Here is a 258,530-nt window from a genome sequence, read left to right on the forward strand (position 1 = left end):
AACTCGCCAGGCGAGTCGTCTCGTTTTCCTGTAAAAACTCCGTTGTGAAAACCGTGCAAGACCGTCGCCAATCAAGTTTCTCACCCGTCGTCACGGTTCCTTTGTCATCGTACTCTTCAAAGGCTAAAGTGTCGGGATCGAAGTCGATGGTTCCTTGTTTGCCGCCTGTAGGTAGGAATGTTCGACCCACACGACCTGAGCACAAAAAGCAGAGTCGTCGCCGTCCGACGTGTGCGTGGCCCCGCCCGCCGCCCATTCGCCACATACCTACTAAGTACCCCCGACGGCGGAGGTCTTTGAGCCTCTTGGCCTCGTCGGGCGACAGGTCGTCTTCCGTCTGCCGGCGACATTCCTCGAGACGCTTATGTCGTCGAAACATCCGGTACGGCGTGGGGTTGATGATGGGGAACTTGAGCAGGTTCAGAGTGGTCCCTGCGGACAAGATGGCGCACACTCGCAGTCAAGCGGGATGATGACCGGTCGCGCCATTTGCGACGAACTCACCGGGCCACGGGGAAATGGTCGCTTTGCCGATGACGTCGGAGGCTCTGGACTTGCAGTAGTCGGACTGGAGCAGCGTATTGAAGAGTGTGGACTTTCCCGCGTTGGCGCTTCCCACCAGGTACACGTCACCTTTGTACTTCCAAGCCCTTTGCAGGCTGGAGATCAGACCCTCAATGCCGTAGCCGGTCTTGGCGCTGATCAGGTGGATGTCGCTCACCTGATCCCCCAAGCCGGCATCCCGACAGAAGCTATCCAGCTGCCGTCGGATTCGTTGCAAGTAGTTGGGCGAGTCCGCGGGAAGGAGGTCAATCTTGTTGCCCAGAACCACCACGTGTTTGTTGCTACCCACCAAGTCCGGAAGATCCGGTACAATCGAGTCGGGGACATCCAGGAGGTCCACGATTAGGAGCACTAGCGCTTTTTGGGAGCGGATCTTCTGCACCACGTTGCGAAACTCGTCCTTGGACACTCGCAGGCGGAGAGCCTTCTGATGGTGGCGCAGCAAGTGACAACGCTGGCAGGTGGCGCTGTTGAGGCGGTCCTCCTGCAGCAGAACCTTGTACTTTTCGCTGGGCAGGTACCCTGGGTAAGCGATGTCAGCACAGTGCAAGATGGCGCCGCAGCCCGAGCAGTGAGTCTCACTAACGGGTTCCTTTGAATCTGGTGTCCCGTAGATCTTGTGCTCATTCTTCAGCGCCGGCGTCTTTTTCTTCTTGGAAGCCACCACGCTCGGGAGCAGCGGGAAGTCCGCGTCGTGGAACTGAATGAGGGATTCCAACTGAATGAGGGATTTTGCTTCGAGGCCCGGTCCGCTTGCATCCTTTACATGACGCTGAAGGGAGCTGCCGTGAGTCTGCTGAGAAGCACGAGGAGGAGGCGCAGGATGAGCCGAAGTGTGCTGTGGACCTACATCTGTGAAAGCTGGTTCCTCCTCCGGATCTGAAAAAGACACGAGACCGCTTCAGTAAGAAGCTGATGCAGGAAAACTGCCGGGAGGGTCCAAAGCCAGACATAATCATTTGGGAGCTTTATTTATATGTTTTATTTAGATTGCACTTTTATTTTTAGACCGATCGATAGAGGACATTTGAACACCGCGCATGTGCAGTGCTGACCTGTGAGCTCTTCGAACCAGAAGCGTTCTTCCTGGCCGGGGTCCACGGTGCAACTCCGTTCGAGTTCACGCGAGCGTCTGCCGTGAGTGTAGCCGCTCGAGACGCGTCTTGACGTGGCCTTCGAACATGGAAGTGACACGGTCCATTTAGTCGTGCGCCGAAGCGCTAGCCCCAACCTCGTGGCCACGCGCCCCACATTCAACATACTTCTTGAACGGCGTGACGTCACTTTGTTTTCCTCCACCGAAGTGCCGTTGCTCTTCTTCTTGCTGCGTGTAACAGCGGTTTGTAAACGCAAACAGTGCATTACTGCCACCTAGTGATAAGCCATGGTAACTGCAATATCTTTTTGGAAAAAAATATTTCTACACAGGTATAGAATAATTATTGCGTGTATTCCAGTTGTCCTTTGAAATTTTGTTAGAAATCTAAATGACTGACGTCACAGCTAGGATGCAGTCAAGATCAGGGAATGTTTGAGAATATTTGTCATTTTTCACACGTCCTGAGTGTTGTTAGTCACCTAAATGTTGAACAGAGGCTGTGATGTACCAAAGTCAAATTCCTTGTTTGGCACGCTCAAACATGGCGAATAAAAATTCTTGAATCTTGAAATGTCAAGCCCCCCCCCCCCCCAAAAAAAAAAACCAAGCGCAAAATAAAACACGTGACCTCCACGCTGCCTGATGACGTCAGAAAAACTCCATCGCAGGTTTTTTGGTTTACGCACTCGTCCACTTGACGTTTTGAAAAAATGATCCGCTTTTCACGCCTGCTGGCCCGTTTACGTCACTCGCCGGATCCTCAAGTGAGTTCACCAAACCCAACTGAACTTGACACTTTTTAAAGTAATCTTCATTGTGTACTTTTGTGTGCTCCTCGCATCACGTGACATTGTGTGTTCACACATGGCAACCTGTGTCACGTACGGTCCAGCTGACAATCGATTTGCAACGTTTGATTTGTCAATTAAAACATACTCTGGAGCAGTTCTCTGGAACAGTTCGGGGGAAGCGACAGATGCACATACACGCACACTCAGTTGATCTTTGGACAAGATGGAGTGGAATGTTTCAGGTTGAAAATTAACCAAGTCAACACTACAACGATACCACTCCATGACGGCTGGCGTCCCTGTGGCAACAAACAGTACAGATTAAAAATATTTTTTTCATCAAAAGCACATTAGGAACACGCAATAAAACACCTCAAGACGTTTTTTCAGGATTTAGAATGCAAATATGTATGTGTGTGTGGGTTTTTTTTTGTGTGTGTGATCAGCGCTTGGCAGGCCTCTCAACAGGAACTCAAGGAGGTGAAGCGTTGTACGAGTTCCGCACCTACCAAATTCGTCCGGACCAAAGCTCCGCCTTCCTGAAGTTAACCAATGAGAAGATCCACCTCAGGACCGCCCACTCAGAGCTCATTGGTTACTGGAATGTCGAGTACGGCGCCATTAATCAGGTCTTGCATATTTGGAAATACGGTGAGGAGTCTCGGTCCATTCGTCGCAGGTGTCCTGCACCTCTGGGACTGATGAATAAGCTCCGCCCATCCCTTCGCTACAGACTCCTTCGGCCATCGTGCGGCGGTGCGTGCGGCCCTAGCTCAGGATGAGCGCTGGATCGCTGAGTACATCAGCAAGGCCATTCCCATGCTAATGTGTCAAGACAACCACGTCGCCGTCCTGCTGCCCTGGAGTCGCATCAGCTCGCCACCGCACCACGGAGGTCAGTCATGCGGCATCACCTTGTTTTACGTCACTCCACGTCACATCAAGCATGCCACGCCACATCAGGCCTGTCTGATGCCGGGGACTTATGGAATCTGGAGTAATCAGAAATACCCAAAAGTCTGGCTTGGCACGTGTTGGTTTCAAATATATTTGGGAGGGGTGCCCTGCGGCCCCCCCTCTAGCTCCGCCAGTGCTCTTCAACAGTCTTCTCATGTGTGACCTAATTTTTTTGACATGTCAAACCAATAATTCATTACGTAAGGTCCGGGTGTCTTATATCTTTGTAAACCCGTGTTTTTCAGGGGTCTTTGAACTGGCCTCCTTCAGGACTCGTGTGGGCGCCGCCTCAGTTTTGGCTGCGTCTCTTCAGGACGCCGTTGCGTCCCGTGATTCATGCGGACACAGTCACTTAATCGGTGCTTTCCAAAGCGACATTGGCCAGATGGATACAGGTCAGTGCAATGTGCGTACGCCGGTTTGTTTGTCAATACGCGTGACGTAATTTTCCTTGCCAGTTTACGCCCTGCGTTGGTTCAAGAGCGCCGACGAGCGTCGGCATGTGGAAAGTGAAGCAAAAGGTGAGAGCTCGCCCGGCAGGCCATGACATCATCATGATTTTAAAACGGAGCTCAATTGGTGAGCGCCATCTAAACGTGTTCTTTAGCGGGCCGCGGATTGAGCCTGGTGGAGTCCCGGAAGACCAAAGTGATGTTCCCGTGTTCCTTCTCGCCGCTCAAGTGATTTCCTGATGGGTTGTCAGAAAGTTGAGCCGTCGATCCCCAGTCGTTAGTGCTGTCACCGCCAGGACACTTTTTTTTTTTTGCTTCCAAATAATAAACTTCTGGAACAAACTTTGTGCATATGTGCTGACATGAACCATTCTGTCATCAGGCAATATTACAAACAAAAGCAAAAGTTATTGACAAAAAATAGATGAATGAACTGTTGCCCTTTCCACACAGACGCACGCACACTCAAGTTGAAAGCCGGTCAACACGCAGCCGACGACGCGCGGCGGCGGTGCGGGGCGGCGTGTTTTGTCCCTGCGGCGGTTGTTGTTGTTGCCTTTTTACGCTGACACAGCGGAGTCTGCGAGCGGCGTTGATCCCGAGATTAAACGCGCACAAAGGCGCCGTCACAACATGAGTGCGCGTGGTGGACGTGTGCGTAGTGCGGGCGGCAGCCTATATGTATACATGAGTGTGTACGTGACCCACTTCCAGGATGGCTCTGGCGGACGGCATGTTCCGCGCGTGGCTGCTTTTCATCTGCGTGACGCTTGTCCTCTCTGCAAGTGAGTTGCCCTTCATGCACAAAGACACGGCCATCCCTGACCTTGCTCATCATTAAAGACGCTTCATCTTTTCAGATGCTGAGGACCAAGCCAGGATCTTCAGGAGGGTATGATAGCGAGAATGTGGCCTTGCGTTTGCTTCTCAGCACGTGGTGACGTTTGTTGGTCGGTTTGTGTTTTGTTGGCAGCCCCAGTGCAGCGGCACCACTCCGACCCGAGCGTGCCCGCTCAACTACTCGCCCGTGTGCGGCAGCGACGGCGTCACCTACCCCAACGAATGCGCTCTTTGCATCCACCGACTGTGAGTACGCGCAAGACAAAGTATGTTGCAAGTGGACGTGACAAGTGTGTTGGAAAATTTAGAAAAACTCTCCCGAAAAGAGTCTGCGATCTGCGAACTTAACTTAAACTTTAATGTTAACGCTAATTTGCATCTTTGTCGCCGTGCTTTAAGAATTTCTAAGGGTGCAGCAAACAGCACCGTTTTTACACTGGTGAGCAAGGTGATTAGAATTAACAAACACGAATTAATGAATAAACTGGATGAAATTTAATAAGACGCTTTTTAAAAAATAAAAAAAAAACGACTATGTAAAATTATAAATATATACTATATATATCAGTTGTTTGGCTATTGCACTTTACTTTCTTTTTGACACTATTTAGTGACCTTTTGTTGTGTTATCTAATTGCAGTCCACAAATACTTCCCAAAATATATACACAAATAAATAGCTAAACTAAAAAATGTTTTCCAAACATGTTCCAGAAAATAATTAAGAATTAAAAAAAATAATAAGAAGAAGAAGAAAAAAAACCACAATTTAAAAACAAAACAAAAATCTGAAGAAAAAAAAAAAAGTCAAACTATACTAAGCCTGCTGGAGAACATTCTGGTCTACACCTGAACGCACGCACAAACACACCCAACCATTCTCACGGTCATGTGACCTCATGTATTTATGTGTGTGTGTAGGGAGAAGAAGTTGGACATTGTGATCACTAAGGATGGCCCCTGCTGATGACATTACATTTTTGTGTGTTTTTTTCACGGACTACTCACACGCACCCACATGCACACGTTTGTCTTATTTTTTTATGGCGTTCCGCTAAATCAGAGCAGCGACTTTTCCGCCAGCTTTTTCTCATTACGTGTGCAAGAAGACGAACAAAAAGAGTGAATATTAACTTGACAAATTGTACTCCAATGAAATAAATATCATGTCAACAAGCCAACGTGTTGAGCCCACTTTCTGCTATGCTAACATGTTATCCGCGTGATTGATAAGGTCATGTGCACTCACTTTCTGCCTTGCTAATGTGTTAGCTCCATGATTGATGATGTCATGCTAGCATGCTAACCTGTTGCTTTCATTTCATTTGGGACACATAACGGTGAAGACATTTCGGCAATAAAAGTGTGAAAATTATTTCTTAAATGTGCTTCTGTTCTAAGAAACAACAACAGTATTTGGCATGATAATAACTGCCAACATTTGGATTGTTTGATTAATATCTTAAAGGAAATTCAGTGGCCTAGATCGCCACTGTTATTGATTTACCGTATAGTGCGAAGTGATGCTAATGTGATGCCAATGTCAAGGTGAGGTGATGTCACCTTCAGGTAAAGTTAACATGATGCTAACTTTAGATAATACGGTACTGACAAGTTGCCAACATGATACTAAAGCAATTCTCACATGAAACTACGGTCATGCTAACATGTTGCTGAGGTGGTGCTAACACCACGCTGAGGTGTCAGTGCGAAGGCATCCGGTCAAGTGGACTTCCTCACTTTGTTTTGATGTCCGCCTCCATATTGTCTCAGATGCTTCCTTTTTCCTGTCTGCTGGCTTCTGATTGTCTTTGGCGGCAAGGACAAGGAAAGGAAAGGAGAGCAGAGGAAACTCCACCAGCGCCCGGGCACCCGCCGAGGCGCTTGCTTCCTGTCCGCATAGCAGCAGCGGTAGCTCAGCAAAACTTGAAACCTTACTCCTTCCCTCATCACCTCGGACAAATTTAAACGCATCATGACATTTCTTTTCTTTTTCTGTCATTTACAGCATGCTAATGAACGCATGTAACCTGACACAGGTTCATTTATATTGTTGTAAAATGACAACAAGCTACTCATTGCATGATACGGTCTTGAACATTTTGAATCAAATTGCTATCCAACTGAGTTATTCAACTTTAAAATAAATCCTACTTAAATGGAGTGTTTTTATTGGAGAGACGCACCCCCCAATTATACATCACGATTAAAACCAAATCAGTATAATATAGTAAATAAAATAAAAGTATACAATATTATAATTATCTATTTAATGTTCATATTTAAACTCCAAACACATATTTAATACAATGAGTAGCATGTGATGATAATGATTAAATCATAATTCTTTTGAAGAAAAAAAAAGCGAATATTTAAATTGCGAATCTGCTTTGCGTATTTTAATATCTTGCGTGTGTATTAATAACATTAAATATTGATTTTAACATTGAATGTCGCGTTAGTGTACAACAGGAAATCGGGACTTTTGGAACTTTTGTTTTGAAATAGAGCTACCCGGAAGTTGTATACGTTGTTCTTGCTGTGCCTTGACATTGTGAACGTCGGGCGTGTTGAACGTCTGCAATCCAACAGAACTCGCGCAACTCTCGCAAGTCTCAGCACCTGAGTGGATGTGGGTTTGGTTACAGTCCCGGACTGCGTGCGGATCTTGTCAGCCGAACCGAACCGGGGAGGAAAAGGAACCGGAGCACGAGTCAAGTGAGTGACCGCAACGGGTCAAGTTGTTTCGGTCGCGGTTCGGTTCTGTCAGGATTGGACCCAACCGGAAACACACGCACGGACCGTTTGTTCTTGTCCTGCTTGACTGGTCTGGCAGGTCTGCGTACTGGTTTTGCTAGTCTATCTGGTTCTACTGGTTTTAGTAGTTCTACCGCTCTGACCGCTTCTGCTTGTTTTGCCGGTTCCTCTGGTCGGACTGGTTCTAGCTGTTTTGCTTTTTCACTGGTGAGTTTCACATGAGCATTTATTGGTTCTTCTGGTTTTTAGTTGTGGCTTTGCTCCAGTTTTCCAGTTGGTCAAATGTCATGCAATTTCGGCTCAATTGCAAATCCAAACTCTGACGAGCAACGTCTCCTCCTAAATTTAAGTTGCTGTGACGCAGAAAGCAGTTCTCGTGCACCTGACCTGGTTTTCACGTCTGTCATGATGGTTGTGGTCTGGTGTAACTGCGTCTAATTTCTACCGATGGACTTCTTGATGTTGTTTTGTTTTGGACATCATGGAGGTTGGACACCGTGGGATAGTAGGAAACGCAATTTCGATCTCTTTGTATGTCTTGACATGTGAAGAAATTGACAATAAAGCAGACTTTGACACACCTCTCAACAACGAAAAAGCTATAAAATGACTTTTCATGGTTAATAGTTGATATTAAAATACAAATTTCAGTCCTAAAAGGCACAAAATGTATTTTCAACTAGCTTCACTTATGTTGGATTGAAGTCATGTTGTTGTATCGAATTCAGTAATTCTTTTGCATACCACCAGAGGGAGCGCATGTGTAGCAGACTTATAGAATATTTTTTTTTGTCAAATGTCTTTGAAAGAAGGGCGATGCCTGGTATCACTATCTGCTCCTTTCTTGTTTGTAGAAATGTGTGTGCGTGTGTTAGTAAAGGAAAAGGAGGTGTTTGTTTCCTTTCTGACCTTGGGGGGGAGGGTGCGCCATCGTCCTGCCTAACAAATACGCACATACAAAGAGGATGTTGTAAGGCGGCATGTTCCTGTTGAGAACTTCCTGTTGTGATGTCACGGCCATTCGCTGGGCCCTTCCTTTCCTCTGGCCGCTTCCTTAGCGCTCGCTGCGTGTGCACGAGCGTCGCGGCCTGACATCTGTTGCGTAGCACCACAGCGTGACATCACAGCGTGATGACATGACGTGACATCATCTGCATGTAATTTTGTAGCATGAGTCAGCACATCATCATGGCTTGGAGTTGGTCAAGTTTGACTAAGAAAACCAGATTAAAACGCTGCACTGTACCGTCCATCATGGGACTTCGTCAGTAGCACTCATGTGACTACCCGTGCTGCTCTGGTGGCTTCTTCAGGCAAACGTGACATGCAATTACCATGGCAAGTTCAAACGCTCGCTATAAAGCTGAAGGGGCCGGCCACGCCCCTCTGAGTACCTTCAAATCCGGGGGTGGATGCAATTTGTCCAGCGTCTTCCTCAAGTTCTCACGGAGCAAACAACGGGATGTGCAGCTTCCAAGTCCACTTGACCACATAACACACACACGCACACACAGGACTGTTTAGGAAACAGACACCCACCCACACACACACAATTTATTCTTTTGCACAGCACACGTGCAAACACACACACACACTCGTGCATGTAGGAAGTTTGGGTGTGTTTGCGTCCTGCTAAGTCACATGACCTGTTCTGCACCAATTGGCGGTGTCGTTTGTCCGGCGTCGCTACGGTAACGTGTTGAGCCGGCGGCGAAACGTGAGCGTTCGGACCAAACGAGGCCGAGCCGTTCTCGTTGGCGCCGCTTGGTTGATGTGAGCGGGCGGGCAGAGCACAGCAGAACAGACCGGAATGGAACAGAAAGGAACACAACTCCTTTTGTTTAGGAACGCGCCCCCTCGTCGTTCTCGGGAGGGCCGAGGTCAGCCCGACACACATGCTGAACAACGCTTCGCTTGTGTGCGTGTAGGCGCGTGCGCGTGCGCGCGTGCGTGTAACAATAGTCGTCTTGTGCTCGCCTGCATGAAGTCATCATCGGTTGCAATCAATGCAGCCCAATCATCTGCTTCAACTGTGATGAATGAAACATCAATTAGGCCTTGAAAGAGCAAGTTGGCCTCTTATTTCCATGACTTGCTACTATGCTAACATGTTAGCAACATGTTGTGGTCACTTCCTGCAGAGTGAGGAACACGTTTATGATCCTGTTGGGCCACTCCCAGTTATTGATTTCTTCCTGAGATGCTTGCGTGTTAGCTACATGCTTTGGTGGTCGTTTGCTGCTATGCAAGTCGCTCAGGGCCTCCAGTCCCAATGGAGAACTCGTTCTGTCAAAGTAACTGTTGTTACTCATTTTGTCCGCTAGATGGCGCACTGACGTCCACTTTTATGACATAAAATGGCTGTCGCTGAGGACTTGGCCAACTTGTGAAGTTTCACGAGCAAAAGAAGCCTGCTGAAATGCTCTCGTGGCATCTTCACACCACGAAGATTACGCTTGCTTGAAAATGTCGAAATATTTGAAGAGAATGAGTTTACATGGCAGACCGAGACATCTGCGCTCTGCCCTCTTTTTGAAAAGTTCCCACTAGCATTGGTATGCTGCGATGAGTCACTCGAGGTTGTCAATCTTTCCAAACGGATGTGGAAGTTTGTTACTTGAAAAAAATTTGTCCAAAATAGGCTGTTCTATAAAAGCACAGAAAAAAAATCATTATACTGCTTCTTGCCATGCTGACACGTCGGAAACCTGTCATTTGAACATGCTAACATGTTTATTAAATATTTGGAACGCTTCACTTAACATATTGGCAATATAGTTTCGTCACTTCTTGCTATGCTAACATGCTAGCATTAGTTAACTTCCTGCTACACTAAAATAGTAGCAGCATATTTTTTGGGGGGGGCGGGGGCATTTCCTGACATTAATATATGTCATGAATGAATGAATTTATTTTGTTGAAGGTCAGTTACCGATGGGCCGCTGTGACCGGTGATGGCCCCGTGATGGCGTCAGGAGATGGCGCTGGCGATGGTGGTCATGGCGACGCTAGATGCTAACACGGCGGTGGAAACGCTTCTGGCCGCCATCCATTTGGAGAGGTCAGAAGTCACTCGATGCACAAGGCAACGCAGGGGCCGTTTTACAATGATTTGCCCACTTCTTGCGTCCATGTGGTTCCTCACAGGTACCACGCCTCCTTCCAGAGAGCCGGGCTCCTATTGGCCGCCGATGTGGCCCACTTGGATCACGACGCGCTGGTCAGCCTGGGAATCACGGCCACCGGACATCGCAAACGGATCCTGAGACTTCTATCGCAAGTCCAGAGGCGGTTAGCTCAGGGAGCCAATCAGAGAGCGGCGCCTGAGCGACACCATTCCACGACGGACCTGCCGTCGTCTTCTCCGCCCCCATCGTCTCACACGACCTACGGCTTGGAAGCGTTTAGGAACAATTCAGCTCCGGACCTGTCCGCCATGCTGAAGCCGGTGCCCAAACCCAGAACGGTTTTTAACCGGAGGCGCACTGCGCCGGTTCACTTTCACCCTCCTGCGCCTGACGTCGTGCTGTCGCCGCACAGGAGACTCTCCCAAGAGTCCGTCTGCTTTCCGCTTTTAGACGGCATCAACTCACCTTTGTCCGAGTCGACGCCCGTCGGCAGATCGGACGTTTCCCTGCCGCCCGTTCCCCCGAGGGTCGTCCGTCCGGTTCCGCTCACCACATCCCCGTTGCCCTCTACTCCCACCCAAGCGCACGACAACCAACCGCGTCCCGCTTCCTCTTCACCTACGTCTCTTGGTTGCCATGACGATGGCAGGACGTCCTTATCCTCGCGGTGGTCCGGCTCGAGCAGGTTGGAGATGATCTCCAATGACATCTACTGGGGCACCGTGGGGTCCGCCCCTCCGACGCCGCCTCGACATGCAGCTGACAAGAACCGTAGGGAGCAGAGAAACAGGTTTGGACAACGAATCAATTCGTCCATCAGTCAATCAATGATCAATTCTTTTGAATCCTGTTGGCAGTGGCGGCACTTCAAGCAACAACTCGTCAGAATCAGTCAGAGGTGAGTGTGCAAGGTGACATCATCGTGACATCATCACTTTATTCTATCACGTGTGATGTAATCACGCGATGCCAACATGTGCAATGATGTCATGTGTGATGTCATAAGCCATTAAGACATGATTGTGTTTCCACTGGTTGCGTTGACAGACGACCCCGTTGACCTCGACGACGTCATCAGTCCCTACTGTGAAACTCTTTTCCAAAGAGGCGGAGTCAACACGTTTGGCAGCGAAGTGAGTCCGTCGCGCCGCCGTTTTGATGTCGGCACCCACGCGCGATTTCCGTTTCGTTTGTTTTCCCACTCAGATCGACATCAGACGAGACGGAGAAAGCAGGAGGCGGGAGGGGGAATTCGCCGAGCATCATGGGTAAAGCGGGTGTCACCTGACATTCGGGATGTCAGCCGAGTGCCGCGAGACCATAATCGTCCCCTTTGCAGGTGCGCGCTGTCGCCAGACGGCGACGAGGACCAGACCATCTCGCCGTACGCCAGCTACACCTCCCTCAGCGACAGGCCCGCCACGCCCATCATCAGTGGATGGCTGGACAAACTGTCGCCGCAGGGGTGCGTTTGGTTTATGTCGCTGGGAACGGCAAGTAGAAGAAACTTTTTTGATTGAAGCGGCGGGCGGGTCCAGCTGGGGCGATGACGACGTAGTCGCTTTTGCACACGTTAAACGTGTGTGTGTGTCTGTGTGTGTGTGTGTGTCAGGCTTGAGAGTTCAGCACACACTCTCGTTGTGCGTGTCGTCATTTTGGTCCTGTCCTGTGTGTCGTCGTCGTCTTCGTCCTTCTCTTCTTCCTTCTTGACTGGGTGTGTGTGTCTTTCTCTTTTTTTCCACCTTCCGCAACTTTGTTGCGCTCGCCTGACGATGCAGAACTTGTGCTTCATTCCAGGAACTACGTTTTCCAGAAGCGCTTCGTCAAGTTTGACGGCAAAAATCTCATGTATTTTGGAAACGAGAAGGTGAGGTTGGAGTCCATCCTTGACTTTGACGCCGTTGTCATCATCGTCGTCGTCCTCTGTGGCAGGATGCGTACCCCAAAGGAGTTGTCCCGTTGGCTGCCATCCAGATGGCCCGCCCCTCCAAAGACAACAAATTTGAAATTGTGACAAGTCAGCGGATTTTTGTTTTTAAGGCCGATAGCGAAGGTACGCACGTGCATGGGGAAAGCGATTCATTGTTGACTTTGGACCAACTGTGCGTGTTGATGCGCCCGCGTCAGTGCTGAGGCGCCGTTGGGTGTCCACGCTGCAGGACCACGTCCGAGACCAGCTGGTATTCGGGCGGCGCTGGTTGGGTCCCGGTCCCCACTGCCAGAAACACGGCTTCCTGGAGCTGAAAGGAACCAAGTCGAAAGTTTACGTCGCCCTCAACACAGAGCAGATTTGGCTCCACAAAAGCCAGCAGGTGATGTTAGCACAACAGGCTAACACCTTAGCACCACAGACGCTACTCGTTAGCATCTGGGCCGTGCAGAACCTAGATGTTTTTCCGCACGCAATGCCGAGACGTTCTTCCAGCTGTGTGTGTGTGTGTGCGTGATATCTGTTTTTGGACGGTTTCAGTGTTTTCGCACCGGGATCGGCATCACGGTGATCGAGGCCCGCGGCGCCACCATCCGAGATGGGAAAAACAAGAGTTTCGACCTCATCACTCCCTACAGAACTTTCAGGTACCACCTTGGGTCTTTGTCACCTTCGCTGGTCCGTTGCCACAGCGACCTGTCATCAACTCTCTGCCTCTCCAGCTTCACGGCCGACTCGGACCGGGAGAAGCGGGACTGGATGGAGGCGCTGCAGGAGGCCATCGCCGAGACCCTGTCGGATTACGAGGTGGCGGAGAAGATCTGGTCCAACCGCTCCAACCGCACGTGTGCCGATTGCCAGGCCGTCAACCCCGACTGGGCTTCCATCAACTTGTGCGTGGTCATCTGCAAGAATTGTGCCGGTACGCCCGCGTTAGCTACATGCTAGCATGTTCGTATGGTGGACTTTCATAATGATGTCATTCAATTCTCAAGTGCAGGTCAGCACAGAGGTTTGGGCACCATGGTTTCCAAAGTCCAGAGTCTGAAACTGGACACCAGCGTGTGGAGCAACCAAATTGTGCAAGTAAGTCTTGAATCGGCTCAAGACCTGAAACGACTGGAATCGCTTCGACTCGTCTTTTATGTACTCGTTGTTCGCGTGGCAGCTCTTCATCATGCTGGGTAACGATCGCGCCAACGAGTTCTGGGCCGCCCACTTGTCCCAGTCCGACGAGCTGGACTGCGACGCGTCGCCGAGTCAGCGGCGAGATTTCATCGGTCAGAAGTACCGGGAAGGACGCTTCCGACTGGACCATCCCGCTTTCAGCAGCCAGGAACAGCTGCTCAAGGTGCGCATTTGGAAACCACAGGAATATTTGAGCCGGCGTTCTTTTGACAGTACACCTAAATCTCGATTTTAGGCGGACTTTGGGGTCCAGAATTTGGGAATCGCGTTACCCCCAAAAGTGCGTTGTTTGGAAAGTCTTTTTAGTAAGGCATATTTTTAAGGCAGCTGAAGGGTTCCTTTGGTGTTTTTTAATTTTGATCAGGCGTGTTGTTGGGCAGCCGAAGGCGGCCATCAGCCACCGTGAATGCTCGTCGTCCGTGAATACATGGAAGTCTGTTGACGTTTTAGTCAAAGAGAAACAATACGCACAAGATGATATCAGGCGGACGGAGTAAGTCATTTTGATGCCATTGGTGTGGAAGAGAGGAGAAAAAAAAAAAGGGTGGATGAGACGCGTCTGCGAACTTCCCCCTTCCCGAATCAAAAAAAAAAACGTAGCTACCTGTAATATAAAGTAGTCATAAAGATCTGTCAAACACCTTTAAATTGGTCAGGGAAATTCATCAAATTACTAGCGCTGGTTTGCAGTGAGATTCTTTCCTTGCTTAAGAAACACAGCGTACTTTCTCTTTTGCTTTGTTTTTGATATCTTGTGACACTTTTTGCTTTCATTTGTAGTTTTCTCTTATCCTGTAAAGTCATGTCATCTGGATGTCTTTTAAATACATACACACTGCGGTACGAATGCAGATCCACCTACCTACCTACCTACCTACCTACCTACCTACCTACCTACCTACCTACCTACCTACCTACCTACCTACCTACCTACCTACCTACCTACCTACCTACCTACCTACCTACCTACCTACCTACCTACCTACCTACCTACCTACCTACCTACCTACCTACCTACCTACCTACCTACCTACCTACCTACCTACCTACCTACCTACCTACCTACCTACATCCAGCCGTTCATCTTTGTATGGCCCTTATATCATCCATTTAACTTAAAACTATATTTATGACCCCCCCTAAAAAGGGGGTCCATGACTAAACGGCGAAAAGTCGCGTGAAATGGAATCATGTCAAATGGAGATGGCGTATGTGGGCGATGATAGCAAGTTCTTGGCAACGCTACGTGTTCCTTACCGCACTTTTTTGCGTCTCCCTTCAGGTTTTGTGTTCGGCGGTCTCTGAGCACACACTCCTCAAAACTGTCACTCATATCTTCTCTGAGGCCAGATCCATTTACCTGACAGCCACAGCACACGGACAGCAACCAACGAGAGACCTACTTGATCACTACCCCGCATCGGGTCAGAACCACTGCCCAGACTTGTCCTACTACTAATACTACTGCAGTGCAGTGTTGTATGGCCAATAGAACTTCCTGTGGTCTGGTCCCAGATCCAGGCGTCTACGACGAGATCATGAAGACCATCCTTCATTCGGGCTACCTTTTCAAATCCAACTGCGCCAGCAGAGGGACGCTGTCTCGCCGTTCTCGAGAAGGTTGGCCTTGTCGTCCTGACAGAACCATGTTCCTCCGCAGCTCTTTGTTCCCTTCACATCCCGTCCTCTGGACTGCCGCAGACTTTCAGAAGTTCTGGTGCTCGGTGGATCAGTCACTGTTCCTGTACCAGACGTCGCGATCGGCAGAGCCGTGCGTGGAGTTCAACCTGAAGGACGTCGTGTGTTTGGGAGTGGGCCGACCCGACTCGTCCAACAGCAACAACAACAACGGCTTTGTGGACAGGTTAGGTCGGCACTGCGTGGCACAGAACTTAACGCGCAATCAACGGACCGCTTTTCCCGCTCAGGTTCCGGTACACCTTTGAGTTGTATTTGACCTCGGACAAAGTCCATCAGTTTGGTGTGGAGACGGCCGAGGTTCTGCACACCTGGACCAGCGCCATCGGGAAGGTTTGATGTTGATGATTGTCCCCTCGGCCAAAGACGGAACGGGCCCGAAGATAGAACCGCCGTGTGGTGTTTGCTCTCCAGGCCGCGACGCCGCTCAGCTGTCACTGCCTGCTGACTCGGGAGTTTGAACGCATCGGACGCTTGCAGTACCGAGCCATGTTGGACCCTCAGCAATGGAAGGAGGCGTACTTTGTCCTGCAGAAGTCCAACCTCTTCATCTGTCCGCAAAACGACGGCGCCGCAGAAGACATCATCAACCTCAAGCGTCTCCAGGAGCTGAGTTCGGTGTCTATGAGAACAAAGTCTTCTAGAGACCACGTCCAGATTCCGATTCTTTCTTTTGAAGGTGTCGCTTCGGAAGGCCAGAGCCACGAGAAGAAAGAAATTCTGGTTTTGGTGGAGAAGGGCAGGTGAGCGGACCTTGGCATCGGCTGCTTCTCTTTCAGCTGCTCTCGGGAGGTCTGACGTTGCCGTTGTGTCAGGACGTTCCACTTGCGGGGCGTGGGCCGCACCGACTTCAGCTTGTGGTATTCGGACATCCAGCGGGCCGGCGGCGGGAAAGGAAACGCTCTGCGAGAGCAGCAGCTGAGCAGGAACGACATCCCCATAATTGTGGACAGCTGCATCGCCTTCATCACGCAGTACGGTCAGTATGCCGGCGCCTGGGGGGGGGGGGGGCGGGGCTTGGCGTCTCCAACCACGGTGTGGACGTCCGCAGGTCTGAGCCACGAAGGGATCTACCGCAAGAACGGAGCCAAGTCCAGGATCAAACTGCTCATGGAGCAGTTCCGGAAAGATGCTCGCAACGTGAAACTGCGCATCGGAGACCACTTTATCGAGGACGTGACCGACGTCCTCAAGCGCTTCTTCCGGGAGATCGACGACCCCGTCTTCATGGCCGACCTCCACCCGCTGTGGCAGGAAGCCGCCAGTGAGTCGACTTCCTGCCTAGCGTGGAGGAGCCGCCAGCATCTGCAAACTCTTGTCTCCTGTTTGCCCCTCAGAGACCCAGTTGAAGGTTTCCAGGTTAGACCGCTACAAGGAGATCATCCGGACCCTTCCGCGGGTCAACCGGATGACGCTGGCTGCCCTCGTGAGCCACCTCTATAGGTGAGTCCCGATTGGCCCAGCGTGGCGTGTCATCTGCGTCACGAAATCACGACCGGTTGCTCCCGCCAGGGTCCAGAAATGTGCCGACCTGAACCAGATGTGCACCAAGAACCTCTCGCTGCTCTTTGCTCCCAGCCTCTTCCAAACGGACGGCAAAGGAGAGCATGAAGTGAAGATCATGGAAGATCTCATTGACAACTACTTGTATGTTTTTGACGTGAGTAGGCCCTTCTCCAATGTCCGCTTTCAGAGTGCGCAGCCGATTGGACTTGTTGCTTCTCGTCAGATTGATGAAGAGCACCAGAATCAGATGGAGTTGGAGATCAGTCTCATCACTTCCTGGAAGGACACTCAAGTAACGATGGCGTCTCGGGGTGGGCGGAGTCAGTCTTAAAGCGGGATGAGTCAATGTGCTGCTTGCGTGTTCAGTTGTCGCAGGCGGGAGATCTGATCATCGAGGTCTACCTGGAGACGAAGATGCCCGACAGCTGCATCACCCTTAAAGTAAGGCGTACATGTACATCCTGTTGCCATGGTAACAGCCGTCCTTTAACGCCGCTGTCCCTTCAGGTGTCGCCCAGCATGTGTGCAGAGGAGCTGACCAATCAGGTTCTCTATATGAGGAACGTCCCACCTGGTGACAAAGATGTCTGGATGACATTTGAGGTTATCGAGGATGGAGAGCTGGGTGCGTCCTCATGCGCACACGAAAAAGAAAACAAAAAAAACACGTGCATGCTTATGTCTGAGGTGTGTTTTCTTTTTTTTTTTTTGCTTCCACAGAGCGTCCGTTGCATCCCAAAGAAAAAGTTCTGGAGCAGGCGCTGCAGTGGTGCAAGATGGACAACCCCAGCTCCGCCTATTTTGTGGTGAAGAGGGTCCCGAAACGGGATGGCATCGACATCCTCACCTGTAGGTGGCGCACACGTCAACACACGCATGCATGAAAGCAGCATAGCTCTGACCTACTTGCGTGACCTTTAGCCTACAAGAGCGACCTGATGAAGGTCGGCGTGCTGAGGTGTCGCGAGGAGACCCCCAAACTGCTTCAGGGAAACAAATTCCAGGAGAGAAGCTTCCAGATCAAGAACAACAAACTGCTGTTGCTCAAAGACAAGAAGGTACCGAATAACCGACTGAGGGACGTTTGAGTGAGGCCCAACGTGTTGTCGCCTCACTTTTGGACTTCAGAGCTTCAAAGCGGAGAAGGAGTGGCCGCTGAAGACCATGAAGGTCTACATGGGGGTCCGCAGGAAACTCAAAGCGCCAACAAGGTGACTGGCGACGCATGGATCAATTTGTTTTTTCTTTTTTCATGCTAAGTTAGGCTAACATTTGATTGCGCTCATAGATGGGGCTTCACCGTGATGTCACACAAAAATCAACTGTAAGTTGCACGTTTAGCGCCCGGCGCGGGCCTATTTGCGCCGGCGGATGAACATATGGACGCATATGTGCGCGCAGGTTCCTTTGTTGCCAGAGTGAGGCCGACTTGTGGGACTGGGTGGGCAGCTTCCTCAAAGCTCAGGTGAGTTTTTCCCGCTTCTATCGCCGCCGCCGCCGCCCCGTGGTCACCTCCCACCTCTGTGCCTTGGGCAGAACGACGAGCCGGGCCCTCCCGTCTTGCGCCGCCACTCTTCGTCCGACATCGCCAAGCAGAAGTTCGGCACGATGCCGCTGGTGCCCATTCGAGGGGATGACAGCAACCATGGCATGCTCTCGGCCAATCAGACACTAGTAAGCGGCTTCCAACTTTAAAATCCCTTCACTCGGCTTTGAGCTGAATGCAAATATTTTTTGCTGTCTGCAGAGGAAACTTCACGACCGCAGGACGCTCTCCATGTACTTTGTGAGTCTCTCCCCAACTTCTGACTCGACTGTCGAGAGCGGCCCGAGCGCTCTTGACTCTAGCACGCTTGCGTCCGCAGCCCATGAAGGTCCAGCAGGACAGCGCCGAGGAGCGTTCTGATTCGCCGGAGCCGCTCTACGAGGAGGTGGGCGACTTTGGGCTGCAGGTGCTCAAATCCCTGGAAAACAGCTTCCTGTCCAGCGGCGACGACCACAAGCAGGAGACCCGGGACACGCCGGAGGTCCGGCCGCTTCCAGCCCCTCATGGAGTCGCTGATGCGCAACCGGCGTCTTGCCCGCAGGCCGGCTGCACGCCGTCTCAAGAGCTCCTGCTGCAGGAAATGACGTCAGCGTTCGCGAGGAAGGCCGACCAAAATGAAGGGGAGGAGCAAGGAGAGGAGGAGCAGGAGGAGCTCAGAGTCATTTGACTGACACCAGAAAAATATCAACGGCTGCGATGGCAGAAGGTGGCCTGCAGAGGGCATTGCTGCACGCTTAATGTACATGACCTGTGGAATGTGAGGCACACACACACACACACACACACACACTCATCATGGGGACTGTTTTAGATGAAGGCAACATTGTCTGTCAGACGTTGACACGATTCATAAATTGCATAATAAATGTTGCGGCTGTCGAACTCATGCACAAGTTGTCCTTTGGCTTATTTCGATGAGATTCATCATGTCTACTTCATGAATGTAGACAGATTCTTTTGTTCAGACAGTAAAAGATTTTAGTTGTTACATTGCTAACAAAACAACTAAAAACTTTGTTTGAACCAAAGAATCTTTATATTGTCTTTGGCTGTTTTGCACGGTTGTCATGGCGACGATAATTTCTATGGTGATCGAAGGTTCGAATGCTCTAAATATTTGATGATTCCAATCTGCGTTTTTTTCCCCCTCTTTTGGGGGAGACAAGAAGCTTTTGCAGGCTGTAATTTTTAGAGCCAGCAGCAGGTGGCAGCACAAGCACACACCGACGTACAGGTATTGTTGCGACCAATGATTGACATGAGCTCTCCTGACTTTTCTCAGCAGGGAATTTGCTGAACTTCCTGTGTGTCTCTCCAACTTCCTGTGTTGACACTTGTCCAGGTGAATCGTGAGACTTCTCTGGCTTGGAGTTAAGGACGTGCGGGAATTGGGGTCACATCGGGTTTTACAGGTCGGACACCTGGCACTGAGTGGACGTTTGCATGTGACCTCTTTATGTGACTGCCCCCCCCCCACCCGCCCTCCCCTCTTCACAAAAAAAGCAGACCCTTTGCAGGAAAACTGAAACCACTCAAATCTGTCTCTAAGTGACTGAATGCCCTCAGGGTGATACACAACGTGCACACAAACACTTTGTTGGATTCGTATCGGTTGAGATTCCGTTTGTTAGTCATCTACTTTTGAAAAATATTGAATATCAACCAACATTTGGTTATAATCTATTACGACGATGGAGTCAGCTGATCTAAGGTCTTCGTAAGAAGCGACACACACATTCGTAGTGAATTAATACTCATATTGACCTTGCTTTCTCACACGAGGTCTTTTGGTGTGTGAGTGTATATGTATTGAGGGGGGGGGCGGGGTCGAGGGGTTCCTCACATGAAATCCTTCATTGTGCTCTTCTATACAATGACCTCTGACCTCGGCTGAAGCTGTGAATTGTCCTCTTTTTCTTTTTCGTCTTCAACTTTGACTTCACTTTGCCAAATGTGTCATCTCATTCGCACACATACGCACACACATGCACACACACGCACAGCTCTTTGTAATGTGGACCTGGCTGGATGTCTGCATGCTCAAGTCTGTCACACATACACACACACACACACACTTGTTACCATCGTGTGTGTGTGTGTGTGTGTTAACTGCCTGTGTCGTCCATCTCAGTGCAGATGTCTCTTTTTAATTTGCGTAGAAAGCAACAATCAGCCCCATCTGGCCCCGTTTTACTTCCCCGTGAAAAATCACCTCTGTGCCCCCCCCCCCCACTAAATCTCCTCACTAAGCCGCACACACACGCTCACACACACAGAGCTGCCATGCAGAACGGTGTGGGTGTCAGAGGATTGAAAGCCAATCAAAAAGCTATAGAAGAGTGCTTTGCTTTGCCTTGCCGTGCACAGACACAATTGAGTGCCGACGGGTGGGGGCCATGCATCCCCCCCCCCCCCGACCAGCTCAGTGTTTGGGGGCCGCGGGGTCCCGTTAGCAAAGAAGCCCAGAAAGCCGGGACAGGACAGATGGGTTGAGGGAAGCCGGGCTTGCACGCGCACTCTCATCGGTTAGCAGCGTTAGCACAACCGCAACAACTCATCACCGATTGATCACAACACTCGATTGCATTTATCGTTCATCTGCGAACGCTCCACGTCTCTCTAATCTGTTCTAGAAATCACTGCACAAGATTTTAGTCGAAATTCTAAAACGTTGTTCTTGAGAGGCATTTTGACCATTTAAAATGACAGCACCTCTCCGAACGATGAATCGATTTTCAAACGAGTTGTCGATGAATTAGACGGCGCCACTCTACAACTGCATGAGACGCAAGAGAATAGAACGGAACGTAATGGAAATGAAATTCGAGAGCAGCCAAGACATTTTCTTCGCCGGATGACCGTCAACGTCAGTAGACGTCGTCCTGACGGTCATGTGACATCATTGCGACATCATCACAGCCACATGACCGTTTGGTATTTGGCTTGCGATGAAAACCTTGCCAGAATTCCTTCAGTCGCAAGACAGCGGACTCGGTGATTGATGTTGGACTCTCAAGAGATGCTTTTTGTCTTTTGTCATTTGCTCTTTTTGTCTCGTGACAGCCCCGAGTGTCCCTCAGACGCCATTGTGATCAGGACAAAGACCTTCTCCTCTTTTCTTATCACAGCACCGGCGGATCCTCCTCTGCTGACGCGCCGCGACTCGCTCGCGTGCTCAAACCTGCCAACGCACGTGAGATGACATTTTGCATTTCTGTAAATAGAAAAACTAAATTCCATAATGGCCACCAAGTCATCAAATTGACACTCGAGCAGCGACCCCCCCACCGACGGGTCCGTGTTGGGCCGCACGTTGACGCTGAAGGCCCTGGGCAGATTACATTCACATGGCAACGCATACACGCTGACATCTGATTGGACAATGTAACGCTAGAGCTCAGCCCGGAGACATCTGCAGGCCACGCAGATAAACACTTGCTCGGCATTGTTGGGGCGTGGCCTCATCGGCGGCGAACGTGTGAGGAAAGCTCAACTCGCGTGCTCATGTGTGTCAGCGTGTGTGTAGAGTCACGATGTCAACTTGCAAAATCCTGGCTGATCCCCGAAAGGAGCGCCAGGGCCAGCGAGGCGGGCGGGCCTTGGCTACCATTGAGGGAGGATTACGCACGAGACCACTCAAGTGATTGACACGCCATTCAAATGTTGGGTGTGTGTCTTTTGATGATCAGTGTCGTCACCTCTCACACACTCAAGTGGAGTGAGGTGCATGTTTTGGGTCACCTGTAGATGAATATTTCTGTCCGTGTTGTCTGGTGATAGCAAGGTGGTGCTGACCCGATGACATCACACTTTCGGAACAAGGCTGGATGACCTTGTTAACTCCCCAGTGTGTGTGTGTGTGTGTGTGTGTGTGTGAGTGCGCGTGTGCGCGGCAGCTGAAGGTAAAACAAGGTGAGCCTGCGAGGAGGCCGGAAATATCCGCGGGTCCCCGCCCCGCCCTCCATTAGAAAGGATGAAAGTGGTGCCAGGCATCGTCTTGTTCAGGTAACCATGGCAACCGCAAAGCCAGCCCCATGTACCCCCGTGGCCTCGTTTCAACGTAATCTGCCCACAAAAAAAAAAGTAAAAATAAAACAAAAAGCAAAACAAAAGAAAGTCTGGGAAGGTCTCGGAAGGCGGCACCGCCGACGGCTCCGGTTACAGGTCTGGTCTTGGGCCACGCCCCTTTCTTGCAACCCTAATTACAGACAAAGACATCATTTACTACATTTATTTTCTGTGTGTGCCCATTTCCACTTCTTATTTTCATATAGTTGTGGAAAAGTATGCAAAGACTTTGAAATGAGCTGGAAATAAAGTTATCCAGTGGTGGCCAAGCACATCTTTTTGTTGGACACACCATAAAACAATAAAACCTTTCGAAGAGCTAAGAGAATCCAGTCAAGGTGAGACGTCAAGCAAAAGGAATGGATGTGGGGACGTAGCAAAGACCAAAAAACATTAAAAAGATCCACAAAAATTTCAGGGTTGACATTTAAATTAGGGCTGCTTTGCTACTTCGGGGCCTGGACGCATTGCTTCCTTCCGTGGGAAATGACAATTGAAAACGTTTCTCTGGACATTTTGTCTGCCGATTGATGGCTGCGGCAAGAGGACAGAAGAAAATCCAAGGTCAAGCCCACGGAGGTGCGATGCGGTCGACGGACAAAAACGTTTCGGCCATGTCACCCAACGTGTGCTTCTGTCATTTTTTCCTCTCTTTTGTCCCCAGCAGGTCACTTGGCGCATTTTGAAACGTCTCGGAGCAGAGAGCAAAATTGACGACAAGAGAAAGAAAAGAAACGAGAGCGCGCCAGAAGATGAAATGAGAGCTGATCTTCAGAAGAGGTCAGAGGTCAAAGCAGCACGACCGCCGCCAGTGGTTGGCTTGACCTTTGACCAGACAGGCTGCTCGACAGCCTTCAAAGACAAGATCCAAAATGTCATCCAGTTCTTGAAAATGGACGAGCGCAAATCTGCTGGAAGAAATGCCGAAAATGATTTTCTTTTTTTTTTTTTTTCAGCACCCCCAAAAGGAATTTTTTTCTGTGAAAATGACCAACTGTACTTTAACCTTAAGTCGTTTGGAACCCGGAACCTTCCGTCTGCAAGGCAGAGTCGCTCTCCACTTTTCCACCGTGCTGCTGAGAAGTAAGTAAAGCTCATCAGACTCAATTGCAAACTACATTAGGATGAGCACACTTTGGCATCCAGTTTCTTTTGTTCATCTCAACATATGTGCGAGCACACAAACACACACATATACACACGCGTGCACACACAGGTGCGGCAGGAACAGCAACATAAAGCTGCTCTCAGGTCAGTTTGTTTAATGATAAAAGTGTGCACCACCTGCTCTTATGGGTGTGTGTGTGTGTATCCTGTGTGTGTGTCCTGTGCACATTTACACAATCACTTAGTGTTTCCGCATTGGACTTGATTGAATTTGTGAAATGTATTATAAATCTGACTTTTTTTTCAGGGTTAAAGGTCACAAAAACTACACATCGTTGTCATCATCATCAACATTCATGCTGGTGAGGGAATTTCAATCAACATTTCAACACACACACAAGTGTTGTGTTGTTGTGGTGCGCAGCGGGTGCGCCGCTGACGCATCCTGTTGAAAGCAGCAGAAAAAGTGGCCTAAAAAGCGGAACGTCGTGAAAAAGCCGGCCAAAGAAAAAAGTAAAAAGCGGAACGTCGTGAAAAAGCCATTAAAAGAATATTTTGGCTGCCCCCCCCCCTCCCCGACACACAAACAAATGCAAATGGATGTGAGAAGTTTAGAGCGGGACCCCCGTATGAGAGGGGCTCTGAATGGGCTCTAAAGGAGCCTCTAATTAATCTAAGTACGGCACCAATAGGCCCACTTGGAATTTTGTTCTCCTCTTTATGTGAATGGAGGGTGGGGGCGGGGGAGGGAGGGGGGCAAAGAAAGAGAAAGAAAAGAGAGAAGGGATCAGGCCTCCACCTTTTCTATCGGCGGGCCCGCCTCATTCAGACCGGCCGTGTTTAACAGCCCCCCCCCCTCGCCCCCCACAGCCCGCCCGACACACACCCTCACGCCCGGGCATCCGGCAACGGACTTTTTTTTTTTTTTTTTTAAATGGCTCCATTCAAGCTGGGCTGCCGGTGTCGGTCAGTGTCCCGGTCCCGGTCCTGGTCCCGGTTGTGGTCCCAGCAAGGTCAGCTGGACAAAGGCGACAGAAGGGGGCGTTTGTGGTCAATCAGTAACGGAGCTAAAGGGCATGCGCCTGTGGGGAGTTGGCCGGCTTCTAAAAGGGCTTTGAGAGAACCCAACCCAACCCAATCCATCCACCCCCCCCCCCCCCCCCCACCACACACACACACATACAGCCCCCCTTTGAATGGGCCCCTTCACAATCACTTGAAAGGAGCTCAGGGTGTCCCCCAAACAAAGTCCAAAGCAGCAAAAGCCTGAAAGAGCCTCTAATAAGCTTTTAACTATTTTACATCGGGGCGCTCTCCTGCTCCCTTGCACCCCTGCTTGCTCCTTAGCCCCCCCAGCTGCCCCCCCCCCCCCCACCTCCAAACCTCACTGCCATTGTATTTCCCGCCTGATTTATCCTTTCCTTCAAGCCGCGTTGCAAGCTTTTCAACGTCCTCTCAAAGCCGTACAAGTTCTTCATTATTCCGTCTGGACCGGGACCGGGACCGACCCCTCCCGAGACCTACGCCGGACCGGAGAGCTCAGAACGGGAGCGCCGGACTTCAAGACGTTTGGGTGTCATGGACCTCGGTGGTCCGGTCGCCGTGGAAACACTTTATTGCTGTGGAAATTGCCCGAGTCTTTGAGGAGGTCAGAGTTCGGCGAGGATACGATGGGCCGTGGGGTGCGGGGGGTCCCGCTCGGGGGGCGACGTCACAGCCAGGAGCCCCTCGGCCTCTGGATGACTTTTGCGCCGCTCGTTATAAATTTCATGCTAATTGTTGAGCGACCGCCAAGCGACAGGGCAGACGGTCCGCCAAAGATGACGAGCTCATCGCAACTAGGAAGATGCCGGTTACCGTGACGACTGAAAATGTGCACTGCGATGACGTTGGATAGTCGGCCATCGTATAGACGAGGGTCAACCACTTTTTTGGGCTGGGCGCTAATTCTCAGCTAGCGATTCGTTAGCATAGACATCATTGAGCACATGTCGAGATGAATTTCTGGATGTCCCTCTGAATTTCCATTCATCTGCAAAACGAGACGCGCTTGTCGTTGTCATATGACCGCTTCACTTCCTGTCAGCCAGCAGCCGGCTCAGATAGTTCAGCAAATTAGTCAGGACTGCCCTGAGGTGTGCGTGTGTGTGTGTGTGTGTGTGTGTGTGTCTGGGTGGGGGGGTTACAGGTGCAATCAGTGGCACAAGGTGGAGTGTGGGGGTCCCAGGGGAGGAGTCAGAGGTTATCTGAAGGAGCAGAGGGCACAGAACTTCCATCTGCTTCACTTTTCATGATCCTATCAGACCTCCGACACCCCCTTGAGCCCCCCCCCCCATCCCCACCCCCATGCAAGGCCTCCACATGAACTTCTACAATGTTCACTTCCATCTCAATGCTGGGAAAAGCAATGTGCGTGTGTGTTTTCATATTGCATGGGTGCTCTCTTGATTGACACTTTCCTGTCACTTAGTGGGCGGGCCCCAAGCGCCCCTGAGGCAGTGTGTGTGTGTGTGCGCGTGTGTGTGAGGTAGAAGACCATCGAGAATGTTGTGCGTATTTTTGTGTGTTGTCTTTGTGAGCGTCAGTAGCCTTGTGACTTTTTTGTCTCCGGAACAGTTAATGACTGACTCGTTCAAATGGGACGTTTTCCATAATAGGACTTTTGTCTCGTCTCGATCACTCTTGATTGTTGGACTATGGCATCGAGACACACGCACGGCAGTAAAAACGTGCGTGTGCGTGCGTGCGTGCGTGCTTAAGAGGCCTCAAGCACACACTTCTACCTGTCGACCCCCTGACCTTTGAACTCTAGAGGTTACTTGTGTCAATGAAGACCTTCTGACTCAGGCTCCGCCCCCCTGGCATTTTGTGGACTTTCCTTGGCTGCTCTTCTGTCTCCACATCTCATCTTCCCACCTCAGCCCTGCAAATAGTTTTGTCCGATTTATTTGCGTCCAGGAGTTACCCTGCTGTGAGCGCGTAGCGTGAAGCGTAAGGTGTCAAGTGAGCAGCAGATGTCGGCTCCGCCCCCTCCAGACGACAGACTTGTTGCAAAAACAGAAGCTTAGCCGCCAGCTAATTGCTGCTTGAAGTTGGACGAGCTGTTGAGAAGGCATCATCGGGAGAATTCTGACAAGATTGCAAAAATCTGGCTTTTTTTTTTTTTTTTTTTTCCAAAGTCGCATTGTGCTCAGAACAAATACTTTATCTCAGAGCAGAAGATTTCAAAATATTATTTATTCATTCATTTTTTTATTTGCAAAAAAGCTGATTGATCGGAAATGATAATGTGGAAATGATAATGTGATCACTTTGAGTCATTGTTCCCGTCGCGTGTTAACTTTTGTTACCTTCACGAGCTTGATGTCGAAGATTTCAACATTACATATTTTAAATAAATCCACAATCATGCATAGAATCCTAACCCTGATTGAAGCATGAGGATACACACACACACACACACAACACAACATACATGGAACACGCAGTTCCAATGTGATCATTCGTCAAGCCCCCATTCCCCCATTCTGTGCTTGTATACGAGACACACAAAGAAGAGTGTTGTATTTTTTGTATAAAAGTAAAAACTTTATTGTGCTGAAAAGTGTCAGTGAGGAAATAGGATAAAATCTTTCTGTATGTACAAATAGTTCCAAAACATTCCAAAAATAAATAAAGCCAAGTCCTCATGAATAATGAATGAGTCTTGAGTGTGAAATTTCACACAACTAATTGGAGAGTTGACCTTTCGACTTGGCTTGGGCGCTCGTGCACGCGCATGCAGGGCTCCGTCGGAGTGTGAGAAGCACCTGTACTCGCGCTCGCGCCGGGAGGTCCGTGAAGGCGAGGGTGGGGATGGGGTTGGGGGTCACTCCAACGGTCAGAAGAGCCCCCGCGGGCGGCCAAAGAGCGCGTGCTCGTGCGCGTGTTCGAGCGGGCTGCCCGGGCTGTAGGCGGGCGAGGAGGAGGAGGAGGAAGATGATGAAGACGGCGAGGAGGATGGCGAGCTTGTGCAGCAGGAGAACCAGCCGGAACCGGGGCCGTCGCCGAGGGCACCGTCGCGAGGGGGTCCGCCGCGGTCGGCCATCCGCAGTGTCTCGGCCAAGGCCCAGATGTAGTTGTGCGCCATGCGCAGGGTCTCGATCTTGGTCAGCTTCGTCTCGTCTGGTAGCGCCGGAAGCACGCGGCGCAGTTCTTCTAGGGCGCCGTTGAGGTTATGCATCCGGTTCCGCTCGCGGTCGTTGGCCTTCAGCCGGCGGCTCTTCCGGACCACGCGTACGGTGGCCTCGCTGCGCGCGCGCCCCCGCCGCCGCTTCTTCTGCGTCGGTGGCGGAGGCGGTGGCGACGAGGAGCGCGTGCTGGCGCGGGAGTCATCATCGTCGTCGCTCAACTGGAAAAAGTCGTGCATGGCGTACGCGTCCATGTGTGCGGCGGCTGGGCTCAGGTGAGCGAGCGCGTGCGTGCGTGTGCGTGAGGGCTCAGGACGAGCGAGATCGTGCGAGTGTGGCACACGACCGACCTCAGCCCGCCTTTTATACTGCAAGCACACAATGGATGGACCCCCCCCTCGCCCCCCAGGTCCCTGCCGTGCCCCCCCGATCCTTTGCCCCCCTGGGGAGGATGAAGAAGATGAATGAAGGCTGCCCCGTGCCGCGGGAGCTGCTCATTTGCATAACCAGCCCGCGGGCACGAGGAGCGTGCCACCAATCACGGCCAACCAATCACAGGCTAGCCACGCGCGAGTCACCCCCCCACCCCCGTTTCTACCCCAGGTCACGTGACGCCAAAAAGTCCGTCACACGAGACACAATCCGCGTGTGCGTGCGCTCGTTGTGTCGTCATTAAGAAATCATGAGACTGTGCGCGTGCGCGCGCAATATATCAAAGGTGAATAGCACCATTGTGTGCGCGCGCCGTGCACTTCTTTTCACGCTTTGTGTCGCTTTTCTTTCTTTTGCTGCTGCTGCTGCGGCTTTTCTCATTGTAATGCACGCGCAGCGCACGTGCGCGACACCAAACGGCCTCCAATTGGGACCTGTGCGACTTCTTATATTACTAAAAATTCCCACTTTTCATTTTCTTCATTATTTTGCATCGTGTAGACAAGTAATGCCTAAAGCTTCCCGATCTCAAAATATTCGGAACTCATTGCCAAACATAAGTGAAATGCGCTTTGATAAATCAATTTATAAAAGTCGCCGGATTTTTGTTTCTCCATCATGTGGCCTTGTTTTGCTGTCTTGTTGAAATTTTTATTTAGATGCGCAATATTTTTCTCCCTTCTTAGAAGTGGTTGATGTTTGCTTGAATTATTCACTTGCACACTTCCGCAGTTTCATGCGGGGCTGTCATGCACCAAGCACCGTCCATAATTCTCAGTTCGGTCCACGCTTTTTGCTTATAGTGCAAAATAACAGACAGTGTTGTCGTTAGATCTTTTTTTAATATCTCATTTCATGAGATGCACCTGTATGGATTGATACAATTAGTTGTGTGTTGCGTGGGGAGGGGGGGGGGACAAGTAGGCTATTTTACAAGAGGGAGGAGTTTATGACGGGTTTTTTTTTTGTCTTTTACGGCATGTTGACTTCAAAGTGTGGCAGCAGATTGTCTTCGTGCACGTAAAAGTGAATTTTAAAAGTGGGTGGCACACGCGCACATCCGCGCACACGCGACGACGGTAATTAATAAGTGTGCCTGGTCTGGCCTGGCGACAACGGTCAGCGTCATGTGACGTCGGTGCCCTAGCGTGCTTTTGAAACTCAAGCAAAGCCTTCAAATTTGCTGGGTTGAAAATTGAAGCGATCCGTGGAAGTTGTGTCAACTCATTTCTGGGCATCGTTGGGTTGTTTTGGTGCCATCGGTGTAAACGTTGAGATGAATGAAAATGGGCTGCTGATATGTGTTCTTTCTCTTTTTTCCTTCTTCAGCCTTTGCTGCCTTGTGGACGTTTTCATTTGCTTTGTGTACACTTGATGATAACCCCCCCCCCCCTCCTCCCCATGAAAGCGCCCCCCATGAAGAGGAGCGAAAGAAAAGACGAAAAGAAGAAAACAAGTGAAAGAGAAAAGCGCTGGAGTGAGAGGTGTGTGGAGAGCAGCTTGGGCGGGATTAAGACACGAGACCCGCACCCCCCAACTTCTCGTCGTCAGTTTACGCACGAGTGAGGCGCTGCCACAAGTCATGTTTGCGCCCTCAACTGTTGTTGATGTTTTGTAAAATGAAGCCTTATGCTAATTTGTGACGCAATTGGAACGTGCAAATTTGCAGAGGAGGCAAAAGCGCAAGAAAACACAACCTTTTTTTTTTCTCATTCCAATCGTTGGAAAAAAAATTCCGTATTTCAAGTCAACTTTCTATCTGTTACGGAGATGCTTGTCTCTTTTTATAACTTTACCGCAATGTAAAGGGCCCCAAAGTGAAACATGATAGCTGCTCCGCGGATGCAAATGCGGTTTACATGAAGTTTAAAAAAATATATAAAAATACAAGCGAGACTGCATGAACGACAATTTTATCCTCTCTATTTAGGACCACTTGAAATCATTGGCTTGTTTCAATTAATTCGAAGTACTTGTTGAACCTAATAAATTTATTTACACGAGTCACAATAAATATTACAAAATCTATGCAATATTTATGCACACTATATATATACAGTATATAAAATATTACATTAGAATCGATCATTTAAATCATTTAAAACATATTCAGTTTTTATTTTATTTTATTTTCGTGCGCACAAAGCGACAAGAAAGCCATTCAGCTCATTGCATCTATTTCTTGGCAAGACTGTTTTTTTAAGTCACTGAAGAGGGAAGTCAGTAAAATTCAGCGAGCAGGTTGCCAGCAATGACAGCGCTTGTGTTGGCGCATGCAAGCAGTGCACACGAGCAAGCCACTTTTTGGAAGAAGCTCCCACACCTGGACCAGGATCCGGTTGCCGCCGTCACGCGAGGTACGGGCGGGCGCCGTCGGCGTTTCCACGGCGCCGCTCGTCTTGAGCTAAATTATCAGACGAGCAAACAGCGAGCGACAAGTGAAAAGGGAGCGGCTCCCAGAATGCAACAGCAGATTGATGAAGAGGCGGTGGCCGTGCGCGTCCGCGCATTCAGCGCCGTGATTGACGACGGCCACCATTACATTAAAACCTTCCTGGGCAACAAGGCAACAATGGCGAGGGGCCGCGAAAGATGCCGTGATGGACGCCGCCAGAGCGCCGCCAAGGTTTGTCCCAAATGAGGGACGAGCGTCACTTTAATTTTGGAAAGACTGCTTATGTTAAAGCGAAACAGCTTTTGTCGCGCTGTGTGTCCTCACAGGTCGAAATCTTGCATCATTAAACCAAACAAAAAGGCGAGAAGATCTTCCACTCACGCTTACGTGGGGCAGCCATGGTTCTGAAAAGGACATGAAGATTTTTGGTGGGAAATATGATTAGTTCAAATTGTCAGCCTGACCTTTTTTGGATCCGATCAAGGGGACAAGTGAGGCCTTAACACACCTCAGATTAAAAAATATTATCTGATGAGACGTAAGACAGTCCTTTGTTAAATGTCCTCGCTCAGAAAGACGCAACATTGAAATAAGAACAGCCCGACTGACTTTACTGACTAAATGTGCGTAAAGGTGTGTTGAGGAAGCAAAGATCATCTCACGAGCGAGTTTCAACGATTCAGAGCAGGATTCCGGTTTTGATAGCAAAAGAGCCACATACAAACTTTGCTAGTACGACTCTGACTCGAGCCGTCATTAGAAAGGCCACAAAAAAAAAACAGGTACGCTACGCTAACTTGACTGTTGGCCCAGCCTTCGGCGCTAAGCTTAGATTTTGTTGAACTGAGAAGACAAAACGGTTTGTAGCTCCAGCTGTCTGGCAAAAACGCAAGGCCATCATTGGTATCGATGTCCAGACTGGTTTTTAGTTCTCCACCAGTAAAGAATCAACCCCGGCTCGCATGATTTTTAGCTAACGCTAGCACATCCAAGTTAACGGTCCCCAATTTGTGTGGCTCAGTTTTCCCTTTTTCAATATCAGGAAGAAAAATAAACCCACAATGGACTGCACGTGTGTATGTGTGTTATGGCTGAGGGGGTGGGGGGGTGGGGGGTTCTCTGGGACTGTTTTTGAGAGCAATAACTTGAATTGGTGGCAACAAAAGAAGCGGTGAAAAGGAGCCGAGGAGCTGTGAGTCTTGACTTGACAAAGCTGCAAAAACTTTCTTTCAGCCTAATGAAGCTGTTGTCCGAGGGCGGCCGTGAGGGAGGAGGGGGTGGGGAATGGGGGGGGGGGACGCTGTCCTCGGACGTGATTTGTCATACAATCAGAATCTTTAGGACCCCGCCACACCTCCTCTCCATATGTCTGCTTACTTTGCATCTGAAAGGTGGGGGTGGCACTGTGTGTGTGTGTAGGGGGGGGGGGGGCTTTTTTTTTATGGCTGCACAGTCTCAGTTTGACAAAAGTGACGAAGACGACACACGCACACGATAAAATTGTTGACATTGATATGAGAGCAATAGAAGGGAAAAGTTTGGTGGGAGTTGGAAGTAGTTGTGCATGTGACCATGGCGACAACAAGCCATCAAGAAAGAAGATCATGAGGAAGATGATGATAGTCATGAAGCCGACGGTGGTGATGAAGATGAAAACAGCAAAGATGATGATGACAATGATTGTGACGAAGACTGCAATGATTTGAAATGATGACAAGTTGGGAGTGATGACAACGATGCCTCTAAAATTTGGACGATACTGAAGATGACCATGGTAGTGAGGAAGATGATGAAGACGACAAAGATGATAAAAAAGGGGTGATTGGGGAAAATTGAAGTGATGAAGATGATGGTGAGGCTATTTTTAGACATTCCCAACCAATCAGCTTTCTGAAGACCCCGAGGCCCCGCTCGTCTTTGTGTTTGTGTGTGCGTCGGTGTGTGTGTCCTTCTGCGCGTGGGTGTGCTGCCATCTACTGGCAGAAATACGAGCTTTTAAACAAAGCCCACATCTGGTGATTTGTTTTCAGTTTTACACGACAGGTATTTGTACTCAACTTTGAAGTGATAAAATTTAAGACTATTTTATTTTTTGAAATAACCCCATGACAATTATTTTGATAGTCGAACGAGGAAGTTGCTGGTTTCCTCGTTTGTTGGTTTATCGATGTAGGCGGGACAGAACAGACGCCAGGGAAAAAAACAAAAACAAATGCGAAGTAACAATCTGAAATGAGAACGTCTGAGATTCTCAAACACAATTAGACACAGAAGAAGAAGCAGATCTCAAGAGAAAGTAACCGAGCGCAGGTACGTCAGAAGAAGTAAACCCAAAGAAGTCACGCCACTTCCTGGTGCGTTTGCCACAGCTGTCAATCAAACGGGATCCAGGTGTGTTCAGGCCACGCCCCACGGTGAGTACACAGACGCTAAAGTCAAAACTTTATATTTCTTCCAACCAAGTTTACTACAGAAGTGACACTAGTGTGATCATTAGAAATATTCGAGTAATAGGGAGGAGTTTATTAGACTACTCACAAAGTGTACCAGTGCGCTTGACTGGAATCTAAGGGTAAGCGTAAAACTCTTGCCACATCAAAACTTTTTTGGAACGTGTGTGAGCTGAAATTTGGCCGTAACCTCCAAAGATGAACATTTCGTTTGGGAAAAGATGTCCCGCTAATTCACGGCGCCATTTTGACGACTGTTGTGATCTCCAAATGCTCCTGGCAGGTGAAAATAAAATCAGCCATTGTGCCTACATTGTTTGCGTTTTTCATTGTTTTAGTGAGTGATTTCCTGTCAAGAAGCTTCTCAGCATGATCTGATGTCAGCATCTGCACTCAAACCAATTGTTTGTGCTTTCTTCAGGATAGGCGCAAAGCACTGTACGGGAAATGACATCACCGCCTCATCCGCCGTGTCACTTCCTGCCAAGCTCAGATTGCATCAACATGCTGTGATGTCATCGTCAGACCACCACTACCGAATCTACCGATCTGCGTTCCGCCACAGTTTACCAGAGACCGTCCGGAGTCTTCTCGAGACGCATAAGACCAACAATACTACAGGATAGACTCATCGGAGTCCTCCAGAGTCCTGCAGGGATCCACACGCAACGTTCCCAGCGAAGTTGTCAAGAGACCCCTCAGAATCCTGGAAAACAAACCTGCCATCTTGATAAAACTTCATCCAGATTTTCAAGCAGAAAACCAGCAAAGCCAAGGGTTACCACCAGAACCAGACCTGGATTTGACGATGGAAGAGGATAATGATTCACATCAACCTTCACCCGTTCAGACTCCTCCTCCTTCCCTGAACACCCATCAGCCTTCTTCCCCTGCTCAGCTGGACCCTCAGAACACTCCTTCTGTTGCGCACCTGGACTGCTCGCTTCCTGTTCACCTGGACCCCCATCAGATCCCTCTTCTTGGTCACCTGGGCGACCTTCAGAATGCTGCTTCTGCTTACTTGGACCCCAGTCAGAGTTCTACTCATCAAGCTCCTTCACCTGCTCACCTGAACTCCCAACTTCCTGCTCACCAGGACCCCAATCAGGCGCCTCTTCTTGCTCACCCGGACCTTCAGCAGACTCCTACCACTGCTCACCGAGACCTCGAGCCTCCTGTTCACCCAGACCCCAATCAGACCTCTGCTCACCTTGAACCCCAGCTTCCTGCTCACTTGGACCTCCCTCAGACTCTTACTGACCCGAACCCCCATCAGACTCCTACCACTGCTCACCGAGACCTCGAGCCTCCTGTTCGCCCAGACCTCAATCAGACCTCTGCTCACCTTGAACCCCAGCTTCCTGCTCACTTGGACCTCCCTCAGACTCTTACTGACCCGAACCCCCATCAGACTTCTACCTCTGCTCTCCCATACCCCCACGAGACTCCTGCCCCTGCTCACAATGAACCCCCGCCGCCTGCTGAACTTGACCATCAGCAGGCGTTTCTTCCTGCTCACCTGGACCCTCATCCGGCTCCTCATCCTGCTCACTTGGACCTCCCTCAGACTCCTACTCTTACTGACCTGGACCCCCATCAGATTTCTACCTCTGCTCACCTGGAACCTCAGCAGACTCATACGCCTGTTCACCTAGACTTCCCTGCTTGCCTGGACCCCTGTAAGACTCCTACCATAGCTCACCTTGACCTTCAGCCTTCCATTCAACTAAACCACTGTCAGACTCCTCCACCTGCTCACTTGGACCCTCATCAGGCTCCTGTCACCGCTCAACTGGACCCCTACAACAATCCTACCCCTGCTCACCCAGACCCCAATCAGACGCTAGTGCTTGCTCACCCGGACCTCCTTCAAGCTTCTCCACTTGTTCACCTTGACCCCCAACTGGCTCCTCTTTCTTCTCACCTGGACCTCCATTCCACTCCTACCCCTGCACAGACTCCTCCACCTGCTCACCTTGATGACCCTCATCAAGCTCCTCCACCCGCTCACCTGGCCCCCCATCAGATTCCTCTTCCTGTTCACTGGGACTTTCCAGGTACTTCTGAAGAGCCCAAACTTTGCGGTTTCCTGCAAAAGCAGGGGGGCCCTCTGCGGGCCTGGAAGCGGCGCTGGTTCACCTATGAGGAGAAGCAGAACCAGATGTTCTACTACCGCACCCCTCAGGACGTGACTCCGCTGGGCCGGGTGGACCTCAGCTCCGCCACCTTCACCTACCCGCTCAAAGCCGAGATGGGCACCTTCCACATCGAGACGCCCGAGCGTACCTACACGTTAAAAGTACAACTCTGACAGCACAGCGCCGTCGCAAACATCCCGTCCCGCCACTCGACCCGCGTTCTGCTCTGCCCTCCTCAGGCGGTGACGCAAGATCTGATGCTGTACTGGCTGCAGCAGCTGCAGCTCAAACGCTGGCAACACCGACAAAACCAGACAAACGCCTGCCCCGATGCCACGAGCACAGGTGGGTCGTGCGACGGTGACCTCCGTACTTTCCGGTGTTTGTAGCGCCGTGAGCAGCAGTGTGGGGAAGGAATGTTGTGCAGATGGGCGGGGTGGCGGGAAGCAGGAAGTGACTTTTTCGGGAGCTTCCTGTTGTTGCTGAGGACCCCTCTTTGGTGACATCATCAGCGAAATAAACCACAATCAGGACCCCCATCCTCTTAGTAGTTTCAGTATGGCGTTATAAGTGTGTGTTTGTGTGCGCGTGTATGTTTGTGTGTTTTGCCCCGTCACCATTTGACCTGTTCATCAGGAATCCAGCTTCTGTCGTAACTTGTCCGAGCATGAAAAAGTTTCACCCTCTCGTCTCGCAAGTAGAGTCACAGCCCAGTCAAGTTCAGTTTTTTTTTTTTTTTTATGACATCACACTTGGGAGTATTTTTGTATACACCCAGGCAATGTATTCTTCCTGAAAAATACGAAACTAGTTCAATTGTGGCTTTTTGTCCTCTACTTCTATTGAGGCATGTAAAAATGAATGAGAGCGCCCCCTAGTGCCAAAGCGCTCGTGACTAATCGGCTGCTTGTGGTCGCAGATGACTTCCTGCCGATGCTGAAGAGTCCCGCAGGACTGGTGGGGGAGGAGGCCGCCAGCGAGTCGCCTCAAAGGACGCCGCTCGCCAACATGTCCATCAAACATCCTTTCATCCAGATCCAGTGAGTCTCCTTTTCCATTCAAAGGATGGAAGGAAGTGAGGAAGCGAGACCCTTTGCCAACAACTGTTTTGTGTCCTATGACAGGAACACGGTCCACAGTTTTCGGAAGAGATCATCTCAAGAGTGGCCCCAAAGTGTCTTCTACGTGCAAGCTCCAGCCGGAGGGGCCTCCGCCGCCAATGGCACCGGTATGTACCTGTTGCTATGAGACTGAAAGATCAGCTTCCCTGAAAAGCCCCGCCCCCAAATGACACTTAGTCATTTCTTAAGCCAAAATTATTCCCTGATGATATTTTGCGGCGTCTGTAGGCAATTTCTTTTATTTGCCACCGGGCTGGGTTCCTGTGAGAGCGATGTAGGATTATCTGAAAGTGCTGCAGATGTGGTCTTGGTCTCTTGGATTAATTGTCCCGAACTAGAACATCCTCAATCATTTCTTCCAGGTACCACATCGATGTCTCCTGCCGGGCTGGTCGGACGAGCGGCGGAGGATGGAGCCAGCGGAGCTCCGCTGGATTCTCCACGGAGGAAGAAGAATTTGAGCTCCTCGACGAGGACGGCGACTATGTCCTCAGAGACCGTGTCCCGTCTCCGGCGGGACAAGGAGATGCTGACGGAGGAAGTTAAAGCTCAGAAGGTCAGGAGGCTCAGCTTGCACGATAGCGTGCACAAAACACGCGCGGACGAGATTGGCACTTTGGAACTTCTTTTTTTTTTTTTTTCCGCAGGAGCTCGTGTGGCTCCTCCACAAAACCTTGGAGGCGGCCCAGCGAGAAAAACGAACGTGCGCGGACTTTATGGCGGCGGAGGGCGAGCAGGAACGGCTGGAACTCTTGCGGCATCGTGAGCGCCAGGCGGCCGACCTGCTCGGACGCGTCGAGCGAGCGCAGGCGGCGGCGGAGGCTACCAGACGCGATCTGGACCAGAGAGACCTGCAGGTGGCGCAATTGCAGGACGAGATCAGGAAGCTGACCGAGGAGAACCGAGCCAAGCGGGAGGTGAGCTGAGTTCCTGTGTCCAACTTCCCGTTGTTCTTTTGAACCGAAGGAGCAAACCCTTTCACGATTGATCATGAAATAGTGACCGGTTCCCGTCTGATACCTGCTTAGGTGATCATCAAGCTGTCGGAGCACGTGGCAGCATGCGTGTCCGCTCCACCGAGTTGGACCCCACCCACCTGCGCTCCGGACTCGCTCAGACAACTCAAGCAGCGCGTGGAGGACCTGAAGGTCAGGAAAATGTTCTCGAGAGGTCGCCGACATGTCGGGCTGACAAAGTCACCTTTGTTTGCGTCTGCTTCAGGATGACATTGAGGCCTACAAGACGCAGAACAAGTTTCTCAACTCTGAGATCTTCCAGCTAACCAAACTGTGGAGGAAGAGCTCGGAGCAGGAGCGAAGTCTGATGGTCAAGGTGGGTCGGCGGGATCGTCAGGCCAGCTTCTTCTGTGTCTCGGCCGACTGACGGTTTTTCCCGCCGCAGTGTGCCTACCTGGAGGCGTGGCAGTGCCAGGCCGAGAGTCGCTACCTGGGAGTTTTGCGGGAGCTCCAGGAGAACAGAAGTCTGGATCCGGACCAACAGCGGACGATTCAAAAGATGGTAGAGGACGCTCTGCAGGGGCAGGCCAAGAACATCAAAGCCTCCACAAACAGCCTCCACGACGAGTACGGATTCAAGATCATCCCCGACTACGAGGTTGAAGACGTGAAGCTTCTGGCCAAGATACAAGCGCTGGAGATCCGCTCGCATAACCTGCTGCGACAGGTCTGACCTGACACCAGCCTCTGGTCTACTGGACCAAACTTCATCCCCTCTTTGTTGCAGGAGGGTCGAGAGCGCCCCCTATTGAGCCGCTGGGCTCAGTATCTTGCCGGCAGGTCCGATGATGACTTTTGCCCTTCGCCAGAACTCAAAGGTCTTCTACGGGCCGGCGTCCCTCCAGAGTACCGGCAGCGCGTCTGGCGCTGCTTGGTCCGAATCAAGACCAGGGTTGCCAGAGAGCGCCACCCGCAGCGATACCAGGAGGTAGGTCCCGCCCATTCCCGAACTGTCACGTTCACGTTGGGTCTGACTGACGTCCTTCCCGTGTGTCTCCAGTTGTGCGACAAGAGTCACACGTGTCCTCATCCCGCCTCCAGGCAGATCCAGTTGGACCTTCACCGAACCCTAACCAGCAACCGCAATTTCTCCTCCCCGTCTAGCCCCGCCCACCAGCAGCTGCAGCGCATCCTATTGGCCTTCTCTTGGCAGAATCCCTCCATCGGCTACTGCCAGGGTCTCAACAGGTACGCCCGCTCCAGAAATACCGCGATACACCTTCAGTACGCCTTGTTTCATGGAGAATCAGCTTGACTCGCTGTGACGCATGTCCCAGGTTGGCTGCCATCGCTCTTCTGGTCCTCCAGAGTGAGGAGGACGCCTTTTGGTGCGTGGTGGCCGTGGTGGATGCCATCATGCCTCAGGACTACTACACCAAGAACCTTCTGGCTGCGCAGGTCCGCAATGATCTCACTTTGTAGAGCGTGGAGCGGCTTGACCGATCAAGTTCCCTACTTCCAGGCAGACCAGCATGTCCTGAAGGACTTCCTGGTGGAGAAGCTTCCTCGACTGGCGGCCCACTTTGACCTTCACGGCACTGACGTGTCTCTGGTCTCCTTCAACTGGTTCCTGGTGGTTTTTGTGGAGAGTCTTCCCAGTGATATCCTGCTGCCTCTCTGGGATGCCTTTTTGTACGAGGGCACCAAGGTACGTACGTACGCGCAATGCTCTCTCACGCACACTCATTGATAAGTCTTCTTGCGCTACAGGTGATGTTCAGGTACGCTTTGGCTCTCTTCAAATACAAAGAAGACGACATCCTGAAGATCCACAACAGCGTGGACATCTACCAGTACCTTCGCTTCTTTACCAAGACCATCACAGATGCCAGGTACTGGGACCACCTGCACCGGTCACACCTAACCTCGAGTACAGTTTTGTTCTCAAGCTATGTTCAACACTGTTTCTCTGAGCGCTGTGCGAGAAGGGCGCCCTCTTCTGGCGTGTCATCACCACCACTGATCATATTTTGACTGACTCGTGTTGGCATTGGTCCGATGGCTTGCGCGTGTGCATGCGTGCAGGAAGCTGATGGGAATGGCCTTCGCCGACATGAACCCGTTCCCCGGCCGCTTGCTGAAGAACCGACGGGCGCTTCATCTGGAACGCTTGCAAAGGGAACTGCGAGAGCTGGAGGAGCAGCAGAAGGCCTTTGCGGCGCTCAGCGGCGACTGCTCGCAGCAGCAGGACAACCAGATGGACAATGGGGCCAGCGATGATGACGAGGGGATGAGTTAAAGCCAATATTTTCTCTGTCATACAGCACTTTTTTTTTTTTTTTTTGCTGTGTGTATAAAATAAAATCTTCGAGGTGAGGCAGACAAAGAGGGCAGCCACACCAAAAGGGGGCGTACGAGAGCCCGCGGGTTCTTCTTCTCGGCATACACCTGGCTAGCTAGCCGTTAGCTTGGTAGTCAAGTTGTTCACTTTGAATTTGTAAATGGTTGGGAATGAATGAGCGCAAAAACTTCTGGGCAGCTAGACGTCTATTTGCCGACAAGGTTCTAATCTCGATGGTACCTGAGGTGACGCCAGTTTGCTCCACTTTTGAAGACTACAAAAGGTAAGATAGTCAACGTTTTTAAATTCCACTTAAAACAAACAAAAGGTTTGGCATGGTCTGTTCAAAAGATTTGTGGATGTTCATAAAAAGTTACATTTAAATGAGGCGAAAGTTTGGAAAAACGACTGAAGCTACAAATGCTAAATTAAATTAAAGATAGGCCTTATAGGCTTGAATTTGCACGTTATTTAATGAGAAGCCTCTTCAGAATAAATTTTGTATGTAAGTAAAATGAATGTTGATGAACATTTTTTTTTCTGCTAGATATATATATATGGATGTATATTTGGGGTGTCTAGAATGATTAAAAAAAAACAAAAAAAAATCTGTTGCACCCTGTGGAAAATTGAGCAATTTCTTTTCTGTAAATATATATTGCCCATCAATGTTTCTGTGAAAGAATTTGGGGTAATTAAATTGTTTTAATTTTTTCCCCAAACACATTTCACAAGCTCAATTATACGTGATTTTTTTAAAAATATTTTTTACATTATTCAATATATATAATATATATATTATCATATTTGTTGTTATTGTACCCCCATTTAAGTCCAACATATTTTTTATTTGTAAAATATTCATCATCTGAACCACTTATCATCACAAGGGTCAAATATTTTTCCAAATAATTTCCCAGCCCCCATATTTGTCAGTCTAACCCACCTTTTGCCCCGGGAAAGAAAAATGACTAAAACGGTCCCTGTCACAATGATTAAAGGTAGAAGATGACAATCCACAGGTGATGATTTTTATTCGACTATTTTTCTTAAAAAAAAAAAAAAACGAATATAAGAAAGCATAAATATCAAAAAAACCTCCAGGAACAGAAGAAAAAGTTGAGTGAGCCAAAACGCTCGCTCGAGTCACATGACTTCCACGACGGCCATGATGACGAAGATGACAGCATGCCTGTTTCCTGCCAACCTGTTGGGAGGCTTCAGCGCAGCGCCACCTAACAGGAAGTGTGCTGTGATGTCACAATTTTGCCAACCAGCTCATGGCGTTGTCAAATGTTTTCAACGATCCTGGCGTCGAATCGAAAGTGGACGCTGTCGAAGGGTGGAGCGATCCAAAGAAGTTGAACTTCCTGTCCCGTTTGTTGGTGGTTGTCTTACGATCACTAGCGAGCGTCATCAGCACAAACGACGGCACTTTCCGGTAACTTCCTGAGAAGTTAGCGTCTCCAATAGGAAGCCTTTTTTTTTTTTCTTTCATTGCCGTCGCCTCCGCCACTCATCACATTTGCGTCGCAACCGGAGTCCCCGATGACATCATCATCGTCAGTCAGATGGTTAAGCGTCTCGATGTCCAAATCAAGAAAATACAAACAAACCAACAAGTGTCCTTGAAGTGAAGATGAGTCAGTCTCACAAAAGAAGAATCAAACCAAGAACAAAGGAGCAGTGCTTCCTTATAAAGTGCTTGTTACGTCGACTTATTGTTATTAAAATATTGTTTTCCTGGAGTGAAAAGACAGTAAACAAGTTACACGTTGCTAAAAAATAAATCTTTTCTTTCAACAAGTCCCACTGGCTGCTTTTCGATTGGTCAAGCCGAACTCGTCCCGGGAGCCTGAAACGAGAAAGACATGGTGAAACGCGAACGTTGCGGCTAATCGTGGACTAGCTAGCGGCTACGTGACATACCGGCAGGTGTTGATGATGATGAAGAGGTAGTGATGGAAAACCACAAAAAGGATCAAATGAATTGATGATGATGAAAAAGGATGGGCGAGCAGCGATACCAGGTGTCGTTCTTGAGACAATACAGCCCATATTCCGATACCAGAAACCGATACTTAAGGCAAAAATAGACTAAGTCCTCCTCGGTACTCACGATTGATATATGGACAAAATGGTATCAAGGCTGACAAAAACTGGTATCGAACACCCCCAATGAAGATGATGACCATGGCAATGATGATGAAGATGATGCTGACAATAAGGCAGTTAGCACGTAGCCGTTAGCTCGTGCACATCAGTGCTTGCGGTCGGTTCTGTCAGTGCAGTGCGATTGGCTGGCGGAGCCAGTTGGTATGGGAGGGGCGGAGCTCGCGGGCTCGCCCAGCAGGCGTCCGAAGAGGAAGAGGGAGGAGGTGGGCAGATAGACGCACAGGAAAAGGAAGACGTCGTGGCTGAGGCACAACAGGAAGTTGGCGTGTGGCGTCAACGCGTAGTCCAGGAAGACGGCCACCAGGAGGTAGTAGACCTGGAACTCCTCCAGCTCCTCCCACTCCACATACACGCTGATGCTGGCCCCACCCCCTGGATCACCTCCCGCACTCACCATGGGTTTCATCTCCGCCCCCTCCGACGGCGCCTCCTTGACTCGGCTCCGCCCCCGGCCAACCACCCGCTCGGTGCGCCGGCTGCGCTCCACCAGTTCCTGCGCGCAAGCCACATTGGAAACGTAGCCACAAAGAAGCGGCAAATTCTTTTGGACGGCACTCACCATGAGAGCTTTGTCCATGAAGAACTCCTTTCCCGGCGTGCCGTCGTTGTACTTGGTGTCGATGGCGAAGCAAAGGAAGAGTACGTCGACCACCATCTCGAAGACAGACAGGAAGCAGTGCGCCACCAGGAAGGCGAACAGACAAACGATGACCAGGGGCAGCACCCACTCGGCATAATCCCGCCGCGCATTGAGCAGCACCACGCCGGCGAACGCCGTGGTGGTGACGATCAGGATCTGGTGGAGGGAGAGGAGCTTAGCCCGTATCTTGATGGCATCACGTCCGCTAGCGTGTCCGCCAGTGCTCACCTTCCCCAGGAAGAGCACAAAGTCCCCCATGGCGTTGACGGTGGCCACTCGCAGGGCGTTCTCCACCAGCAGGACAAAAGCGTCTCGCGCCGACGTGCAGAAGCCCGTACTGTTGATGGCCGTGGCTGCGTAAGCGTTCTGGCCAAGGGCAAAAACTTTGATTTATCTTTTGGATTTTTGACGACAACAACCAATGAGCCGTGGCCTTTTGTATTCCGACAAGATTATTTGAGATGTTTCTGTGACGTTATATTTTATTATCAAACAGCCTCAAATGAAAGGCCTTTCAAAAAAGGAAGACCATTGTGTCCCAAGATTTGCCTGTCTGAAAGAAGTCACCTGATTGAGATAATTGAGGCACTTCTCCAAACACCACAAGCAGCAGATGCACGACTTGAGCGCGCAGCGAGCGCACGCGTTCTCCTGAAACACAAGGCGTTAACTGAGCTCGCCAGCCCCCGAGATGATGCCACCGTCGGTGCCGTTACCTTCCCTTTGAGCTGCTTGTGCACGTAGATGAGGAGGAGTCTGGGGATCTTGACCAGCGTGATGATGAAGGAGCCTTTGGCCACCGTGCCCACGTGATACCTCAGCAGCCGCAAGGCCGCACGCACGATGGGCCACGCCGGAAGGCGCTTCTTGTCCCTGCAAAGGCGCCATCGCATAGTCACAATAGTCACGATCCTCGCAGGTGCCTTCACGTAGCAGCGAACCGTATTCTTTATCCTCTGCGTAGAACGACGGACTAATAATCGTGGCGTGTTGATGCTAGCGCTACGTGCGGTTGCTAAACTGACCTGGTGAAATAGTAGGTGACCACGGCGCCCGCCACCGTCATCTGCTGGCAGGCCAAGATGAACTCGGTGATCCACAGCAGGCCCACGGCATGGAACCACGTCAGGTACTCCAAGCGACCCGTCAGACGGAACTCGGTCAGGCCCGACTCCTCATTGTGCACCGCCTCCCCTGCGGCAGCAGACACGAGCTTACTCTGAGGCTAGCTAGCGTTAGCGAGTACGGCCTATTGACGACCACCCGCTCGAGACGTGACACACGTTTGCCCGAGCGCTGGCAAGATGTTTGTTGCGCGTACCGCTGGTTCCCAGGAAGAGCAGAACGAGGACCCAGTAGATCCAGAAGAGGAGCAGCACGAGGAAGGTCACGAAGGGCTGCAGCACCAGCAGCGGCAGGTGGATGAAAACTTTTCCGGCCACGTGGAACAAGGCGATGGCAAGTGCCACGCGCTTCCTCATGAAGAGCATCAACAGCAGTAGGATCACCTGAGCGCGACAAAATCACACCAAGATCTCGCCACAAAATCCCAACACCACCAAGTCTAACGGTCTCTGTACCGTGAAGACGGAGGCGGCGATGGCGTAGACCAGCAGCGTCTGGTCGTCGTCCTGTCCCGGTTCTTCCTCTTTGGCCGGTTCGGCGTTGGTGTCGTTTCTGTGGAGACGGTGGTCCACGTAGAACCACCACAGGATGCTGGTCCCCGCTGAGACAACACACTCGTCACGCCAATGCTCTGACTTTGAAAACGAGGCCGGCGGGAAATGAGCTCACCTAGAGAGCCGAGCACCGCCACCGAGGTGAGGATCCACACCAGTACCGCCGAGATGTAGCGAATGATCACCGTCAGCGTCATCGACAACACTAAGACACGCGGAGGTTAGTGAGTCGTAGACATCGGCGGACTTTGGTGAAGCGTTTGGGAACTGACCCAGCGCGAGGAGACAAAGTCCTACGATGACTTCTTTGCTGGCCGCCACGCCGGCGATGACCCGGTGCAGGAAGGAGTCGTCGCCGACGAAGGTCACCACGGCTTCGGCGAACTTGGAGTAACACGAGATGTCCACGGGCGTGCAGCGGTTGAAGAGCGGCAAAGGCTTGCTGGAGAGAACAGTCACAGGTCAGAGGTCAAGGTCTTGGACATGCTTGACCACTTCTCAAGATTGCGCTTGTGATTACCTGGGCGGGACAGGTAGTTTGGGACACTTGGTGAACCTCTCGGGTAGACTGGGGTACTTGTGACCCGCTAACTCGTAGGAACACAACTCAGAACCTGAAAGACACACGCACACTTTTGTCATCGCCATCGCTCTCCTTTGTTGTCTTTTCCAGCTGTTCTATATTTGAGCGCACATCCTTTGGCGTGTTTTGTCGAGTTGATTTGCTGCGGGGATTGTGCGAGTGTGACGTCAAACCGAGGTAGCCACTCGGCAAGAAGGCTGAAGCTCCAAATGGAGGAGAAACTGCCCGCGTTGACGTGTCTGTCTCACCACGACCGCAGCGAAGGGCGGATGTTAGCCTAGCTTCTCATGCTAGCTCCGCTTCTTCACTGTTGCTACTGTAGCGAACATCTGCTTAGTTTCCAACGTGTTTGTTGCTCATCACATGCACAAATGCCCAACAGTTTTTTCATCACGTGTGCTGTCACATGTTAACCATTGTAATTACCAACAGACCCCTGTAGATGGCGCAAAAGATAAAGGGCTCGAAGTGATCGAATAGTCGATAATGAACTGATTAATTGTAGCAACTCTACACAAAAAAAAAATCTTCAAGTCACTGTTCTACTTGACATGTTTGATTGCACAGATGCTCATTTTCTCTGCTTTTTGGTCACAACGTTGTGATTTTGGTGAAACCAACCAATGTTCTAGTTTGGATGAACAGCAAAAGCTTTTTCCTAGCATTTCTTTTGCTAGCATAATGTCGTGTCTCCGTCAAATTGGCACTGAAAACCACAGGCTGTCCAAGTGTGTGTGCATGCACGGGTGGGCGGGCTGCTGTCACCATTGAGCGTGGCAAAAGTCGTGAGGTCATTGTACGTGTGGAGGACGTGCGGGGGGCAGAGGGCCACGCAGAGCGCCACTGATTTCATCTTCCGCTGAACGATGTCGATGTTGCAAGGATCCAAGAAGAAGACGAACCTGAGAGGACGGACGCCACAACACGTTAGTCACGGCAAACGCGGGCGCCGGTGAACGAGTGAATGAGCACCGACTTCCTTTCCGTGTGGTCCAGGCCACTGAGCCGGACGCCCTCCAAGGGTGGGTTCCGTTGTCCGCACGTGTTGCCGTAGCTGTCGTAGCCCAGGACCAGCCGGGCCGCGCCTCCCGACACCACCGTGAAGGCGCACACGCTGCCCTGAGGGACGCCACCGCAACAATTGGCACAGCATAGAACCTCTGGGTCAGGGGTGTCATTGGTGATCAGGGGCCATGTCGTGGGGGGTCCTCTTTTTTTTTTTTTGTTCAGATCGAGAAATTCTTTATCATTGTGGAAATCAACCACATGCGGCTCATGGCGGCATACAAACTGAAACCCTACTGTCGTGGTTGTCGATGCGCCCTCCGGTGGAGAAAATTAGCCACACCTCTTTCTACGCTCGACAAATGAACTGTTGTTTTATCCCCCACGAGCCAGATCTGACTTCCCGCGGGCCACATGTTTGACACCCCTGTTCCAGGTTAGCGGGATCTAGGATGGTGAAGATGAGGACCGTTACCATGCCGACACAGAAGATGATGAAGAGCAGGAACCAGGGCAGGTCAGTGCAGCTTCGATCCTCCAGTGGTCTCCATTCTCTCTTTGTCCTCTGCAACACGCGCACACGTAGACAAGGCACGTCAATATGCGCGCGCGCGCGCACGCACGCAACCGCGCGCACCGTTAGCAGGCCGAGTGACCCAGCGGCTAATAGGATGAAGAGCGACCATGAGCAGTATTGTTGGATTATGGGATAGAATCACTCGACGCTGCAGACGCGCAGAGAGCAGAATCGAACCGGGCAGAGCTCACCTCCGCGCTCCCGCAGCATCCCATCTCATCCCTGGGTGGGGGGGAGGACGTGCGCGCGATGTGACGGAGCTCGAACCGAGCGGCACCGACGGCCGGGGGTGGGGGAGTGGGGGGCCAGGCGGCGGCGGGTTATTCGGCCCGCATTAAAAGGCCGAAGCCGGAAGCGGAAGCGGGTGCAATCCGGGCCGATAGCCGCCGTCTGTCCCTGCCTGCCTGGTCGTTCAATCGTCGGACGATTGGTCGCCGCCTCACTTCCTGGTGGACTGTCAGCGCAGCGGCCATTCATGTCACTGCGCATGCGCGCTCCCACAACAACAAAGCCCGCTCAGGCGCTTATCGACGCGACGCAATACTCGATGCCGCCACAAGAGGGACTCCTCGCACGCACCAAGGCGGCTGCTTCCACTTGCTTACAGGCTGTCGGCTGGACTCACTAAATCAACCATCAGAAGATTGAGCGGAGATAATGAAGCCATTTTGAAATTAGCCTTTTGCTTGAAGACGCTAACACGATTTTGAATGTAATAATAAAAAGAAAATATTCTCCCGGCGACGTCGCGCCTCGTATGCAAATGTCTCCACATACCAAAAATGTGATGAGGTCACCATGGTAAAGGGGACTGTGATCTCATCATGGAGACTGAGACCACACTCTAGAGTATGATGTCATTGTCATGGTGTAGCCCAGGGATTATCTACACACGGCTCGATCATGCAATTTTAAAGATCAGCAATCACAGCAATATAAAAAAAAAAGTACATAAGACATTTTATATGAGTGTATGTGAATAATGATGTCACCATATGAGTGTGTACAATATACAATATGACATCACGTGACGTGATCATGTCACAAAACAAGATGGTGGCCGCATGTCATTGAGTGATGTCTTCAATTAGGAAGGTTTCAAAAATCACAAGCGGGTAGCGAAGGCAGAGGTCAAGCCAAGTGGTCATTGTAGTGACACAAAGAATAAACATCATGCCATCTTTGCAATGTTATGTCCTCAATTCGGATTTTCTCTACCTTCAACCTGTAGTGAAGTTGGTCCTCCGGACGACTGGCCTCCATCGTGATGGCTGTGCCTTCAGACACACAGAAGGTCCCGAGGAGACTTTGAAGGTCTCTGTAAATTTCGGAAGGCCACAGATCCTCCCGGTGGGTGGAGAGTCGTAAGCCCCTGGAGTGACTCGAAAAGGCTGGTTGTAGCCAAACTTTGAAGGATTTGCAAGGTCCTGGAGCGGCTTGGAAGGTCTCAGACGATCTGGTCGGTCACGAGAGAAGGAGTTCTGCGCTGATGTGCACACAGATGTCTTTTGTCCTTTTGTTTACTGTTGTACCAGGCTGTGTGTGTGTTTGTGTGTGAGAGAATGTGTGCACACGAGACAAACAGTTCATTGATTTATTTGATGAGCACACTTTATCTTCAAAATGTAAATGGGAAGCAACTGAAGTAAATGTCTAATAAAATGAATCATGTTCGTCGTAACTCATACGTTGAAGTGATTGCGGTTTGTTTTCAGCTTCCAATTCATGAATGGTCGAAAACTTTGGCGAGCGCGACCTCTACTGGCTCTCTCGATGAACTTTGACACTGTCGTCACAGGGGTCAGCACACGCACACGGCTGGCCACTCCACTCGAGTACGTAGCGTGGGAGTGAGTCCTATTGAAGGAGTCACGCACTGTCCTCATGCTGTATGAGGACGTTTCGTTTTGGGTCCAGTCCGATTTCAGCTTGTATTTCGTTGCCATGCGAATGTGAATCCGCCTCGGGCCTTCGCTCTCAGTGGCCGATACAGAACTTCAACTACACAGTCGTCGATTGTCAATGCATCCAACCCTTGAAGCGCTCCTGTTTCAAATTAGAACTTGACTAGCAAAGCATGACTGAAGAAATCATACGAGGGATCTTCAGGAGCCCTTTTTTCCCAGAAGCAAACCAATGCAAGTATGCAATCTTGAGTTCTCACCAATTTTGATACATCGATTACGATGCAGAACTCCAAACTCCACTAAGTGTGGACTTGTCAGAGCCCGACGTGGTTTATATCGGTCAGTCGAGCAATTCCTCAATTAGCCCAGAGACCAAAAGTAAGTTGGAGACCAGTAGCGGAGCTTTCAAGTCTGTTCTCCAGCTGACTGGGAGAAGTGGCCTATACATATATTTAAAAAGAGGTCCCAAAAGCGGACCTTTGAGGGACTCCATCTGTCATAACCATTTAGTCAGATTCCAAATTTTAAAAAAGTCCTTTTTGTTCTAAGTATCCATTCAAGGACTCTTCCAAGTAAGATTAAATTCCCAAATTGGTGTGTTTTTTTTTAATTGCCCTTTTCTTGGCTGTATATTCTGTAGTGTCTCGCTATTGACATACTTTTTCTTGCACAGAATTGAGTTCAGTAAGTTCTTACGTGTACCAAATGACATGTATTTGTGAAGTAGTCACGTGCCGAGTATATCTGTGCCCGTTGTATCTAATGTCAAGCTGTCATATTAGTCCAGCTATCTTATCTTGTCATATCGATCTTATCTCCACACTTTGTCTAAAGTTACACGTAGTCTGTGTATTAGTACTTTGAGCAATTGAAGTAACATTAGTTAGTACCAAAAAGTGCAGAAGTTAATACTGGGAGTTGTTGTTAGTGTTGTTGTTGTGTTCCGTGTCGTCCGTGTCTAAGTCCAAGCAAAAAAAAAATAATTTGTTTTGTGCAAAAGCTCTAATTCTGAAGGACACCGGAAATCAATTGTGTATGACCGAAAGTAAAGTGAGCAAGATGCATTTTACAAAGTAATAGCTATAGTTCTTTGTCGGTACGTATTTTACTACTTTTCTTACTACTCATAGCAACATTAAATTCTGTGTTGTGCCTTAATTTGCTGTCAATTGGACTTTTTTTTATTTAATGCTATTTATGTTAAACAAAAGTTGGAGGAGGGCGATTTTGACTTTTATTTTGAAGATTTGAACGGAAGCACCTTGTTAAATTACTTCTGCAGCTGGATACCGGTACGCTCAGGAATTCCGAAACTTTTTCAGCGGAGCTTCGCCTCACTCACTGGCCGCAGGGACGAAAAGCGCTCCGACGCAGAAACGCTCGACGACCACAACGACAGCAACCACAACCGCAAAGACAACAACGACTTCAAGACGAAGAACAACTTGACGGTAAGTGAACTTTTCGTGACGTATTTTGGCCTGCCCTCAGGTGGGCTTCGGCAAGTCCGTAATTTGCTAAAGTTCCCCAAAGTTGACACATGACAACAAAAATGACAATGACTCGGTTGATGCAATTGATTGACACGGTCATGCAATCAGTCCATCCATCGATCAGCTCCTCATCATTTTGCGGTGTGTGTGTGTAGTACTAATCTCGTTATTGCCTTGAAGATTCATAAAAACACAAAATAAGTGCTCCGATCAATTCTGTCAATGATTGACAACCTGTTGATTGATTTGCTCCTGATCTAATTACGTTTTTAATGAAGATTATTGTTTTTGACCGATTTCATTTCATGCTTTGTGACTATCTATCTATCTATCTATCTATCTATCTATCTATCTATCTATCTATCTATCTATCTATCTATCTATCTATCTATCTATCTATTTCTAACATGAACTACGTCGATGGGTAATCAATTTTTATCTCAGCATTGCAAATGCACACACGAATCAATGTACTATAACATACATGTGAGCATGTATAATTTGTTTATAAAAGTCTGACATAAGCCCCAAGCTAATCAATCTACATATAAGCTATCACACACAGATCAATATGCAAATTAATGTTTGGTGTGTGTGAGTGAGTGTGTTTTTTGTGAGCTGACCCAAAGTTGGACCTTCCCAATGTGAAGAGTCAAGAACGTGGTTTATTGATGTTTATTCACATTCCTTATGATGTGGAAATCGCTTGGCCTGAAGGATAGAATATTAGGAAGCGTTTTCAGGTCAACACTGGTTATTGATTAGTGATCAGTGGGAGATTATCAGGTGTTTCTAATAAAGTGAGTGGCCGGGGTGATGATAGTGTGTGCGTGATCAGCACCTTCGCTATCTGACTAACTGACGCTGTGTTGACCTTTCCCCTTTGAGACGTGCGTTGGCGGTGGAGCATCCCGGAGAGTCGTCGAGGCTCGCCGCCCTTCCTGAGCGTCCTTCCCGTCAGGTGGTCGCCGCCGTCGCCATGTCCCAGTGGTCGCAGCTGGCCTTGCTGCTCTGGAAGAACTTGACGTACCGTCGTAGGCAGAAGGTGAGACGCGCCCTCGTTTTTGTCATCGTCATCCTCTCGCTTAAGAGCTGGCATTTGGTCGAGAAAGACTCGAGGACGTGAGAAAAAACATTATTCGACGGTGAGAAGCAGTCATCTCAGCTTGTTAACGGCAAAGCGCCCTCTTGTGGACCAATCATCATTCAGTGCGGAACAGCGTTGACAGTTTCAAGAGAAACGAAAACTACAGCAGCTTTGAGTTGGGATTATTTTGAAAAGGGCCAATGTTAGACTCCCAAGGCTTGTTTTGGGGGTCTTGGACATTTGGGTAGCATTTTAGCATGGACCCCAAATATAGGTCACCTTCATTTGACCTTTTCTAAATTTGCCACTGTGGCAAATTTTCCAACAAATAAAAAGTTTTGCCTAAAACGGCATTTACTCGGATTGGAGGCTCCACCTTGTATAGCTCCACTAAAATCCCTTTGAAAGGATTAGGAAGTTGGGAATGATGAAGTACTGCGGGTAAAGTGCAATCGTTCGTCACGACAAATGTCACGTTTGCTAGGAGTCGACCGGAAACATCCGAGGAAGGAAAAGACGTTCTTGTGGAACTTGCTGACGCCAGGTGAAATCAAGTTGTTGACGTCTTTTTTGTTTGCCTTTCAGCTTCAGCTGCTGGTTGAGATCGTTTGGCCGCTGCTCATCTTCTTCATCCTGATCGGAGTACGCCTCAGCTACCCGCCGTACGAGCAACACCAATGTGAGTCCCTCCTCGGGTTTATCTTTTTCTTCACGTTTTATCTGTCTTTATGGACGTCATAATCGGGTGATGTCACCTGCCGAAGGTCGGCTCGGTCTCGGCCGCCACGAGTCGGAGTCCTCGGATGCGATTGACGGTGGTCTGCTTTTATGGAGTTGAGTAGGCCACTTGACTGCAAATAAGAAGAGAAAAAGAGGAACTTCCTCGTTTCCTTGCACAACTTAATTTCTAATAATGAAATATGAATACTGAAGTAAGTCGCTCTACATGCACTTCGTCTACTTGACTACTTAATGTGAAAAGAAAAAAAAAATGGACGATTCAAGGCTGATAAAATCTGGCGATATTGCGCAATGTAAACTTTCCAGTAAGCACAAATACAATAAAAATGAAAAATATGAATGGCAATTGTGGAAAATATGAATAAAGTGGCAAAAGTCAAGATCAAAAGAAAAAAAAAATGTCAACAGTGAGGAGGGAATCGGGAAGTGCCACAATCGCTATCTAGTGATCTCCAGTTTGCCAGCTTGCAATCATCAGGGCCATCTAAATGCTCAATAATGTGTGTGTCTGTGTGTGTGTGTGTGTGTGTGTGGTGATTTGAGGAATGCGCAACGCAGTGATTCAGCGACTTGTAGCTTTGTAACCTGTCGCAACTTGTCGCTGACAAGCCAGCCGCACTCCAAAATTGTGAGCCCGCGGCAAAACGTGCTACGGCTACGTGCTCGCTCTTCATTTTGTCCTTGTGAGAAATTGCCGCCATCCCGTCCCATTTTCATCTTCGCTGAGGAGAATCAAAGTCTCTCTCGGATTTATCGTCAGCGTACAGTTAGAGAGAAAGTTTGAGAGAAAAGAAATTAGAGATGTCAAAACGAACGAGGTCACCTTGTTGTCGTTTGATTCTAATCAGCCGCCATAAACGGCTTTCTTGGCTTTGGGTCAAGGTCGCTCGGCACGCGCCTGCCGCGCCCGCCGCCACACCCTCCGTTTGACTTCTTATTTGCCGTCCGCAGGTCACTTCCCCAACAAGGCCATGCCGTCGGCGGGCACCTTGCCGTGGATTCAGGGCATCCTCTGCAACGCCAACAACCCGTGCTTCCGCGGACCCACGCCGGGCGAGTCGCCGGGCGTCGTCGGCAACTTCAACGACTCCATGTGAGGCGCCACGCTTCGTTTGGGCTCTCCATTTCGCCCGCCTGAGCATCCTGACCAGGTTTTTTCCGCGCAGAATCTCTCGTCTGTTCTCCGACGCCAAGAAGATCCTTCTGTACAGTCAGAATGACAAAAACTTGGAGGGCTTCAAGGAGCTCGCGCGAGCCCTCCAAAAGCTTCAGAGCAGCAGAACAGGTGCCCACAACACACCATCATCATCCAATCTACTTAAGTCCATTAAAAAAAATGTCAAATGGCTCATCGGAATGTAGCAATTGGCAATTTCTTTTTTTGTCCTTATACCGAGGAAAATGGGTGCAAGCTTTGCACTCTGGCTAACTGTCGAAGTTTGCCCATTTGGCACGCTAGCTGATGTGCTTGTGAATGGAGAACATTTGTCTTTGTCCTGCCCTTTTTTTTTTTTTGTTCTCTTGCTCGTTGAACAAATGGAATTCGCTGCTTTGTCTTTCAACGGGTTGAGTTTCCAACCTGCTCTGACCTGCTTTCATTGTGCCGGGAACGCGCCCGCTCAGGTGACCTCTCCGTATGAGAACTTCTGAATTGAAGAATGAATATTTGGAGTGGGCGAGCCAATCAGGCGTTAGCATTCTGAGGGCAAACTTTTTTGCTCATTTGTTCAAAGTTGGCAACAAACATTGTTGTTGCCAGGGCGGCAGGATATTAGCATAGTAGTGTTGACCCGCTACGGTGGCGAGGTGTTATGGCAGATGGTTACCATGGTAACCATTCCTTTGGCTTCAGGATGGGTGGCTGATATCATCGACTAGCTTCACGCATACCTTGAAATCATCCTACATGGTTGGTATCGCTACTCACCCAACCTTCGCCTAGTTTATCAAAAAACTAAACGGTCGGTGGTGGACCGCTTGTGCAAGAGCCCCGGACAAGTGACAACTTGAGGCTGTGACATCATCAAGCAGGCTACACATCACCTGATGTGACTTGGTTGTGCGTGGGTGTGTTTCTCAGGTTTCAAGTTAAAACACTTCCTGCGAGACGATGAGACTTTGTCCAGCTTCCTGTTGAGGAACGTGTCCTTCTCTCCGCCTATGGTGGCTAACATCCTGGAGGCTGATGTCGACCTGGAGAAGGTCAGCGTCACACCATCCATCCATCCATCCATCCATCCATCCATCCATCCATCCATCCATCCATCCATCCATCCATCCATCCATCCATCCATCCATCCATCCATCCATCCATCCATCCATCCATCCATCCATCCATCCATCCATCCATCCATCCATCCATCCATCCATCCATCCATCCATCCATCCATCCATCCGTCCATCCGTCCGTCCATCCAGTAACAAGCGCGTGTGCGTTTCTTCAGGTCCTCCTGAAAGGCTTCGGCGTCCACCTGCGTGACGCCTGTCCTTACAGACCAGGCGGTCGCAGCGTGCACGAGTTTATCAACATCACGGACCCCCAAGCCGCCATGATGGTGCAGGCAGTGGTGTGCGCTGCCCCGACCGTGTGGCTTGACCACGCCGAGCGCAACTTCTTGGACAACGTGGACTTCCTCAAACCTATCCTGGTAAGACCCGCACACGCCTCACTCAACTAGGGGGTGCGTGTTGCAGGCGTGTTGCGACACATTTTTTCTTTTGTCAACAGTCTCTTTTTGTGTAGCCCGAGGGTTCTTTCTTTTCCTTTCCTACAAAACGGGAAGTGAGTGTGAACCCGGGTCCACGTGTGTGAACCCAGGTCCACGTGCTCGCTCACTGCCTTCTCAAATGCTCATTTCCATAGCAACGTGCTACGGCTAGCCAAACAATGACGGGAACACAAAAAAAAAACGAGCTTCGGAGCTTTATGAGCAGTCAGCACTTTGTGTCCAAGGCACATGAGCGTGGGAGAGCTTGCCGTGTGACTTGTTGGGATAATAAATTATAAATCAATTTTATACGAATAGATGATTCCTTAATTGCTGCAAAGGTATTTTCGATGCGCACCACCTAGATCACTCTTGACACAGCCAACGTCTGTTTTTGACAAGCACGCGTGTCTGTGTCACAGAGGGATGTCAGATCAGACCCTGAAGCCATTCAGGATGTTTCCGTGGCAACCAATAAGCTGCTGGACAGTCTCAGCTCCCTGGCTGTGGAGGTAAGACACTTCCCTGGATGTCACCACATACTCAATCCGGTCAAGCCTGAGTGTCTTGTAGTCCGTAGTCCTGATTTTCGTTCCACACCGAAGGTTGTTGGATTGCGAGAGTGAGACAAATCATTTTATCCGCTTCACAGTCGGGACACCCGACGTCCCAGCTGAACAAAGAATCAAAACCAACAAACACGCGGTCGGTGTGCGCGCGCCACCAGCTGTCTCGTCCTCGTTGACTTGTACAGTCGGCGGAAACATCTGGAAGCGCCGCAGCGGACAATATGACGCATGCCTATATTTTCTATAACACAACCTGGCCGGAATAATAACACAAATGCAAAATGTCGAGGCTGAAAAACGAAGGGAAGGACACAAGTCTCAAGTTTTCTACGTGTGTCGCAGTTGGCCGGCATGAAGAGCTGGATGGATCTGAGGAAAGAGATCATCTTCCTGACGCGCAACGCCACGTCCTCGCCCAGTGCCATGTACCAAGCCGTGTCGCGCATCGTCTGCGGCCATCCCGAGGGCGGCGGCTTGCAGATCAAATCCCTCAACTGGTACGAGGACAGCAACTACAAGGCGCTCTTCGGGAACCACAACAGCAGCGAGGACGACGCCGCGCAGCACTACGACAACTCCTCCAGTCAGTGCGAGCTTCTGTCTTCATGCCACCGCCTCCTGTCCTGTCCTACCTTCTCGTTGCGCTTCCTGTTAAGTCCACGTCACGAAGCTTCTTGTCCTGTTCGTATCACGCTGCTTCCTCTCCAATCGGCATCACTCCGTTACTGTCCAAAATGGCCGCCAAAGTGCTTGACTAGTCAGAAATTGACTTCCAGTGGCAACGTCTTGGGAAAAACTTGCAGGCGCCATTTTGAAAATATACTGACGCATTTGCCATCTTTTGCTCGTGTGTGCGCACAGCTCCTTTCTGCAACAGTCTGGTGAGGGACATGGATTCCAATCCCATGTCCAGAATGATCTGGGAGGCCGTGAAGCCGCTGCTGATGGGGAAGATTCTCTACACTCCCGACACGCCCGCCACTCGCCGGGTCATCCACGAGGTGAGAACGCCAAGTCCGGTTTCCAGTCCTCCAACGCGTCCCAACGACGTGCGTTTGCTTGCGGTGCTCGCTCGTAGGTGAACCGGACATTTCAGGAGCTGGGCGTGTTCAGGGACTTGGAAGGAATGTGGAAAGAGATGAGACCCAAAGTTTGGAACTTCCTGGAGAACAGTGAACAGATTAACCTGATCCGGGTAAGCCGTCGCTCGGGCTCAACGAACGGCACGATTTATTTTCTGGAGATGGGAATCCAATAAACGTTTGGATTGCAGTCCCTGCTGAAAAACAACGTGACCGCCAGATACTTCCACGCTCACTTGGCCGACACCGACTGGACGGTGGCCGACGTCTCCAACTTCCTGTCCAGGCACGCCGACCAGCGGCGAGCCACGAGCGGCGCCATTACCTGGAGGGACGTCTTCAATGAGACGGACCAGGCCGTCACTGGGATCTCTCGCTTCATGGAGGTGAGCTTAAAACACGCAAAGGCTCAAACGCTAATGCGTAACTTCAGCGTCACATGACGATGACACGTTTCAGTGTGTGAATCTGGACAAACTGGAGCCCGTCCCCACTGAGGAGCACATGATCAACGAGTCCATGGTTCTGCTGGAGGACAGGAAGTTCTGGGCCGGGATCGTCTTCCCAGACGTTGGCGCCAATGCCACTGAGCTTCCCCCCAACATCAGCTACAAAATCCGCATGGACATCGACAATGTGGAGCGGACCAATAAGATCAAAGACGCGTAAGGTCACACCTGAGCTGCGACGCGTAGAACGTGTGATGAGACCTGCGCTCTGGTTGGTCTGGTTCTTCTCAGGTACTGGGACCCAGGTCCTCGTGCTGACCCCTTTGAGGACATGCGCTATATTTGGGGAGGGTTCTCCTACCTGCAAGATGTCATTGAGCAGGCCCTGGTCCGAACCATGACGGGCACCAAGGAGAAAATGGGCGTCTACATCCAGCAGATGCCCTACCCGTGCTACGTGGATGACATGTACAGTGTGCCGCCGTTCGAAACGGTCGACGCTCGCCGGGCAGGGCGCCGAAAAGTGTGCTCACCGGGTCTCGTTGTCCGAACCCTTCAGCTTCCTCCGTGTGATGAGCCGCTCCATGCCGCTCTTCATGACGCTGGCCTGGATGTTCTCCGTCTCCATCATCCTGAAGAGCGTGGTGTACGAGAAGGAGGCGCGTCTGAAGGAGACCATGAGGATCATGGGATTGGACAATGGCATCCTGTGGTTCAGTTGGTTCATCAGCAGCCTGATTCCGCTGCTCATCAGCGCCGGACTGCTGGTTCTGATGCTCAAGGTCCGGTGATTTGTTTTTGCAGCAGTCAGCGTGCCAATGTTTACGGTCATGGATTCCATTCCCAGAAAGGAAACTTGCTGCCATACAGCGACACCGGTGTGGTCTTCCTCTTCCTGGCCTCCTTTGCCGTGGTGACCATCATGCAGTGCTTTCTCATCAGTACGGCATTTGCTCGAGCCAATTTGGCCGCAGCCTGCGGAGGAATCATCTACTTCACGCTGTACTTGCCTTACGTACTTTGCGTGGCCTGGCAGGACCACATCGGCTTTGCCGCCAAAGTCTTTGCGGTAAGAATGCATTTGGAGTGACTTCTTCACAGATGGAATCACGAGTCTGCCTCGCTAACTCCTGCAGAGTCTCCTGTCCCCCGTGGCCTTCGGGTTTGGCTGCGAGTACTTTGCTCTGTTTGAAGAGCAGGGCGTCGGCATCCAATGGAAGAACCTGGTGGCGAGTCCCCTGGAGGAAGACGACTTCAGCCTGCGCACTGCCATCATCATCATGTACTTTGACTCCTTCCTGTACGGACTCCTGACCTGGTACATCGAAGCCGTCTTTCCAGGTGGGAAAGGAACGCAAACGGTTTTGTTGCTACGGCAACCGGCCCGTGACATCATTTCCATTCACCTCGTCGTGTCTTGATTTTGTGCGGCAGGCCAATACGGCATTCCTCGGCCGTGGTACTTCCCCTTCACCAAGTCCTACTGGCTTGGAGACCAGGACAAGTCCAACAAAATCCCTCTGAACCACAAAGGCAACCCTGGTGGTGAGAACGCAACGAAACATACTCAACAAATAAAATAAAGTGATCTTGAGAATGTGCACGTCTGTGGCGTTGCCATGCAGCTGTGTGCATGGAAGAGGAACCCGCTCATCTTGAGCCCGGCGTCTACATCGAGAATCTGGTCAAAGTCTACCGGCACGGGAAGAAGCTGGCGGTGGACGGACTGACTCTGGGTTTTTATGAGGGACAGATCACCTCCTTCTTGGGACACAATGGTGCCGGGAAGACTACCACCATGTGAGTCAGACAGCCGCAACCCAGATTTGCAGAGAATTTTTCAGGAAATGGAAGTTGGAGCGGCTCGGCTGTTTATCGTTACAGGTCCATCCTAACCGGTCTGTTCCCACCCACCTCCGGTACCGCCTACATTCTGGGCCGAGACATCCGCACAGACCTGAGCGCCATCCGGCAAAGTCTGGGCGTCTGCCCTCAACACAACGTGCTCTTCAGCATGTAAGCGCTCGGCCGCTTTCTACCTCTCCACGCTCGCCGCTGACAGCTCCGTGCGTTTTTGCGCCCCCTGTAGGTTGACGGTGGAAGAGCACATCTGGTTCTACGCTCGACTCAAAGGCCTGTCGGAGGAGCAGGTGAAAGGCGAGATCGAGCAGATCCTCCACGACACGGGCCTGCCGCACAAGCGCAAATCCAAGACCAGCACGCTCTCTGGCGGCATGCAGAGGAAGCTATCTGTCGCTTTGGCCTTTGTCGGGGGTTCAAAGGTCGTCATCTTGGATGAGCCCACGGCTGGAGTCGATCCTTACGCTCGAAGAGGCATCTGGGATCTGCTGCTGAAATACCGCCAGGGTGAGTTTCTTGTTGTTGGCGCTGTCCAAAATGACCAGGCGTCATTTGAGAGCCCCCACCCCCGTGTGTCCCTCAGGTCGCACCATCATCCTGTCCACGCACCACATGGACGAGGCCGACATCCTGGGCGACCGCATCGCCATCATCTCGCACGGGAAATTATGCTGCGTTGGCTCGTCGCTCTACCTCAAAAACCAGCTGGGGACGGGCTACTACCTGACCCTGGTCAAGAAAGACCCCGAACCCTCGCTCAACTCTTACAGGAACTCATCCAGCACCGTCTCCCTCACCAAGAAGGTCCCGTAGCACCACACGCTTTCTATCCATAAATTGTCACAGATATCAAATCTCCCAGGCCTCACTTTGTCTCTGCTACAGGACGAGAACGGTTCCGTCAGCAGCAGTGACGCCGGACTGGGCAGCGAGCAGGAGAGTGAGGCCACCACCATTGGTGAGGAGCACCTCGCTTCACCCCGCCTTCTTAGCTTTGCTCCAGAACCACGCTTCATCTTTTGTCTCCTGATTTAGAAAACGGTCAGGCAGCGTCGGTCTGCGATGCGCCGCTCCCCCCGGTTGACACCTCCCAGGTGACCGGACTGATCCTGCGCCACATCCCCGCCGCCCGCATGGTGGAGGACCTCGGGCACGAGCTGACCTTCGTCCTGCCTTACTCGGCCGCCAAGGACGGAGCCTTCGTGGAGCTTTTCCGAGAAATGGACGACAAGCTGAGCGACTTGAACATCTCTAGTTACGGCGTGTCCGACACCACCTTGGAGGAGGTGAGATGTTCTCCAACCCGCAACCGGTCCTTCAGAGGTTATGATTCTTCCGATGATGTATCGTTCGTTTATGTGTGCAGTGCAAAAGGTCTAAAGAACCATTTTGCACTCATCCCATCATTTTCAACATTTTTTTTTGTTTCTGGCAGATTTTCCTGAAAGTGGCCGAAGATAACGGCGTGGACACGGACGTGCCCTCAGGTAACGTCCCGTCGTCGACGCGCCTGACGCGTTTCGTATTCGAGCTGCTTCAACCGCCGACTCCTCGGCGTGCGTAGATGGAACGCTCCCCGTCCGGCGACGACGGCGGACTCACGCCTTCGGAGGAGGCGACCCTCAGAGCTGCCTGAGGCCTCTGACGGACGAGCGCGACAACGAAGACGGGTCCGACAGCGATTTCGGTACGCTGATGACCCCGGACGCACACGCAAGTTTACGCGCGTGCTCAAAGACGGACGGGTGTGTGGCTTTCCAGAGAGTCGGGAAACGGACAGGTTGAATTGTGTCGGTGGGAAAGGATCGGCCAAAGCGGGCGGCTGGAATCTGAGGAAACAACAGTTTGTGGCGCTCATGTGGAAGAGATTCCTTTACGCCCGGCGTTCCCGCAAAGGATTCTTCGCTCAGGTGGGCTCCCGTCAGCCGCTGGTTTTTCCTCAAGAACTCGGCGTCCGTGACGTGCCGGTGTCTCGCAGATCGTCCTCCCCGCCGTCTTTGTCTGCATCGCGCTCGTCTTCAGTCTCATCGTCCCTCCTTTTGGGAAATATCCCAGTTTGGAACTGCAGCCCTGGATGTACGAAGACCAGGTCACTTTCTTCAGGTACTTGCGGCAAAACGTTCGGAGCTTCTCCTGAAAACGAAAGACGCCAAAGACGTTTGTTACTCCCCTCGCAGTGACGACGCGCCGGGAGACGCCACCATGCAGAAGTTGCTGGCTTCCCTTTTGGATCCGCCGGGACTGGGGACGCGTTGCATGTTGGGACATCCTGTTCCGTAAGATCCTGCCCCGCCTCGTCTTCTTCTTCCCGTCTTCGCTCCTCTCATTCGTCTTGGCATTTTCCCGCCATCTCAGAGAGGCGCCGTGCACGATGGGGGACGACGACTGGAGTGTTCCAGAAGTCCCCGACAGCGTCACGCAGCTGTTCTCTTCCGGAAACTGGACCATGCAAGACCCGTCCCCGGCCTGTTCCTGCAGCTGCGACGGCAAGAAGAAAATGTTGCCCGATTGCCCCGCCGGCGCCGGAGGGATGCCCCCGCCCGAGGTTAGCCGTGACGTCGCCGCCGTGCTCTGGCGGGGGCGGAGTCAGTGACGTGCGCTTTGTGTTCAGATGAAGTTGAGTTCCACCGACACACTGCAGAACCTGACGGGGCGGAACATCTCCGACTATCTGGTCAAAACGTACGCGCAGATCATCGGCAAGAGGTAGCGGGCGCGCGATGCACACAGCAAGTACAAGCGCAGACGACAAGCCACACACAAAACTTTGCGTTTGTGTCATCCTCAGTTTGAAGAACAAAGTTTGGGTCAACGAGTTCAGGTGAGTTTGTGTGATCGCCGGCGATGTTTTCAATCCATACTGACCCAGCGATCCCTCGACCGATAGGTACGGAGGCTTCTCGTTGGGTGCCAGGAGCACTCAGGTCCTCCCGCCGGCCGGCGAGGTAGACGACGCCATCGAGCGCATCCGCAAAGTCTTTGAACTCACCGAGGTTCGTTTCCCTCCGAGTCGTTACGCTGGGAGACAATTTTAAAAAAAAAAAATTGGGTTTTGTTTTTTATGTCGATTAAAACTGATTTTGACACGATAGAGAAAAACTGAGGTCCCTTTTGGATTCCACGAAAAACAGCTGTCAGACATCACTCGACAAAAATCGTCTTCTTCCAGTCGTTTATTTATTTTTTATTTTTGTTTGTTGTTACGCTCTCATCCTTTTGTTGCAACCCAACGAGTGCTCATTTTTACGAGTCATCATGAAGGTGTCACGATGGAACGTTGACGAGCCGACCTTTGAATGTCGCTCAACAGGGAGGCGCAGCTGATCGCTTTCTTGACAATTTGTCGGGCTTCATCAACGGTTTGGACACCAAAAATAACGTCAAGGTGAGCAAAACACACACACTTGAATGATTAATGGACGGATTGCTTGATTGATTGGAGCGTGTGGGGGGGGATCAGATCTGGTTCAACAACAAAGGCTGGCACAGCATGGGCTCCTTCATCAACGTGATGAGCAACGCCATCCTGAGGGCCAACCTCCCTCCCGGCGAAGACGCCAGCAGCTTCGGAATCCGAGCCTTCAACCATCCGCTTAATTTGACCAAGGAGCAGCTGTCCCAGGTGGCGCTGTGAGTGAGCGAGCGGGCACGCATGCACGCACGCACGGCTTGTCCCACGCGTCAACGTATGATTGCTCTCCAGGGTCACGACCTCAGTGGACGTGCTGGTGTCCATCTGCGTGATCTTTGCCATGTCCTTCGTCCCGGCCAGCTTTGTGGTCTTCCTCATTCAGGAGCGCGTGAGTAAGGCGAAGCACATGCACTTCATCAGCGGCGTCCACCCACTCCTCTACTGGACCACCAACTTCATCTGGGACATGGTGCGTCTGCGTCTGGCCTTCCGTCCGTGCGCCGGCTAACTAGCGCCGGCTAACTAGCGCCGGCTAACTAGCGCCGGCTAACTAGCCACGTTGCGTCCCCGCAGTGCAACTACATCGTCCCGGCAACGCTGGTCGTTCTCATCTTCGTGTGTTTCCAACAAAAAGCTTACGTCTCCTCCACAAACCTGCCCGTGCTTGCTCTGCTTCTTCTGCTCTACGGGTACACGCACACACGACACACACACGACTTCATGCGGTTGTGCACGTGCGGTGACGCGGGTGTGGTGGTGTCGCGTGTGTTCAGGTGGTCCATCACGCCGCTGATGTACCCGGCGTCGTTCCTCTTCAGCATCCCCAGCACGGCCTACGTGGTCCTCACCAGCGTCAACATCCTCATCGGCATCAACGGCAGCATCTCCACCTTCGTCATGGAGCTCTTTGGGGATCATGTGAGCGAGCGTACATTCGCCAACCACCGCCATGTTGCTAGCGTGCTAACGCGCCGACGCGGCCACAGGAGATTGGAGGCATCAACGACATCCTGAAGAACGTCCTGCTCATCTTCCCTCACTTCTGTTTGGGGCGAGGCCTCATCGACATGGTGAAAAACCAGGCCATGGCCGACGCGCTGCAGAGATTCGGTAACCCGTGCACACGCCAGTGTGACATCAGTGCAGATTGTGACGCGTTGTGTGTGTGTGTGTGTGTGTCAGGAGAGAACAGGTTGCGTTCACCTCTGGAATGGGACATGGTGGGAAAGAATTTGTTCGCCATGGCGGTGGAGGGCGTCGTCTTCTTCATCATCACCGTCCTCATACAATACAGATTCTGTGTCAAACCCAGGTGAAATGCACACACACGCACACACGCACACACTAGCTCGCTCACACAATTTCATATCAGGCCAGTAAGTCACATGACCAAACTGGGAGTTCTGGGAGAGGAGGACGAAGACGTTGCTCGGGAGAGACAGCGCATCGTACATGGACTCGGACAAGGACACATCCTGGAGCTCCGACAACTCACCAAGGTTATCCTCCCTCCGTTTGTGTGTGTTTGTGCGCAGCAGTGATGTTTCAATAAAGTTGTGGTTGTCCTCACTTTCTCCTTTCCGCCCTGCAGGTGTTCAAAAGGAAACAGAAGCCGGCAGTCGATCGACTTTGTGTTGGAATTCCTCCCGGCGAGGTTTGTTTCGTACACACACACACACACACACGCACACACACACGCACAAGCGATGGTTAAGTGTGCATGTTTGGTCAGTGCTTCGGTCTGCTGGGCGTGAATGGAGCCGGAAAGACAACGACCTTCAAAATGCTGACGGGCGACACCATGGTAACCAGCGGGGAGGCCTTCCTGGCTGGAAAGAGGTGAGGTCAAAGTTTACGGTACTGGTTAAGGTCCCGTGCTGTCATACTAACAAGCTAACTGCCCGTTAGCATCCTGCGGGAGCTGGATCAGGTCCACCAGAACATGGGCTACTGCCCCCAGTTTGATGCCATCAACGAACTGCTGACAGGAAGAGAACATCTGGAGCTGTACGCCATCCTCAGAGGGGTTCCTGGCAAGGAAGTCTGCGACGTGAGTGACGGGCCTGCCAGGCGTCCTCCTGAGACATTTGAGAGGATGGTGACCATGAGGGTGTGATCCACAGGTGGCCGAGTGGGGCATCAGGAGGTTGGGCCTGCTCAAGTACGCCGACAAAGCCGCAGGAAGTTACAGCGGTGGCAATTTGCGCAAACTTTCTACCGCCATGGCGCTCATCGGCGCACCGCCCGTCGTCTTCCTGGTGAGTGTGGCGGTGCGGGGAGATGCATCAAGCTAACCTTAGCTACTACGTTAGCATCCCTTTAGCCACATTGCCGCAGCTTTGAAATGGATTGAAGGCAGGTGGGAGTGCATCAGGGATCCCCTTTGAGTCCCTTTGTCTTTCCAATGGCTGACAGATGAGCTTTGTAAACTGGATGAAATTTTGATCTGCTGGTAGAGGAACATTTAGAAGTTGAAGGCCTGCTGAAATGGAGAGCACTGAGATTTTTTTTGTTGTACCTTAGTGTGTTCAAAAAAAAATGTTCTTCCACAAAGTCCTGCTTCAAGCTTGCCTATATTTGGAGGTTATTGCTAATGCGAGGTCGTTTACGTGTGTGGCTCCATTGCTGTTGTTGATTAACTCGTGATCAATGAATCTACAAGAAGCTGCTAATCAGATTTTTTTTAGGTTACGCAAGAGACTTAGCAGCCCGCTGGGCCAATCAGTGTGAAGCTCTGGGTTAGGCAACACGGAGGAGCTTACAGACGCATTTGAATTGCCGCGGCGAGGATGCCACTTGTCCTGGTCCTCGCGGCCTTTTGTCTTTGCTTCCTGTTGCACCTGTGGGCGGAGCTAACCCTGGCTGTCGCTGTGGTAACAGGACGAGCCGACCACGGGGATGGACCCCAAAGCTCGACGAGCCCTCTGGAACTGCATCCTCGGCGTCATCAAGGAGGGACGCTCCGTGGTGCTCACCTCGCACAGGTGCCTGCCGCAATCCTTCGTATCATCGTCCACTCGTCCATCAAGTCGTTCCTCGTCCTCCTGTTTCTAGCCCTATTTGTAATCCCCTGCGTGTGTGTGCGTGTGTGTGTGTGTGTTAGCATGGAGGAGTGTGAAGCATTGTGCACCCGCATGGCCATCATGGTGAACGGCAGGTTCAAATGTCTCGGCAGCGTGCAACATTTGAAGAACAGGTACGACGGCACGCACGCACACACCAAAATGGCCGCATACACATCTTCACTTTTGCCCACGGCAACCTCTGAAGATATTCAAACAATCACCAGCTCATATTGGATTCGTTGGGCATTAAAAAATATTTAGACTGTCCCTGGAGGATTGGCTAAACATGAGTGTCGGTGCAGGTTCGGCGACGGCTACACCATCATCCTGCGCGTGGCGGGGCCCGACCCCGATCTCGTTCCCGTCATGAAGTTCATCGAGAGCGAGCTGAGCGGAAGCACGCTGAAGGAGAAACACCGAAACATGCTCCAATACCAGCTGCCGTCGTCACGATGCTCGCTCACGCACATCTTCTTCACCCTCGCCAACAACAAACACACGCTCAAGATTGAAGACTACTCCGTCACGCAGACTACACTCGACCAGGTACACACACACACACACACACACACACACACACACACACACACACACACACACACAGATGGGCATGACATGATGTGCTAACGTTTTTTGCGTGTTAGGTGTTTGTGAACTTCGCTAAGGACCAAAGCGACGACTATCACTTGAAAGACGCTCCCTCGTCCTCTTCCTCAACGAAGCGGCGCCGGGGAGGAAACGCAGTTCGCGTGGACCTTTCTCATGCGGACCCCAGCAAAGAGAGCATCATGTGACCGCATCAGGAGAGGGATCACGTGACTTGCTATTTGATACCCGTCCACGTGACGGGCTAAGCGGACGCTCGTCGCCACGCAATGCAAATTTATTTCCGCCGCCAGCGGTGGGTGGGCTTGGCCTCGCCGAACGGCGGAAGAAAAAAACTTGAAGCGGTGCCAGCGCGGGGCCGCCACGGAACGATGTCGAAGATTCCAAATCATTTCAAATCAGAGTCGTTTATTTTATTTATCTTTGTTAGACTGCCAATCAAAGTGTTGTTGATTTTTTTAAAAAAGAAAATGTTTGAAATTACGTCAGTGTTGTGTTTTTCTCTTATAAAAAAAAAGATCTTTTCAAACATCAAACTGTTACTGAAAATATTCAAATCAAACAAATTCACGGAACAGCGGTATTTGGAACAAACCACTCCAACCGCAGTAAACATCATGGGAAGACATCGGTCTGATCTTTGGAAGATCGCATTTGTGAAGGCGTCACGTCCAGTTGGACTCGTTAGCGACAACAAAAAGTCCTTCAGTATTCCCGAACCAGATGCTCTCAACTGAGATGCTCTCAGAGAGACACGGAGAAAAAAAACAAAAAACAAACCATCATTTTGAAAACAGTGGAGCTACATGGAAAACCTACATAAGCATTCACATGGTCTGACTGGACTCCCTCAAAAGAGCAACAAACTGCTGCTGCTCATTCCGAATAAATCAACAGTCTTAACTGGCTGTAGAATATTTCCCGAAATACATTGTGAAATTGTGCTACCGTTCTATAAAGATATTCTAGAATATTAAATATAATTCTGGGGGAGTTAACTGGGGCGACTCCTGCCTGCACCTGTAGAAGTAGTAGGAGAAAAAAAATGCAGGTGCAGTTCATATTCTGTCCATAGATGGCGGTGTCGCATAATTTCTCATTTTGAGCAGCAGCTCCCCTGGGGAAGAGGAAAACCGAGGAAGAAGAAGAAGCGCGCAGTCGCATTGTCGTCTACATCAAATCTCGATTTGGTCCTCTTTTTCCTGAGTTGAGACTTCCAATGTACGACCAGGACGAAGGTGAGCTCCTCAACTTGAACATTTGATCGGGTCGCACGCGTTTTAACTAGAAAGCTAACGTTAGCCTCTTGACAATCAACACAATAGCGTCGCCGCCGCTAACCGCTTTAGCTAAATTAGTATTAGCATCTTCCCAAACAGGCAGGTGAACCAACGCCGGGTTAACGCTTTGAATGACTTGAATGTGTAAACTTTACAAAATGAGTTTTAAAATCAATCAAAGACAATCAAGTGCAGTCAAAGAAGAAGTGAAATGTTCCTATTCACCGTGTCGGTTTCAAGTAGATCACAATACGACTATGAGTTGGAGACTGAAGATGGTGTTTGGTTAAACTTGGTCATCTGTCAAGCAAGTCCAGCTCCTCACTCTCCTATTCCACTTGGTGTGTGTGCACAGATAACCAGTATGATGAGGACGACGACGAAATCACGCCGGATCTGTGGCAGGAAGCCTGCTGGATCGTCATCAGGTGGTCAAGGTTTTGTTGGCTGTTGTGGGAACTCCCATAGCTTGCATTGTCCTCTAAACTGTGTGGATGTGTGTATGCGTGCGTATCATCTGATTTCAGCTCCTATTTCGACGAGAAGGGTTTGGTTCGGCAGCAGCTGGATTCTTTTGACGAGTTCATCCAGATGTCGGTCCAGAGGATCGTGGAAGACGCGCCACCCATCGACCTTCAGGCCGAAGCCCAGCACACCTCCGGAGAGGTGGAGGAGCCTGTAAGTTGTTCTGTCAGCTATGTGGAGCTCGATACTTTCTAAAAAAAAAAAAAAAAAAAAAAAAGATTGCCAGTTGGGGCATCTGGTTTTATGACACGACAAGCAGGCTTAACTGTGACTTGTGGTGCGTTGCAGCCGCGTTACCTGCTGAAGTTTGAGCAGATCTACTTGTCCAAGCCCACCCACTGGGAGCGAGACGGCGCCCCTTCCCCCATGATGCCAAACGAGGCCCGACTGCGAAACCTCACGTAGGTTCTCCGCCGCCGCTGTACTTTCTCCTCCACCGGCCGCTCACAAGCCCACCCCCTCCCTTCCCCAGATACTCGGCCCCTCTGTACGTGGACATCACCAAGACCATCATCAAGGAGGGCGAGGATCAGCTTCAGACGCAGCACCAGAAGACCTTCATCGGGAAGATTCCCATCATGCTGCGTTCCACCTACTGCTTGCTCAGCGGCCTGACTGATCGTGACCTGTGCGAGCTCAACGAATGCCCGCTGGACCCCGGCGGCTACTTCATCATCAACGGCTCCGAAAAGGTGCCTGGGCGAGTTGCGGCCCCTCTAAAATGTTCCCATGCGCTACTTGTTACTTATTTTGTGTCCTTCCAATGACAACTCCAAATGTTGAAGGCGCTCAACGAGTTGACGTGACGTGTGCTCGTGCTCAGGTGCTGATCGCCCAGGAGAAGATGGCCACCAACACGGTGTACGTGTTCGCCAAGAAGGACTCCAAGTACGCCTTCACGGGCGAGTGCCGCTCCTGCTTGGAGAACTCCTCGCGTCCCACCAGCACCATCTGGGTCAGCATGATGGCGCGAGGAGGACAGGTCGGTCAAAAGCAAACCCCCTTGTTTCCCACGCCCCCCTCGAGTGTGGAAAAGAGACTCACTGACATTTGATTTTTATGATTGGTTGCCATGAAACCTTTCAGGCCTACAAGCCACAGACGATGCGTTTTTGTGTCTCAGGGCGTAAAGAAGAGCGCCATCGGCCAGAGGATCGTGTCCACGCTACCGTACATTCGCCAGGAAGTCCCCATCATCATCGTGTTCCGAGCGCTGGGCTTCGTCTCGGACCGTGACATCCTGGAGCACATCATCTACGACTTTGACGACCCCGAGATGATGGAGATGGTGCGTACCGCCTTCCGGGCGTTCCGCACGGCGCCGTCTCGTGACTCACGTGGTTGCGCTCGCTCAGGTCAAGCCATCGCTGGACGAAGCCTTTGTCATCCAAGAGCAAAACGTGGCCTTGAACTTTATCGGGTCCAGGGGAGCCAAACCGGGGGTCACCAAAGAGCGCAGGATCAAGTATGCCAAGGAAGTCCTGCAGAAGGAAATGCTGCCGCACGTCGGCGTCAGCGACTTCTGCGAAACCAAGAAGGCTTACTTCCTCGGGTGAGAAAAGCAAACGCGCGAATAATCGCCTCCCTCAAGATGATGATGACCTTTTTCACGACTGGGTTTCTTTCGCTTTGTGCCTCGTGTTCAGGTACATGGTCCACAGGCTACTGCTCGCTGCTCTGGGCAGACGAGAGCTGGACGACAGAGATCACTACGGCAACAAGAGGCTGGACCTGGCCGGGCCCCTCCTGGCCTTCCTCTTCCGAGGGTCGGTCTCGCCGCCTGGTCCGCGTTGTCCGTTGTCGGCCCGCGCTTGAGCTTCCCGTCTCGCGTCAGGATGTTTAAGAACCTGCTGAAGGAGATCCGCATCTACGCACAGAAGTTCATCGACAGAGGCAAAGACTTCAACCTGGAACTGGCCATCAAGACCAGGATCATCTCGGACGGACTCAAGTACTCGCTGGCTACCGGCAACTGGGGCGACGTCAAGAAGGCCCACCAAGCCCGGGCCGGCGTGTCCCAGGTGGGTCCGTCACGCGCCTGCAATAGCATTCTTCTCCTTCAGGCCTGATCAAGCGGCCGCTTTTGTCACTCGACAGGTGCTGAACCGTCTCACCTTCGCCTCCACCCTGTCTCACCTGCGCCGCGTCAACTCCCCCATCGGGCGCGATGGCAAACTGGCCAAGCCCAGACAGCTGCACAACACGCTGTGGGGGATGGTGTGCCCCGCCGAGACCCCCGAGGTCGGCGCTCCTCGCCACCACGTCGAACCTTTGCCGCCAGACTGACTCAATTGACGGATTCTGTGTGCTCCTCAGGGTCACGCTGTGGGCCTGGTCAAGAACCTGGCCCTGATGGCTTACATCTCGGTGGGATCGCAACCTTCTCCCATCCTGGAGTTCTTAGAGGAGTGGAGCATGGAGAACCTGGAAGAGATCTCACCTGCCGCCATTGCTGAGTCAGTCTCACACACACACACACACACACACACACACACGCTATATCTGCTTGAGTCATTTTTGTCAACTTATCTTGACGCCACAGTTTGACATGTTAATGACACCATTGACACGGCAGTGCCACCAAGATCTTCGTGAACGGATGCTGGGTCGGAATCCACAAGGATCCGGAGCAGCTGATGAACACGCTGCGGAAGCTTCGGCGCCAGATGGACATCATTGTGTCCGAGGTGGGTCGCTGGCACGGCGGGAGGCCGCTTATCCTTTTCCGATTCGCTCCTCGCCATTCACGCTTTCGTCCGCCTTTCCTCTCGCAGGTGTCCATGATCCGAGACATCCGAGAGCGCGAGATCCGGATCTACACGGACGCCGGGCGCATCTGCAGACCGCTTCTGATTGTCGAGAAGCAGAAACTCTTGCTCAAGAGACGCCACATTGACCAGCTCAAGGAGAGAGAGTACAACAACTACAGGTGACGGGAAAGGGGGCGGGGCAATTTGACATCATTTTCATATCATTTAAACGATGTGAAACGACTTGAGGCTTCATCTTGCTCTGGCTGGCGTTCAGCTGGCAGGATTTGGTGGCAAGCGGCGTGGTGGAGTACATTGACACGCTAGAGGAGGAGACGGTGATGCTGGCCATGACCCCCGATGACCTTCAAGAGAAAGGCGTTGCCTACTGCTCCACCTACACCCACTGTGAGATCCACCCTTCCATGATCCTGGGGGTGTGCGCCTCCATCATCCCCTTCCCTGATCACAACCAGGTGGGTCTGGGTCGGCTCTCAGAGAGAATAGGAAATTTCCCAGCGTGTGGGATTTACTTTTTTTTTTTGTGTGTGTGTGTTCAGTCCCCCAGGAACACGTACCAGTCGGCTATGGGCAAGCAGGCCATGGGCGTCTACATCACCAACTTTCACGTTCGCATGGACACGCTGGCGCACGTCCTGTACTACCCTCAGAAGCCGCTGGTCACCACACGCTCCATGGAGTACCTGCGCTTCAGAGAGCTGCCGGCAGGTACGCACGCACGCTCGCCTTCGCCGTGACCGTACACGCTAACAGCCTCTCACCGTCGCTAGGCATCAACTCCATCGTGGCCATCGCCTCATACACGGGTTACAACCAGGAGGACTCGGTCATCATGAATCGCTCAGCTGTGGACCGAGGCTTCTTCAGGTCCGTCTTTTATCGCTCCTACAAGGAGCAGGAGTCCAAGAAGGGCTTCGACCAGGAGGAGGTCTTCGAGAAGCCCACCAGGGAGACCTGCCAGGGTGAGCGCTGACTCGCCGCCGCCGCCACTTTTCTCCGACACAGTTTTGTCATGTGGCCCGTGAATGTAATGCATCACGGTCCACAGGGATGCGCCACGCCATCTACGACAAACTGGACGACGACGGGCTGATCGCCCCGGGCGTGCGCGTGTCGGGCGAGGATGTGATCATCGGCAAGACGGTGACGCTGCCCGATAACGACGACGAGCTGGATAGCACCAACCGACGCTACACCAAGCGCGACTGCAGCACCTTCCTCCGCACCAGCGAGACCGGCATCGTGGACCAGGTCATGGTCACGCTCAACCAGGAAGGCTACAAGTTCTGCAAAATACGGGTAACAACCACCGTGCTGACGCCGCGCCATGGCCCTAAAGCGCCACCTGACGTCCGGCGCGTCTTTTGTGACGGCAGGTCCGTTCGGTGAGGATCCCTCAAATTGGAGACAAGTTTGCCAGCAGGCACGGACAGAAAGGAACCTGCGGAATCCAGTACCGGCAGGAGGTAAATGGGCGGCCGGCGGGTGGGAGACGCCGGGCGGTGAGCTGGCGTCCTCGTCACGCTGCTTTTCTTTGGCAGGACATGCCGTTCACATGTGAGGGCATCACCCCTGACATCATCATCAACCCACACGCCATCCCGTCCAGAATGACTGTCGGCCATCTTATCGAGTGCCTGCAGGGCAAGGTGAGTGTCGTACTTTGGCCCCGCGTTCCTCCGACATGTCCCGCTCCCTCCAGTGAGCATCATGGTGGCACCACTTGCCGCTTCCTCCCCCTCCCCCTGCAGGTTTCGGCCAACAAAGGCGAGATCGGCGACGCCACGCCCTTCAACGACGCCGTCAACGTGCAGAAGGTCTCCAACCTGCTCTCGGAGTACGGCTACCACCTGAGGGGAAATGAGGTGAGCGCCGCTTCCTGTTGCCCGGCGCCGCCGCCTCTCCTTTGACTTCATTGACGGGCCGCCATGTTCAGGTTCTGTACAACGGCTTCACGGGCCGCAAGCTGACGTCGCAGATCTTCATCGGGCCAACGTACTACCAGCGGCTCAAGCACATGGTGGACGACAAGATCCACTCCAGGGCTCGCGGACCCGTGCAGATCCTCAACAGGCAGCCCATGGAGGGCCGATCGCGGTGAGGCCTGTGGATAGTGCCACAAAACGGGCTGCCGCTGTTTCTTCGCTTTCTTCTCACGCCAGTCAAATTGTGGAATTGAAAACAATTTTTGCATCATTCCACCTGAAAGAAGAGAAAATATTTTGCCTTGTCGCCCGCCTCACCCGTGTGGGTGATTTTCAGTGACGGCGGCCTTCGTTTTGGCGAGATGGAGCGTGACTGCCAGATCGCTCACGGCGCCGCTCAGTTCCTTCGCGAGCGTCTCTTCGAGGCGTCCGATCCCTACCAGGTGCACGTGTGCAACCTGTGCGGACTCATGGCCATCGCCAACACACGCACTCACACGTACGAGTGTCGTGGCTGCCGCAACAAGACGCAGGTACGCTTTCACGATTTTGCTGTATCACCATATTGTTCGTAGTTTCCGAAGAAGCAGTAAGCGCTGCTCCGTGGTGCAATCATTCAGAATGTACTTGCGCTTTTCATCCACTAGAGGGAGGCACAGAGTTTAATAAATGCAGTCATCCTTACGCCAAACATGTCAAATGTTCTGCCTGCAATTCACATTTTGGTCGCTGTTGTTGTATTAAGACTTTTTGATGATGCGTGATGGGCTTCGTGTGTTCTTTTCAGATCTCGTTGGTGCGTATGCCGTACGCGTGCAAGCTTCTCTTCCAGGAGTTGATGTCAATGAGCATCGCTCCCCGGATGATGACGGCGTAGCCCGAGCGTATCAGCCCCACCCCCCGAGATGTTTTGATTGATCTTTTTTTTGTACACAATAAAAGTGACGTGATCACTCAATGACACGCTGCAGGTGAGCTTTATTCACATCTCGCGCTTAAGATACTTTTTGTTAGCACCAACTATTTTTTACCATTAAAGCCGAAGCGACAGAGAAAAGCATGCTTGGGATATGTCAAGGTGAAAGGTCAGCATGAGCGAAGGTCCAATACGGGTCTCCCGCGGTGGCCAATCGGCGCCTCACAGTTCTTCTTCCATCGTCGCTGACGGGAAATGACATCGTTAGCAATATCTAAGGTGGGACGCTGTTTCCACGACGACGGGAGGTTTTTATTCTGAAGCGCAGGAAGCCAATGGGCGCTTACCTTCTTTGATCATGACATCCCCAATGGCCTCCACCTTGACGTCACGGATATCATCCACCAGGTGAATTTCGCCAATGGCCGAGGCGTCGCCTTTGGCGTTGGCGGCGTGACACTCGTAGGTGCCCGCTTCATTTTTTGTCAGCGGAGAGATCTGAAAAGGGAGGAAGGTGATAACAAATATGAGGAGTTGTTTTTTTTTCTGCAGATGGTCCGTGTTCACTCGCTGCTACTGACCAGAACCCAGCCTGTCACTTGATGTTTCTCTGGGCCTCCTCTGGTCTGGACGGCCAGGTTGTCCCTATCCCCAGGAAGGAGGGAAAACCTCTTCCTGCCGCCAATCACCTGCGGGAGAACGGCATCGTCATCGTCTTCATGGTTAGTGCTGCTAGATTATTATTTTTTTTGTCCTACCTTCCTCCAAGTAAGCACGGGTGTGGGCACGCCAATGGCCTCGCAGCTGAGGAAAACCTGGGCGCCGCTCACGTTAAAGACGCGAGCGGGAGGGGTAACGATAACGGGAGCTGCCGAGACAAGAAAAGGAATTCTGTTTGGGTTGGCTGGCTGGCTGGCTGGCTGGCTGGCTGGCTCAGGAATTCCGTGTTTGGGCCAGAGGCGAGTGGATCAGGATGATAAAGCCGCTATGTCAACTGTGAGCATGTGCACGCTCAAACTAGTTGCTAGCTTTGCATGAGCAATCGTGTCAGATAAAAAAAACAAAATCTGTGTTTTGTCTTCTTCAACTGTGGGAGAGTGTAGTGTCACCTTAACGAGATTTTGTGGGGCTTAATCACTTCAGCCAAAATGTTTGCATACATACCAGAATGTGGCTTGTTGGGTTGTCACAAATTGATCTTTTTGGAATTGATTGCCTTGTTGATTAATTTGATGTGGCCACACATAATTACCGTTTTGAGGTAGACATCTTTGTTCCGACAGATTTTTTTTTTTTTTTTTCCTGGTCGACTTGGGTTAGCCATCCCAACCCCGCCCTTGTAGCATAACCATGATTTTTATTTTTATTTTCAAAACTATTCACTTAGCATTAACAAATGTTTCTTTGTTTTTGATGCTATTGAAGCAAACGTTTTCCATGTTAGTTGCTATTTACTGAGCAGGAGTTGAAGTATCCTCACCTGCGGCGCATCGCCCTTTGTTGAGCACGGCGACTTGCGGCCGTCCTTCTCGCTGCGCTTGCGCGTCGGCGCTCTTGAGCGCACAAACGTGCGCGTACGTGACACCGTTGCTGCCGCACACTTCATCTTGGCTTTTGCACACGCACACCCCCACTTTGTTCTTCTTGTCGCCGCGCACACACTCCATGCCGGCGCCGCAGCGTGGCGTGCCACCTCTGCCGCCTGCGCAGCGCTCACCCTCCGCAGCCAGACACAACGTGCAACAGCCGCACGCGTCCATGACCGAACCGACGGCGCATCCCGTCGCCGGCAGAGGCGCACATTGGGCTGGCTCGCACGGTCCGCACTCCCGAGCCGCCCGGACGCACAGCACAAAGGCCGCGGCGAGCGGAGCCCAACGCCACAGAAACAACGCGGACTTCATGACGACCTCAAAGTTCTGATGAGAACCGAATACAGCCCACAGACAGCAACCCAGGCAAGCACCGCCTACGACAGCATGTATGTGCGTGTGTGTGAGAGATCCATGTGATTCAAGGCCAACTCACTAAAATCACTTTCTTTTTTTTTCTCTCAAAGAATGTTTCACACAGAAGCAAGCGCAGACACACACACACACACACACACATTTGACCGGGACGCTCTTCTTTTGAGTCCTCACACCAGGAGGACAAATTAGCGCAGGACAAAAACGATCACATAACCGTTAATCTATGCATGCAGTGCTCAAGTCATTATTACAGTAAATTTTATATCCTTTTTACATTTTATCTCGTGTGCTCTAAATGCTTTTTAATTTAATTCGCTTTTTTTTTTTTTTTTTACCAAAAAGAGCAGCGCTCAAATTTCGATGTACTGTGTACAACGACAATAAAAGCGATTCTGATGTTGATAAAAAAATGTAGAGGTTTCTTCCGGCCACTAGAGGGCATCTCTAACAGAGTTTCTTTCTGCCAGTGAGAAGTCTATTTCTTCAAATAACACTTCTCACCCACGAATATAAAACATTCAAATGCAAAACAGTGGGTACGCACATTTTATTTTTCCGACCCCCCCCTCCAGACCACACGTATACACCACCAAGATATTCACTTGTCACATTTGTGGATAAACGCTTGTTACGTGTTAATATTTACGTCACCTAAAATTCTATACATACACTTTACGCTTACAAAAAGGTGCTGTGATTTCATGCTACAGTACTGTGCTAAAAAAGCCCAACAAATATGAGTGGATTCTCTCAAGTCTTCTCACTGAAAACAAACAAAAACTGGTCATTCATATCCACGTTTTGTGTTTCAGATAACCATTTCCAAGCAAACTGGTCTATGGATATGGGAAGAGCTTAAAATAAAGTGTCCGCGGCTTGGGAGTCAAAGGTTGCTGTACATGAGTGTTTTGAAAGAGTCGTGGAGCTTCTGAGGATTCAGCGCAGCGAGCTGGGCATGCAGTCACAAAGAGCCCTCCTCTCCGCCCTCAGCACCAGCGACTCGGTCTGCGCCGCAAAAACAGCATACACACGGTAAGCAGAGCTACGTTCTTCTGATAGCATAAGCAAGCTAACGCTAGCTAGCTTACCTATAACCTGACACGCGATGTGATCACTCATTGCATATCAAGTGTCGTGCGACAACTATTAAATATATTACAAATTGTTTTACCCGTCGGATGGTTGGATAAATATCACAATTTTATGAAAAGGATAATATCAATAAAAAAAGTGCAGGTGTATTTTTGTCCAGTCAGGGTTGCCGTCTTCACATTCTACACTGTAGTATCTGTGGCTTTGAATGTGTGTGGCTTCAAATGAGCCAGAAGTTGAATCAGTGCTGCAACTTTTACCGGTTGTTCTACTGTCAAAACTGCCGAATGGAATTTCAGAGAACTTTTGCCACTTGTGCTCAGTCGTAGCTCATTTTCCTAAAAAGTGAGCGTTGGTCTTTTCAACTGTACTACCGATTCATACAGATTATTCTGAAGCAATCTCACGCCAGGAATGAAAATAGCCCCCATACCCTGGCGTCCAGGTTGAAAGCAGTCTTTTTGAGATCCTGCAGGGCTCTCTGCATGAACTCAAACGCATGACAGTCGACGCAAGGGCGACCTGCAAAAAGAGACGCCATCCCTTCATTATTCCTACATTCAGCTCATCCTCAATATTCATCAGCAAAATCACTGACATGGGGGGAGGGGGCGTACATGAGACATTATGAGCTGAGAAGTGTTTCTCATACAAACATATTATGATGACTTTACCGCTGCGTTGGCCTAGGTAAGTGGCAGCTAAAAATGACGTCGTTGCAAGGCAAAAGCAGGCGCGCTCAGTCAATCACCGTACCGCGTCTTTTGATTCATTTGTTGGTTTTCCAAGATCTACGTAAATATTTAACTGTAATCAGGATTTAACTTAGTGACATGGACGACGATGCCTTCCGACTTACGTAAAATAAAAAGGGTTTATGACGTCGTTGTATGAACGGAAATCCATCGTAAAGGGTTATTTGTCAGAACTGGCTCGCCATCGGGACCCAAATAAATCGGGCACCTACTTTCCGCGGGGATGACTGTCCCCGTCTCCCGGTCCGCATCCGCAGCACCACCGCGGCAGAGGACGAGCTGGGCCGCCAACAGGAGCATCGCTGCCTGCATCATACCTCCAGATGCCATCATCCAATACCTACGCGTGTGGATTTTGCTTATTATTTGCACGCAGCCAGCGATAACGCGAGCTCCGTTTACCTACCCCGAATCTGTCGACGTTTTGTTTTTGGGAACACCAGGTCAGTGCCAAATGCTCGTGGAGATGTTATTGATGAGGTGAGCCGTGCGCATGCGCATGGCTCGGCTAGAGGGCAAAACCGCAGGACCTCAAACTAAAAATTGAGATGATCGGACCTGTGAATCAACACCGACCATCCAGAAACGGTGAAGGAAAAAAAATCACTTACAATGATCAATTCTGTTCTAATGTAAAGAAAGGCAAATAGCAAATAACTAAAAGATGCTTGTAAAAATAACACTGCTAAAAGTCGAAGTACTGAGTCAAGTAAGTGCAAAATTAAAATTTCTTAAATATCTTTCTTAAATAGCTGTCTCTATCAATAGACGCACACACACGCACACTTTAAATGTGTTCACACACGCGCGCGCACGCACACTTTAAATGTGTTCACACACGCGCGCGCACGCACACATTAATGTTATTAAATAAAGTGAACTTTCCCGACACGTTGTAACACAACAATAATGAGAAATAGTCCAAACATATATATTTTGATCTTTATACTTTTTCTTTTTCTTCAATTTTATCTTTTTTCCAATGCTGTTCAACGGCCTCCACGCAGACGTGGGCGGGGTCCTGACTGTCGTTCTCTTAGTAGTCCATTAAAATGCCCGAACTCAAAACACTTCTTTTTCCAAGATGGCGTCGATGAAGGACAGCGACACTGGCCTGTGGCTTCACAACAAACTGGGCTCTACGGACGAGCTGTGGACGCCGCCGAGCATCGCGTCGCTCCTCACCGTGTCCGTCATCGACAACATTCGCCTTTGCTTCTCGACTTTGTCGCCGCCCGTCAAGCTCAAGTTGCTCCTCGGGATGCTGCATCTCCCCCGGCGGACCGTGGACGAGGTGGGCGACCTCCAGCAACATCGCGTACACCCTTCGCTCGCACTTATCCTCGGCCGAGTTGTCTTCTAAGGGGAAGAAGCTGCTCTACCTTGACTCACGTCTCCCGAACGCGTCGTCGCTATTGTCCTTCGGCGCGCTGCAAAAACACAAGTCGGCTGCGTTAGCATTAGCACGCTAGCTTCCGACACAGAGGACGATGACGAGACGAGAACCAGCGAAATTAAACCGAAAACGCGACGCGTCCTCCTCTTACTGAGGCAGCCTGTACTTTCCGCACACCTGTGGTCGACCCCATCCACCGGTTGTTGGCGTTTTATCACCGAACGTCTGCGGTTCTCGTTCAGACATATTGACGGACTGGGGGGAAAAACAGAACCGAGGGGGCGGTACCGTCCCTGGAATCTTGTTTCCCAGCCTTTCTTGCGCCGAGGCACGCGTTTTAAATGAGTGGAATCTCACGCCAAACTACTAAAGCACCCTGCTTCTTTTCTTTTGAAGATTCTTTTCCAACTTTAATTTCAGTATCTGAAAGTTTATCTGAACTTTCTCCCCAATGCCCAGACTGTTTGGAATGGTCGCTTCAACCGGAGTACCACGCACACAAGCAATACTGAAAATCGGACGATGTTTTGTTTCAGTTGATGAAAGAAACTTCTGTCTAATAAAATGATCAAGTCTAATTTTTTTATTTTTTTTTTGTGCTTGCCAGATGAAGGAGGCTCTCTCCGAGATAATCCAGCTGGCCACGGTGGACTCTGAGCCGTGGGTGCTGATGGTCGCAGACATCCTCAAATCCTTCCCGGAGACAGGCTCCCTCAATCTGGATTTGGAGGAACAGAATCCAAACGTGCAGGACATCCTTGGCGAGCTCAGGGAGAAAGGTAAGAGAAAGGCTTGCTTGCAAATGGATTTTTTTGGTGCAAGATTTCTTTTGTTCAATATTTTTTGGTTGAATGTCTCTCTTGGCATGTAGTTGCGGAGTGCGAGGCGTCCGCCATGCTTCCCTTGGAATGCCAGTACCTGAACAAGAGTGCGCTGACCACGCTGGTAGGACCCCTCACGCCCCCCGTCAAACATTTCCAGCTGAAGAGGAAGCCCAAGAGCGCCACCCTCCGAGCCGAGCTGTTGCAGAAATGTAAGTAGTCTTTTCTTGCTTGCCAAAGCGCGGTGGCGCCAAACTGCTTTTGTCTTTTCTAGCCACAGAGACGGCACAGCAGCTGAAGAAGACTGCCGGGGTGCCGTTCCATGCCAAAGGAAGAGGCTTGGTCAAAAAGATCGACACTACCAGTAAGTGCTGCCTCGCTCTGGGCCATTTGGGTTGTTGGGAATCCAAAAGCCAAATATCCCTCGGCCACCTACTGGGACTCATTGATTTGTTTGAATTCATTGTAGCCCCTCTCAAGGGGATTCCCAAGGCCCCATTTCGCAGCCCCACGGCTCCGAGCATGTTCAGCCCCCCCAGCAACCGAGCGGCCATCGCACCAGTGCGCACGCCCCTGCGCAAGGAGCGTGGGGTCAAGGTATCTCGCGGGCCGGCGAGCACCTATTGTCGGGCTCCGTAGTCCAAAGCCTCATCTTGAGGATTGCATTCTGCTTTGCAGCTGCTGGACATCAAAGAGCTCAACATGGTGGGAGCCGGAAGGGAAGCCAAAAGGCGTCGGAAAACTTTGGGTAAGCGCCGCAGTCCGACCTTGACCGTCAAGTTTCACGAGACTGGAACGGCTGGTGCTCAGGCGTTCCTTTTTTTGTAGAAGCGGAAGCAGACGAGAAAGCGGCCAAAGAAGAAGCGGTGGTGGAGAACACGACACCCGATTATGCCGCGGGCCTCGTCTCCGCACAGGTACTTGGATCTGACGCAGATGCTTGGTCGATAGTCGAGACTGCTGCAGAGGAACGGCCATTTTGGTGCACAGCTAAAAAATTAAATAATTGAAGTTGGTTTGCCCGCACACCCGACACAAGCAGCAAATGTCGCCGGCTTTTCTGAGGCATTGATAGCGATACGTTTTCTATGTTTTTGTCATTTGGTTGATCAAAAGGCCAACATGCACACGGCGTAATATATGTTTGATATTATAAAATGAAATTTAAAATATAATTTAATTTAAAATTATTAAATATTTAACATGGGCAAGTGGGGGGCAGCCTTTATTTCTCATTTTATGCCACCTGCATATTCTTGATTGTGTGAATCAAAAGAGGTAGCCATCAAGGTCATTTTCTTTCGCAGAAACTCGGGGCGCTGAACGAGAACCCGCTGCCGTCGACCAGCTACCTTCCGGCCACCCCCAGCATGGTTCCTTCCTCCTCCTACATTCCCAGCTCCGAGGCTCAGCCAGGTGAGCGATCCTTCTTTCGCCGAACCAGTACCCTCGCTCACCGTGCTGTCCGATCTCGCCCAAAGCGAACGCGGCCGGGTCCGGCTGGGACGCGCTGCAGTCGGCTCGACAGCCCGAGGAGCCGGTGGCGGCGGGCGCAGGCGCCCCCACCGCCGCGCTCCCGGCCCAGTACAAGCAGAGGACGCCCATGTACAATGCCGGCACGGCGGCCAACCCGGCCACCCCCGCCTCTCCCAGCACACCGGCCTCCACGCCGGCCAGCAACGGGCCGGCGGCAGCCGCCACCGCCGGCCAACCCGAGACTCCCGCTCAGCACCCAGCCGCGCCTCAGACGCCCACGCCTCCGCAACCTCAGCCCAAGAAGAATCTCTCGCTGACGGTACGGCGTCACTTGTGTGTTGCCGTTGGCTCCGACTCGCATATTGAAGCAAAGTTTGTATTTTGCAGAGGGACCAGATGTATGCAGCTCAGGAGATGTTCAAGACGGCCAACAAGGTGACCAGACCAGAGAAGGCCCTTATCTTGGGATTCATGGCAGGATCCAGAGGTACGTCGGTTGGTTGTTGGTTGGCCTGGTGCCCAGGTTGTACCTTTCACCTCAATCTATAAAAATGTGTTGGTTATATATAACATCCCGCAACCTACAAAAAGGTTTCCATCGCCATATGTTAAAACTAACAGGAAGGTGGCCAATTAAAGTTCTGCGTGGTGGTAGCGCCACCTACTGGCTACAGGAAATGATTCTTTGATGTTTTTTCTGCTTGTGGTTAACCAACCAGATTTACTAAATAATTCCTCTGACGCATTTAGGCCTTTGTGATGCTAAAACAGAAAGTTTGTGAGTTTTCTCGAAACGTTGTTGCTGTCGGACGCAACCGAGAGGTCTCATAAGTTCGTTTTTCATTTTTTATGTTTGTTTTGAAACCCTTCGTGCTTTATTTATGACTGAAAGTGTTTAATTTTGTCTAACTTTGTTGATCTAGCAAAATACTGTTTGCTAAAAAATTATGGGGATTCTGATGGTCTTATTAACATTTGTGAAAACATGAAACTTTACACACGATGAGTACATGAGTATGGAACTCTGCACTCTACTGCCATCTACTGGTAGTTTCAGCGCACGGCGCTTACCAAGACTGTCATCGCTTTCCAATTCCTACTAGCAATGTTTGAGTGCTCAAATATGTTTGAATGTCGAAAGTGTGTGTGTGGAGGGAGGGGGGGGGGGGGGGGCAATAAATATTCACTGTTATGAAATCATGAAATCTTTTGTCTTGTAGAGAACCCATGCCCGGAGCAGGGGGACGTCATCCAGATCAAGCTGAGCGAGCACACCGAGGTGTTGCCCAAAGCGGACGGCACGGGCAGCACCACCATGCTGGTGGACACCGTTTTCGAAATGAACTACTCCACGGGTCAATGGACCCGACTGAAAAAGTACAAGCCCATCACCAACACCTCCTGAGAGGTGCCACAGGTGGACTCCACTCGATCACATTCACAAGTTGCCGTTTGGGCCGAAACGAGCACCCGGGGAGAGAAGGTCCTTCCTCCTGCGCACGTGCAGAATATAGTTTCATTCGTTTGGCCTTCTCATTTAGTTTTGGTCACAGCGGGACTTTTTCGCAACGCGCCTAGCGGATAACGATGGTGCCGTTTTTCGTCGCCCCACCCCCATTTCTTTTTTTCCCCCCAGACTAAAGGAAATAAAATAGAATGACACCGACTGTTAAGACCTTGATTTTGAAATCTTTTCATTTGTGTGATTTGTGGCACACAAGTCCCGATGGTTGATTAACATTCACGCAAAGATCATAAAATGGATTACGAAGACAACGGATCCAGTTTGACAGCTTAACAAAATAAAAAAGAACAGATATAGCACTCAATTTGTGTTCCGAGAACAGAAGAACTCACTGCGCACACGCTCTGAGGAAATTGACACAAAGATGAGCTCATGTGTAAAGAGCTAAGCAGATTAAAGTTTGCCCCTACCTCTGTAAATTTGTAACTTGAGATCTCTTTGAACATTTGGCAAAATTTACACAAAAACAAGGTCTTGTGTTAACATGACAAATCGCTTAAAAGGTCTCAAATGTTAGAAAGGATAGAAAACAGCCCAAGCCACTCGATTGAAGCATTCCCGTAAAAAGCCAGAAAATTTTGACTAATCGCTCCCCTTAAAAAGTGTAAATATAAAGCAACCACCGACTCCCAAGCATCATGTCGTTTACGTTCCACTTCAAATGAAACGGGTTGATTTTTCATAGCTACCCAACAGGACGTCACCATCGGCAGTGACGTCCGCAATTTGCGCTAACAACCAGGCTAAGCGCTAATAACCCTGGCTAAAGCTGCTCCCTCCTCTAGCTTCCTACTAGTTGCAGTCCCTGTCCACCGTTTCAGTCCACCCTGATCTGTGAACATTTCTAAAACTAGTGGAGGGGAAATGTAAAATCTGACGGGGAAGTGGCTGTTTTCCCCGAGCGTCCTTGGCAACCAGGGCCTAGATCATCTTCATCCGGCGGACGTTGGAGAGAGGCTCTCTCCAGCCTCCGAAGGCCTTCTCCAGGTAGAGCGCCAAGGCCAGCGGCAGCCGATCCTGCAGCTTCCCGCTCACGACCTGCACGCCCATGGGGAGACCCTCCTCGTTCAGACCCAAGGGGCACTGGGTGACCGGCAGGCCCAGAACATTGAAGATGCCTGAGGAAGGAGGCAAAGGCGTAGTTAGGCGAGGCGACGGATCATCGGCGTCACTGCGTACCGGTGTAGGCAAAGTCAAGTGGTTGAAAAAGCGCGTGGTGATGTTTTGGGGCCACCCTGGGATGCGTCGGGTAAAGAAGCACACCGTCGCTTCCCAACAGCTGCTCCACGTCCTTCTGTAGCTTCTCCTTCAAGCCCACAAGGAAGGAGGACGGTGTGGGCGAAGAAATCTTCTCCATAATGGCCAGACCTGCACAGGTAAACATTTTGAGTTGCAGTTTGGAAGCACCTCAGCAGTTGTTGACGCTCACCAATGGCGGCCACGGTGTGGTCGGATTTTCCTACGAGGCTTTTCACCGCCTCCCATATGGGCCACACCGGCCGGCCCGGCTCTCCCAACTCGTCGGCGAACGGAACTGGAGGCTGCGGGAGAGAATGGCGGTAATTCGCCGAGCGATGCGACATGAGCGGCGGCCGGCCGGCATCACCTCGCACCTTGCCCTCTTTGTCGGGAAGAGCCATGAAGGCGTCCCAGATGCGAAAGCTGTAGCGCAGCTCGGGGAAGCGTACTTCTTGGACCGACACCCCGAGTTCCGCTTTGAGACGCTCCACCACCTGACGGAGAACAGAGGTGAGACGTGACCCGAACACGCATTGAAGTCGAGGGGAGATATTGATCTTTACGACGTTTTGACTCGCCTGCTTCTGGATTTGTCTGAGTTCTTGGCTGACGGGGAACGTCAGAGGAGAACCGCCGTCGTCAGGGGTGGTAAAAAAACGCAGTTTTTTCAGCTCCACCTTCTCGTTGAGGGACAACCTGCCGCAGAAGATGTCAGCGAGCAAGCGGGCCGACACCGGTCGCGAGCGCTCCGGTTTGGTAGCTCACATAGCTGCGTTTGGCCCCGCCATGATTTTCAGCATGGGCAGCAGGTCCTCGGCGTAGCGGCACATAGGCCCCGAGCTGGCGTACTCTTCATGTCTGCCCGAGTATGGCGGGTACTGGTTATCGTTGGACACCACACCTGTGAGTGAGGTGAGACAATCGTGAGCCGCACGTGCACGATTAAATCCTACAAACGGACGGGAGCGTCAGAGAGCCTTGTCTTACCCGGTGTGGGTTTATGGCCGAAGATCCCGTTGAAGAAGCACGGCATGCGGATGCTGCCGCCGATGTCGGAGCCCAGGCCGATAACGGCGCCGGCGGCGCCCAGCAAGCTGCCCTCGCCACCTTTTGGACAGGGTAGCCGGCGAACATCGAATAGACATTTTTGTGAGACGGTCGGTGAATTGTAATTTGAGGAGAATAAAAAGGCCACCGACCGGAGCTCCCCCCCGGCATCCTCTCCAGGTCGTAGGGGTTGCGAGTGATGCCGTAGAGGTGATTATGCGACTCGAACCACATGCAGCCCTCGCTGGTGTTGGTGACGCCCAGCGGGATGGCGCCTGCCCGCTTGAGCAACGCCACGGGCGGCGCGTCGGCCGCCGCCACCCTTCCTCGCATGCACACGATGCCGGTGTTGTGGGGCATGCCTTTGAGCGTCGAGCGAAGAGCAAAGGTTACGTGATAAGCCAAACATTCATGACAGCACACTGAAATATATTACGCATAAAGGCTTAAAGCAAAAATAAACAGTGAAGAAAGAACAGTATTTGTTTTACAATATAAGCGGTTTCCCTTATTGTTTGTTCTTGCTGCTAATTTTTAAGCTGATTGTAGAAAAAAACACATTGATGTAAAAATTAATTTTAAAAAATCTAGGTAGAGCATGTTTTTTTATAAGATTAATTAACCTGGACGTTTCTCTCAGGCATCAAAAACAACACGTTACCTTGGAGACCGAAGGACCCTTTGACCGAGAGCGGCACGCCGAGAAAAGGCAGCCGATCGGCCAGCACCTCCTCACCTCCCGGTTCCTCATCAATCAGTTTGTCAACTTGCGCCGCTTCCTGGAGCGCGGCAGAGAACCTGGATGGTGAAATTGAAAAAAATATATGCAACTTTATAGTGGAACCAAACGTCTGATCCCAATTGAGTGATCGGATGATAAGCGTTCACAACATAGATTTCGTAATGGCATTCGAACATTTGCTTCCCTACAAAAAATGTTTTAAAACAGTCAAATGTTCTGCATCCAATTCATATTTTTGAAGTAAGTGTTAAGCATACCAAAGAAAAACTCGTTATTCATAAGATTTTGAATTAACTTTTGAGGATATGTGGTATGGAAGATGAATGAATAAGTTAATCGGTTAACGAAAATTCAGCCCGACCCGACCCGTGCATGTTGACGGAATCTATTCTATGCCTAAATCGGGATTTAGCAAAGATGTGCGTAGCTCCTTGGGAGAGGTGTTCGAAGAACCGTGCCTGTCTTTGACCACAGCGTTCACCAATGGGTTGACTTGCTGGATGCGGTCGACGTAAGCCTGCACCACCTCCACACTGGACACCTGTACGCACAAAGATGCGTTTGGGTTTGTGGGAAATTGATCTAACAGTTTCAAGACTAGACCAAATTTCGGACTGATGGCTCAATTGTTATCCACCACCAGAATCGAGACTCGAACCCACTCAGTGTTTACCTCTCGTCGTCGAATTCTCCCAGCGAGTTGCGTCGCTGACGCGCAAAGGAGCGGGTTATTGAGCGGCGGGACCCTCCTCCGAGTCTCGGTGGTTCGGGAACACACGAAACGATATAAGGCGAAGCAGAGGATCAAGAAGGCGTTGAAGAGCCATTTCTGGAGCCGTTCGGTTGTACTCAGAGTCATGCTGTCAGCTGAGTCAAGTAAGACCGGCTGGACGGACGCATACTCAGCAGCACGTTTAGAATCAAGTAAACGAGCCAATCAGCGTTGAGCGTTGTTATGGCTTGTGACGTCAGCTTTGCGTCGCTCGGTGACACCGGAAACAGCGCAACTAAAATACAGTTGTCGCGTTTACAAATTAAAATATCTGCTGCTGATTTCGAAGTGCTCGAGCCTATCAGCTGACTTTGGGCAATTGGCAATCAAAATTCAAGGTTAAGCTGGACTTGTCTCGTCGCCAACCGATTGCCAAGTTGTACAAATATTTAACCACCTGACCTAAGAAGGGGAACCTTTCAAGAACGAAAATGCCAACTGGGGATTTATTTGGGATTTTTAGAAGACGTTTTCCCCTTCTCCTCTTTTTATGCCAGTAATAGGCAGAATAATTTAAGGCTTTTTCACGAGATGGCAGGAAGTTCATGAGAAAATATGCGCCTATGCCCAATCAAAATTCCGAAACACTGAATTGAACTGAAGTATAGATGGCGGCAGAGCTCAACTTTTGCCTAACCGAAGCTTCTCGTTTCAACATATTTGCTTGGACCCGAGATGACACAAGATGTGGCAAAGTACTATTTATGTCTTAATGAAACGTTTTAACCCTCAACATCGTACCAGTCCTCCCAAATGCCACAAGATAGCAGCATGGATTTTTTTCCCATCCAAATTTTTGTTTGAAAAATCTAAACCTAAAAAAAGTTTTATCTTTAAAAAAATATTCCAAAACACAAAATTAAATCCCCCCCCCCCAAATGGATACAACCTACCGCAAAAAAAAAATATTTTCATTGATTTTTTTTTTATATCCATCATGGAAAAAAATATGTATACAAAAACGAAAACAGCCCTCCAAAAAAATCTAAGGAAAACAAATTGTTTATATTATTATTAAATGTCGTAAAGGAACGTAAAAAAGACGCTTCCGCTCTTACCCGTATGTGATCACGTGAGCAGCAGCTCTCCTACCCGGAAGTGGCACCAAAGCAAACACACTAAGCGCCTTCATATACAAACAAGCGCCGTGGCAGGAATAATAATTTAATTTGCTTTTAACGCATTTCCGACCGACGTGTTGCAATTCAAGCGTACAGGTAACATTAACTTTGAGGGGGGTGTGGGGGTCACGTGAGCAGCAGCTCCACCCCCTCCGTAAAAGCCGGCGCTCCCCTCCTCGTGTGCAAACGACGCCACACCAAGCGGGGCCGAGCGATCTCCGGGGCCTTCGCATGGACGACAGCAAGGGACGGGGACACTGCCGTGAGCTAACATCGGTGCAACGACGTCCTTGGAATTGATTTTCTTGCGGGTAAGTGGGGTACATTACATGCACGGGCCGCCTCTCTGACTTCAGGCCGCTTCCGTCGCAGTTTACGTTGAGAGGCAACCGGGGTCCGCAATTGACTAGCAAGTCGGGAGGGGGGGTAAACGAAGGTGCTGCTTCGTCCAATCAATCCGATCACCCTCACCGATTTGGATCAATTTGAAAGTGTGTCTGTATCTGCGCGTGCGCACCAAATGCGGCCGCTGCTAACAATCTGCAGAGTGTAGATAACAGCGACTACACAGTCACCTTTTTTTTTTTTTTTTTAAATACTGTCCAGTGTGAAATGTTCTGCGGATGTTGTACTTGCGAAAGCAAATGGAGGGCAATATTTAAGGGCACCGTAGCATTTTTCAAATGTTAGTATTGCTAAAACAGATGCAGTGTTTACGTACATCGTTACTATTGTTTACGTTACTAAGTATAAGCAATTATTTAATGAGATGACTATTTTTTCAAGGGGCAGGGCGGGGTGCTAAATTAATGTTGCCTATTTGTGAAACTAACACTGGATCAAATGCTGAGGAGCTTCATTTAGACAAAATTAGTGCTTTACCACCACTTTGTGGGATCTTGGAGCCAAATCGCTATGTTTAAGTGAGTTCTGCGGCTTGCTACCATCTTTGCTAGCATCTTCATGCGAATGTTGAAGTTGTTGATTTTCATTGAGATGGGAAATGGAGAATACTTGTATGCACCATTTAAACAAAACTAGCGCTTGATGTCAAGATGCCTACTTGATCTGATGTGTCATGTCGTTCTTGCTTAGTCATTCAGTTGACCGACTTTTACGTCTTGCAGCACTCCACTGGACCGGGCCGCAACCGCAGAGGGCAGCTGTCATGGCGCGTCTTAACCTCAGCCCAACCAAATTGTGAAACTGCACTCCTGCTTCTGTCCTATCATGGAGAGGGTAGAGCCGGAGGCTGAAACGGAGCCGCCCATGCACAGCGTGCACGGCTCCAATCGGACTCGGCCGTCCTCCTACCGTGCCCTGCGCAGCGCCGTGTCCAGCCTGGCCCGGTTGGACGACTTCAGCTGCGAGAAGATCGGCGCCGGGTACTTTTCTGAGGTGTTCAAGGTAAGGCCCTCCAGTTGTAACCATGCAAGCAGCATTTGGAACAAGCCCATGCAAACTGCAAGCACGATTCGAGTTCCCAAAGTCGGCCCGGGGAAGGCTACAGCACAGGGGCGACCCGATCGAGTCCAAGCCCGATAGAAGAGAAACGGATGGATGACTCGCCATGCAATTGTCCTCTAAAGGATGTGCCATTAGACAGACCCCATTAGAGAGGCCCAGTCCCTCAAGCGTTGCTCATCTTTGAATAGCAAAACGAGCAGGCAAATGTCAGCGCCTTCACTAGCAGACCGAGCGGCAAGGCGAGCACACGAGGTGTCGGTATTTACAATCTTGCAATATTTGCCCCGCTGCGTATCGTCATAGCCGGTCTATCATTTTGACACGGATGACGTATAGGCTTGATTTCTGGGAAAGGCGCTCCCTCATGTAAAGCTAACAAAAATAACTGGCCCAGTTCAACTATTGAGGATACAAACAGGCTAAATGCACTTTTAAAAAAGTACTAATCCCAATACTGCGCTGCTGATACTGTATGTCTGTATTTAAGAAGCACGTCCAGATTGAACAAGGGTTCCAGGATTGACCCCTGGGGAACCCCACAGTTTATAGCCAACAGGCATTTGTTGTAAGACACATTTAAAGATTTGAAAATTCTCCCCTGAACGATGAGTGTGTGTGTGCTATTGTGAAGTGTCGCAATTGTGTCATAGCCTCAGGCCAGAGTGTGCGAGACGTGTTGTGTCGTACGTGTGTGCGTATTTGGGTTCACTTGAAGCGCTTTGCCAGCGCTGTAACGTGTGCAAAATGGCGACGCGCAGGTGCAGCATCGCGTGTCTGGCCAGGTGATGGCGCTCAAGATGAACATCCTGGCCAGCAACCGGGCCAACATGCTCAGGGAGGTCCAGCTGATGAACAGACTGTCGCACCCCAACATCCTCAGGTGATTGTCGTCGACTCTGCATCTTTTTGCACGGCGCCTGCCTGACGCCACGCCGCCGCCTTCCCCCTCAGGTTCATCGGCGTGTGCGTCCACGAGGGTCAACTCCACGCGTTGACCGAGGTAGGAAAGCGGCCGGGCGTGTGCGCTCGCCACTCTTTGGATCGGAGCTCAAGGCTCGCGTCCTCCTCTGCTGCAGTACATCAACGGCGGCAACCTGGAGCAGCTGCTGGACAGCGACGTGCCGCTTCCGTGGGGCGCGCGGGTGGCCCTGGCGTTGGACATCGCCCGCGGCCTGCGCTACCTGCACGCCAAGGGCATCTTCCACCGGGACCTCACCTCCAAGGTGAGTGCCGACGCGGCCGTCTTCTCAAAGGCAGCTGCTCTGATTTGGCTTCTTTCAGAACTGCCTGGTGCGCTGGGAAGGCGGCGTGTGCTCCGCCGTGGTGGGAGACTTTGGCTTGGCCGAGAAAATACCCGATTACAGGTACGGCTGATGGAGAGTGACTGTGTGTGTGTGTGTGTGTGTTGACTTGAGTGTGGGTGTGTTAGTGAGTGTAAAGTGTGCGACTGGTCCAAGCCTTGCCCTCCATAAAAGTGCATTCATTTACGTCCTTCTTATCTTGCCTATCTTCCCCCCCGCCCCCCCCGACTAAACAAGGAAGTGAACTGCCCTCTTCTGTCTTTCCTGCGGAGACGCTGGTATAGATGTGGCCTATTTCATTGACGCATGTTTGCGCAATGGGGGAGAAGCAGGATGGAATGGAGTGGCAGCATGTTTTTCCGCACTGCGGCTGCACTTCCACACGTGGTGGCCGCTCGCCTTGCTCAACCCCCTGAACCAAAAATTCACGAGGAAGAGTTGATATCTAACTTATTTTTATCCTTTTCTTCTAAATGTGCAGTAAATGTGTCATTTAAAAAAAAAAAAAAATAATTCACAAACACACACACTGTGGGGCTACTTCGGACCTCAGCTGTTGACGCGGCTGGCGTGTTTGCGTGGGAGGGGACGTGGAATCTAATGACTCCAAATAAGGTCAAAGTATTGCAGTCTGCCTCTTGTGGCTCCCTTACTACTCCTGTTGATGGAAGCAGCACCAAGAGCGATCGAGAAAATGGTCACAGCTTTTTCCCCACTTTATTCTGATTTTGCCCCTAAAAAAAAAACAGTCCAGAATGACAACATGGCCGTTGCAACGAGCGCCACTTTGTGATCAATTCACACAAGGGGTTCTTTTGTCCGGATGTGGAAAAAAGTGAAGTGCCGAGAAATTGCTTGTTTGTCTCCAGTGTTTTTCCTTCCCTATTTCTTAAGCTGGCAGTTGCGCAGTGCTCTCACAGAGTGACCCAAAAACGTGATGGTTATTCCCAGCTTTGTATTGAACTTTTTTTTTGTTTTGTTTGGGCATAGTGGAGACGCAAACCAGGAACCTTTGGCTGTGGTGGGTTCCCCCTACTGGATGGCACCAGAGGTACTCCACGGTGAGCTGTACAATGAGAAGGTAAATACAAAAAATGTATTTTAAAAAACTATTTGAATTTATTTTAAAAAATTATTTAATTTATATATATAAAAAAAAAAACGTTTTAAAATTTGTTTAAAAAAAAAAAAATAATACATTTATTTTTAAATGTATTGAATTTTTGAGATTTGTTTTTTTCCGAACGTGGTGTTTCAAATTAAAGCTAGGGTTTCAAACTAGGGTTCCGGTTGGGAATTATAAGTAAGTACGAAGTAGTTTTTTTTTTTTTTTTAAAGTGCTTTGTTGGTTTGTGTAGGTGGACGTGTTTGCGTACGGCATCATTTTGTGTGAAGTCATTGCCAGGATAAAGGCAGACCCTGACTTCTTACCACGCACCGAGGTACAGTCATTTCCATATTTCCTCTCATTTCCTCATGAGTTCTTTTTAATGACGTCTGTTTCTACTGTAGTTGAAAATTCTGGATTTTTTTCTTTTTTTTCTTTTTCTCCCTGCAGGACTTTGGCCTGCACGTGGAGGCTTTCACGCTGATGGTCAGCGACTGCCCCGCCCACTTCTTAAATCTGGCCATCGTCTGCTGTAATGTACGCAAAGGCGACACTCTCGCCGTCCCAGGCCTGACCGGCTCTGACTCTGTTTTTGTCCGTCCCACCAGATGAGCCCCAAACTGCGACCGTCTTTCTCCCAGATCGCCGTCGACCTGGAGCGAACGGACGACGCGCCGACCGCCGAGCGGTCACCGGCCGCCGGCCCCCCGCGCAGACGCTCCTCGGTCCCGCCGCCGGACGTCCGCCTCTCCCGCAGCAAGTCGGACATGCTGCGACCCGCCGCCGAGTCGACGCCCGTGCGGGTCAACCCCTTCTCGCGCCGCGACGACCTCAAAGGCGGCAAGATCAAGCTGTACGACACCCCCAGCAAGTCTGTCATCTCCCTCACTTTCGCCTTGCCCCCGCCGCCTGACCCGCAACGCTGCTGTGAGCTGGTGCCAGGTCGCCAGCGGCGCTGCCACTCGCTGCCGTGCACGCCGCAGCCCTACTTTTTGGCCCGCCCGTGCGACTGCGAGATGCACAGCGAGTGCGACTCTGGGATTCCTCAGTGTGCGGAACCCCTGTCCCCGGATCAAGAGAAGGGCGAGATTGTGCCGATGGACTGCACCAGCTCGCCGGATACTCTGGACAGCTCGTCTTCGTACTCCAAACTGTCCTCCCCCCCGACTCGCACCTCCACCCCTTCCCAGACCTTCGCTAACGGGTGGCCGCGTTTGGACAACAGCAAAGTGATCCTGAGCGGACCATTGGTCTGGAGCGCCGCCCCCGCCGGAATCAACAACAACGGTTGCTGCTCACCTCCCAGCGAGGCCGACGCCCAGTCACTGGACCACGACGAGGCCATCTCGTGTCCGGCGTGCTGCCTGGCGGGCCTTCGCTTCCCTTCGGTGTGTCTCCGCACGCCGCACCGGAATGTCTACAAGAACCTGAACAGGGACCGCACCGCTTCCCGTGGGCTGCTGTGTCCCAAGAGTCTGCCGGCCTCGCCCTCGCCGGCCGGCGCCGCCCACCGAGAGCCCAAATAAAGGCAGCATTCACCTTTGGAATTTGCACAGATTTTAATGCAGCAATATAAAGTGGAAGGTTGCAGAAGGGTGGAGACCTTTCCATACATTTACGGCAACAATTTGGTGAATTTCAAATTGTAAACTTTGCATGGGAATTAAGTCATTTTAAGTGTCATGTTTAGCGTTTCTACCATGATTTTTTTTGTGTTGTTAAGTTTCTGCTTTTTTCTATTAATTTCCATGGAAGCTTTGCAATTTTCAAGCCTAAATCTGTAAACCCCGCCAGTAGAAATCCCCCCCCCAAAATTGATGTAACCCCAGCAATTGCATCCAGATGCCACAAGGTGGTGTCTAAGCTCTGTCGAAATTTCCTTGACACCAGAATGCTTCCCCATGGGCTCGGGTCTTTGCTTGGGTTTTTGCTTGACTGCCGCCCTCTGCTGGATCGATGGTAAACCAGACCGCCCCCCCCCCTTCCGCCTCCTCCCCATCTGACCGGTCCACAAGCATCGTGTCCAGCATGAAAAGTCGTCGCACGATGCAAAACCACCGATTTCAACGAGGAATGTCAAGCTTAGTATTATTGTCGCAACAATCCTATTTTGGGGATATTTGGTGCTGTTAAGTCTTAAGTTAAGTTGTACGGTGCACTATGTGTGTGTGTGTGCGTGCGTGTGTGTGTGTATGCGTGCGCGCGCCTACTGTTTAGGCTGTTTTTGTTGCTCTTCAGTTTGTATTGGCACTAGAGATTGCCACTTGAAGCACTTCAACTGAATTACTGCTGTGATTGAAATTTTCAAGGGAATGAACGGTCCGAGACCCGCTTACAAGCTGTTCATATTCTTATTTAATTTAAAAAAAAATGAAAAAAGCTGAATTAAAGGAGTATATACAGAATGCTGTGTTTTGTGTGTCTGTTGTGTTGTATATTAAGCTTTGCTATACATAGTCTTATGTTTTTTAATTGGTCATTTGAAAAAGAGGAACATGTGACATCGTTGTTTGAATGTATTCTGGCCACAAGATGACGCTATCCGCCGACGGGATCAGTGCAGCGCGGCGCGATGAAGTCAGAGGGCAGCCATCTTACGTTGCCTCTGACAAGATGCAGACGAATTTTTGAGTCGCAGATGGGGCTATAGCTAATAGTCAAAGTCTGCTTAATTATCAATTTTTTCACATACAAAGAGATCGAAATTGCGTGTCCTACTATCCCATGGTGACAAGACATATTACACATTCAAGTAAACAATACAAAAAAGTAAAAATAAGAAGGCACATACAATGAATAAATAAGAGCAATGAATAAATAAGAGCAACTTTTAAGTGAACTGAATCTTTAGAATCAGTTCACTCAAAAAATTCGTTCAAACGAATCGCACACACACACACTGATCCTTTTTTTTTTTTTTTTTTATAAATCAAATTATCACAAATCATAGTCAAAGCTTAAATGAAAGTGAAAAGTGCCACACCCGCCCTCACCCCCACTTTCTGATTGGCTGTTTGATCTGTGATGTCAAATGGACACTCCATTAGGTACACCGCCATTTTCAAGTGTACCAAATAACAGGCCATTTTATTAGGGAAATATGGTCAAAGGTCACAGGTGTCAAGCTCTAGTCCTCGGGGCCGCGTTCCAACATGTTTTCCAAGTGACCCTCGTTAAGCGCACCTGCGTGAAAAGTTTTAGCTCCTTTCACGTTCCGCAGGAGCTAAAACTTTTCACGCAGGTGCACTTAACGAGGGAATCACACGGACACTCCATTAGGTACACCGCCATTTTCAAGTGTACCTAATAACAGGCCATTTTATTAGGGAAATATCATGGTCAAAGGTCACAGGTGTCAAGCTCTAGTCCTCGGGGCCGCGTTCCAACATGTTTTCCAAGTGACCCTCGTTAAGCGCACCTGCGTGAAAAGTTTTAGCTCCTTTCACGTTCCGCAGGAGCTAAAACTTTTCACGCAGGTGCACTTAACGAGGGAATCACACGGACACTCCATTAGGTACACCGCCATTTTCAGGTGTACCTAATAACAGGGCATTTTATTAGGGAAATATCATGGTCAAAGGTCACAGGTGTCAAACTCCAGTCCTCGGGGCCGCATTCCAACATGTTTTCCAAGATTCCCTCGTTAAGTGCACCTGCGTGAAAAGTTTTAGCTACTGCAGAACGTGAAAGGAGCTAAAACTTTTCACGCAGGTGCGCTTAACGAGGGTCACTTGGAAAACATATTGGAACGCGGCCCCTCAAGGACTGGAGGTCGACACCCCTGGTTTAAGTGAAAAGTGCCACACCCGCCCTCACCCCCACTTTCTGATTGGATGTTTGATCTGTGACGTCACTTGGACACTCCATTAGGCACACCGCCATTTTCCAGTGTACCTAATAACAGGCCACTTTATTAGGGAAATATCATGGTCAAAGGTCACAGGTGTCAAGCTCTAGTCCTTGGGGCCGCATTCCAACATGTTTGCCAAGATCCCTCGTTAAGTGCACCTGCGTGAAAAGATTTTGGTCATTTTCACGTCTGCAGGAGCTAAAACTTTTCACGCAGGTGTGTTTAACGAGGGTAACTTGGAAAACATATTGGAACGCGGCCCCTCAATGACTGGAGGTCGACACCCCTGGTTTAAGTGAAAAGTGCCACACCCGCCCTCACCCCCACTTTCTGATTGGCTGTTTGAGCTGTGACGTCACTCGGACACTCCATTAGGTACACCGCCATTTTCAGGTGTTCCGAATAACAGGCCAATTCATTAGGGAAAAAGCTTAAGTGAAAGTGAAAAGTGCCACACCCGCCCTCACCCCCACTTTCTGATTGGCTGTTTGATCTGTGACGTCATTCGGACACTCTATTAGGTACACCGCCATTTTCAGGTTCGTTCGCTTAATTTTGCATTTGTTGGATTGTAGTTGATGATGTTATTATACCGAATGTGTTTGTGTTTGAATAAAAGGTTGAAAAAAAAAATCATTGTGCCGACATGTTATCTTGGGTGACACCAACTCATATAACAACGTAAAACACATACATATTGTCATATAAAGCAGTTAACCAAATGTCTGAATTTTATGTTTTGATTGGCAAATATAAAAACAATGAATAAAACACCAGACAAGTTTTAACATAAATGTTTATTAAAATAATAATAATAATAATAAAAGTCAATTTCAAACCAGCAATCTAATGTGAAATTGCAGTAGATATATTGGATAACAATATTTAGGCATATATATGCATACACGTTATTTAAAAACTACTATAAATGTTATAAAATCAAGATTACCCAAAGAGAAGCATAATCTCCCTGTTGTTGCATAACGGCGCAATAAAGTTAGTCGTTAGCTTGGAGTAAACGTGCATAAAAGAAGTGGTGTTTCATATTTCTTTCCTTGGCAACTCGTAAATCGACATTCTGGCTTCCATAGTTCACGCCAGGAGCGAGACGCAACACGTTCACTGACTGATCCGTTGATGCACGGGAAGGCAGTTCAACCAATGACTCGTTCGCGAACGGGAAAGTCAGGATTCGTTCCCTCGCTGATCCGTTCTCGCGATAAACTGGAAATGAAAATCACTCACTAATTCGTTTGTTCAGTATGTGAACGGGAAATGCAATTCTCGACTCCTTCGTGAACGGGAAATTACGTCATCTTCTTCTTCGTTATGTTTTACGGCGAGGTGGCACCAGCTTCAATGCGCATTACCGACACCTACTGGTCATATGAACTGAAAAAAGAACGTTCATATGGCTGTGATTCGTTCACTGAAAAGTTCACTCACGAGCCAACACGAATAGCTTTTGAAGGAAATTCAAAATCATATTCTTACCAAAGAAATTTGCATGTAGCGCTTCTTCCCCCAAAAGGACTGGAATTTATGCCTAAAAGACAAAAAAAAAAAAAAAAAAAAAACGTGAAAACGCCGCGAGAATCATTTTATTCAAGTTACATCGACGGTTTTAGAAAGTAGCAAGTAAAATGGGCGTAACTGGTGCCGTGAGTTTTTTGTCTAATGTAAAATATGCGCTTTAGTTTGGGAAAGGCTGATTATAGTAGTTTGACTCAGTACTTCCTCTTGTATCCAGCAGACGGCGCCATCGGATCATATGGTGACAACCGTGAGACACAATGTGCTCAGACCGTCCAACTGCCGCAATACACTCCAACAATATTGTGCTTTATTGATTATCATCGAAGCGAAGAGGACAGGAAATCCACTAGCAGCAAAGCAATGCAATCCCGTAATAGCTCACAGTTCATTAGAAAAGTTAAAGAAAGTGTTATGGGTCATAATTCCTTCTTGTAACTTGGCTTGGGGAGCTGCTCAAATTTGCTACAATCACCCCAAGAAGATACAGAAAAAATAAATCGATGCTGCCATAAGAAAAACAAGCCTCAATGTCTTGCTCAAGGACTCTGGGACATGATCATCGGTCTTGAGGATTGAACCCACCACCTACACAATTGAAGTGCTTACCTGGAGAAAAACAAACCTCAGTGTCTTGCTCAAGGACGCTTCATCATGATCACCAGGCTTGAGGATTGATCCCACCATCTTTTTTTTTTCTTCATGCGCCCCCCAACGTGACATCAGAAAATGCCGTGCCAAAAACCGCAAGTGCCTTTGGAGATGATCCTGATTCAGGACCCCGTGGCATTTGAAGGCATATGCTTGGCCGTCACCTGCCGAGTCGATTTCGCTGGCTGAAGGGAGGCCTCACGCACGCTATATGCAAATGATGCCAGCGCTTGGGTGGCATCAAAGATTGGCCGCTTTTCAAAGCCAAACGCCAGCCTGCTATGCCATCGTGATCTCGTGAGTGAAATGGAAACCGAGCCACGACCAAGACTGCCATTTTGCACGTGAATGGCAAAACCCAGTCGCGCTTTTGTTTTCTTGCTTTTTGGGTCGTTTCACAGCAGTTCCATAAAGTCTTCACACAGCTACGAGTCTACGACGTGCAAATGTGAAAATGCAGTGCCTCGAAACTCAACAAATAAATCTTCGGAACACAATCTCTCTTTTTTAATCTGCGCATCCAACTGGGATTAAATTGGTTCAAATGGTGGTGAAGGCAGATTATCCAGTTGTTGCTTTTAGGACACGCCTCTTAAGTAGTAAGGGAGGGCCTCTCTCTGGGAAGGTGAAGAAGCGAGCCTGAAACGAGTCCAGTGGATTAGCGCGTTTAAAGTTGAGCGCCACCGGCAGGTTGTGTACGGCCGCAGGGCTAACAAAAAAAACACACACAAAAAAAAAGCAATTTCACAGTGAGCGGAGCGGCCTGCTGTCATTGCACCAATCCCAAATTGAGCTCAGCTCAAGCTGAGGGTATCGTCACTTGGACGACATGCTAACACCAAGAAGACAAAGTGGACAAATGTAGACAATGGCTAGTTAACAAGGCGCCATATTTAATTTTTTTGTTGTTGTTGCTAAAACTGCATTTGCAGATTATGACAATTTTGTGGTTTTTCCCTTCAAGTTTTTTTTAAATCATGTGAGGGTTTAACGTGAGGTTACTCAATGATTTAACGCTCCAACTCAATTTGTTGTGCTCCCTCTGCTGTGCCCGTTTTAGCCACCAGGGACAGTATTCTACACGCAATTCCCCAAAGAGAAGTCATGTTTTAACACGGCAGTTTTGTGTTTAGTGTGAGCATTCTGATAACAAAGTTGTTGAATTGTTGAAAGTGTTCGAGTTTGCGCTTACCTAGAAACAATGTCGGTAAAAATTCCTTTCCTTACTTTTACTCTGGCGGAGCAACTTGCTGGTGTTTGACCCGATTCTAATATTTTGACCCAAAGCTTTACGATGAACACCCCGCTGACTCCTCCAACCACAGCTGAGCAATCAAACGCGCGTCCGTCTTCGTTTAGATGATGGATTAATCCCGAAGTGTACGACAACGCTCGTGCAAACACGCATATCGTATTTGCGCAGCCGCTCCGCAGCGGCGGCTGCTAATCATACGCAAACAGGCTTGGGGAGTGGGGGGGGGGGGGGGGGGGGGGGGGGACGCTCGGCGGTGTGGCGCCAATCTTGCAGGACGGCAGCTTTTCCGTTTTAGTGTTTCATCACATGAAAGAAGTTTTTAATAAACGTATGCAAGGGCTGTTTGGCCGGCGGCCATGGAAGGATTTTTGCTTCTCACTCTGTTGCAGGTGAGGGCCTTTGATTGGCGCCGTGTCGCGCCTCCAGTGGTGCAGCCGCCAATAACAGGCTGGCTCCACACACACGCACGCACGCACGCGCACGCTCTCTCTCTCGCTCCCCCCCACCCCGGTCCAGAGTGCGAAGGGCTCAGCCAATCCTGGCGTTGGCCTAAAGTTGGACAGTGGCCATGGGTTATTAAAAGCAGCGGGAGAGCCGGGCTGCTCACCTCTGTTCGACTTTTTATGGAAAAACAACACAAGTGAGCTAAAACTCAGTCTCCGAGGACATCTAGTCAAGTTTTTGCGTGAACCGACATCATAATGTTGATGGATGCCTCCATGCGTCATGTTAAACCAGATACGATTTGCACACTTTTCTGAGATGAGATCACATTCTCGCCAGCACCTCGCCTGTAGCCAAAACACCGGCCTAATTATGTTTTTGTCACATATGCAAATTATTATTAGCAGGGATTCATTTTCTGCACTTCCTTTGCCAATTTCCTAAATGAAAACAAAACAACAAAAAGTGGAGATTTACAGCCAAACCTCCAGCGCCCCTCACCCATTTTTGGTGATGGCTTCCAGCGTCGCCATGGCAACTGGCGATCCGCGAGGATGGTTGCCGGCTGCGCATGTGCGGCGCGAGTATCCGAGAGGCGCAGGTGGAGCGCGCGTAACGATGCTCGACAAAGAAAGGAAACCCTCGCTCTCGTTTGCCTAGTTGAGCTGTCGAACGGACACGTTCCTAGTCTCAGGGCTGTTTTGGGAATCATGTCCGATGCCCTGGAGTGCTCTCAAAGTATCTATTCCACAATGCACACAAGCAGCAACATGATCAAGACAACACATGTTCATTTTGCGTCTAGTTTACTTTGCTGCCATCTTGTGGCAGTCTAGTACATTGAAGCGTTTCATTTGGACATTATATAACAAGTACAGAATTATTTCTGCCCGAGGGGTTCACTATATGAAAATCCCTGTCTAGTGATGAACGAGAGGAGAAAATTTAAAGAGCCTCATAAAGTTTATTTGCGCGTCCTCCCCTCCCACAAGTGGTCGAGAGAGGATGCGCCTCCGATTGCAAGACCAGCCGGTCACGCGAGCGAGCGCAGGTTGCGGGGCCGGTTGGAGTGTTGTGGAAATCGCCAGTGTGCATGCGCAGTAAATCAATCAATCATGCGGTTATCTATGGCAGCACATTTAGGCAATCAGCTCCAATGTAGGTTAATGAAAGCAACAATGGTGGAGGAGAAGACCTGGCAGGCGTCCTGCTCCTGTTTAAGCCTCTTCTCGCCCTGCTGGGCGGTGCCTTTCTCCAGCCAGATGATATTCGCCCGCTTCGCCCACCCGCCCCTCATCCCAGCTCAACACATAAATCATCCGTGAGGGACTCTGGCTCCGACCCCAAATTCCGCGAACAATGGCGTCGGTCCGCAGATACCAAACAGAATCGCTGGATTGTCTTCAAAGCGAAACCAAACAAACAACCCCCAGCATGGCCCGGCACGGCCCGGCCCCCGCCTCTAAATTTATCTCGGGGCATATAGAGCAGATTTGGAACAAATCAATTAAGGTGCTGCGCTGTGTCCCACATGCTGATATTGTTGTGCGTGCGTGCGTGCGTGCGTGCGTGTGGCGCTTTCATGTTTGTGTGGTCTGAGTGGCGAGATAAGACATGAGCGGCGGCGCGTGAGCGTCTGATTGCGTAACGGAACGTTGAACTGAGGAGGATTTCGGATTGGCCCGAGTGTCCAGCTCGAGCTTTATTTACAATCTAAAACGCTTCCCAGCTATCTTACTGGACTTGGTCAAACTTTTAGCGGGTGGGTTGGCAGTGAAAACCTTTTCCAAGGAACCGCTGCCACAGCGATCGTTGACTGGCGGCCCGCCAATCCATCCCGCGACTGGATTCCATAATTATGAGGATCACATCCTGTGGTCCGCAATACAGCAACTTTAAATAAATAAATAGTTTGATTTTAAAACTTTCTTGTGTTTCTCATTGTGACTAAACTCGTCTGCAATCAGACTTTTCGCGATTTGTCAGTTGACAAAACCCTGAGCATCCATCTTGTGTCGGCCGCTGGAAACCAACATGGCGACGCCGGCGGGCGGATGCACGGACGCAGGTTCCCCACGCTTTTGTTTTTGAAGAAGAGCAAGCAAAAGGCGCTTTGTGCATTTTTTAGCTGGCAAAGACGAAGGGCGTCTTTCCAGAAAAGGTCCTTGTATCGGCCGAGCGAAACGAGATTTTTTTTCTCGTGTTAAATGTGCTCCATGGCTCCACGAAGGGCGCAAAACAAGGGGAAGGAACAGATGAATTAGAAATCGGAGGAAGCTAGTTTGCATTTGGCTATTGGTCAGATGGCTTCCTCGATTGCATGGCGGCGCACATCTTTCAAAGCAACAAACGACAACACCAAAATCCATTCTCGTTTCAAAGTATAATCTGGCCGCTTTGGCTGAGTCACGAGTCCTGCATGGCGAGCGGCGGGCGGCGCTGCCTTTATTCGCAGCTTAATTATCTTTGATTTCCATTGCACTTTATTTGCGCAAAAGGAAATCAATGGGCCCGGTCGGCGCTCGAGACAAATTGTACGATCAGTAGCGAGCCCAGTCACCAAATGCAAATGGAAGTCCATTCATTGATTTGCACAAGATGGATGGAGAAATGCATACCGCCTTGGACTCTTTTTTTTTTTTTACATTGCGACAAATGTGCTGTTTTAAGGTTTTTGTGTGCGCGTGCGCTTGCAAAGTATTTGGCATGGGAAGGAAAATGAACAGACGTAGGTTTCATTTTCATTTTTTGGGATAGTGATCGGAAGAAGATAGTTTAGGATTCTCTATTGGAGGTCACGTCACGTCACGTCCCGTCACGTCATGCAGTTGGAACGCAGCCCAGTGGCGACAATGTGCCAGTTCTCACTCACCCTCACACAACAGAAACACAAACACTATACACGCTCATTCGAGACACAACCATCTTTTTATATGCAGTGGATTTTAAAATAATAAAGTGTGTGGATACTACGAAATAAAAAAAAAATAATTATATGTAAATGTATATATATCTACACATATGTATTTACACACACACACACATATGTATATATATATATATATATATATATATATATATATATATATATATATAAATGTACATATACACACTCATAATATATATAAATATAAATATACATCAATAAATATACAAATAATTTGTTCATCTAGCCATCCATCCATTATCTGTACCCTTATCGTCGTATGAAAATATAATTTATCCAATAATTATTAATGGTAATTAAATTAAAATTAAACAATTAAAAATAGTACACACACACACACACACACACACACATAATGTCGTTTTTTTAAGAGGCAAGCACAGTGTGCACAAATTTTGTGTACACAATGACATGAATTTGAAAAAAGTGTAATTGAGGAAATTAATTAATTTAAACAAACCAAAAATTGAATTGATTCATGCTAAAAAAAAATCACACCTGGATTTTCCATGAATTAAATCAAGTTGTTCTCATCAAATTGTGCATGGAGACTTGAAGATGGTAGGAGATGGAAATCATTTTTAGATTGTATTATGTGATTTATATTTTTATTTAATCATCGCTGTGAAATCTAATTGAACTAAATTGTGCAGATACAAAGTTAAAAACTGTTTCCACAGCCGGGGTTAGGAAAACGACCCAGCTTAATGGATAAATATTATCTATGTACATAACATTTAATGTCCAAATTACACTGGCCAACACTTTATGTTTTATAATCTTTTTTTTCAATCAGAGAGCCAAGTAACGTTGTTTAGGTGAATTGTTTTTGGACTGATTCCAAATCTGCACTTGCATTTTTTAAATGAATATAGCACATCAGGTTTTCATAATCATAATATGTACTACAAAAATATATTGAGCAATGTTCAGAGTTAGGCTTCAGGAACAGGTGGAATTCTTTTCTGAAAAGTCACAAGTATAAATGACAACGCATGCTAAAAAAAATTTAAATTGTAAACTTAAAATCTAACATAGTCATAATACTAAAAAATGGAAAATATCTCCAAAATGTGATGTGCTAGCAACAAAGGAAAGATGTTTTTGAAATTAGCATCCAAAATGAAGCAATTCTTGGCTTCTGTTAGAAGGCCAGAGCGGCACAATCGCTTTGAGAACAGATGCAGCATCTTGTGCTTGTTGTTCACTTTCAGGGTCTCCACCAGTTCACCCAAAACTTGAAACGTTCAGCGAGTAAGCCACCCAAAGTGAGCATTAGCATCTCTCTCTCTCTCTATCTCTCTCTCTCATTTTTGGTAAAGCAACCCAAAAATATCCAAATCATCAAAAACCAAAATGCTGAAGACAATTGCAGGCTAATCAGGCTAAAAAAAAAAAAAAAAATCCACGATTCCATCCGCTTTCATCGGGATGATGTCCCGTTGAATGTCGCGGCGCTCGGTCAGGGTGGGCTTCTGCCAACGGGCCAGATGGAGGATTAATGAGAAGAACGGGGGGCTCTTTGTCTAGATGGCACCTTTCAAAAGCTGCCATTCGGACCAAAATGGAGGAAGGTTGTCCAGGTTCTTTCCGCAGCGCTGCAAAGCGTTGTTATCGGGCGGCCGATGGGCGCAAACACCTGTCACGCGCATCCCGTATCTTTTCGCGCCGCCTGAATGATGAATAATTGCTCGGCTTTCAAAAAGCCGCCTATTAGGGCTAACCAGGTTACGTCGGACATCTGCCTCCGAGTGCCCGGCGATATAATTGGCCGCCGCCGCCGCGTCGTGCTTTGCGAGCGGACCGGAATCATCCCAGATGAAAGCGGCAACAGGAGCACAATATGTCGGTGCGAGCGAGCGAGTGAGCGAGCGAGCGAGCTCTCGGCTGGCGCGCTGGGGCCTGCCAGGAACATATGTTGGGAACTGGCGAGGCTCGGGGCAGGAGGGAATAGGGGGCCGGCTTTTGAAGTGGAGCCGCGCCGGCCGCGTTGCCGAGCGGGGAACGGGCACAACAGTTGCGGCTCCGAGACGCTCCTTCTTGTTCAAAGGGATGGAAGGAAGCGCCGCGGGGAGCGCTCGACATCAAGAGCTGACCCCGCCGCCGTTTCCCGCTGCCTTCTGCTGCTGTTCCCAAAGACCGGCAGCCCCGTGCCATCTGGTCTCGCTACAGATTCCCCGGACACATATCGGGAATCCCAACTATGCCGCCGCTTGGGCTCCGCTCTCCGAGTCGTCCCACTTGCCCTTTTCCCGCCCTAATCCCCCTCGCGAGGGGGTCCGGTGAAGCGCTCGATCCTTTTTGAGATGAAGGACACGTCCCGGGGTTATGGGCCGACCACCCCTCCGGATTGTCTCGAGGCGGCGGCGGTCTCTAACCTTTTCTTTTTTTGGCTCAACGGACCGCTTTCACGTCAAACGGTAGTCTGGTGAATTCAGGATTGCGGCTTTATTTCCGCATTCAGCACCATGTGTGTTCATAGCTAGCAAAACGCCCCCACTAGCTTAGTGGTAACGCATAACAACGCAATGACCGACAGGCTAACACGGCCGTCGTGGCATTTCTGCAAAATGCCAAACGGTCTCAATTCTTCTCATTCTCTTCACTCATGTCCCGTCAGTAATTTTACTCAAAGTCATCTCAAACCTTCAGGACCAAGCGACGGCGTACAAAAGCGGATTAGCCGACTGTGCTCTCGTTTGAAATGGACTCTCAATATGGTCCATGCTTCTTTTATTCCCACCTCAAGTCTTCTCTCTGAAGAAAACGTCTTCTTCCGTGAAATGTCTTATGGCTTCACCCTGTCAGTCGCCACCTCCCTTCGTTTTTTTTTTTGTCTACACTGGTCCGCTCCATGTCGGGTTCAGGCACATCGTCCGGGACCAAAGGGCGACAATGGTGGCATATCTGGCACTCGCCGCCATCTTCCTGCAAGTGTTGACGGAAGGCGGGGACTTGGCGCAATGTTGGCACATGGGACGCGTCTGTGTACATCTGCCCCCCCAGCACACATTTTTCCATTTCGCATGACTGCGAGGATCTGATCCTCTAATCTCCCAACGGCAGGTTTGGCTCAATGTCATCTGCCGGTGAGCTGCAGCCAGGCGCCCCCCGTCCCGCCTCTGGCAGCAGAAGGCCGCACATCCGCCGCACGTGCACGCGCGCGCGCACTCGGCCGTTGCTAGGCGACCGCGGGAGCCTTCTTCCTCACCCGAATTTTGGGTAGCTTCGGCAGCTGCGCAGGGGAACTTGCGTGGCGGCGTTCCCAGAATGGAGAAGAGGTAGAGTCATTTGTGTTCTGAATGTCCTGTTAGGAGGAGGAAATTGCATTTGGGAAATAATTTTTGCTTGAAAAGGACGATCACGAATTCAAAATGTGAGCGCCTGAGGGTGGTGGCTGCCCAAAACTCAAGCCGTACTTAAAAAAACCAAAAACACAATTTGTTGTCTATTGTCAGCAAAGAATACCAGAATATCAAAACACCTTATTTGGTTTTTTTTTCTGCAGTGTGAAATCGTCGCGAGTTTGTTGCTGCGTGTTAACAGGGCAGACCAACCCCTTCCAAAAGCAAAATTCGTTGTCTACTGTTAACAAAGAATATCAGAACTCTTTAATATAAACACCTTTTTGTATTTTTTTTTTTTTTTTTCGCAGCGTGGAATTGTCGCAAGAGTCGTAGCCTCAATTGTTGCCGCGTTTAAACGGTGCAGGCCCGCGGAGAACGCCCCCCCCCCCGCGCGTGTGACTTAGCGGGTGGGCGGGGGAGCGAAGCTGTCAAAGCAGCCCAATAAAAATGCGCAGATCCACTTTTCATTTGAAAAGGAGCCAAGTTCCCGACTCCGGGATCCACCCATCTTAGATCGATGTCCGCCCACGCACCGGCAGGAAGCTAACCGTCAAGTCTTTCTGAGCCAGACGCATGATGGCCGAGAAACATTCTGTAGGTTCCAGCAAAGCTCTCAATAAATCCTCTCCCTCCTGTCTTCGAGCACGGCGAGCGAAAAGCAGATGCTCTCGCGCGGCCACGTTGCCGGCTATAGCCAAGACGAGGCCGATCTGCCAAAGGGTGACTCGCAAACCGTTGTAGAGCATCTCAAAAGCGCTGAGGCATCAAATGCAAAAGAAAGGACAGCAGGTGCATTTCATCTTCGGCCTTCTCAAAGGCAACTTAGAGCAAACCTCTAACGCCGCGTCGAACCCAAAGCGAGACATTCTCGATTGGAAAACAAAAACGTTGTCGCTAGCAATTCCACTCCGCTTTCCAAACCCTTTAATCCTCTTGAATCCCAGATCTGCCAGGACATCCATCTGATTTCCGTCATCGAATCGAGACATCTTCTAAAGCCAAACTCATACGCTGACGACGGCTCGTCCCAAACGACGCTAAGCTATCGTGCTGGGCCAAAGTATTCCATCCCGATTTGCGCTAGTGTAGCAATGCTCCATTTCAATAAAACAGAATGTAAAGAGTTCAAGATTTTATTCTTGACCACCGGGGGCAGTATAATCCAGTCGCAGAGGATAAAGAATATGGGTGCAAACCGCACAATGGTTGAAGCTAATCCTTTTCCATTATATGTTAGCATTAAGCTAGCGGGGGCATTCTTAAAGCAAGGTCGTTTACTTGTTTTTGGATACACACCGTGTGAGTTCACTGGACAATTGGAAGGCATCTTCCAAACAACACGCTGGATGCGGTAAAGCCTGTGGGAAGCGGCCTATCGGAGGCCCTCATGCACGCACGCACGAGCGCGCACAGACACGCAGCGAGTCTCACGCTCCCTGTGAACAGCGCTCTTTAACGAGGGGAGCGAAAAGAAAGCATGCGTGATTGTTTTGGAGAGGCTGCCCTAAAGGCACGTTTAGCGCTCAATGCTTCTCTCAGTCATACGTCCTCTCTGGTTGATTGTGTGCCGTTGATCAGCGGCAACAAAGGCGTCATTAGTGGGGCTTTGGTCCCCACCAGGCCCGGGGTAATTATGAATGGGGGGCCCGGTAATAATTCAAGGGCCCATCAGTGCCGCTTGAAACTGAAGAGAGAGAGAGAGAGAGGGGGGGGTTCACAGATTCGGCAGGCGGGCCCACTGGGCCCATCTGCCTCCATTTCCCGGCCACCTGCCTGGAGATTTGACCCACGTCAGCCGCGGAGGAGCACCTTCACACACAAGAGAGAGCTGGCCTCCCAGCATATGGCATTCACACGTTGCTCCAACCAACCATTTACGGCGCTCGTTAAGCGTCTTGACTGGGACGGCGGCAAAAACAATGGCAATCGAGATCACATCACTGGCATCGCTGGCGGGATGCGTCTCCTTCCATCAGCGGCCCGTGGGAGTCGCAGACAGTCAAAGGCGAGGGAGCACCAGAAGAGGGCAGCGTGCCGTCTCAAGTGACAAGCACCCACTTCGATGTTGACTTGATATTTGTCAGCGGGCGGGAATTTTAACTGACAGTCATCTTGGGGGCCGGACCCTCAAACACAAATGGGGTGAGGGAGACCATTGCTATTTGATTTCATAACAAATCAATTTTTAGCCTTTGAGTCAGGCTGAGTCATGATTATGGAATCCAGTCGCGGGTCGATTTGGACGGTATGGTGGGCCGGATTCAACTCAGGGGCCGCCAGTTGATGATCAATCCCTGGTCCCTTTGCCTGCCTACAACCGTCTTCTTTGTTTTAATTCAAATCTGTTCAAAGAACAAGAACAATCAAAGTGGCAGATGTTCGTTCACCCACTGCGGCCAGCACCAGAAGCTTCCCGATCTTCAGACTCATAGCTGCAGCGTTATTGGCTACAGAAAAGCAAAGGGACGAGTCTGATAGGACGATCGGCCTTCTCAAAGTTCATGCCGCCGCCGCCGCTTCCGTTTCCCGTGGAACTGCATCATGATTTATTTGGGGGTGACACCGTCATTCATTTTTACCTCTCGGTCAATAGAGCTGAGGAAACGGCTTAAGGCCTGAAATTTTGAAAATCCAGTTTTTCCCGCACAAGTCTCTTCTGAAGTAGTCATGGCGGTGTAGAATCCCCCGCCGATCCGTTCTTTTGTCTGCAACCTTGATTTTAATTTCAGCTCCTCCTTTTGAGTGCGTCTCACTGCAGACGCTAATAACTTGGCTCATATTCACGGTGGACGATTCGGGCAGGGTTTCGGTTTGCAGACAGAAGCAGACGGGGGAACACCAATGGGCTGGTTTTGATCTGGATTCAATGGTCCGGAATAACTGGCCCCCGAAGAGCTCTTATGTCAAATGCTATCTGCGAGCGACTGCAGAGCCGAGGGGCGGGGGATGATGCACGACGCATTTAACATGTGGACAAGTAACACGGAACAAATAGTTTGTTACTGGAATATGTCGGGCAAAGGCTTTTGCGCTGTGTCATTTCTACTGCTTGCTCACTCACAATCTTGTCCGACCTCCGCCGCGAAGTCAAAAAATGCAAATAGAGAGCGAGAAAGTCAAGCGCCGTTGAGATCGACCATGACTCAGATCTTGGGGACGTATAATGCTAATAAAGACAGCCCCTAAATTTCTTTTTTTTACGGCAGCGCTTTTCTCAATCCCGACTTCTTTCTTCGGAATGTGAACGACGGACACGTTCTCACTGTTTTTTTTTTCCCTTTTTCTTTTGGGAATCCGTCCGCTGCTTTTAGAAGACGAGGATGTTCGGGAGGCGGGTCAGGCCGGGGTCTCACCTACTTCCTAATGAATTCCCAGGCTACGTCCACCTGCAGGCGTTCCCGTACCAGCTTAGCAATGATTACACCTTGAGGGAGGAGGTGAGGGCGTAGGGAGGGGGGTGTTGGAGATGGAGCTCTCCGTGGGTTGAAGGGCGGCTGTCGAGCCGCACCATCCCTGGCACGCAAACACACATGCGTACACAGGCGGGCGCAAGCCCCCCCCCCCCCCCCCCCCTCCCAGATTGGAGGCAGGTGCAGCGGCAAATCAAGCCTCATTAGCCGCACCTTCTGCTAGCGTATAGCGCCGACAGATGGATGCTCGCCCTCACATGTTAGCTCACATCAGATGGCAGTCGGAGAAGGGTGGCTAGGGGCGCACGGTTGGCCCCCCTCCGCCGCTCTTCCGCCGGCATCACTTCCTCACAGCTACATCACCCCCCCCCCCCCCCTTTTCCAAGCGCTCCAGAATGCTCTTTAACCTGAATAGCGCTGCTGGCTACACTGTACTATCCAGGGAACGTCTGACACGGGATCAGTTTATTCCTCGCCTCTTGGCCCAAGGAGGAGTTGAGGAGGGGGCAGGGGGGGTCTGTGCTTTTCGCTTGATAAAAAAAAAAAAAAAAAAAAGTCTGTGTTGGTATGTTAGCATTTGTTGCGCTTAGAGGGACAAATTAGGGGGAAAAAAGATTTTGCTTGTCTCCAAATTGTGGCAGTTATCGCGTCAAACCAAAAGTGAAGCAGAGCCGAGGCACGAATGGTCTCACATCCTTGTTGGGGATGAAAAGAACCCCAAAGTCTAATCATCATCATCATCGTCATCATCATCATCATCTGTTCCTGGTTTCAAGGCAACGTCGGTGCAACTCAAGCACGGCCCTCGAGGGAATGTCAGATCTCCATGGCGTCCGGTCCTTGTTGGAACCGATTCATCGCCAGTCGTTTCAGTCAAGCCGACAAGGAGCGACTTCTGTTCCAGCCGCCAGCTAATGAAGAGAAACAGACGCGCATATGGGACTCCTTTTTCTTCTCTCTCTCTCTTTTTTTTTTTTTTTAGCAGCCGCATCCTTGCATCCCAGATCCGTGCGCCATATGGGGGGAAAGTGTACGTGAACGTGATGCCAGTCAACGGAAGGAATAAAAAAAAAAAAAAAAAGCCCCCCCTTGTTTTGCTCACTCCCATGGGCACATGAAAGTGAAGGTTATACTTATTCACTGTTTTGGGGGTTGTGGGCGGTCCATCCTGTTTGCCACAAATCACCGTTGATCTCTTTGATGGCACGAGCCATATGTGCCTCCATCTTCACCTGCTCGCTGCCACCACAATGCAAACGCCGTCTTGAACGTTGACCTCCAAGGGATTCGTGCACTCATTTGCAAGAGTCAAAAGTGAATAATTGGGTTGACATGAATTTATGGATACGACCCTAAACAAAAAGCCACGTTTCATTCCGAACGAATCGAATCGGACTCCCGCTGGAGCCCATCGAATCGTTCCGCGAAGAATCTGTGGCTCTGCCATAAGAAAAACAAGGAACGAAGAGAAGCCGCCTCAATTGTGACGTGCATGTCGGCCATTTTCAAAGAAAAGAAAGGAAGCGGCCAGTGAAATCTAGAAACGCTTGACGACCACAATAGACACGCACGTCCAAGTTGCGCAAATGCTCCGCAGGTGAACGATCCCAACTCTTTAAAGACGCCAATTTCTATCATCAATCTTTTGCAACTGGAAAAAATGCGCTCAGTCAGCAAATTTCCGAGGCTTCCGTTTGTGGGAAGCTACTCCGCTGACAAAACACAAACAATTATTCTAGCGTGTATTTTGGCAGGTGGGCGTGCCATATTACGCTGCCACACTTCATACATGGCGCCATTCATCAGCTCATTAGATTTGCCGCAAGTAGATTGCCTCCTTATTGGCTGCCGCTTCCACTCTTTGGCAGGTGGACGTGGGGGCGGGGCCAGCGAAGGTTGGGGCGGGGGGGCGAGAGCACCATACATGCCAACACAGCAAACAAATCGTCATGGTAATTGACATCAATACGTATCGACGGTGTCGCAGATGGCTGACTTTGACGGACACAGGCTTACACCGTGGTACCGAGAATTTAAACTCACGCACGCAGGCACGCACGCACGCACGCACGCACACTCCTATCTCCTTCCGGCCTATGGCAGGGCTGCACCTGCTGCTTATTATGGGAGCCTTTAGCGTTTTAATGGCACGCAGGTGCCAAAGTGCCACGGCAGCGGCGTAACACGCAAAAGGCTCAAATGGCTCGACGCGCTTGCAGATGTGCGCCGAATCTCGGCACTCGGAAATTGTTTGGGGAGATGACTCAAGAAGACACCTTGTGGGAAAGTGAATTACTTGTACAATAAAGTGCAAATTGTTTTCGAAGCGTGGCTTGAAAGTGGTGGATCTTCCCCCGGCCTGGCCTCCAAGTCACGAGTTTGCTAAATTAGCTGCACTGTTGCACACATAATCTCCAGCAGTTGTATGAAAAAGTTTAGGGAAGATTTTCCGTTTTTCTGTCCTCTGATTGGCTGAATCAAATTGTATTGTCTCCTCAGACAAGTATTTTTTGGCTGGAAAATATAGCTGCTCCAGTTGACCGTCGAACCAGAGCACAAAATTACAGAAAATAAATCTACTTTACAACAAAATTTGTGCAACCTGAAAGAATGAAGTGTTTAAATGTACTTTTATTATTATTTTTTGTAACACGTATTAGCATCTGATCTATTTATTTATTTATTTATTTATTTATTTATTTATTTAATTTATTTATTTATCTGAACATTTATCATTTTTATGTATTCATTTATATTTAAATTTATCTGAACATTTATTATTTTTAATTCATTCATATATATATATATTTTTTGGGTGCAATCTACCTGGCTTCGTGGCTATTTTAAAATCAGCACAGAGAGCGGCAGCCCTCCCGCCCACCTCCCGGGGGCCAACGAGGCGCCGCCCGCTCCGAGGCCGCCGGACTCTCCCTCCGCCCGGCAACCCAAAGCGTAGGAGAGCCCAGGCACAAAAAAGGCCTTCATGTCAGGGGTTGCCAAATTGCTTGCTCAAACATCAGCTGGGTGTCAACACTGCAAAGAACACACACATGCAGTATTCCACGAAAAGATCGCACCAACGCGATGTTTCATCCGACATGTGCCACTGCCATAAATTGTGCCACAACATCTCCTTGGCACAGAGTACTCACATCACACATCTACCTCAAGCTATTTCAAGCAAACACTTTCCACGCAGGTCATTCCACAATGACAAGACATTTCACGCACTCCCTCCAGGAAGACGGACTACTTCTTTTTGTGAATTCCAAGAAAAACAGGCTCTTGAAGGCTTGGGCTCCACCGGCAACGTTTGATAACATTTTGTGCTATCGTTGAATTTAGCTGTTTGGTTCTACCCTGTTACAGATACTAAAGCACCATTTTGAAAAGACTAGCTAAAGTAAATCCTTTATAATGACGTTGGGTGACTTTGAATACTCATTCCACGTTACTGTAACGACAGTGAAATGTTGCAAATGAACACTCATGTTAGTTTTTGCCAGCTGTGTCGGCTACTATGCTAACTGCTAACAGTAATGAGCGTAAATATATTGTCAAGGGAAATACTTCAATAATGCATCTTTTTGTGAGGACATGAGTAAAAGGGGGGACACAAACATTGTGAAAACATGAAAAATAAGAGCAAACTTACCTGAGGTCGATGAGCAAACTCACCTGAGGTCAATGAGCTTGTCACTCACTTTCTCAACCTCATGGTGGCGAGAGAGGGTTTAGTATGAGAGGTTTAACTCCGCCTACAAATGTCTGATTGGTAGATTAACAGTCAGGGAGTCACCAGTAAAATATTTTCAACATACAGGCATGAGCAAAATGAAATACAAATAACATCAAAATAAGATTATAAAATACATATGTTGTCATATTTACTTGAATCGACTCACTTGTTTATTTAAAATGATCTCACTAATTTTACTGAGAGTTTTATGACAAGCAATGGGATTGTTTTGTATTTTCCTATAAACTTTACCAAACTGCTGGCAAAATTCGACGGACCTGTCTGTCATAGCCCAAAATGTTCTCAAGGAAGTCGGCCATTTTGTTTAAAAAAAAATAAAACAAAACTCCACCAGTTTCACCGATTAACGGGAAAGTCTTTACAGGTCACGTAAAGTCTTAAGGATGCATTGGGTAGGCCGAATCCATGAAAAATATCAAGCTATCATCCCAGGATCTAATCCCAAAATGAATCAGCCATTTTGCTTTGCTCCAAGCAGCCATTTTGGAAGCACAGGGAAGGCCGTCGACAGTCTAACGGCCGCGTTGAACGTTCCCGTGTGAGAGCAAGGCGAGGCGAGGCTGCGCAGCGCCAGCCGCAGAACGAATATCCTCTCGGCATCTCGGCTCATATTTCAGCTGGGGCGGCCTGAGGAATGCATCCAGCGCCATAAATCAGCCGCCTGATGGGAACTTGGCGGCCGGACGGCGGCGCAGAGAGCCGAGCTGTAGAGCTTCGCTAAAAGATGTCGTAAGGTGGCCCTTTTGGAGGAGCTACTCTCGGGCGGCCACTCTGTGTGTGTGTGTGTGTGTGTGTGTGTGTGTGTGCGTGTGTGTGTGCCACGATTGTTTGTCACATCTCTGCCTGTCTGCGCCTTATGCAAATGTACAGGGGGGTGTTGTGGGGGCAGGGGGGGCGGGCGTTGAGGGGGGGGGGCTGCTCCATGGGAAACTGCTGGTGCTAATCCAGCATGTTGAACAGGGGAGGAGAGGCGCACTTTTCAATAAAGCCCCCCTTCCCTCGCGAAGCCCCTCTGTCACATGTACACACACACACACATGCACACACACACAACAGATGAACAGCGTGTTTTTTTGCAACCTACGGACGGCCGCACAAACAGCCAACACCTGTTTCTTTTTTTCGAGCCCATCCCGTCGCTTTTAATATGGGAACAAATCCCACGATCTTAAGACCCGGCTCGTGCTTTCAGCGCGATAACAAGGAGCCTCAGTGCGGCGGCGGGCTCGTAGCGCCACCTCAACGCGGACTAATAACGCTCCCGTCCCAATCTGCGATTTAAGACTATGAAATGTATGCAAATGCGTGTGGGAATACACGGCGGTGAGAAGACCATTTAAGGCGTTTTCCCCCCTCGGCCCTCTTGAGTTGCAAAAGAGCTTGTTGTGTCTTTTTGCTTTCATCAACGGCGGGCCGAGTGTGCAAAATGCCAACAAATGTCTTGTCAAGGAGTTCAAAGTGGCAGCCTGGAACTCACCCAAAATGGCTGCTTTCAAGCAAAACGGTTCAATCACAGGGCATGGCTCCTTGGGACTGATCGCTGAAAAGGATTCCCCAACCCTCACAAACTTTCCAAGCCTCTTTTTCTTGGGATTCGGCCATTTCGCTTCAGACCAAAATGGCCGACTTCCTGTTCATTTTCGATATGTGCCTTTTTGGTGTGTCCTCTTACCACAAGCATGTCAAACCAATCTGAGCACGACTAGAGAAAGTGCTCATTTTCTCTGAGGCCCGATTTCCGTGCAAAATGGAGCCAAAGTGGTTGCTTCGAACCAAAATGGCTGACTTTCTGTTCCGTCTCCTTGAGACCGTTTCTTACGTCCAGTTCTAATGCCCAGCTCATTTCATGTGGACCGTGAAGCTGGCAACGGAGTTTCGGGACCTCTTAACTACTCGACATACATTTTCAACAAGATACACAAAAAGCAGCTGGCACAGTTCTTTGTGTCGGCACTGGCGCGGGTCCAGTCCAACTTCTGCACTTACCACTGCGTGTGAAAGTACTGTGCACGAAACACACACGCACACACACCCTTGTGTGGATCCATATGGGGAGAGAAGGAAGGGGGAGGGGCACAAAGGCAATCAACAAATCCTCTTTGCGAAACAGAATAGGAGCAAATCATCATCTATTTGGCCTCCTTAACTCACTGACAGCAGCAGTCCTCGATAAAGAAGGGGGGAAAAAATATGCCGGGGACAAGCGGGTGCCAAGACTTTCACCGAGTCCTACTGAAGCCAGATGCCGAACGAGCGCCAGTCAAGTTGGGGTCGCTCGATATCGCCATCGGAGGGGGCGCGGGAGGGGCGAGCCGCCGGTGCATCCCAGGCCATGGCGTAATGAGCCTTAATTGGCGCTTTAGACGGACTTTTGCCGCCTTCATCCCATTAAGAAGGCTTACGAGATCAGAGCTGGCTCAACTTGACACTGTGACCCGCATGGACTTCACCTCAAGCCACCTGACCGAGAGAGAGAGAGAGAGAGCGAGAGACAACGTGCTGCCTGAGATGCTCAGCCAGCTATGCGGCATTGACGCATTACGCTAGATTAGCAAAGTAAAACCACGCCCGCTCTCAGGGGAAAACCAGACGCAATTCGGAGAAGCCACGAAATCCGATTAGCGGGAGACGTCATCAGCGAAGGCATCTTCAAAAAGGCATTTTGGATTTAAAAAAAAAAGACATCTACTTGGAGTATGCTGTGTAATTAATTTGATATTTTAGACGATTCCATGAATTATTATGAGCGTTATTTTCGACATCTCCGTCAGGTCAAACGAAGCTGATTTGATTTGATCAAAGATGAGCATCAAAGGCCCACACTTGACTAAGACGTCATATGATCACAATTGAATTGCTCATTAAATAATGGGCCCATTTGTAACTAGTAAAATATTAGTGACAACAAAAATGTGTCCACAAAACAAACGGCGTTTTATTTGAATATTTATCTCATTTTTGTTCATTTTAAAAATCATCCGTGCACAGAAACTACATTACAAAAAAAAAAAAAGCATGCCAGAAGATACGACGCGGACAATTTCTTGTTGTAGCATAGCTCATTTTTATTGTTTAAACAGTTTTTGCATAGGAAATATATCCACTTCCAGTAATTGACTGCAGTAAGAACAGCTGCTAGCAGTATAGGCTGGATATAACAGTAACAATCACAAAAAAAAAGAAAAAAAGTTGAGCCTTTATTTACACTGATTTTTAATCTTGTGGCAATTTTAACCCCTGCACCAAATGTAACCGACCGAAAGGCGTCGCTTAAAAAAAAAAAAAAAAAAAATCAATAAAAAGATAAGGGAGGCATCAAGGCCTGTACAGTTCACAACGGACACCTTGTGGCTCCTACAATGAAACAAGGGCAAAAAAAAAGTCCTCTAAAACGTACATTCAGATACATACAAAGACCTTTTGCGCACACTCGCAGCGAAATTACGATCAATACATAGGAATACGGAACGCCTCGTTGGTGTTGCTGTTGTTGCGTGCGCACGAGAGGGGGCGGGGCCAGCGGGGCGGGGCGGGGCCAGCGGGTTGGGGGGGTAAAAGTGCCACAAGTCCTGCCCTGCATTTCAAAAGAATGCCCCAAACAACTACCAAAATGAAAAAAACCCCAAAACTTTGTTCTCATTTCAAAACTAAAAGCAAGCTTCATGTGCGCTGACATGCTTGGACATGAAGAAGCTCCGCCCAAAAAAGGAAATCAATGTCACATTTTACATGTATGTACAAGTCGCACAGCTGGAACAGGCACTGCATTGCTCGTCTTGATTTGGCGGTAAAAATAAAATGCTGGTTGATGAGAGAGCGCAAAGAGAGAAAGATAGAGAGAGAAAGAATTCCTGCAGGTACAAGCCCTTGCCGTGGCTTGAAAGTTGGATGAGGGCGATTGCACGTGTTTTGCATAAAAAAAAAAAGTTACGGCGGGCAACGTGGTAATACTTGAAAGGTTGCCACTGAACACTGATCAACATTCAGACCCTGCCCGGCAACTCCAAAGAACTGGAAAGGACGCTACCTTGCGGTCATGCTTTCACTCTCGCAAAAAAAGTGCATCACGGGAAAGAGGAGGGGCAGGCGGCGGCGGGCCGGCGAGTGGAAAAAAGGAACATTGTCAAGAGCCAATGGGGAAATCGCACCGATTCCGTAAAAACAAAACATCGACAACTATTTGATAGTAGGACGTTTGATTTACTTTTTACCCTGCTTTTCGTACAATCTTGTGTGTGTGTGTGGGGGGGGAGGGGGTAACGTCGCCGCCCGGCTGCTACAAAGAACACACCCACGCCGCCGTCTGGTCGGATAAGAAATCGCACCCTTTTTTCCCCCATGATAAAAGAAACACATCACACCCACAGGAATGAACAATTCTTACACCGAAAGATCGACCAGCATTAAGCAAGTTGAAAAAAAAAAATCGTCATTCAAGAAAAACTTCATTGTTGTTTGATACAGTGAACCCCAGCTCATATTCACAGTTTAGAACTGTTGCCATGAAATCGAGGAGCTTCGCTTCGACAAAGATAGGGCTTTGCCGCCATCTTGTGGCATTATAGTACCAAGGAACTATGTTCGTATAAGTTGAGGAGTTTCATTTGGACCAAAAGAGTGCTTTGCCACTATCTTGGTGCCAAGGAACTAAGTTGAAGTTGCTTTATCGCCACCACGTGGCATTTCATGTTTTTTTTTTTTTTAATTGGGGGGGAGGGGCAGTAACTCGGCAAGAGTCAGGGGCTCATCGTCTATACCAGGGGTGTCAAACCAATTTTTTTCGCGGGCCGCATTGTAGTCATAGTTCCTTTCGGAGGGCCATTATGACTGACAAATAACTCGTTTTCAAATCAGACGAGTAAAAACTGGGCAAATATTTAAAAAAAAAAGGATATTTTTAAAAGGGCAGACAATTTGCAATTCTAGTAATGACACACGAATATTATGCACAATTTGTCTTGGCGGGCCACACAAAATGATGTGGTGGGCCGTATCTGGCCCCCGGGTCTTGAGTTTGACACCTGTGGTCTATACGATCAGAACCCCCTTACGTTAAACTGTTAAACTTGTCCTACAGACACTAAGACATCAATACTTGACATTGGATTCATCCAGGGAGTTCTAACTCCAAATCAGGCTGGGAAATACTTTTTTTTTTTCCTTTCCAAAAATGGAATTGACACATTTTTTTACGCCCTGATTGGAAGATTTACAAATAAGGGCGTTAAACTGTCAGGAAGGATTACAGTGTACAAACTTTTTTTGTCTATAGGAAGACCATCATCTTCACTCGCGCACACACGCACGCACACACAAACGACCGTCACTGGAAAAAAAAAAAAAAGTCGGGGAGATGCAGCTCGACTTGAGGATTTGTCGTCCTGCTTTCGCAGTTGGGAGGGGGAGGAGTGCAAAAAGGTGTCAACGGGCGTTGCGCTGATTGACTTCGACGATGGGCCCCGTAAGGCCCGAGAGATTTGGCTGGGAAACACGGAGGAGGGATTGCCCAGATGCTATTTAAGTGCCAAATGTTTCTTTGACGGGAGGGGGGAGGATGGCCAAATGTCGGTGAGCAGTGTTTCCCAAATTTGATTGAGCCAAGGCACATATTTCACACTGGAGAAATAAAAAAAAAAAAATCATTCACACCACCGACAGAAATATCCTAAAACTGACGACCTACATTTTTTTAAATTTGTTTCCAAACATGAATGAAAGCACCAAATGAAGGCAAAACGTCCGCATCAATTACCGGAACTTAGTTTTTTTCCCCCCAGATTTTCATCTGAACGCGATAAAGCGGACAAACTGTCACAAGTGTGATTAATCGTCATTTCTCGGAAGTGGAATTGCTTTCCCGGCGCAGGTCGTGGACGGACGACGTACGTCTGTACAGTCGACAGACACCGATCGAGACGGGCCCTCGCCAGGATTGGTCGCTGTGAGTGATTGTTGCGCAGGTGGCATGGCCGCGGCTCGCCACCGCCGCCGTTAAGGCATCTACTCGGGAATTGCATCCAAATGACGTGTGTGTGTGTGTGTGTGTGATGTCTAAGTGTGATTGTCCTGGCCTCAAGTCGAGTTGTCTCTCCGGAAGCAAAAACAAAAATGACGAGTGACCGACTTTGCAGCTGAAGGAACAGCATCGGACGTGCGTGACGTGAAGGAAGGGAAATCAAAACGCGACGTTCTGAAGCTAAGCTAGAAGAGAAGACCTTGTCGTACACTGCATAGACAGCAGCCCCCCCACCCAAAAAAAAAGAATGGCCAAACGACCCACAACAACAACAACATCAACAAGTAGATCAAGAAAATAAATGCATTACAATAGCGTCTATCTCCAAACTAGCCTCTAATATTTGACGTCGTCTATAAGCACTACCTACATAGGCAAAACTTGGTATTGCATAATTGTCATCATTCTCAATTCAAGGACAATGAGCGCCGAAAGGGGAGAGAAAGATGATAGGTTATTAGAAAAGCCATTGGGGGAATACTGGAGGGATGAAAAAAAAAAATAACAACAACAACCCAAAGCGATTACAAACGTGACTATACACAGCCGGGTTATTCGGTGGAACTGTGACACGGGGAAAAAAAAAAACGTACATGAAGTTCAGAGTACAAAAACGTTCAAATGTCAACTCTGTGTGTTCCTACCATGATGAAAGAGCAAAATGTGTGTGTGTGTGTGTGTGTGTGTGTGTGTATGGGGAGATATGCGAAAAGGCACGTCATGTGGACGTCACGTATCGTCGTGCAAATGAAGTGAAGACTGCGGAGGCTGATGGCCGTCAGCGCCACTTTTTTCTTTTTTTTTGCCACCGCCTGACTGATTGACAATTTCTCCGGACTTTTCCGTCAATGTACGGGTTTCTTCCTCTTGTAAACATTCGCTTTCAAAGCCAACGGCCAAAAATGTGAATTTTTTTTTTTTTTGTAAACACAGTATATGTGTTCGTTTCATTCTCTAAGGGCTCGTCTCCCCTTTTCCAAGATATAAATAAGAAAAGGCTAAACAATGTGTCCCTGTACAATTGGGGAAGGGCACGGAATAAAAAAAAAAAAAAAAACAAGTGCTGGTGTTGCTGCTGGGATTGCATGGGACTGAACTCAAATTGTGAAACAAAAAAAAAAAGCAACATTTTGCTCCTACAACCGTCGCATGTTTCTCCCCCTTTCCTTTAGAGTCTGAGGGCGGACAGACTGATAACTTCCCTTCAAAAAAAAAATTCAATTGCACTTGCCTCCATGGAAATTGCTCTTCCTTTTTGAAAGGGCTCAAACATCTTTTTTTTTTTTTTTTTTTTTTTTTTTTTTAGCGAGGGCTCCAATCTCAAGTAGTTAACGCTCGTCACGGTTGGAAGAAAAAGAACAAATGGACACTTTGCTTCTCTCTCGGCTCCACCACGAAGCACTCTGAAAGTTTTGTTTGTCATCAGAAGCACACGTTTTGAGTGTCATGCAGTAGAACATTAAGGCATCTGTACATCACAGTATTTGAATGCATCGCAAAGTTCTGCAAACAACAACTGGCTGGTGCGTGTATACTGTATGTGTGTGTGTGTGTGTATGTGGGTGATGTGAGTGTAGGAGGGGGGAGGGGGGGGGCACCTGAAGCTTCTTTCCTTCCTTCAGCATCCATCACGGCCCAGGCAAAAGCGGGCGAGGGGGTCGTTTGGGAAGAGTGTTAAGATTGTACAGCTGCTGCTGCATTTGCTGGTTTCAGCCCCCCCCCCCCCCCCGCAAAAAAAATAAAAAAAAAGCCCAAAGCCAAAAGCACACCTCCTCCGAAGCAGCGCTCCAGCCTCAGTTCCCGGTCTCGGCGGGGACCAGCGGCTCACCAATGATGCTTATGCTGTAGTTCTGGTGGACATTTGTTGGCAGAATCGGCGTCCCGTTCGGCACTTGGAATGGAACTAAGCTCGCCCAGGTACCAGGACTGTCGGACGAGAAAGAATAATGAGTATTACTGTTTTCAAAAAGTCGGCCACTCAGTCGGCAGATACCCAAATGGGTGAACAAGAAAGCAAAAGTTTACGAAATAACAACGCGTGTTCTCAAAATGCTTTTCCAAAAATATGGAAACGTACCGCCGAGATTTTTAGGCCTCGGATGCAAGTCCAAGATGTTGTGCGAGAGCTCGTGGCCCTTCTGGGAAGGACCAGGGCTTCGTGTGTGTGTGTGTGTGTTGGCGGAGGTCCCTCCACAAAGCCGCCGCCCCATCCCTATTCATATCACGCTAACGGCAAAACAACACTGGGATTGTTGCAACGGTGCTAACTGAAAACGCGAGCGGGAACAAGTGGCGCGTTGTTCCCGAGGGCTCCCGCGTTACGTACATGTCAGATAATTAGCCCCCGCCCTCCCCTCACAGTGGGCTCTCATCTCAGCTCTTCTGTATGAGCCTCAACCAATTTGGATTTTTAGGTGTGTGTGCATTGAATCTGTTGAGTCCCAAAAACAAATGCGACAGGAGGTGTCCGGCAGGTACGGCTCGATATTTTGCGAACCAAGTAATTTCATCTGCATCATCTTCAAAAGGAGGAGATTTGAACTCGGAACCGCATTACAAATCTTCCAAGTGTTCCACGTGTGGGTCTGGAAATGAAGAAGAAGGGCTTTGAGGAAGCGGCGGGCATCACGGAAGACATTGTCTTCAAAACGACCCCCGGCTCGAAAAAAAAAAAAAAAAATGGGGCTCATCCTCTTCTACACTTGTGTTCCTGACATTCTCTTTGCCTTCTTCCCTCGCTTGTCCTTCTGCCAAAAGTCATCGGGCAGGAAACGGGGGCAGCGGCGGCGTTGCGAGGGGGGGCTGAAGTTTTTCCTACCTTGCTCAACAAAGAAGGCACAGAACGGCCAAGAGCGACCCCGCCCCGCCGCTGTTCTTTAGGCCTCTCTACATCTTCCATCTCAGGTCACCAAACATGGTGGGGACCATCTCAACTTTGCTTGTTTGGGGGACTCGAAGGGGAACCCACAGCATCCGAAGCGTCTTATTAAATGTTCTTCTCAATGTTGCAACCGATGTGCGCAGTTCTCGAGAAATGGCGCAAAAGGTCACTCGTCTTGAAAAGAAATGAGCAATTTCGCATGGAAACATCTTCGCACGCGTTGAGCAGAAATGAAACCGGCAGAATTATCATTCAGCATGTTCGCCATGTTGATTATAGATGGATGGATAGATGGATGGATGGATGGATGGATAGAAGTATGGGGGGAGAGAGAGAGAGCGAAAGATAGATAGATAAAAAGAGAGCGATAGCTAGCTAGCTAGATCGAAAGAGATAGCTAGAGCTAGCTAGCTAGAAAGATAGATAGCTAGCTAGCTAGCTAGCTAGCTAGCTAGATAGATAGATAGATAGATAGATAGATAGATAGATAGATAGATAGATAGATAGATAGATAGATAGATAGATAGATAGATAGATAGATAGATAGATAGATAGATAGATAGATACTTTATTGATTCCCGTGGGAAAACTCAAATTTATTATTTGACAGGCATTGGAATATTTGTTGCATTCGTTTTGCACTTTGGCATCAAATGAACAAATGACACAAACTGCTGATTTAAATAATAGAAAACGCTCGGACAAAACATGACACGTTGTTTTTGATGGTCTGATGAGTTACGCAATTTAAAAATGAGACTAAATTATTATCAAAATATCTTGATTTGATTTTTTAAATGGAATTTGACAAATCGAAGCCTCAGCGAGACCGTGGTGCGTCTTTTTTTTTCTTTTGCAATTTCCCACTTATTTGCTCTCAAACATCATTTAAGCGTCATTGTGTCCGATGAACAATAAAAAGATATTTTTGGAATTCTTCTTCCACCTATTTGAGGTGTTGGCATGAAAGAAGGAGGCCGCTTAAGGTGGCGTGTGAGGACATTTTGTTCCCCCCCCTCAGCCTATTTAGGGGGCCCGCCGAAGGGGGTTCTGCATGTGTGCACGTGTGTTTGCAAAGACCTTCAGCTGGCGCTAAATTAACAAGATCTCTCTCTCACACACACACACACAAGGAAGCGCACACACAGTTCCAGGGAAAAGTGGAAACGGGAGACGCAAGTCCTGAGCTCATGCATGCTCAGCGGCATAACGGTGCAGGGGGGAGGAAGGGGATTTAGTTGAAGAAGCATGACTTCAGCATGGAGGCAAAGAAAAACTCCAAATTTGAAACTTTCTGCTTACAAAAAAATATTTTTACCGTTCACAGTAAGACTGCTTTTTTTTTTTTTTTTTTCCCCAGTGATGCAAACTGACGCGAAAGAAAACGGCCGGGTGTGTGAAAAGCGGCGAAAAGAGTGGAAAAAGGGTTACCTTTGCCAAGCAATCCCCAAAGTGTCGTCGGCGGCACTGGGGCCGTAATGCCTGCCGTTTGGAGTCACGCTCCAGTCACACTTCTTCAGCTGTCAATTGAAATGCGCGCCGTCAGATCACACAAGTAACAGAGGACAGAGAACAAAAAAAAAAAGCATGCGGGCAGACGGGAAAACAAACATGAATGGGAAAACATGCAATCACCTGGAAGCCAGAAAAACAAAACATGGAGTTAGTCAACTTGGTCCACCTTTAAGCGGGCTACGCACATTTGAATCATCGGTCGACATGGCACTTTTTTTTTTTTAGCTTTTTTTCCTTTTCACACATTTGCCCCGTCTGATTTTCTTTTTTAAACTCTTGGACTCACCAAAAGAACACAAAGCTGCGAGCCGACCGAATAATGGCGACGGGCAAAAAAACGCAAAAGGCTAGCAACAAACGTTTTCAGTGCCTTGATAATTCCTTCATATTCCAAAAATCGATGACGGATTTTTATTGCTCATCTCTCCTATTGCTTCCAATGTTAAAATTCAGTATGTGCGTAACCTGGTTAGGTTGACATGCATGCTGTGTATGGATTAGACACACATACACACACACACACTTGCCTCTTAAAAGGCAAGCTCGCATCCATCCACACAAGAAAACATTATGCGGGCGCACGTGCCTGCAATCCAGCTGAGAGGCCGACGTGGAGCTAACCTTGGCCCGCATTCATTTGGCAAAGCGGCGGGATGGAAAAGTGCACCGTCGGCACTCTGCACTCCCGCCGCCCGCCCGCCCGCCCGCCCGCCTCTTAAAAGCCATTTCATCAGATAGCGCTGAATATTCATCGGCGGTCAAGAAAATGCACGGCGAGCATTCGGGGGTTTGTCTCGGACGGGACAAACAACGGCAAAAGTGCCCGGCGGATTCTCCTCGAGGGGCTAGCCATCTGCCCGCATTGGGAGGGAGGGGGAGGGGGAGGGGGGGTAGATTGCGGATTAGGATCCTTCCTTAGATAATGCCAAATGGCATGTGATCAGGGATCTCTCCCAGCGGAAGGCAGGGCAGGGTGGTGGCATTCCCCGGAGGGGTTAAGCAAGGCCAAAGATGCCGAGCAGGTGTGCGGGAGAGCCGAGTGGATGGATGGATGGATGGATGGATGGATGGATGGAGGGATGTTTTCCACCCTCCCTCCCTCCCTCCCTCGCCATTCTTCCAGCAGCGCCACTAAATGAGCACATCTTTCATTATGTTTTTATCAATTTGTCCTTGTGGCTTCGGATTGCGCAATAGATAACCCGGGAACCCTCGCACGTGTTTAATGAAAGGAACACACGTTGACGCTCTGTCAGCAAAATCATCATTTTGACAGGCTTGCGTTTGCAATGACGTTTTTTGGACTCAAATGTCAATTCACTACAATTGCTTCAAAGCCGTAAATCATTTTTGTTTTAAAAGTGCACAGACGGAATCGATCCAAACGGTCCCACTTTAAGTGCTGTTCTTGAATCGTACGGCACTCTGTGTATAAAAATGTTTTTTTGTTGGAGAGATGCACACATATTGAGGGATATATGCACATACACATGGAGAAAGCGTTCAAGTACTTGATGACGCTTGGCATGTCTCAGGAGTGGTCTAATACATTTGTGTTAATTGTGGTAATAATAATATTCATAACAAAAACAAAAAAAACATATATATATATATATATAATTATTATTATTATTAGGAATATTATTCATAATATATTATATTATACATACTTTATATTATAATATAAAATATGTTATATATATATAATATATTATATAATAATGATAATAATAATAAAAGCACCAAAGCAATTTGAAATGAGGGGAACAAAACAAGTGCAACACACAGAAGCGTGACGACTGGAAGCCCAGACCGCTGGCTTCCAACCACTTTCCGCACCTCCACAATCGACAGCATTTCATTTCACCACTAGATCTCGAGGCCACTCATTTATTTTAACGACAATGAAAATCTGTATCAAACCAGTATGAAAAAATTCTGGCCTCCCCTGAATTTGCTTTGAAAAGAAAGAACAAGAAGTGAGCATGTAAAGGCCAAATGGGGCTTTAGCAGTATTGCTGGGGAAAAAAAAAAAAAGGGTGGGGGGGGATAGGGGAGTGTAGTTAGGAGCAATGGTTATGCGTACAGATGTATTCAATTAGTTGTGGTCGGAAAAGACTTGGCCTCAAACCAGCACTTAAAAAGGTTGGGGAGGGGGAGAACACACACTCTCTAGTCTGTCTTTTTCGAAACTTACACACACACACACGCACGCACGCACACTCCTGGACACACCTCACTTCTCTTGAGAAACAGCGGGGACAACAAACTTCCCCTGAAATTGATAACTGACCACAGTGCAAGATTTTGCAACGCCCAAAAAAATTCCATCTCGACGTGGAACTTTTTTCGTTCGATAGCTACAAACGGTCATTTGGAAAGTAGTCACAATTTTAGGCTACAGTTGATTCCGTTTGGCAAATTAGTAAAAAAGGAACGGAATTGACAAAAAAATATATATGTACCGAAGCATCCACAGCCTAAGCTATATTTTTCACGTTTGGAGTCTGCTTTTCTAATTAAGTTCGATGTCAGCAAAAAAATCTGAGCATCAAGTCACAAAGTAGTTCAAAAATATACTTCAAAAATATCACTGGAACGTTTCGTGGTGCCGCAGCTAAATATTTTGAAGAATTTGGAGAGAGAGGAAAAAAAGAGAATGAATTGAATGTTGGAATACAGCGGAAAAAAGACGGTGAAAATGTTCCGGAGGCGCAGTGCCCTCTTGCCTGATGTGCGGTGTTGGAAGGGGGGGGGGGGGGGGGGGGCATCAAAATGGAGGAAGGTGGTTACCTGTTGCTGGTGCAGAAAGGCGGGATCTCGCGGGCTCAGGCCGACGAATCGGTTAGCCGTCGGGGTGCCGGGAGCCGAGTAGCCTGCGTGACAGAGCAGCGCGTCACCGCTGATTGCAAGTGCTCCATAAATTCAGCCTCACTCATCAGCGTGGCAAGCGTCCAATTGTGACAAGTGGAGCACCACAAGGTCACATTTTGGGCCCACTTTAATTAGTGGCTAATAAACCTGCAAGCATGACGTAAATCCCCCTTCAATGTTTTATAACGGTAAAGCAGAGAAGAGAGCAATCCATGTCTGCACGGAGGGAGGGGAGGGGAGGGGAGAAAGGCCGACGGGGCGGGGGCACAGACTCATCCGCCATTTTTACAAGCCAGCGTACTATAAAAATGCTTACAAAGCATTTTGCCTTCCCCAGAGTGGAACTCACCTTCGGTTGACGTAGTGATGGGCTTGGTGTCGGGCATGGACAGCGAGACGGGTCGCACGGCGCCGTGGTGCGGGGAGGGAGCCAGGACCGGCGTGAAGTGGCCCGGGACTTTGCCCACCACCTGGCCGCTGCTGTTAGGCTGCAAGGCAAAAAGTGACAAAAGTGGATTTCAGACAGACGGACATTTTTTTCACGATGTAATCGCAAACTTGCTCAGTAGCGCCCCCTGGGGGGGGGGGGGGGGGGGGGGGAATTAGGTGGCCATAACTATCACAAAAAAAATGTCAAGTGCCTGTGGCCCAAACTGAAGAGATAATTGACCAGTGTTGTCTGAAACAAGAAAAAAAGGAGGCGGGGCCAAGAAAGGCACGGTTTACTCCTACGACGGAATTTTCCCAAAGCAAGGGGGCTGCGTGAGGGCCCACTCGTCGCTGCTTTATTTTCATGATTATTTTTTTTTACTTCTTACATTGCGTGAAAGGAGGGATGCTTTTGCTGCTAATCTCAATAAAGGACAGATTGGAGTGGTCACTATTATGACTGTGACTCTGGAGGGCGACGCTCAGTCAATGAGGATGGATTTCCTACATGATTTTACACAATGATTTTAATAGTGCTCATAAATGGAATTCACCGGGATCCGGGGCGTGAAAAGACGGGCCTGGCCGGCGCTCACAATGGCGTGAATGCGCCGGCACGGAGCCACTATGTAGAAAGAAAGAAAAGCAGCAAGAAAGGAAGGGGGCCGCTCTTTTAGACGGCTGGAGACTGTCTGGGCCCTTCATTTCGGGACCGCCCCGAGTTCAAAACTCAAACAGGCCTTTCTGGAAAAGAATTGTGTTCCCTTCAATGTGAATAGAATGTTTAATTAGAGTGTAATATAATCTGCGTTAAAGCAAGCATAAAAACATTCTGGCACCGCTCCATGGGCTTATAAGCGCTGTGTTATTTGTCCCCCCCCCCCCTCACCCCCCGCTCCTTGCTCGCCCCCCGACCGGCAGCGGGCCAGTTAATTCCGCACAAGAGCCGGGCCTCGGCAACGGCAAACATTTACAACCTTTATCATTCCCCGTGGTTTTTGCTCTGGAGTCACAGAAAAAAAAAAGAGCCCCTTAAAGGCGCCACCTCCACGGCCCTCTTGAGATGGAGCCATTGTTTACGATGCAAAGCTCACATCAATGTCACACGGGACGCTTGCGCTTCAGATACAACACTCTGGCCACCGTTTGTTTCCTTCAACCTTCTTGTAAACCTTTGACGCATTTTGGAAATTAGCGGAAACTGGGCCCAAAGGTGATAGCGGTTCTGCGGACCCTCGTTAGTCACGTGTCAGAGGGGCCAGCCCGCAGATCATAAAAAGACAAGTAGAATTTTTGGCCATTAAATTAGATTGAAAATGTTTTTGTTTTTTTTAAATAGCACATTAAACTGCCCCAAAAAAATGAAATGTTGAAATACTGAATGTTATTGTACTGTACCTAAAGCAACATCAATGACAAAATGAGAAGACCTCTTCGAAACTGGGTCAAACTGTCACCCACCTGGCTGCTCTGTGGGCTGGACGGGTCGTACGACGGCACGTAGCTCTTGAGCGGGTCGGCCGGGTTGAGGTGGGGCGGGTAACGGATGGTGGTGTGCGGGAAGTAGGACGACGGCGCGGGCGGCAGGATGGCCGAGGCGGAGAACTGCAGCGGCGAGTGCGGCGGGGGGCTCCTCGTGGAAATAACTGCCGGGGGAGGGGCGGAGGGCTTCAGTGATCCACCCGCAGACGACGACGACGAGGGAACTCACCACTGTGTCCCACGCCCGTCAGGCCCGGGTGGTGAGGCTGAGGAAAAGTGCTGATTCGCGGCGAGGAGTCTTGCGGGGAGGTGGGGCTAAACATGGCCTTCTCCGGCTTCTTCATGGTGGGGGACGACATGTCTGCTGGATATCAGAATACACACGTTTAGTTGAATTCACGTCATCGACCTCAAAGCAAACAGTCGTCGTTCGCAACATGTTTGGAAAGATTAAAAAAAAAAAAAATTCTTTGCCTGCCAAGAATGGATCGAAACACGTCTGTCATAAGAATGGGATTTGCGTGGATTAGCGTCCTCGGAGGGGCAGGTGGAAAAGTTGACTTTGTTGAAATTGTTCACAAACAAAAAAAATAACAAAAAGGTAGTGCGGAGAAATGGAACCCGAGTGAAAATTCTCCTCTGATGACGTCAGATTAGATCGGAGCCATCCAGGGCGTGATGAATACAATCTCTGCTCGCACACCGTCCGACAACTTCCGTAATCCGCCGTGGATAAACCATCTTTTCATCAGACATGAAATTTGTTACAAAAGCGCTCTGGTCACAACTTTTCTGTGATCAGACCTGCCGCCCCTGACGGCTTTTGTCTTCCGGGCCATTCCTTGACTTCTTGTCACCGATTGTGAAAACCTTTTCCTTCCTTTCACAAATCACGTCGTTGCCACAGTACACTCTCTTTGCCCACAAGAGGGAAGAATCTACCCGTAACAGGAACAAACCTAGTTACCAAAGAAAAAAGGCTGATGGAATTTGCGTGTGTGTGTTGGGGGGGGATTCCCACTAAGAGGTTGTGAGAGGATAAAGGCTTCACGTTTCCGTGGAGCTTGAAGCATTTTCCTCTCTTCACCTAATGAAATCCTTCAGAGGGGTGAGCGCAGCGCTTTGGGAAATGCACAATTAATTACGAGAATCCAAACCCTGAAAAGTGCGTTGACATTTACAGAGCTCCTTCCAACTTTTGGATATCTTCTACACTGAAGCGGTTGGATGGGGAGTGCGGCGGCATTGTCCGAACTCATTGCGGCAGCCATTTTGTGGCCAAAAATGAAAATAGGGCCTGGAGAATTTATTCCACCAATCAAAATTGGGCAGACATGTGACATAACTGGTTGTAAAAAAAAGTCGCAATGTGCCATGTCCTAAATTGAAGCCATTTCAGGGCAAAAAAGAGCCAAGGGAAATTTAATCAAGCAATCAACACATATTTGGATAGACACGCCACTCACACGAGAAACTCTCGTGGACAGGAGGGCGGCCATTTTGCTTTGCATTCATGACAAGACCCAACATGGACACGCATGTTGCCTTCCGCCATGGCGTCACCCGTTTGCTCGGCGTGCTAATGACCGTCTTGGGAGCCTTTGCTTTCCTCCGCGTCCAGAACGGCGCGCTGAGCCTCGGCGCCGAGGGAGCGTATGAAATTTCATGCGGCCGGCCGCACCGGCCTTGTGGTTGGGGTCCCACTTGTGGCTTGTCTTGTGTATTCCAAGTTTCCTGCATACTAGCGGGATTTTCTTAAAAGTTCCCCAAAGGCAACAGTGAGCGGGAGGAGTGGGAGGAGTCAAACTATCCAGCAAATGTTTTTCAGGAGTTTGTAAATGCAGAATTACGCAAGCGAGCGAGTTGCACACGCGACCCTGCCGCCATTCCGAACTGTCAGTTCAAAGTTTTCCCTCAACGGAGTTTTTATTGCTCAAGTCCAGACACACGCTAAATACTGTGTCATGAACTACAGCTGGAACACTTTGTTCCGGCGTAGGATAATCCGGCGTTTCTTGTAAGGCGGGCAACAGGTGTGCGAGCGAGCGAGCTAGCTAGCGAGCGCCGGGGCTCGCGCTGAGACAGGCGGTGCTTCACACGGGCCCACGGGCCATCCCAGCGGCGCTCCGCGGCTGTTTCGACGGGTTCACGCTCCCGCAAGAGCAGACGTGCTCGGAAAGCCGCTTCTCGAGGAATGGCTACAATTGATTCAAATTCGCCCGCGCAATTCACCTCCGTCTCGGTCGTGCCAGTTTGCCCGACCGCTGGCCGGCGAGCTGGGCGACGAGTAGAAGTCGGGTCCGGTCGGGCTGGTGTCCATGTTCTCCTCCAGGTTGACGGTTTTGGGCCTTTTGCTGTGTCACAAGACGGCAGGCGTTAGCAACACGCATTTATTTTGTTCCCGCAGACAAGCTGGTCGCAAACGGGTCGGGGGGCTTTTTGTCCCAAAGGAATTTTCCACATGCTCTAAATTTGACGGCGACCCTTTTGCGATTGTCTGCAGAACAGGCTTGAAAGAAAATTGGCCAGGTTGGCTAACAGGAGCAAACCTTTGCCGCTCGGCGAGATAGGGGCTTTGCGGAGTGCGGTCGAGTCGCGAGCTTGCTGACCTGCCGGGAGGGGAGGACAGGGAGCGGTGCATCCCCACGCCGGAGTTGAGGTCGTGGTAGTAGGGTTGCCCGGGCATGTCCGCCATGGAGAAGTTGACGGCCGCACCGTGGGTGATGGGCACTGCGGAGGGAAGCAAAAGTGCAAGCGCTGAGCCGGCCGACTGGCCGGGAAAGATTGTAACAGGAGACGCACAATTAATCGCAGAATCGCACGAGTGGTCATTATTGACGCTTTAGAGGCCCCGTGCAGCAAATTAAACGCTCCCGTTTGACCATTACAGCATTTCTGCTGAGCCCTCTGATTAAAAAGTCACCGCTTTGCACACATTATGGCTGCGGGGCACAAGCAGACGAATCTTCTCCGCACAAGAGCAGGCCATACACTAAGTAGACGCTTCTTGTTATTATTAGCTGCGGTTGTCCCGCACACACACACACACACGACATGATTTACAGCGGATGGGGATTTTTTCCAGCACTGCGGTGAAGGTGAGGAAGGGGCCAGAATGAAGTGAACAAAAAGACATCGTTAAACCCCGCCCCCTCTACGGCGCTCGCCTCCAGCTCGAGCGGGGTGTGCGGCGCCGTCTGTTGTGGTTTGAGGTTGGCCACTGGCACGATCCCGCTGCCGGCCAAGCGGCCGCCGCCACCCTGGCAAAGCCGCTGCGGGCCTGGCAGGGGCCACACAGCAGACAGAAAATGCTGCGCCCGCCCGCCCGTGCGTGTCGCCGCTTGCTCGAGTGAGTTTCGAATGAATCGGTGTTCATTTCCATTCGACCGTCTGTCTATGCAAAATCACATGACATGTTAGCAGCAAGCTAGCGTGTTCTGAGTTTGCCGTTGTGCTAGTTGTCCTCAGGCCACAGTTAACTGGGAGTGACAAACAGCTTGAAGCACGCATTCTTGGCCTCTTCCTTGGAGAACCTTGGGAGAATTTGTTATGCTTTAAATGTGTTTAAAGCGTGTGGGAAGAAGGGTGGCAATATTTCTGGCCGGTTGAGGGATTCAATAATCTGGCCTAGATTTTTTTTTTTTTTTTACAAATAGTCTTTTTATAACATCACTCACAAAAAGGTTTTGTGTGGGGGGGGGGGGGCACCACCTGCTGTTCTTTAACCAGGACCAGGATTTCAAGCACATTTGCTTTTTCCACCAAATCAGTAATAGCACTTTTGTGAGAGAAGCCTTTTTTTTTTTTTTAAGGCCGTACTGTCCCGCTCTAACTCTGAGACATTCTTCACGAGTGTTCTATTTCCCCAAATCTCACACAGTGCTTCATGCTCCGAATGCACGTCCTTCTTGAACCGTGGACCTCGAGGAATGTTTCAGCGACGCGATGATGGACAAGTAACCGCTTACATGTCTCACCAGGGCGCGAGGGATAAATTCCCACGCGTCCGTCGACCTTTTTATTTTCCAGGACGGAGCAGCGTATTCAAGGATATGCAAATAAATAAAAATAATTTGGTCTGGTTGAACTTGCAGGGCTGCTTATCTGATGAATGGATTGTACTGCGTTTTGTACACACAGTTTCCTCTTCAGTACACTTTGTTCCGCCGGTACAGTAACAAGGCTGAGCTTGGGGGAAAAAAAAAAAAAAGTGGGATCAGGTAAACGGCGCCTGCGCTGAAGGAGGCCCAGGATTCCTGGAGGAACGAGCGTCCAAGGCCGACGTGTCGATGCACATATGCGACAGCGGCGGTGGTTCTTTCCCTGATGTGTTCCCGCTACCGCAAAGCAGACTGGCCCAACTGGATTGACCGCACACACTGCCCTAAATACGTGATCTCAAATGACAGAAGCCTCTGCGTGATTTCAGCGAACACACCACGCATTCTGAGGAATCCAAGATTCGCAGGTGGCCGACATTCCTGAGCATTCAGGTTAGAAGTTTGCGTTGTGTGTGTGTGTGTGTGTGTGCGCACGTTGTCCCTGACTGACACACGGCTGGCATTGTTCTACCTGTTATGGCAAGTAAAGCACTTCGCAATTATTAAAAAAAAAAATACCAACAGCTAATTTCCTGTTCACCTTTTCACTGAGTGATACTCGGATAAAAAAATATATATACATACGGTATACCAAACGTCTCTAACGTCTGGCATGCACAAAAAATATCCACTAGCAAGCCATCCTGATATTAGCAATGTTAGCTTCAAAAGTTAGCATCTTAACATTTGACGAAACTCCACGAGTGACTAAGCGTCCTTACTTCAAATTTTGGCTTATACACACAGAAAATATCATGCCCGCTAGCAAGCCATCCAGCTATTAGCAATGTTAGCTTCAAAAGTTAGCATCTTATCATTTGAACAATCTCCATGAGTGACTAAGCATCCTTACGTCAAACTTTGGCTTCAAACATAGCTGATACACCGAAAAATGATGACCCCCACAAATGAGTAGATCAAATATATTTTTCATTTTTCACACTTACTTCTGGACACCCGCACCAGTTCGGCAACGCTGAACACTCCCGATTTGATGAAGCTGTCTTCCAAATAGACTGTCAACAGAAGCACAAGACAATCCTTTCAGCATTTTACGCAATCATATTTATTTTTTTTTTCGATTATGTTCATTGGGAAAATGCAAAGGTGATCACTTCACAGCGTCAATGTGAAAAGGATTGAGGACAATACTTGGAACTGATTGGGCAACTAGTGCGGTGGCCTAGCAAACTTTTGTTTTGATCAATCGCACCAACGGAAATCCTCATCAAGTACAAACTTCACCCTTCATCATCCTGAAAGCAATCGAAACAAGTGCCCCTAAATTCCCGCGCTTGTCAAACCTTTTACACCAAGAAAGTATCGCCTCCATTTCAAGTACCACCGTCATGAGCAACATAAAGCTAAAACACAGCGTGCTGAATATTTTGCAGAACCGCTGGAGTCAAAATGATGACATAATGTTGACTTAGTTGAGGAATCCAAATGAGTAATCTCACTGACCTCACCAGCTTGGCAGCAGCTCACTCGCTTTGAACGTGTCAGTCTGTGCTGGCCGGCTTGTCGGGCCTTGTAAGTTAGCTAGCTTCCAATGTTAGCATCGGCAGCCAAAAGCTTTGTGCCAGAGAGACGGACGGCCGCTGGGTTGGCACCAGCTCGAGGTGGCGGGCCAGCCCGCGGCCGCCGACGGGTATCCCGAGCCGGGGTCTGGCATGTTTACCTTGGAACTTGTCTCGGGAGAGCCTGCACTTGACGTAGCTGATTATGCTATCGTTCCAGCACGGAAACACCAGTAGCCTGCCATCGGGGGAATATTCCAAGTTTGGCTCTCTTGTACCCTTTTGGACTTGGGTTTGAATGAAGCCCGCTACATCCCGGCTCACGGCTAAACGTGTTCAGGTCAAGCGGTTTGTTAGCTAGCGTGTTAAATTCTGGTTCATGGTTATTGTGAAATGTTTTCTAATTTGTCATAAACCAACAAAATGTGATGCTAACAATTCAGCCTTTTTGAGGTAAGCTTTCTCCAGGGTTTCAGGAACATCAGGCTATTTGAACAACTAAACGGGAAATGCTATTTGCATGTTAATTATCCGTACGGAAGCTAACAATTTAGCGCCGCTGGTTGATGTTCTCGTAGCTCGCTGACGAGTCGCCGACAAGCATCCATTTTGTCGAGGGCTTTTCTTGATCTGGGTTTCGTTGACTCGGACCGCTCGGCAAACGCGACACGGGATTCGGGATTCGAACGTCCGGACTGAGCGGCAAACCGGCAAGCCGCTCTTCCACTGTGCTGCCAATTTAATTAATTTGTTATTACCAATCAAATTTTATCCCCGCGCAAGCCGTGTCATTTTGAAAACGGCGCCCTCAGCAATGATTTTAAGCTGCAATTACCTCCACGCCAGATGTGTCTCTTTGATTATCGTTGACTATCGATGTGGTACTTTTTATGTTTATTAGTCAAAACTTTTTTTTTTTTTTTTCCCCCCGCATGCTTGTGAGGCACATTTTTAATGTCAGTAAATGAGAGAACAGGAGAGGGTGTATGTTGTATGTCGTGTGTGTTTGTGCAAATTAATGGTGGAGGAACAATGGCCCAGCGGAGTGGAGGAAGGATGACTGGTACTCCACATACCTGGAAGAGGGTTCTTGCCTGGCTCATTGTTACTGGGACTTCCTGACTGCTGGGAGTCTGCAAGCACACAGAGACCGGGAGGGGGGGGGCGTAAGTGGCGGCGAGAGCAGCAACGCTCGAGGACAGCAAAACAAAAAGCTTGATTGGACACAAAGCAAAAATCTTCTGATTCCTATCTCCAAATATCCCTGAAAGCGTTTTTTTTTTTTTTTTTTATCTCACAAGCGACAGAGAAAAACGAACTAAAAGACGCAAAGCAAAGCAGCTTGCGGGAGCTTGGGGGACATTATTCCCCGAAACTGGCCCCGGAGCTACGTGCACGCTGAAGGAGGAGGCCGGGAAAATACGAGGCAACATAGATGAAATTCTTTCCATGAAGGGGAATTTTTCTTCATTTTTGAGAAACACCTTTCAGAGTTTGTGCTTAAACGATGCACGGAAAGAAAAATGAGACGGGGAAATAGCGACATTGACATTAAGAGAAATACTATTCCATTTCACCGCTATTTATCCAGATTAGGCAATTGACGTGCATAATTCATAAAACAAATCCAAAATATGGACGGACAGACAACGAGACAGATAGACGATATTTTATTCTTTTACCTCAATTAATCAAGTAAACAATTCTAAATATTGAAATGCAAAGACAAGTTAAATAAACCCTTTTACATACGTCAGATAAAACACAATTTCACACACATTAAATGGAATGAAATCATCTACAGTATTGATTCAAAAATTATATTCATACATGAAATAAATACAAAGCTAAAGGCGTGCAAATTTAGATCGCTGAAAAGAAATAAATTCTATAAATAAATGATTCCATTTAGAGCACAGAAAATAAACAAACAAACAAACAAACAAACAAACAAACAAACAAACAAACAAACAAACAAATAAATAAATAAATAAATAAATAAATAAATAAATAAATAAATAAATAAATAAATAGGTTTGTTATTATTGTTCCAAACAGCTTTTGTCATTCGGCGGAGGCTCGAGCCGATTGGTCCGTGGAGCCATTTTGGTGCAGGACGGGTGGGGTTGCCGTGTGGCAAAAAGAAAAAGGGGGGGGGGGGGAGAAAAAAGCCGAGCAGATGGCGGCGGCAATTAGAGATCCCAGGCAGCGTCTTCCAGCAGGAGGCCCCGCTGCAGCACCGGGAGACGCCACCTGGATGACTCAAGGTGGGATGCAAACATATGGCGCATCTGCCAGGCCTCCTCTGGCGCCTTACATTGCCATTTGCCACCTTTCGCCTCTTCCTCCAGGTGGGCTGCGTTCCAACAATTCCATCTTTGGTCCATCCATACATCCATTTTACGGACCTTGTTGAAAACAGGGGATTCCATTTCGAAGGAGTCGCTGCTTGGTGGAGGAAGGGAATGAAAAACGAGCGGGGCCACGCTTCCATCTCGATATTTACGAGCGCCCATCACCCCAACAAATTCCAGCGAAGGATGACGTCATAATATGAACCGGCTATGAGAGTTAGCATGGCTAACTAGCATGGTTGACGTCAGCTCGTTTCTGCTCTGACATTATTTCGCAAAGCGCACGAGATAAGAGTAGTAGCGACTCGTTTTATGGGAGAGAAGTTTTATTGAGAAAATTCAATCATTTCATTTTTAGGATTACTGAGGCAGGTAACATAGCTAACTAGCATCAGCTAACATTAGCTCGTTTCCGCTCTAATGTTCGGCTTCACGAAGCACTTTTTCAGGTGTTCTACATTTCGATTTTACTTCAAATGTTTCTTTTCAGGTAACGGCTAATCAGCATGGCTCATTTCTGCTCTGACCTTTCTTGAAAAAGTACAGCAGAGAAATAAGTGCTTTGCCTGCTGTTTTGTTTAGAGAAATTCAATTGTTTGATGTTTCCTGAGGCAGACAAGGCGAACCGACAATGGCTAACATCAGCTTGTTTGGCCGCTGACGTTACTTCACAAAGTGCAGCATGAGCACTTCAAAACTTTGGCCAATATTGGAAATATCTCCTCGGCGACAAGGTGCTGACGTAATCACCTTTTGTCTTTTTTTTTTAACAGAAGCGTGCCCTAAGTGTGTGTGGGGGGGGAGCGTGTCGAAAACACGTCCTGTGCGCAAGCCCCGGCCAATCCGATAGTCTTCAAATAAACAGTCGGCTAACCTGTAAATAAACAGTTGCGGTCGAGAGGGTTGGGCTTTGCCCTGGGAGCTTGGCAGGGCTCAATCACGGCACGCACGCGGCGGCGGCCCCGTTCCAGAAGCAACATTTCTTGGCACCCTTCGCTCTTGCCACTTGTTTAAATAAACAAATGTGAAGGAAGTGAAAATACACTATGAATGCCATTATCTCCTCCTGTTGCTTGGCGAGAAAGAGAAGAAAAAAAAAGCTTGTGGGTATTTTGGATGCCAGTTCTTACACCTTCTTGTCCAGTGGGATACTTATCATAGCACAGCAATGATTGGGCCAATTAGGGCTAATGGCAACTCAAATCTGGCTCGGCGAGAAAGTTGCTCTGCGCTTGTGCCGTTCCTCCACGCCCAAGTGTGTCACGCGCCTGGCTTTGTGAATTGCTCTTAAAATACACACACACACACACACACTATATTATGTGGCGCAAATTTACCACATAGTTTAGTGCCGTGATTTCCAACCACTGTGCTATGAAATAATTTATATATAATAAATAATTTTAGATTTTTTTTTTTTTACAACCATTATGTTTGTTCATTCATCTATCAAGACCATATAGTGACAGGAAGAACAATTTAATGCTTTCTGATAGACCATTTTATTTTATTTTTTCTATTATTCCATTATTATTCTATTTCTATTATTATTCTATTAGTTCTTCTATTATATATATATTTATATCCAGTATATATATATATATATATATGTGTCTTTTTATAAAATCTTTTTTTAATTGCTTATACTGTCTTCTAGTTTCACATTTGTACTTTGAAAGGATGAGGTTTGGCACTGGCTGAGGACAAAATTAATTTGAATGAATTTGGAACTCAGTTGAGGTTAGCATGTTAAAAAAAATTTATTGCCTTGCCCAGGTTTAAATCTTAAAATCCAACTCGAAACACATTTTAACAAGTGTTTTTTGATGTTTTGGTTTGTTGAGGTGCCAATTCTTGAAAATATAATTTTCAAATAATATGTTTTGCTTCATGTCAGTCACAATGTGTGAATGCATTTGAAGAAAAAACATGATATTATAATAGAATGAAAAAATAAAAACATTGCTGTTACAGTTTAAGCTTGCCGACATGCCGCAATGACATCGTAACTCATTTAACGTTGAAAAATGAATTGCTCACGAGAGAATATCACAATCAGTGACTGATGAGGTGAGCTATATATACTTTTGTGACAACTTTTAGTTTGCGGTGTGTAGCAAAACATTTCATTTTTTACGAGATGTTTTTTAAATGTAAAATATGTGCCTCGGTTCAGAAAAGGTTAGCAAACACTGACTTTGGGATCTTTTTTTTTTCTCTCCAAGCAGTGGTCCAAGTTTCTAATCCACAGCCACGTACAGATCTCCACTCAGGAAAAAAAAAAAAAAAAAAAAGTCAGCACGCGCAGATGCATTCCGCTGTCGACATTTCAGGAGAAGCCTGCCTGGCAGCCATTTTATGCTGAGCGGGGTTCTGTGCACATGTATAGCACTGTGGCTGCCAGAGGCCCGGGTCCCGAGCCAAGATGTATTTCAGCAGCGAGGAGGAGGAGGAGGAGGAGGAGGAGGAGGAGGAGAGGGGAACGACTTCCCAACACAAGTCGACAACCAGTGAGAGGGCCAGAAAGGATCGAGCTAATTACGCCGCTCCGATGTGTAATGTTTCCACAATACAGCTGCTCCCGGGTAAATATTTGATGTGGCCCCGGCAGACTTTGGCAGAGAGAACGGGGGCCTCACCTGGAAACGGTCACGCAACAAAAAAAAAGAAAGAAAAGTACTGCGGCTCATGCGTAACACATATGTGTGCGCACGCACGTGTCCTCCCGTGCTCCTGCTCTCCATCACCGGCCGCTTTGGCATCCAGCTCATGTTTTGTTCACTCAACTGAAATCTTCTCCACACTTTCCAGATTCCACAACTCGGACAGAACATAGCAAGGGAGGATTTGCAATTGGGCTGAACAAGTCAAAGTGTTAACAAGTTAAGAGCCGCACCTACTTGTTAAGATTTTCGGAGAAATGTTTAGGCGGTTCACACAAAAAAAAAAAAAAAAAAAGTTTCACAATGTATTCATTTCGTTTATGTGTCTGGGTGTATATACGTGTGTGTGTGTGTATGTATATATGTATATACATATACATACATATATACACACATATATATATATATATATATATACATACACACACGTATACACACAGACTGTGAATATAATTATTTATTTTTTGTCTATTTGGACGCCCTTTGTCTGTGTTTGGGTCGCACTTCTCGCCCTCCCTGCCGCTTTGTTGTCTAAACAAAGCGAGGCCTTGATCGGGATGAGCTGCAACCCCGAACGAGGTGAACAAAAGGAGCCGGTCCAAGGCACCTCGGAAGCCCGGCGTGTCGTGCCAGCCATTGTGTGCCAGGCCTGCCAACTGGCGATGCCCAACCCCCTCGGTGGAGCGCGCCCGCCCCCCCCTCTGTCGCATGGACGTGTGGGTGCCAAGCTCCTCCCCTACGCAGACTCGTGTGTGTGTGTGTGTGGCAGCGCAAAAGAACTCTATGGAGATGGGGGTATATACACACGCACATGCACACACACGCACACAACACACACAAAAAACAAGCTACTTTTGAATACATGCCCCCCGAATGAATGGCACAAAATGGCCGCCGTCGGTGTTCGTGACAGAGCGAGGCTGCAGAAGGAAGAAACGAAGCTCGGGTCGCGTTAAATCGTTCAGTCAGGCATGGAATGCATTTTGGTGACTTAAGCCAAACCATTTATTTTTGCCCTTGTTGTTTGCATTTACTATGCAATGATTTAATTTGATTAAGACTCCAGCAATATCTTAAACACTTGTAATGATTTAAGTGCTGACCAGGCTAACTTTGCAGATGTCAAACAAGCAAGCGAGGCCTGCCGGCGGCTCGGCAGCATCCCGCGGCGACTTATCGTGTGCGACGCACACAAAGTGGCCAACATGTCTCCTACCACCCTGCCGCATTTTCTCAGAGCGTGCTCTTTTCCTCTCACTTTATCGGAATTTTTTTTTTACATTCATTTTTTTCCTCTTGAAATCACCAACTCGCTTTTTAAAGCAAAACTAAGAATAGAGTTGGATTTTCATTTATTAATATTAGTAATACGGTGCTGCCTAGAGGTCTATGACGACCCCCTCAAAAAATTTAAATTTTTGCTTTAACTTGCCAGCACAAAAATAGATTTACATAAATACATTCTAAAATAGGTAACAACAACATTGAAGCACCTCTCTCAAAAAAATGCTGACATTTTTGCAGTGCAAAAATTAACCAATTGTTTTTTGTTTTTGTTTTTTTGGAGAGACATGAACACATAACAAATTAGGAAATCTGCTGATATCTGCTGATTTTTCTCTCTGTTGTTCAACAGTTACTAAAGGACAAATCATTAGAAACAGTCAAACGTAATTCAAATCTGTATTGTAAGCAGTCAGGGACTAAAACACAAATTATTTTATTTAATCATATATATACTTTAATTAAAGGGACAATTACTCCGTTATTGTCATTTTATTCTGCTAAATCTTGGAATTGACATTTTCCTAAAAAAAATAATCCATACGGGTTGGGTGCTAAACTAGAGAATGCCACATTGTATATTTAAAAGACCCAAACTGTGTTTGCTGCCTTAAGACCGATCACCCGCCGCTAACTTAATGCTGTTAACATGCTAACACGTCATCATCAATAGTTTCAGATTTAGAACCCTTAACAACAATACTCGCAGGCATAAATCTTCTTTACCCTCAAGGAAAAATAATTACTCATATCATAGTAGTGGTTTATTCTCGGTTTCTCCGAAAACTGCGCATTAGTAGAGCGCCCCCTGCAGCATGAACTGCAAAATAAGTGACATTGTTTTGAATGATCTTATCGCTCTGTTTTTACAAAGCACACAATTTTGGATTGCAAACGTGTCCCGCTCAGGACAGAGGAGAGTCGGGGAAATAATTTCCCACCCCCCCGAAACGCAGCACATTGCCCCCCCCCCCCCTGTTTCTCTGTGTTCCCGGCCTCCCATGCCCATTGCCACTCAAGCGGCGGGGGTCCGCCGCATTTGTCTCATAATTATCCAACTGTACGGGGGGGTTGCCCAGATGAAAGCGGCGACTCACAGAGCTCCTCTGTCAAAGGTCTGTCTGCCCGACTGGGGGGGCTTTTCTTTGCATCTCTCTGCCTTGTCCTCATGAACCGGCGGCCTCCGTGCTCACCTCCTCTTCATGGCGGCGTCCCTAATGGAATGCCTCCACTGAGCATAATCGCCCACAGCGAACGCTCGTGCAGAAGACGCCCCCTCATCTCGGGACGACCTCCCCCCACCCCACCTCCCCCGTGGCCAGCCGCCCCGCTGCTTCATTCACAACTACAAAACTGCAGAAATACCCCCCACCCTGACATCCTGAAAGACTTCAGACCGTCTGGGTCTTCGTCTTGGTGTATCCACTTGTTCTGATACTTTCCTTTTTGTGCTGAGCGCTGAGATTTTTCCAACCTGTACAGTGAAGGCTTTAATTAATTAGGCCTGACCTGATATTGATTCTGATATTTAGTTGAATGAAATTCTGACACCCGATTAGTTGGTCCATTTAAAAAAAAAGACAAATTAAATGGTTTCTTTTTTGGTCACTAAGCGGAGAAAAAAAGATTCAAAAATTTAAAAACTTTTGACCATTTTAATTGCCGATAGAAAAGCAAAATAAATCTGTTGAATTTTTTATTATTGTTGTCTTTGGATATAATGTGTTTATAAGTGTTTTTTTTTTTTTAAATTTACATTTTTGCCAATTTTAAAAGAGCCAATATTGTCCAATTTAATTGTCGGAGATGACCTCGTTCTGCCTGCTAAGATTCGTTTTTCTGCTGCGTTGGTTTGTCATGGCACTTGGATAATTGGCTTGCCAATTTAATTGGCCAATATTCTTTTTATTCAATTTTGTCTTTTTTGTACAGATGAAAAATTTGCCGCCACCCCTGCAAAGTGTCAATTATTTGCTGAAATCTCCCTCTGTTGTGAAGTTAAACAAACGGACTATCAACTGTTCTGCTCAACTAACATCCTGTTTTGTTATATTGTTGGAAGTGACCAAAAAATAAGTAACATGATATATTTTCAAACACTAATTCCCAGTCAGAATCTTATCCTGCCACATATCGGCTTCGGAATATCCATTTGGAACCTAATCAACCCGTAATTCTATTCATCAGAATAGAAAAATTAGAAAAAAAAAATCATTTCAATTGTATTCTAATCAGTATTGTCGAAAAAAACTTTTGGCGGAAGACGGTACTTGCATTTATTTGCAAAGTGGGATGTTTTGGCGTATAAGAAAAGTTGATTTGAAGAATCGGCAATTTAGCGTGACGACAATCCGGGAATTACCATTGACACTTTTGGGAGGGGCAGCCACCCCGCCGCTTCATTCACAACAAGTACAAAAGTGGCGAAGAAGCAGCCCAGAAGACTTGAGAGCCCTTGGCTAGCTGGCTCCGCTCGCCCCCTGGTCGTCTTTTCTCCTGCCCGCGGCCACCTCTCCTCTCTCCTTGGTCTCCTCTTAACTAGTGGCGAGGAGTTAATGGACTGTTTTGGCTGCTCTCCAGACGCTGAGTGTCACCTCATTAGCCTATGGCGGCTCGCTCCCAGACTGCTCCCGGTGCGGAAGGAGGAGGGAGACGGCCACCGAATGCCATTGGTCATCGGCGGGCCGGCCTGCCGGCCTCCCGTCGCACGCCCCCCTTTCGCCCCCCGCCCGCCTTGCTCGCTCCCCTTCCCACGCATGCATAATTCACTCCAAAGTCTGCTCACTTCTCTCCTCCCTCCTTCTTGGAGGTTTGCCACCACGGGAAGAAAGCGAGTGTCTCCGAGACGCGACCGAACTCCCAAAACCCTGTATGGACTCATTCTTTGTGCTGTGCCCCCCCCCCACTCCTGCCAACTGAATGGCAGGGTGGCAACAGCGGGCCAATGTAAATGCCAGCCAGTCCCTGCCAGTCAATTACACGGCGACAAAGCTAATTGTTTGTGGAGCTCCAAGTACTGAGGCGCTCATTGTTTGGAGCACAGATGTGACGTTCGGGCTTTCTCACAGGCCCCGGCCGGCCGGACGTCGACGACTCAAAGCGAACCCTCAGGAAAAGAAGTGAAGCATCGATACATGCAAATATCCGAACTCCGATGAAACGGAGCGCGTCGCCTTTCGATTTTGCCCGTTTGAGAGAAAAAGTCACAAAGGTATGTTGTGAAAACAAACATGCTTTGACTTGCCCAGCCCGATTGAATTGCAAAACCGCAATTTATATTTCATTCTGTGAAAAAAGATCAACAAAAATCATAATAATAAAAGGACTGTATTCTTGAAATATTTTGGTCTTGAAAAAAAAAAAAAAGACTCGAATGAATGGAGAATGGAATTTATAAAGCTCTGAATCGATTCCGATCCAAAATGGGATTTAGCGGGAAAATAATCTGCGGTCGGATTTGACGGAGTTTCCCACCGAGCAGCCGCGCTAGCGGGCGCCATGTGCGACGGCACATCTCCGAGTGCCGCTCGGCCTCAAACGCACAAAGAAAACAAAGCGCGTGCGCGCTTGCACTGGCTCAGAAGATTTCGCTGGCACGGCTCGCCTGGAAGTGGGAGAACTCAACCGCAGACTTGAGTGTGTCATTACAAGCATGAAAAGAGAGCGGCGACACTAGCAACAGATGTATTCCCGCCATTACGCCGAGGGAAGCCCACCGAGCCGCAGGTGCAAGGAAAACACCCCGTTGAGGTTTCCTTCTTTTTCCATCTTGCTGCATCAGCGATCTCGACACACTCGGTCCTCGCTACTCCCGAGGGCTTGGCTTGGCCCAATGTGGACGTTGTCGCTTTGGGGTGCGCTCACTTTTGCAGTTTGAACGGAAAAGGTGGCTGTCGGACTCGTTGGGTTTTTTTTTTCCATCGAGGGTTTATTGTAAATACGAGGAATGGGCCAGTACCCGTACTGGTATCCGGCCGGTACCGGTATCGGATACTTTTGAAGGCCGCCAATGCCCGCGAAAGATACTTAGAGCAACAAAAAAAAAAAAATTTTGTTTTTTTAATTCTGACATCAAGCCTCACACTCGTGCTACGGGCGGGCGGCACTTACTAAGGTCCGCCGGATAAAAAGAACACATTGATTGGCAGAAGCCAGATGGCGTCTAAAAACATCCCATAGGAAAGTAGTACAGCGGACTTTAAACCCAGAGATGAGCAAGTACAGACCCACTGGAGCTTTTTTTTTTTTTTTTTTTTTTTTTTTTCCCCCAAATCAAGTCACCTGTAAGCTGCTCCCTCATCAGGCCGCTTAAGCTAGCCTGCTTTTCCGACTTGGGTCCTGACTGTCGCTCAAAACTCCACAAAACGGACATTGTTCCACAAAACGGACATTGTTACATTTCCTTTTTTTGGGAAGGAAAACCAGTGCAGGCCTCTTCAAATGTGCAGACTTTTTTTTTTTTTTTTAAATCAGTTGAGCGCGAATTACACAGATCATATGACCGCATATGGAATTCTTTTTACACGTAATGTATTTCCTTTGCAGGCACTGTGAAAGGAGAGGCCTACAGGGAGTCCTCTTTCGGCGAAGGGGGAGATAAAAAAAAAAAAAAAAAATGTATGTATGGAAAGGAGGGAGGGGTGCTAGTGTAGGGGGGGGTCGGGAGGTTTAGCAGGGGGCGGTCCAAGCATGCTCAGCGAAAATATGCCTCATGCACTCGTTGAACTTGGGGCCTGCGTGGGCTTCTCTGAAGGTTACAGGAGAGGCCTGTGCCGAGAGGAGCGGGAGAAACAAGGCATGCATGGCGCTCCCTTCCACACGCAACGTTTTTTACCAACCGAGTTCTCTCCCGGCCCCCCTCCTCCCCCCGAAACATTCGCCTCGCGGCGTCCAGCATTTTTTTTGGGCCCGCTCCTCTCGGCGGCCGACAGCGAGTGTCTGTTGCTCAGATAACAGCGGCGGCGAGCCATCGCCTTTGACACCGGGCTTCCTTCCCTCCTCTGAGCCTGCCAGAATCCCAGCCGCGTATCCGCTACCCGCCCCCACCCCGGCCCTCGGCCCACACAAAGGTAGGAAGCGGGGCGCATTGTGGCGAGAGCCACTAAATCACCTCGCGTTTTATCCGCTGCGCGTTTGAGCGGCGACACAACAGAGCTAATGGAACGCACGCTTCTGCTTTTCACGCCGTGTCCAAACACAGGTCAGAGGTCACCGGCGTCTCGAAATCCATTCCCGTGCGCTCGCTCCACATCGTAGCACTCAAAAAGCGCAAACAGGGAAACGACAATCGCCTCAAGTGCGGCGCGGTTCGGGCCGTCCGGGTCTGAACTTCAACGTGACTTGGCGGAAGAGAGGTCAAAGGGCAACGAGTAGTAAACACACAAAGCGCTCACTTTGCCTTTCCTCAAGAGTTAGCAGACCATTAGCAGCTCATAAACGAGCCACTTCTCTGCTTTTGCCACTGATTAGAGCTGCTTTCATGCAAACGGCGGGAAACAGTCCGCCCAACCCCGCGGGGTCAAGGCGCGGCGGCGAGCAAGCCTATAGGAACGCTAACAAAAGAGCATCAAAGACATCACCCGAGACGCCGTCGCCGATGTAAAGCTGACAAACCGCACTCGGTGGATTAGTTTGTGATTTACGGCGGTCTGCGAGCGAGACGGCCGAGCTGAGGGGACGGCCTCCGTTTTTGCGGAGGAGCATCTGAGGCTGCAAACCGGCCCGACCTGACTGAGCGGCGCTCATTTGCCTAAGTTAACCCCGGCGACGCTCGCCCAGCTTTGCGAAAGCGTGCACCTCGCACGTATAGACTGCAGCGTCACCTCGGGCATCGACGCTTCACAAAAATTGGGTGCGGCACAGGCACACAAAGGCCAACACGAGCTGGCTGCATTTCGCAACACGCCTATACTGCGGTCGGGATTTCAACCGTCAAGTTCGAAGGGTGCCTTTGGGGAAACGGCCGCTAACCGACGTAGCATGCCGTACGTAAACATTTAGGCATAATCGAGCTGGTGTTGTTGATTGTACGACAATTTGATTCATAAAATCAAAATACAAAGGAAGGAGACTCTTGAAAATGCATTCAATCGCAATATTGAAAAAAAAACGTCGTTTGCTCAACCCGAGTAAAAACAGTTTGGGCATAAGATGCGATCCTACTTCTGAAGTGCCAGTCCTGGCCACTGGGGGCAGTGTTGTAGACAAACCGAGAAGAATACTTTCACGACCGGATCCTAAAAGCGAAACAATCAATGCTAAGTGCGAGTCTGTTGATGGCTTTTTCCATTATGAGTTAGCATGAAGCTAGTGGGGGCATTTATAAGGCAAAGTTGTGCTGTCAATTTAAATTCACGACTTGTAATTTTCTTCATTTTGTTAAGTGCAGTTAAGTCAGCGCTGGATGTGGAGGAGTGACGGGGCAATTAAAGCTGGCAAGTCCTCCGAGATGCGCTCCCCTCGACTCGCGAATCATGAATCACATTACCGATCGAACACTCGTCCCTTGCTGACGCGGCCGAAGAAGAAATTGCGCAAAAGGTTTCATTCCTGGAACGGGGGTGGGGGGGCTCTCAAAGCGCGCTGCACGACTGCCACTTGAGACATGAAGGCGCAGCGGCGGCGTTTGGTTTACATTATGTTGGAGTGCTTTCTACAATGCGGACGGCGGATAAGCATCGGACCCGCTTTATCTCTGACACGGCGCTCGGCCGAATATGTAAACAGCGCGCGATCGGCGCTGCGAGGGACGGTCGAGGCGAGCTCGTGGAAGCCGCGTCGTCGTGCCGGCCCGGGGAAAGTGGCCGCTGATTTTATCGCCGGTCTCCATTTGCCGTTGTAAAGTCCTGAAAAAGCTGCCTCTGCACTTTCCGTTTTCAGGCTGGCGATTTTTTTTTTTTTTTTTTTTACGCTGATGCCGTTGCCAATATTTGGCAGAATATTTTCACAATTTTGATTTATCAGCCCATTAATAAGAAAAAAATAACAAATAACATAACTTTTTTTTTTCCCAAGGAGGAATTACAGAATGGGTCGGGCATCTCCGGTTGGTGTTTTTTTTTTTTTTTTTTCTCCTCCCTTCCACATGTCGAGTCTGTCGTTAACAGCCTGCGGTTGCTTTCCAAGTTGACAAAACCACACAGTGTCAACAGCGGGACAACAAGACATCGGCCATCCGTAGCCTCGCCCGCCACCGTCAACGAATCAGCTGTGCTCAAGCATCCGACGGGGAACCCCCCCGTCCCAACCCCCGTCCACATAGACGCAGCCAAAACGAGCTTCCGCCACCGCCGTTCCAGACTCCTGCTTCCAATTTGACGAGAGCGGGCCCTCGGAGTAATGGCTTCAGTTTTTGCGGTCTGCCGACACATATGGTCCGTGCAGCCTTACGCGAGAAAGGGGGAACGGCCATGCAGTTAAAGGCAGCCCCCTTTATAGGACTACCATGAGATTTGAATTCTGCGTTGCCCAACCATAACAAATGTTGTACTGCTTCGAGTCTGGAAAAAAAATCATGTGCTTCCGCCTGTGCCTCTATACTAGGAATGGATACGTTGGGTCTTTTTTTCAGATCAATGGCGATTCTGAGAATTAACAGAAATCGGCCGATTGATGCATCGGTCACGCCTTACTCTAAACATGTCTTGTCACAAGTAACACTGTAGGAAATATTACATGCTTGTTACGTGACTCAATACTCGAAACTGTAAAAAAAAATCCGAATACATGTTGGGTGTCCCCAAGATTAGAGCAGCTCGTAGCAACCCATTGAGTTTTACAACTAAAATCAAAATGACATTAAAGTTCAACTGTAAATGCCTCGAAGCAAGCACACTTGACCTCTAATTTGAGAAACTATGTGAGTGACTTTTTTGAAGAGTCTTTTCATGCATTTAGATGTGTTGGTGCCAGTTTTACTATCAAAATATACAGCCTTTTCATTCAAACCAGCAGTCACTGTAATGATCTTCTCCCCAAACCAATCCCAAATAGCTAGCGAGAGGGTGCAACCACGTCATCGAGTAAAGACTACATATGTGAATGGAGCGATATCCCATATTGCGTCATCGCCACGACCAAAAGTGATGCTCGGCGAGGCTCCAAAGTCGAGCAGAATCAGACCCCGAGCCAGTAATACAATTTGCTGACCTCATTTTGACAAGGGGGGGGGGGGGGGGGTTTCGCAATAGCGCGCTTGTTTATACAGGTGGTGGGCGAGTCGGGTGTGAGGCGCACGCACGTCTGCCCCAAACATGTTGGGAAGATTGGCTCGTTTGGTGTCACCTTCTTTAGCTGCTCTTTTCAACGTGAGCCACATCCAAGCGTGCGTGACAGTGTCACATTTCATTTGTTTGAATTGTTAGCGCAAACTTTTGTTGTTGTTGCGTTTGGTATTCATTCAATCAAATGCCTTTAGGGAATTAATGCAACCGTCGGAAACGGCCTGGGGTTAAATCATCCACACAGGAAAAGGTAAACATTACATTTTTAAACAGTCAAAAAAAAGTTAGTGTCTCCAAAAATACTAGTTTGCGAGGAAAATAATAACATCTTTCATTTTCATTTATAATCACTATTTTTTTTATAAGCAAAGTGAAAATTGCCGAATAATAAATGCATTTAACGCTTTTGAAAATATTTTTAAAATATTGTGCTGGCAAAATGCGTGTGTGAAGTACATTCATTTTTGAAAAATTATATTAATCAAACAATTGCTTAATAAAATGAAAATCAAATAGATTAAAATGTCCATGCAAAGAGGTTAGTTTAAATCTCATTTCAATAAATGTTTCTTAAATCAATTTTCTGTAGAAACATGTTAAGTCTAAAAGTCTTTTCATAACATCAAATGTGTTCATATTGCATTCATTATGAATAATTTTATTGGGGATGGGCCGGTAGCATAGCAGGTGTTATTAGCGGGCCCAATCTTTAGGTATCGGTACTCGCAGAGGCAGCTGATACCAGCCATTGATACTTGAGGCCAACGATGAGTAAGTCCTCCGCTGCCGTATTTGCCGCTATATGCGGCTGGTTAACACAAGTCTTTTATAGTTGCGTTTAATCAAATGCCATATTTCAAAACATCCCAACTCAGTATTTCATTGTAACTCAATAATACTTTCATTAAATGATTAAAATGTTAATACCGAGCCCTTTTATAAACTTAAATGACATGACAAATGATGTGGCTCACATTGGCGCGAGAGGCGACCCACCTCAAGTACTTCTTCCAAGCAGCGGCGTAACTTTTAACGCAGATGAAACGCAATTACGGGCTGTTTATCTAACCGCAGAACAAGTCGGTGTGCCAAAAGCCAAAAGCCAAAGAAAAACAAAACGGTCTGTCATTGTTTCTGGCCGGGAGGCTCAGCAGGATTACAGCTGCTTTCTTTTGCTGCTGTTTTACAGAGCTGCGCAGCTTACACACTCGAAGGCAAACAAAGCATACGCTTATGGCGTACAGGAGGGAGGGGGCGGGGGGGGGGAGGGGGGCTAGGGTTAGCGGCGTGGAAAAAAAAAAAAAAAAAACATTTGGATGGAGGACGGCAAAAGGGTCTTGTGAGGTGAGCTCCAAGAATTTAGGTCAGCGCAATGGAGGCGCTCAAGTGGCTGGCTGGAGCCGCTCGCTGCAGCCCGGTTGGAAATAGCGCGGGAGGCCAGCGGCGGGGAAAGCGCTGCGTCACGGCTCCCGGCCTGACTCTACACCTTTGCCCCTCCTGGCGCGCGTGCGCACACACTCTTTCCCATCCAACGAGAGCCCCAACTTTTTTTTATGGGGAAAACAACGTCGCCGTATTTGCGCGTGCGTGCAACACGACCCGCAAACACGCGCGCTGTACGGATATGCACGCTGGCCAAGACACACGCTCTCGTTCTATGTCACGCACACACACACAGTAAACAGACTTTATTGAGACGTGAGTGCTTGTCTAAACATAGACGAGCCCTATTGAGAGCGAGAGCGACTGAGGCGAACAATACGATGGAAAGTAGCCGGCCATTCCTCATAGACGGTGTGCCCGCAATCCAATTATCAGAGGCAGGGCATTAACATTCCAGCAGTCTGGCAGGTGACGGCTGTGTCTTTTCAGGCCCGCCACCCTTGCGCTGCCAGCATGGGAGCACACGCTCGCTACTTGAACAATGCAGGCGGGCTCATACGCATGCGGCCCCCGGCTGCCCGCCCCCCCCCAACCCCAACCCCAACCCTCTCCCAGACCCTCAAAGTATTGAGACGTACAGAAGACGGGCAGAAGGGGAGGGAGGATGGCGGCATCAGTCAATGGGGCATTCTTCTGCACTCGCTCGCTCTCAGGGTGAGAATATGTTGATCGCAGATAAAATTGCTTTGATTGCCAGAATAAGGGGAAAGCGTCGGTTTTGTTTCGGGCCCCCTCGTGCTCTCAAACAGGGCCGGCTTTGTACGGCCCCGGGCTGCGTTTGCCGCGTACGAGACGGCGTCGAAGGGGGAAAGTTCAACCGCCGAAGACAAACAATGTTGCTCTTCCCGACCGACGGTTAGCATAAACACACGCGCGCAATTCATTAACCGCTCCGCGAGCGTCGTGTGAAGGTTTGCGAGCACCGTGACATCGATGCTAATTTCCTTTAGCCGCTCCATGCCGTTTCAAGTTATGTGTTAGCATGAAGCTAGTTCTTTTCATCACGCTATGCCGGCAACAAATTATCGACAGTTGTTTGAAGGTTACATCAATGCTAATTTTCATTAGCCAGTCTATGGCATTTGACATCATATGTTAACCTTAAGCTAGTTTGTTCCTCACTTCACTGGTTCTTTTATCTCAAATTATTTTAAGTTGCATTACCTGACATGTTTCGACTTGTACTTCCACCTTCATCAAGCAGGTAATGCAACCTAAAATAATTTGTTTGAGATAAAATAACCAGTGAAGTGATTAACAAGTAAAAACAAAATGAACTTAGTACAACTAGATTGTTCCTCTCCGACATGGGTGCTGTTTCTTAAAGCGACAGTATGAAGGTTAAGAATCACTGCGACATCAATGCTAATTTTTATTAGCAAATCTATGGCGTTTTACATGATATGTTAGCATTAAGCTAATTTGTTCCTCTGCATGACAGTTGGCAAAAACGCCAGGAAGGCAAGATGCACGGGAGTGAGCGAGGCAGCGCACGTGACAACCAAGGCCCGCTCTGTGCCCTTGTGAGGTCCTCTATATACTGCAGCGTATGCATACATCTGGCCCCTACGCTGCTCCCTTCCATCTAATCAGTCGGCTGGCTGCGTCGAATACATTAAGAAAAGTGCATCTGCCTGCAACCGATCAATAGCTTCACCGTTGACTTCATCCATTTTAATGTCCGCAGTATAGTGGATGAGGACAAACCGAATCAGAACAAAAGAGCTTCATCTTCTTTGCATAACGCATTTGTGCTGTTGTTGTTGGTTTTTTCTCTCAGATTGTTTTGGCATTTTGCTCTAAATGTTCATCAAGTATGCCTCAGCCTCGTCTGCCATCGACACTTAGGCGTTTTTTTTTCCCGCACGTGAGCTCAGCGGAAGCATTTGGACTAGTTGGCAACGCCGGACGGAAAGTGTGGACGTGATTCAAAGCGACTGATTGCAAAAGGCTCACAAAAGTATCTTTGAAAGCCACGTCCAGGGTAGGACGAGAATTGTGGGGTAAAAAGCGGGGGTCCTTGGAACATTTTCTGGACCTAAAAAGTTTTAGGCTAAAGATCCGTCGCACATCTGAATCGAGCGAGGGAGAGTCTCCCGGGGCGGCGTTGGCTCGGCAAACAGGACCAGAGCCTGGCTGCGCCGTGGATTAGGGCCCCACATTGGTCCATTGTTAATTGGGCGCCATGTGTGAAAGCTACACAGGGATTAGTTTGTACAGCTGCTGCCATTTGTCATAACCGCCCTTAACAAGACACACATGGCAAGCTCCATTTACAGCCAGAGGTTCCGAGGGAAAACGTCCAGCCGGGATGCGCGCGGCCGCCGCCACCTGAGGGAGCGCAAGCGGGCGGCGGGAGCTCCTCGCCTTGTTGGTGGACGCCTCTTGTGACCGCAAGCGCTTTTAGGAAAAAAAAAAAAAAAACTATACATAAATAACAGTGGAGTAGCGTACATAGCTAGGCTAAGCTATTTGCTAATAAATGCCCCAAATGCTGAAAGAAATCGGCGTCAAGGAAGTCCGTTATGTTAAGCCTGGCACGGAGCAGCGTGTTTCTTTTGCAGAAATTGTTGGGTGCAGGGCCGCTCGCGCACATGTCAGAAGCCTAATTACAAAGCCGAGCGGGTAAATGCGGAACGCGCTTTTTATTGCGCTCACACTTTCACATTTGCGGCCTGGCAAGAAACAGATGCCGAGGAGTTCGTTTTTTAGTGACGCCGACGCGTGTGCGAGATCACTTGCGTGGCTTCAAAAACCTGCCCGGGTTTCCAATATGCAAAAAGCAGCCCGCCCTAACTACATTTGTGATTCTGTTCCATTCGGGCGTTGTCGAGTTGTCGCGGTGACGGGCCACACTGTAGGGCCGGCGCACAAAAGACGAGACAACCATCACTCTGGGCCAATGATCGACCCTGTCTGCACTGAAAGGACTTTGATGGGACAAAGCAGGGAGGGTGGTGATGGGGGGGCACAGAGAAGTCAGGGTCTCCTGGGCAACCACTCTGCCTGTCTGTCCCTGCCTAAAGTTCCCCCACCTACTCAACTTACCCCTTGCCATTTTTCTTCCCTTCATTGGTTGCCCAAAAGGCTTTTGCAAGGACTCCTCGAGGGTGTTTTTCTAACAGCACCCTTCCAGTTTCAAGCTCTACGTTCCCGCGGCGGAAATTCCGGCGAGTCAAACTCAGTCGGGTAGAGCAAGTCCCATGTCGAGTCGTGCTGGAGTTTTCGTGTCAGTACTTCTAGCTCAGAACAGAACGCGAGAACTTCTGCCGGCCCCGCTTGGGGGCAAACATCACCCCGCCTCGGCAGAGATGACGGCGAGGGGGTGCAGGGAGAGCCTTTGTACGCAGGACAGTGAGGTACAGTCTAATGCCTGGGTTAGGGGTGAATGTGGCCATTTGTCTTCATTTGGGCGGGCCGGCAGACACGAGGGGGGGGGGGGGCTCCAGTCAAGTGGCCTCGGGGGGATTTCAAATGCATTCGAGGTCCTCCCCGAAAGCCTGGGAAAGTGCGGGCTAGCTGAGATCTTAACCGTGGACTCCTGACACAATCTGCAAAAGCGGCGAGCGGCTGAAGCGGACGAGAAAAGCCTTTTCAGCGCAATGTCAGAAGCCACGTACGGCGTTTGCGCACGCGCAAATTAAACACGCAGTTGTCGAGGAAAAGAAGGACTTGTAAATTTTCCAGGGAGAGGGAAAAAAAAAAAAGAGCACCCACATTTCTCGGCGCCCTCTGCTCGAGTTGCCTCGTTTCCATGGAGGTTTATGTACACAGCAGAGAAGAGCGAGAGAAAGGGCCCATTTAAGCCTGGAGGTATTTGCCGGAGCAAAACCCCGCCGCTAATAACACAAGCCGCACAGCGAGCCGCGCCGCAACCGGGGATGGCGTTTGACAAAAGAGCACAAGATCACAAGCATCCGCCAATGAAAGGCGGCCGAGGAGAGCGCATGCAAGAAAGAAAACCAAAATAGCTCCTGGGTTAAGAGCAAAAGAGATTGGCAAGACATCGAGTGGGAAGCGGAAATCAATAAGGCAAGCGCCCGAGCTGGGAAGGCCTTCTAAGTGGATTACATTGAGGGAACGTGTTCGATAGGTTACGGCTCCGAGACCGAGGTGGCCGCACACCGCAGGCTCCCTTGCATACTAATAAGGAAGTCGAGCGAGTGCAGGGTTGCGCGGTTCACTCGCAAAAGCTTTTCTCTACGCCTCGAGTCCCCCCCGACCTCGAGCTTCCGACTTTAATGTCTCGTTCGTTGCGTTCCCAACGCTGGCAACATCCGTTTCGGCAAAAGGAACACCAAAGGCTGCTAGCTTGGCAGGCTGCTAGCTTGGCGGGCCGCTAGCTTGGCGCGCACCGAAATTGGGACGTTGCGGTTTCCACCATCGCGGGGGTCAACTTCAATCACGCGCCACTTTTTTTTTTTTTGTGCGTGTGCTCATTTAATCTTCACAAAACACCTCGCCGTATCTCTTTGCAAGGGTCACGGCCCCCGGGGGCCAAAGGTTAAGCCCGGGTCTCGTTAGAAGGCGCGAGACGTGTTGTGCGCGCAAGCGATCCGTCCATTTCCGCAAAGAACGAGGGAGGTCGTGATGTTTTACGGCAGCGTCCGCCTGACTTTTTTGCTGACACTTTTTTTTTTTAAACGGTGTCCATATTGCAATTTAATTTTTTTTTTTTTTTTTTTTAAACAGTTGCAGGTGCATCTGGAACGTATTCTCTGTGATAGGCTGGAGTTCACGCTCAGAGAATTGTGTTAGCAATTATTGTCGTACGTGTGTGTGTGTGTGTGTGTGTGTGTGAGTGTGAGAGAGAAGCCTGCATTGAAACTGCCAGTTGGCACAATGAATGGCACGCAACACATCATGGCAACCCCCCCATCCCCTCCCTCTCCCCAGTGCGCCATGCACGGGGTCCACCCGTGTAGCCTCTTCTCTGAAAGAATAAAGCTGGCACACGGTGCCCCTGGACGAAGGTGGCATATTGGCGTTTTCGCACAAGACGCCGACGAATGCCACAACGAGGAGTGTGAAAAAAAAAAAAAACATTGCGGACAGCGAGCCACGAATCAAAGACATGCTTGGGGCGACAAAGAAGCTTGGATGGCAACCTCCGAAAACCTCCAACGGCCCGCCGCTTTGGTAGGCAGCCCGCCCGCCTCCTTGGCACGGCGCTAAAGAAAATGGTGCCGCAGCGCACGCTAACAAACAACATGGCCGGGGCCCTAAAGATGGAGCGAGCGCCACGTGTTTCCACCAACAAATGTGTTCAGGTCAGGTCAGCAAACAACATCTGGGGGGGCTCAACATTCTCAACATCAGCGTATTCCCCAAATTCCACACACACTTTTTAAAATAAAACGACCACATTGACATGTGATGCCATCATCTGGAGAATCGCCGGTCCCAACGTTGACAAATTCTCCTCCAATTGACAAATCAAAAACGCTGCGGTCATTTTAGTTGGTGAGCAAAAAAGAGAGCTTTGCTTATTCAAGTGGGACCTTGCGGCAGATGCAAAGCGCAAAATGAGAAAGCGCCGCCCGCCTGCCCGGCTGGCATCGGCCCACAAAAGACACAAAGGAGGCTCCGATGCCAACTCGGTGCCAGTGGCAACCGTTCTTGCCGGCGCACTCTGCCTTCTGCTTTGCCCGCTACGAGTCAAAACACAAAATGGCGCCGGACGGGGCTTTGGCCATGATGACAAAGCCTCGCAACCGTTTTTTTTTGTTGTTTTTTAACCATGCTGTCCTCAAGCATTGTCGGAATAGAACGGGCCATCAGGATAAAAAAAAAAAAAAAAAAAGCGGGCAAAGGTGCAAAAAGACAATGTAGCGTGTGACACTTTCAAGAAATATCAAATATGGATTTGATCAATTCCATACGGCTCGGACGGCAACCTCCAAAAAGAATTCTCACTACCAAGTGTTGAGGGCATCTCTTCAAATCACATTTGCCGCCTCATTCACTTGCTCTAATCAAAAACGCCAATCTGGTCAAAAATTCAATTCAGTAAATGAGAAATAATTAATACGCATATATTTTTATTTGGTAACGGCGAAAGTTGTCACGGTCAGATCTGGTCATTTTCAGACGATCGGCATTGGGTGAAGGAGATCAACTTTGTCATTTTCTGTTGTTCATCAACCGAGCACCCAAAAAAGGGGACGACACCGTCACTCATGTTGACTTTTTGGGGAAATCATAGGTGTCAAACTCAAAGCCCGGGAGCTAGATACGGCCCGCCACTTCATTTTACGGAGCCCGCCAGGACAAATAGTGCATCCACTTCATGTGTCAATACTAAAATTGCAAATTGTCTTCACTTTTGAAAAATAGAGAAATTGCTAGCAGTTTTTAATTCCCGTTCATCTTTTTAAAATATTTCAACAATTTTTACAAAACGACCTTATCTTGACAGTCACGATGGAAACGATGGCAACAATGCGGCCCGCGACAAAAGTGAGTTTGACGCTTTTGCTCTAAATGAACCCCCCCCCCCCCCGACAAACACCATGAGACCCAAAGGGGCGGCTGCGAGGTAAGGCGAGTTCCTACCTTGATCCTGGACATAGTAGGCGAGGAACAAGTCCAGCTCCTTGACGGAGACGGTGATGTGGTGCGGCTGGACGCAAAGTGCTGGGTTGGTGCAATGCGGCGACTTGACCAGGCGCTCGCCATCCGTACTTTCCAGGGGGATGCCTTTGAAGAGGATGACCATGACCAGGTCCAGGCGCCAGACTTTGTCGGCTTGCCGCAAGCAGTCGATGCGGCGGATCTTGCCCTTCTGGTCCGGGTTGGAGAGCACGCAGCACGGGTGCTTCTTGCCCGTCACACTCAGCACAAAGTCCTCGCGGTACTCCTGCCGGATGTCCTTGCGTAGCTTGGCCAGCAGCCGCGAGGCCCACTTCTGCTTGACCTCGGCCTTCTCGCTGAGGAGCTCGTCCTTGACGGCACGTTCCTCGTCCTTGGACATCCGCTTCTCGTGCTTCTTGAAGTACTTGCGCTTCCTGGCCTGCAGGTTGAACCACGTGTAGGCGATGGCGCGGACGTGCGGCAGGAGGGCCTCGATGAAGGGATGGAACTCATCCTGCGCGGGAGGGGATACCCGAGACGTCAGTTCAAGGACACAAGATAAAAAATTTCTATAATGAAGCTTTGTAACATGAAAATGAAAACCAGAGCCTCAACTTGCATCACGATGCACACATTTTTTTTTTCTCCCTTCTGGGAATGGCAAAAATGTTGACTTACATTCACAGCCATAAATAGAAAACGTTGCGTCCCGAATAAATTGAACAATTTCAAAGTTCCACCTTAAAAGAAAACAAGTCGTTCAGAGGCTCGGCCGCCCACTCTGCTTTTTGTCTCATGTCCACAAAAGGCGACCTTGGCAAAATATTTGGAAGCACATACCTCGGGTCAAAGTTTCCGGCGTGTCAATAAATTGACATATAAACGGGGCTGCTCTCTTGTCGTACGCAAAACAATTTGAAAATGTTTTGGAGAAATCTATAATTGAAAATGCTGCAAAAAAAAAAAAAACACTAAGCCACCATCTCCCTTTTTATGTAATTATGTACTGTAAAATAATAATAATAGTAATAATAATAATCCAAGTGCATGAACGTGCCAGTCGTTGAATGTTTGTCTCACACTGCAACCGCCGACTTATTAGGAAGATTGGGTGTTTTTTTTTAAATCACAAATTCCACAATTATGTTCAACTGCACTTGTGTTAAAATAAAAAAAAGACTTGTTTTATTTGAACAAAGTTTGCTAAATAAGCCATTTGTACTTGCTTGGCAAAATGCAAAGTGACTTTTATCTTTTCCCCTATTTAAACAAAACAATAGTGTTAAATTGCAATTTTTCCTACATCATCTGATTTTTTTTTTTTTTAATGACAAATCCAAATCCTGTAACGACAAATTGCTGGAGCGGTGGGAGGGGAGGGGGTGGGGGCACCGTACTTCAGCCGGGGCCATAAAAAGCACAATCCTCTTAAGCACAACTTAAACCACATCTCAGTCAATCACTTACTTAATGCCAAGTAAAATATAAACAGTCAAAGTCAGTCTCGTTGGACCTTATCGGGAGCCTCATCTCCTCGGTGAAAGTGGCTTTATCTCCACACATGAGGAGGGAGGGGGCGTCCGTCAATAAAAATATACATTTAGAAACACTTGGCACCTTATTGGCGGACGGCACTTTTTTTTTTTTAAATACACTTTTACAGAGAACCAGAAGACATTTGTGACTGATTTTTTTTTTTTTAAGTCAATACGTACCTGAGTAAGACAAATTGGAGAATACATGACGAGTCGGCTGCACAGCAAAGTGAGCGGGGAGAAGAAGGGGGGGAAAAAAAGAGTTGCTGGTGACTTTTATCGCGCCATTCCCGCACCGCGAGCCGTACTCATCCGCAGCAGGCCAGAAGAAACCCTCGGAGAAAATCCATCAACTTTGCCTCTGTTTTCGCAGTCCGAAAGATTGTCGGAACGGGGTGAAAAAAGCAACAAATGCAGCAGACGTCAAAGTGGAGCTGCAGCGTGTGTGTGTGTGTTTTTTTTTCTCACGCGCGTGTGTGTGTGTGCGCGCGTGATGTTGCGCCCTGAGCTCGCACTGCTTCATATGTGGCGCACCTTCGTTCCTGCGTGCGCGATTCCAGCAAATCAGACCAACTTTTTTTTTTTGAACCCACGTAATTACATGCTCACACCCCTCCTTCTCGACCCTCCCACCCACTGCCTCCTCCTCCTCCTCCTCCTCCTTTCCTTCCAACCATCCACAGAGCACATTGTCTGCAGGGGGAAAAAGCGATTCTTGTACTTTGGACCGGGGGGGGGGGGAAGTGAGTTAACGAACAACGCAGATTTCACCCATTCAAATGTGCTTTCACTTTGCAAACATAATAACACCACTGACAATTAAAGTAATAATATGGAATGTCACGTACCATTGCACTGTACTGCATTAGGTTAACAGAAGCTTGAAAGTCAAAGATACACTCGCATTTGTCAACTTTAACGGGGGGGGGGGGGGGGGGGTGAAAAAAGTGGGAAGGAAATACGTCGGGAGCACCTCGCGTCCCCTTCCCCCCTTTTATGCTCCTCTTCCTTCCTCTTCCAAGGATTCTTTTTTGTTCAGTGAAGTTGATCCAAAAGGGGAGGCCGGCTTGGCTTGTCGTCCCCGCCTTCACTTTCACTGTGTGGCCAGCCTGGCCGCCAGCCCCGCAGCGCTCAGCCAAAATAACTCTAATGTAGTCCGCAGTTTCCGCTTGCTAAGCGCTGTCAATGTAAAATTTTGGCACAGCCTCGATCGTGAAATGGCCCACACACGAAAACGCACCGTTTTGCTCATTGTAAAGTGGATTTGAACCCACTTTTGAAGGCGTTTTACACCGTGCTCAATATAAAATGTCACAACATTAAACACTACTTTTGTACCTTATTTTGAAAATAACCTTCCCGAACTGGTTGATCCTACCTTTCATAACGCGGAAATGTTTTCCCAAGAGGTTTGGCATTCCGGCACACGATTGGCTGGCCTTCGTCCACTGAAGGCCACCTACTTCCGGTCGTGTGACGTGCCGACATTGTAGCCAAGAAAACGTGGATATGGCGCCCTCGAGCGGCCATAGTCATAACTGCCAGTAAGTATTTTTAGACAACACTTGTGCTTTTTAGGGTCACTGGTTAGCCGAGTTTGAGTGAAAGATATCACACACTCGCTCACCAGACAAACAATCACAGGGCACATCTTGGCAGATAACCAGGGAGAACAAAACCTTACAACTGAGTCAGACTTACTAACCACGACTCCACGCACAACATATAATCAAAATAAACATGAGTCACATTAACATGGTGGAGAGAGGCTAAACATTTACAATATAAGTAAGGACCATAGTCTCAGTCATTAGTGCAGTTTAGAGGTGCAATTTGTCAACTAATTGCCTCACACTTTCTGGGGAAGATTTCACAAGATCCTTCACTTCCGAGCAGCTCTCAACGACCAAGAGCTCCAGTGTGTGTGTGTGTGTGTGTGTGTGTGTGTGTGTGTGTGTGTGTATATCACTCCAAAACCAGCATCTTGAGATTTTACACAAAGCGGAAAGAGGGGGGTCGTGGACTCGTGAGCGTCCATGACACTCACCAGGAGGAAGCATCAAGATGACTGACCTTTTTAGCCCAGTAAGGAGAAGGTAAAGTCCTGTACACGGCGACAGCACAGTGTGACTATTTTCTGACTAATTACGTATTTCTTTTGTGTGGCAGGTCGTTATTGTCCACTTGAGCGACCGTTACGAGAGATTAGTAGCTTCTTCCCACGGGCGCCGCAGAGGAGCGAGTCCTATGGCAAATTAAGCGTTGATGCGGCCTCATTCAGGCTGATTTTGTTTTGACATAAATCAGGATGTGCAGCCACAGGAGTTTTTATTGATGTTATCTTGACCTGGATCTAACGACGCATTATTGACAGTTCAACTTGTCGGTGCGGTCATTCTGGGTGATGGAGTAGAAATCTCTTTGTTGTGTGTGAAGGCACGTCAGTTAAGGTCACGGCCGTGCACGTTACGCACGCCTCACCAGACTTGAAGAGCTTCCTAGGACAATGGAAGCGTCACTTGAGATGCGAAAATCAGTCACAAAACATCCTGGACTGTCAAGTCCGATGGTGTTGATGCATCGTCATTTATTGCCTTGCTATTTGGACAAAAATGCTTTAAGAAGTGCAAATCCGCATTTTTTCGAATGGCAACGTTGCTCTTTTTGTAGAGAACACACAAGCAAACAAAGCACAAGTTATATCCACCGTGTTCCAAATTTGAGTGAAATACTGCTGTCATCGCCCCGGACGACTCGGGGAACAAAAAAACGCCCTCGCTTCAGAATTTGGAACACAGTGCAAAAAAGCAAGCCTGGGCATTGACAAACGACATTTGATCATATCTCCTTTGAGTTCTTTCATGACCATCTTCAGTGGCAACCTGCAAGGTTTAAAAATGAGAAAAAGAGGGAAAATGAACCAACATAAAAAAGGGGGAAAAAAGTGTGTCGAGTTATTGTTAAAAAAATAGATTTGGGAAAAAAATATATATATATCCAAGATACTTGTGTACAAAACAGATCCAGTGGTATGTAAACACAAACTGTCACAAGCATCACATAAAATACATACATTAAAAAAAACAAGTTCAAACCCACTTAAACAGTAATGTAAACACCCGACCTAATATGACATTTTGGAAGAAATACATGATTAAAAAAAAAATAATTCAAGTGTGTGTCTTCAAGAGTACCAGTGCATACTATTGCCTACCCACTGCAAAAAATAAAACGCGAGTTTTGCGCAAATATTTTGGTATTTCATGTATAGAATGTATGTACACCCTTCAAAACGCTGGTTGGTTAAAAACAACCCCATTTGGCTTCAAAATTGGAAAAGTTGGGTTAAATTCCCGGGTTTCTCCAATTGTTAATCGAGGAGTCTGTGTGTGCGTGCGTGTAATAACCAAATCAACCTGAGAGGGTTTGCGATCATTCAGAACCACGACTTGAGCTACACGTGGGCTTCAAAGAGGCCGCCGGCTCGGAGCGCCCGCCGGCTTCGGAGCGGCACGAACCACAGCGCCTTCCAGTGGGTTCCGCACACGTCGGCCAGGGCCCACTTCCACGATCTCCTCAGGCCGTGACTGCGGAGGCAAAAAAAACCCAAAACAAAGCAAGTCAGGGGAAAGACGGAAAAGCAATCGACGGCAGATGAGAAGAACATCCCGCGGCCTTACATTTCACTGGAGAACTGAGTCATCTTCTCGATGGTGGTGGTATCCTGTCACAGAGAGTCAGGTATGAAACGGTACAAGTTCTGCACCGCGCTCAAGTGCTTACCGAAAGGATGCCGACGATCTGCGAATAAAATAAGCCCGACATGCCGCAGAACATAACCACGCCCATGAGCGCCGAAGCCCGCAACAGGGCCAGCTCGTGCCGCGTAGTGAACTTCTCCTGGGTGGCAAAAAAAATACACAGTCAAGCGGTGTCATTGGGCAATGTCAGCAAATGGAGTACCTGGTCAAGGTGCGTGAGAGGTTGGAAGTAATAGTACTGGCAGAAGTCCAGCACCAGAGTAAAAGCACTGAGGACTTGTGTGTAGAAGCAGAGCTGCAGGAAGAGCCAGTGGTTGTCTTCCCCCACGCAATTATTGATCCTGGAAAAACAAAGCCCTTTACCATTCCCGCACTGTCAAATCAATTAATAAGTACCGTAATTTCCGGACTATAAGCCGCACCGGACTATAAGCCGCACCAGCTAAAATTCAGGGATATTTTAGTTTTTTTTTTTTTACATAAGCCGCACCGGACTATAAGCCGCACGTGCACATGAGTTTTTTACAAAGAAAGACAGTACACAGAAAGCCATAAAAATCCAAAAATACGCCGCGCCGTCATTTAAGCCTCAGGGTTCAAAGTAACCTTCTGAATAAAATGCATTAAAAGTTCACATGCATTACAACTTGTTTTTGGTGAGCAAAATGTCATTAGAATTGAATTTAAATGCTGATTGATTGTGTTTTAATACAATGCAGATGGTCCAAACAGCGCCACTGCTTTGTGTAATCTCTGAGTCACATGGCAGAGTATGAAAAAGGGTTTAGACGCAGGTCACCTAGCGTGCATTCCTACTAAAGCTCATAATAGTCACAAGCAACACAGCCAGAATAAGCAGCAGCCATAGTAGTGTTTCAAAATAGTATTTTTGTTGTTGTTTTGTTCTTCAAGATACCGCACAACAGTGGTCCACAGCCTTTTTGCGAGTGTATAAAAGTGATCAAGTCATCACAAAAATCACGAGAAAAAAATCGTATATAAGCCGCACCTGACTATAAGCCGCAGGGTTCAACATTTTTGAAAAAAGTTGCGGCTTATAGTCCGGAAATTACGGTAAACAAAGCATTATACGCTGACAAAAAAAAAGGGAATCACAATAGAACAACTATAATCATGCTTGCCTTATGAACACAAATATTAGTAGTATTATTGGTAGTTCCGCAAGGTTCTATCTTGGGGCTCCTGTTGTTTTCATTGTATTTGTCGCCTCTACTACGAAGGAACGTCAACACAGCCAGGCTTTCGTCGCTTACTCTGGCTCGACAAAGCCTGACCAGAGCTACCGTAAATGGCATCCCGACGGCGGTTTGATAAAAACGTCCAAAGAGCGGGCTACACTTGCTGCTCGTTACCAGGGACAATGGTGGTCCATCCTGCGCACGCAGTGGCCACAACGACTGCAGTGATGGGTCCTTTTGGGCCTCATTAGGTTGCACTTGTTGCACAGTTCCCAGTGCTCTCGCTCTGAAACACAGGTGGAAAATTGGGCGTCCAACTTCAACCCACATATGCTGTTTACATACCAGAGTGAGGTATATGGGGGTTTGTAGGAAGGTGACCAGGATCCGCCGTGGACGCCCTGAACAGGGCTAAAAAGCACAGTGCTGACGCAGCATAATAACCTGAAGAAAATACCCCATCGTTTTTGTCATTACATATCGAAATACCAAGAATGAGTGACCGTTTCCCTTTATGGGATTGTGTTTTCCTTACAAATGACGACAGCCCAGGAAATGTGGCCTTCTCTGTAGTGTGGCAGCAGAACCAGCTTGGGAACAAAAATGGAGTTGTAGAGCCAGATCCCAAAGATGGCGCCGACGCATAGCCAGCCGGCGGGGTCGACCACAAAGTGCAGTCCGAATTTCATGGCTGCTGCACCTCCAGGGAGACAAGGATGAGGTCTAGCAAAAGAGGAGGCGATCAATGACACTATATACTAACTACACTTAAATGAAGATACTCAAGATTAGTGTAAATGGAAAATGTGGGATTTGTGTTGGTTGACACTATCAAGAATCCCGTTTTTGTTTTCCTTTTACTTGTTAACACGTTTTTATTACAGGTTTTAAATAGTAGTAAATATCTTTTGAAATTCCATTTCAGATAAATACGTTCATGTTACAGGTATTGTAGTAAATGTTTTGATTTTTTTTTTTTTTTAATACACAGGTTGACACTTAATAAATTCGTTTTTGTGATTTCATTTCAAACACTGCAGATACGACACGAGCTTCACTTGAGAGTGAAAATATAAACAATACATCATACAGTATAGAACGGGTGCCATTTTTCTTAAACATAATATTTTTTGATAGACACTAGCTAGCACATATCTCGTAACAACCCCATTGAAAAATCTATATATTTATTTTTTTCGACGGTGCCCGCTTAGTAACAAATCTTCCAACGTCATTTATAAATATTATTAAAACGTACGTTTTTCCTTATCGTCCGACCCGGCGCAGGTGGATTCGTCAATACTTCCGCGTTCAAGTCTCCATGGGCGGGGCAGGAAGTGTCGGTACAAAATAAAAGCATACTTTTGGTTACTTCAAAAAGAATATTAAAAAGAGCCTTCGTTCATAGAGGTCAGGGAAGAAATGCTTATAAATAAATGGGAGACAGATTTCAGGGCCACGCGATCATCATATCATTGTTTTATTACTATCATTGTTAAGTTTTCATCATTTCTTCTTTGCACAAAAAAAACGAAAACATACATTTCAGAAGCTGAGGATTCCCCCGACCCTCCCCCAACCCGCCACTACAGTTACAGTTCGCTCAAAAACTTTTTTTGAAAATCAACGTAAATTACAGCAACGTTAAAACAAAGCAAAAATAATGCGAGATAAAATCAAAAAAAAAAAACCCTGAAAGTGATAATATAACAGCAACAGCCAGAATAATCATTAGAATACGATACCCAGCACCTTAATACAATGATCAAGTGTGAAAGAAAAACTGACTTTAAAAACTCAAAAATAGAAATAAAATAAACAACAGTGTGTCATCATTTTGTGACCGACCCATGTCTCATTTCAACACCCCCCCCCCCCCCTCCCTCCCCCAATGTGTGTGTGTGTGTGTTGCTTCATCAAGCTGGACGAGCATAAAGAAAGATATTAAAGTTGGGACTTTTGAACATGAAATGTGCTGTGGTTGTAGGGGAGGGGGGGGGGGGGGTTTAAAAAAAAAATAAAAACGTACAGGCAGGAGTCATCAGCGTCACTAATAAGAAGTCCTCAATTTGGAGGTTTGCTGATGACCTTTTCTGACAAGTGTGTCAAAAAGGTGCACGACACCGAACAAAGGCAGCAATGATATCACCTGACATGACCCCATCGAAAGGAAAACAAGAAAAACCACACACATTTTACAAATCCCAAATCATTAGAACGACACCAAAACCGTTTTGTCGAATCCAAAGCACATGAGAGTAATTCGGTGACCGTTCTGACACTTGTGTGTTTCGCTCTCTGGGACCAGTCAAATGAGGAGGTTGAGTGTGTAAGGAGGGGGAGGGGGGGGGGGGGGGAGGTGGGTTAGACAGTCACCCCCCTTTTCCAGTGCACAACTGTGTTGAGGAAAAAATAAAAATAAAATAAGAGAAGTTGAATACACATTTTGTTTCGGGCATTAACTTCAAGTCCAACTGGCCTGATCTGACCTGACACAAATCAGAGGTGGGGGTGGAAGGTCTACTTTGAGCAGGCGGTGATGAAGAAGGCAAAAGCATTTGTGTATGCGGTGTGTGTGCGCGCGTGTGTACATATGTGTGTCTCTGCACGCACAAGAGAGCCCTGGCTCAGTCCGCTCATCCGTTTTGCAAGAGAATCGGCAAACTCCAGCAAAATAAGGCTCCGCGTTTCGTCACAAAGTTTCAGCCGATCCTTCAGAGAGAATGTCCCGCCCCAAAGTGTTTGAGGGGGGAAAAAAAAACAAAACAAAAAAAAAAAAAACTACAGGATTGTGCTGAGAATAAATAGCAAGAAAGTGGTAAGAGCGCCGAGGTGAGGATTCGACATGCAGTGGAGTGGTGACGGAAAGAAAATGCCTTGGAATCAAAATCTGGAGAAAGAAAAGAGAACTATCCCTGCTTCAAACCACTGGTGTTACTCAAAATGGACCCCCACCCCACTCAAGACCTCCATCCATCCATTCACTCATCCATCCACGGGCGTCCCGTCCCGTCCCGTCCCGTCCGCTCACAGTTTGAGCTCGTTGGCGATCTTGGACGCAATGTTCTTGAAGGCGATGGATGTGCCCGAGATGCGCTTGAAGCGCACGCCGTTGAGGGAGAGCCGCGGCAGCTTGCACACTTCCATCTCCCACTGGACAAAGTCGTCGCGCGCCGGGTTGCCCGACATGCACAGCAGCATGTAACGCTCGCGCAGCTCGTAGGCGCAGCTGTTGGAGTCGAGCACCTTGCGGATCTCGCGCATCATCTCCGTGGGCTCCATGGACGACGTGGTCTTCATGGACCAGGTGAAGCGCAGCGAGCGCGGCTTGGCCGAGTCCTTCTGACCGGCGATGGCGGGAGGCGTGCCCGTGCCGCCTGCAGGGGCGAGAAGACACCCCGTTGAAATGGCACTCGACGTGTTCCGGGCAAGTCCAATGAAGCCATTCTGATTCGAACATACCAGTGTTCCCGGATCCCGGTGAGGAATTATTCTCGTCATTGTTGGACGAGGAGGAGAGAACGCCGCCGGACGTCTTCTCGGACTTGTCCACGTTGCTGCTCAGCATGGACCTGCGGACGGAGGGGATAGAATTATGCCAAAGATGGAGCCTGAATAAAGGAGGAGGAGGAGACGACGAGGACGACGAGGACAATGAATGAAGACGACGACAAAAAAAAAAAAACAATTAAGTACCCCCGTGTGTGTTTGTGTACGCCTCGCACGTGACAGTGGCACACAAACACACATTTGGGTACAGGCCAGCCATGATTTTTTTTTTTTTGTCCCACACGCAGCCGCCCCATAACCATGCACCTCCACACCATCACGCGCGCTACTAATCTCCCATCCTGATTGGTCCAGCACCGTCACCACCCGATTCAAGCCCCGCTCAAAGATCAGCTACTGCGTTAGGCGGCGCTCGCTCTACTGATTGGCGGCGAGGCGAAGCCGGGGGCGGCTCGGGTTCTGTAGCTCACCTGCTCCCCTCTTCCCGACCCTCTCCCTCATACGGACTCCTCGGGAAAAATCAACACAAGTTTAGTCGTTTTGGACAGTAAGCGGCGCGCCGCCCCGTCCTGTCCGCCGGCTCAGAAGACGAGTCTGAGAGTCGCCCCACGATTCTTTGCCGGCAGACTCACCAGTGATGCGAAATGAGCGAGCGATGGGCTTGGGTATTAATAGGCCGCCGTTTAAGTTAGCATCACAATATGAAGAACGTAACACACGCAAGGACGAGAAAACAGTATGGCAGACAGTTGTTGCTTGTCAAAAGAAAGATGCTTTCGACAAAAAACGAGGTCTGGGGAATATCTTGTGCTCCATTGTGCACTGCGAAATGGAGGAACAAACAATCAATGATAACGATGTGCCTTGAGAAACAGGCGATTTTCAGATTTTTTTTTCTTTCTTTCTTTCATTTTTTTGACTTGTGCCGCTGCCAATGTGGAGTAAAATCTTTTTGAACGTATTTACGTATTTGAAGCTAAATGCTATCGATTAGCTATCCGTCGACTACGCTTTATTAAATGAGTGAATTTCTTCAGCCATGTTAGTACATGTTCTGACCATCAGGTGGCACAATGCTCCAGCTACGTAACAAAAGTGTTCTCGATAACGCCCCCCTCCCCCCAATAACATGACTTACATCATGCAAATATACACCATGTGTGTGCGGACAGCATTAAGGTCCAGCCAGAGAAAGGTCAAAGCCATCCAATGCTGTTGCTGCCCTTTTTAAAGAAAGGCAGTGAGAGGAAAAGAGCGACAGCGTGCAGGCTCCGGAAAAATAAAAGGCCCATCCCTTCGGGGTCCGCTCCTCCTCTCCACCTCCATCCAGTCTCCCCCCCAAGTGGGTACGAATCAAAATCAACGAATGACACCAGTCGTGAATTGCGGCCTCTGACCAAGGCAAAGAACACAACATACTGCGAAGGTGACAAATCGTTTGGGCTGTTCTCATGTGGAAAGGCTCACACTCTACCTGAAACCTGGAAATGGATTTATTGTGGGGGGGAAAGGGGGGCGGGACCGGGACTGGGGGGGGTGCAGGGGCGAAGAGAAAGAGGGCTGAGGTGTTATTGTGTTGTGTGATGGTGGTGACAGCGAGCAGGCGAGTGAGTGAGTGAGTGAGTGAGTGAGTGAGTTAGGTGCGTGGGCGGGCGGGTAAGGAGGGACATTAGTGGCGTGAAGAAACAAAAAATATAAAAGGGCCAAACACAGCTTAACTGAAAACCAAAAGGCTGATAATAAAAAAAATAAAAAAAGGAGGGGGCAGGAGTGACCACAGGAAATCAATAAATAGGAGAAAAGATAAGGCTCAAGGCACAGGTGAAGATTTCAACAGAGCTGCACAAAACACCAAAAGGGGAAGAAATACTGATATGTCAAATAAATATGGAGAGGAGGAAAATACGATATATCAAGGCTGGATAGTGTACGTTGGGGATGTTGGCCTACCTTCTTGGAAACCTGAACGAGAGATTTCTACAAAAACAAAAAAAAAAGGGATAAGAAAGAAAGAAAGAAAGAAAGAGAAAGAAACGTGGGTATGAACGTGTGTCGTAATGTCGCGCTGCCTTCTCAAGAAAAAAAAAAAAAAAAGCATAGGGAAGACATTTGGAAGACCGAAATCATCGGCGGCTCGCGGGGGGGGGGGGGCTTTCATCAAAACGCATGTCGGGACATTATCGGACGCGCGAGAGGACAAGATTCTCGAGTGCTGACCCTAAAAACAAAAAGGCACAAAGGACACCCATCGACAAACACACATTTTCCAAAACAACATGCATGCAAAACAGACATGTGCGTAAACACGCGATGCTCTGCCGCCTGCCGCATTTGCCACCGTCTCGAGCGCAAACGTCCCGAATTGGGCAATTTTACCCCCCCGAGGAATGCGATCGTGTTAAAGCTAAACTCAACTTTCTTGACAAGTTGTCACGCGTGTCCACGCTGGGCGCTATTAATAGTTGCAGGGAGAGTGAGCTGCGGCGTAACCATGGATACCGTCGCCACGGCGTTACACCGGCTCCGAGCGCCTGTGCCGCCGCCCCCGCGTCGGATGGTTCCTTTGCCACGGCGCTCAAGGACTTCCTTTTGATTTGAGCCTGCGCTTAACAACAACGTGGCTTTTTTAGCTCGCGTCGGTCACATCAAGAATCTTGACGCGAGGGATGAATTTCTAAATTAGAGTATTTTGTTGATTGATAGTAAACAAACGGTAAGTCATTTATGTGATCTAAAGTCCTGTAAGATGGAAATATACGAAATGTGTTCTTTGATGAATGAGAGCCAATATTAGCGCCGATAAACCGTTTTACCACCAGGGGCGGAGCTAGAACCTTCTCATTGAGGTGACGACTGACAGTTGAGGTTTTCGTGAACTAAAACGCCCAACACACTCCGAATCAAGCAGGAACCAATCAAGGTAAAAATTTCAATTGTCACAGGCAGCCATAGTTTGCGCCACGGAATCGTGTTAATCAGAATCTTTCGTTATATGTGAGTGGGGAGTTTTAAAATGTACGAAAAAAAATAAACATCATAATAAGTTATTAATAACTGTAAGTAAAATCAAAAGGGTCATATTTGTTTCGCTTTCTCTCGCTCTAAAATTGCTTCATTTCAATCTACACATTTTCTTAGTCAGTGACCAAATTCGGAGCGGAAATACAAAATTTGACATTTCAAACTGAATTGGATCGGAATAAGTCCATTAAAAATAAAGTCAACTTTGGATACGGCGTTGAAAATCCCACCTCGCTCGCCTGTCGCACGGCTTCCTTAACGGGTGGCAACGCGAGGCCTCGTAATTAGCCGCGATCCGATCTGAAGCGTGCGCCACGAGTCGAGAGTGGAAGTGCCTGGACGCAAAGCCGCGACGACTCCTCGCCGGTCAAATTATAGAGGAGATCCCGCCGCTCGGGTGGCTCTCCCTTCCAACGTTTTGACGGGCACGGATGACATTGGCGTACGGTAGGTGGTTCCTCGGAGGAAATGAGCACATGAACTGACATGTAACGTCAACCTAGTTATTTTCTGCTCGGTCTGAAACCTCAAAGGGCCCAAAAAAGGCTCAAGCCGTACGCGGCTGCTATCGCAGCGAAGTTTATTTCGGTCACGCTCGTCCGCACAAGGAGAACTCTGAGCTCCTGTCGTCAACTGCCACGTCCGCCGCTCTTCAGCGGCCTCGTGTCCTACGGGCCTTACGCCCTTTCTCGAGCGCTCGCTTCGGCGCCACTCACCTGCGCACAAACTTTGAGGTGAACTTGCTGAAAATGCCGGTGGCGCCGTGCGTCCTGCGGGCCTGGCTGTTGCCGTGCGATAGCGCCGGCGAGGCGGGCCCGCCGGGGTAGGCCGAGCCCTGCTGGTCCCGGGCCCCCCGCTGCTGGCCGGCGTGGAACGTGTTGCGGATGCCCACCCCCCGGGAGAAGTTGGTGCGGTCCGTCACTGCGGCGCTGCTGATGTTGTGCGCCGACGGGGAGGCGCCGGGCGCCCGTTGAGGTGGGCCGCTGCGGGACAAAGCGAAGAGAGGAGTGGGTGAATCACGCCAGGAAGGCCCGGACAGCCCGAGAAACAAGAACCGAACCATTGCTATTGTGACATGAGAAATAGTATAGAAGGTGTTTTTTTTAAATTGCCTGGATCCAAAAACAGCAATCTTCGGGATTGTCAAATTGCAGTCTCTATGGAAAAGCGAGTCGTGATTGTATTTGAATGAGGAAACCTAGCACAGCACTGGCAGAATTCAACTGGACAGGAATGACAGGAATAGCACTTCCACCTTGGCCACCTGGGGGCAGTATACAACAATATGCTAGTTTAGACGCCTCAACTCCTCTTAGCTCATCTGTACGCCGCTGATATATCATGAGTAGACCAACCACGGCAAACCTGGCTCTCTCAAGGAGCAGAACCAGTGCTTCCAACCGGTTCCGAACAAGCCAAGCTTATTGCGGCGGGTCGCACGCAACGTAATGAGACGACGTAAAGCCGGCGAGCGCTGTAGAGGGCCACCTTGACATTTGCGTGACCTATAAAACACATCTGCACGACTTGATTTGCCCTTTTTTAGACTTCCCAAAACTACGGAAAACGTAAATTGCTTTCAAAGTGAACGAAAAACAAAATCAGCCAAAACTCTGCGCCGGCTGCGCCTGTGTGTGCGTGCGCGTTTTTGGATGAGAGACTTGCCTGGGTCGCGGTGCATGCAGGTCAGTGGGGTATGGATGATTGGAGGAGGACAAGGACTTGCGGTGGTGAGGACGTGAGGATGAGGAGGAGAGGACGGCGGCGGCTGAGGCAGTGGAGGCGCGGGAACCCGGAGTGTTTAGGCTGGGAGGGACAAGGTGAGGACAAGACACACACACACACAGGCGGTTGTATGTGGGTGGGCAGGGCAGGGAGGTGGAGCATGGTTAGAGGCGGCACAAATTCAAACACACTAAATGAGGGAGGGAGGGAGGGAGGGAGGGAGGGAGGGAGGGAGGAAGCATATCGCAATTTATTTCCTGGCACAATGTACCAAGAATGGCAGGCAAATATTCTTTATCCTCTGCAGAAAGCGCTCACGAGCTCTTGAGCATTCAAAGTTGATCGAAGACTTTTGAAACAATCATAATTTTTCATTATAAACGAGTGTAATACTTTACACCACTGTAACCGTTATGAAACGTTTTTAATCATTGATCATATCATCTTTAAGTGCATTGTCCTTAAACGTGAAGAGTTGTTGCTGCTGAGTGACATTTCAGTGCTTTCAAATATTTCAAATGGAAATATCCAAATATTTTTATTGACGACGCGTAATTAGAATATCAATCGCTCTTAAACTTTGCTAAAAATCTGCCTTTTAACTGGTCGCCTTCAAAATAAAAAGTGCGCTCGGGCTGCAGCGTGGCGGCCTTTTCACTTAGCCTATTAAGAGGGACCACGCACCGACCGCCACGCCGCAGGGTGAGCCGTCGTTGGCAAGAAAGGGAGGAATAAAGGAAAAGGGGCAGAAAGCAAACCAACAAAATATTGGGGGAGTAAGTGAGGAATGGGGGCGAGGATGAATGACGTAACTGCAAAGCCAAAAGCAGTGGATGAATAAATCGAGTGATTCAACTGAGCCACTTGTTTTGTTTTGGCAATAGCGGGCAGTCCGTTCAAGACTGATGATGAGGGGAGCACGTCATGGAGCAGCAAATTGCGGCTTTTTTGTTGAATGCTTGTGAAAATGATGACCATCTGTGAGCTTGCTGCTCCAATGATGCTACGGGCAAAAGCGGCTCGCGTCGATGAGTGGCTAAGTCAATCCCGCCCGCCGCTGCAACCGGACGGCCGAGCCATTGAGGTCACTACTGGAGCGTTGGCCGAAATGCTTCGGGCTGATGTGCTGGGCTAAACTCGCTCACAAGAAAAGCAAAAAGTGTTGTTCGTGTGTACCTGTCCTTGCCGTTCTGGACGCCCTGGCCCAGCGTGGCTCTCTCGGACAGAGGAGAATTCCGACTGCGACCCGTGCCAGTCGACAGGATGCTATTCTGAAAACATTCATGGGAGGAATTACTAATCGGTGTAGATAAATAATCCGGAATTATTTGTCATTCGGGGGAGGGCGGACGGAACATCTACGACAAAGGTCGCCAATGTCTTGCTTTCATCACACGGCCATTAACCAGGTTAATTACTGACTTCCGTTTTGATCTTTGGAACGGATCATCTGATAACATACAGCCAGGGCCTGCCTTTTCCAGATTTCCCCTTTCAATATCAGGTTCGCCACACGTAAACGGTTTGGCCTTGGTCCTACGCTAACGTTAAGGCGTAATGGACCTCATGTACTTGGCTGCTCTTTCAGCTCGGGTGAAACTTCTTAAACAAGTCAAATCCAAATTGCATTTGATGAATTGCTTAGCTGCGCCGTAAAGCAGAGGGAGCAATACATTGCCAATGTGGCGGTGAAAATACACTGGAGCTCACGGTGGAGGGCGTGGCGCTCTTCTTGCGGTCCGAGGGAACCAACGGGCTGGCCGGCACCTTGTTGGTGGAGCTGCCGGATGAGCTTTTCCTGCCTGAATCCTCTCCGGCGGTCCGGTTGTCTGCTTGCCCCCCTCTCTTGGAGTACGATGAGCCTGGAGAGGAGATATTGCGCTCAACGTCTCGGCGGAACAAAACGCGTCCGTCCCGCCGGTGGGGAACGCCACGTTTGGAACGCGAGGCGGGCTCACCCTGGTCAGTAGCTCTGCGGTTTTGAGGCTTCTGGTTGGACGATACGCTGCGCTGTACCTGAGAAAAATGGGAATGGCAATGAGGCGGCTTGCACGCTGACGTGCAGGTGAGTGTTTGTGGGAAGGCTGACGACGCCGCCGCCGTGGCCCATCGTCATCATCATCTATGGCGGCGGCGGCGGCGGCTGACGGGCCACAATTCAGCGGCTATTGGTTAGTCATGGCTCCCATTGTACCTTGTGTGGCGGGGAGGGGGCATTTATGTTGCTTACATCACTTCCGGGCCGGGGCTTGATACCGCCCTCATCCAGCTGAGAAGCCAAGGACAGAAAACAATGCTGACAACATGTTCGTGTCACAAAAATAAATATAATAAATAAAAGACGAGAATTTAATACCATCTAATAATAAATTGGTCAATCGACATGTAAATAAATAAATGGGCAAATAAATAAATCAACACCTCAGAGTTCCTATAATCCAATAGCAGGTAGGTAGCCATCACGTCGTTGTACTTCTGATTCACCACCGAGTCCTGGATCTCCTCTTGAGAGAAGCCCATCTGCAGCATAATGTCTTGGCACGCACAGCACATTTCAACGTTAGACTTGTGATGGATCGCCGTGGTGTTTGGAGCTTGTCAGGTGCGCGCGCACCTGTCCTCCTGGGGTCCTTGTAATCTGGTTGGGGTTCGATGTAGGGTTTGAGTTCCTCCTCCTCGTGTCCCACATTCATCCATCGGTCCCTCATGATCTGCTGCTGGGAGAAACACGGCACCCAAAAAAATCAATCAATCAAACAAACGCATGAGCAAGCCCCGTGACGTCAACGAGGCCGGCTGCTTTCGCGTACCTCAAGGCTGCCTCTTTTGGAGGGGTTGAGAATGAGGAACTTTTTCAGCAAGTTCTCGCAGTCGGTGGACATGTAGAAGGGAATCCTGTATTTACCGCGCAGAACTCGCTCTCTCAGTTCCTGTTGGAGAAGGAGGGGCAACGTCACTCACGTACAGTAGGTCATTTTGTAGGCAACCTTTTTATTTTTTTCAAGTGCTCTATAAATAAAATGGCGTAAATATTCTCTACTGTGTTTAATTTGGTTTTCCTATTTACATTTGACAAGACAGCGCTACTTTCCTTCTTAAAAACACAACTGCCCTTTTCACCAGCCCGACTGGGAGTAATGTCGGTCGGTTGGCGAGGCAGCGAAACGGCAAACTTGCTAAAGCTAGCCACTTCACAGGAACGTTAATACCGACATCACATTCGGTATCAGATCGCCCACCCAAAATGTGTCTGCGCTCCCAGGATGAGTCACGCGGGGTCGGCGTTAAGAAAGGCGCGATGCGTCCTCTCGCACCGATACCATTCTTAATAGATAGTCCTTGCTCAAACCGGTGCGAGCCGGAAAGACAAATGCTACAGCCTCCCACGCTAAACACTGCGCGGCTTATATAAGACGCGGATCCACACGCATTCGGAGGAGCAGTCTGCCGCGCCTCACCTTGAGATTCTGCCCGTCAAAAGGCAGGGAGCCGCTGACCAGCGTGTAGAGGATGACCCCCAGGCTCCATACGTCCACCTCGGGCCCGTCGTACTTCTTGCCCTGGAACAGCTCCGGCGCGGCGTACGGCGGGGAGCCGCAGAAGGTGTCCAGCTTGTTCCCCAGTGTGAACTCGTTGCTAAAGCCAAAGTCGGCAATCTTGATGTTCATGTCGGCGTCCAGGAGCAGGTTCTCTGCCTGCGGGCGGGCGGACAACAGGAACCCGTTCAAATGGGAGTCGGGGGATGGATTCAATCATGTGGCTTGAGCTCGTCAGAAATATTGTGTGTTGTCACCTTGAGGTCTCTGTGTACGATACACTTCTGATGGCAATACTGTACCGCTGACACAATCTGGGGACAGAGAGCAGAAGGAGATTACACAAGAAAAAACACAATTAGGAGGCGACTGTAAAATTACGTTTTAGGTGGTGGTGGGCGACATTGTGATCTTCAATCGAATATCTAGTATAACACGAGGTAGTGCTTTTTTCTTTTTTAATGCAAATCTTTTTTTTTTTTAAACTTCAAAAGATCTAAAGTTGCTTTCAATGCTGCTTTGTCTATAAGCGATTCAAATGGGCAACATTAAGTACCTCGCGTTAAGGCCGAGCGATGCGCAGGGACGTTCCTACCTGTCGGAATTTGGCACGGGCTTCTTTCTCCTTCATCCTGCCGTGGGCCACCAAGTAATCAAACACCTCTCCTGCAAGACGACCAAACAATGAGAGCTCCGACCTGTACCCGTCATGTGACCAAAAGGCTTCAGATATGACCCGCTCACCTCCACTGGCGTACTCCATGACCAAGTACAAAGTCTTTTCGGTCTCGATCACCTCAAAGAGCTTAACTGGTGGCGGAGGAGATGTGAAACGGAGCGTGAGTGCCCCTCATTTGCAGCTTTTTGGTGTGGTTTTTTTTTTTTGGTCCCTTTAGACTCACCTATGTTGGGGTGGTTCAACATCTTCATGATCCTCACCTCCCGGAAGAGCTGGCAAACAAACAAACGCGCGCACACACAGCTGGGTCAAACGACACCCCTGACTAAATAAGCAACCATTTTGGAATTTGCATGTGCCCGCCATTAGAAAGTCCGCGTGTCCATGGATACGCTACACGTGGTCGGCAGGCCCTTCAACCATTCTAAAAATAATCAAAAGGCTATTTGTTTTTCCTCAGTCGTGCGATTGCGGCGACTTTTTCCAAGGTCTTACAAGCGGAAGCAAAGAAATCTGTATTGCGATAAACCGAACGGGGATGGGGGGGGGGTGCTGAACGAGTGGCAGTTATGTGGCAACGCGGCAGTGGTTCTGCATTTGGGTTTGGCTTGACGCGTGCCTCGTGAGTGCGTGCGTGCGTGCGAGTGGACAGACCCCACCCAGTCACGATCAAAGGAAGTAATTGCATCTTATTTCCTGTCATTAAAACTCATTGAAAACTGGGCTGCTTCACAGAAGCACAGTAAGGACGAGCGCGAGTGAGCGACTGAGTATTTTTCTTCTTCAACAATTCGAAGCCGCCCGTGTGTGTGTGTGAGTGTGTGTGTGTGTGTGTGCGCGTGGCCCACCTTTTGCAAACTGGAGGAGTTCAGTTGAGTCTTATCAATGATTTTAACAGCCACCTGAGAGGGCAAACAGACAACAACATGAATTGTGGCACGTTGTCAAGTGACACTTTATTGGCGATCGCACGACGGCAGCAGACGTCGGTTGCCTAACGGGGGCGGAATTCAGACGCATCGCCAGCACGGTACCGAACCGGAGCGGGAGCGACAAAACTGAAGCAAAAATAGAGAGTCAGATTGGAGAGGGGGGGGGATTGTTTGGCGAGAACAAAGACTCGACGACAATGGAGTGCTTTCTTTCTCGCGGTTCTCCTTTGAGTCCTCCGACTCGCCCTTGTTTTTCCACTTGGCGTGTGCGCCGGGGAGTCACATGGAGCGTTATCCGAGTGTCAGGCAGGGACCTGTCACACATTGACAGAGCCCGCCCACGTCCCACCTAACCCACGTGTTGACTCGGGCCAAAGAAGGAAGACAAAAGCGAGCTCGTTTTTTTGGAAGCGCTTCTATGGTCTGCGAGATCCACATGACCTTTGTCCTTAAGGAGAACTGCAGCAGCACAAGGTGTCACAGTGGCCTGCCGACACAACATTGCTCAATTTTTGGCAGATAAGAAAATTGCACATTTTTGGTTTATTTTTCCTCTGCTGTTAAAGGGGCGGTCGATTCCGAAATGCGCTTTCCAATATGTTGTCGCGTGCGGTCTAAGCGTGACGGGCGTTCTCATTAGGCGCCGCGACGTCACGTTCAGTCGTCAAAAAAGTGGTAGGAGCCCTGACGAGGATTTTGCTTATTAATTAAATATCAGTATACCCGAACTTTATTTTGCCAAATATCGTCCTTGGAAAAGACACACGGGTCCGAGCCGACTGCTCACAAGGAGCGAGTCGACTTTCAGTTCGTGACGTGTACCTCCTTTCCGGTGAGGACGTGGCGGGCCAGTTTGACTTTGGCGAAGTTGCCCTTGCCGATGGTTTTCAGCAAACGGTAGTTGCCGATGTGGGGCTGCTCGTCCGACGTGGTGGTGGCGACGGAGTTCCGACATCGCGACATGCTGGAGCGACCGGACGACGACTTGGTGTCCTGTCGAGTCGGGAGAAATCAGACAAGAAGAAATCAGACCATTTTGGCAAAAACACTTCCTGTGTGCCAACACCGAGCCGAATTAAACGAGCGAGCAGGAAATGGCGCCGATCAGCCGCAGGCCGCAAGCGAGACGTGTCGGGAAAAGCGAGCGTGATGATGACTTTGTTGTGTTGGCCCGCTTCAATTTGAACGCGAGCGCTTCGACTCGATCGGGTTTAATCCGAGCGGAGATCCTTACGTGTGGGGGCGGAGCAAAATACTTTTATCTTTGCACGGCCAAGGAGTGACAGACAGACAATGTCATCGTGAACACAAAGGTTACGTTCACATTAGAGATCTATTCAGATTTTTATTTTGGCCACATAAGACCTGTATCTAATTATTTTTGAACGTTTTATTTCCGATTTTTTCAATGGAAGACAGACTGCCTGCCTGCCACCGTGTTGTATCAAAACATGAAAGAAATGCAGAGAGAAGATACGATTCAAGAACGGTTCCGTTTCAATTTGATTCGGTTCGAGTCCGTTCGGTTCGCTGCGGCTTAGTTCGAGAAGGTATGACGACAAAGAGCTTCTCGTTGTCATCTTACGATATGAATTCACTTGTCAGTAGCATAAACGTGGTCTTTATTACCTTCGCCAACTAATTTTTGTTCGATACGCTGAGTGAGATATGCTACGAGTGGAAGGATTTGATTCGTTTTGCTTTGATTCAATGCTAACTTGGCCGGGTCATTCGGTTTTGTCCTTCTGTAACCGCTGGCGAGTGTGCTCGTTTTGTACTTTTGAACCGTTCAAAGGAAGGCTGCTCAGCTCTTGACGGAACGGAATAACGCGAGAGTGGGCAGCGAGGCGGCGGGCACGGGTGATCTCCGTGCTCCATTTGCTCCAGCGAAATCACAATAGCTGCAGGAAGAGAGAGAGCGCGAGAGAGAGCGAGAGAGAGAGAGAGAGAGAGAGAGAGAGAGACGGCGATGACACGTGAACGTGAGGCACGCGCATTGGCGCCGCAGCTCAAAAGAAATTCTTCATCCATTGAAGCCGCGCGCAATACTCCCTCGGCCTTAATACGTCGGCAGGCGGCCGGGCTGTCAGGTGCTCGCTAACCCAGATCAGACTTGTTGAAGCCATTCACAAAATTTCAACACGAAATTGGGTCATGCGAGGAAACAACGGGAGACATTGTGGTGCTTTTGCAGGGCACGATTCGTTTTGCGCTGAATGAGGCCGCCAGAGCGCAGCAAGGACTACTTTCCTCAGCGCTTAACGTGGTATTTGATGGCGGCCGGGTCTATTTCGGTGTACTGATTCTGCCTTCATTTTTGGGCAGCTGCAGGATAAGCCCCAACCCCCCCCACACACACACACACTCACTCGCTCATAAACTTTGTGACGTGAGCTTTTTTTGGGCTACACATGAAGTGTGACTTCACAGAGCTGTAATTGCCATAAGGTGGCTAATTTTTTTGCTAAACAGGATCAATCAAAGTGTCCGAATTGAAAAGTGGCCCATCATCGTGCCTGCGGAATTTGTCTCTGAGTTCCAAACTAACGCCGTTCTCATTTTTTCCCCAATGTTATGAAAAGCATAACATTTCTTTGTGTTTCATCAAAATGTTCCTTTCCAAAACCAAGCAATCGGCAGGCTACCTGGAAAATACCCATTTCCAAAAGGTAAGCGAGCGTGACTTGTCAAGTCACGTCTGGGTCAAGTTGAGCCAAGTCCAAGTCAGCCAGAATCTTTTGTCATTTTCAGCAAGCCTACTTCCTCATCCTTGGAGGTCAGCACAACGTGGACTACTACGGATAACTTCCTCATCGCCCTCGCCGGTGTTGACGCTTTGTCTGCACATGCAAGTGTTTGCTTTTCTCACTCCCTGAATGTAAACAACGGCAAATGCAACAACGACAAAAAAAAAATCGGAGCATTGCCAGCTGTAATTGGCGTCGGTTTGGTGCGAGTGGGCTGTTGAACCGGGCTGCCCCAAGCAACATGCGAGTTGCGGCGCGGCACAGCACGGTGCAGCATGACGCTGGAAACGATACGCTCGGCCTACGGGACTGCGCCGACCAATCGCGCTCGGCGAATCTGGCTTGGGCAGAGTGACTGAATTCAAGCCAGGAAGCACAGAGGAGTCGGTCAAAAAAGGTGATTCTGACTGGTCAGAATCAAAAAGTGAAAATAATTCCGCCATTGACAAAATGTGTCAATCTCCGCTTTTACTATTTTATTCACTCTATATTTTTAAGGGGGGAAAAAAAAAAGACTGAAATGACCAAAATCATTACTAGAGTAACGTTACCACAAATCATGTCGTGTGCTTTTCATTGTGTCGCGCTGATGTCCGTGTTGCTTGAGGATCAGAACAAATAGCCAGCAAAATGACTCAAATTTCATCAGAATTAAAACGTGCCAATATAGAGAATGACATCAGCGACGCTTCAAATGGCACGAGGCGGCGCTGCGTCGCAATCGGCGCCACATTTCCCTTCCTGGTTCACCTGACTCTTTTTGCTGGCCAATTGTGCACAAAATCAACATTGAGCCACTTCAACTTTTTTCCCATGGCAACGGTGAAGGCACAATAGCGTGGCGGCGGAGGGAAGTCCGCGCTTGTCTAAAGGCAGGTCGGCGGCGCGCGGCCGCACCTTCCAGCTTCGTTCTGCTCAACTGGAAAGGCTTGTTTTACACTCTCTTTTAGACAATCACACACACACACGGACGGACGGACGGACGGAGCACAAGGCCCACGCCTCGGCGCAGCACCTGTTCACGCGCTGATTATAGGGCCGCTGACACGGCTCGTTCAATTAAAATGTCATTCCAGTCAAGCGAAATACAACCTAAAGGAGGGCTACCGTGCGCCAGGGTGAGAACCCAAAAGTGAATGTGTGTGAGAGGAGGCTTCTCTGTTGCTAGGACCCCATCTAGCGCCATCTCTCTGTCTCTCCCCGCTATTCTGCCTAGCGACAGCTCCTCTAAAAGAGCAAGACCAAATTCACAGATTCATGGGCGGAACGGCGGCGCGTTCGCTACGGGCCGTCATGCTCGCGCGATGACTCACTCTCAATGGGCGCAAAGGATTTAAAAAAAAAAAAAGATGGGGGGGGGGCAAAAAAACAATGCAGCTGTGATTTTAACTTTTGCAGCAATCAAAGAAGAGTGGAAGTCAAACGCCGTTGACTGCTCCTCTTCCAAATGGCTGTTCAGTTGGAACGAGTGGCTACATAATGACTCGTTCAAAGCCATGGGCTGCCGCGCGGCTACCGCCAAGTCTGACGTCAGGGCAGACCTGTATTTCGAGCTCCGTTGGTCTCTTCAGGGACACGCGGGGGAACATCGTCAAACAGGAAATTCTGTATTACCTCACGCGCCGACACCGAATATTCAACGACTGAGCTCACTTGAACTTGGTTGCCAACGGTGTTGCTAACCAAAATGGCAGCACCAAACGATGCCGTTACGGGTCATAGCACATATGGAAATTGGAATGACATTTCCATTGTTCTGTAGCTACAAAAACTTGCCGGTGACGTGTTATATGGGAGCCTTTTTTTTTTTAAGGCCTCATGGCAACTTTTCTTCAATCGTGATGATTTGATTAATTAGTGACCTCTGCAAATACGTCTGGGCTCTGACGTGCTAGCGCCGTTCTTTTCACCGCCAACGAGGACAACGTGATGGCGTCGTGCTTTTGGAGTACGCTGGGATATTTATTTGACAGTGATTCAGTCGATTAAAACCGGGTCATCGACAAATGCCAGTTTGGCTCCATTTGGGGCTTTCTTTTTAAATTTGAGTTGCTCTAGTCAAATTTTGCTCACTTTTCCGTATAGGTCAACTTCTTCGCCATTTTTTTTTTTTTCACACAAGACAAAATGGTTGACATTTCTTTTGTGAACGGCGATATTTACAATAACCGATGATGCTATTCTGGGGGACGTCGACGAACGGTAACTGCAAGGGAAAAGGTTAGAATGCGATAGAGGCTCAATGCAAATTTAAAAAGCCTGGACATCTGACAAAAGTTAAAAATACATATCTCCATTTATAGAGAGCACTTTTTAGGGTGAGCGCATGCGTCCTTGGGGTATTTTGAGACCTGACGGCTTTCGAAATGTAGTCTTTACCAGATAGTAACACAAACTTTGACTAAGTTGTGCAGCAACAATACGTAATTGGACAAACGGATGACCAAATACAGGCCCAACAAATGGGCTCATCGTGTAAATCGAGGTTTTACATTTTTGGACTTTAATGTCTTTCGAACATTTACTGTAATTGTGACTTCATGATTGCAGCAAATGGTGCCTTGAGTACAAATTTTGCTTAGTCAGTGAGGTCCATCTCGTTTGGAAAAATCAGCCATTAACTTTATGACCTGGGAGTGGAAGGATACGTGTACGCTACGCTGTTGTTCTCACACAGATCATTTTCGGTGAGGGACAGGAAGTGCCGTGCATTCGAGCCACTCGGCTAGTCTGAAAACAAACGCCGAGTGGCTCGGCATCCGGCGATGGACGCCTTGGCTCAAAATATACGTTTGTGCTACTTGAATATAAGTGCAGTCTCAAAAGAACCTTCCTGATGCAGTCAAAGTGATTCCGTTTCAGACAAGAACTTTCATTTTGAAGCATCCTTAGGTTCGAAATCAATTTTACATCTGTTATGTGGTCTGTTTGGGCTGTCGGCCTTTTGAAAATGGGGATCGAAGTTTGTAACTCGGACCCGATTCTCTTTGCATTAAGGGGCTGGTTGATAATTGGATTTTCCCTACTATAAAGACTCTTAACTATTTTGTTATCAATCACAGGAAAAATAAACTTGTATCACAGGAATCCGTTTTTACAAAGAAAACAAAGCGTTGATGTTGCACCTTTCTGTTGCATTTTCCCAAAATTAAAAAAAGCAGTGCCAAGAAGAAATTGCGTGGCTGTATTTGGCGCACTTGAGATAAGTTGACTACATTCATTTTTCGTGATCTTACCTGCCCAGAATTTTCAATGACTTGCACGAGTGGGGTCCTTGTTGACATTTTGGCTTGACTTGAAGTGGGTTGATGATGTTGCTGCAAAAAGGCGCAGAGGCGCGGTGACCCAAAAGCGACTCTTCAGTACATTTAAGCTCGGTGTGGGGACGAAGTAAAAAAAGAGCCCCAGTGCTAGCCCGCTAGCAACACGTCAGATAGCCCGTGAATCAACAAGTTGGATCCCACATCGGCGGCTAGCAGTTAGCTCGCTAGCTCAACCGCACGTCCCATGTTTTGGGGGCACCAAAAATAAACAATGCCACTATGATGAGGTCGTGTTTAACGTTACTCTTCAAAAGAGTCACTGGCGACGAAGCAATAAAAAGCTGGCTGATGGGGCTGTTTTCAAAAGAAGGTCCAACTAGGTGGCTAGCATGCTAAAGCCAGTACGCCGCCGAACGAAGAGACGACAAACGGCCGTTGTGTTTCCGTGTAAAAAATATTTATCAACGGGTCTTGTGTTTATATCGTTTTGGTTTTCGTAAAATAGTTCCGTCAGAAGTGTTCAAGGGGGGGGAAATATGGTTGAAAGAAAAAAAAAAAAAAAAAACTTCCAGGCCAAAGTTATTCCCGGCGAGGTCCCCGTCCCGACCTTGCCAACTCACACGAAACAATCGTCCCCGGTGAGATTTCCAGAGTGGAGTATCCAAAGAAGAAAAACTCCAGCGTGTAAAACGCTAACATGGCCCAGTTGAGGGTTTGGTCTTCGTCTGCTTTCTGTTTTCCCTTCTTTCTTTTTTTTTTTTTTTTTTTTAGCCCATCGAGCTAGCCCGACTTTCCTTCAAGGCGGAGCTAACTGGGCTAGTTGGCTCGCCGCTACGCTAGCGCTTCAGCGGCCACAAGCGGCGGAGGAGGAGGAGGAGGAGGAAGAGGAGGAGGAAGAGGAGGCTGGTACCGCACAAGCGAGCCACCAAAGTCCGAAATCCGCCAAAGCCAGCGGCGTCCTGACGTCTCTGGCTTTCATAAGAAAAATAAGGTCGTTCATCAAAATTGCACTGCACTGCGGTATTGCCGATATATACCCAAGCAAGATCCTCGTACCCGATGACGATGACAATCCACCAGTAGCTTGGCCGCCCGGAGGTTCGGAATCAGGTTGTACGATCCATGATCGATGGGGCAGCGACTTCCAGGGTTTGGGGCTGGGAAAGACGAGCTGCGTCCGAATGCGGTCTAAGCGGTCATACCGGAACAAGCTCGCGGCAACATGGCTGCTTGCACCACCGAGAGACAACCGGGAAGGGAGGGAGGGAGAGGGAGGGAGGGAGTTCGGCTTTCCTCGGCTCCTTCCGGGAAGCCCATCGGCGACTGTACCCCATTCCTCTATCTCACAACTCCGGTCCTCTCGGGCTGCTTTCCGGCATATTTTAGAAGTTGCGGTACATTTTGAATTGAAATTGTGTATACGTACTGTAAATAAGATTCTTTCACTTTTATTCATTACGGTCCCTTTATACTTCTTAATTTTCGTCATGGTTATTTTGGGTATTTCTTTTTTCTACATTCTCACAGCACTGGAAAGGGAGAAGCTCTCCAATTTCGTTGTACAATTGCATTGTAAAATGACAATAAACGGCATTCTATTCTAAAATACTATTCACACACATACGCGGAAAGCCATTGTCTCATCAAAACTGAAACATGTTTCTAATTCTTTTACCTCAAGTGGGTACATGTTAAAAGAAAAAAAAATAGTAATTTCGTCTACAGGTTTATTTTTGCTCTTTTTTTTCCCCTTACTTTCCTCCAGCTCAGACTTGCTTTTCTCTTCCTTAATTCCAGCTTCACAGGGCTAAATCCTTTTATCATATTGACATTTATTCCAGGTGTCTTCCTTTCTCCACTCACTTTTAGTATTGACAAACTACATGCTTTTGGGAGATCTACCATTTTATTTGAGGTAGTTAACGTTTCATCCACACGTGAAACCGTGAGACATTGATAGCTGGCGCGTTACTTAGCAACAGTCTCCAATTTATTTAAAAAAAAAGGGCTGCATTTAGATGTGTAAACTCATTGAAAGAAAAAATAAAGAGGGTGTATGCGATGCAGAATATTCACAATGACAGGATGTGGAATGATGGAATTAAAAAACGAGAAAGGAAATAAAATGTGTGTGGCTTGTTTGCAATGAATGGGAGAGATCCTGACCAACCAACCAACAGCCCTTTTTATTTTAGTTACTGGAGCTGTTTGCATCATGCATGTGACAAACTGAATAATGAAATGGTCTTCAACTGGATTAATTACCCTGTGTTATCTAATTTAGTGACATTGTGTCTGTGTGTTTGTGTAAAACGTGCCCAGAAGCAATAAAAGATGGGAAAGGACACAGCAGCTGCCTCGTTGTATGCAGAAAAAAAAAATGTGAAAATTTCAACCTGTCAATAACATCACAGAGGCTGAAACATTCTCTTTAATACAGCACTTTTGTTAAGTACAATTCAGTTGTAATCGTTTAGAACTGTTTCTTTTCCAATATTAACTTAGGTACCAATTTTATTGAAGGTATGAGCAATACATTGAATTTAAATTGTGTTTTTATTTCTATATTTTCTATATATATTACATTGTTACGGTGGCTTATGGTATTAGAACGCCTGCCTTATTTATCATCAACATTTGGTCCTGCTTTTTTTTTTGTTGGTACTTGGAAATTAGTCCTGTATTTTTAGGAGGAGTGACTTTGTGTGACATTTGTGAATCACGACGCAAGGTTCAGAGCACTTGTCGCCCTCTGCTGCCCACCTGCTTGTATTACAACAACAAAACTTCAACTGACCCCATTGCGTGTGAAGACAAAACCAAAAGTATTCTGTATTGCTCCACAGTGACTTAGTAGGGATGATTGTCATCGGTCACATTTTCAACTTTAATATTATAGTCTAGTGTGCAATATATAAAAGAGAAAACATGTCTCTCATTGGATATTAATGAGGACAGCATTCAAATAACTATACAGGTGATTTGAATTCAAAAGCACCTGTAAGAAGACATGTGCAAATTGACAAGGGGTTGTCACAACTCGTACACACATTGTAAAGACAGAAAAAAAAAAAAGCAGAATTCAAGTCACGCTGTCATCTACAGCCTGCGAACAAAGCGAGCGGATCCGAGTTGGGATTTGGGAAGGGGCGGCGGCGGAGTTTATCGACTCGCACCTTCTCCCATCCCCGCGTGCCGGCGCTCGTCGCGCAAACGGTTCAGAGCCAGCTGCATGGCCCAGATGCTGAGAGGTCTCATATAGGCCAGCGAGCGGTAGATGGCCTTCTCGCAGTAGGCTTCGGGCGTTTGGAAGGCCATGCCCAGCCTTTCCCACACCGTGCGATAGCAACCCTCGGCCGTGCGCATACCTTCCGCCAACATGCCCTGAGAGGGCAAAAAAAAAAAAAAACATTTCAAAATAGTTATCGAATGTCTCATCCATTGTTTTTACACTGCTAGCTTAATGCTAACATGCAAACGAAGCGCACCGATGCGACTTTACAATCTTTTAGTCGACGAATATTACAACGTAATGGGTACAGGCCCCGGAGGAACAATCTAACAATCCTTGGAGGCGGATGTACTTTCAAAAAATGTCTAATATTGTAGTGGAAGTCTTGCTGGCTTGTTCCCGCCCACTGAACTGCAGCGTTAAACCGTGCCCCGTAAAACGTTTTAAGAGTTGCTACTACGTTTACCTCATGGATCATGGTGGCGGCCAGTCCGTAAACCACCCCGATCCAAACCTCGTCCGACTGGACGCTGGAGCGGTCGGGCACGCCCTCGGGCCGCATGCCGTTCACGGCGCCCATCTGGCCGCCGCCGAAGCTCATCACGTTCAAGTCAAAAATGGACCGGAGCGCGGCCCTGATGTTTTCCTTGGGGAAGACCTGGATGGAGAGAGGAAGTGAAAACGTTCTGCCCCGACATCTCGCAGCGCGTTAGTTACCTGGAAGTCTCCTTCGCCGAGCCCGGACGCTCTCAGGAACCATTGGCCGGCACACTGGTCAGACATGATGCTGTTCGAAAGGTCCCGCCCGCTGCTGTCGTAGTTGTAGTACTTGCCTAAAAGCACAAACGATTTAGGGCTTCTTCCAAACGAAGTTGTCCTTTGCTGTATGATGACAGTTTGGGCTGTCTAAGTTACTAATATTGACAAATTATTAGGCCGGGCATCCATCAGGGATTGATTCCAAGCCCCCAGGAATTTTGGGTTTTACCGTTCCACAATAGTTTCTCAAAAGCGACGCTGCCTCTGTCCAAGATGTCTCTGTAGCGCTGTCGGGCTTCTTGGTTGTCGAGCAGAGTGGCCATTTTGCACATGACGCACAATGAGGCCAGCCACAGCCCGCCGCAGTACGCACTGCAACACAGCAGGGGGACGTTGACGCAATCTGGACCCCAGACTACACTCGGAATGTCGGTCCAAGCTGGAAAAAGCCCAATTTCCTGTTTCGACGCAAGTCGTGTTTTTCCTATCGTGATTTCCTTCCCTTCATCCCTCCTCCCAGCTAAGCCAAAGAATGTGCTGACCTTGTCTCACGTGTCTTTAAGCTGTCTGACTTTTTGCGTGATGAAATTTGATATAGTGATATAAAAGACCTTTTTTTTTTTTTTTAGTGAGGTGTGACTTTTACGTTAAACTTCTACCGATACTGACAAACAGACTTCGTCTCCTCTGACCTTGGTCCAGTAACTGTCCAGCCGTCATAAGTCTGATCAGCAAAGCCAGAGTTCTCGATCAGGCCGTCTCCATCCAGGTCAAACTTTAACTCTGACTCCATCACTGCCTAGCAGAGTGAGCGCTCATCAAATCTCAGGGGAGGGGGGGGGGAATCTTAAGAGAGTAAAGAAAGTAAGGGCAGCCATACCTGGCAGATGGGCCACATGTCATGCAGGTACTGCTGGTCCTGGGTGAGATGATAGTCCCTGTAGACCTGCAGGACAAACTTGAGGTTCAAGTCCTTCCAGTAGGCTGTGTCGTGAATGAGATAGGCGTTCACCCTTTGCCACGGCTCATCGTCTACAAAACAAGACGCAGCAGCGCCGGCCGGCGTGGGGTTAAGCTCTTCCAGGCACAACGCGGGCTCCCTCGAAGCGTACCTGCTTTTCAGGTGGATTTTTTTTTCATCCCCATCCAGTAGCCTACATTTGTTAAGTTTGTAACTTTTAAAGTAGCATATACACTTGAAGGGTGTCATTATTCTACCTGGATCTCCAATGTCGTGAGGCACCACGTTTTTGGCCTTGACCGCAGCGCTCCGGCCGCTCATCAGATGCAACCTCTGCGTTAAATCCTGCTGCACCACACTGCCGGCTAAAAGGAGACGGGAGTTAGTCAAGCGGCTACAATCTTAGCCTCGCCACCTCGCACCAGACGAGAAGATACAAAAATCGTACCGATATCGTACTGCACACTCAAGGCGAGTTTGGGCCACAGCATGATGAGAGCAAAAGAAGCGTAGAAGTGGACATCGTACGTGTTGTACATTCGGTATTCTTGACCTGAGCGGGGGAAAAAAAAGCGAGCGTGAGGCGACCCGCCGAGCGCAAAGCGGCTTCGGGAAATTGCTCCCCGCTGACCTTCGAGGTAGGCGAAGCGGCCGTACTCTTTGACGACGGGCGGCTGAGCGGGCAGGCCGCCGTCTTCGCTGCGAACACCGCCGCTGACGTCGGCGTCCTCCGGCAGTTCCGTCCACACCGTCCCACCGTCGGTCACAAAGTACAGCTCGTTGAACAGAGCAGACTTGTACCAGGCGGGAAGCGAACTAGAGATGGAACGTACGTGAACACGTCTTCGCTGGCGCCATTTTCTTGGTACAAATGAGACGCTCGCTCGCTCGCTCGCCAAATGACGGCGGAGGGCAAGGCGGCGCCAAGCACCTGTCCTGCAGTACGTCCGCTTGCCACTCCTCAATCTTCTTCTCCCACGCTTTGTAGTGTGTCAGGGCGTAATGACTGAGTGAGGGCGCCGCGTCCCCTTTGCTCCCGAAATAACGGGTGTATCGCCTGGAAGTGCATACAAATGCCTTGCTAACGTGGGAACATGCAGAATGATGCGCTGGTCTTTTTTAGTTTTTAACTGTAAAATCAGTCGTCAAAAATGACCCAAATTGGGTATAAATGTCATTACCCTGTTCTTTGACTTAACAAAATATGAGTATAGCAATACTACTTTCGCAATGGCATCCACTCGAGAAAACAAGTGCATTGAAAATAACTCTGAGAAAGTGACCCGAGAAAACGTTTCGGGTTATTTTATATCTATCTATCTATCTATCTATCTATCTATCTATCTATCTATCTATCTATCTATCTATCTATCTATCTATCTATCTATCTATCTATCTATCTATCTATCTATCTATCTATCTATATATATATATATATATATATATATATAAATATATAGATATAGATATAGATATATATAGAGAGAGATATATTATATATAAAATATAATACATAAAATGTAATATATAAAATGTAATACAATATAATCCACAAAAGGACCCAATTGTTGGAGAAGTAAGCAACCCCAAAAGTTGTGTCTGTCCCTTACTGAATCAATTTTGTCTTGATTTGTACAGATGACCCAATTTTAAGTTGTTTTCTTCCGTGTATACAAAACAACCCAATTTGGGGTATGAAGTACACTTTTTGTGGGTTATTCATTTGACCCCCGGCGTTTGGTGTTGAATGAATAGTCGGGTTCGTTTCTTTTTGGATTTACTTTGGACCCTCATGGTTTCCAAGTACATTACTGGTGCCCTTCCCTATTTTACCTGTGGTGGCGCCGCTCGCGAGCGCCAAAGGTGATGACAGGCATGTCCCACGCCAGGCAGAACTCCAGCGTGTTGCGGCCCCGCGGCGACACGGAGCAGCTCGCAGCCAACGCCGCCGCCACCTTCTCTCCTTGGGCCGTCGGCGGGCTGGAGCCTGCGGAGAGGACGCATCTTTGGGTTGCTGAGGCTCCATTTAAAAGAGCGACGCTCTCACTGATCGACGCTAACCCGTGGGAGATTCCAGCCGTCCGTCGGCGATCAGATCGCTCCACAGGTCGCTGCAGGTTCCCTTTGGACTGAACGCGGTCTGATGGCTGACTTCCCCGTTGGGCTGAAAATCAAAAGACGATGATGTCAAATTGCCACCAGCAAAAAAAAAAAAAAAAAATGAAAAAAATCCACTTCCGAAAAATGTCCAACCTGCTCCGGAGTAGCGATGCATAAGGTATAAGGGTTCACTGATGTGCAGTGATGTAGCAAGACTCCCGACACGGCCTCGCCCTGTTTTGGGAGATGAAAAGGTTCATTCCAGTGGCCCCCGCCTTTGTCGTCCTTGTGCCCGGAGCCGTTGAGCATCGTGAACATGATGGTGACATCCAGAGCGTAGTCATTCTTGTTCTCCACGTCCCAGATGAACACGACCACCGGCAGGCAGGAGTCCTGTCACAAAGCAGACGCTCAGCGGTGGGTAAACAATTCCGACTGAACCATTTATCGTTTTGTGACTTCAGACAAACAATGCAATTTTTGTCAAAACAGTTTTTTTTTTTGGGCCAAACACAAAGATGGAGGAGACAAACTACACATAGTCTGACACTTACAGAACTTACACTACTGCACAAAGTTCATGTACACGACTCCACACTTTTGATTGGGGGGGGTCGTCAAATACCCTATTTACACGTAATTGTGTAGTTTTACATGATCTCGATTGATTCAGTTATGTTTGCAAAGTTAGTCTTGCAATGGCGACAATATCTTTCAGCCTGTTCGGCTCACCTGGTAGTCGTGAGGAATGACGGGCGAAACCTGCCTGCAGGTGAGCGTGACATTTTGCCCCGGGAGGTGGTAGACGGTCCATGCCCGGGGGTACAGGGCATGGTAGTAAGCGTACTCGCCGCAGTAGCCCCAGTTCCAGCCCTGCAGCCGGGGAGGCCGCTCGACGCAGAGCACCTGTTGGTAAAGCGTCTGCCCGCCGCGGCGCAAGCACACGGTGAACTGAGGACGACAAACCAGAGCCTTGTCTCACGACCAGCAGGGTTGCTACGTCCGTTAGCTTCTCCGGGAACTCGTCGACTACCTGATTGGCCGTGACGCTCTTGTAATGGTACATCCCGGGCGTCAGCTGCCACCGACAGAACTCCCCCCTCCAACCTCTGGTGATGGTACCTCCCCCGATACCTCCCAGCGGCGCACCTGCCGGATGGGCCGACAACTCGAGTTGAGCCGATGCATATGAGAGAAAAGCGCATGAAACGCAAATTCAACATGAGACCGACCCACCGTAAATCTGCCGTAAAGGCAGCGCGCGAAACATGTCGATGAAAGGCGCCTTCTTTTCCACCTGTGTCTTTTTGTACCACCATTTTAGATACCTGCATCGGAACAATGGAATGGCACACCATCAACAACCATATCAAGCAGGGGTGTTGTAGTCCTCCTTTCCCTCGGAGGGACGTCTGCTACATACAGTATAGGCTACAAAACAAACGGATGAATAACTCGTTTGGAAATGAGAGATTAGTCAAATTGAACGAATGGTAATAAAATTGCAGGCATTTGATTTGTTTGTTGTAAAAGTGAAAACAATTTGTTATTTTACTAATGACACAAATTCAATGGGGGCTAACCCTAACCCTAAGCCTAACCCTAACCCTAACCTGCCACCGATGCAATGATTAACAAGTGTTGCCGTGGCAACAAAGGCCACCACGCCCTGGAGATTGCAATTTACACACAGCATCCAGTTAAACTGGCTTGGAAGCAGGTTCTTGTACAATTTACAGGGCACGTGGATGATATCATGCATAACCGAAGCCCGATTGCATGAAGTGAAGAAGGGGAGGGGACATCTTTAAGTGTTGATATAAAGCCCAGGCCACAGTAGGTTCCGCGTGCTGCTGAGGATAATGACTAACTACAAAAGCAGTGTTGCAAACTTGGCTACATTTCTGACTCATGTGGTGCCTAATTTTCAAAAGATGAATTGGCAATGTCATTCCTGCTAACAAATAGAATAATTGACATCTTTTTTTTTTTTTTTTAACCCCATTGTAATGGTTCCGTTTTTGGTTTGGACCACAAGAAGTCATAAAATAGACAGAGAAAAATTAATGATCAGTCTTCTTTCATTAGGAAATACCAAAATCTGAGATTTATCATTGAGAGGTTGCAATCTGAAGTTGTGGGCAATTTAAATTTCAAAAATACCTCAACATTATTTATTAATCATGGACTGACTCACTGTTTAGTGATAACCTATAGTGATATATTCAAAGATAAAAATACCTGATCCCAAGGCCAATGTGCTCCACAATATTCTCCAGGGACACGTCCTTTGCTTGGAAAGGCTTCCTCTTCTCCTTGAACTCGTGGGCCAAACAGATACGCCACCCGGCCGTGGGAACGCCGTGCCCCATCTCCTTGGGCAGGTACCTGCTCATGAGCTCCGCCGTGGATCTGTCCCCCCAATCTTCAGTCATTTTGTTGTTGTGGTTGTCAGTCAGAGCAGTTGAGCAGCGTACGGCTACAAAATGAGGCTGTCGCTACCCTTTGTAAACAAAGAGTGTTTATCATCGAGTCAGCCCGATTCCTCGGACACACCAACCGGTTTCCACTCGTTTCTGGGTCAGGGGCAAAAAGCTGATGACGCCGCCTTTAAGTTGGGGGGGCTACGCCATTTTTGACTTATTATAATTCACATTGGCGGTCGGCCGGGGCTTCTTTGTGCAGCCTCGATGCCGCCGGATACCCTACGACAGAAAGAGCGACAATAAAACGCTTCTGTCAGTCAGCGCATATTAAAGAATCAAATGAAAGCGGTCTTTAATTTGCACGATTAGCAATTTTATTTTTGGCATGAACAAGGGATACATTGTCAAAAACCACACGTACCTTTGAGTAGAACAGGAAGCGTTCCGTGCACAGCAGACTCTGATGAAGTGGGCACGGCCAAATAGCCAGGAAGTCACAACCGTGCCTGACAACACGCAAGAAACCGAGACAGTGTTCAATAAAGATTTTCAAAAAAAAAAAAAAAAAAAACAGAGAGAGAGAGAGAGAGAGAGAGAGAGAGAGAGAGACAGAGAGACAGAGAGAGAGAGAGAGAGAGAGAGAAACGAAAGAAACAGGGAGCCCACAGCCAACGGCTAAACCATGTTTGACTTAAACAGGGGGGCGTAAGGAGTTTTCTCCATACTGGTTAGCATATTCTATCAGCCACCGGTATCATGACAAGCAGGTGTGTAGGTTATATAACTTACATTCCACCAATCAAGTTTGAATAAGCTTTTGATGCCTCGGAGGCGAAAGTGAAGGAATACATAAAAAGCCGAAACCCCGTAAAGTTACCATAGCAACACGCCGTCTGCGCTGCGAGTTACTTCTGCCACGTGACGTGCATGATGGCCAACCAAAAAACCGAGTTGTAGTTTTTATCCGTGTTTTTGTTCTCTACATTACTTGAGGTGGGACAGAGTGCGCCAGTGCGGCTTTTCACGGATTATTTTTCTTACCATGTCATACGTTTCTTACTTTTGTCCCCAAAAGCGTATTCTTCAATGGTCTGGTTTGGGTCGACCTCGCGGACACACTTTGTTTACCGACTGCTAGCTAAACGATAGTAGGTCCGGATGAAAATAGTCTCTATGTAGAATCGAGGAGAATGTATTAAGACAGCATTCCGTTTGCTTTGTAACTCGGACGACAAACTGGAGCCTCGATTGTCCGCACCCGGACTCGACTGGGCACAAGGTGTGTGTTAAAGCTACGCGGCTAATGTAGCGTCGCTGATTTTAGCATACGTCCGTGCGCAGTCTCCACGTCCCACTCTTGTGCTTTCATTCCCGGTTATCAACTGTCTTGCAGATGATCGAGGTGGTGGCTTCCATGGCTCGCGGTCCCGTGTATCTAGCCGGCGAGCTAATGGAGTGTCTCGTCACTTTCAGAAACCCCATGTCCCACTTATCCACCTCTGCGAGCAGGTACATTCGAAAGCACCCCGGCTTGCACGTTGGCCTAAACTAGCACCGGGCTACATGTACAACCCAAATTCCAATGTTTGTTCCAATTGAATTCACGAAGTCCCAACATTTGTAATGTTTAAATGAGCTACGTTCTAGCCAACATGTATGTGTAGATTCTTGATTTTTTTTTCTTCTTTATCTAATTAGATTTGAACATATGTTTTGCCATGTCAATCTAAGCTGCTTAGACAAGAGCCTTCAAAATCAGTTGTGCAAGCCCATGTAACTAATTCGTATCAGCAATAGGAATGTCTCTTTCGCATTGTCAGACTTGACTGAGGGTCCACTCACCAAATGTACACCCCGCCACGGATTTTCCAGTTGTTTTTGTCTCCACTGTGCCCCAGTGAGATGTTGGCCTGGGCCAGCGCCCAGATCCACTGCCAGTTTCACGCCAGTGAGAGCAGAGTGAGTCTACCAAGCCGGGGCAACAAGCAGGACGTCCAGGCCAGCAGCAATACGGTCCTCGTTCCGAGCAGAGGTCGTTGAGCAAAAACGCCAAGTTGTCATGTGTTTTTTTTTTTTGTATTGCGCTGGACGCTAACCAGACATCCTCATATTTTCACCAGGCGAGCGAGGCCAATGCGTTCTGGATACGCCGCCCAAAATCCTATTCTGTGACCTGTGTCTGGATCCAGGAGAGAGCAAGACTTGTGTGTCAATGTTACATAAAGTAAAACGACACGCTTTCACAATATTTGTCATGATGGGCTTCGGTTTTGTGTCGCAGATTCGTACAGCGAGGTCGTACCCGTCGATGGTCCTCCCAGTTTCCGCGGCCAGGCGGTGAAGTATGTCTACAAACTGACCATCGGATGTCAGAGGGTCAACTCTCCCATCAAACTTCTTCGAGTTCCCTTTCGAGTTTTGGTTCTGCAAGGTGGGACAATCGAATGAATGAATGAACGAACGAACGAACAAACAAACGAATGAATTCATTCATTCATCAACAAACAAATAAATAATTGTTGGCCACATTCGCATCAAGTGACCAATGTCCGCTTGTCTGAATGACGATTCTACCTTTTGATCCCGTCATGATCTGCAGGCATGCCAGAACCCTCGTTTGCTCAGGACGAGGTAGTGTCCCCTTCGAACCCGTTCCTGGAGGAAGAGGAATCCAGCCGGAGGGACGCGCGACCTTTGGAGCGAGCGCTCGACGTGCTCATGGTTTCCACGTCCAAGCGCTGCCCCCGTGAGTTGTACCGCTTGCCGTGCAAATGAAGTGACAAATATTCACGTGTAAATTTGACCGTCTTCAGACGTGTTCAACATCACCAACGTGCGAGGGAAAGTGGCAAAGTTTTGCATCTTCAAGACCATGTACAGACTTGGAGAGGACATCGTCGGCACGTTCAATTTCTCCGAGGGTGACATTCCCTGCTTGCAGGTACTTTGGAAAACTTGCGGCGCAGGGGTCCTCGACAATACACTGGCACAAAAATGGGAACGAAATTTCTTGAGAAGTGAACAAACGCTTTTTATTGTATTTTTTCTTTGTCTTTTGCCAGTATTCGGTGAGCCTTCAGAGCGAAGAGGAGATTCAGCAGGAGTACCAGCGGCGCCCCGGCCAACCGCTCAGCGTGACTGGACATGGGCGGCATCTGGAGTCCTGTCTGCACACGGCCTCCAGCCACTTCTCCCTCCCTGTGCCGCTCAATGTCACGCCGGGCTTCTGTACCGACGTCGGTAAGTCGGCGCGCAAAGCGAACCTGCCAAGCATGGTCGACGCGTCTTTCGTTTGATTTTCACTCGGCAGCTGATGACAATGTGACTCATCGTTTTGAGTTTTTACATTCATTTTTGGCAAAGATCACAAATATTTTGACCAACAAAAACTCTTCGAATAACATCAACACATTTCCTCGACAACAAGATGGCGGACTAAGCTGTATTTTCTGCGTCTAAATAAAGCCAAAATGGTGGCAAAACTCGACCTTTGTCCAAACAAAACTCTTCAACTCGCGTCCTTGGCCCACACTGGTGGCAAAGCTCTACTTTTGTCAAAAGTTAACTCTTCAACTTAATTGATTATATTTCCTGGATACCTTTCCGCCATGTCGTAGCATCCCGCTGCCAAGGAACTATATTGAAGCGAGTTGAGGAATTTCAAATAGGCAAAAGTAGTGTTTTACCGCCATCTTTCGGCATTTAGGAGGCCACGATAAACCTGTAATCAGGCGTCACTTTTTGTTTTTAATTGCCATCTGAAAAACGAGAGAACAACCGACATGCGGCTTGCTGTCGTGTTCCCACTTAACAAAACGTAACATTGCAGTGACCCTGAGGTGGCGGCTGCACTTTGAATTTGTCACCGCTCGGGAGCCCGCCGATCCGCCCGTCATCCATCAGAACGAGTCCAAGTCGACGGTGTGGGCCGGCGCCGAGCGTGTCGAAGTGGACACCTTCAGCTGGGACCTGCCCATCAAGATCCTGCCCACCAACCCGGCCTTGGCATCCTATGAATCCCAGTTCACGGGGACCAACAGCATTAACATTTAACTGTCAACCGAGATGAAGAAATCCTGGCCCCTCACAGTTTTGACACGTGCCCTTTGGTGTCAGATGAACCTTTTTGAATCCAACTTCACAGCTGAAAAATAACCATTTATGTTCAATTAAAAGTGATTGACATTAGACTTGGCTTCAACATCCTGTATTTGGGAACACAATGCTTTACAATTCTTTGCATCACTGACGTTCAAGCTCGGTGGGCACAAAGCGGTCAGTTATTGTTTACACCCAAAACCTACGTTGTGCTCAGCCTTCTATGCCAGTGACAAACTGTATGGGGGGAAAAAAAATCTATAGAAGTTCCAAAAATTCATTCTTGTGCTGTGTTTTTAATAAGGAAATTAGCGCTCCATATTATACACATCAAAACAATGACACAGAACTTGCTCCCTTTTCTAATAATGAGACGAAACAAGAGGACATTGGATAACGTTCACAGCGAAAAGATCTTTGTTTTACTCGGTGAAGCCCCTCCTTTCTGTGAAGAAATTGACAATAAAGCTGACTTTGACTTTTCTTCACCTGCCACCCACACTCCGAGCCTCACGTGACATGGGAATGACACTTTTTTGCTTTATTTAAATCAGAATCAATCTTTTATTTGTCAAGTTTGAGCATGCCAAACAAGGAATTCGACTCCGATACATCTCGGCCTCTGTACGACATTTAGGTAGCTAACAACATTCAGGACAATACACAAACAACGCGGCATATTACGAACAATAAAAGAACACGAAATGTGAGGTATAAGGCACACAGTACCCAACAGATAACAAATATCACCAATGTTAAACAAGAATAATAACAAAATAAATAAATCAACAAAATAAGATAAATAATTAAAAGGACAAAATAGAGAACTAGAGGAAAATCAAATACAAAATCATATAACCCAAACTCGCCCAATTAGAGGTCACCAAAAATATCAAACTTAGTGTATGTCTGTGAGGTCTTTCGTGAAGAAACAAGAGGGGCTCTGAAGGATGCTACTCAGGAAGCACTGCTTTTACTATTTTTGTTTGACAAATGTTCTTAATAAAAGCCAGATGTTACCCGTGTGTAAATCGGGGGCGCTGGCAAACCCACGTAGGACTTGTGACGATTTCTATTAATTCCTTGGATATAGCATCAAAAATTTTGCATTTTATTTATTTCAATTTATTTTTCCGTTGAATGGACTCAGGGAAAATTGCAGATAACAGCCATGAGAAAGAATACAACTGATTTGATCTATTTTTTCAATTGTCTCTTTGAAAGCAGTGATCGTTAGATCATAGAGCAGCACAAGAATACATTTTCAGTTTACAATGCATGCACTTTTATTTATGCATTTATCTTGATATTAAGAAACACATTTTGTTTTTAAAAGCAATTTAATTTTTTGCTGTTTGGCTGTTGAAAATGTTTTTCCTTGAAGTTACTGACAGAGCCATAACAAAATATTGCCATATTTATTTTATCATTAAAAAATGTACACTGTGTTAAGTCTTGGTTCAATAAGCTATGTGCAATAATTTCCATATGTTTTAATAAACATTGAACCGGTCCGGCCCTCGGCTTGTAGCAAATTTGTTTTTTGGCCCTCGGTGTGTTTGACTGTGACATCCCTGACTTAAAAAGTTCCGAGTTGACGCAACGATCGACGCAAGGTTCTGCCAAAAACAAACAAACAAACAAAAACAAAAACTTCTTCTTTCCTGTTTTTTTGCCGGTTTGCATTCCTCCTGATATATGGAGCATTACCGCCACCTACTGGGTCGAAGGTTATGACGAACGATTCGGCAGTTCCAGACTAAATACCTTAAGAAAACAACAACAAACACGGTACCCTTTTCATTAGCTAGTTTGCTGTTCTCTGGTGGAATTTAATTGTGAATCAGAGCATAAACTAATATTATGGTTGATGATATTGTGATTTACTACCTGCGTAGAAAACATTTACAAATTATCCAATCAATTTTCATTTTTTTCCAAAATGCCCGTGGCTAAAAAAAAGACGTCATTACAAAACTATAATGATAGAAAAAAACATCCCAACTATCGCCACTAGATGTCCCAGTTAGTTGCTGGGCTCCGAACCTTTTTTGGCTTGAGTCTTTTACTTCCAAAGGGAAGGCTCATTCCATTCTGGCACAAAAAGAGGCAAAGAAAATCAAATCTATTCAGGAAACGTCTGTTCCCAAATTGATACTTGTCTTGTGCCTGATGACAGTGTAGCTTTGGTATTTGCTTGTTGCCAACCGATGCCATCCTGCAGGTGCCACGTAAAAGTGAGCCGGGGGCTCATTTCGGTGTTCCCGTGAATGAGCGAGTGATTGAAAATAACAATTGCGGAGAGAGTAAAATTCCAATTGATGAAGGTTCGGGACGGTGCTGGCCCGGCGGCGGCGCGCCACCTTTTGATAACCTTGAATGAGAGCAAGGCGACCTGAGAGTGCTGGAAAATAGAAACATTTGTTACCGGCAGCATCCTGTCAGGAACAAATTCAGGCTCCAAGATAAGGGAGGTGGCGGAGAAAAGAAAACGAAACCTATCTCTCTCTCTGAATGACCTTAAAAGAAACTAAGAGGGCCTGAGCATCATGTCCTGGAAACAAGGGTGGAGGCAGAGAAAAAAAAGCGAAACCTAACTCACAGCCTAACCGGTACATATTAAGGAAAGGTTTGCGCCCAAGTTGATACTTGTCTTGTGCCTGGTGGCAGAGTACCGTATTGGCCCGGCTATAAGACAGCCCCGATTGTAAGACAGCCCCGTCTTTTTCGAGACTCAAGTTTGAAAAAAGACTTTGTCTAGACCCCGAATGTAAGACGACCCCATCCCCCACTTTATCAGTTTTATTTCAATGAGAAAAACCTCGTCTTGTATTCGGGCCAGTACGGTACCTTTGGCATTTGCTTGTTGCCGATTGCCGCCTTCATGCATGCGCCACGTAAAAGTGAGCCGTACGGTCATTGAGGTCCTCTCGTGCAAGAGTGAATGTATGTCACTGAAGAAGACAAATGGTGGATCACAGAGAGTAAAATTCAGGACGCTGCACCAATGAATGACCTTGAATGAAACCAAGCGTCACTGTGCTGGAAACAGAGTTCCATCAAAGTGGAATGTTCTTTTATACTTGCTGTCATTTCTTATTTTTGTACATATCATGAAGACTTCAAGCACTCAGAAATAATGGTTATGCAAGAGCAGCAGCTCGCTGTTGTGATACGCGAGAATATAATAGCGACTACGGTGGTACACGAACCAGTGAAACTAGTACGATAATCATTTGTGGCTGCCTGAGTTGAAAGCCGCATTAAGATATGTGATTCATGTGATATGCATAAAACCTGACATGAGGGGAATGCAGAAAAAGTGAAAATCCAACAACTTACAAATTTCCGTCCGTGTGTGTGTGTGTGTGCGTGCGCGTGTGTGTGTGTGTGTATGCGGTGGGGGGCATCCTGAGACACCCCCAATGGCATGCCGGCTAATCGGGAGAGTCGAGGGCCGCTCCCATGCGGGGCCGGTGAGGGCCATCATTTCAGTGAAGTTTTAATCTAGCTTTTGATTCAATGCATTTTCAACGTCACCATATTAGGAACTACAACACCCGTTTTGCATCGCAGTTCTCTTCCCGGTGTGTCGAGTTGGGCGATACAACCCACCCCCAGCACTCACTGAAATGGGTAGATTTCTTCATGCCTGGATGAGGCTGAAAATCAAACCAAACCAGGCAAAGGGGTGGAGCCAGTGAATTGAACGACGGACGGACGGAAAAAAGCTGAACACGAAAGGCTTTTTGCTGCCAAGTGTGCCAAGCTCACAAATATGTTTTCAAGAAGACCAACCGCAGAGGGAAATGGTCAAGAGCCAGGCTTAGTTAGGGGCTTAGGCTACAACACGGGCTAATTCCTACGCTAATATCAGTCTTGGATGCTCTCCTAGCTTGCATTTTAGAAGATAAATACACTGTTTATCATGGAAAATAATAGGAACGTTTGGGAATATTTGTCATTTTTCACACGTCCTGAGTGTTCTTAGTCACCAAAATGTTGAACAGAGGCTGCGATGTACCAAAAGTCAAATTCCTTGTTTGGCACGCTCAAACGTGGCGAATAAGAAAATCTTGAACATAAACCATAATGCAACTGCTACAGTAGCCTAGTGATGATATATTTTCATGATGTAAATGGATCATCTTTTATTTTCTGTGATAGACACCCATGGTCAGCGCTTAAATATAGTCGAGTCAAGTGACGCGGCGGCGGCGGTATTCCACTATTCTGTCCGCCTGCCATTGGGCCGGTTGGATTTGAAACTCCGGGCTGAAAAATGGTCCCAGCGCGCCACCGGACACCCCCTTGGTTAAAAAGCGCCGGTGCCTTTTTAGGAAGTCATCCATCCTGCTACGTGACAACCTGCTCAGAAAATGTCGGCTGATTGAGTGAGCCAATGTTTTTGACTTTTCAGTCAGTCGACGATGTCAAGAGCTGATTTGATTCCACTTTGACCGATGTCGAGTAAAAAATAAATAAAAATACTTTGACACGTGACTTGGCTTCACTTTAAAACGTAGCTTGAAGTGACCCCAAAGCTTGTCCCCCTTTTTCGCTTGCGGTGTCCAAAGTCTGGACAAAGGTGGCCAAATTGATATCGCGTTCCAGACGTGCACACGTCTCCGCGGGAACGCGCTCTTCAAAAGGTGCGTTACTCGCGAAGGTGGGGGCCGAGCAGCAGCCGCAGCAGCAGCAGCAGCAGCAGCAGCAGCAGCCGCAGAGGCCGCAGCCGAGCGATTGAGCGCCTGTCCAGCGGGCGGCTGTCCTTGTTTCGAGCGGAACGAGTGCGTGCACCACACCGAGATTTCTGCGTTCATTAGCCTCGAGGCCATGATGACCCCGCCGGCCGCGCGCCTGGCGCTGGTTTTCCTGTCTTGCGTTGTATGGATATTGTACAGCTGCGCAGACGGTGAGTACATCGACCAAAATGTACAACTTCATGATAACTTTGGAAGAACTTGTGCGCTTCGGATGGCAGTGCGGATCCGCCGCCGGGTTCTAAATTGGACCGACTTAGGAAGCTGGGTGAATTGGTCTCAACTATGGGGCGTTTTGGCATTTGAAGACTTTTTGTACTAAATGGACCGTTCTGCGCAAAAGAGTTTGGTTTGATTTTCAACCCAAATTCGGTCCACTTTTTGACCCAAATGGAGTTCTTTTCAAATGGATGTAACAGCGCTTGCTCTTGTGCACGTAAGCTTTGCGTTCTGAGTGCAAAGAGTCTTTTTTACCTGATTTTTACGCTTCTTTAACAAGCTGACATTGATTGCGAGACACAATGGCAAATTACAACCCCACCCCACCCCACCCCCCTCCCTCCCTCGCCCAAATGCGCACGGCAACTCGAGAGAAAGAAGTTTGCGAGGAAACGAATCTTAGAAGGATTCCTTAACTGAAGTGACAGAGCAGAAGAAAATGATTGCAATTGTTAAATATGAACATGCGAGAACCCCAATATCACAGGGAGGATGATATACAGCAAGTCCTCAACATAGACACTTATCAAATATGCTTGGGGAGTAAAAGAGCCCCAGTGAGGACAAAATTGCGTGTCACACTGTTGGAAAGGCAAACTCCGTTTTTCTCCTCACATACTGTCTTGGAAATAAGCAAAGGTTGTACTTATGAGTAATGACGCCGTCCGTCCGGTCTGCAACAAAAGTCGTTTATTCCATGTGGCGCTAAGCATAAGTGATCAAATAATCATTTGAATAGTGATGGAGTGAATCCAGAGCCCTCCCTGCTCTCTTTTTACCACCGAACAATGTTTCATATCGAGTAGGACATGCAACCGACGCAACTATATCATTTGATCCACTTTGATGTTAACGTGGCACAGACAAACAAGTCCATCCCTCCAAACAAAATCAACCAAAACGTCTTTCTGCGGTTATAGCGACGTGCACACGCGTAAGTTAGCAAGACACATTGCGTTTTTCTTATTAAAAAAAAAGAAAAAAGAGGGGGGGGGGGCAAATACCTTGCACTGGAGCGTGTGTGGGCGGTGGGGCAAAGGAAACGATAGTCACGAAGATTTGTTACAAGAGGCGCAAAATTCCAACACGTCTTCCTTTTTTGTCAGAGTAGCTTTTGGTAATTGATGAAAAGAAAACAGTTGCAAGTGGACTTTGTTGACTTCTAGCGCCATCCTGTGGGCAGGGGTTGAGTTAAAAAAAAAAAAAAAAAACTTTTTCTCTCCCCGAGTGGCGGTAGAATGACGCAAGTGGACTGTATTTCTTCCCTTTTTCGACATGTGCAACTGTCCTTGAAATCATTCAGCTTCTTGAAACTCTTATCTCGTGACAAAAATGTGTCTTGTTGATTTTTTGGGTGAATATATTATTTTAGTTGGTTTATTTCATATTATTGTCAGTCATGCAGGTGACGCAATTTGAAAAAACAAACTTGTAACTGGGCATGAAATCTTTTTTTTTTTGTTGTAACTACCGGAGAAAACAGTACGCTTGAATTGTTCGGTGCCTGTGTTAAAAAAAAAAAGCGGCGTGACTTGTCAAGACGTCTTCCTTTGCATAGAATGCAAACGTATCTTTTGGCGATAGATGAAAATAAAAATAAAAAGTCGGATGTGGACTCTTTTGACGTGGGCAGTACTTAAGTAAAAAAAACTAACTTTTCTCTGTCCAAAGGTCACAATGAAACAAGTGGAATGAATTTCCTCCATTTTTAGACATGGGCAACAGTTCCTGAAATTATTCAGCATGAAAAAAAAAAGAAGCAATGTTTATGCTCTCAGGCTAATAGTCCTTTAATGCCCAAGTCAGTCATGCAGGTGACGCAATTTGAAAACAACTCATTTTGACTTCATTCTTGTCTGTTTGCTGAATTTCTCCTTTTCACCAAATGCTGAAAAATGACCAAGGCAACTTTGCTGTTTCATCAGGAATAACCAATCTTAAGACATGTGACACAGCCCACGGATGGATTTCTCACCTCTCAAAGTGCTACAAGAAGATGGAGGCAACCAACGGTTGGCAGGGGGCTCGTTACGACTGCACCTTAGAGGACGCCGACCTTGTCTCCTTCGCCGACGAGACCGTGGAAGACTTTGTGAAGGGGCAAATGGGCAACAAGCCGTTCTGGATCGGACTCTCCAATCTGGTAAGACCAAAGTGCTGTTGGCTCGCCCTTGGTACGCCATTGACAACCGGGATTGGTTTCGGCAGGACTGCGATGAGGATTGGTGTGAATTTTCGGGAGAAAAGGAGCTGACTTGGTCCAACACCAGTCTGACGCTGGACTACACCAACTGGGACTCGCGTCAAAGGGGAAGGTAAGAAGGTCACCTCTTTGCGTTCTGTGTCCGGCAAGATGCACAGGAACACTTTGGAACCCTTTCCAAAAATGTGTGAGCAGGTCCAAAAACAGCTTTTGTTTTCTTTTGATCGAAAAAGAGGAAAATCAACTCCAAATTGGCCTGTCGTGTGTCTCATTTTCCCCCACTTTTCCCTGACAGCGCCGACGTTGAGTCCTGCGCCTACGTCAACCAAGGGGCAAGTCAGCCTGGCAAATGGAGACATGGATCGTGCCAGTCCTCACTGGCGTACATGTGCGAGCGGCGGCTCACCGGTAAGTCTGAACCCCCGTTGTAATGTTGACGCTGAAAGAAGAAAAGCGCAACTACGTCATCTTTCTGCAGCCTGCTCGAATGGACGTACCTGTTCCCGCAAAGAATCTGCTTCCATTTCCGATCAACTGGAGAGTAAGTGTCAGCGGCGCTTCTTTTCACACCGCACCCTCTTTTGGTGGTTTTCTAACGAGGTTCTTTTGGGTTTCAGCTTCCTTCTGCGACTCTGGCGACTTCCTGTACAAGGACTCTTGTTACCATTTTGAGGGCCCCCCGTCAAACTGGCAAGCGGCTGAGGATTTCTGCAAGAAGAAGGGAGGTCACCTGGCCAGCGTCCACTCACTGGTTGACGGAGAATTTTTGGCTGGTGAGCGAGCGCCAAGGCAAAATTTATTTTTTTTCTATTTTATTATTTATTATTTATTATTATTATTTATTATTTTCAATTTATTTATTTATTTATTTATTTATTGTTGTGTTATTTATTCATTATTTATTCAGCACGCTTTTGTTATACTTGTTTACTTGTTTGTCTGTTGTGAGCCATGTCTTGTCACCGTGGGATAGGGGGGAACGAAATTTCGGTTTCTTTGTGTGTCTTTGGCATGTGGAGAAATTGACAATAAAGCTGACTTTGACTTTTGACTTTGACTTTGAAAATGAGCAGGCCAGCAATGGACCGGCAATGTTTCACAACAAGTCTTTGTTCTGCTCTCCTCAAGCTCACGTGCGAAATTGGTGGAATATGGTGGGACTCAAGAGGACCAATGGCAACTTAGAGTGGACCGACGGATCAACCACAGTAAGTGACAAGTGCGCAACAGATCGGGGTCCAAAAAAGAGGGCAAAGGTTAAAAAGTTTCATTTGAGCAGAACAAAGGTGTGCTGAATTAGGAGGACAAATCTGACAAGAATGCTCTCCCTGTCAAATGGTTTGATTTGAATGTGACTTGCCTTGAGTCGTGTTACAAGACGGGTTTTTCATTTGATGACGATTCAAATGATCATTTAGATGGAAAAAACAATGAAGTGATCAGTAGAATCCAAGTGCACCTTTCATTTTCATTGAAACGTGTCAGTCTGAATATGGCAACAAGTCTGATTGTGAGAAAGCGGTTGTGAAAATGAATCGGAGAGATTTCAATCAATACAGTGACTTTGAAGGAATTTGCTGGAAAGCCATGTGAGCAGCTGCAACACCTAACACGCTCAAGTCACGCCCACCCGCTGTGTCCTCCCTCCGCAGAATGACGTCCCGTGGCGTACAGGACACGACAAACGTGACGGCTGCGCCCAATTGGTGGTGACTGGTGAAGTTACCATGTGGCCTTGCGGCCAGGTTTACCCACCCATCTGTCAAAAAGGTGAGAAAGTCGCGAGCTCTCATTTGCCCTTTGTCTTCTGGTTGCTCTCTCATATTTGATCCTCTCACGTCGTCCTTACAGGCAAGGCCAGAGATTCCTTCGAGTTTCGTGTGGCGCCGACATCAGAATCAGGTGGGAGTCCCACACAGGGTCGCAGCCCTCTCTCTCCTCTCGCCCGCCCGCCCCTCCCTCCCCTGCTACGGGTAGGCAAGGGGGGAGGACAGCAGAGGCCGGACGAACGCATGTCAGACAGAAGTGGACTGAATTCCCTCCGTCCTTTGACATGTCCTTGGAATTATTCAGCATGTTGAAAAGGGTTGATCGTGAGAAGAAACGAAAAAAGGGCCTTGTTGATTTTTTGCGGATAGATGATTTCAGAATCAGAATTGGCTTTATTGACCAACTTTGTGCACGGCCAACAGGGAATTGGACTCCGGTTGATCTCAGCCTCTGCGCAACGCTTACGTTCCACTTGATTGATCTCATATTGTATTATTGTCAGTCGTGCAGGTGACGCAATTTGGCAGCGACTTCCTTCTTGTCTCTTTGCTCAATTTGTGTTTTTCCCCCAAACGCTGACAAATGACCAAGGCAACTTTGCTCTTTCATCAGCACCAATCATTCCTGAGGCGACATGTAACGCAAAAGTCGGATGGACTCTTCACGGCTCCCACTGCTACAAGAAGATGGAGACCACCAACGGTTGGCTGGGGGCTCGTCACGACTGCCTCTGGGAGGGCGGCGACCTTGTTTCCATCACCTCCACGGACGAGGAAGACTTTGTGAAGCGGCAGATGGGCGACGAGCCCTTCTGGATCGGGCTCTCCAATCTGGTAAGACCAAAGTGCTAGCTAGCGGCTGTTGGCTAGCTACCGGTAGTTGGCTGAGAACCGGAATTGGTTTCGGCAGGACTGCAAAGAGGACTGGTGTCAGTTTTTGGACACGGGAGAAAAGGAGCTGACTTGGTCCAACACCGGTATGACGCCGGACTACACCAACTGGGACCCGCGTCAAAAGGGAAGGTAAGAAGGTCACCTCTTTGCGTTCTGTGTCCGGCAAGATGCACGGGAACATTTTGGACGCCTTTCCAAAAATGTGTGAGCAGCTTTTGTTTTCTTTCGATCCGAAGAGGAGAATCGACTCCAAAATTGCCTTGTGGTGGGTCTCATTTACCCCCACTTTTCCCCGACAGCTCCAACGTTGCTTCCTGCGCCTACGTCAACCAAGGTGTGGACCTCTACAATCATCCTGGCAAGTGGAGACATGGCTCGTGCGGATCCTCACTGGCATACATGTGCAAGTGGTCGCCCGATGGTGAGTCTGTCTCTTCTTGGGATGTTGACGCTGAAAGGAGGAAAATTGCAATCATGTCGTCCTCCTGCAGACTGCCCGGACGGATGGCCGTCTTCCTACAAAGACTTGGGTTACCGTTACGATCGAGTTGAGAGTGAGCGGCAGCGACGTTTCTTCTTTCTACACCCGCAGCGTCTCCTTGTGCTTTTCTAACGAGGTTCTCTTGGTTTTCAGCTTCCTTCTGCGACTCTGGCGAGTTCCTGTACAAGGACTCGTGTTACCGTTTTGAGGGGAGACGTAGAACCTGGCAAGACGCTGAGAATTTCTGCAAGGACGAGGGAGGTCACCTGGCCAGCCTCCACTCACTGGTTGTCGGACAATTCTTGTTTGGTGAGCGAGCGCCAAGGCAAAATGAGCAGGCCAGCAATGGACCGGCAATGTTTCACAACAAGTCTTTGTTCCGCTCTCCTCAAGCTCACGTGCGACGAGATGGACAAGGATGGTTGGCTTGGCTGGGACTCAAGAAGAACGATGTCTACTTTGAGTGGAGCGACAGATCAACCACAGTAAGTGACCTACCTCGCCTGTGTGCAACAGATCGAGGTCCAAAAAGTTGTCAATGGGCCGGAATGAAGGCGTCGTGTTGAAAAGTGGGATTTTAGCAGAACAAAGTTGTTTTGAGTTAGGAGGACAAATCGGACAAGCATGCTCGTTCGCTCGCTCTGCCTGTCAAATGGTTTGGTTTGATTTGAATTGGACTTGCCTTGAGCGGTGTTGCAAGACAAACGTGTTTTTTCATTCGATGAGGATTCAATGAGGATCACCACCATGGTGATCAACCGAATGAAAGTGCACCCACCGCTCGTCTTGCAGGGCAACATTTTTTTCATTGAAACCTTTTAATCTGAATTCTAATTGTGAGAAAGAGGTGATGAAACTGATTTGGAGAGATTCGAATCAATAAAGTGACTTTGAAGGGATTTGCTGGGAGGCCATGGGAACAGCTGCAACAACTAACCCGCTCGAGTCTGTGTCCTCCCCCCGCAGGATGATGTCCCTTGGTATAATTTATACAGATCATCTAAGTGCTCCAAATTGGTAATTGATGGTAAAGCTCGCCTGACCCAATGCGATAGCTTTCGTCCATCCATCTGTCAAAAAGGTCGGCAAGTCACAACCTCTCATTTGCCCTTTGTCTTCTTGGCGCTCTCTCATGTTTGATCCCTCTCACATCCTCGCAGGCAAGGCCAGAGACATCCTTCCGCTTCGCCCAGTGCCGACATCAGCATCGGGTGGGTGGGCGTCCCACCCTGCAGCCCACATGCAAAATGCCATTTGCCCTCAAGTGACCTGACCCGAGTCTCGCTTGCAGGCAAGAGCGCAAAGTGCGGCTGGTGGCAGGAGAACCCCGCCAACGACTTCTGCTACCTGATCGACTCCAAGGCCACCAAGACCTGGAAGGAGGCGCGAGACAAGTGCGCCCGCCTCAGCGGCAACCTGCTCGGCGTGGCCGACTCGCAGGAACACGCCTTCGTCCAAGGTAGGCTGTCCACAATCTAATGTGCTTGATGAAAGAATCCATGCGGGAGAAAGTGGAAGCGAGGGAGCACCAAACTTTGCCAAGTTTCTTTCAATCCAAAGAAAAGCATGTGGCCGGCCCCCAGCGACAAGAACACGAGCCAGACGTCATCCGCACTTCATTACGGTTAAGCACATGCGCCTGTGAGATGTTTCAACCGTGTTGACCTTTGACCCAAAGGTCTTCTGCCAAACGCTTCTTTGTGGTTGGACACCAACGACACCACGGTCGAAGACGGCAGCGAGCGGTCGGCCCGATCCTCACCCGATTCCGTCCAGTTGGCCGCCGCAGGTGGGTGGCTCTAAAACCTGGCCGGAAGACGTCCGTTTCCGTGGAGGAGCGCTGAGCGTCTGCCGTCTCCTTCCAGGTGACCCCTCCGGCCGACGCTGCAACTCCTTACTCGGCGGCGAGGGCGGCCCGGAGGTCGACGACTGCGAGGAGAAGCGCGGCTACGTCTGCAAGAGACGAGGTAAGACAAGGCGCTCGGTCCAGTCTCCCCGACGCGTGTCAGTAGACCAAAGTGATTTTTGTCTGATGTCAGTGTTGATGCAGGCGTGGTCCCTTTGTTTGTCGCATATCTTAACGTCGCTGAAGAATGCAAAGAACGTGGCGCTGTGACGTCAGAATAGTCCCAAAATGTGTCCGTCTGTCCTCAGTCGTTCACTCGTGTGAAACAAACAAAGGGTGGCAACGCCTCGGGTCCCACTGCTACAAGAAGATGGAGCCCACCAACGGTTGGCTGGGGGCTCGTCACGACTGCCTCTGGGAGGGCGGCGACCTGGTCTCCATCACCTCGCCCTACGAGGAAAGCTTTGTGAAGGAGCAAATGGGTGACAAGCCCTTCTGGATCGGACTCTCCAATCTGGTGAGACGCAAGCGCCAGCAAGCAAGCGTCTGTTGGCTCGCTCACTGACGACTCACGGGTTTGAACTCTTCAGAACTGCAACAAGACCTGGTGTCAGTTTTTTCAAGCGGGAGAAAAGAGGCTGACTTGGTCCAAAACCGCTGTGACGCTGAACTACGTCAACTGGCACTCAGGTCAAGGCGGAAGGTGAGGAGCTCATGTCACCTTTTTGCGTCCATGAGGGACACACGGCGGGATTATGGAACCCATTTGCAAAATTTGAGCGAGCACACGTGTCAAGGAAAAGTCTCCAAATTGGCACGTTTTCACGTGTGTGTCTTCTCCCGACAGTGCCAACGTTGAGTCCTGCGCCTACGTCAACCAAGGTGTGCACCTCTCCAGGCAGCCTGGCAAGTGGAGACATGGATCGTGCGGCTCCTCCTTGCCGTACATGTGCAAGCGGTCGCCCGACGGTGAGTCTGAACCCCCGTTGTAATGTTGACGCTGAAAGGAGGAACAGAAGCAATCACGTCGTCCTCCTGCAGACTGCCCGGAGGGACGGCTGTGTTCCTACAAGGACTACGGATTGGGCTACCATCGAGTGGAGAGTGAGCGGCAGCGACGCTTCTCCTTTCTTTTCGCACCTGCAGCGCCCCCTTGTGGTTTTGTAATCCATGTTTCTTGCCGGCTTCAGCTTCCTTCTGCGACCCTGGCGACTTCCTGTACAAGGGCTCTTGCTATCACTTTGGGGAGATGGAGCGCACTTGGGAGGACGCCAAGAAGTTCTGCCGAGAAGGGAAAGGTCACCTGGCCAGCGTCCACTCACTGGAAGAAGGCCAATTCTTGGCTGGTGAGCTTCAAGACAAACCGCCGATGCCGGCAATCGTCTCACAACAACATCTGTCAAGTTTGGATGCAGGTCTTGTGCTCAGTGGCGTTTTCTGATTTCCTCAAGGTCACATGCCCTACAAAGGAGGATTGCAATCCTGGGTGGGACTCAAGAAACACGACCACATTTTTGAGTGGAGCGACGCAACACCTGCAGTAAGCCAAACGTTTGGAGCCGTCTGCAACAGTTGTCTCCGGCCCGGAATGAAGGCGTCACATCGGGTGACGAAAGACAAAGTTGAACTGAATTACAAGAAAAAAAAATTGGGAAAGTTTGAGTGTGAAACTCAAATTGTGCTTTAACTGGCAGACAGTTGTAAATGGACAACAATGCGGCTCAGAAATCAGACAAATGGATACATCTAGTGTGAGAAAATATCGATCTGGCATGTCGTCCGCAGGGCAACGTCGAGTGGGTCCCAGGCAGGCCGGTCGGACGGGGTGACTGCGCTGCCTTGTCGCTGACTGGACAACTTGAGGACTGGCCCTGCACCGATATTCAGCCATTCATCTGTAAAAAAGGTCAGCAAGTGATGATGACCACGTGCTCTCTCATCATCATAATCCTGCCTTTGATGTACATAATGCACTTTACATTTGAAGGCAAATCGAAGAGTGCTAACGTGTCCTCTCTTTTCCTTCCTTCCTTGCAGCCGAGGTCCAAGACTTCCTTCTTCCTCCGCCGCCAGGTGGGCGTCCCACCCGCCAGTCGACGTGCGGTGGTCTCTCGTCGCCCGTTTGCCCTCAAGTGACTCCGCTCTGGCTTGCAGGCCGGGGTGCAAAGTGCGGCTGGTGGCAGGACCGACCCTCCTCCGACTTCTGCTACCTGATCCAACACTGGCCAACCAAGGCCTGGAAGGAGGCGCGAGACGACTGCCTTCACCACGGAGGCGACCTGCTCAGTATCGCCAACTCACATGAACAGGCCTTCATACAAAGTAGGCTGGCTGGCTGGTTGGTTGGCTGGTCGGCCAGCCGTCTGTCCTTCTGTCCGTCCGTCCGTTCGTCCGTCCGTCTGTCTGTCCGGTCGCGATCAGAGCTGTTGCAGTCCGCCAACGTGCACTGTTTCAATCTCTTGTTCCACATTTGACCATTTCCTTCCAAAGGTCTGTACACTTTTCTGCCGAGCGCTCCCTCTCTGTGGTTGGGCATCAACAACAACATCACGAAAGACGGCAGCTGGTGGACTGACGGATCCCCGCTGGGTTACGTCGTCATGGACGGAGGTGCCTCGAAAACCCAACCGATGTTTGTCCGCGAGGAACGGAGCTGAGCATCTGTCGTCTCCTTCCAGGTGACCCCGGTGAGCCCTCTGGCGCGTCCTGTCTTTCCCTGCTCACAAGCAACGGGCGCTGGAAGTTTGACGATTGCCGGAAGAACAAAGGCTACGTGTGCAAGAAAAGAGGTAAGACGCGGCGGCGACGCTCGGCCGATCCTCAGAACGTGCTGACTCGCTTCTTTGGCTTTTGTCTTGCAGGAAACATTCCAAAACTGCCGCAGCTGCCTCATGATGGTACGTCTCCTTGAACGGTGACTTCCAACGACAGGAAGTCTTTTTTTTATTTTCCTAGCGTAAAGAATTCAGGTTGTAAGCGAATGAAGGTTGTGCAAGATCAGCTGCTCGCCGTTCAATAGTGACTATACCATGGGTGACTAGCCCATGAGCTAAATAATCAGTTGCGGCAGCCCGAGTTGGTTCTTTGAGATCGTTCAGCATCTTGAAACTGGCCCTGTTTGTGACTGCTAATAGCCTTCAATGCCCGTGTCCTTCTAAAGACTTGTCAGTTGTGGATTGCCAGTCAAGCAGGCGACGCAATTTGGCAAAAACTGAATTGGGTCGACTGACTGCATTGTTACCTGTTTGCTGAATTTCTGCTTTTCACCAAACGTTGAAACATGACCAAGGCAACTAACTCTGCTGTTTTATCAGCATTGATCGATCCCAAGGCATCATGTGACGCCAAAAACGGATGGAATCCTCACGGCTCCAACTGCTACAAGAAGATGGAGCCCACCAACGGTTGGCTGGGGGCTCGTCACGACTGCCTCTGGGAGGGCGGCGACCTGGTCTCCATCGTCTCGTCCTACGAGGAAAGCTTCGTGAAGGAGCAAATGGGCGACGAGCCCTTTTGGATCGGGCTCTCCAATCTGGTGAGACGCGAGCGCAGGCTGCTGTTGGCTCGCTGCCGGTAGTTGACTGACAACCGGGATTGGTTTGGGCAGGACTGCACCAAGAACTGGTGTCAGTTTTTTGAAGAGGGAGAAAAGAAGCTGACTTGGTCCGACAGCGGTGTGACCCCGGCCTACGCCAACAGGGACTCGCGTCAAGACGGAAGGTAAGACGGTCACCTCTTTGCGTCCTTTCATTGTCAGGCGGGGCACAGAGAAAGAAGGGAAAAACGTTTTGCGGGTGTGCGTGTTTTTTATATGACTTATCTCTACAGCTCCCACCTTCAGTCCTGCGCCTACGTCAACCAAGGTGTGTACAGTCAGCCTGGCAAGTGGAGACATGGCTCGTGCGGATCCTCACTGGCGTACATGTGCAAGAGGTCGCCCGACGGTAAGTGTGCACGTCCGTGTCGATGTAGACGCTGAAAGGAGGAACAAAAGCAATCACGTCATCCTCCTGCAGACTGCCTCCTGCAGGGAGGGATGTGTTCCTACAAAGACTACGGATTGGGCTACCATCGAGTGGAGAGTGAGTGGCAGCCACGCTTCTCCTTTCTTTTCACACCCGCAGCGCCCCCTTGCCGTTTTGTAATCCGTGTTTCTCGGCGGCTTCAGCTTCCTTCTGCGACCCTGGCGACTTCCTGTACAAGGGCTCTTGCTATCACTTTGGGAGGATGGAGCGCACTTGGAAGGATGCCGACAAGTTCTGCCGAGAATCCAAAGGTCACCTGGCCAGCGTCCTCTCATGGGACGAGGGCAAATTCTTGGCTGGTGAGCGCCAGGGTCAAACTGCCGACGCCAGCTATCGCCCCCCCCCCCCCAGCGTTTGCCAACGTCTGACACCTTTGAATGCTCTTCTCGCTTTCTGTGATTTCCTCAAGCTCACGCGCCATATGTAGGAGGATTGCAATCTTGGGTGGGACTCAAGAAGAACGAGGGCAACTTTGAGTGGAGCGACGCAACTCCTGCGGTAAGCCAAACGTTTAGAGCGAGCGGCCTACAAAAGTAGTCAAAAGTTCGAATGCTCGTCATGTTACCAGAAGAGAGAAACGTTGTGAAATTATGAGAATAAAATTAAATGACGTGTATTAATCATGTATGATTAAAATGCAGATTTTCACAGGTCAAAGTCGCTCGAGAATATGAAATTGAATCTGAAACTCAAGTTGTGATTTAAGTGGAGGGAAATTGTCCAATGAATTCAAGTCACACTGGGGAAGTGTGGATGAGTGGGAGGAGAGAGGACTCATCATTTTGGAGCAAATGCGGTGGTGGCGAGCGAGACCAAACGCGCCAAAGTCACGTCCGGCGTGTCGTCCGCAGGGCAAGATCGAGTGGGTCCCAGACAGGCCGGCCGGACGTGGAGACTGCGCTGCCTTGTCGCAGACTGGAAAACTTGAGGACTGGCCCTGCACCAATCTTCAGCCATTCATCTGTAAAGAAGGTCAGCAAATGACGACCACTCACTTTGCACTTAAATACATACATGAAGAACAAATTTCATTTGAAAAGCACTTTACATTTCAAGGCAAAGCTACATCAAAGTGCTAACGTGTCCTCTCTTTTCCTTCCTTCCAGCCATGGTCCGAGACTTTCTTCTTCCTCCGCCGGCAGGTGGGCGTCCCACACGCCAGTCGACGTGCGGTGGTCTCTCGTCGCCCGTTTACCCTCAAGTGACTCGACTCTCGCTTGCAGGCCGGAGTGCAAAGTGCGGCTGGTGGCGGGACCGACCCTCCTCCGACTTCTGCTACCTGATCCAACACTGGCACGCCAAGGCCTGGACGGAGGCACGAGACGACTGCCTCCGCCGCGGAGGCGACCTGCTCAGCATCACCGACTCACAAGAACAGGCATTCATACAAAGTAGGCTGTCCGTCTGTCTGGTCGCAATCAGGGCTGTTGAATTCCCCCAACGTGCACTGTTTCAATCTGTTGTTCCGCATTTGACCATTTCCCTCCAAAGGTCTGTACACTTCTCTGCCAAGCATTCCCTCTCTGTGGTTGGGCGTCAACAACAACGTCACGAAAGACGGCATCAAGTGGACTGACGGATCCCCGTTTGGTTACATCGTCGTGGACGGAGGTGGGTCCAAAACCCAACCGATGTTTGTCTGCGAGGAATGGAGCTGAGCATCTGTCGTCTCTTTCCAGATGACCCCGGTGAGCCCTCTGGTGCATCCTGTCTTTCCTTGCTCACAAGCAACGGCCGCTGGAAGTTTGACGATTGCCGGAAGAAGGGAGGCTACATGTGCAAGAAAAGAGGTAAGACGCGGCGGCGACGTTCGACCGATTCTCACAACGTGCTGACTCGCGTCTTTTGCTTTTATCCTGCAGGAGACACGCCAAAAGCGCCGCGGCCTCATGACGGCAAGTCTCCTTGAACGTTGGCTTCAAACGACACGAGACAAAAATGACACGACGATGCTTTGCAGGCTTTAAGGAGATCCTTGTCTGCAACAAGCATTCTGCTGACCTCGTGTGCGAGGCTGAGGGTCAGAAGCAAAGCCGCATCAGCATCCAGTCCGCCTTTTACGGTCGGCGGAGTGACGACGTTTGCCAGGAGGACTCATACGACGACTACTCATTCAACGACGACGACAACGTCAACGACAACGACGACAACGATGACTCATTGGAAGACGGTAAGAGCTGAGAATCCACCATTGGCCAATGAAAGCATTTGTCCGCCTACCTCAGAAGGCCCATTCAGCGTATTTCACTTGGTTTTCTCCTGAAAGTCCCCAAACAACTTTGGCCTGCTACGGAACGTCGTGAAATTGAAGCAATGCTTACCGACCGTTCAGATGCTCGTTTGGTTCGTCGATGCTCATACTCACCGACGCGTTGTGACTTGCAGAGACCACCTGCTCAGTGGAAGGCATCGTCCCTCGCTACAGGAAACTGTGCAACACCCAGCAAAGATGCCACATTGAGCTTTTGGAGGACGTGTCCTGCCCTGCCCCCTCCAAATATCTGCACATGGTCTATAGCTGCGAACAGAAAGGTGGGATTCACGTCTCGCGATCTTCCGCCCTGCACTGAATCTAGGACTCTTCGCATTCCCAGAAAAACAATGCAAGGAGTCCCACGAGGGGCTCCGTGGCCGGATTTTTATTCGAAGCATCCGTTCCGAATTGTAATGACTTTTGGCTGTCCTCAGTGTGTCTCGACAGTCTGGGCATCTCCGACGGCAGCGTCGCGGACTCTTCTTTCAAAGCCTCCTCCTCGATGGAAGACGCCACCGCGGAAAAAGCCCGCCTCAACGGGGAGTCCTGCTGGAAGCCGTCCAAAAATGGTGCGTAGAAAATTGACCGCTTGGCACTTTGGTCTCCTTCTGCGCGTTTTTTTGTCCGCCCCCCTCCAGCCCTCGGCAGCTGGATCCTGGTGAACCTCGGCTACAAGAGAAAGGTGACGGCGATCGTGACCCAGGGCTGTAATAGCACCGATACTCGCTCCTGGGACATCCCACTTGAGATGAGACTGAGCGTCGATAGGAAGAAGTGGACCAAACACCCGGACGGGAAGGTGAGCCAATGGAGTGGACCGTGAGCTCATCCTCCCATCTCGTCACAACAAACAAGGAAACATTCGATTTCTAGTTCGTCGGCGGTGGGACTCATCTGCTTGAGACGCCCGCGTTCGCTCAGTACGTCCGCATCCTGCCGCTGGAGAATCGTCCAGAATTTGGCCTCCGCTTCGACATCTTGGGATGCCCACATGAGGGTGAGCAACGCAATCCGCGGCCGCTTTGGTGTCCCAAAACGACAACCCCAAAACATGCCACGAACTCTGGCCTTTTGTCCGACAGATGAGACGACCTGCGCCAGAAAGTTCAACAGCGTCCGCTTCACCGATTCGATGACGTAAGTCACGCCTGACACGATGGTTCATGACCGCCTGTTGTCAATTTCACAATATGTGTGTCTTCTGCAGGTTCTACTGTCCGCCCAGGTGCGGCAAAGAGGAGCACTTTGTCGCTGGAACATTGGTCTACTCGGAGGTAGGTGATTGCCTGAGCCCACCCACCGGTCGACGTGTCGTCTGTGACTGCAACTTTGTATAAATGCAGGAGTCGCACATCTGCGCGGCCGCCATTCACGCCGGCGTCATCCGGAACGACATCGGAGGAGATTGTATTGTGATGAGAGCTCCCAAACCACAAGTCTACACGGGCTCCACCCGGAACGGGATCACCTCCAAACAGTGAGTGGCCGACCTTCACGGAAAAGTCCCATGAAGAGTCACCGGCTAATGATCGCTTTACTATTTGCAGTTCGAACGACACACCGGGTGTGTCTAACACCTTTGCGGACGGGGGTGAGTTCAAAAACCAGTTGTTTACCCCACGCTAACTGTCATGACGACTACAACTCACACGGGGTCTCTCCTGCAGAGCCCAGATGCGCGGCGCCTGACTGGGAGGAGTTTGCCGGTTTCTGCTACAAAACATTTGAGGGCAAAAAGAACTGGGCTGATGCGCAACAGGTGTGTCGTGGTTTCGGTGCCGAACTGGTGTCCATCCGCAGCCAGATGGAGCAGGCGTCAGTGAAAAATGTCTCCCACCTTGGTGCGCATCCCGACCGTTAATTAACAGTCCCCGTCGACATCTGAGAACCGGATGAGAGCTCTGTTCCCTCCCATCAGAAACCAGCGACATGTGGACCGGACTGAACGACCTGCCGCTTCCCGGCACGTTGGTGTGGTCGGACCGCCGCGAGGTGACCTTCACCCACTGGGCCGCGGGAGAACCCATCCAGCGCGTCGGCCTCGACCAACACTGCGTGGCTGTGTTGCGGCAGGTGCGTCCTCCAATGAGCATTGGGAAGAAGAAGAGCTTTGCGCTCCACTGAAATGGATCGTTTTCTTTCAGACTGGAAGATGGAAGCGAATGTCCTGCGCCCGAGTCAACAGCTTCATGTGCAAAATGCCCACAGCGCATTTTCCAATTGCCGCACCGGAGCCACAGGTGGCGCCGTAGAGTCCGCCTGGCTGTGTCGGTTCCCAACGGCCCAAGAGCCCATGGAGAAAATTGACAATGCAAGCAAGTCATCATCAAAGACAAAGATTGAATGCCCTTCCTACTCTGCTCCAAAGAAATAGTATCACTATTGTAACAAAACCAAAAAAAACCCCACAAAAACATAAAAAGACAAAAAATATCACTAGCTAAGGCCCGCAACATATCCGAAGGCCTGGAGAGAGAACTTATCTCATCCCAAGTGTTTTTAGCATTTAGCTTAGCTGTTATCAGCCAACGAGATGTCGTGTCCAGATGCAATGTGAACGAGCGTGCTATGTTCACTTACACTCGACTCGACTTGGATTGTCCTTTTCTCTTTTTTTTGACTTAACTTTGACTGCCTTTTTGTAAAATTACTGACTCAAAGAGCAAAATACGAGGTACAGAAATTCCAGTGCTTTCAAAGAGCCCAATCGTAAGCGCGGGAGAGACGAGAATAGTCTCGAGGCTGGAATGAAAGTCCAAAGTCGGTTCTTGCTATCGTTCATGGTTTTGTTTTTATTCGTGTCGTGTTGTCTTGTCCTCGTCGCCTTTAAAATGCGAGCCCGGACTTGACAGCTTTTTGTTTAAAAAAAAAAAGAAAAAGCTTCTATAGAATGTATGATTACAAAGAATGAATTTTGAATCGCTAGAGAGCTACGTTACTGCCAATGATGTCTGCGACTGTAGAAATGTCACTGGAAGGGTAATCCAGTATTTTCCATCTTTTTCTGTGGTCTGTTACAGCATCTACAAGTCACTGTCAATTTATATTCAGTTATCGCATTTTTGATTACTGATTGCAGTTTTCGACTCGATCGCTGCTGTCAGAAAAATGTTGGTTTTACTGTCGTTATTTCTACGCTACGGTACCGCATCTGCAATTCACTGTGTCTCATGTAGATTTATATCCACTTCTTACATTTTTGATGACTAATGGCAGTGTTTTAATCCATCATTGCTGTCTGAAAAATGTTGGTTTCCACTGTCGTTGTAAAAATTTCAAAATAAAAGCGAGTGATTACGATTCAGGGCTTTTTTTCCCCCAATATTTTTTGACTGATTCAAAAACAGTGGCAACTAAACTGTTCGGTTCATCCTTAACACAAACATTTGCTAAATTTAAAAACAAAAGGCACATTTTTTAAAAAAAAATGAACTCTCTCTGCATTTGGTTGAATATATATATATATATATATATATATATATATATATATATATATATATATATATATATATATATATATATATATATATATACACTTATTGTATTACAGAAGGTGGCTGTGGGCCAACTTATATGAAGTTCCTTCCTCCGTTCCAACATGATTGTTTGGGACAAAATTCATACCATCCTTTTTTATATATATATATATATATATATATATATATATATATATATATATATATATATATATATATATATATATATATATATATATATATATATATATTTTAACACTTATGCACCCCTGCCTGGGACTGTTTGGTAAATCTGAACAAACAGGCATCAGAGACATCAGAGTCTGACAAAACAAATATTCAACAAGCACCTCAGTTGGAAACCCATACAAAACCATGTGGGCTATATCAGGTATTTCCCTGGTGGAACCCAAGAGCCTAACCAGATGAAACCCATGCTCATATGTCCATGTTAAAACCCACATGGAGCCCAGTTGGAAATGTTGGCTCAGCTTTTGTTTACATTACATTGCTAAGCTTTTATAGTTGTTCCATTTGCACAATTTGCAGCGGCAAGTATAAGATTTCTAAACTCATTCATATGATTCATTTTTATTTTAATTAAATAATTAACCAAACATAAATGCCTTACTTTTCCAGAGGTATTCCTGAACTCATAAATGTATTTATTCCTATTTCAATCAGTAGTAGTTGGTCCTACTTTTGGCTGACTGTCGCAAGCCGAGAAACAATCGCCGAGGCATTGCCAAATATATTGGTACTATCACTTTAAATTCAAGTTTGTCTTGAGCGTTAAACCCCGCCTCCTCCTTCCCCACTTCCTCCATTTCGCCTCGCCAGTGATTGTAATCGCACTAAAATTGCATCGATCGATTTTCTCTTTTGAAGTCTGTTCACAGCCGCATCGACAGTTGGCTGGTTTGGACTAACAGCAGCTATCGCTATCTCTACTCCGCTGCTGGTTGCCTTTTTGTGGTGGTGAAATTTCAATAAGCCCCGGAAAGGGCTCTCCGAATGACACATTTGCTAGTGATACACGATTTGAAGTTAATAGAGAAACTGGTGTCGACTAAGAGTATCTAGCGTCCATTTTGTGGCGCCGGTCCGAGGCATTGCAGCTGACACTTAAGTCTTACCCGAGAGGGATTGGTGTCGAGCGTTTTGAGTGCTTTTGGAAATTCAATGTGACGCTCGAGCCGTGCGCTAAAAGTGCGAGTGTTGCGCTTTCGTTCCAACGACGCTTTGAATTTTTAAACGGTCTGAAGGGTACAAGAACGCACCGTGGATTTCCTCCGCCAGAAAATGGACACGGACAAGTTTAACTACGTTTACAGCTGCGACCTGGACATCAATGTTCAACTTAAGATGTAAGTCGTCGTCTTAAGGCACAGCTATTGGGTGGAGGATAATTGCTCTATAGAAACATTCATCTGGCTTGTGATATCGATATGATTGTTTCCTTATTCTGAAATATCAAAATCTAAAGATAGTTCGATGCCAATCTCGTTTTACGACGGAGTTTCGTTCGTATAGCGGCGGGCGGTGAATCTGTGCGCAAGTCGCTAACCTAGTAAAGACAGAATTTTGGCAAATACGGGTTAAGAAATAAATAAAAGCTGTATGATAGCAAGAGCACTTCTAGGCCTTAATTTTAAAAACAGTGACTACGGTGTTAGCTGAGGGTGGCAACGCGGGTCTTCTGGTTTCACATGACAACGAATTAACGGGAGGCGTTCGTGAAGTCACAGCTGCCCCCAGAATTTTAATAAAAGTCCCTAAATCACTAACTTAAATGGGAATACCGTTATTGAGAAAACCGCAGAATGAGAAGGCTTGCTGTGAGCATGTCAAGCATCAGTTTCCACCGCTCCAGATCACACGTCAGAAGGATTTCTGCAGACCATTTTTTTTGCGACTGGAGACCGCGACTGACCCTTTTGTGCGTGTTTGTGTGTCTACATGTGCCAACAGAGGCAGTTTGGAAGGCAAGCGAGAGCAGAAAAGCTACAAAGCCCTGCTGGAGGACCCGATGCTGCGCTTTTCCGGCCTCTACCAGGATCACTGCTCAGACCTCTACGTCACTTGCCAGGTGTTTGCCGAAGGGAAGCCTCTGGCTCTGCCCGTCCGCACTTCCTACAAGGCCTTCAGCACGCGCTGGAAGTGAGTCCCGCTACGTGCACGTTGGCCTCCATCCGCTTGCCTTAAAGTGAACGTTAACGTCCCAATCATTGTCACACACACACACACACACACGCGCACACACATCTGGGTGTGATGAAATGTGTCCTCTGCGTTTAACCAATCCCCGTGTGATTTTGATCCATCTCCTGGAGGAGAGGGGAGCAGTGAGCAGCAGCGGCGCTCCGCTCGGGAATCATTTGGTGATCTAAAAAATTCCAACCCTTCATGCTGAGTGCCGAGCAGGGAGGCAATGGTTCCCATTTTTTATAGTCTTTGGTATGACCCGGCTGGGGTTTGAACCCCCAACCTTCCAGTCTCAGGGCGGACACTCTACCCCTCGGCCACTGAGCTGGTTGCCCTTAAAAAAAGTTTCTCTCGCAGTTGGAACGAATGGCTGCGGCTACCCGTCAAGTATCCAGACCTGCCCCAAAGCGCCCAGGTGGCCCTCACTGTGTGGGACATCTATGGACCTGGACGAGCTGTTCCCGTCGGGGGTACTACGGTCACACTGTTTGGCAAATACGGGTGAGTTGTTAATGCGCTGGGATGTTGCGCCCCACCTTGGCTCTATATCTCGCATTAAAGAATGACCTCCCGTCTCCCTGCAGAATGTTCAGACAAGGAATGCACGACCTGAAGGTTTGGCCCGGCGTGGAGGGCGACGGCGCGGAGGCTACCACCACGCCGGGACGCACCGGCAACAATGTGACCGAGGACCAGATGGGCAGACTTGCCAAGGTATTTGTTTTTTGTGCTTACTAACAAATGATGCCAGGCTCGGAATGATTTGGCCTAAATTGCGAAATGCGTCGCGGTCGCGCGGCTTTGCGACAGCGCTCAGCTTCCTCTCTTCCCCACGCAGCTGACAAAGGCCCATCGGCAGGGCCACATGGTCAAGGTGGACTGGCTGGACCGCTTGACCTTCAGGGAGATTGAGATGATCAACGAGGTGACGTCGCCACCGCGTTTTGTGGGCAGTGTCCCTCGGCAACATAACGTGTGGCTTTTTTTTTTTTTTTTTTTTTTTTTGCCAGAGCGAGAAGCGCAGCTCCAATTTCATGTACCTCATGGTGGAGTTTCCCCGAGTGAAAACCAACGACAAAGAATACAGCATTGTCTACTATGAAAAGGTGAGCTCGCTTTCTTTGACCCACAGCGTACACCGGTCCAGATTCTCTCACCGTGACGACTCCGGTCGGAGCGGGCAATTGAGAGTCTCGATATAAAGTGGATGTTCCATAATATGTCCCGAGGACGAGGAAAATTGGTTGGATTGAAAGATTGTTTGTTTCAGGATGGCGACGACGCAGCGCCCACGCTCCCCAGCTGTGAAATCGTCAAAGTTCCTGACCCGCAGATGGGGATGGTGAGCACGCGGGCACATTCAAACGCGCATTTGGAGAAGGAGGAGAGGCGTCAGCAGTGATTGTGCTAAGCGCTTGCCCATCTCAGGAGAACCTAGTGGAGAGCAAGCATCACAAACTGGCCCGCAGCCTCCGCAGCGGGCCTTCCGACCATGACCTGAAGCCCAACGCCGCCACGCGGGACCAGCTTAATGTAAGTTGCCAAACCGCCTTCTAACCAGATATTTACGTTGAAGATCAAAATGACCTTCAAGACAAATTGATGACTCCTCCCTACATTCGCTGTTGGCCAAGCTTTGATGTGATTGTCATATCAAATGGATCTTAGATCAATCTCCATGGATAAAGTCATTTCTTCACAAAAATCGTTGGAGGTTGTTTTTTTTTTTCTTTCACGACAATAACAGTTTTTTTTTTTTTTTTTTATGTTAAACGAGTCTCAACTTGTTGAAGTTGTCGGCGGCCCTTCTTCATGTGTGACTTGGCTGTTTTTAAAAACTTTAAACGTGCGTCGCACTTAATCTTACATGATGGTGGAATTGCCATGAGGATGATGAGGCGCTCTTTGGAAAAATGTGTGACTCAAGTTGAAGCATCTGCTAAAACAAAAGATTTGAGATGGAAAAATAAGCCAGAAATAAGAGTCCTTGATAAAGAAAAACACACGACTGACGTATTTCCCCGTCTTTGCTATGAAGGAAGCGGACTAATTACATGCGTCAACAGATCATCGTGAGCTACCCTCCGACCAAGCAGCTGAGCTCGGAAGAGCAGGACCTGGTGTGGAAGTTCCGATACTACCTCACCACTCAGGAAAAGGTCGGTTCCGCCCCCCACCCTTGCATCCCGGTGCGCTTTCTTTACCGTCAGAGTTCTTAATCGGCCTGTGCCGCAGGCGCTGACAAAGTTCCTCAAGTGCGTCAACTGGGATCTGCCCCAGGAGGCTAAGCAGGCCTTGGAGCTGCTGGGCAAATGGAGGCCTATGGACGTAGAGGACTCCCTGGAGCTGCTGTCCTCGCAGTTCACCAACCCGACCGTGCGACGCTACGCTGTGGCGCGGCTGCAGCAGGCCGACGACGAGGTACAAAGAACGATCAATCGTTCAAAGTTTCTTTACAAAATGCTGTCGTTGAGATGGCAGAAGGACCTTTCTTTGGTGTTTTTAATCGCGACTTGGCAAACGCTTTCATGTTTTGCCTCGCACACCCTGCAGGACCTGCTCATGTATCTTCTCCAGCTGGTGCAGGCTCTCAAGTATGAGAACTTTAGTGATATCCAAGGAGGCCTGGAGCCAGGCAGCAAGAGAGACGCCCAGGGACTCTCAGATGACTCCGCGCTGGACAGGTCAGCGCTGATGCGTTTTGGCCGCCATTCAGCTCTTGGCCTAAATTTTAACTCGGAAATGCTGCCTGACTCGTCATTGTTTGTCTTTTGCGTATTGCAATTTCTCGGGCGGAATCTCACGGGTTTGCCCTCGGCCCACCTTTTGCCACTTTGTTCATTGCTGGCGCAGCTCCCAGATCCTGACGGCCACATGTGGAGCCGTCACCACTGCGCAGAAGGGCAAAGAAGGAGCAGACGGCGAGAATCTCGAGGTAGGGATCAAAAGCACAGGTTGTGTCAACGATGACATGCAAAAGAGACGGGAAAAAAAAGCAACTGGGGTATTTAGAAAACAAAAAACACTATCACAGAACGTTTTTGAGGTGCAACTAATAATTGATAACCAATCGATTATCAGATGTAATTGTTTTCAAGAGTATAGTAAAGGTTCCAAGCTCCTGTTTAATTGAAAGTCATCCAAATTCTTGGCATTTCACCCTCTCCTCAGTAAATACTCCGATTTGTGCAGTCCTCCATGGAAGCAGACTGTTTGTCTTTGTGTTGAATCAAAATAAGTAAATAAATGCAAACATCCGTTTTTACTTTGGAAAACAATGAGCAACATGTTTCTGACACGTTACAGACCAAGGCAGTAACGGAATGTTAACAACATGTTTCTGACATGTTATAGACCAGTAATCGTAACTGTGTATCTTTTCCGTTGTCAATTTGAAATGATGCCCTTCTTCTGGAAAAAAAGCAATGAAAAGTAAAAAATGAAAATTTGATCGATTCGTAAATTGACAAAATAAGCAAGCGATGATTATTAAATTAATCGACAGTTGTTCCCGTTACACAACACATCACTGTATTTTCCGGACTATAAGTCGCAGTTTTTTTTTTTTTTTTTTTAACAGTTTGGCCGGGGGTGCGACGTATCCTCACGAGGGACCCAAATGTGAAATTATTAACACATTATTATATCACTTCACATGTCATTTTCACACTTAACCGCATGTCTATTGTCTATTCATGTCTAATCTTGGTGTTGGATTTTGCCAAATAAATTTCCCCGGAAAATGGTACGATTTATAGATGTATTTTTTTTCTTTATTATACATTTTATGACTGGTGCGACTTATACTCCGGAAAATATGGTATCTTGATTTGATCTAAATCTTTAAAATCGATATAAAACCGAAATACTTTTTGGAGGGGAGGGTGACCCCTTCATTACACACAATGTCAGGCACATTTTCACTTCTGCTCAGTGTTCATGATGTGTGTAGACATCGCCCACAGTAAGAAGACCAAATTTGTCTCTCATCTGCAGCAAGACCTGTGCACATTTCTCATCTCGCGTGCTTGCAAGAACTCGACCTTGGCCAACTACTTGTACTGGTATGTGTGTGTTTGTGTGGCCGTGCGCATCTCTCGTTAAGGTTTTAACCCGCCTGTTGTCCTCCCTCCCTCCTCAGGTACGTTATTGTAGAATGTGAGGACCAGGACACGCAGCAGAGAGACCCCAAGACTCACGAGATGTACCTAAACGTCATGAGGCGGTTCAGCCAAGCTTTGCTCAAGGTTCGCCAACCAAAGTAGCCCTCGATCGACCATGGTGGCCCGTTCCTCCGCTAACCCCGTTCCTCATCTTCAGGGCGATAAGAGCGTGAGGGTGATGCGCTCGCTCCTAGCCACCCAGCAGACCTTTGTGGACCGGCTGGTGCAGTTGATGAAGGCTGTGCAGAGGGAGAGCGGCAATCGCAAAAAGAAGGTGCAGCAAAATCAGGGACATACGTACCTTGAAAATGATCCCTCGGAAGGAACGCGTTGTATTTCTTTGCGTGACCACACCGGGATTTCAAATCATCTTTCCCCATTGATATCAACCAAATATCCTTTTTTTTTTTTTCCTTTTCATTCATCTTTGTCAAATTAAAGAGGAACACAAATAAATGTATAAATAAATAACTGCCAGATAGATGCTAACTGTTAGCCTATGTTGTTTCCCCGTTGAGTGTTAGCGTTGACCCAGGGCAACAATTTTTTGGGGTCTTTTTTTTTATTACTTTTGCTGATAGTGGCAATGAACATCTTTTTTAAGGAATATTTATTGATGTTATCTGCCATGCTGCACCTTATTGTCACGCGAGTTATGGAAATCCGGTCATGTCTTCCTTTTTTGCTAGGTGACCCTAATAACGAGGTCATAATAGTCGTTTGTGCATGTTTTTTTTTTTTTTTTTTTTTCCCCCTCCCCAGACTGAGCGGTTGCAGACCCTTCTGGCCGACAACGAGAAGGTGTACCTCTCGGAAATCGAGCCAATCCCACTCCCGCTGGAGCCTCAGATCCGGATCAGAGGCATCGTCCCCGAGACGGCGACGCTCTTTAAGGTCTGGCAAAGCTCTTGCTTCCGAACCTTTTTTAAAATTCATATATTTTTTTGGGCTATTTCGACGCTGGCAGCTTACTCGTGTTCGGCTCTCTCCAATCAGAGCGCGCTAATGCCCGCCAAACTGATCTTCAAAACGGAGGCCGGCACCACCTATTCGGTCATCTTCAAACACGGCGACGACCTGAGACAGGATCAGCTTATCCTTCAAATCATCTCGCTCATGGATAAAGTACATGCCCGCACGCCGCTTTCATTGTTACCCGTTGATGACATTTCAGCCTGATGATTTTTGGCAAAAAAATCATTTTGGAAGTTTTTCAACTTCTTTTACATAGGTGTGTTCTGTATACGTTTTTACAAATACGTTCAATACAACTGTTGTTTTCTCTTTTTTTGATACAACTCATTTTTACAAGTCGAAAAATAATGTCAACATACCTTTGGCAAAAAAAAAAAAAAAAAAAAACATTTTTGAAGTTTTTAACTTAATTTACAACAAAATACAACAGTTGTTTTCTGTTTTTTCACACAAATCATTTCTGCAAGTCTAAATAACTTCAACAAACCAATGTATTATTTGTGTTGTGTCAGTAATGACATTTGTTAAGCACTATATTTTTTTTTCAGTTATTAAGGAAGGAGAACCTGGACCTGAAGTTGACACCCTACAAAGTGTTAGCCACCAGCACCAAGCATGGTAGCGACGACAGCGGAGGAAAAGAGCGTAGCTCAGTAATTCAAGATTGTAATTATTGTTGTTTTTCAGGTTTCATGCAGTTTGTCCAGTCGGTTCCAGTGGCCGAAGTGCTGGCAACGGAAGGCAACATTCAGGTCAGGGCCACTCGCGTTTGATCAGTATCGCATCCGACACCGTATCGTTGGAGATGCTAGCACATTGCTAGTCCGCGCTAGCATCAACGCGCTGCAACCTCAAAATCATGTCCAATCGTTAGTTACCTATAACATCGTCACGTCAACCCCTCTCCGACACCAAAGGCCTTTTATGCTTCATAAAAGCCAGCGTCTGTGTCTTCCAGGCTCTTCTCCAAAGGTCTTAGTATACTAAGAGCATCAGAGATAGCTGACAGAGATGCGTTATTATTATTTGTCATCAAATGGAATCATTTCAAAGTGGTGTGGATTCACTGGTGACGAGATGCCGATGCCGCTTTTAGAGCTTCTTCAGGAAGCATGCGCCGAGTGACAAGGGGCCGTACGGCATCAGCCCGGAGGTGATGGACACCTACGTGAAGAGCTGCGGTGAGTCTGTTTTCTTCGGGACCACTCTTCTGGGGACGGCGGATCTCAATGGCGGTTCTGCTGCGTTTCAGCCGGTTACTGCGTCATCACTTACATCCTGGGCGTCGGAGACCGACATCTAGACAATCTGCTCCTGACCAAGACCGGTACGGTCCCGAGAGTCCTCCCCACCCCAAAGTGCGTTTTACGAATAGCTTCTCCACCTTTGTCCTCCTCCAGGGAAACTCTTCCATATCGACTTTGGCTACATCCTGGGCCGCGATCCCAAGCCGCTTCCGCCGCCTATGAAGCTGAGCAAGGAGATGGTGGAGGGCATGGGGGGCATGCAAAGCGAGCAGTACCAGGAGTTCCGGAAGCAGTGCTACACCGCCTTCCTGCACCTGCGCAGGTACTCCAACCTGATTCTCAATCTCTTCTCCCTCATGGTGGACGCCAATATTCCCGACATTGCCTTGGAGCCCGACAAGACGGTCAAGAAAGTGCAGGACAAGTTCCGGCTGGACCTATCGGACGAGGAGGCTGTGCATTACATGCAGAGTCTGATCGACGAAAGCGTGGGTGCCCTCTTCGCCGCCGTGGTCGAACAGATTCACAAGTTTGCTCAAGTAAGTGACGCACTCTCGGACGGCTAGGGTTGAACTCAAGAGACGGCACATGAGCATCATGTACACGCACTTTTGTGCTTCGATGCCGCCCGCCTACGACAATCAGGAACACAAGGTCTTCCAAAAAAAAAAAGAAATAATTTTATTCATCGGCCGATTAATCGGTTATTGAAATATCTCACCAAGAATTGGCTGACAAAAAAAAAAAATTCTATCATGGTTGGGCCCCGCCTACGCTGAATCATCATTTCAACACTTAATTTATAAAAACAAAATATAAGCATGATCGTCACCCATATGATCGTCTTTCTTTTCACTTACTCTATTCCAGAGATGGCTCAGTCGTTTCCTAACGACGATTTGTAACATGACCGATTTTTTTTTTTCTATTCATTTGCGGCTCATGACCTGCATGTGCTCAGTACTGGCGTAGGTGAGCTGTGGGATGAGGCCCGGTCCGGAGGACATGAAGCTGGAAAAAGGCCAAGAAAGAAGTGCAAGGACCGTCTGCGCATTCATTCATTCGTTCATTCATCTTCTTCCGAGCCACTTTTCCTCACGAGATCACTGGCGCCCTGGAGTCTATCCCACCTGTCTGCGCCGTAACCCGGGGACACTCTGGACCGGTTGCCAGCCAATCGGAGGGCACACACAAAGACGGACAATTTAGAGCGATCAATCGGCCTCTCGTGTTATTGGAACGTGGAGGGGAAAGTGGAGTACCCAGAGAAAACCTACGCAGGCGCGGGGCAAACATGCAAACTCTACACAAGAAGCCCGGCGCCAGGATTGAACCCCCAACTTCTGAACTGTGGGGCGGGCGTGCTAACCAGTGCCCTATAGTGCCACCCGGGACACACGTTGTCTTTTTGTTTAATCTTGTAAATACAATTTAGTGAGCTAATAAATTAATGACATGTATAAGTCGACGTCTATTGATTCTATAATCATGTTATTGTTTTTTTTTTTTTTTTATTGAGCAGTGGTCTGGTCGGCACAGCAAATGATTTGTCAGATGTATATTTTGCCTGGATCAATAAAGGTTAGATAAAAAGTGAAATCCGGAGTGTCCCATGTGCTCGTCAACACAGTGCAGATTTGTTCAACATTAAGGGTCAAATAACTTAACTCATGTCAGGCTGCAAAAAGGTCAGGGGAAGGGGTTCTTATTGTTTATAAAAGGGAGACATTTGACATTATCGGGCAAACCTCAACCACTCTGTTTTTAATGTTGCAGCTCTCTTCAGTCCAATTGTGTGAACGTTCCTTATTACAAATCAGATTTTTCAACCAGTTTAAGCTGACTAATAAGCCTTGCCACAAAGTTCAGTCCTCTACCTCCTCTTTGTTCACTATCGGCATGCGCCTCTTATACAATTATGGACCTATTTTTTTGTGAGATTCTCGGTTTGATGTAAAAATATTAAAGGAAAAGCGCATTGAATATTTGAACATTTTAGGCAGTAGTACTTGCAACAGTGCCACTAGGCTAAAACAAGAAAACAGCACCATCTGCTGGATGTAGACTAAAATGCACGTCATTGGGCATGGGCGCGACAGATATTCACGCCATATATCCCGGTTCCACATATTCATTCTTTCATGTGCTGTGTTCCAAGAAACGTCACATAACATTAAGGGCATTTCTTTCTTAACTGCTCGTTTCTGTCATTTTTGCGCTGTCGTCGCCATGGAAGTACAAGCTCCGCCTCCGCCGTTCTGTGACAGCCAATCGCGACATGCCATGTCGGGACGCTGGAGCCAATCGGAAGATGAGGAAACGATTCTGACAGACCAGCCTTTTTTTTTCTTTTTTTTTTTTTTTTTTAAACCTCCAGAGCAGCTGAGCCAAATGCGGGCCGGGCAGTGACGCAGCTTCCAGACTGGCAATGACACACGCATGTACACGCGTACACGCACACGCACGCGCGCGCTCTACTGTATTACCGCTTCCCCATTCCCCGCCCCCTATTTGCAATTTGCATAACGACTTCCGCCCCTGTTCGACGCGCGCACCCTCCCCAAACCCGTGCGCGTTCGCCGGCGAGCTAGCGGCGATGGCATGCAGATCCCCACGCCGCACCGGACCTCTCGAAGCGGACCCACGGAACAAATAACGCGCCGGGGGCATCAACCATGTGCTTCCTTGGGAACCGGAGGAGGAAATGCTTTTTTTCTGTCTATTTTTTCAAATAGGCAGCTTTGTGCTAAAGGGAGAAGGCGGATCGGGACCGACGTGTTTATACTCCACTGTACGTGGAAGTAAGGCACTACTTGGCAACAACTCGCGGAGGCTGGCGTGGGAATCTTACACGCGATTCCACAAATCGAACGTTTATTTTTCGAAGGGGCTCGGTTTGAACGTTTGGGATTCCTCAACGTAAGCGCCCCCCTCCACCCCCCGCCGCGCACGATCAGATGCGTGATTTAGTTGACAGCTGATATCATGGGGGAGCCTGCAGCGCGCAGCCCCTCTCAAAGTACCTGTGGAGGCCATTAGTTTCACCAAACCTCAATGAGCGCTGCATTTTCCTGTGAATATCTCCCAAACTACTAATTTGGCCCATGATCCCCACGCCTTAGCCCATTGCCGGATCTTCTCCCACCCACACGTCCACGATGTGCATCATCCCCGCGGTGCTGATCGTGTTGCTGCGTGGACTCGTCATCTCTGCGGTACTAGGCTCCAATTCGGCGGATACTGGAAATGAAGCTAGCCCAGGTAAGCATACCGCTTCCCGCAGCCACGGTACACGTATGGTCATTTTTGAAATCGGGGGATACTGCAAGTCTTCTCATGTAAACAATCTGATGAGAACTTTCTGAATCTGGATTTGGGTTAAACATCTCAAGTATGGACCCGGAGACATGTTGGCACGTCGTCAAGCAGCTATGATCTATGACAGCTGGCAACCGGCCGCCTGAACTCGCTGGCAGCCAATAACACTCTGACCGACGTTTGTGACACACGTGAAGGAATCTGGGGTCACGGCGTCGCGTTGTGGACCTTCCGTAAAGCTTGCAGCACGTAGCCAACGTCGGGAAAATCCCCCGGAACGTTTTGAAAGGACGAAAGAACCCCTGGGCGTGACGCAAATATTGGCAGGTCCGGCTTCCTGTCAACTCCACCTGACATTTAAAATGCTAATGTAGAAATGTTTGCTTTTTTTCTCTCGCTCGCTCGCTCGCTCGCTCTCTCAAAAATGTTAACACCGCAGGCTGTTGGCTCACAGCATACAATCCGTTTTGGACATCTAACATTGACAAGAGGTGGAAGACACCTGGAAACCAGCGAAACTGGATGCGTGAAACACTTCCCGGGATTTTATAGGTGTTCAGCATAGTCCCTTTGGGTTTTCATCATCTTTTTTTTAATTTTTTTTTTCTCAAACAAAGATTCTCGATTTTGTGGCAAGACCTACATGAATTACGGAGTTGCCATCGTTGAGTAGACACTTTTGGACGGGCAGATAGCTACAAATGTAGCATTTTCCCCATAATGCTTAACTTGGGCATGCACGAGTAAGAAAGCTTTTAAGTATCTTGTCTACATGATAGCAATTTGCTAAAATTGTATATATGTGTATATATGTATGTATATATACGTGTATATATGTGTATATACGTACATATATATGTAGATATGTAGATGTGTATATATATATATATATATATATATATATATAAATAAAATCGAGAATCAAGCCTTGTGCCACTTCTGCTTTCTATTCCGTCATGGACACTGCTGCATTTCAGCGTCAAGCAGCTCCAAAGCCAGTCATGTGTCAACACGAGGCCGATTGTCCGATGGCCGTCTCGCTTATTATTCGCCGTATTCGTGTTTTGCTACTGTAGCGTGTTCCAATACGTTTTCTAACGGCCCGTTGTGAAAGTCAGCCTCGTTCTGCCGCCACCTTGCCCATTGGGCGTGCGTGAAGGTGGACAGCTGCTGCATCCCCCCCCCCCCCCACCCCCCGTCTCAGGCCGTGGTCTTTAGGCTTGTTATGCAACCTAATGAGGCCTGAGAGCAGAGCCCTCTGAGAGTATTTATAAAGTTACCGCTGAGGTTTCCTTGCTTGTTTTCCACCAGGCGGCTGACTTAATACTTCTTTCCCAGGTGCTAATGCTCTTGTTCCAAGGTCGCAGGTGGTCGTAGGAAGTCCCAGTGCGCACTAACCGCCGGACCTTCAGCGTACCCCACACAGTAGCGGACAAGCGTCTGTTGTGAGCCACACATAAAAAGGTGTTTATCCCCTGCTTGGCACCGCGCTGCATTCGGCTGCCTGGGCCCTCGGTGGCTGGCGGAAGTGACCTCCACCGGCGGCTGTATTTCAAGACATCAAAGTTTGGATGTCGTTTCTTGTCGGGACCGGACAAAATGGAGTCTTGATACGTGAAATATGAACCCACGAAGCCCAACGGCCCAGTCTCGCCGTGCCAAATGGAGAAGCTGCGGCGCCTTTGTCCTCGCTTCTATGACATGGCGAGCGCACCCGCCCGTTTGGGTCGGTCGGCTCTGACTCGTGTGCGCCATTGCTGAGGCTTGTCACCCGCTTGACACGGGAAGCGTCCAAAGCGGCGCCCTTCGCGGACACCTGAGACGGTCGCCGTGGCCCATCTCTTGTAGAGAGAAACTTCCGGCCCCGCGCCAGCCGGTTTCAGTCACCTCGCGTCTGTCGGGGACTTTCTCGCTGGGAGGTGTGGATTTCTCGGGCATGCGCTTCGCTGCCGTTAACGTGCTGACTCGTGTTCGCTAGCAATGAGCAGGTTAACAAGCGCAGACCGCAGAAGTGAAAGCCGACCTGCTCCCGGAAGCCCGTCTTTGGGGCTTGAACTCAAACAAGATGCGCTAACCTCGGCGGTTAGCATGGGAATGCTAACTGCAGGCACATTGTGGCATCCTAGCAATGCGATCCAACTGGATCTGAGTGACGCCTCTCTCGCGTGACGTGTGACCTGCTTTGTATCTCAGCGCTTCCTGGTCGCCAAGCATTGTTTCAAAGATCTTCTTCTCTTTTCCAGTGCCGGGAGTGCCCGCGTCCGGTTGTCCTTTTTGTCCACGGCAGCCCGGATCGCTAAAGTCGTGGACACGGCAAATCTCGTGTTCTCGGGCTGTTTTTCAAAGCTTCCCGCAGAATCCGGCCTGCAAAGAGCATCTCCTTTTCTGGAAGTTTCCAGCCTTTCGACTAAGATAGGATTAGTGATGATTTAACGAGGCTTTCAGGCACCCTGGGGGGAGGGGGGGCGTTTTCGATTGACCAATCGGAAAGGGAAACCGAGGGCAGTTATTGCTTGTGGACACACGCCCACGGTAGCATTGCCAGAAATGAAAGCGTTTGAGATCATACGATGTCACGTTCAAGTTCCGAGGAGAAAAATATACACTGCGACGCTTAAAACAAAACAAAAACAAAAAAACAGCATCTAGCAGGAAGGCCTTTGTTATTGCCGCGCGTGTCGGGAGCAGGCCGACAGCGCAACTCTTTGCGGAAGCACGTTTGTGATAGCCGGCCAAGTAAATTAGTGCTTACTGCATGTGCACGTGCGGGGAGACCTCTGCCATTGTTGCTGACAAACGGGAGCCCGCTTTGCTAAAAATAACTCTGTGCTTTCCAATTTTGCAGTCTTTGGGGACCGGCTGTTTTGATTTTGCCACCTCCTCTCCCGGTCACCGCCAGTGACTTCCTGTCACGTAGTTGCGCACGACCATCCCTCAGCACACAATCAAACAAGACGACAACTGAGAAGGCTCACGCTCGCGTTGTTGCCGTTTTCACAGACTAAAACCTGTCACTGTAAATGATGCTTTTTAAAAATATCTCAGGATTGTCTTTCTTCTTAAGCTTCAGAAGGTATCTTAGGAAGAGTTTGGTGAACACACAGAACAGAATTAGGCCAGCAATAAAAAAAAAAAAAAAAAAAAAAAATGGTGACAATTGACAAAACACAAGATGAAAAAAAAATCTCTAAGACATCCATTTTTTTTCCCGTTTTGTTGTTTCAAAAATAGTACAGACTTACTGTGCACTCGCCTTGGCCCCGCGCCCCATCCCATCATCACGTTGACAATTCCACCAACCATTCCTGCTGTTAGCGATTGTGCTGACTCTGCAGCCGTGCTTACCTTTAACCTTTTCATACCATCGTGCATCCGTGAGCCGTCACTTGGAAATGGCTCGTTGTGGACAAAAAAACTCACTATCAGGGTGCTGTCGTCATAAAATTCACAGCCGATTTTGACGGATGAACAGGCGCAGTTTTACAAATTCATTTTTCATACTATGTCCACTTTAACCAACTTTGAAGTTGGGTCGAGTTGCCTGTCTGATAGCATTCAAGCTAATTTGACTTCAAGTCCTGACAAACCAAAACTGGAACTAAACAAGCAACGCTTGAAGCTGAGAGCCGGTCTGGCCGGTAGAGTAAAGAAAGCATGACACATGATTCAAGTCCTATATGCAATATCACATGAAATCTTTGTGCGACAGCCCCCGTAGCATTTTGTCGTTAACGGAAGCCGCCACCGTTTTTTTTTTTTTTTGATAACAGCTGTTTTCGCCCCGCCGCCGACTTTCTCGCTATGCCGCCCTGGTCCAAACTCAGTGTCCAGTCAAACATCTCTCAAAATTGAGGGGGTGTCACACAAGTTTTTTTATATTATTGCAAACACACAACAGCATCAAAAGAAATTGAACAATTTTCAAATTTCTTTTCAAAGTGGGCTTCCAAAAAAAAAAAAAAAAAAATACTGCAATATCTCATTGGAAGACAATTTTGGTAATTTAACAAGAAACATTGAGTTGACACACGAGTTGCCTTTGCGGGCCACGTAAAATGACACAGCGGGCCAGATTCGGCCCCCGGGCCTTTTGTTTGACACCTGTGACGTAGATGGACCGTCATGCCCCAATTCGTCTTTCACAACTTGTGAAAAGTGACAGGGCGACCACTTCCCTTCCACGCAAGGCATAGCCAGAATGAATCTGCTTCCCGCACCGGCGCTCTTGAACTGACTTTGACACCGACCCGCGTTTTGCGCTTGCGTTTAACTCTCGTAAACTTGAAGGCTCATCCGAAAGGTCGGCCGTCTTTTAAACCATCAAGTTTGTGCCCTGATTGGCAAGCGTTTGGGTGTATTTTGAACATTTCTGCTCCGGGCGGCTGAGCTGACGCACGTGTGTGTGTGTGTGTGTGTGTGTGCGTGTGTGTGTGTGTGTGTGTGTCCGTCTAGACCCGTGCCTCATGGTCATGCCGCCGTGCGTGAGCGATGCGGATCGCTTCAGCCTGGTGGCCTTGCGACACATCCACAAAGAGCTTGACGACGACAACGACGGCGGCATCGAAGTGAACGAGAGCGTGGAGGTGAGTTTTGCAAACGTATCTTTTTTTTTTTTTTTTTGTGTGCATCTGAGACGCTTGTACAGACGTCGGGTCATTTGGTTGAAAGCAACGAGTTTGTCTGGAGTTGCCTTCGAACGAGTCACCTCAAAGTCTCTGCTTGCTTTCTTTGGGCATCCGCTTGTGGTGACACCCGAGAGCTCGCTGACCCAGCGTGACCTCGCTGATTACCAAGTCAGTGACCTTCTGTTTTGCGTCTTGTATCTTTGTTCTGACAAGGCCTCGCTCGTGACAGGATTGACCTAGAGATGAAACACCAAACGGGAACAGAACCTGATGCAAAAAACAATAGATAAATCAAAAACAATTACCCAAACGTCAAGCCCCAAACTCACAGCTAGCTGCTAGGAGCTAGCTGTTGCTAGCCACTCACTATTATCCTTGGCGTGCGGGTCAATCACCGCATCACCTTTCCAAGTTTGTGACTCCTCGAAAAGTGCGTAATGTCGTATTTTAGTTTTTTCATGCCAAGTGTTTGCAAGAACTGTTCAAAGGAGGTCTTGCGCTTGGCTTTCGGAATTGACGCCACAAATGTGGGACCGACGGCACAGCTTGTTTGAAATTTCAACTTGCAGGTTCCCCACAGCGCCTTGCTTGAAAGCATCCGTGATCGACCATCGTTTTAAAAATCCCCTCGAAGCGGCAGAACTCCCTTAGGAAGGAAGAGCTCGAGTGAGTCGTGTCTCCTGACAGCAGCTCCGAAGGACAAAAGCTTCTGGATGCAGCGACTGTATCGGGGCAATTCTGGGGAAGGACTTTGTAGGCGGAGACAGTAAGATTAGAGTTTCTTCTCAAGATGTCTGCCATTCCCAGCGCCACTGCTTGACACCCTACACCGTCCAACCAAGATTCCACTGGCGCTGACTGCCTTTGGTTCTCCCCCCCCCCCCCCAAGCCCAAAAGTTGAGAGGCTAATGAAGGCATTTGATGGAACATCCATCAACTCGACGTCCACTTTTCCATGACCTGCATTTCAAGCATTTTGGATCGTCCATGCGAGGAAGTGTCGCAAAGAGTCCGAGACAGGCACACGCTAGAGCTGGGCCCACCAAGATGTTCCAGGTGACCCCATTACTGACTGATTCTAGCTTGATCTCCACATCTGGTGTGGCGTTCAACGACTTGATAGGAATTTAGCATTGTGGTCATTTTATAAAACGAGGTGATCCTCGTCGTGCTTTTTTTCATCATGGCTGCGTGCATTTTTGGACCTCCAAAGAAAACTCCCCAAAGAGCCATTTCATCACGCCGAAGCTTTGATCAAACTCTTCTACCCGCCCGCCTGTCTCATCCACCTGAAGCAAGACCAACATCAGCCTATTGATGATTATTTATAGTCTCGGAACCGTGTCGTCGTGAAATGTAGCTTTGAGTTGAGCTTCCTGTCGCTCCACTGTAGCCCCCGCGTTCTTCTCACGATAGCTTTGTGTACCGTTCGGTTCTTCTTTTCTGGCAATGTCACCACAGTGAGGTTGCCTGAAGCCATTTGCGTCGTCCAAATATGCTTTTGGAGCACAACTGAGGGATGGGAACTCCCCGAACCTGAGAATGGCTATCAGTCGGAGCTGAAACTGGATGGCAAATTCAAATCACAAATACCAAACATTGGAGGGAGCCATCAACAGAACCACCTTTGCTCTGAGATGGGGTATTGACGATAATTATAGTGAGGTTGAAATGTGAGCATGCTCTACCGTTCAACCTTTCCTCATCAAAATGGTACAATTAAGGGCAAAAGGTACTCTGGCATTTCTTTTGTTGGGGCTAAGACTTCTCCACAGGACCGTAAAGTTCAAAAGAAGGACTCTTGGAAACTCAGGCAGGTGGAAGCGGAACCCTCGCTGCCTTTTCTAGGTCCATAAAAGGAAGAAAAGGAGCGAGCGAGCGAGAGAGAGCGAAAGAAAGAAAGAGAGAGAGAGCGAGCGAGCGAGCGTAAAGAGTGTCCATCAAAAAAGTGAGCCGTAAATACATAAAGTTGTCAAGATGCTCATACACATCTGATCTCTCCTTAGTTCATAAGGGAAGACATGAAGCAGCATCAGACCAACAAGCACAGCAACTTGCATCGCGAGGACCAGCACATCACCGTGGAGGAGCTGTGGAAGGGCTGGAAGACCTGTGAAGGCAAATACACGCCACACTTCGCATAACGACAGCGAGTGACAACCGGGAAAGAGAGCAAACACGGACGAACGAGCGCGCTCGTTTTCTCCAACACCCACCAGACTGCATTTGCCGGACCCGGTCAGATAATTGTACGGCTTTTTGTGTCTGTCAGTCCACAACTGGACGGTAGAAGATACGGTACGGTGGTTGAAGGAGTCGGTGGAGCTGCCTCAGTACGAAAGGAACTTCCGGGACTTCCGTGTGACCGGCAACACATTGCCGCGGTGAGTTTTTGAGCTCGAGCTGTTTGTTGTGAACAAATTCTATTCGTCTTACAATGCTGCCCTCTTGCGGCTGCAGCGCGGGTAACATGGGGGAAGACGCAAGCGGGATCGATCATGTTACAAGCCTCTCTTAAAATAGGGCAGTCTCAAAGTGAACTGCAAAGTCGTGAGCGGAGCGGTCGGTCTCACGGAGCGCGTGCGGTCTTGGATCCTCAAAGACGTCGCCGCGGACACTCTGGTGATCATCTATCTGCCTTTGCGTTGCAGAATCGCCGCCAATGAGCCGTCGTTCCTGTCCTTACAGCTCAAGGTGTCCGACCAGCGGCACAAACAAAAACTCAACCTCAAGGCGCTGGACGCGGTTCTTTTCGGCCCCCCGCTGCGTAAGTCTGCGCCTCGCGTTGCCTCGCGTTGCCTTGACTTGATGGCGCAGCTGCCCGCACGCTGCTTCAAATAGCACCGCTGCTTCCCCCCCCCAGGTCCACAACACAACTGGGTGAAAGACTTTGTCCTCATGATCTCCATCGTGATCGGCGTGGGCGGCTGCTGGTTTGCCTACGTGCAGAATAAGTCCAGCAAGGTGCACATCTGGCAGATGATGAAGGATCTGGAGAGCCTGCAAAAGGCAGAGCAAAGCCTCCTCGATCTGCAGAGTCGGTTAGCGAGAGAAATACAATCGAATCGTTGGCTGGCTGTAAAACGCGAGCAAATCGTCCAAACGGGCTTCCTTCCTTTCAGTTTGGAAAAGGCTCAGGAAGAGAACCGAACGGTGATTGTGGAGAAGCAGAATCTTGAGCAGAAGATGAGGGACGAGATCACCGGAGCCAAGAAGGAGGCCCGCAGACTCAGGGACCTGCGGGAGGGTGCCGAATGCGAGCTTAGCCGCCTGAAATATGCGGAGGAGGAGCTCGTGCAGGTGAAGCACGCTCGCTCGCTCGCTCGCTCACGTGAACCCCTAAAGCGCCTCTCCGCCCCGCGTAGGTCCGAAAGGCCCTCAAGCGAGCCGAGAAGGAGATGCAGTCGGAGCGGTCGCTGCCGGAAGCTCTGCAGACGTGGCTGCAGCTCACGCACGAAGTGGAGGTTCAGTACTACAACATCAAGAAACAGAGCGCCGAGTTACAACTCTGCGTCGCCAAGGACGAGGTGAGCGTCCGTCGCCGGGCCTCTGCGCCGCCGCGCCTCTGCGCCGCCGCGCCTCGGCGCCGCCACGCTTTTCTTGCCTTTCCATTCCATTCCATTCCCTTTTGGCTTCCAGGCAGAGAGAATCAAAAAGAAAAGAAGCTCTGTGTTTGGAACGCTTCACGTGGCGCACAGCTCGTCCCTGGATGAGGTGGACCACAAGATACTGGAGGCCAAGTAAGGTTTGGCGTGGCGTGGGGGGGCTTTTTAGTGCGGCCGACTCAAGCCGCTTTTGCCCTTCTCCAGGAAATCCTTGTCGGAGGTGACGGCGTGCCTGAGGGAGCGCCTGCACCGCTGGCAGCAGATCGAGAGGCTCTGCGGCTTCCCCGTGGTCAACAACTCGGGGCTGCCCAGTCTGACGGCCAGCCTGTACTCGGACCACAGTTGGGTGGTGATGCCGCGCGTCTCCGTCCCGCCGTACCCCATAGCCGGCGGCGTGGACGACCTGGACGAAGACACGCCTCCCGTCGTCCCGCAATTCACCGGTGAGCTATTGACGAGGACGCCGTGCCATCACAGTGTCTTTGATCACATGTGACAGACAGACAGACAAGGTTGAAATTGCAGCCAACGCCGTCAAATCCTTTTGCGTCTTTCTTTGCTCCTTTCAAGCTACCTTGATGCGGCCGGCGTTGACGCGCAACAGCGGCGGCGCGTGCCGCTCCCGCCGCAGCCTCGCCAGCTCGCCGCCGCCCTCCGTCTTGTCGGCCGATCCCGACCTGCTGTCCGCGGCCGGCTCGTCGCTCTCCTGTGCCCTCGAGGCGGACGACGAATACGTCACGTTCGGCTCGGATAGCCCCGAGACAGACGCTCCAAACTCGTCGATGGGCCGCAAGCCGCCGCACTTTGTCAGCCTGGAAAAGCCGTGGCGCAGGATTTCTCGCGAGGGATTGCTGCTCTTCAACCAGAGTCACGAGTTGCCGGCGTCCGCCGGCACCAACGGCGGGGACTCCACCCCGCCTCCTCTGCCCCCCACGCCCGCCCCCGCCCCGTCGGGCCCTCCGTCCACCTCGCCGTCGCCGGACCTCACCCGCGCGGTGTCGGGGAAGGGCGCGCACAACGGCGTCCTGGAGAAGTCGTACAGCTTCAGCACGTTGCCCGCCGGCACGCCGGCCTCGGTGGGCCGCTACCCGTCGCTCACCTCTCTGGACTCGGAGGGCCGCAGCGTGGGGCGAGAACGCAAGCTCCTGAGCGCCTCCTCCCAGGACTCCAGTGACAACGGAGAGAGAATGAAGCGCTCCTCCTCCAAAATCAAGAGCTTATTCAAGAAGAAGAAATAACAAGCCAGTCATCGATTTGCAAGCACGCAAAAAGACCTATGACAACAAGTTTTTTCCCCCAAACTACTCCAGCACTTGATTTATTGTTACCTAGCGTGGTGGTGGTGGTGGGGGGGTGAAGAGGTCACGCTAAAAAGCTCTTTGCGCTACTCGCTGATGTTTGGGAAGAGACTCGACTATTTTATTCATGGGGCGGTCACCTGATGCCTAACATTGTTTTGGATTGGTTTGGGCGGGAAGTCGCCCGCCATCCGTTGTTCCACGTCGGTCACCTTCCACGACTGGATTCCCTTCCCTTGCGTAGGCATTCTTCACTTTCAGGGCTCCCGAGTGTGCGTCTGTATCAGACACCTTCATTTGCTTCCTCAAAAAGAAATGGAAAGAAACCCCCCAAAAAACCAAAGGTCCCGGCGATGTCCGACCAGGACTCAATCGGGACCCCCTGGTGCGTCGATGTCAAATGCTTCCACCTCACACTGTGGCTTCTGTCTCGTCACTTAGGTCTCACGTGGCGGCGGGCCGGGCGATGCTGTTCACGAATCGATGCAATTGTCGCTATTATACGTGGCGGCGGGCCGGGCGATGCTGTTCACGAATCGATGCAATTGTCCCTATTATACGTGGCGGCGGGCCGGGCGATGCTGTTCACGAATCGATGCAATTGTCGCTATTATACGTGGCGGCGGGCCGGGCGATGCTGTTCACGAATCGATGCAATTGTCGCTCATTTTGTGGACGACTAAACAGCACGCACTCGAGTCCGAACTGTAAGTTTGGCAGAAGTGTCAGTGACTTAATTGTGTTTTTCAGAACATTGTAAGTGTGCATATTTGTATGCTGTAGAAGAGTTAATAATAAAATGATGAATGAATCAAATCAATGGATCACGAAACAATCAAAACGGTGTGGGTAGCTATCAAGACCGTAATATAGATCCCGTTTAATCGCTCGGTGAGGCTGTTGGGAACAATGGGTCACAGCCACCAGTCACAAGATGGCAAAAGTACGGCCGTGAACCTGGAAGGTGAGGGAAGGGTTAAGACGGGAGAAAAAGGAAAACGTTGAGTCTACAACAGATTGAATGAAAATACAGCTATTGATGGCTCGCCCGGTGATGATTTCCAGCGCGCTTATGTCGGTTGTGAGGAACCTTGAGCTGGACCAGCGGTCTGTTCAACGTCCCAAAATGTTGCAAGTGTGCATCAAACCGGTGGCCGTCTATCAGCGGCCGAGCGAGAGCGCGAGCGAGAGAGCGAGCGAGAGAGAGGAAGCCGTCTGTCACTTGAGTGCAATTGCAAAACGGTGGCTTCCAAAGTTCTGATGTACATGAAGAACTGAACTGATTTGCAATCCATCCCTTTGGCAACAGCAGTCATGAAGATGATGCAACAATGGCATGGAAAAAGGCTTGCAGGTGTTTGGAGCTGGGTGGAGGAGTTGAACTTTGCCTTTGTCCTCTGATGCAAAGTGGCGGCAGTGGTGTCAAAGGCGCGGACCGCGGGCCCGATCGCAAAGTGACAGACACTCGAGCCGTTCGAAGGCTTTGACTTCTGACGACGTTGTTGCTCAAGCCGGAGAGAAAAGCACGTTCCGTCCTTACGATTGCCATTCCAGACGTTTCCGTTGCAAATGGCTTCAAAGTTGCTTGATTCCAGTGACATCATTACCTCGCCAAGAAACGGGAACGGATGGTGTGCCAAAATCAAAGCAATCCACATCTTTGTTTGTTTGTCTGTCTGTTTCTTTTCAATCCGCTTGAAAGAATGCGTGCTGATCGCGTTGTGATGTTGTTACGCAACCGCCGGACGAAGGATAACAGTCAACTCGAGCATGACTTTTTTTCTTTCCAGATCGATGGCAAGTTGGGATGGGCACTTGATTGCCATCATCTTGCCGTCTTGTTTTCTTTTCCAGATCGATGGGAAGACGCGACGGGCACTTTACCGCGATCATTTGAGCGCCTTTTGCACATTGGCCTGACTCGTTGGCCTGTTTGTCTTGAACTCTTGAACTATTTCACTGATGACGCTCGTAACAAAGTCGGTCGGTCGGTCGGTCGCTTTGCAACAACTTGGCGGCAGGCGCTTTGAGATCAAACGAAGCGAGCGTGGGCTGTGCGTGTCAAAGCGCCGTGACGTCACGCACCTTGCGGGTAGCAGGAAACGCTCGCGTCCGACACTCATTCGATTCGCTTGTCGAGTCGGAGCAGCCAGCCAGCCGGCCAGCCCGCCAGCCAGCTCGCCCGCCCGCCAGCCAGGCAGCCAGCACGCCCGCCCGCCAGCCAGGCAGCCAGCACGCCCGCCCGCCAGCCCGCCAGCCAGCCAGCCAGCGCGCCAGCCAGGCAGCCAGCACGCCCGCCCGCCAGCCAGCCCGCCTGCCAGCCATCCAACTAGCCAGCCCGCCCGCCAGCGACGTCAGCATGAAGCTCGTGACAATCACCCTGCTCTTGTTCGTCCACACGGCAGGTAGGAGAACCTTTTACACTTTGCAGTCCGATCCAAGTTGGTGACAATTGGCGAAGCGTCAAGCCGCCATTTTCACATCTTGAAGCCGTTCAATTGATTGTCATCACAAGTTGCTTTGAAAAAGGCCCACGTTGTTGCGACGCCTGCAATGTTTTGCGCCTTCCTTTTGCCAATTGCATTTAAAGGACGTCGTCGTCGATGGATGGATTTTTCATCTGTCATATTGTTTTGATACTTTTGGCCAGCTCTCATCTCCTCGTACCAAGTCGTACGTATGTAGCGTGACAACGAAAGGCATTCGGAGCGCAAAATGGCTCTGCACAACAAAGCGCCATGCTCAAATCTGTCTTGTGCCTTGAAGTAGCTTTGTGCCTGCTGGGTGTCCACAGTGCGAGTAAGAGCATGCGCTGGCCACCTCTGCTTTTCCAGATCTGACAAGTAACAACTGCGACGGCGTGAAGGATCAGGTGGTGTTCTGCACAGTTGGCAGCAGCCTCAAAATAGTTCCCCCCGCTACTGACTACGCGTGGCACTTCGGAACAGCCGACGTCAACGTCGACAGTACTCTGACCACAGACCCAACCTCAAAGGAGTTGAGGGGCACCCTGGCAGCAAAGCACACTGGCGTGTACTTGGCCACCAAAGAGAATTCACCAACGTACAAGTTCACCATCATTGTGAATGCCGGTAAGTCGCACGACTGTCGTCCGCGATGGATGCTTTTGGTGGGAAAACACCAGCGCTCGCTCGCGCGCAGCTCCAATTCAGCAAGGTTGGCTGAGGAGACGTGATGGATTCTTGGAAAAGCGTCATTTGAAAAGCGAGCGAGTCACTTGACGAGTCCATCTGCGCGTGGCGCCGCCCGTCCGCCGTCTTTGCGATGTGACCGCCTCGCTTGGACTTTGCTACCGCGCTGAATAACTCTATACAACTGTTTTGGGCTTTTTCAGTAAGCTGCTCCGCAACCACTGGTTGCGACGTCCCGACTGGTGGCTCCTTCCAATTGGAGTCCACAAACGCAAATGAGGCTGTCAGCTGGGAGTTTAAAGCGGACGGTGCCCAAGACTTTGTGCCGGTCTCTGATTCCGATAAGCCCAAGTTTCGTGAAGAGTCCTCCATCAAGAAAGGGTTGGGCCTCTTCAACGTGCAAAAATCTGAAAGCGGGACATACCGGACCAAGAAAGCCTCTGACGGAGCAATAGTTGATTCGTTTCCAGTCCACGTCCGAGGTAAGTTTGGCTCTCGCGCTCGCTCCTTTCGCTCACTAGTTGGAAATCTCGAGGTAGCCGCTCAAACAATTCAGGGAGCACAACGGCAGGCGTCGGAAAAGAAGAGCTGCCTGCCGCTGCCGCCGTTTGCTTCTCGGTTCACTAGTGTCGCTGATGAGACATCTGCTTGATCGATGCGCCGCTTAAAAAGCTCCGACTTTTGTTGCCACTTTTTTGAAGGGCCACCCTCTCTGACGTCTGAGTGCATGATGAGATGAGGGGGGGGCACTTGGAAAATGCAAGCGGGACCCCAATTTGCACATGCCCGCCCTTGAAATGGACTCTCTATCCCAACAGATCCCGTCTCCGCTGTCACAGTCAGGGAGGGAGGGGGCTGCGCTCCGACCTTAGTGTGCGAGGTCACCGGTGATGCCAAAACCGTCAAATGGACCAAGGACAACACTGACGCGGGTACTGATGGGAAAACGTTGACCATCCGAAAGAGTGCTACTGTCTCTGCTAGCTACGTCTGCAAGGTCACAGACTACTCTAATGCTAATAAGGATAGCGTCGCCTTCCCGTACGCCTACACAGGTGAGTAAGGAAAGCACCATCCCAGAAAAATTGCAAAGCGCAACTTTCCTGTTTTTGACAGCTCGCAAGGCCGTCTCAAAGGTCACGATCGAACGGACCGCCAGCGTCCTCGAGTGTACCGCCGACGGTCCCGTCCAAAGTTGGGAGTGGCTGACGTTCGGAAACGTGCCTGTCACAGCGAGCGACGGCACAGTGGGCAGTGATCGGTCCAAGTTCACTTTGGCCCCCGGGGCCAAAGGCGAGTTCAGTTGCAAGGCCACCGACTGCCAGGACAATACCATGTCCTCCCGGTTCTTGCCCGTCGGTGGAAACGTGGACCCCACCGGTACCCCCACCGACGCGGGCGGCACTACGAGTGAGTACTTGGACGTCAGTGGGTGGAGCCCCGCCCCGCCCGCCCAGCCGCCAATGTTTGCCATCTTTGCTCTAGCACGAGGCGCAGCCACCCAGGGCACGTCCTGCTCTGTCGCTCTGTTGGTGATAAGCGTCCTCATTGAGCTCTACGTGGTGATGATGATGTAGACCGAGGCCGGCCGGCCGGGTGAGTCGCCGTTTTCCTTCCGTCCACCGTGGCTGCGCTGCGCTGCGCTGCCTTGCCCAACCGGCGGCTGTCCCTCTGCTTTTCCTCAGACGAGAAGATCCTGGAGGCGAGCGGCGCGCAGGCCCTTCCATTTTTCTTTCTTTTCTTTTTTTTTTTTTTTCATTCATTCGTTCAGCAATACAAATAATTCAGCATTAAGAAGAAGAAAAACGCACGAAACACAGAAAGCAGCGGCTCGGGAGAAGCGCGAAGGCGGCGGCGGCGGCGTTGACGGCGGCACGAGACCCTCGCTCGTACATCTGGCGCGAGGGGCACGCCTGAGCGGTTGGCCTTGGACTTGTTTGCAGCAGGGGAGGAGGGGCCGAGAGTGAAGCGGGAAAGCTTTTTTTCCCCCCTTTGGTCTGAATTCAATTTTCTTCTACTTATTCCATTCATTATGATTCACAATGGATGATGTCACTCAACTTTAGCACTGGAGAGGGAGGTTGGCAAACGCTCCGTCCGGAAGGTGGTCAATGCCATTGGGTGAGTGAATTGCATGATGCAACTTTTTGGCGGTCTTCGACTTACTCCAGTTATTAGCATGCTTACGACTCAAGTTATTATCATGAGGGATGATGTCGCTCAACTTAATTTATGATGTGATTTACAGTGGACGATGTCACTCAACTTTAGCATTGGGGAGGGTGGTTGGCAAAGGTTTTGTTTGGACGCGCTGGAAAGTGGTCCACGTGTGGGTGAATTGTTGGATGATTATTCGATGGTGCAACTTTGCCTTGGTGTCATGTAACCACTCGAAACCACAATAAAGTCTTCATCCCCCTCGGTGGTCGTGTTTGATCATGTCAATGGCGCCGTCTTGTGGGTCAACGCGGCGATGCATGAGGAGACGAGCAGAGATGGATGGAAGAAACTTTCGCGCATGCGCTTTGCAATTAAATTGAAGGGAAAGACAGGTGGGGCTCTTCGAGACTTTCCGTCTTTGCCAAAAGACAGGTGGACAGGACTCTTGTATCCAACCTTCTTGCGGGCGCCTTGCGTTTTTGCCAAGCCCCCGCCCCCCAGTCGTCCCCAGGCAGCTGCTTGATCGCTTTATCAATAGCTAGTCATTTGTGACAAAAGTGATCAGCGGGAGAGCGGCGGTGAGTAACAATGCCTTGTTGGCTTGCACTCCCTCCGCACGTCTACTCTCGGAGGAAGCACCCGGAAGCCCTTGCGCTTGTGTGCTACAGCCACACGGGGGCAGCAGAGCACGAAGCTCGCCGCACGTTGTACTCACGACTTCCAAGTTCAGCTCCGCTTTCCAACTTCGTGCCTATCTTGGATCCATTTTCTATGGCATGAGCCTTTATTAGGGTCTATCTCGCCCAAGAGCGATCGGATCCCTCGTAAATTTGCTCTGGTCGGCATCCAACATTCGCAACCAACAGTTTTGCATTCAAATCCACAGATGAGACTATTTGGGCTTTGTTGACATATCCGTGTCACATTTTTACCCAAGTTAAAATTGCGACAGTCGCAAAAGGAAAAACAAAATCGACACCTGACGTTCAACAAAAAAGTCGGTTGAGAAGTCAGGCAAACGAGCGAGTCAGGAAAAAAAATTACAAAAACCAAAGAAAAAGACCAAAAGCGAAAGCGCCAGTGCCGACACATTGGCAGCCGGTTGTAACAAAGAGCGTAGAGACGTCACGTTCTCAAACCGCCCGAGCTTGTCTGCGTCGATAGCTGCCATGTTTCACCTCTCCGGGACGGGAAAAAGTCGCCACTGGCGCAGCGGCTGCGCTCTGGACAGAAAAGACAAAGAAGAACATAGTGTTTACGCTTCCTTCCAAACTCTGCCGGAGAGACATCATGAAGCCGTTCCAGTCGGCCAATGTGCTCCTGTGATTGCGAGAGTCGAGGCTTCACCCGAGAGACGGCTTTGGCTCGGACAAGGAAAACAAACTTGCACAACATTAAAGGCGCGAGTTTTTGGGGGCTTTTTTTTTTTTTCTTTAGGTTTACAAAACAACAACATGCTTTTGTACACGGGCACGATTCGGAGTCTGTTTCTCTAGGGAGGAGAAAGCCAACACTAGTGATGTGCATTCCAGTTCTTTTAAGTGAACTGACTCTTTAGACTCAAAAGATTCGTTCAAAAGAATCGTTCGCCACACTTTCTTATTCATTTATAATTGTTTTTTTTTTTAAACCCCGTGTAGTGTACCTATTGAAATGTCCATGAGGTGTACCTCGTCACAGGCCACTTCAAAATCATGGTCGAAGCTTCAGTGAAAAGTGCCGCCCGCACCCGCCCTCGCCCCCACTTTCTGATTGGCTGTTGGATCTGTGACGTCAGTCGGACACTCCATTAGGTACTCCGCCATTTTCAGGTGTACCTAATCACAGGCCACTTCATTAGGGAAAAACCATGGCCAAAGCTTAAGTGAAAGTGAAAAGTGCCACACCCGGCCTCACCCCCACTTTCTGATTGGCTGTTGGATCTGTGACATCACTCGGACACTAATAAAGTGGCCTGTTATTAGGCACACTTGAAAATGGCGGTGTACCTAATGGAGTGTCTGTGTGATGGTGCCTCGTTAAGTGCACCTGCGTGAAAGGTTTTAGCTCCCGCAGCACGTGAAAGGGACAGAAAACTTTGCACGCAGGTGCACTTAACGAGGGAATCACACGGACACTCCATTAGGTACACTGGGTGCGTACATCGGGGCCGCGTTCCAATATGTGGCCCCGAGGACTCCAGCTTGACTGACACCTGATACCTTTGACCATGATATTTCCCTAACTAAGCGGCCTGTTATTAGGTACACTTGAAAATGCCGGTGTCCCTAATGGAGTGTCTGTGTGAAGCCCTCGTTAAGTGCACCCGCGTGAAAAGTTTTAGCTCCTGCAGCACGTGAAAGGGACCAGAAACTTCGCACGCAGGTGCACTTAACGAGGGTAACTGGAGGTCGACACCCCTGGTGTGAGTGAAAAGTGCCACACCCGCCCTCACCCCCACTTTCTGATTGGCTGTTTGATCTGTGACGTCACTTGGACACTCCATTAGGTACACTGCCATTATTAAGTGTACCTAATAACAGGCCAGTTCATTATCATTTGAACAAAAATTTTGAGTGAACCGATTCTAAAGATTCGATTCACTTGAACTGGAATGCACATCACTCGTACAAAACAGTGCAGATGACCAACGGCTGCTAGGTTGAAGTAGCTGACTGGTCAGTGACACAGGCTCCTGCTTGGAAAGAGCTTGGGTCGATCCCAGATGTGAGAGTATACTACAATGTGCTTTCATTGTACAATTAACCCTTTATTTATTACCTCGCGTAGTGTACCTATTGAAGTGTCCATGAGATGTACCTACACATGTTGTCATATAAAGCAGTTAACCAAATGTCTGATTTTTATGTTTTAATTGGCGAATATAAAAACAAGGACTAAAACACCAGACAAGTTTTGACATAAATGTTTATTTAAAGTAATAATAATAATATTATTAGTAAAATTCAAACCACCAATCAAATGTGAAATTGCAGTAGATATATTGGATGACAATATTTAGGCGTATATATGCATACACGTTATTCAAAAACTACTATAAGTGTTATAAAATCAAGATTACCCAAAGAGAAGCATAACCTCCCCGTTGTTGCATAATGGCGCATCCCTTCATGCAATAAAGTTAGCCGTTAGCTTGGAGAAAATGGGCATAGAAGAAGTGGTGTGTCAGTGAGTGGTTCTTTCTTTCCTTGGGAACTCGTAAATCGACATTCTGGCTTCTATAGTTCACGCCAGGAGGGAGACGCAAGACGTTCACTGACTGATCCGGTGATGCACGGGAAGGAAGGCAGTTCCCCCATGAACTCGTTCGCGAACGGGAAAGTCAGGATTCGTTCCCTCACTGATCCGTTCTCGCGTTGAACTGGAAATGCCAATCACTGACTCGTTCGCTCTCATCCAGTGAACGGGAAATGCAATTCACGACTCGTTCGTAACCAGGAAGTTACGTCATTTTCTTCTTTGTTTTGTTTTGCAGCTAGGTGTCACCAGCTTCAATGGGCATTATTGTTTTGTTTTGCAGCTTCAATGGGCATTACTGCCACCTACTGGTTGAAGTTATATGAACTGAACATAGAACGAATCACTTTAGGAAGTATATTGTATTGTATTGATGTGTATGGGTTGTTTCCATGGGATGTTGTAAAAAACAAAAACAAACAAAAAAAAGATCAGTGTGTGTGTGTGGGGTAAGATTTGTTGTACGATTCATTTAAACGAACCTTTTGACTGAACTGAGTCTAAAGATTCAGTTCACCTAAAAGAACTGGAATGCACATCACTAGAAGTTGTCATTTTCTTCTTCGTTTTGTTCACTTTAGGAAGTGACTCGTTCACTCTTGTTCACTGAAAAGATTCATACTTTTGAACGAATCGTTCACTCACGAGCTAACACTACCCAACAGTAGGTAAAAGAATTCAGTGGAAACTTTCCTTGATTTGGGTGCAAAGGGAGCAACCAAAAAGTTAAATGAAATGTTCATGAACAAAACTTTTGTAAATGTTTTCAACTAGTCAGGAAAATGATTAAAAGCTGCCTATTTGTTTGAAAGATGCTAAATTTAAAACAGCTCGCTAGAAAGACCCTGCTAGCTTAATGCTAACCACCATTTCTGTTGCACGCAGTGTCCTTCAAGCCATCCAACACAAGGGTTGGCTTAGCCGTTGCCTTTGCTGTCGAGAAAAAAAAAAAACTGTGGCATTTTTTTAACAGCGGGGCTGACAACGGACGAAAGAAAGAGGACAGAATAAAGTGAGTTGGCATGATGCCAAGGTCCACCTCAGCAAGAGTGCAGAGAAGATGTAACGTGCCACACAAGATGATTAGCAACATAAACAAGTTGGACCAAGCAGAAATACACAATATTGTCCGTAAACACCAACTCCGGCAGCATCAGCGCCGAAATCCAAACACGACCTGGTGCCAAAGTTCAAGCTGGAGCTCAGCACTAAAGGTGGGAGGCTTTGGAATTCCACGAGATGAACGAAAGTTGGCGTCTGCTTGATCTGACTCCGAGTCAGCGTCACGCGTTCTCCTTTTTGAGCTAGCTCAGTGACGCCGCACAAAGACGGAACGGAGACAGCGAGTGCTCCGATGCGGTTCTGACTCACAGGTGGGATCACACCGATGGAATCAAGAAAGCACGACTGGTTTGAAGCAGACGCACGAACGAAAAGAATACCAATGAGCAAAGAGGGATGGCGGCGGCACCAAAAGAACAACGTTTGTCTGTCACGGTGAGAAAGGGGAGGACTTGAAAATGAGATGGCGAAGGCCGCAAACGCCAGAGGAGATGGATGGAGAAGCGCCTGACCCCACGGTTAGAGGGCCCGGCCGCACCTTGCTGAGGAGAGAGAGCGAAGAACATTAACCGACGATTATTGAGCCGAGATGCCAGGCAGGGAAAAATGCACATCCGGCGTTTCTTAGGCCGAGAAGAAACATTTGAGAAAACAAACGGTTCTAATATACTGGATGAAAATGTTTCAACGGATCAAAGATTCAGATGGAATTCCGTAGCCTGGCCGTCGTGCATGAAACGTTTGCACGAGGACAATATCGCGCCCAATCAGAAAAAGTGCCTGAGAACAATCAGGAGAACACGGAAGGTGCAAGTTTGTTTGTACTGCATACGAGCTAGAGACAGAAAACGAACAAAAAAACATCCTGGTAGAAATATTTGTAAATCAATAAATATATAAATAAATGTGTATAAATTTCCCTGACCTCCAACACTGACCATTTCGGACAGCGGAGGGAAATCCAGAATAGGGATGAGCTGAGAGACGAAGAATCCATGTCCAAGTTGAAGCGGCTTCATCTCCTCGGTGTGACCTTTTCACCATGTGACACATCTGGCCTAACGAGGAAGCTGATGGTTTTGTCAACAACTAATATTGTTAGCTGCAGCCCCGGCCGCCGCCTAATTAAGGTCAGATTTGGACGCTGGCATTTGGGTTTACACGGAGGCGGGCGCTCTCTTCCCGCTAAATGAGTGCCGAGGCGGAGGCAAGGCGGACCTCCCTAATTGTGTCATTTCGGCTGCTAACCGGGCGCTCTGAAAAGGGAGACTCGGAAATCCCCGGAGTGGATTTTTAATAATTTGAAAAAACAAATGAGAAAAAAAACAACAACCAAAAGATAAATACATACCAGATATTTATGGCCCGAACTTTTCATACGTTAGCTGACTTGGCCATACCAAGAACTTCGCGGCACTTTTGCATCTCCGACCAGCATGCACACAAACCGCCGGCCGCCTGATGCTCCCAACCGCAATAAAAGTTCCCACTGCGCTCCGGTTGGGCTTTCGGAGACCCAAAAGAAAGATGAGGGAGCCGGAAGCAGGCGGGAGGAGGTCATAATATTCCGCCTGAACCTTCCCCCGTATGATGGAAAGCGATGTCGAGTGAGATTTTACCGCTTCGTGCATCGAACGGCCCATTTTTTTATTTTTCCAGTGGCCGGCGAAATAAACGAGGGCCCATTTTTTCCCCCCACGACAAATTACCCTCACGGCTCGGACTGGATTTATGGTAGCACGTGACAACCCCAAAATTTACCGAGCTTCTCTGAGTAGAGCAGATGAACCGATCACTGGCCTTCAAACTTCGTACTTGTGAAGAACAAACAAAAAAAAAAAAAAAAAAAACGGGGCTAGCAGTTCCTCTTTTGCATACCACAAAACGGAGCGGAGAGAAAATACGGCGAAAGGGGCACGGAAGCTTGAAACTTTTCCCCCACTCCGAAGTCGCCCCTGGAATTCCGCAAAAGGCGTCAAAGACATCAAGTAAGAAATGGCAACATCCATTTAGCACACGCAGGCTGCAGACGACAGGGGAGGCGCTTGACTTCAGTTCAAGGATTCTCTGCAGACGCCGCGCCGAGGAGATGCGCCGCTTGCTTCCCCGCCCCCTCCCTCATCCATAATCCTCGTCTTTCCATTACGCCTTCAACTATTTCTTAAGATGAGATGAAACTTTAATGATCTCTGTCGGGGAAAATGGGTCATTGTGCTGACACAAAGCTGAGTATTTTAAAAGATGAAAACAATAGAGAGCACACTTTTGGGATTCACAAGCACTGCTAACACTTGTTGCCGGTACATTTCAACCATGCACAGTGAACACGTACAATTTAAAAACAGCGGGTGTGTTATTTTAAGACCAAGTTACTGCGCTTTTTTTTTTTTTTGGTAACACCAATAATGAAATCAATTTGGTCACAGACTGACGATCTGATCATCTAAATCTCCATTAGCCGTTGCTATGGTTACCTGCAGATAACACAAGGAGGCGATGATTTTGAAATCATCAGGTGGAGTGACGCTTTGAGTAGGTGCAAACACGAAAAGGAAGTGTGGAGGAGGAGCGCCACTTTGGAGCCGTCACCGTATCGCGACAAAAAATGTAAACAGGCAGACTGCTGACATTTTCAACTCCGACTGTCCATTCGGCGCTCAAAGTGGTCGCGGCAGAGTCGAGGACTGCCGTTTTTGTGCTATCTGGCTTTGTTTACATTTTTAGCGAGCCCTGGACACCACGTGGGAAGAAAAAGTCCAACTGCAATCGTGCAAAAACCTCAACGCATAGCAAACTACAGTTTTTTTTTCTGCTCAACTCAAGCCATATGGAAGTAAGTCATGTTGATTTTTAGCAAGTCATCAAAACAGGATTTGCAAAGAATTGACCTTTCAACTTGTGTACTTTGTATCCTTTGACTTAACACGTGTCATCGGTACTTTTATCAGAACTGCAAGAATACTTGGAAATCAATCATAATCACAAAATAGAGGCCTGTTGAAAATGTCTTGCTTGCCTTTCATCAGGAGCGGTTATTTTGCCAAAATGCAACGTTGTGTGACTTGAGCGTTCACGGTAAGTGTCAGAGCTCGACTTCCCAACTTGCCAGGTGTCATCATTAAATTGCCATCAATCAACGACGCCGTTGAGCACATTTTAGAATCATCCTCTCATTATGCAGATGCTCAGACTCAATTAGGCTATGAACTGGAACTTTACACTCGAGTTAAAAAAAATCTCATCTTAATACCGTCAAACGAAAAGACCAAAAAAGGAAATCCATGGTAAAGACCTGCATGTTTCTATTTTTTTTTTTTTTTGCACAAAAACTCACCTAATTTTATTTATTTTTTTGTTCAGGCCAAAAGAAGAAGAGGCACAAAAGTTCAAAGCAGTACAATATTATGCGCATGATTATGATGAGAAGATAATAGAATCGTGTGATTCTCTGACGTGCCACCAGAGGGAACCGTCGCAGCACTCTTGACTGCATTTGGAACATTCTGATGAACATGATCATCGGGCTGCTCTTGTTTTTCCCATTGTGGAAAATGACTTCTTTTGTCTACAAGGCAATTTATTTGAGCGATAAAAGCTTCGGCTTTTGTTTCCATGCGCTCGCTTCCTTGCACGCGGCTCGTAAATGAAAGTAAACTGGCAGCCCGCCTGACCTCGATGAATTGCAATCTTGGGCTGATGAAAAGTGCGCGCGGGGCAAATGAGAAAACTCGATGTTCTCTAATAAAAAAAGAAAAAAAAACAGGGGGCAGATAGACTGCTACCACTAGAGGGGGCCAGCATGTGACTTTGCTTTCCTCATCCAGCGAATTTCTAATAAAAAAAGAAAACAAATTGGCAGATAGATTGCTACCACTAGAGGGGGTCAGCGTGCGACTTTGCTTTCCCCGTCCAACGAACATCAGGTTTCACATGAAATCTACTCGCGTTGCTCGGTGCCACCCCCCCCCCACCTCTTTTTTTTTTTTTTCACCCTTCGGCTTCCCCTTTCCCCGTCGCCTTTGAATCCATCTGAGCGCCGGCGCGCCTCACGCTATCCCTGAAAGTAGATCACACAAGAGCCAATCATCCTTCACAAGAAGGCCGGCGGGAAAAGTTCAGCGTGAAGTATCCATGTGACTCCTCCTCCTCCTCCAAGCCAATTCCGGATACTTCCTGTCAATCTTGGCTTTGTCTTCCTGACGTGGAAAATGGAGTCAAACCTGAACAAGACAGAATCAAGAGGACATTTTACGTCGCTGTCGTCAACGAGGAACATTTCGGACATGGCAATTGCATTGCGTTGAGTGAGCCGTGCAGTTTTTAGAGATGCCTACTTGCTTTTTTGCTCAAAGTTTGCGGCAAGCAAATAGTGAGCGCCGCTCACGTGACAAAGACACTCAAACGGCCAACCATCTCGCTTCCTGCCGTGTTGCTGTGGAACAAAAAGCAGATGCCAAGTGTGTCAAAACACCACAAACGACACGTGGCGTCAATTTGCGGCTGACAGTCGACGTGCGGCCCTCAAAGCTCATTTGTAGACATGCACGCGGCGGCGTTTCTTCATCGAGCGCCTTTGAAGAGAAACGCAGAGACGTGCGGCCTTATCTTCCTCCGTGCGCCGGCCGTCAAGCCAAACGAGGAAGATTGAGGACGACGCGAAGAAAACTAGTTCATAAATATACGAAGGAACATTTCCCGTCTCGAAATCAGGAGGGCAGCGGTTGTTATGAATAGTTTTGGCCGCTGTGTCCATCTCAAAGGCATAATAAGTGTTGCTCGATTCAAATGAATTGGATTGAGAACATCGTTATTGTTCACTTCCTATGGCAAACACACAAACGTCTCAGAAACTGAATGAGGCTCATTCTTTTAAAAAAAATAATGAAGAAATACTAATAAATAATGAAATAAACAAACAAACCGATAGGCGAGTTGGCAAAGACGACACAAATGCATTCAGCGCGTTGATGACGAAGCAGATATAAAAAAAATTAAAATAGGAGACAGCAGGAGCATCCGGCGAGCTAGTGGCTGCTTAGCAGGGCGGGATTCAAGCCCAGAACCGCTCAACGGCGAGCCACATGTGCTCATCGGCGGAGGTGGGAGAACCCGGTCCAGAAATGAAAAAGCCTGCCACCTTTTGGCTTCGACTTAACTGTCGGGCCAATCAGCTCGTTTACTAGACGGGATGTGGCGGGCGGAGTTTGACTTTCTGGACTGGTTTTGCTGACCGAGGCGCTAACCACTAGTATCAGAGATCTCGCTAAGAATGTTTTGCTTAGGGGCAATTATGACGTGAATGCAAATGTCATGACGCCGACGCTGGCGCCATAAGCGCTTGCGGTGGCGCATTGACACAAGTAATTGATACAATGACATTTGCAGAACCTTTATCAACAAGCGCCGCCATATTACACGCCGCACCTTTCTCCCTGCGCCAACCTTTTATTGGTTTGCGTATTCCAAAATGTCAAGCCGACATCGGAGTTTAGCGAAGATACGGGCCGGAGCGTGAAATAAGAAAATCGTAAATTGCCACTGATGGAAACGGAATGAGCGTGAACTCTCCGCGGATGCCATGACTTCGCTCCGGGTCGCACTTGGCCCGCTCCTTTCTTTTATTTGGACCACCATGATTTTTATAGACTACATATATATGAATATATACATATTTAAATGAAAAAAATATAATAAATAAAAATACACATATTGGTACAATTATAAATATTTTAGAAATAATTATTTAATAATTATATAATATATGTAATGGTATAGATATGTAAATGAAAAATTATGATAATAAAATAAAAATAAATATATCTACATATCTATATCTATATATTTATATATTTTTTTCTACTTTCAGCATTTCTCTTTCAAAAAATGGGGTGATGAAAAGATCCCTTTCAAGCACTAGACCAGAAAGACTATCTATTCAATGTTGAAAAAAGTTTTTCCATAAAAATGTCATTTGAAGCCTGTTCCCAAAAATCTGGGGACAATGATCTCACAGGTGGCACCATTTTAAAAACGGTCATCATTGTGGAAGGGATATTGCCACGTGGAAAATGATGAGCATGGATTTTAGTTACATTTTGTCTAATTAAACAATTGGTTAAGTCTACTCAAACTGATTCCAACACGATTTCTTGTATCATGCATTTCACATTTTTACAAAATTAAATTCATTACAGCTAAGAAAATTATATGTTTTTTTTCTACTGGACTCGCTTTTTGTTCAGTTCCTGGGCCAGTGCACTAGATGGCAGTCATGCAGTTTGGCTGGCGTCGCCATCAAAGCCCCCCCCCCCCCCCCCCTTTCCCCGAGCTGAGCCTAATGGCATGTGGCGGCTGGTGCCTGTGAGTAATGCCGCAGGAAAAAAAGCATTCCATAACCTATTGTGCTTATTGGCGAAGTGGTTTGGGACGCTGGTGAAAACAAACAAGAGAAAGAGAAGCAGGGAATAAGAAGAAGAGCTGCTGCGGTCCACCCTTGGCGGGAAGGGGCGGGGCGGGGTACATAAGACTGGCGCCATTAACGCCAAATCATCCTCGGACGTGGTTCGGAGCGTCGTGTGACATCATCAGCCTCCCGCTCGTGTCTGCACCTTCAAATTAAAACTCCTGCGCTCGGCTCGATACCCAAATCGATGGCGGCAATGAAGACTTTCCGCTGATGGCCGCTGTGAGAAAGGAGCAGGCTTAACTTATGTGTTTGTGGCGCTAACTAGCGCAAGTTAGCTAACCTGTCTTAATATATGGTGTGACTAGGCCAGACTTTACGACTTATGTTTGTGGCGGTAACTAGCGCAAGTTAGCTAACGCGACAAACGTATGCTGTACTACAGGGGTGTCCAAGTCCAGTCCTCGAGGGCCGCATTCCTCCATGTTTTCCAAGTTTCCCTCGTTAAACACACCTGATTCAATGATCAGGCTCATGCAGAACGTGAGGGTGAACTGATCATTTGAATCAGGTGTGTTTAACGAGGGAAACTTGGAAAACATGGAGGAATGCCGCCCTCGAGGACTGGACTTGGACACCCCTGCCTTACGCTGAGTGCCAAAAGTCCCAATGATCGTGAGCAGCAGGGGGGGAGCCCCATTTCAACCCCTTACACTGAGTGCCAAGCAGGGAAGAAATGGGTACCATTGTTATAGTCACTGGTATGACTCGGCAGGGGTTTGAACCCACCACCTCCCAATCTCAGGGCGGACACTCTCCTCTTCGGCCACTGAGCTGGTAAACACTTGTATCGTAGTATAACACTTATAGTCGTTTTTAAATAACGTGTATACCTATATACGCCTAAATATTGTTATCCAATATATCGACTGCAATTTCACATTAGATTGCTGGTTTGAAATTTGCTTTTAATATTATTATTTTTAATAAACATTTATGTTAAAACTTGTCTGGCGTCTTATTCATTGTTTTTATATTCGCCAATTAAAACATAAAAATCAGACATTTGGTTAACTGCTTTATATGACAATATGTGTAGGTACACTACACGAGGTTAAAAAAAAAAGAGAATAAATAAATAAAGGGTTAATTGCACAGCAAAAGCATTTCCTCGCACCTGGGATCGATCCAAACTCTTGCCGGAGAAGAGCCCGAGTCACTAACCAGTCGGCTATTTCGACCGGCAGCCTACAATAGCTAGCACTGTTTTGTACGAGCGATGTGTTCACTCAAAATATTTGTTCACCAAATCGTTCGCTAGACTTTCTTATTTATTTATTTTATTTTTTTTTTTATAGTAGTTTTTAAATAACGTGTATACCTATGTACGCCTAAATATTGTTATCCAATATATCTACTGCAATTTCACATTAGATTGCTGGTTTGAAATTTGCTTTTAATATTATTATTTTTAATAAACATTTATGTTAAAACTTGTCTGGTGTTTTATTCCTTGTTTCTTTATTCGCCAATTAAAACATAAAAATCAGCTTAACAATATGTGTAGGTACACCTTCAATAGGTTCACTACACAAGGTTTAAAATAAATAAATAAATAAAGGGTTAATAGCACAACAAAGTAATTTTTCCGCACCTGGGATCGAACCAATTTCTTATCGAGCAAGAGCCCGAGTCATTAACCAGTCGGGTATTTCGACCGGCAGTCTACAATTGCTTGCACTGTTTTGTACTAGTGATGTGCATTCCAGTTCTCAAGTGAACTGAATCTTTAGAATCGGTTCACTCAAAATATTTGTTCAAAAGAATCGTTCACCAAATCGTTCGCTACACTTTCTTATTTATTTATTTATTTCTTATTTAGCCACGTCAGGGCTCTTCTTGTGTAAGTTTTATTTGTTATGGGTTTTCTTTTGTAAGTTTAACTTTGGGTACTTCGAAAGTGTCATTTATTTATTTATTTATTTATTTGTACTTTGCTAGGTGTTCGTGTACACAACGTGTTGTGATGACATCTGCTGTGGAGGCTTCACTGAGCTAGTCGCTTATGAGCTGCTCCATAAAACCATACATGTTCCATTCACTGAGAGCAAGGCTTCCATAGGGTAGTGGTTAGTGTTCTGGGCTTTCACCCCAGCGACCAGGGTTCGAATCTCACTTGGGCCAAAAAAATTTTATCATAGAAAAGCCACCACCCCAGTCTGCCAATCCAGCGGCACTGTCCCCGATGTCCACGCAACGTTATAGTGGCGTGTCAGCCATGACAGCCCCACAACATGTGCGTGGAGGCTAGTCCGACTATATCAGGTTAGAGCTAAGGTTAAGGTTAGGCTTAGAGCCTTGGTTAGGGTTAGAGCTTGGGTTAGGTTTAGGGTTAGAGCTAGGGTTAGGCTTTGGGTTAGGGTTAGAGCTAGGGCTAGGGTCAAGGTTAGAGCTAAGGTTAGGGTTAGGGTTAGAGCTAGGGTTAGGGTCAAGGTTAGAGCTAAGGTTAGGGTTAGGGTTAGAGCTAGGGCTAGGGTCAAGGTTAGAGCTAAGGTTAGGGTTAGGGTTAGAGCTAAGGTTAGGGTTGGGTTAGAGCTAAGGTTAGGGTTAGGGTTAGAGCTAAGGTTAGGGTTACGGTTAGAGCTAGGGTTAGGGGTTAGGGTTAGAGCTAGGGCTAGGGTTAGGGTCAAGGTTAGAGCTAAGGTTAGGGTTAGAGCTAGGGTTAGAGCCTTGGTTAGGGTTAGAGCTTGGGTTAGGTTTAGAGCTAGGGTTAGTGCTAGGGTTAGGGTTAGAGCTAGGGTTAGAGCTAGGGTTAGGGTTTGGGCTAGGGTTAGGGTTAGAGCTAGGGTCAAGGTTAGAGCTAAGGGTTAGGGTTAGAGCTAGGGCTAGGGTCAAGGTTAGAGCTAAGGTTAGGGTTAGGGTTAGAGCTAGGGCTAGGGTTAGGGTCAAAGTTAGAGCTAAGGTTAAGGTTAGGGTTAGAGCCTTGGTTAGGGTTAGAGCTTGGGTTAGGTTTAGGGTTAGAGCTAGGGTTAGGCTTTGGGTTAGGGTTAGAGCTAGGGCTAGGGTCAAGGTTAGAGCTAAGGTTAGGGTTAGGGTTAGAGCTAGGGTTAGGGTCAAGGTTAGAGCTAAGGTTAGGGTTAGGGTTAGAGCTAGGGTTAGGGTTAGAGTTAGGGTTAGGGGTAGAGCTAGGGTTAGGGTTAGAGCTAGGGTTAGGGTTAGAGCCTTGGTTAGGGTTAGAGCTTGGGTTAGGTTTAGGGTTAGAGCTAGGGTCAAGGTTAGAGCTAAGGTTAGGGTTAGAGCTAGGGTTAGAGCCTTGGTTAGGGTTAGAGCTTGGGTTAGGTTTAGAGCTAGGGTTAGTGCTAGGGTTAGGGTTAGAGCTAGGGTTAGGGTTAGAGCTAGGGTTAGAGCTAGGGTTAGGGTTTGGGCTAGGGTTAGGGTTAGAGCTAGGGCTAGGGTCAAGGTTAGAGCTAAGGGTTAGGGTTAGAGCTAGGGCTAGGGTCAAGGTTAGAGCTAAGGTTAGGGTTAGGGTTAGAGCTAGGGCTAGGGTTAGGGTCAAAGTTAGAGCTAAGGTTAAGGTTAGGGTTAGAGCCTTGGTTAGGGTTAGAGCTTGGGTTAGGTTTAGGGTTAGAGCTAGGGTTAATGCTAAGGTTAGGGTTAAAGCTAGGGTTAGGGTTAGAGCCTTGGTTAGGGTTAGAGCTTGGGTTAGGTTTAGGGTTGGAGCTAGGGTTAGGGTTTGGGCTAGGGTTAGGGTTAGGGTTAGAGCTAGGGCTAGGGTCAAGGTTAGAGCTAAGGTTAGGGTTAGGGTTAGAGTTAGGGTTAGGGGTAGAGCTAGGGTTAGGGTTAGAGCTAGGGTTAGGGTTAGAGCCTTGGTTAGGGTTAGAGCCTTGGTTAGGGTTAGAGCTTGGGTTAGGTTTAGGGTTAGAGCTAGGGTCAAGGTTAGAGCTAAGGTTAGGGTTAGAGCTTGGGTTAGGTTTAGAGCTAGGGTTAGTGCTAGGGTTAGGGTTAGAGCTAGGGTTAGAGCTAGGGTTAGGGTTTGGGCTAGGGTTAGGGTTAGAGCTAGGGTTAGAGCCTTGGTTAGGGTTAGAGCTTGGGTTAGGTTTAGAGCTAGGGTTAGTGCTAGGGTTAGGGTTAGAGCTAGGGTTAGAGCTAGGGTTAGAGCTAGGGTTTGGGCTAGGGTTAGGGTTAGAGCTAGGGCTAGGGTCAAGGTTAGAGCTAAGGGTTAGGGTTAGAGCTAGGGCTAGGGTCAAGGTTAGAGCTAAGGTTAGGGTTAGGGTTAGGGTTAGAGCTAGGGCTAGGGTCAAAGTTAGAGCTAAGGTTAAGGTTAGGGTTAGAGCCTTGGTTAGGGTTAGAGCTTGGGTTAGGTTTAGGGTTAGAGCTAGGGTTAATGCTAAGGTTAGGGTTAGAGCTAGTTTTAGGGTTAGAGCCTTATTTAGGGTTAGAGCTTGGGTTAGGTTTAGGGTTGGAGCTAGGGCTAGGGTTTGGGCTAGGGTTAGGGTTAGGGTTAGAGCTAGGGCTAGGGTCAAGGTTAGAGCTAAGGTTAGGGTTAGGGTTAGAGTTAGGGTTAGGGGTAGAGCTAGGGTTAGGGTTAGAGCTA

The 258,530-nt window shown here is 48.8% G+C and overlaps 24 protein-coding genes and 4 long non-coding RNA genes across 59 annotated transcripts in view; 16 read left to right on the forward strand and 12 right to left on the reverse strand.

The window, feature by feature from the left end:
• noa1 (nitric oxide associated 1) overlaps window positions 1-1,885 on the reverse strand; it is a 3,084-nt gene extending 1,199 nt beyond the window's left edge. The window contains exons 1-5 of the mRNA XM_049737273.2: window positions 1,620-1,885; window positions 505-1,443; window positions 268-432; window positions 85-195; window positions 1-28 (exon numbers count right to left, since the gene is read on the reverse strand). The exon at window positions 1-28 is cut by the window's left edge and continues 67 nt beyond it. Of these exons, the coding sequence (XP_049593230.1) occupies window positions 1-28; window positions 85-195; window positions 268-432; window positions 505-1,443; window positions 1,620-1,824 (1,448 nt within the window). The 5' untranslated portion in view covers window positions 1,825-1,885. The remainder of the gene's footprint in view (window positions 29-84; window positions 196-267; window positions 433-504; window positions 1,444-1,619) is intronic.
• A 378-nt stretch (window positions 1,886-2,263) lies between these two features.
• nipsnap3a (nipsnap homolog 3A (C. elegans)) lies at window positions 2,264-4,214 on the forward strand. Its single transcript, XM_049737303.1, has 6 exons — window positions 2,264-2,427; window positions 2,901-3,105; window positions 3,188-3,349; window positions 3,657-3,806; window positions 3,870-3,932; window positions 4,019-4,214. The coding sequence occupies exons 1-6, from the start codon at window positions 2,374-2,376 to the stop codon at window positions 4,093-4,095; spliced, it is 711 nt and encodes a 236-aa protein (XP_049593260.1). The 5' UTR covers window positions 2,264-2,373; the 3' UTR covers window positions 4,096-4,214.
• Window positions 4,215-4,337: 123 nt separating this feature from the next.
• Window positions 4,338-5,878, forward strand: LOC125979280 (probable pancreatic secretory proteinase inhibitor). The gene is made up of 4 exons (XM_049737340.1): window positions 4,338-4,648; window positions 4,724-4,755; window positions 4,837-4,949; window positions 5,624-5,878. The coding sequence occupies exons 1-4, from the start codon at window positions 4,579-4,581 to the stop codon at window positions 5,667-5,669; spliced, it is 261 nt and encodes an 86-aa protein (XP_049593297.1). The 5' UTR covers window positions 4,338-4,578; the 3' UTR covers window positions 5,670-5,878.
• A 1,357-nt stretch (window positions 5,879-7,235) lies between these two features.
• Window positions 7,236-19,341, forward strand: arap3 (ArfGAP with RhoGAP domain, ankyrin repeat and PH domain 3). 4 transcript variants are annotated; one of them, XM_049741365.1, is made up of 35 exons: window positions 7,236-7,420; window positions 10,383-10,520; window positions 10,607-11,377; window positions 11,445-11,485; window positions 11,635-11,720; window positions 11,794-11,855; window positions 11,927-12,052; window positions 12,200-12,301; window positions 12,385-12,454; window positions 12,520-12,640; window positions 12,715-12,899; window positions 13,058-13,164; window positions 13,240-13,439; window positions 13,518-13,603; window positions 13,686-13,868; window positions 14,988-15,129; window positions 15,221-15,325; window positions 15,407-15,569; window positions 15,634-15,736; window positions 15,818-16,146; window positions 16,219-16,382; window positions 16,455-16,667; window positions 16,741-16,846; window positions 16,916-17,063; window positions 17,133-17,201; window positions 17,276-17,350; window positions 17,417-17,534; window positions 17,630-17,758; window positions 17,831-17,967; window positions 18,038-18,120; window positions 18,198-18,233; window positions 18,311-18,374; window positions 18,446-18,583; window positions 18,657-18,695; window positions 18,775-19,341. In XM_049741365.1, exons 2-35 carry the CDS (start codon window positions 10,438-10,440, stop codon window positions 19,120-19,122), a joined length of 4,932 nt encoding a protein of 1,643 aa, XP_049597322.1. In that variant the 5' UTR covers window positions 7,236-7,420; window positions 10,383-10,437; the 3' UTR covers window positions 19,123-19,341. The 4 variants fall into 4 exon arrangements, with proteins under 4 accessions (XP_049597322.1, XP_049597323.1, XP_049597326.1 ...); XM_049741369.1 differs by lacking the exon at window positions 12,200-12,301 and having other exon boundaries at window positions 7,237-7,420; window positions 15,818-16,016; window positions 16,083-16,146; XM_049741366.2 differs by lacking the exon at window positions 12,200-12,301.
• A 7,856-nt stretch (window positions 19,342-27,197) lies between these two features.
• Window positions 27,198-28,178, reverse strand: neurog1 (neurogenin 1). Its single transcript, XM_049741400.2, has one exon. It carries the CDS (start codon window positions 28,051-28,053, stop codon window positions 27,511-27,513), a length of 543 nt encoding a protein of 180 aa, XP_049597357.1. The 5' UTR covers window positions 28,054-28,178; the 3' UTR covers window positions 27,198-27,510.
• Window positions 28,179-32,771: 4,593 nt separating this feature from the next.
• Window positions 32,772-40,165, forward strand: tbc1d2 (TBC1 domain family, member 2). Of its 3 annotated transcripts, none has more exons than XM_049756859.1 (16): window positions 32,772-33,040; window positions 33,498-35,375; window positions 35,454-35,559; window positions 36,134-36,254; window positions 36,339-36,442; window positions 36,698-36,891; window positions 36,983-37,252; window positions 37,364-37,483; window positions 37,557-37,667; window positions 37,737-38,018; window positions 38,079-38,279; window positions 38,352-38,539; window positions 38,629-38,749; window positions 38,814-38,999; window positions 39,062-39,183; window positions 39,377-40,165. In XM_049756859.1, exons 2-16 carry the CDS (start codon window positions 33,885-33,887, stop codon window positions 39,588-39,590), a joined length of 3,831 nt encoding a protein of 1,276 aa, XP_049612816.1. In that variant the 5' UTR covers window positions 32,772-33,040; window positions 33,498-33,884; the 3' UTR covers window positions 39,591-40,165. The 3 variants fall into 3 exon arrangements, with proteins under 3 accessions (XP_049612816.1, XP_049612820.1, XP_049612828.1); XM_049756863.1 differs by lacking the exon at window positions 32,772-33,040 and adding an exon at window positions 33,047-33,198; XM_049756871.1 differs by lacking the exon at window positions 32,772-33,040 and adding an exon at window positions 33,208-33,359.
• A 484-nt stretch (window positions 40,166-40,649) lies between these two features.
• slc44a1b (solute carrier family 44 member 1b) lies at window positions 40,650-47,652 on the reverse strand. 3 transcript variants are annotated; one of them, XM_049756905.1, is made up of 16 exons: window positions 47,510-47,652; window positions 46,190-46,279; window positions 45,686-45,828; window positions 45,475-45,611; window positions 44,647-44,740; window positions 44,399-44,568; window positions 44,242-44,331; window positions 44,028-44,173; window positions 43,769-43,955; window positions 43,473-43,641; window positions 43,164-43,320; window positions 43,015-43,098; window positions 42,676-42,813; window positions 42,367-42,603; window positions 42,202-42,300; window positions 40,650-41,487 (listed from the first exon to the last, which is right to left on the reverse strand). In XM_049756905.1, exons 1-16 carry the CDS (start codon window positions 47,552-47,554, stop codon window positions 41,464-41,466), a joined length of 2,010 nt encoding a protein of 669 aa, XP_049612862.1. In that variant the 5' UTR covers window positions 47,555-47,652; the 3' UTR covers window positions 40,650-41,463. The 3 variants fall into 3 exon arrangements, with proteins under 3 accessions (XP_049612862.1, XP_068507157.1, XP_068507158.1); XM_068651056.1 differs by having other exon boundaries at window positions 41,562-42,300; XM_068651057.1 differs by lacking the exon at window positions 47,510-47,652 and adding an exon at window positions 46,483-47,091 and having other exon boundaries at window positions 41,562-42,300.
• Window positions 45,835-47,976, forward strand: LOC125990180 (uncharacterized). Its single transcript, XR_007488845.2, has 2 exons — window positions 45,835-46,231; window positions 47,523-47,976. It is a non-coding gene; the product is annotated as an uncharacterized lncRNA (long non-coding RNA).
• Window positions 47,977-49,488: 1,512 nt separating this feature from the next.
• abca1b (ATP-binding cassette, sub-family A (ABC1), member 1B) lies at window positions 49,489-65,753 on the forward strand. The gene is made up of 49 exons (XM_049756844.1): window positions 49,489-49,649; window positions 50,580-50,736; window positions 51,364-51,457; window positions 52,471-52,612; window positions 52,686-52,804; window positions 53,600-53,721; window positions 53,964-54,167; window positions 54,650-54,739; window positions 55,139-55,379; window positions 55,658-55,797; window positions 55,875-55,991; window positions 56,070-56,264; window positions 56,338-56,543; window positions 56,619-56,795; window positions 56,887-57,109; window positions 57,175-57,396; window positions 57,464-57,668; window positions 57,762-57,872; window positions 57,953-58,127; window positions 58,212-58,343; window positions 58,417-58,694; window positions 58,771-58,991; window positions 59,073-59,145; window positions 59,223-59,473; window positions 59,623-59,674; window positions 59,752-59,874; window positions 59,949-60,097; window positions 60,166-60,290; window positions 60,365-60,463; window positions 60,543-60,732; window positions 60,799-60,893; window positions 60,976-61,008; window positions 61,075-61,180; window positions 61,498-61,572; window positions 61,648-61,817; window positions 61,891-62,068; window positions 62,173-62,288; window positions 62,373-62,517; window positions 62,586-62,709; window positions 62,782-62,911; window positions 62,972-63,098; window positions 63,191-63,253; window positions 63,332-63,438; window positions 63,508-63,649; window positions 63,723-63,857; window positions 64,480-64,583; window positions 64,703-64,795; window positions 64,967-65,210; window positions 65,309-65,753. The coding sequence occupies exons 2-49, from the start codon at window positions 50,671-50,673 to the stop codon at window positions 65,456-65,458; spliced, it is 6,879 nt and encodes a 2,292-aa protein (XP_049612801.1). The 5' UTR covers window positions 49,489-49,649; window positions 50,580-50,670; the 3' UTR covers window positions 65,459-65,753.
• A 615-nt stretch (window positions 65,754-66,368) lies between these two features.
• Window positions 66,369-72,729, forward strand: polr2b (RNA polymerase II subunit B). The gene is made up of 24 exons (XM_049756891.1): window positions 66,369-66,508; window positions 66,906-66,978; window positions 67,078-67,228; window positions 67,364-67,476; window positions 67,548-67,767; window positions 67,899-68,057; window positions 68,199-68,363; window positions 68,431-68,627; window positions 68,722-68,841; window positions 68,910-69,096; window positions 69,173-69,316; window positions 69,392-69,531; window positions 69,651-69,762; window positions 69,850-70,004; window positions 70,103-70,301; window positions 70,386-70,554; window positions 70,617-70,808; window positions 70,895-71,145; window positions 71,223-71,312; window positions 71,388-71,495; window positions 71,598-71,711; window positions 71,783-71,943; window positions 72,109-72,304; window positions 72,559-72,729. Exons 1-24 carry the CDS (start codon window positions 66,490-66,492, stop codon window positions 72,646-72,648), a joined length of 3,525 nt encoding a protein of 1,174 aa, XP_049612848.1. The 5' UTR covers window positions 66,369-66,489; the 3' UTR covers window positions 72,649-72,729.
• Window positions 72,730-72,732: 3 nt separating this feature from the next.
• Window positions 72,733-74,649, reverse strand: igfbp7 (insulin-like growth factor binding protein 7). Its single transcript, XM_049756963.2, has 5 exons — window positions 74,168-74,649; window positions 73,446-73,555; window positions 73,269-73,376; window positions 73,035-73,185; window positions 72,733-72,932 (listed from the first exon to the last, which is right to left on the reverse strand). The coding sequence occupies exons 1-5, from the start codon at window positions 74,589-74,591 to the stop codon at window positions 72,910-72,912; spliced, it is 816 nt and encodes a 271-aa protein (XP_049612920.1). The 5' UTR covers window positions 74,592-74,649; the 3' UTR covers window positions 72,733-72,909.
• A 540-nt stretch (window positions 74,650-75,189) lies between these two features.
• On the reverse strand, window positions 75,190-77,246 carry nicol1 (NELL2 interacting cell ontogeny regulator 1). Its single transcript, XM_049756973.2, has 4 exons — window positions 76,911-77,246; window positions 76,717-76,844; window positions 76,183-76,271; window positions 75,190-75,662 (listed from the first exon to the last, which is right to left on the reverse strand). Exons 2-4 carry the CDS (start codon window positions 76,835-76,837, stop codon window positions 75,594-75,596), a joined length of 279 nt encoding a protein of 92 aa, XP_049612930.1. The 5' UTR covers window positions 76,838-76,844; window positions 76,911-77,246; the 3' UTR covers window positions 75,190-75,593.
• A 342-nt stretch (window positions 77,247-77,588) lies between these two features.
• nelfa (negative elongation factor complex member A) lies at window positions 77,589-81,878 on the forward strand. Its single transcript, XM_049756950.2, has 11 exons — window positions 77,589-77,798; window positions 78,508-78,679; window positions 78,772-78,933; window positions 78,996-79,085; window positions 79,191-79,318; window positions 79,400-79,469; window positions 79,550-79,638; window positions 80,029-80,137; window positions 80,203-80,516; window positions 80,585-80,684; window positions 81,418-81,878. Exons 1-11 carry the CDS (start codon window positions 77,589-77,591, stop codon window positions 81,600-81,602), a joined length of 1,629 nt encoding a protein of 542 aa, XP_049612907.1. The 3' UTR covers window positions 81,603-81,878.
• faah2b (fatty acid amide hydrolase 2b) lies at window positions 81,875-85,683 on the reverse strand. The gene is made up of 11 exons (XM_049756961.1): window positions 85,424-85,683; window positions 85,209-85,291; window positions 84,670-84,806; window positions 84,161-84,370; window positions 83,949-84,068; window positions 83,727-83,862; window positions 83,540-83,657; window positions 83,336-83,455; window positions 83,152-83,263; window positions 82,902-83,090; window positions 81,875-82,840 (listed from the first exon to the last, which is right to left on the reverse strand). The coding sequence occupies exons 1-11, from the start codon at window positions 85,607-85,609 to the stop codon at window positions 82,644-82,646; spliced, it is 1,608 nt and encodes a 535-aa protein (XP_049612918.1). The 5' UTR covers window positions 85,610-85,683; the 3' UTR covers window positions 81,875-82,643.
• Window positions 85,684-86,615: 932 nt separating this feature from the next.
• Window positions 86,616-92,924, forward strand: tesk1b (testis associated actin remodelling kinase 1b). Of its 2 annotated transcripts, none has more exons than XM_049756937.2 (10): window positions 86,616-86,963; window positions 87,771-88,050; window positions 88,869-88,990; window positions 89,062-89,110; window positions 89,187-89,333; window positions 89,392-89,474; window positions 90,402-90,492; window positions 90,770-90,853; window positions 90,970-91,056; window positions 91,128-92,924. In XM_049756937.2, exons 2-10 carry the CDS (start codon window positions 87,874-87,876, stop codon window positions 92,043-92,045), a joined length of 1,758 nt encoding a protein of 585 aa, XP_049612894.1. In that variant the 5' UTR covers window positions 86,616-86,963; window positions 87,771-87,873; the 3' UTR covers window positions 92,046-92,924. The 2 variants fall into 2 exon arrangements, with proteins under 2 accessions (XP_049612894.1, XP_049612885.1); XM_049756928.2 differs by having other exon boundaries at window positions 86,616-86,954.
• Window positions 92,925-95,149: 2,225 nt separating this feature from the next.
• On the reverse strand, window positions 95,150-101,220 carry LOC125988379 (uncharacterized). The gene is made up of 3 exons (XR_007488305.2): window positions 98,754-101,220; window positions 95,864-97,262; window positions 95,150-95,593 (listed from the first exon to the last, which is right to left on the reverse strand). It is a non-coding gene; the product is annotated as an uncharacterized lncRNA (long non-coding RNA).
• A 13,536-nt stretch (window positions 101,221-114,756) lies between these two features.
• Window positions 114,757-157,724, reverse strand: LOC125983823 (nuclear factor 1 B-type). Of its 11 annotated transcripts, none has more exons than XM_049745518.2 (12): window positions 157,456-157,724; window positions 155,055-155,586; window positions 133,610-133,666; window positions 131,961-132,029; window positions 129,523-129,643; window positions 129,146-129,267; window positions 127,143-127,274; window positions 126,893-127,077; window positions 125,352-125,490; window positions 124,922-125,004; window positions 122,045-122,133; window positions 114,757-119,658 (listed from the first exon to the last, which is right to left on the reverse strand). In XM_049745518.2, exons 1-12 carry the CDS (start codon window positions 157,471-157,473, stop codon window positions 119,526-119,528), a joined length of 1,680 nt encoding a protein of 559 aa, XP_049601475.1. In that variant the 5' UTR covers window positions 157,474-157,724; the 3' UTR covers window positions 114,757-119,525. The 11 variants fall into 11 exon arrangements, with proteins under 11 accessions (XP_049601475.1, XP_049601467.1, XP_049601433.1 ...); XM_049745510.2 differs by having other exon boundaries at window positions 127,143-127,277; window positions 157,456-157,720; XM_049745476.2 differs by having other exon boundaries at window positions 127,143-127,277; window positions 129,463-129,643; window positions 157,456-157,703.
• Window positions 157,725-157,916: 192 nt separating this feature from the next.
• LOC125983988 (uncharacterized) lies at window positions 157,917-158,922 on the forward strand. The gene is made up of 2 exons (XR_007486837.2): window positions 157,917-158,703; window positions 158,777-158,922. It is a non-coding gene; the product is annotated as an uncharacterized lncRNA (long non-coding RNA).
• A 255-nt stretch (window positions 158,923-159,177) lies between these two features.
• Window positions 159,178-162,933, reverse strand: zdhhc21 (zinc finger DHHC-type palmitoyltransferase 21). The gene is made up of 8 exons (XM_049745672.2): window positions 162,826-162,933; window positions 162,103-162,290; window positions 161,913-162,011; window positions 161,742-161,853; window positions 160,571-160,709; window positions 160,391-160,507; window positions 160,288-160,331; window positions 159,178-160,194 (listed from the first exon to the last, which is right to left on the reverse strand). The coding sequence occupies exons 2-8, from the start codon at window positions 162,254-162,256 to the stop codon at window positions 160,062-160,064; spliced, it is 798 nt and encodes a 265-aa protein (XP_049601629.1). The 5' UTR covers window positions 162,257-162,290; window positions 162,826-162,933; the 3' UTR covers window positions 159,178-160,061.
• An 82-nt stretch (window positions 162,934-163,015) lies between these two features.
• On the reverse strand, window positions 163,016-181,102 carry mark2b (MAP/microtubule affinity-regulating kinase 2b). Of its 10 annotated transcripts, none has more exons than XM_049745331.2 (21): window positions 180,954-181,102; window positions 175,793-175,963; window positions 174,887-174,940; window positions 174,262-174,310; window positions 174,104-174,169; window positions 173,955-174,025; window positions 173,617-173,673; window positions 173,282-173,518; window positions 172,634-172,753; window positions 172,438-172,537; window positions 172,245-172,357; window positions 172,018-172,092; window positions 171,782-171,839; window positions 171,534-171,685; window positions 171,000-171,094; window positions 169,764-169,904; window positions 168,815-169,081; window positions 167,028-167,054; window positions 165,548-165,586; window positions 165,030-165,139; window positions 163,016-164,944 (listed from the first exon to the last, which is right to left on the reverse strand). In XM_049745331.2, the coding sequence occupies exons 1-21, from the start codon at window positions 180,999-181,001 to the stop codon at window positions 164,595-164,597; spliced, it is 2,400 nt and encodes a 799-aa protein (XP_049601288.1). In that variant the 5' UTR covers window positions 181,002-181,102; the 3' UTR covers window positions 163,016-164,594. The 10 variants fall into 10 exon arrangements, with proteins under 10 accessions (XP_049601288.1, XP_049601314.1, XP_049601278.1 ...); XM_049745357.2 differs by having other exon boundaries at window positions 172,054-172,092; window positions 172,438-172,540; XM_049745321.2 differs by having other exon boundaries at window positions 165,548-165,583; window positions 172,438-172,540.
• A 2,291-nt stretch (window positions 181,103-183,393) lies between these two features.
• On the reverse strand, window positions 183,394-191,045 carry gba2 (glucosidase, beta (bile acid) 2). 2 transcript variants are annotated; one of them, XM_049745221.2, is made up of 18 exons: window positions 190,880-191,045; window positions 190,274-190,737; window positions 189,269-189,360; window positions 189,066-189,181; window positions 188,765-188,983; window positions 188,186-188,425; window positions 187,994-188,096; window positions 187,766-187,919; window positions 186,864-186,989; window positions 186,564-186,748; window positions 186,381-186,485; window positions 186,190-186,297; window positions 185,852-186,003; window positions 185,664-185,770; window positions 185,201-185,343; window positions 184,930-185,045; window positions 184,679-184,870; window positions 183,394-184,364 (listed from the first exon to the last, which is right to left on the reverse strand). In XM_049745221.2, the coding sequence occupies exons 2-18, from the start codon at window positions 190,465-190,467 to the stop codon at window positions 184,143-184,145; spliced, it is 2,574 nt and encodes an 857-aa protein (XP_049601178.1). In that variant the 5' UTR covers window positions 190,468-190,737; window positions 190,880-191,045; the 3' UTR covers window positions 183,394-184,142. The 2 variants fall into 2 exon arrangements, with proteins under 2 accessions (XP_049601178.1, XP_049601197.1); XM_049745240.2 differs by lacking the exon at window positions 190,880-191,045 and having other exon boundaries at window positions 189,269-189,463; window positions 190,274-190,418.
• Window positions 191,046-191,349: 304 nt separating this feature from the next.
• Window positions 191,350-194,646, forward strand: rgp1 (GP1 homolog, RAB6A GEF complex partner 1). 2 transcript variants are annotated; one of them, XM_049745575.1, is made up of 9 exons: window positions 191,350-191,737; window positions 191,852-191,967; window positions 192,357-192,490; window positions 192,579-192,662; window positions 192,740-192,889; window positions 193,058-193,204; window positions 193,272-193,399; window positions 193,521-193,698; window positions 194,288-194,646. In XM_049745575.1, exons 2-9 carry the CDS (start codon window positions 191,852-191,854, stop codon window positions 194,509-194,511), a joined length of 1,161 nt encoding a protein of 386 aa, XP_049601532.1. In that variant the 5' UTR covers window positions 191,350-191,737; the 3' UTR covers window positions 194,512-194,646. The 2 variants fall into 2 exon arrangements, with proteins under 2 accessions (XP_049601532.1, XP_049601540.1); XM_049745583.2 differs by lacking the exon at window positions 191,350-191,737 and having other exon boundaries at window positions 191,846-191,967; window positions 192,279-192,490.
• Window positions 194,647-199,193: 4,547 nt separating this feature from the next.
• Window positions 199,194-203,041, forward strand: LOC125987917 (C-type mannose receptor 2-like). Its single transcript, XM_049752520.2, has 8 exons — window positions 199,194-199,471; window positions 201,464-201,681; window positions 201,747-201,853; window positions 202,037-202,149; window positions 202,220-202,282; window positions 202,359-202,514; window positions 202,870-202,949; window positions 203,021-203,041. Exons 1-8 carry the CDS (start codon window positions 199,393-199,395, stop codon window positions 203,039-203,041), a joined length of 837 nt encoding a protein of 278 aa, XP_049608477.1. The 5' UTR covers window positions 199,194-199,392.
• A 358-nt stretch (window positions 203,042-203,399) lies between these two features.
• On the forward strand, window positions 203,400-216,310 carry LOC125983638 (macrophage mannose receptor 1-like). Of its 2 annotated transcripts, XM_049745069.1 has the most exons (50): window positions 203,400-203,511; window positions 203,593-203,643; window positions 204,124-204,344; window positions 204,421-204,533; window positions 204,704-204,825; window positions 204,896-204,958; window positions 205,039-205,194; window positions 205,279-205,370; window positions 205,852-205,966; window positions 206,046-206,096; window positions 206,177-206,344; window positions 206,564-206,674; window positions 206,751-206,852; window positions 207,040-207,248; window positions 207,322-207,434; window positions 207,579-207,700; window positions 207,773-207,835; window positions 207,922-208,077; window positions 208,183-208,271; window positions 208,517-208,637; window positions 208,769-208,804; window positions 208,886-209,053; window positions 209,222-209,341; window positions 209,410-209,520; window positions 209,593-209,628; window positions 210,046-210,266; window positions 210,339-210,451; window positions 210,560-210,675; window positions 210,748-210,813; window positions 210,900-211,055; window positions 211,166-211,254; window positions 211,608-211,728; window positions 211,863-211,898; window positions 211,980-212,147; window positions 212,248-212,367; window positions 212,436-212,546; window positions 212,619-212,651; window positions 212,717-212,880; window positions 212,911-212,926; window positions 213,142-213,288; window positions 213,445-213,579; window positions 213,649-213,809; window positions 213,884-214,007; window positions 214,093-214,147; window positions 214,218-214,284; window positions 214,354-214,487; window positions 214,558-214,601; window positions 214,678-214,851; window positions 214,929-215,083; window positions 215,155-216,310. In XM_049745069.1, exons 1-50 carry the CDS (start codon window positions 203,469-203,471, stop codon window positions 215,260-215,262), a joined length of 5,586 nt encoding a protein of 1,861 aa, XP_049601026.1. In that variant the 5' UTR covers window positions 203,400-203,468; the 3' UTR covers window positions 215,263-216,310. The 2 variants fall into 2 exon arrangements, with proteins under 2 accessions (XP_049601026.1, XP_049601016.1); XM_049745059.1 differs by having other exon boundaries at window positions 212,717-212,926.
• A 1,083-nt stretch (window positions 216,311-217,393) lies between these two features.
• pik3c3 (phosphatidylinositol 3-kinase, catalytic subunit type 3) lies at window positions 217,394-226,675 on the forward strand. Its single transcript, XM_049745177.2, has 23 exons — window positions 217,394-217,853; window positions 218,458-218,646; window positions 219,049-219,192; window positions 219,276-219,405; window positions 219,530-219,616; window positions 219,702-219,797; window positions 219,962-220,033; window positions 220,120-220,224; window positions 220,758-220,850; window positions 220,927-221,112; window positions 221,245-221,375; window positions 221,545-221,626; window positions 222,688-222,755; window positions 222,833-222,938; window positions 223,012-223,128; window positions 223,617-223,748; window positions 223,851-223,979; window positions 224,378-224,447; window positions 224,517-224,581; window positions 224,926-225,010; window positions 225,082-225,156; window positions 225,230-225,615; window positions 226,038-226,675. Exons 1-23 carry the CDS (start codon window positions 217,789-217,791, stop codon window positions 226,050-226,052), a joined length of 2,628 nt encoding a protein of 875 aa, XP_049601134.1. The 5' UTR covers window positions 217,394-217,788; the 3' UTR covers window positions 226,053-226,675.
• Window positions 226,676-227,463: 788 nt separating this feature from the next.
• stim2b (stromal interaction molecule 2b) lies at window positions 227,464-238,738 on the forward strand. Its single transcript, XM_049745429.2, has 11 exons — window positions 227,464-228,337; window positions 232,847-232,977; window positions 235,026-235,137; window positions 235,292-235,403; window positions 235,671-235,786; window positions 235,883-236,060; window positions 236,142-236,319; window positions 236,385-236,546; window positions 236,659-236,759; window positions 236,829-237,067; window positions 237,195-238,738. The coding sequence occupies exons 1-11, from the start codon at window positions 228,235-228,237 to the stop codon at window positions 237,860-237,862; spliced, it is 2,100 nt and encodes a 699-aa protein (XP_049601386.1). The 5' UTR covers window positions 227,464-228,234; the 3' UTR covers window positions 237,863-238,738.
• A 1,427-nt stretch (window positions 238,739-240,165) lies between these two features.
• LOC125983864 (uncharacterized) lies at window positions 240,166-243,495 on the forward strand. Its single transcript, XM_049745563.1, has 7 exons — window positions 240,166-240,327; window positions 240,757-241,014; window positions 241,278-241,556; window positions 241,893-242,129; window positions 242,191-242,484; window positions 242,560-242,670; window positions 242,760-243,495. The coding sequence occupies exons 1-6, from the start codon at window positions 240,282-240,284 to the stop codon at window positions 242,649-242,651; spliced, it is 1,206 nt and encodes a 401-aa protein (XP_049601520.1). The 5' UTR covers window positions 240,166-240,281; the 3' UTR covers window positions 242,652-242,670; window positions 242,760-243,495.
• Window positions 243,496-251,497: 8,002 nt separating this feature from the next.
• LOC125983983 (uncharacterized) overlaps window positions 251,498-258,530 on the reverse strand; it is a 279,094-nt gene continuing 272,061 nt past the window's right edge. For both annotated transcript variants that reach the window (XR_007486834.2, XR_011086200.1), the window contains exons 11-12: window positions 251,868-251,965; window positions 251,498-251,753 (exon numbers count right to left, since the gene is read on the reverse strand). This is a non-coding gene — a long non-coding RNA (uncharacterized lncRNA). The remainder of the gene's footprint in view (window positions 251,754-251,867; window positions 251,966-258,530) is intronic.

The sequence above is a fragment of the Syngnathus scovelli genome, chromosome 1, assembly GCF_024217435.2.
Source record: "Syngnathus scovelli strain Florida chromosome 1, RoL_Ssco_1.2, whole genome shotgun sequence".
NCBI classification, from domain to species: domain Eukaryota; kingdom Metazoa; phylum Chordata; class Actinopteri; order Syngnathiformes; family Syngnathidae; genus Syngnathus; species Syngnathus scovelli.

What these genes read in the sequence shown, in the direction of transcription:
- slc44a1b (XM_068651056.1), bottom strand. Translation starts at nt 47,554, where the DNA reads ATGGAGGCCAGTCGTCCGGAGGACCAACTTCACTACAGGTTGAAG. An exon ending in TCATCTTCTGTGTCGGCATG is followed by an intron (nt 45,829 to 46,189) that starts GTAACGGTCCTC and finishes GGCGTCCCTCAG; the next exon opens with GGCAGCGTGTGCGCCTTCAC. An exon ending in GCTCTTCCTGGGAACCAGCG is followed by an intron (nt 43,642 to 43,768) that starts GTACGCGCAACA and finishes CTGCTGCCGCAG; the next exon opens with GGGAGGCGGTGCACAATGAG.
- tesk1b (XM_049756937.2), top strand. Translation starts at nt 87,874, where the DNA reads ATGGAGAGGGTAGAGCCGGAGGCTGAAACGGAGCCGCCCATGCACAGC. An exon ending in TCGCACCCCAACATCCTCAG is followed by an intron (nt 88,991 to 89,061) that starts GTGATTGTCGTC and finishes CTTCCCCCTCAG; the next exon opens with GTTCATCGGCGTGTGCGTCC. An exon ending in ACTTCTTACCACGCACCGAG is followed by an intron (nt 90,854 to 90,969) that starts GTACAGTCATTT and finishes TTCTCCCTGCAG; the next exon opens with GACTTTGGCCTGCACGTGGA.
- faah2b (XM_049756961.1), bottom strand. Translation starts at nt 85,609, where the DNA reads ATGACTCTGAGTACAACCGAACGGCTCCAGAAATGGCTCTTCAACGCC. An exon ending in CGGCCATAAACCCACACCGG is followed by an intron (nt 83,863 to 83,948) that starts GTAAGACAAGGC and finishes CCTCACTCACAG; the next exon opens with GTGTGGTGTCCAACGATAAC. An exon ending in CCACACCGTGGCCGCCATTG is followed by an intron (nt 83,091 to 83,151) that starts GTGAGCGTCAAC and finishes TTACCTGTGCAG; the next exon opens with GTCTGGCCATTATGGAGAAG.
- abca1b (XM_049756844.1), top strand. Translation starts at nt 50,671, where the DNA reads ATGTCCCAGTGGTCGCAGCTGGCCTTGCTGCTCTGGAAGAACTTGACG. An exon ending in ACCAATAAGATCAAAGACGC is followed by an intron (nt 56,544 to 56,618) that starts GTAAGGTCACAC and finishes GGTTCTTCTCAG; the next exon opens with GTACTGGGACCCAGGTCCTC. An exon ending in GCCTTCCTGGCTGGAAAGAG is followed by an intron (nt 63,439 to 63,507) that starts GTGAGGTCAAAG and finishes ACTGCCCGTTAG; the next exon opens with CATCCTGCGGGAGCTGGATC.
- LOC125983823 (XM_049745456.2), bottom strand. Translation starts at nt 156,814, where the DNA reads ATGTATTCTCCAATTTGTCTTACTCAG. An exon ending in CATCACTACGTCAACCGAAG is followed by an intron (nt 125,005 to 125,351) that starts GTGAGTTCCACT and finishes TCTGTCACGCAG; the next exon opens with GCTACTCGGCTCCCGGCACC. An exon ending in TTGGGGATTGCTTGGCAAAG is followed by an intron (nt 119,659 to 122,044) that starts GTAACCCTTTTT and finishes CTCGTCCGACAG; the next exon opens with TCCTGGTACCTGGGCGAGCT.
- arap3 (XM_049741365.1), top strand. Translation starts at nt 10,438, where the DNA reads ATGGCGCTGGCGATGGTGGTCATGGCGACGCTAGATGCTAACACGGCG. An exon ending in GCCAGGAACAGCTGCTCAAG is followed by an intron (nt 13,869 to 14,987) that starts GTGCGCATTTGG and finishes GTCTCCCTTCAG; the next exon opens with GTTTTGTGTTCGGCGGTCTC. An exon ending in TATCGAGGATGGAGAGCTGG is followed by an intron (nt 17,535 to 17,629) that starts GTGCGTCCTCAT and finishes TTGCTTCCACAG; the next exon opens with AGCGTCCGTTGCATCCCAAA.
- LOC125987917 (XM_049752520.2), top strand. Translation starts at nt 199,393, where the DNA reads ATGATGACCCCGCCGGCCGCGCGCCTGGCGCTGGTTTTCCTGTCTTGC. An exon ending in ATTGTACAGCTGCGCAGACG is followed by an intron (nt 199,472 to 201,463) that starts GTGAGTACATCG and finishes CTGTTTCATCAG; the next exon opens with GAATAACCAATCTTAAGACA. An exon ending in GGACCGACGGATCAACCACA is followed by an intron (nt 202,950 to 203,020) that starts GTAAGTGACAAG and finishes TCATTTGAGCAG; the next exon opens with AACAAAGGTGTGCTGAATTA.
- LOC125983638 (XM_049745059.1), top strand. Translation starts at nt 203,469, where the DNA reads ATGTGGCCTTGCGGCCAGGTTTACCCACCCATCTGTCAAAAAG. An exon ending in GGATCGGACTCTCCAATCTG is followed by an intron (nt 207,249 to 207,321) that starts GTGAGACGCAAG and finishes TGAACTCTTCAG; the next exon opens with AACTGCAACAAGACCTGGTG. An exon ending in CCAAACACCCGGACGGGAAG is followed by an intron (nt 213,810 to 213,883) that starts GTGAGCCAATGG and finishes TTCGATTTCTAG; the next exon opens with TTCGTCGGCGGTGGGACTCA.
- pik3c3 (XM_049745177.2), top strand. Translation starts at nt 217,789, where the DNA reads ATGGACACGGACAAGTTTAACTACGTTTACAGCTGCGACCTGGACATC. An exon ending in AGATTGAGATGATCAACGAG is followed by an intron (nt 219,617 to 219,701) that starts GTGACGTCGCCA and finishes TTTTTTTGCCAG; the next exon opens with AGCGAGAAGCGCAGCTCCAA. An exon ending in GATGACTCCGCGCTGGACAG is followed by an intron (nt 221,376 to 221,544) that starts GTCAGCGCTGAT and finishes TTGCTGGCGCAG; the next exon opens with CTCCCAGATCCTGACGGCCA.
- polr2b (XM_049756891.1), top strand. An exon ending in GCCCGACTGCGAAACCTCAC is followed by an intron (nt 67,477 to 67,547) that starts GTAGGTTCTCCG and finishes TCCCTTCCCCAG; the next exon opens with ATACTCGGCCCCTCTGTACG. An exon ending in CTGGCCTTCCTCTTCCGAGG is followed by an intron (nt 68,842 to 68,909) that starts GTCGGTCTCGCC and finishes GTCTCGCGTCAG; the next exon opens with GATGTTTAAGAACCTGCTGA.
- gba2 (XM_049745221.2), bottom strand. Translation starts at nt 190,467, where the DNA reads ATGACTGAAGATTGGGGGGACAGATCCACGGCGGAGCTCATGAGCAGG. An exon ending in GCGGACGTACTGCAGGACAG is followed by an intron (nt 186,749 to 186,863) that starts GTGCTTGGCGCC and finishes TTCCATCTCTAG; the next exon opens with TTCGCTTCCCGCCTGGTACA. An exon ending in TCACGACATTGGAGATCCAG is followed by an intron (nt 186,004 to 186,189) that starts GTAGAATAATGA and finishes CTTGTTTTGTAG; the next exon opens with ACGATGAGCCGTGGCAAAGG.
- zdhhc21 (XM_049745672.2), bottom strand. Translation starts at nt 162,256, where the DNA reads ATGAAATTCGGACTGCACTTTGTGGTCGACCCCGCCGGCTGGCTATGC. An exon ending in TTCCTGGGCTGTCGTCATTT is followed by an intron (nt 162,012 to 162,102) that starts GTAAGGAAAACA and finishes TATTTTCTTCAG; the next exon opens with GTTATTATGCTGCGTCAGCA. An exon ending in ATGGACCACCATTGTCCCTG is followed by an intron (nt 160,710 to 161,741) that starts GTAACGAGCAGC and finishes TTGTTTTTCCAG; the next exon opens with GATCAATAATTGCGTGGGGG.
- mark2b (XM_049745310.2), bottom strand. Translation starts at nt 181,001, where the DNA reads ATGTCAACAAGGACCCCACTCGTGCAAGTCATTGAAAATTCTGGGCAG. An exon ending in CATGGAGTACGCCAGTGGAG is followed by an intron (nt 174,026 to 174,103) that starts GTGAGCGGGTCA and finishes GTCGTCTTGCAG; the next exon opens with GAGAGGTGTTTGATTACTTG. An exon ending in TCGTACACAGAGACCTCAAG is followed by an intron (nt 173,519 to 173,616) that starts GTGACAACACAC and finishes GCCCGCCCGCAG; the next exon opens with GCAGAGAACCTGCTCCTGGA.
- rgp1 (XM_049745575.1), top strand. Translation starts at nt 191,852, where the DNA reads ATGATCGAGGTGGTGGCTTCCATGGCTCGCGGTCCCGTGTATCTAGCC. An exon ending in GTGACATTCCCTGCTTGCAG is followed by an intron (nt 193,400 to 193,520) that starts GTACTTTGGAAA and finishes GTCTTTTGCCAG; the next exon opens with TATTCGGTGAGCCTTCAGAG. An exon ending in GGGCTTCTGTACCGACGTCG is followed by an intron (nt 193,699 to 194,287) that starts GTAAGTCGGCGC and finishes GTAACATTGCAG; the next exon opens with TGACCCTGAGGTGGCGGCTG.
- igfbp7 (XM_049756963.2), bottom strand. Translation starts at nt 74,591, where the DNA reads ATGAAGTCCGCGTTGTTTCTGTGGCGTTGGGCTCCGCTCGCCGCGGCC. An exon ending in AAGTGACAGGCTGGGTTCTG is followed by an intron (nt 73,186 to 73,268) that starts GTCAGTAGCAGC and finishes CTCCCTTTTCAG; the next exon opens with ATCTCTCCGCTGACAAAAAA. An exon ending in GGATGTCATGATCAAAGAAG is followed by an intron (nt 72,933 to 73,034) that starts GTAAGCGCCCAT and finishes ATTTCCCGTCAG; the next exon opens with CGACGATGGAAGAAGAACTG.
- nelfa (XM_049756950.2), top strand. Translation starts at nt 77,589, where the DNA reads ATGGCGTCGATGAAGGACAGCGACACTGGCCTGTGGCTTCACAACAAA. An exon ending in CCCGGCGGACCGTGGACGAG is followed by an intron (nt 77,799 to 78,507) that starts GTGGGCGACCTC and finishes TGTGCTTGCCAG; the next exon opens with ATGAAGGAGGCTCTCTCCGA. An exon ending in ATTCATGGCAGGATCCAGAG is followed by an intron (nt 80,685 to 81,417) that starts GTACGTCGGTTG and finishes TTTGTCTTGTAG; the next exon opens with AGAACCCATGCCCGGAGCAG.
- tbc1d2 (XM_049756859.1), top strand. Translation starts at nt 33,885, where the DNA reads ATGGAAGAGGATAATGATTCACATCAACCTTCACCCGTTCAGACTCCT. An exon ending in AGAACCGAGCCAAGCGGGAG is followed by an intron (nt 37,253 to 37,363) that starts GTGAGCTGAGTT and finishes ATACCTGCTTAG; the next exon opens with GTGATCATCAAGCTGTCGGA. An exon ending in TACTGCCAGGGTCTCAACAG is followed by an intron (nt 38,540 to 38,628) that starts GTACGCCCGCTC and finishes CGCATGTCCCAG; the next exon opens with GTTGGCTGCCATCGCTCTTC.
- LOC125979280 (XM_049737340.1), top strand. Translation starts at nt 4,579, where the DNA reads ATGGCTCTGGCGGACGGCATGTTCCGCGCGTGGCTGCTTTTCATCTGC. An exon ending in AAGCCAGGATCTTCAGGAGG is followed by an intron (nt 4,756 to 4,836) that starts GTATGATAGCGA and finishes TTTTGTTGGCAG; the next exon opens with CCCCAGTGCAGCGGCACCAC. An exon ending in GCTCTTTGCATCCACCGACT is followed by an intron (nt 4,950 to 5,623) that starts GTGAGTACGCGC and finishes GTGTGTGTGTAG; the next exon opens with GGAGAAGAAGTTGGACATTG.
- nicol1 (XM_049756973.2), bottom strand. Translation starts at nt 76,837, where the DNA reads ATGATGGCATCTGGAGGTATGATGCAGGCAGCGATGCTCCTGTTGGCG. An exon ending in GACAGTCATCCCCGCGGAAA is followed by an intron (nt 76,272 to 76,716) that starts GTAGGTGCCCGA and finishes CTCTTTTTGCAG; the next exon opens with GTCGCCCTTGCGTCGACTGT. An exon ending in CTTTCAACCTGGACGCCAGG is followed by an intron (nt 75,663 to 76,182) that starts GTATGGGGGCTA and finishes TTTGCGGCGCAG; the next exon opens with ACCGAGTCGCTGGTGCTGAG.
- neurog1 (XM_049741400.2), bottom strand. Translation starts at nt 28,053, where the DNA reads ATGGACGCGTACGCCATGCACGACTTTTTCCAGTTGAGCGACGACGAT.
- LOC125983864 (XM_049745563.1), top strand. Translation starts at nt 240,282, where the DNA reads ATGAAGCTCGTGACAATCACCCTGCTCTTGTTCGTCCACACGGCAG. An exon ending in GTTTCCAGTCCACGTCCGAG is followed by an intron (nt 241,557 to 241,892) that starts GTAAGTTTGGCT and finishes CTATCCCAACAG; the next exon opens with ATCCCGTCTCCGCTGTCACA. An exon ending in CGACGCGGGCGGCACTACGA is followed by an intron (nt 242,485 to 242,559) that starts GTGAGTACTTGG and finishes TCTTTGCTCTAG; the next exon opens with CACGAGGCGCAGCCACCCAG.
- stim2b (XM_049745429.2), top strand. Translation starts at nt 228,235, where the DNA reads ATGTGCATCATCCCCGCGGTGCTGATCGTGTTGCTGCGTGGACTCGTC. An exon ending in TGGAAATGAAGCTAGCCCAG is followed by an intron (nt 228,338 to 232,846) that starts GTAAGCATACCG and finishes GTGTCCGTCTAG; the next exon opens with ACCCGTGCCTCATGGTCATG. An exon ending in AAGTGAACGAGAGCGTGGAG is followed by an intron (nt 232,978 to 235,025) that starts GTGAGTTTTGCA and finishes ATCTCTCCTTAG; the next exon opens with TTCATAAGGGAAGACATGAA.
- nipsnap3a (XM_049737303.1), top strand. Translation starts at nt 2,374, where the DNA reads ATGATCCGCTTTTCACGCCTGCTGGCCCGTTTACGTCACTCGCCGGAT. An exon ending in CTCGCCACCGCACCACGGAG is followed by an intron (nt 3,350 to 3,656) that starts GTCAGTCATGCG and finishes CGTGTTTTTCAG; the next exon opens with GGGTCTTTGAACTGGCCTCC. An exon ending in TGTGGAAAGTGAAGCAAAAG is followed by an intron (nt 3,933 to 4,018) that starts GTGAGAGCTCGC and finishes CGTGTTCTTTAG; the next exon opens with CGGGCCGCGGATTGAGCCTG.